Here is a 275,580-nt window from a genome sequence, read left to right on the forward strand (position 1 = left end):
ACACCATATGTGTTGTTTACTACAACAGCATTTCCGAATTGAATGGTCGTACAGTATTTTGCACGAGAATATATATGTGGCAAGTTTTTTGTGCTGTTCAATTTCATATATTATTCTGTACATGGTATAAAAGCATTTTATTAAGATGAATTTCTATGAAATTTCTTTTTACTTGTCTTACAAAATTCCAACTACATATAGATATTTATAGATGCACAAACTTTTAGACTTTCAAACTAGACTAATAATTATCTCATATTTGTGCTAATATTAAGTTTGATCTAATACATTTTTCAAAATATATTAATTATAAATATTGACCAGTCTATTGAAAATGTCGAATTACATATGACAAACATATCATCGTTTAATTACTTTATGCGCCAAGGAGCATAGAAATGGCAAGTTAAATAAAATAGTTGTAAAAATTGCAGACATTTCTAACGCTTCAAAAATTGCAGACATCTCTGTTTCCTCTTACACTGAGACCATGCGGCATAGCTACACCGTATGTGTTGTTTACAACAACAGTGTTTCCCAATTGAATGGATGTATAGTATTTTGCATGACAATATATATGTGGCAAGTTCTATGTGCTGTTCAATTTCATATGTTACTCTGTACATGGGATAAAAGCATATTATTAAGATGAATTTTTATGAAATTTCTTTTTACTTGTCTTAACAAAATTTCAACTATATATAGGTATTTATAGATGAACAAACTTTTAAACTTTCAAACTAGCCTAATAATTATCCAATAAGTTTGAGCTAATACATCTTTGAAAATATATTACTCATAAATATTGACCAGCCTATTGAAAATGTCAAATTACATGTAACAAGCATATCATCGTTTAATTGCTTTATGTGTCAAGGAACATAGAAATGGCAAGTTAAATAAATTAGTCGTAAAAATTGCAGACATCTCTAGCGCTTCAAAATTGCAGACATCTCTGTTTCCTCCTTCACTGAGACTATGCGGCATAGCTACACCATATGTGTTGTTTAATACAACAGCATTTCCGAATTGAATGGTTGTACAGTATTTTGCACGAGAATATATATGTGGCAACTTTTTTGTGCTATTCAATTTCATATATTATTCTGTACATGGGATAAAAGCATTTTATTAAGATGAATTTCTATGAAATTTCTTTTTACTTGTCTTACAAAATTCCAACTACATATAGATATTTATAGATGCACAAACTTTTAGACTTTCAAACTAGACTAATAATTATCTCATAAGTTTGTGCTAATATTAAGTTTGATCTAATACATTTTTTAAAATATATTAATTATAAATATTGACCACCCTATTGAAAATGTCGAATTACATATGACAAACATATCATCGTTTAATTACATTATGCGCCAAGGAGCATAGAAATGGCAAGTTAAATAAAATAGTTGTAAAAATTTCAGACATTTCTAACGCTTCAAAAATTGCAGACATCTCTGTTTCCTCTTTCACTGAGACCATGCGGCATAGCTACACCGTATGTGTTGTTTACTACAACAGTGTTTCCCAATTGAATGGATGTATAGTATTTTGCACGACAATATATATGTGGCAAGTTTTATGTGCTGTTCAATTTCATATGTTACTCTGTAAATGAGATAAAAGCATATTATTAAAATGAATTTATATGAAATTTCTTTTTACTCGTCTTAAAAAAATTTCAACTACATATAGGTATTTACAGATGAACAAACTTTTAAACTTTCAAACTAGCCTAATAATTATCCAATAATTTTGTGCTAATATTCAGTTTGAGCTAATACATCTTTCAAAATATATTACTTATAAATATTGACCAACCTATTGAAAATGTCAAATTACATGTAACAAGCATATCATCATTTAATTGCTTTATGTGTCAAGGAATATAGAAATGACAAGTTAAATAAAATAGTTGTAAAAATTGCAGACAAGTCTAGCGCTTCAAAATTGCAGACATCTCTGTTTCCTCCTTCACTGAGGCTATGCGCATAGCTACACCATGTGTTGTTTACTACAACAACATTTTCGAATTGAATGGTTATACAGTATTTTGCACGAGAATATATATGTGGTAAGTTCTTTGTGTTGTTCAATTTGATATGTTACTCTGTACATGGGATAAAAGCATATTATTAAGATGAATTTCTATAAAATTTCTTTTTACTTGTCTTAACAAAATTTCAACTACATATAGATATTTATAGATGCACAAACTTTTAGACTTTCAAACTAGACTAATAATTATCTCATAAGTTTGTGCTAATCTTAAATTTGATCTAATACATCTTTCAAAATATATTAATTATAAATATTGACCAACCTATTGAAAATGTCGAATTACATGTGACAAGCATATCATCGTTTAATTACTTTATGCGCCAAGGAGCATAGAAATGACAAGTTAAATAAAATAGTTGTAAAAATTGCAAACATTTCTAGCACTTCAAAATTGCAGACGTCTCTATTTCCTCCTTCACTGAGACTTTGCGTCATAGCTACACCATATGAGTATGTTGAGAATAGTAAATGGTGGTAAGAATCATATCATTCAGTTTTGCTTTTTGTATAAACCTAGTAAATAGTTTTCCAATTTAGTTACCCTAATATCAATATGCAGTTTGGTTATTCTTGAGTTGCTTGACATTTTTTTATTCTGTTTCATCAGTTAATCAATACAGCAATGACAGTGTTGTATAATAATGAACTTTTAGACTTTCAAACTAGATGCACAAACTTTTAGACTTTCAAACTAGCTTAATAATTATCTCATAAGTTTGTGCTAATATTAAATTTGATCTAATACATCTTTCAAAATATATTAATTATAAATATTGACCAACCTATTGAAAATGTCGAATTACATGTGACAAGCATATCATCGTTTAATTAGTTTATGCGCCAAGGAACATAGAAATGACAAGTTAAATAAAATAGTTGTAAAAATTGCTGACATCTCTAGCGCTTCAAAAATTGCAGACATCTTTGTTTCCTCTTTCACTGAGACTATGCGGCATAGCTACACCATATGTGCTGTTTACTACAACAGTGTTTCCCAATTGAATGGTTGTATAGTATTTTGCACGACATTATATATGTGGCAAGTTCTATGTGCTGTTCAATTTCATATGTTACTCTGTACATGGAATAAAAGCATACTATTAAGATGAATTTCAAAGAAATTTCTTTTTACTTGTCTTACAAAATTTCAACTACTTATTGGTATTTATAGATGAACAAACTTTTAAACTTTCAAACTAGCCTAATAATTATCTCATAAGTTTGTGCTAATATTAAGTTTGATCTAATACATCTTTCAAAACATATTAATTATAAATATTGACCAGCCTTATGAAAATGTTAAATTACATGTGACAAGCATATCATCGTTTAATTACTTTATGCATCCAATTATAATATGGTAATGAGTATGTTGAGAATAGTAAATGGTGGTAAGAATCATATCATTCAGTTTTGCTTTTTGTATAAACCTAGTAAATAGTTTTCCAATTTAGTTACCCTAATATCAATATGCAGTTTGGTTATTCTTGAGTTGCTTGATATTTCTTTATTCGGTTTCATCAGTTAATCAATATAGCAATGACCGTGTTGTATAATAATGAAACTTCTTTTGACCAAAATTACTGCTATCTGCTCCTCTTATGTAACTTTGTTTACATAGTATATGATATCCTGGGTATACATAGTACAAGGGTGGTAGTTGTTGTAGAATGATGCATGTGTCACTCCAATTTTGTTTCCCTCCAAATAGTTATATTTGACTTCAGCATCAACACAATTTTCAGCCTGTGCACATTTCAAATAAGAAAGTAACCATCATAAGCATTTAAACATAACTTAGTTTCTTCTTTCTCCAACTTGTGTAACTCTGTTCTTTTTCCTCTGAACATATTCACTCTCGACCAACAACGTCAAACCCATACATCCAAGCACAACAACATCAACAACGCACTATTTGGTAAGACTTTTTCTTGGGAAATTTTGGAGGATATGCAGAAATTTTACCTTAAGCTGATGACCTTTCTTGCAGCTATACCCACCCAAATTCGAGTTAATCTATATAGCAATGACCGTGTTGTATAATAATGAAACTTCTTTTAACCAAAATTACTACTATCTGCTCCTCTTATGTTACTTTGTTTACATAGTATATGATATCCTGGGTATACACAATACAAGGGTGGTAGTTGCTGTAGAATGATGCATATGTCACTCCAATTTTGTTACTTTATTCTGTTTCATCAGTTAATCAATATAGCAATAATTGTGTTGTATAATAATGAAACTTTTTTTTACCAAAATTACTGCTATCTATTCCTCTTATGTTACTTTGTTTAAATAGTATATGATATCCTGGGTATACACAGTACAAGGGTGGTAGTTGCTGTAGAATGATGCATGTGTCACTCCAATTTTACAAGTGGTTTTACCTGAAGAATCAAAGTTAGCATCATCAGTGATGGTATGCATGCGTCTCCATGTTATTGCCAGCCTCCACAAAGTCAATAGGAATACCACAAACCTGTGATAATTTGGACAATGTTAATTTTGATTCTTTAAAATATTGAATTTAAATTTAAAAGTTAACAATTCTTACCAGAATATCCACATTGTTCAAGCCGGGCTGAGATCTTAGTCCCTGAAATATGTTAATGAAATTTTAGTGATGGTGGTATGAATCGCATCCAATTATAATATGGTAATGAGTATGTTGAGAATAGTAAATGGTGGTAAGAATCATATCATTCAGTTTTGCTTTTTGTATAAACCTAGTAAATAGTTTTCCAATTTAGTTACCCTAATATCAATATGCAGTGTGGTTATTCTTGAGTTGCTTGACATTTCTTTATTCTGTTTCATCAGTTAATCAATATAGCAATGACCGTGTTGTATAATAATGAAACTTTTTTTGACCAAAATTACTGCTATCTGCTCCTCTTATGTAACTTTGTTTTCATAGTATATGATATCTTGGGTATACACAGTACAAGGGTGGTAGTTGTTGTAGAATGATGCATGTGTCCCTCCAATTTTGTTTCCCTCCAAATAGTTATATTTGACTTCAGCATCAACACAATTTTCAGCCTGTGCTCATTTCAAAATTTATTATTGTGTACCCGTTTAATTACCCATGCAGGAGAACTTTCCATCATATTTTGACATCTATTTATCATTTCTCTAAGTATTAATATACATTTATTTTCCAGAATGCAACAAACCTAAAAGTTATTTATCTATTTTTGTCTTTATCTCGTGCAATACTTACCAAAGCTTCAAGAAAACCTGCTGTACCATAATGGTGATCAAGAGGCACTCAAAAAGCCTAATTCGTCAATATAACTCAGTTACTGAAACACCTGACATAATGCTTCCATGTATCAGGGGGTAAGAATTTCTCTTGGTCCACGATATTTTCAGTTTCAGTTGAAGAAAAATTGGATGAAAAATCTGCAAACGGAAGGGACAAAACTAGCTCCAGGGTATTTTCCTGACGGAACGCATATGCAATAACTTTGTCCAATAGAACGAGGCATCATTAGAAATTCAGCCCCTTTTGGAGTTTAGAACCAGTTCAACTAGTAAAAGCTAAGAATTATGGATTCCTACGTCTAAAATCTTTTGAACTGAAAATACACGACAATTCCAGAAGTTCCAGTTTTAATTGGGTACAAAAGAAAATAGAGAATATAGAATTACACCAGAAAACTTGTTTTTTGGTGCTCGAAAATTTTGTTGCTTGATTGTCTGCATTAGGCTGTTCTCAGTGGAGGTGAAACCAATATGACGCCATCCCCTCGGACGAATAGAAAAGGCACCGTACGCCTTGTAGTCTGGATTGACAATCAATGTCAGAAATAACATACAGATAAAACTTATTACAGTCAGAATTTGAAGTAAATACTAGCTCCAACTTAGTTATTCAACTGAAGATGTTAGTCTGCATATTCAAAACAGTAGCATTAGCACAGCCTTCAGGATAAGATAGGGATCTAAGGGGAGAGGAAACTGGAAGAATCCCAATCCTCTCTTTCCTGCTGTGGACCAAACAGAACCTGGTCTCAAGGAAAACCTTGATTCTTTGTTGTTAACATATAGGGTCATGCGGTCTTTGTCATAATATGATGCTCCTTATATTTGTTTCCAAGTGACCAAAAAAATGTCAATCCTCAAATATGGAATTGTTCACAACTCAACCAAGCTTGATTTAGTGCGACAATTATCATGAGCTTAACTTTCTGTCTGGTATGACCCAACTTCATGCGGCATAAATTAATAACTGGATATTGCCCAGTCATCTTAGCCAAAACACAACTGGTATCTAGTGACCTAGGGACACTACTTCATTATATGCTTGAAGGAGATACAAACAAAAGAACCGGAGAAAAGTAACAGTTATCTTATGGCATTATAGCATACCCTGACAATTTCCTCGTATGTCTCGTCGTCAATCTCCAAAGTTGTAACAATTTCTTCGACATCACCCAGAATCATATTTAAATGCTGATCATAAGCCTGCCAACATGATATCATAATAAGTGGAAGGGCATTGCAAGAAGGAAAGAAAATTATTAAAAGTTGCATACAGAGTACACTTGTTAACAACATTGAAGAACAAAACATATTGGTGAAGACTATAACACAATCCGTTAATTACAGCAACCAAATATATAATTATACTCAGCGTTTGTTCATTCACATATATATATCAATGAGTACCACTGAGGCCATGTAGGATAGCTGGCAGACCTATCATACAAATCAACAGCTCTGATGAATGTTTTACTTCATATCATATATTACAGAAACCAAATTACGGCTTCGTTAAAATATATTAGAGCTTTTATTACCTACTTGAACTTTGTCTTGGGACTATTTGAAGCATAACAGAACATGTTTCACCAGTTCAAGACACTTCTTTGTTCCAAAAAGAATCAATTGAACATAATTACCTGTGAATAAGAATTTAACAAAATGAATGAAGATAAATATCCAGCCATTTACTTAAATAGCACCTTCCTAATGCCAATTATTTCTTCTAATCCTGTTATGCTTTCTTTCCAGTTTTTCAGGTTTGCAATTTGGAGGTTGTAGTTTTTCACTATTTCATCATAAGTATAGATCTTAGTCAAATCCCTTAGTATATTCACATGTCCCCAAATACACTCCACAAAGGAAATGCTACATTCGCAGTGCAATAAATGTAACACGAATATAGTTGGAAGCACAAGCAAACTTTACAGACAATAATCACATTGTAAAGCACCATTAGCCAGTAGCCACACAATTCATTTTAAAAGATTTACTTTCTGTTGGGTGCTGACTGAAAGCCCTGAACAAACACCGAATGAGGTAGTTATTAGAAAATAAGAACAGCTGTGAATTACATAATTCATCGACGCGTATGTTGTGCTGTTGCAGCATTAGAATTAGAACAACAGGCAGGCACTTGAGGGACCGTAACTTTAGGCTACTCCAAAATAAAGCAAGAAGTCAGACGTTCCTTTCAAAGTTAATTGACTAAAACATTATCGACAATGAGCAGTTCCGAGAAAAGTTCTTTATAACTGATGAAAAAACAAAAAAGAAAATTTTACCGAAAAGAAGTAGGGGGAAAAAATCTACCAATCTAACAGGACTTCGACAAATCCCAATCAAGAAAAAGAACGAAACCTTCCCAAACCCTAACCCGCCCCTTATCATCCTTCATTTTCTGCACACCGAATTTCGCCTAATTTCGATGTTCCCCTACCTCAAAACCAAAATTCAGCTAATTACATGCAAGAAAAATAGCGCACACCCAAACACAAAAGAGATACAAACAGTCTCCGAAATATACATATATATGTGTAGAAAGAAAGAGAGAGAGAAGAAATAACAGACATGAAGCTTGCCGCGGAGCTCTCGGTCGTGGCGGAGTTTGACATAGATGCGCTCGTCGAGACTGAGACGAATGAGGTCCAACGGCTCCTTCACCGCGCTCTCCTCTTCGCTCGCCATTTCCTCTGCTTTCTCTCTCTGCCTTTACTTAGAAACTGAATCTTGATATCTTGCGAGTTTCGACCTCACGCCAAATATTCGGACCCCTTTCTTTTTTAAACTCTGCACCTTGACAGCCTTGACTGTCGAGAGCTTTGATCTTTTCTGTTTTTTGTTTTTTTTTAGAGATATTATATATATATATATATATATATATTATCATTATATATTATAATTATTTAAATATTTTTTAATCATAATTAATGTTAACATTGATGTATTTATTTATTTATTGAATTGAAGCAATCAAATTTTTTTATGAATTATTTATATTATATATAATAACTTATTTCGATATACAAAATAATAACTCAATTCGACAAGATATTAATATTGTAACGATAATTAAATTACGATAACTTACATAAATTAAAATAAAAATATAACTATATTATAATATTTGTATTCATTGTAATATTTTTAACAATTAATTATAAAAAATATATTATTTTTAATATTAGTATATTATTATTATTATATGTTATGATTGTTTTATTATAAATTTATATTTTTTAAACTATAATGAATGCTAAAAATTTATTAGTTGTATTCATTATAATATTTGCAACATTTGTAATTTTTTATTAATAAATTTTTAATATTGATTATAATTAAAAAAATATGTACATTTATAATCAAATTATTATAATATATAACATTTAAAAAGAAAAATGAATACATTAATAAGTGGTGTTTGACTTCGACCATGGCGTATAGAGATACGAATGTGTTGGGCCTAATAGTACTCTCTCTCTATATATATATATTAGATTATTGTATATTGATTATTGATAATTTAAATTTATAATATAATTTTAACTGATTTACTAAAAAAATATTCACTATCAATAGATGAAATATTACAAATTAATATATTTCCACTTGTTATATATATATGTATTAAAGAAGGATGAATGTGTTAGTATCCAAACAGTCCTTTCACAAACAAAACAATGCAGAAAGATGTTCATTGAGTATAAGCCCTACGTGGCTCCAGGACAGGACATTCAACATTGTTAGGTGAAAGTGTTGATATTTGTTTGAGTGAAAAAGGTGGAACTAACTGTTGGCATAGCTTTTGGTTCTGCTTAAGAGTTTTATTTTTTCTATGTTTGTCTTTCAATTTTAAGCTAATTTCCCCAATTATTTTTTCTTAGTCAGATAAAGAACCTAACTCTATGCAACATATGTAGATATTTTTTGGTTGGAAAAGTTATTGCTATTGTCTTCTCTAATCCTTATCATTTCCTACTTGCAAATTTTTATTAACAGACAACTTTGTGGTATCCTAACAGGTGGTGTATTTGCATTACCTGAATATCAATTTCGCATATCTCACATTATTTTTGAGAAGCAAGTGAAAAGCAATACAGATGATTTCTGTGTTACAGAAATCAGTGGGTTTTTCTCTGTTCTTCAGCGATTCATGTCATGGTGATCATCGGTACTATACCATCCTTCATTTTAATCCGCTGGGGACGAAGACAAGTGCTTATAGGGGGAGCAATCTTCCTCTTAATTGGACAAGTACTTATTTCATGGTTCCCGCACTTATACGTAGAGATCATTGGCATACTATTATGCGGATGTGGAATGGGATTCTTATATCAGGTCATATAATTTTTTTCTTATATTTCTTTCTTTTTGGCTAATGACACATTTTATGACATGATATTTCAAACCACAACACGAATTGCAATAATGTAACATATAAATTATGACTTTTTGCAGGTGATTCCTACTATACACTCAGAAACTGCTCCAAAAGACTCATATTATACCATATCAATGGTTTTTGGATGGCCACAGACGTTGGGTACCATTTTAGCAGCAGCAATAAATTATATAGCATCTTACTTCCACGTTTGGGGATGGAGGATGTCACTGGGAGCAGGAGGAATTCCTACTATCATTCTCCTTGTTGTATCGTGCACTCTGATTGAGACTCCTCGATTCTTCATTGAGTGAGGCAATCTTGAGAAAGCTAAGAAGATCTTACGATCGCTAAGAGGATCGACCACAAATGTCGAGTTCACAGAATCCGACATAAAGGTCGAGTTCACAGAATTAGTGGCATTCACAAAGAAAAAACAACCAATAGAGGCTCTGCGAGAAATTATAAGACCTCGCAACTGTCCCGTTTTGGTGATCAGCAGCATTGAGTCCGTATTTGAAGAATTTTCTAGTGGAGACTTGTTGACTTTTTATGGTCCTTTTCTCCTTCAGTCTATTGGCTATACGCGACACGAATCATTTTTTGCTGCTTTGGTTGTTGCATTTGTGGACCTAATAGCTAAAGCGATTAGCCCACTTCTTATTGCACGTTTTGGGAGGAGGAAAGTATTTTTGATAGCATATTTAACCGCAATTATCCCACTGGTATGTCTACTAATTAGTCTATCATATAAACAATTATTATAATCGTTTTGAGTTTTTTAATTATTTATGTTTATCATCTATTTATCCTTTATGTGCAACTGCAGGTTTGCGTTGGCATTCTCTTTCATTTGAATCCAAACGCACATCATCATTTCAAACCTCACAGAGCTAACATGACCATTGTTTTTGTGTTATTACACATAGTTGGAAGTGGTGTTATATCTGGACCAGACGGATGGCTTAGTTCAACATTTCCACCAGAGTGTGACGACCTTGCATCGGCGTACAATCTCTGTTTAGAAATGTTAACAACTTTTATTATAAATCAGATATTCTTTCACCTCCTTTCCACATTAAGACAATGGACTTTCTTTCTTTATGCCACACTATGCATTACCATGATGTTCTTCAACCTAGCGTTTGTTCCAGAAACGTCTGACAGAGAACAACATGAATTGGGTTAAAGGGTATGGAGCCATCATTGGTTTTGGAAGCGGTATATGTCCAATTCCAATTCAGATGAACATATCATTTATCTTATATCGTCGAAATTGGACATATACCGCTTTTAAAACCAATGATGGCTCCATATCCTTTGAGCCAATGCATGTTATTCTATGCCAGACGTTTCTATAACGAACGCTAAGTTGAAGAGCATCATAGTAAGGCATAGTGCAAAGTAAAGAAAGAAAGTCCATTCCATTAATGTGCATAGGAGGTGAAAAAACATTTGATTTATAATAAAAGTTGTTAGTTTTTCTAAACAGAAATTGTACGATAATGCAAGATCGTCGCACTCTGGTGGAAATGTTGAATTAAGTCAACCGTTTGGTCCAAATATAACACCACTTCCATTTATGTGTAATAACACAAAAACAATGGTCATGGTAGCTCTGCGAGGTTTGAAATGATGATGCGCGTCTGGATTCAAATGAAACCGAATCCCAACGCAAACCTATAATTGCACATAAAGATAAATATATAGTAAACATAAATAATTAAAAAATTCAAAACGATTCTAATAATTATTTATATGTTAGACTAATTAGTAGACATACTAGTGGAATAATTGCGCTTAAATATGCCATAAAAAATACTTTCCTCTTCCTAAAACGTCCAATAAGAAATGGGCTAACCAATTTAGTTATTAGGTCCACAAACGCAACAATCAAAGTAGCAAGAAACGACTCATGTCACTCATAGCCAATAGACTGGAGAAAAAACCTCACCAGAAAGTTTTCCAAATATCGACTCAATGCTGTTGATCACCAAAACAGGACGGTTGCGAGGTCTTATAATTTCTCGCAGAGCCTCTATTGGTTGTTTTTTCTTTGTGTACGCCACTAACTCTGTGAACACGATCTCTATGTCTGATTTTGTGAACTCGACCTTTGTGTTCGATCCTCTTAACGATTGTAAGATCTTCTTTGCTTTCCCAAGATGGTCTCGCTCAATGAAGAATTGAGTCTCAATCAATGTGCACGATACAACAAGGAGAATGATAGTTATTAGAAACACCGAATGAGGTAGTGGAAGGGCATTGCAAGAAGGGCCTGCCAACATGATATCATAATAAGTGGAAGGTCATTGCAAGAAGGAAACAAAGTTATTAAAAGTTGCATACTGAGTACACTTGTTAACAACATTGAAGAACAAAACATATTGGTGAAGACTATAACACAATCCGTTAATTACAGCAACCAAATAAATAATTATACTCGGCGTTTGTTCATTCACATATATATATCAATGAGTACCACTGAGGCCATGTAAGATAGCGGGCAGACCTATCATACGAATCAACAGTTCTGATGAATGCTTTACTTCACATCATATATTATTTCTAATGCCAATTATTTCTTCTAATCCTGCTATGCTTTCTTTCCAGTTTGAAATTTGGAGGTTGTAGTTTTTCACTATTTCATCATAAGTATAGATCTTAGTCAAATCCCTTAGTATATTCACATGTCCCCAAATACACTCCACAAAGGAAATGCTACATTCGCAGTGCAATAAATGTAACACGAATATAGCTGAAAGCACAAGCAAAATTTACAGACAATAATCAGATTGTAAAGCACCATTAGCCAGTAGCCACACAAATCATTTTAAAAGAATTACTTTCTGTTGGGTGCTGACTGAAAGCCCTGAACAAACACCGAATGAGGTAGTTATTAGAAAATAAGATCAGGTGTGAATTACATAATTCATAGACGCGTATGTTGTGTTGTTGCAGCATTAGAATTAGAACAACAGGCAGGCATTTGAGGGACCATAACTTTAGGCTACTCCAAAATAAAGCAAGAAGTCAGATATTCCTTTCAAAGTTAATTCACTAAAACATTATTGACAATGAGCAGTTCCGCAGGATACTTCTTTATAACTGATGAAAAAACAAAAATTAAAACTTTACCGAAAAGAAGTAGGGAAAAAAATCTACAAATCTAACAGTACTTCAACAAATCCCAATCAACAAAAAGAACGAAACCTTTCCAAACCCTAACCCGCCCCTTATCATCCTTCATTTTCTGCACACCGAATTTCGCCTAATTTCGATGTTCCCCTACCTCAAAACCAAAATTCAGCTAATTACATGCAAGAAAAATAGGGCAAACCCAAACACAAAAGAGATACAAACAGTCTCCGTAAATATACATATATATGTGTAGAAAGAGAGAGAGAGAGAGAGAGAGAGAGAAGAAATAACAGACATGAAGCTTGCCGCGGAGCTCTCGGTCGTGGCGGAGTTTGACATAGATACGCCCGTCGAGACTGAGACGAATGAGGTCCAACGGCTCCTTCACCGCGCTCTCCTCTTCGCTCGCCATTTCCTCTGCTTTCTCTCTCTGCCCTTTACATAGAAACTGAATCTTGATACAGTATCTTGCGAGTTTCGGCCTCACGCCCAATATTCGGACTCCTTTATTTTTTAAACTCTGCAGGACTCTAAAACCTTTCGTAAAACGTAGTTGCCACTGCCAATTGCTTTTAAACAGAAGTGCAACTCGTAAGTGCTTTTGGGGTTTAGTCTACGTACAATCGCACATACATAATAAATACGTAGATGCAATTTTTCAACCTCGAATTATTCTGTGAAAAAGGAATTCTTTTTTCATTTATACATATTTGAAGCAGTAAGAATGAGCAAACATGCAGAATTTTTTTTGGTTTATTAGTGAACAATCTCAAGGCTCAAACGCAAATCGAATCATTGGACTGTCTCGAAAACGAGTATATGTGAAAAGTTATTTATTCATTTCCACTGGCTAAAATTTAATTTCAACTCTTTAATATTAAATTGTGGTATTTTGACTATGATTGCTTGTGAGATTTTTTTTTTCTCTATTTAAATACTTTTTGATCGGATATTGTAATAATACTTTTGAACATACTTTAAATACATTTCACAATTTTAATGAAAAAAATATAGCACATCAACTATAATTATTGTAGTATCTTTTATTTTAATATCTTTTTAGAGATTACATCAATTGTCGTAATTATATTTTTATTTTTTCTCTTGCAAATTATATAATATTGTGTTTGGATCGATAAATTTAAATTTAAAAATTTTAGATTCATAATAACAAATATATCAATTTTTTTCATATAACATAAAATTTTAATTTTTCTTAAACCTTCATTTCTGACTATATTATGTAAAAGTTAATAGAATTCAAATAATTATGAAATTATTTCAAATAATCTTCTCAAATTAAATCATTTCAGTCAATATACAGTATAAATTGACATGTAATTAAGAAATCAGGATCCCCAAAAATATTTTGTAATCATCCCATTACTAGAAAATTTTAATCTAAACGAGATTTAACATCACATAAACCAATTTTATTATAAATACGATACATTTGAAGTATGATCGATATATAATTTAGAAAAAATGATCAATCATATAATAAGTATATCAAATTTATTTGATTAGATTAAATCTAATTTGATTAAGAATCTTTTTAATTCACTGTAAAATCAAATGCTAGTCTTTCAAATGAATCAAAGAATATTCTCAGCATTGACACAGTCAATCTTTCTTATTTCTACAAAACAAAACCAAAACTGTGCAAGTACTTTCTAAGCAAAAGGGCCAAGTTTAAAAATACATTTTTCCTCCAAATACACATAAAAGCCGCAATCGGACAGCTAACATGAATCAGATTACATCTCTCCTCAGAGGAGAAAAAGATTATTATAGACGGAGGTACCAATCATGTCCCTCACAAGTTGCAATAAACCTGTACTATAATACACATAAGTCGTACGACTCTCTGCAATTCTTCAGCTGCTGATGACAAAAGCATTGGCCTTCTTTATAGGAGGTGCTTCAGTGCTTGTGTCTTTAGTGTGTGTGAAGAAAAAGATTTGCTTTCTGGGCCCTTTAGATTTGCTTTCCTGAACAGAGCTTTTTGAGTTCTTGGTAAAAGCCTTCAACTTTTCTCCTATTTCTTGTCCACTATTGAAAATTCTCCATCTATGAGTATGCAGAATTGTTTGTTTGAAAGTTTTGTTCAGGTTTTTGTTTAGATTTGGATATGTGTCTTGATTTTCAGGTATCGCAGGTGAAAGGTCCAATTTTGATTTGTACTTCATCGGTTTCATGTAAGTTATTCACCAGAAAGTAATTTCCCCCCCCTTATATGTTGGTTTTGAGATTGTTGAATTTTCCTGAATATTTGGTAAAGATTGAATCTTTTTTTACTTTTTCTGGCGGTGGGTTGTTTTGCTTTTAATTTAGGGGCGGTTTCTGTTGGTGGGCTCTTTTCCATGAGTTGAAGTTAGCAAAATCAGGAGTAGAATACTGCTTTATGTGATTTCTTGTTGAAAGTTGCATGTCCTTTTGCAGGAGGAGTTGATTCCATTGATGAGTTGGGGTTTTAGGATAGCCCTAGAAAATTTTGGTTTTTGCTTAGGTGACGGGTTAGAGAAACGTGTTTGGTTGTTACTGAGCTGTAGAGAATTGAGTACGGATAATTAATAGTTGTTAGGCCGGCTGGCGATGTTAAGAGTGTAAGTTTGAGGTAGTCTACGCAGAATTTAATTTGTGAAGTGGATTTTGTTGCGTTGTTTGATCTGAAAGTGTGTTGGAGCAAATCATGGAAGGCAATTTATCGTCGGGAAGTACTATGCAGGGGAATGCTTCTTATGGAGGTTTTGATTTGCAAGGGCCGATGAGAGTTTTTCATCATCATCATCATATGCATAACTCTCATCCTAGACAAGGATCATCAGTGGCCCATCATATGATTCAAGAGAATTTCCCGCTTACAATGGGGAATGCTCAAGATTGTGACCAGCTGGTTTCGTTGGCAGAATACAATAAACTTGACAGGGGGAAATCTGCGAGTGATGAGGATGAACCTAGCTTCATGGAAGATGCTGGTGATGGTCGCAATGATTCGAGCAAAGGAAAGAAGGCTTCCCCATGGCAGCGTGTAAAATGGACTGACACGATGGTTAGGCTGTTAATCACGGCTGTTTCTTATATTAGTGAGGAGGCAGCTACCGAATATATGGGGGGTATGAGGAGGAGATTACTGAATTTACAGAAGAAGGGAAAGTGGAAGTCAGTTTCAAAAGTCATGGCTGAAAGGGGTCATTTTGTTTCACCTCAGCAGTGTGAGGATAAATTCAACGACCTCAACAAAAGGTACAAGAGGCTTAATGAGATCCTTGGAAGAGGAACTTCTTGTGAAGTGGTTGAGAATCCAGCACTTCTGGACGTGATGGATCACATCTCTGAGAAAGCCAAAGAGGAAGTTCGAAAAATTCTCAGCTCAAAGCATTTGCACTATGAAGAGATGTGTTCTTACCATAATGGCAACAGGTTGCATCTGCCTCCTGATCCTGAACTGCAGCGTTCTCTACGAATAGCTCTTATGCCTAGAGAAGATCATGATGACAGTGATATGAAGAGGCATCTGCATGATGACAACGATGATGCTGAACAAGAAGCTGAATATGATGATCATGATGGATCTGAGGAGAATCAAGCCATAGATCACAGAGCATACGGGTTGCCAGGGAGCTCCATGAAGAGGGCAAAGCAATGTCAGAGTCGTGAAGATTTTAATTTCGGAAGTCCATCACTAGATTGCAACCGAGCTTTTAATTTTCAGTCAGAAAATGCCAGTGGTGATGGGAATCTAGTCCCACCTGAAGGTACCAAAACAAATATGCTACAGAAGCAGTGGGCAAATCAGAAGAATCTTCAGTTAGAAGAACGGAGGTTACATATACAAGCAGAAAAACTGGAGCTGGACAAAGAGCGATTCAAATGGGAGAGATTTTGCCGGAAAAAGGACAGGGAACTAGAGATGATGAAAATGGAAATTGAGAGAATGAAATTAGAGAACGAACGTATGGCATTGGAGCTAAGACAAAAAGAAATAGGCATGGACAACAATTAATTTGCCTTGGTCAGCAAAGCCTTCTAACCATCGAGAACCCAAAGATGTATCTGCCGGTTTCTTCTGTTTATTGGTTTAGGATTTAGCATATTAGCATGCTTGTTCCGACGGAGATCCCCAAGCTACAGGGTTGTGCATTGTATAAGTTTTCACTGTACTTCAATGCACATACTAGTAATATTTATGCTCTCCTCGGAACATCTTTTTAAGGGATTTCTGTTAACCTATCCTCGCAAAAATTTATGATTTATAGAAGGCTTTAGTTTTGCGTACTTTGTTGGTTTTCTTCTATGTGTTACCCTCGTAGCTTGGTTGCAAATGATCGATACAGGCACTGAGAGATGCACATACAGAAATAACGATAAAATTTTCAGTCAATGAAGAAATAACCTGTAACGTCTAGTCCACAACCGGTGCATATGCAAACACAGATTCACGCAGCAGCAGTTCAAAAATCAAATGTCTATGCATATATGCATGTGTACAAATGCTGTATTCTTAACCCAAATGTACCATATCTCCTGAATTTTGCTTCAGCATTTAAGTTTGTTTTCCCTTCATCCAAACATCAGGAGCATTGTCTGAGTACAATTCCCGATCGTGTTACAAAGTAGACGGAAGCTTTGTTCTAAGGGTGACTTCTGCCTGCAAATTTTCGACTTTTTAAGGTTGAAAATTCGGTAACAATTTGAATATAACTATATAAGCCTGTTACACCAGAATGGAACTCTTGCAACCAAGCGGCCTGAGCGCTCTGGTCATTTTGTTGTGAAGCTCCGGTCAAACGGACGATACCTCAAACAACTGCACACCAATCTTATCATAAGCCGTCATAGGTTAGAAGTGTAGACCTTGTGAATTTTAGTACAACATATGTCTATTTGTGAAAAGTTACAAGTTGAAGGCCAAATGTAAAGCAGCAATGATGAAAATGACCAAAGAGTGTCAGAACTACTGATGCTGCTCAGTCAGGCAGATTTGTTAAGTCTTGTTATAACATAAGAAACCAGAGTAGTCTTAAAAAAGTAAAGGGTATTTGTTTGTCTGAATCTCAGTGTATGACTTTCTATATTTAGTCATGTATTAGGTAATGATTGAACAACCTATGTATATCTTAAAACTGCAAATAAAATGAATATATAAGCATTAGGGAAATAAGCAAGAAGGATTGCGATGAAATAAGACGTGATAGAGATGTTTAAAGTTGATCGAGACGAATTATAGCAATATATTTTGCCTGGAACACGTGTGCTCTTTTCTTATTTCTATTATTACCACTTAGAGATACATAGTTCCTCGATACGCTAAAATCAAGCACATAAGTCAATAATTTTATCGTAATTAACTACACTTTGTCTGGTTTTTTATTGTGTTTGGGTGAAAGTGGTTGGAAGATAATGTTTCTGTGAATAAAATGGTGGCAAAGTAGCTATGAATGGGAAGCTTATCCATTGGTGTGAGAAGGATCATGGAATGTGACACAAGTAACAAAGTTAATATTGTGAAATAGACATGAGAGCAATGTAAGCATACGTCTCTCTCTGGATCTTGATTGGTGGGCTGTCATCTGGTGGCACATGGGATCTCAGACACTGGGTGCTCATTTTGGGCTTTTAAGAGTGCTTCACTTTGGTCCATATGGGGCCCAAAAGAGTGACCTTTTTAAACCACTAACCGTTTCCATGGACCTCCCTCATAATGGATCCACATAGACTTACATGCATTTGTGATCACTTATTTTAACTACTTATCAGTTTTTTTTTTTACCAATTTTTTGAAAGCTTTTTGGTAAAGTTATAGCTATTTTGAAGTTTATCTTTACCATGTCATCCTCAAACACTTCAATTCAACTTTTTTCTCTTTTTATAAATTATAACGAGCTCTTACGATGTTTTGTACAATCATTACGTATCGTTTGAAAAATTATTAATACCCTTGATTTTAATATTTATCCAACAACTAGCCTATTATGTTAGTTTTCCAAGTTTTCATCTATTTTTATGGTGAACTATCTAAAATACCCTTATGGATTATGAAATTATTTTACTTATTTTTTTATCTTCTAAAAAAAATTGTGGACTAGTAGGACAAGAAGGAAATTTCACTGCATCAGCTTTTTTTATAATTTTTGTTTTACCAAAAAAACCAGCAACAACAAAGTAGATATTTCCAAACTTTCGTTCAATAATTATATAATTTTATCAAACATCAAAAGATATTAATAATTTTTCTAACAGTAAAAAAATATTTATAACTATACAAAATTAATAAAAAAAACTCATTATAATTTTTTTTTTCAAAAACTCCTTCCTACAACACAAGTAGAAAAAGTTATTTGCAGACAAGCCCCCTTATTGCATGAATTCTTTTCTTTGGTTTCACTTTGTTTGTTTCTCAGACAGGGTTGAGATTTGAGGAGATTTTTCTTTTATTTATTTATGATAGAAATTAATATTTTGAATAGAGAATAATAGTGTCTACTAAATGTGAAGTTAAATTATTCTTAGCGTGTTTTATTAGGCTGATTAATTGAGATTCCTTATTATTATAATAAGAATGATAAGACTTTTGTGGCTTCATGACAAGACTTTCCCTCTATTTCTCTTCATTTTTATAATCAAGAAGATAATCATTAGATCACTCCTTCCAATTTCCTCAAATCATACCCTAATCTCCATCACTTCAATTATTGCTTTCACTCCAATTTGCTTCTATTTTTAGTGTAGAAGTTGAGAACTATGTATGACAAGATTGATTTCTTTTTTGCCTACTACCACATAATTTATGTTTTGTATAATTATATGTAAATTCTTTGTGGTTTAAAAAATTATATATAGTGCTTCTAATGTTTGCTTTCATCTAACAAATAAGTCTCTTTATTAGTTAAAAATTTATTGAATTGACCTTTTTTTTTAAAGTAAGAGCGATGAATTAATATTAATTGAAATAAATCGATTACAATTATAATAATTCCTATCGACATCAATATCTAACAAATATTATTACAATAATCATATCCCGTTCAACAACACCTACTATTATAGTAGACAACAACACTTACTATTATAGTAGACAACAACTCCTACTATGCAGTAGATAACATCCACATATATGGCGGGGTTCGAACACATGATGACATGACCTCTAAAATCATTCTCAATTGACTTATTATTAATTTAGTACAGACCCAAATAAATTTTTTATGATCAAATTATCCTTATACAATTTCGGACTTTAATGCATATGAAGTATATTCGCATTGTTATAAGAGTAGTTTCGTTAGAATGGTAGGCAATAGTATTTTTTTTTTTTTAATTCAAGTATGTTATTTAGGAATTGAAAAGCCAAATAGTAATTCGTTGCATGTATTATATCAAAATAAATTTTTAAATCATGATGATTGATAGGAGGATTGGAGTACTTAGAATCTTCTTAACATTTTCCTGTTTTCACACTGGAATTCCTCCAATTAATTTGGAATGAGATGAATATATATATGTGTGATGAACATCATTAATTAATATGTCCTAATATTATATTTTCCTTGTTAGGTATTAGCAATTACATATATTATTGGGAAAGAGACAAACCAAATAGGACAAATATTGTAAGAAAATTATGATTATTTCACCTACTAATTAGATGATGATGCGTATAATACAGTTGTCAAAACTTGCATATAAATATACTGTATTGTCTAATGGTTATATCGCCTTCGTCTATAGAAATTATAAAAGTTATTTACTATTTTTCACGTATAAATGTCTATGGAAATTATAAATTATAATATATATATATATACATTATATAAGTAATAAGTTATCCTACTATTGACATTAAAATTCTATTCTATATCTAAATAGAAAGGCTTAAATATATTTTTCGTCCTATAATTTTGATATTTTGAATTTTTTATTTTTTATCTTTCTAGGATTATAAAAAAATTGTAATTTTGGACACCATTTTGGTGTTGAATTTTGCAAAAGTCATCGGAATTAATTATGTTGAGCTCACGTGGTTATTTAAATTGGGACTTTTATTTTAAATGATTCGCTTTTGCTAACATGGACAAAAAAATTAAGAAAAAAAGAACGTGACATATGATTTATTCCGACAATTTTACAAAATTTGACATGGAAGGGTCAAAATTACGAACTGTCAAAAAAATATAGAACTTTTTTGCAACTCTTGAAAGAATAAAGGATAAAAATACTAAAATAGAGAGGAGCACATGATTTATTTCGGCAACTTTTGAAAAATTCAGCATCAAAATTACCAAATTGCAAAGTGTCGAAAAATTACAAGGCTAATTTTACAACTATAGAAAAATAGAAAAATAAAAATACTAAAATTTCAAAATTACAGGACCAAAAATATATCTAACCCTAAATAAAAACTACGTCTGCGTTTGGATTAATATTAGAATTTGATGAAAAAATTTAGATGATGGACGTATATATATATTTTTTAAATTAAACGATTACGGATTTAAACAAATAAGATCGATGAAATTATTTTTATAAACTTGTAAATTTAACTTCCAAACTATTTAATAGTTAGAGATTCAAGCATTATTTTGGCACTATATTATTAATTGTTGATGTGAGAAGAATAGGGGTACGTCATCTTCGTAACTTATTCATTTCCTTACAATTTTCTCGATTTTGAGATTATAAATATATAGGAAAAATACGATTTACCCCATTGTGATATAAGAAATAAGTAAAAAATTCTCTGTAAAAAATAAAATGATAAATTACCCTCTATATTTTGGAACAAGAAGCAAATTACCATCCTATCTAAAGTCTATACCATTGATAGGGGGTAATTTGCTTCGTTTTTTTAAAACACATAGGATAATTCGCTAATTCCTTTCTCACGGAGGGGGTATTTGCTCATTCACATATCATATGGGATAAATTGCATTTAACCCCAAATATATATATAGATCCCATTATAAAAAAAAAAAAAAAAAGAGCATTGATTTCAGTGAAATTTAGTTTAATTGCAAATATCTTCTTGTTATTTGTAAAATTATAAATACTCCCCTCAAATGAGAAATAATTATGTAGTCTTTAGAATGTGAGGTTAAAATTACTACTTTATCCTTGCTAAATTCTTTTTTTTCTTTAGAGAAAAAGTTTGAAAAACTTATATAAAAAATTGATGTTGGTAGAGTAAATAATCAATTGAGAATACTAGTTCACAGTATTATGCAGAACTAAAAGAAATATATAAAATTATAATTTATAACTTAAGAGAATATTTTTGACAGTTCACTATAAAAATTGGATAAAAAAATAACGTAATGGGTTTGTTATTGCACGAATATTAAAATCAAGAAGGCATTTATAATTTTTCAAAAAATAAAAAAATATTTATAATTGTATCAAATTTTAGGACAAATGTTAATAAATAATTCACATGGGTCAGGCCCTCAACGCTTGGTAACATGATGTAATATTAACATTGCTTTTTGTATGATTTTCTTAGAATTTTGCATCATTTTCTTAGAATTTTGCTCGTTGTATTTATCAGTATCTTAATTATTGCAATTGATAGAAACCACGACTTCTATTAGAAAAAACTCAAGTCGCATGATCATCAAACGAACGACAAAACCCTTTTTTTCTCCCCCTTAATAAATATATATTAAATAAATTCTTGATTTTCTAACGAACATGTATTATATTATCTATATCTCCAAGAGGTCTTTGTCGCCGACGTTACATTTTTTGGTAAACTTGTCGGCTTTCGTTGTCCATCAATGAGTTTACGACTATTCAGTACAAACTTTCTCCAAGTACGAAAAACTAATGTTTTTACAAGGAGTTAGTTAGGACAAGGCGTGGAGGGATTTGACGAACGTTCCTGCAATAGAACAACACAAGTCAAAATTCTAATTTATAACTCATTCAACCTTTTGATGCTTGCTAAGGTAGTATAGAAGAAGAAACTAGTTGTGTGTGACATGTTAAAACATTACCAAAAAGTTGTGGAAATCATTAGTCAACAATTGGACATATCTTAAATTGTGAGATTAAGGATGTTAGTGGTTAGAATCGAGATCCCTGAAAAAATTCGATTCAAATCACTAAACGTGTGAGTATTTATTTTATTTTATGTGAGTTATTATAGTTTATTTCGTTGTATTTGTTATATTATTGTATTAATTAAACCGATGCATTGTTCTACTTATTGAAATATTAATGTTATCATGTAATGAAGGAAAAAAAAACACTAGAAAGAGAAAAAAAAAATAATACTTGAAATATACACATACCAAAAAAAAGAATAGAAAATAATAAATCAAGCAAATGAATTCTGTACACATTATTAAAACATATACTAACAGGGAAAATTGTAATTTTGATCTCATATGTTAGGGTATTTTTTTCAATTTAGTCCCATTGGTTAGGATTTTCCACATTACATCCTAGAGGTTGAATTTTTTTTTTAATTTTAGTCCTTACATGTATTTTTCATCCAATCGTTAACGGAGTCGTTAATAGTCTCACGTGCATTTTTTGTTAATTATTGGATAAAATGCACATGAAAATTAAAATTGAGAAAAATTTTAATTTATAAGATACAATATAAAAAAATTATAATAAATAGGAATAAATTAAAAAAATCCTAACATGTGAAAATACGACTTAGATATACTAACAAAATATACGAAGTCCTTGAAACTTCTACTTAAATTAATCTTGAAAATATGAAATTAGGTAAAATGAACGGAGGCTAGGGTAGTCATTATTATTATTTTTTATCCCTTTTACATATTGAGGTCTTTTTCAAATAGGAAAGTGTTTATAGTTTATTTATGGGATAATTATACTTTTTTTTCTGAAATTTAGTGTAATTACGCATAAATTTTTTGTAGTTTAAAAAATTTTATTTAGCATTCCGGGGGTTTGCTTCCATCAAACGAATAAGTCCCTCCGTTAATCAAAATTCACCGAATTTGTTGATATTAAAAAAAAATAAAAAAAAACTATATTTACCCTTGATTGATTTATTACTGACTTATAGCATGTCAAATAAATCTTTTTATGATCAAATTACCCTCATACGTCTTACCACGCTAATGCGAGTGAGGAAGTTTATCTTCACCGTTATAAGGGTAGTTTAGTTAGAAAAAAATTAGTGAACCTGTAATAAGTCAGTTTTAAGTGAATCAAGGATAAATACTAATTTTCATTCATTTTTTTTTTTAATATCATCAAAACTCGATGAATTTTGACTAATAAGGAGACTTATATGTTAAATAAAAGCAAATTTCAGCGATACGAGATATAATTTTTCAAACGACAGGAGGTCTATGTGTAATTACATCAAATCTCAGGAGAGGAAAGTGTAATTATCCATTTATTTATTAATAGGGTATATTACATTTGACATTCCCTAACATTAACTCAAATTACACAAATACCCCTATCTTTTATAAAACTACAACTACACCCCTTGACGGGTTTTAATATAATATTTTTCAAGAGGTGTTTGTGTAAGATTTGCATCTGAATCGGAGGTGCAGTTATAATTACAACTATAATCTCAAAAATTATAACTTAATTTTATAAAAAGTATAAATGTTTGTGTATTTTAAATTAACCCGATGAGGTGTAAACACAACTTACCCTTATTAATATGTTGATAGCCGCTGCATGTGTTTCTATTTAATCACCGTCTAATTCAAAATTTTAAATTGATAGAAATAACATGTCATGTGACATGCATGCACATTGTTTTTTCCATGCATAGACATCTATAACTCTCTTTCATTTGTGTAGGTGACAATGAGATGACATGATTATACACAATCCTCGCTCAAGAATTTTGAAAGCATTATTTATTTTTTAAAAAAATATATATATCTCATCAAAAAGAGAGTATTTGTATAGCCCACATCTGTTTTTACTTACTCTCATAATTAAAGGAAGATATAAATATTAACTAAAAGAAAAATTAAAATTTTAAGAGATTAGTCTTCAGTTTCATAGTATAATATTTGTCATTTCTAAAATGCGGAAATTAAGTTACTAAAAGTTATTTTTTCATTGTGATGTTAGCACGCCGTCCCCCATCGAGATTCCAGATTATGAGTTTGAACGGTTTATAAGCCCCAAGTTCTCCTCTCTTTATTGTGATATTTTTTCAAGATAAAGACCATGAAGCTAGCACCGATCGGTTGCAAGTCGTATCATATTGATTTTTGTATTTTTGTTACTTAACGTTGTGCAAAAATTATAATTTTGGTCCCTTAGTTCAAAATTATATATGCCATTTTGACGTAATAGCCTGACTTAATTTAAAACACTAGCCACTTGTCTACGTCCTTAAATTTTAAAAATAGGGGACGTGATTAGGAATATACTAAACTTGAGAGGCAAAAAATGAATAAATCTAATTTACGGTAGCAAAAAAGGAATTTAGAGAAAACGAAAATTGGAGAAAAGAGGAGGGGGAAGTTGCCGTTGGTTGAAGTAATAAATGTGAAGAAAAGCAATGTACATAGGTAAGTAGGTTGAAGAGGTAATGAATGAATGAGTGAGTGAGGGGGTGTGATGAGGTTGCCTGCCCGCCTGCCTTCCTTTTGTTTCCAACCTAAGCTAAGCTAAGCATCTCCATTATTTCAGCACACCCTGTAACCGTTGTTAACACACCCACAATTGCATGTGGTTTACATGATGATTTTTGGTTGCACGTTCACATGCCCCCCCCCCCCCCCCCCATTTAACTAACTCTCCTTATTACCAACATCTTCATCACGGTTGAAATACACTCGGCTGTGTGTAAGTAATTTAAATTTTTTTTTTGTTACTATTCACAGTTGTGACACGTTGTTTCCACGTGTAAATATTTCATACTTTAAAATATTATAAAATAAAATAAAATTTAAAAATTGATATATTACATTACATTACAATAAAAAATAAAAATTTTAGTTTATCAGTTAATATCAAATTTTAAAACTTGACAAGTCTGTTATATATTAGTTGAAGGGTAGTTTTGACTTTACAAAAGATTGGTGTGGCAGTGTAGAGAGTGTTTTTTATACTAGCTGTTGTGACATGTTGTTCCTGCGTGCATATAATAAATAAATTTTTTATATATTTTCAAATATATTATAAATAAAAATAAAATATATAAATTAATATATTATATTAAAAAAACTAATTTAAAAAAAATTAAATAAGTTAGTTATTTTATCGGTTGAAGGGCATTTTTAACTTCACCAAAAATTGTTGTCACGGTGTTATTTACCGCCGTTTGTGAGTTGGAAAGTTCTTTTCTTTTACTTTGTATAGGATAGATATATATTAGTTGTACGCGGTTTTCACGAGTATATAAAAAAGAAACTTAGATGTCAAATGAAGAGGAGATATAAAATTTACGAAAAGAAACAATCATGCATGGTGTGAAGGGATGAGGGAAAAAAAGTCGGTGAGAAGAAAAAAAAACGTGGTGTAAGGAGAACAAGAAAAAATAAATTATGAATTTATTAAAAATATATAAATTTATGAGAAAAAAAAAAGCATGAAAAAGTAAGGTAAGAGAGAAATTTGGAGTAGTGGATGAGAGAAAAAAATATTATAATTATAATATTATTAAAAAAATTAAATTACTATTTCAAGCAATTTTTTTAAGGGAAAAAATGAATTAAAATGATAAATATGAGCATTCAAAAGTTGGTAGGACCAATTTCTTTTTTTTTCTTATGATATTTGTAGATGTTCCATTAAATAAAATAATATAAAACAAATTAATAATAAAAAATTAAATAATTTTAAATACGATACAACTGCGTATATATGAATTTTTATTTTTTTGTCTAAAATTTTCCTGGGTAACTTTTGGAATTAAAAATGTTACTTTATGCTTATCAAGAATGTAATTTCGTATAAATTAAAAATAAAAAATAAAAAACAAAGTCAAATCCTTTTACAGCGTATATCGTAATTATAGTATGCCCACGAAAAAACAACCGAACTTTAGTTAGGTAAAGATGTTTAATTAATTAACAAAAATATTAAAAAAATCTCCTATTATTATTACCATCACAACTCATAATATTCAATAATACCGTACTCATAATTCACGGCGGCCAGCCGATTATGACAATTAATTATACAAATGGGGTTAATTATATAGTCGATACGATGCATAAAAAAATAATAAAAAAAATCTCCATATATATATATATAATAAATTTCCCTTACTTTCACTTTTATTATGATTATTAGTTATTTAATTATTACATGTTTATTTAAAAAAAATAAAAGTTAGGAAAATAAAATTAAAAATAAGGAAGAAAGGTGGGGGGTTGCTTAGCTAATGACAGATAAAATGAAAAGGGTTAAATCCACATGGATGACACATGATTTATGTCTATATTCACATGCCTACCATGTTCAATTAATCCTTTGTGTACATGTAACTTTTGTACATGGGCCATCCCCCTCTCAAATTTTTAGATCAGACAACTCATATTGGTCCTTGTCACAATCCCTATTACTTAATTATAGTTGTTGGGACTTTAATGAATCACATATACATAAATATATATAATATATATGTATTTCCCAATTATATTTAAAAATATAAAAATAAAAATTAAGAAGTTTTAATAATTCGGCACGTAAATGTGTTGTATGTTTTATTTAAAAGCTACATTTTTATGAAAATAATAATAATAAGATAAGGTTTAAATTAATGGTTTGTGTATATTGTAGTTTGTAATTTGTATGCAGCACGTTAGATACTTTGTGGCCAATTTTAGTGGGAATATAGAATGAAAATTGGAATTTGAAAAAGAGAGGACCCCTCTTTTTGGAAATGGGACTATGCAATTTCAGCATTTCTGTGCTGTAAAAGACAATATCATACTGGTTTTTGAAAAAGTGTCTCTTTTTTCAGCTCGACTCCACTATATATTATTTTTGTAATTATAACAATTACAAACAATAAATAAATAAAATCTTAACTAGTTATAACCTAAACTAAATTTGTACACCCTAAATCCGATCATGTTATAAATATAATTACACTTATTATGTAATTAGTTGCACTGCTTAATTTATACATTAATCACATAGTAAGTATAAGACACTCATACCAAGAGATATTACTTGATTGGTAAGATTTTAGAGCCGAGTCTTTTAAATGTGAGTATATATGTCTAATTTTATATATAATAGCTTCTTGTTTCTTCGTCCCGTATGAACGTATTCCTTGATTTGAATTGCTGATGTATAAATTTGAATATATTGAATAATGTGATAAATCACATAGTATATATATAAAAGTAAAACACACTGATCACTTGTGGTCGGCTTTGATTCTATCGAATTAGATTCGACTTAACACTCTAAAATTTGAATTCTCAGTAATAGTTATATATTTTTTTTAGAAATAGGTCAGTTGGGATTGACAACACACTGTTTATATTTTTATTTTTAGTTTTCAGTGGAAAATACGTATTTTTAATTTTGTATAAATTTTTGTGGAAAATGAGAATGTATTTGGATTATTCAGAAATCGTGTTTTATATCAGATTGTTGTGTCAAATCAATATATTTAATTACGGTTTGAAAAATAAAAAATCGGAAATAAAAACATAGAGAAATTGGGTAGTATTTTGAAAAAGTTAAGGAAATAGTGTTAGTGAAGATATACTAAATGGGAGGGATTGGGTTACTAGTGTTGCACGTTTCCTTTACACTTTTTCTGAAATATATAAATAGGTGAGCGGAATCAAATTGAAGGTATTCTCTGCATGTTGCGTAGAATAATATAACGTTGGATTCGCATAATTCATATCCAGTAAACACAAATAAAGTACAATTTCAAACTATTATAATTTACACTTTAATGCAAAATAGCTTTTTACAACCTACATTATTTATTAGACTTGGTACCTAACTGCCGCATTAAATTAATAAATTACTGAAATTAAATATTTTGTATATGATTGATAAATAAATATTCCAATTTACAGACCATCTCTATTAGTGTAAAAAGAATAATAACTATGTACTATTAAGATTGTCGAAATTAAGATGTCGCTGTTGTGTTATATCCAACTCACACGAGTTCATTTATTTTGATAAAATAGCTCGAAAGTTTGTTATATATAGTTTCTTATTTTTTTGGAATATAATAAATGGAATAATTTGTGTAAAAATAATAATATATTTCAATTAAGAGTTGTCACGGATCCAAACATACATAGATTAAAATTTTATTTTTTTACTGCAAGAATCTATCTGATGCGAAATAAATAAAATATAATTGGCAACTGGAATAGTTCAAATTAAATAATTTATTTTTGGGGATCAGCAATTTTTTACTGTCTTCTCGTACATTGAAATCATCCACGACATAATCTAATACACATGGTTCATTATATTTGAATTTTAAATTTACTTTAATTAATATATCATAAATTACATATAAATAAATTAATATATACAGTAATAAGATTAGATCCAAGACTCTTATAATGTCAGAGTATCTATTACTTATATTCTTGAAACTAAAATCTTTTTTGCAAGGATGAAAAATAATTAAGTATTCTATTTAAATTAATTTTATTTTTTAATTATTATTTTGTCCCCTCATTTTCCTCCACATAACACATACTAATTACCCAAAAATTTATATTTATAATTTCCTTATTGTTTACCATATGAATGAGTTTTTTAATTCGTTCTGGAAATGTTTAAAATAAATATTTATTAATTAAAATAAATTAAAATAATATTTTCATCTTATTAACTCTACTTTTAAATTACTTAAATTAAATTTATCTATTGAAAAGTTGTAAACAACTTATTGAATGATTTAGATTAGTTAATAAGGATATTATTTTATATTTAAATATAGTGTTAAATTAATATATTTCTAATGAGAATACATATAAATAAATTTATTTTCACTTTAATTACTGTTTCAAAAATTAAAAATAAAAACACAAAAAATAGTTTAAAAGAAATTTATTTTGATTTTCAAATACATCCAATTTTTACTAATACTTAACTTATATAATTTTTTCGACAATTATTTTTTATTATTAAAATAAAAATTATTACAAACACCACTTTTTTAACTTTTTATTACAAATTAGGTGTGTGTAGGCGAGATCGAAAACTTGTAGCAGCCGTAAAATTAGAGGCATGTTGGAAAAGCATCTGAAACAGCTAGAGAAGCCCACAGCCAGCGAAGCATAAATATAAAACAACACAAACAAACACTAGTAAAAACTGATTTGTAAGAGAAGCAACCACACATTTAAATGAGTTCCCTCATTTTTGCACTCTATCTTTTTTTTTTTTTTATTATATATTAACAGCTGTTTTATAGTTTTTAAATTACAACAATACCCCTATTTGACAAAGACATTATAATAGCTTCTTATTTCATAACTTAGGCTTAATGCATTTTCAGTCTCGTTATTTTGTGAAATTTTCAAAAATAGTAACATAACTTGCCAAAAATCTCATTTTAAGCCCTCCGCCGAGCTTTTGTTAGGAATTAATGGAAAAAGGCCGTGCAATTCACAGGGTCAATATTTTTTCCGAATGGAGGGAAGCGATCGTATAAGAATGATTAAGAGCGATTTTTTTTTTAAATTATAGAATTTAATTTGAAAAGAAATACAATATCCTGTAAAATTGTTGTACATAATTTGAATAATCTTTTTTGTTTATTATGTGCTCGTAGCGTCAAAAATGATTTTTACAATTATATTTTGAAATTAATTTTAATTGTAAATTAAATAATACTGAAAAATTATTTTTAAATTATGTAATTTTAATTCTTGTTTATTAATTAGCATTATTTCAAAACTATACTAATTATTGATCAAAAAACAAGATGTATAAATCTATACATACATATATTGTGAGGGGGGGGGGGGGGGGGTAGGTGTAGTTGTGTATACTATTCAGGCGCTATAGATAGAGTGAGTGATAGACTATTGAATTTAGAAAGAGAAAAATAATGTGAGTAGTCCTCTTCTCATCATCAATTACGTACCATTCACCTCAAATTCTAGACAAATATTAGCGGTGCCTATTGTGCCTTTGATGTTTACCTGCCTTACTTCTCCATCCCTCAATCTCTCCTAATTCTTTTACTATTATGCCCTTCTACACACACACACACACACACATATATATATATATATATATTTATGATACTTTTCTTTTGACCATTATACCCTTCACCCCCCCCCCCCCCCAATCTTTTATTATCTAAGTTGTATACGTAATGATAACATGGTGAGAATGTGTTTTCATTCATAAAATGTGTAAAAGAATTCTTGATTTGTGCATTTAATGGCATATTCATTAATGGGTCCACCCTTTTTGCATTATTTGTGGAATGGTCCATTTCTATGGTAGTTTTATTTTATTTTATTTTTTTGAAGGAAAAAGAAAAAAAAAAAAAAAGGAAGTTGGCCCTACAAACAATGTAAGTGATGATCAAGTTATTTCATGAATCTCAAACATAGGCGAGGTTATCTGAATCTCAATCATAACCAAGATTCTCTTATTTTTATAATTGTGTTTTTGGTGCAAAATCTTCATCCCATGAACTCAAATAATTCACCTTATTATTATTATTGTTTCCATCGAGATCATATTCCGTCCCATATTGAAAATAAAACTAATCATATTTAGAGCGCGAACGAAAGAGTCAAACCGTCTCAATAAATCTGATTTTATGGCTTCAAACAATTGCTCATTAATAAGAATCCGTATTAATTAAAATCAGCTCGCTTACTGCTGCACCAACAATTATTGATAAATAATTAAATTTAGGGTTAGTTTTTGCATATTAACCAAGATTAATGATGGTATCATGTCAACAATTAAAACATGGTAGCCACTATACATCAATTATCATAAGGTAAACAAGAGGAAAGATTAAATACTTAGTAGTACTATTGTGGCCAAACTGGCACCTGAAATCAAATATTATAATACATTTAAGTATATATGTATACATACATATATATATATATATATATATATATATATGGAACATACCTGACATCCACAAAAAAGATACCAAAGTAGGAACCAACAATTATCAAAAATCAAAGTAAATGAATTTCATGCATATCCCATTAATCATGAAAAACTTCTTGCATATAAATCATGAAAAACCTCGAACAATTTCAAGAATAGGAGTGTTAGTTCTTCATTTGAAAGTCAAGTTGACGTTAGAGGGTTTGGAAGGATGATCCCTTGACTCTAAAGTCAATATGAAGTTTTAAATAATTTCAAACAGGGAAGGATTGGAAGGTGCAAGAATTGTGTATTTCTTTCTGATGGATCAAGTCTTTGTGATTTATTGGTCAAGGTTAATGCCATATGGACGAGTATGTTTGAAATAGGACTGTTTGTCGCATTTAATTTACGTTTTCGTTGTAATTTTATTATTTTAGATTGCTATTGAGAAATATTATATTGATGTACTGATTGGGTTTTTAAGATAATGTTGTAATTATTGCTCCTATATATACTTTTTTATTTTTTTTTATAGGGTTAGATATATGTAAAAGCTGATCTATCTACTTAAAACTACTATATTTTACTCAAAAAATGAAAATTTTATTTTGTGTAAAAATTTGTTTATAATACCATATATTACGAATTATTTTATCTAATTTAAAATATATATATATATATATATATATATAATCATTCATAGCACGGGTCCTACGCTATTACCTTTATATAATTGAAAATCACCCATTTTGGTTTCTTCAATTTTTTTGATCTGTCATTTTCTTTTATTTTATTAATCTTCATTTTTCTTTGACCACATCTCTTTTTATTCTCTCACTCCTTTTCCGATCCTCATAATCACTTTATTCTATTTTTAATATTTTTTATTTATTCAATTAATATATATATTTTTAAAATAATAATAATTTTTTAAAAAATTTAACATTAATTATCCACACACATCTAAATATGGCATATATACAGGTAAAATAAAATTACCAGTTTCACTTACACACACAATATCTTATTAGCTATTGGTTGAATTTTATAATCACCATCATATGATATCGCAAATCAAATTAAATCTTTAACTAAAAATTCTTCAAATAAAAACATTTAAATAAAATAGAAATCTACTTATATTTTCACATAAATAGTACCTAACCCTAATCAAATAAAAATTAAAAAAAAGAAAATCATGACAAATACCAACTAATCCTAATTTATACATACGACGAGAGTTTTCTAATGATCCATAAGGGGGAAAATCCATTCCATTTATTAGGGTAGGTTGCAACCGAACAGAAATTGGTCACTATTTACTCCTGTTCATAAATGAGTTTGCCTAATAACATGCTATACTTGTATCTATTTTATTTCAAACCCCATGGAACCCACCCTCACAAAATCATTATTATTATTTCAAACTATATATGCTTAAGCCAAAAAAATACACTCTTTTTTCGATCAAACTGGCTTTGATAACAAAGTTTGTCAAAATGCAGCCCGTCGCTGTCGCTGTCCAAGTCGGCCCCCTCCCAACCTCGACGTGGCAGCACAAGTACCATAATAACAATTATTTCAAGAGTCGTAAACCCTGTAATAATTAACTCATCATCATATCCGACGAATAATTATCTGATCGGCTAATTAGATGTCGATGAAGAGCATAAGCCCAACTTGGACAAGAATGTGGTGAACGACGGACCAGGAAGAGACTTGGTAAACATGTCGGCAAGTTGCTGCTTGCCTGAGATATGCGAAGGAAGAACAAATCCAGACTTAAATTTGTCACGAACCAAGTGACAATCAATCTCGAGATGTTTTGTACGTTCGTGGAACACTGGATTCGCGACAATGTGCAAAGCGGCCTGGTTATCGCAATATAAAGGAATTGGCGTTGCAACAGAAACATGGAAATCCTTTAGTAGGTAAGACAACCATTGAAGTTCGCACACAGTGGCACCCAAACTTCGGTATTCCGCTTCAGCCGTTGATCTGGAAACAGTGGACTGTTTTTTTGTTTTCCATGAGATAATGGCATCACCCAAGAAAATGCAATAACCACTAAGTGAGCGACGAGTATCCAAACAACTTCCCCAGTCAGCATCACAGTAGGCAGTAAGAGTAGATGACACGGATGCAGGAAAGAAAAGACCCAAATCTGGGCAACCGGCCAAATAGCGCACGAGGTGGAGTGCAGCATCCAAGTGTGCTTGGCAAGGTTCATGAAGGAACTGGCTTAGTTGTTGCGCTCCATAAGATATATCCGGGCGTGTGAAGCCCAAGTAAAGTAAACGGCCTACCAATTTACGATAAGGTGCAGGATCTTCCAGTTTTGGAGAGGACTGAGAGCAGAGTTTCAAGCCTAGTGGAAGTGGAGTAGGTGCTGGTTTGCACTGATCAAGGCCTGTGTCTGCCAAAAGATCACGGACGTACTTATGTTGAGTGATCCAAGTTCCAGCTGGAGAGCGAGCAATCTCCAAGCCAAGAAAATACTTGGCGTATCCCAAATCCTTAATGCTAAAGGCATCATCCAAAAATTTCTTGACTTCAGCAATCAATGATTCCGATGGTCCTGTGATAAGCAAATCATCTACATAGACGAGCACAATAACAAGCGAACTGTTAGAACCTTTAACAAACAGACAATAATCATTCAAGGACTGAATGAAACCAAAATGAACAAGCTTGGCAGTGAGCTCCTGATTCCACTGACGAGACGCCTGTTTCAAGCCATATAAGGAGCGCTTTAACTTGCAAACCTTGCCCGGCGGAACATCATATCCGGCTGGTGCCTCCATAAAAATGTCCTCATCGAGGAAGCCGTGAAGAAATGCATTATTAATGTCACATTGATGTATAGCCCATTTGAAAGCAGTAGATACAGCTAGAAATACTCTTACTGTAACCATTTTAGCAACGGGGGAAAAACGATCAAAATAGTCGACCCCTTCCACTTGGTCATACCCTTTTGCAACTAGCCTCGCCTTGTAGCGCTCTATACTCCCATCAGGATTAAGTTTAATTTTGTAAATCCATTTTGAACCGATTGGTTTCTTACCAGGTGGTAAATCGGTAACCTCCCATGTGTGATTAGTTTCCAAAGCACGAAGCTCATTCTGCATCGCCTCCCTCCATTCCTCATGATCTTTAGCCTGATTATAACAACTTGGCTCTCGTACTGTAGACAAAACAGCTAAAAAATCACAGTGAGTGGGAGTAAAGCTATAAGGAGGAAGATGTGAAGTGTGACAAATGAAATCTCGAAGCCAAGAAGGCGGTTGTATAGTCCTTTGAGAGCGTCTAAGTTGAGTGGAAGGTATAGATGGAGATGAAGATTCCTGTGAGTGGATGTTGGAAGGAGGAGGATCAACGTTGGTGGAGGAAATATCAGCAGAAATAGTGGTGGTTGATGACTGGAAATCAGTTGAGGAGGGAATTTCAGAGTCAAAGGATGGCAAAGGCAGGCACTGTTCTGTTTCTGTACCTGCAATGGACTTAAAAGGAAAGACAGATTCATGGAAATAAACATCCCTTGAAACAAGAACTTTATTGTTATGAATATCAAACACTTTATACCCCTTTTGATTAGGCATGTATCCTAGAAACACACACTCAAATGCACGGTGATCAAATTTGGACTTTCCAGGATATACATTCGAAGCAAAACAAAGGCATCCAAAGGATTTTAGAGCATCATAGCTGGGGTTCTTTTTATGTAAGATTTCAAATGGAGATTTCCAGTTAAGAGTGGGAGTAGGAAGCTTGTTTATGATGTGAGTAGCCGTTAGAATGGAATCCCCCCAAAAACGACTAGGAAGGTGAGACTGAAACATCAATGCCCGAGCTACTTGCAAAAGGTGTCTATGCTTACGTTCAACTACCCCGTTTTGCTGGGGCGTATATGTGCAAGATCGTTGGTGACAAACACCAGCGTTCTGGAAGAAATGAAGGCACCTAGAGCTCAAAAATTCGGATCCATTGTCGGTCCTAATGGTTTTAATCTTGCAGCCAAATTGGGTAAGGATTTGTGCAAAGAAAACAGTCAAAGTATGCAAAGTTTGAGATTTATGATTTAATAGATAAGTCCAGGTAGCTCGAGAGAAATCATCCACAATCGTCAACATATAATGAGCTCCTGACAATGTGGCCTGCTTATAAGGTCCCCAGATATCAACGTGTATGAGATCAAAGCAGGAATGAGTACACGAATTACTGATACTAAATGGAAGACGAGTTTGTTTAGCTAAAGGACATATGCTACAAATATGATCTTTATGTGGTGCAGGAATATGTAAAGAATCTATGTGTTTCATTACATCACGAGAGCAATGTCCTAGCCTTTGGTGCCATAGAGAAAAATCATCAACAGATGAGGACAGTAAAGCATGAGAATCAGAATAGACAGAAGCAGCAACAAATGATTTTCTTCCCAAGTGATAAAGTTGCCTATGTTGCTTGCCTAAAGCCAAAATGCGATTAGTTTTCAGGTCCTGCATCATACAAAAGGAACCAAGAAATGAGAATTTCACTTGATGAGAGTTGCAAAATTGAGATACAGAAAGAAGATTGTGGGCAAAATGAGGAACAAACAACACATTAGTAAGCATGAGGTTAGCACATAGCCGGATATCACCCTTATGTGTTGCTAGAATAATGCTATTGTCAGGTAGGCGTATTTGTTTGGAGTTTGTAAGAGTAGTGAGGGATTGGAATAGCTTTACATTCCCACTCATGTGACTTGTAGCTCCCGTGTCTACAATCCAAGAGTTAGTGTCACAATCTACAGAACTGAAATGATCCAAAGCCATACCTGCCATTTCATCTACTTGGGCAAAATGCACATTGATAGGATCCTGAGGTACTTTGTGTTGGACCATTCGTAATGCCTCTAGCAATTCTGACATCAAGGTGTTATTAGCGTCAGAATTCCCAGGTTTATCCAATCCACTACCTTCTCCACTGGTTGCTGCATATGCTCTTCCTGCACTGCCGTGTTTTCTTCGCGATTCGTGTAGCTCCTTATACCAATCAGGAAAGCCGTGAAGTCTGAAGCAATTTTCCTTGTTGTGTCCAGTTTTATTGCAGTGTTCGCAAAGGAGATTGCGTTTATCTATAGGTCCCTTGCGTCGCATGAATTGTCGAGATCCTATGTTAGGTGCAGAGTACCTTTGCTCATATGCTTTCATGGCCGAACCTTCTCCTATATCAGAATATTCTGAATTCACCATCCTTTGTCTCTCAACCCGTAGCACCATAGAATACGCCTTATTGACAAGGGGAAGAGGTTCTAGAACTAAGATCTGACTACGAATATTGTCGTAGGAATCATTCAAACCCATCAAAAATTGCATCAGCTGACTCGCATCGTTTTGTTCCGCTTTGATTTTGTTGCATCCACATATACAAAGGCCACATGAACACATGGCTGGTGGCATAAGACATAACAATTCATCCCAAAGTTGTTTCAATTTTGTGTAGTAACTAGTTACACTCATATTGCCTTGTGAAATAGAACTAATTTCGCGTTGCAACTTATAGAGCAGAGTACCATCGCACTCACCGTACCGAGCTTCAAGCTCCAGCCAGAGATCTCTGGAAGAGCTTGCATACAAGTATGCGTTTACCAAGTCTTTGGAGATGGTGTTCAGAATCCATGTTCGCACCATACAGTTCGTAGTCCTCCACTGTCTGTGTTGAGGAGTTCCAATCGCAGGCTGCAGGCCTGTGCCGTCGATAAATGCCAACTTGTCTTTGCCTTCTAAAGCCATCCTTACCGATCTACTCCATGATAGCCAATTGTTCCCATTGAATGGGGCAGAAACCATCACCATGTGATCATTTCCAGCTCCAGTTGTTGTAGAAGAAAAGCTAGATGTATCAGTCGATGAGCTCGCCATTCTCATCAAGTGTAAGACTCAACAGAGTGAAATTGATCAGCAAACTTTGTATGCAGAGACCATCAAGATGATGGCTCTGATACCATGATAAAATCAAATATAAACTCCATGAATACAGAGACACAGAGCAAGGAAAAATGGAGGACTGAAAATCTGGTTCATTCATTCAAACAAGAACCGATATAGTCTCAGCTTAAATACAGATACAAAGCTATAACTGTGTAACAAATTGAAAACAGAAAAACAAACCAGCTGCCACCTAAGCTATTAATGCTAACTAATGAAAGTGTAAAATGTAACTAATAAAAACGTGACCAAGAGAAACACGATTTCCTCCTTATTGCAGAAACAGAGCAGTAGAAACAGAGCTAGAAGATGAGGTTGCAGTCAGTGAAGAGGATGGTGGAACTTGAGCTAAATTCAACAATAACGGTCAAATCACGCAAATGAAATCCCGTCTGCACAAGCAAATCCCCGATAATGATCTGATCATGTGAATAATAAAAAATAAAAATAAAAAAAAGGGCAAAGATGATTAAAAAGGTCAATGGTTACATACATGTGATGTGAGTGAGGGGTAATTTGATAATTTCAAGATGGCCACAAGTGTAAAAAGCCAAATTAGCCACTGAAATCCAAAACGCCCAAAAAGCAAAGGTGACCTACATGGCCCGGCTTTTAACTATTTTTAGCTGGACAGACAAAAACCAACTTATTATCACCGTCGTCGCTATCCGCACCTGCTCAGCTCACCCGTCTCAATTTTTTATGTATTATACACAGATAATATTGTATGTATAAAAGATATATGTACATGTATGAAAATACAGAGATATATTACGCGTATATGTAGGAAATTAATGTGGTGCTTGCATGTGGGAGATATTTTTTCTTTTTTATGTTGGTGGTGTGAGAGAATTATTAGTGACCCTAATTTGAAGGCGCCAGCTCTATAGAAAAAGAGAGAGAGAGAGAGAGAAGGGAAGCGAAAAATGCTAAAAGATTCCTCAGCTGAAAAGGAAAAAGAAAAATAACTGAGTCCCTTCATTAAAAATTATAATTTGAGGGAGTGTGAGATTGACAGGCAGATCCCACCGAAATAAATTTAATAAATTCACCACGCCTCCCCATCTTCATAAAAACCCACAGAATTCACCCATCTTTCTTGATATATATTTTTATTTTTTTTGCAGCTGGTAATTGGCAGGGAGTTGTGGGCTTAGCTAGTTGGGAAAAAGAGTGGTGATCTTGTACATGATGCTTGGTGTTTCAGGCCTCATGGGCAGCTCTGGGGACGGAGCTGCTGCTGGTGCGGCGGCGGAGACCCACGAGAGCGGCGGTGGCAGTGGTGGGAGCAGTGAGGTTGGAGGGTCCAGCTCGATAATTCCGGGGAGCGGTGTGGAAGAAAGTGAGAGAAGTGGGGGCGGTGGAAACCGATGGCCGAGGCAGGAAACGTTGGCTTTACTGAAGATTCGTTCTGATATGGATGTTGCGTTTAGGGACTCAAATCTCAAGGGTCCATTATGGGAAGAAGTTTCCAGGTAAGATTGAATGAAGTTTTCATTTATGGTATTTCTGTGTGTACAGAGACAGATGCACACGTACACAATTACACGCACTGCTAGGTGTAGCAGACTTCGACTCACTGCACAACCGATCACATACAGATTCAAGATTTCTTGAATTTTCTGTTCAAAAGTATCTGTGGATCAAAAATTTCATTGAATTATTGCTTTTTGATTAAAAGGGTTTTGTCTTTCACTTCATTTCACAAGAAATCAGCAGCTTTCGTGGAATTTATATTCCGGGTTTTCGCCTTTCAGTTTTGGTTTATTTTTGGCACTTTGTTGCTAATTATGGCCAAAAAAGAGTCCGATGTTTATCAATTCTTTTCTTCAACCTGAATTCATCTCTCTCTTCTTCTTCAACGTTTTTAGCTTTTCGTCTTCAATTTTATATCCCCGAATACGATTTGCTAACGGGAGAAATAATGTTTCCACAAAAAGAGAGAGAAGTTCTGGGACCAACATATGTTTTTGGGACCATCGGAAAATTGTCTGTTTGAACAATATTTCCCCACCCCTTTGAATTGTTTGCTTGTTTTATGGCCTAGTTAGAGCTGTTTGAATCAGTGCAGTTAATTCCATATGTTTATTTTATGTGTTTCATCTCCATCGATCCGGGTTCAATTTGCTTTATTTCAAGATGTAATGAGAAGAACACAAGTGGAGTTGTTTTTATTTCTCCAACTGTTGTTGTCAGGAAAATGGCGGAGCTTGGATTTCAACGAAGCGCCAAGAAGTGCAAAGAGAAATTTGAGAATGTGTACAAGTACCATAAAAGAACAAAAGATGGCCGATCATCAAAACCCGACGGCAAGACTTATCGATTTTTTGATCAATTAGAGGCTCTTGAAAATACCCCTCCGAATGCCTTCACGCCTCCGCCACCGCGCCCTCAGCCTCCCGCCACCATCCCAATGGCGGCGCCAGCAAATGCTGCTAATTTAGCATTGCCATCAAATGTTACTGTTTCATCAACTAGTCCAACCCCTTTGAGAATGTTGCCCCCAAGCACTACACCGCAAACTGGCACCAATCAAGTGAATTCTTCTCCATTCCCACCATTACAGCAGCCTCCGGCAACAGCAGTTCCTCCTCAAAGCCACAACTTTCAACCCTCTTATCATCACATATCGATGAGCCTGCTGTCGAATTCTACTTCTTCTTCCACATCGTCAGATGAGGATATACAAAGGCGAAGAGGTAGAAAGAGAAAATGGAAGGATTACTTCGAAAGGCTGATGAAAGACGTAATTCAGAAGCAGGAGGAGTTGCAAAGGAAGTTCTTGGACACACTGGAGAAACGCGAGCGGGATCGTATGGCTAGAGAGGAGGCCTGGAGAGTGCAAGAAATGGCGAGAATGAACCGAGAGCACGAGCTTTTGGTCCAGGAGAGATCGATGGCTGCGGCCAAAGACGCGGCGGTGATTGCATTCTTGCAGAAGGTAACAGACCAACACAACTTGCAAATCCCAATCAGTAATAATAATGCACCGCCGGGAGCGCCGCCAATGCAGGCACAAGCGCCGCCGCAAAATCCCCAGCCAGCGAGACAATCTCCAACGCCAACACCACCACCTCCTCCACTGCCGCAACAATCCACATTCCCACCGCCACCGGAGCCACCAGCACAACCTGCTTCTGCCCCGTCGGTAGTTACGGTAACCCCAAACAAAATCCTGGACCTTTCAAAAACAGACAACGGTGGCGATAATTTAATGCCGGCGAGCTCTTCACGATGGCCCAAGGCAGAAGTTCAAGCCCTGATCAATCTCCGAACGAGCCTTGATCTCAAGTACCAAGATAATGGACCAAAGGGCCCCCTCTGGGAGGAGATCTCGGCGGCCATGGGCAAGCTCGGCTACAACAGAAGTGCAAAGCGATGCAAAGAGAAATGGGAGAACATCAACAAGTACTTCAAGAAAGTAAAGGAAAGCAACAAGAAGAGACCCGAAGACTCCAAGACATGCCCATATTTCCACCAGCTTGATGCCATTTACAAAGAAAGGGCCAGAAACGATGTCCCCTCATTTAATCCCGGATTCACGATGAAGCCCGAGAACCCAATGGTGCCCATAATGGCCCGGCCCGAGCAGCAATGGCCACTCCCGGAGCAGAATTCTGCAATGCATGATCCAGATCATCACGACAACGAGAGCGGGAACAACGATCACGAGGAGGACGATGATGAGGACGACGAGGACGAAGACGAAGGAGGGGGCTACGAGATAATAACAAACAAGCAGCCATCTTCAGTGACGAACACGGCGGAGTGAATCAAAGAGCTGCAGCTGCAACTGCAACTGCTGTCTAGTGAGAGATGAAGAGAGAGAAATGTGGAGAGGCGGAGATCGATGTTAAAAATGCGGGCAAGTGGGCGAAGAAGACGGAGGTGGGGCAGAATTGCAGAAGGTGTCAGAGGGGAGCGGAGAAGATAAGTGGGTCAGTAAACGGGTGGGCAATCAGATGGGGTTGGGGCGGCGGTGAAAAAGTTTGAAACACAGTTAAATCTTTGAATTATAGGGCAGGTGTTAAGGTAATTACAGGATTTAAATTAATTAGCTTTAATTTACCTAAGTTTTTATTTTTATAATTTATTTATTATTTCGGGAATAAATAAATTGAGGGAAGGGGGCCGGACAGACAGCTTTTCAATCCAAAGAACTAATAAGGGAGATAGTAATTCTACTTTTTTTTTTTCTTTTATTTAAGGTTATTTTTCTTCTTGCATGGAGTTGGAGTGTAACTGTAAAAACTATGGATTTTATGTTTCTTTCTTTTCTTATATTTTCTTTTCTTTTTTGGAATGAGTAAAGAATTGTTTAATGTTTGTCGACAATTAATTAAATTTATGGTTAATTTTCCTACATTAATTAATTGTCCGGTTTTTCAGGTACATGTTAAACTTGTGGGATTAACAAACTATATGTCTAAACCGGATGAAAACCCTAATTTTGAATAACTAGATTTGTGTACTAAATGCGGATTGCAAATCCAATTCTATCCTCTACTTTATTTAATCTACATATGCTGCGTATATAAAAATGATATTTTATTTAAAAAAAATTATATTCGTAACGTGTATATATTGAGTAAAGTAGAAGATGGAATAAAAAAAAAATCCAATTTAATACTAAATGGACTTGACAAGAAAAAAACCAAGATGGATCCTTAATTGGTTCTTGGATTTTGCTCTTACACATATATACAATTATTGTCATCAAGAGAAAACAGTATTCAACTAATCAAATTCCTTCTTAGGTCAAATAAGGTAATTAATTAATGGAGCCTCAAATCTTTTATTCTTTCAGCTTAGAAATTTGCATGTCTAATTACATTAATGTTCTTTTAATTTCGCACAAGAACATTAATTAATGGATTAGGGTTTAACGTTTATCTATTTACACAAAATTTTAACCCTAATCCGTGACTTTGAACAAAAAAAACTTAAGATGGGATATTTTTTATGTCAAATTTTATTGTATTTTTTTTAGTTCATTCAACATATACACCTCATGTATACAAAATAACATGATCTGTACGTAGGTTTCTATATATTAATTGAAATAGACGAAGATTCAACAATATTTGAAGTAAAAGATTCAACTGGAAAAAATAAAATAAAATAGGTTCATTAATTTTAATTGTACATGAAAAAATGAATAATCACAATTAAATTTTAACTTACATAAATTTAATCCCTAATCACTAAAATAAAATTTCTTTAAGTTGAAAATTTCCTTGGTCGTCTTCTTTGTCTTTCTTGCTCTTATTATCATCCTTCACACATATAATGAGACATGGTGCCAATGGTGGGTGTAGGAAAGGTTGACTTTTGATGATAGGATTTGAGTAAGGACTGATCAACAATGAGTGGAAAAGGTCAAATTTATATTTAGATGCGATTTAAGTAATCAGAATATTATTTTTGAATTAATTGCATGTCTAAAAAGTGATTAACATGCCAATATATATATGATCTTGCACATCAAACCCTAATTACATTACAATAAGAAAAATCAAATTAATTAGCATGTAATCATTTGAGTACTACTTCAATTAATTTTAATTCAAGATTAAAGCTTTATTAAGTTTGTAAAGTCCTTTCTAATTACAAGCTTAAATATTGGGATTGAGACGTTATGGCAAGTGCAATAAATATAACAATGTCGTACGTACAATGTTTTCCCACGTGAAGTGTCTGAAAGATGTAGTTGCTTGGATCGATCCATCCCTTCAAGTTAAATAATTATTGCTAATCATGTCCAAAACATACATTATACTGTCGAAATCGAAAATAGTGACTGAAATCAGTGTAAAGTATTCATGATCGATGTCTTAGTTTAAGGTGGAAATACTGATAAAATCATATCATTATCCCTTATAACAAAATCAGTGTAAAGTTGGAATGTTATCTAATTAGGTAAACAGTAGTAATCAAATTCTTAATTTTTGTTGCAGAATAACTTATAACAATGATATTTTTATATTGATAAATTTTAGGTAGAATTATAATATCTATCATGTTATTGATATTATTATTTATTAATATTTCTGGCAAAAATGTTGACTGAATTATATGTATATGTAATTATTACATTGTTGAAGGGGAAAGGGAACATATATAATTATGGTGGTGGGAGAGAAGGGCTTTGTAGGCAAATCACACAAGAGATATTTCATATTTGTTTGACAAGAATTATATATATATATATATATATATATATATATTTGAAAATTAGATGAAAAGATACATCAATATCAAAATTATCCTTTCCCTTTTTGGATAATAATTATAAAGAAAAGGCCATAGTTTTTTCTTCAAGAAAATCATATATAATTTTAGGGTTTTCGGATATATGTCGTGCACTTAGTCGATATCATTTCACTTTATGAATGCCAAAATTATTTTTGTCAATTTGTTCACATGTGGACCCAATAATTGAGTGGTGAAGATCGTAGGTAAAAATAAAATAATTTCAATATATATGTTGGGGTAAACGGAAAATATCATAGAGTACATAAGCATACGACATTAATGAAAGATGTCCTGTTACTATCACATTCCCTCCTAACTTATAAAACAAAAAATTAAATAAAAATCATAAATTACATATACAAAAGTAAAATAAATAAACAAATTAATGTTTCAATTATACTTTTTCTGTTGATTTCTGTTATTTACTGAATATGAAACGCAGAGGGCATTAAAATAGGAGCAATAAGTGAAGTACATAACTGAATGTGTCTGCTTTTCTTAGAGCAGACTATTCAGATATGTATAACGGTTTACAGTCGTAGATATTGCTATTGGTATTGGTATTGGAATGTGTACCTCCCATCTATCCTCAACTTATTGTCTATTACATTTATTGGTATGTTTGATCTTTTGTTTTATTAAAATTTACATAATTATAAATATTTCATCATTTTTTAATAAATTATAAATATCTTCTTAATTTTAATGTTTGTCTAACAATAAGTCCATTCTGTTAGTTTTTATTTAATGCCTGTGGTGAATGAGCCAAAATACTTGTTTGAATTATGAATTGCTATTTTATATATTCTTTTTGAAAATTTTAATAGAATAATATATTTTATGGGTTATTTATTTTATCTACAAAAAAGTCAGTAAGGGTAAAGTAGTAATTTCGCATGATCGTCCAGGGGCTATATATATTTTCATTTGAGTAGGGTTTGAATTTTTCACTAATGAGGGAGTATTCGTAATTATGCCAAATTATAGATAGAGACTTGTATCACTCATTTGTTTTTAGAAAAAAATGTAATATTAAGCTATGATTGGATGGAATGATTTGAATTTGAGAAAAAATATATTTGAAGAAAGTATTACAAATGACTACATATTAAACGGCTTTGAAATCCATCGCCATGTTATGAAATATAGTTCAAAATAAAATTAAAGGACTTGAGAAATTCTTGGTAGTATTAAATCATCCAAATAAATTTGAAATTCATCAGTTCAAATACAATATTATTTGTTGAACCTATTGCATTGCTTTTAGTTTTAGGGCTATTATTGGCGAATCAAAATGAACTTGTATAACGGGACATGGAGGGAGCAAATCAACTCGGCTAGGCCCATTCAATCAAAGTATCCAGGCCCCAATTCGGTACCAATTATCTTGGACGGACCAGAAATTTAGCACCAGCACGCAATTTGGAGGGTAATTAAATATGCAGATAATATTATAAAATCTGCTGGGATGTTATTTTATCATAAATAGCGGTATGTGACACCATGATACCTGTTTTTTTGTTGTGTCTGTAATACTTTTAAGTTGGTTTTTGTTTGTATTTTTCTTGAAATGAGATGTGTTCGGTTTATAACATTATGTTCTTATTATATATATTTTAAAGTATGAAAGATCATTTATTGTATGTACTAGAAACAACGTTGCTACACAACTAACAATAAAAAAAAATATTAAAAATAATAGGACCGGGCCGGGGTACCTAACGAACGCTGTAGATCCATGATCTTGCCGATAGGTCCGACTTTAATAACCGTGCCCAATTGATTGTGGATCGGGCCGCTGAAACCGAAGTTGGGTACTATTTAGACGATTTTAGCCCTAAAAAATGTGTTTATTCCGCCACGCCCTTGAAGGCGTTTATGACTTATGTGGCATAAAACCTTATTTCGATCATTGTTTGAATTAAAGAAATACCCACAAATGTTTCCACTACATACTCAAAATTCCTCGCTCTATATTTGATTAAACCAAAAAAAAAAAAAAAGTAACACCTATTTTTTTAAAATATAAGAATTTATATATTCTTAAAAATGTAAAGATATAAAATAATGGGATAATTACACCCCTCTCCTGAAGTTTATTATAATTCCACGTAGAACCCCTATAGATTAAAAAATTATATCTAGCACCCCTGAAATTTGCTTCAGTCTAACAAATAAGTTCCTCCTTTGGCCAAAATTAACCGAAAAGGTATATTTTCACCGTTATAAAGGTAGTTTAGTCGGAAAAAAATTTTATTGACCTGCAATAAAATAATAATAAGTTAATCGATGAAAAATAACAATTTTCATTCAGTGTTTTTTTTGTTAATATCAACAAATTTAGTGAATTTTATCTAATGGATGATTTATTTGTTAGACGGAAGCAAACCTTAGAGGTGCTAGATATAATTTCAAAAGTCATAAGGGGTGTATGTGTAATTACTCAAAATTTCAGGAGAGGAGAGTGTAATTATCTTTAAAATATTTAATAAAATAAATTGTTATATTTAGATAAAAGAAAACAAAAAATCAGAAATAACACCTAATTTTTTTGAAATATAATTAATATATTTATATAAAAAAATTAATGAAAAATAAATTGTTATATAATCAGACTAATTAACACCAGTACATTAATGCATAGCCAGTCTGTCGAACACAATCTTAATTTCAATCATGAGATGCCAGAATTTAATTAACCCTTTCTTGGCCTCCGTAAATCTTGATATTTGCCTCCTAGTGGAGCTCACTTTTACGATTAATCGCTTTCAAGCATCAAATCATGCCCTAACAAGGTGTTATCTGAATGGTAAGGATGAGCTTATGCAACCATATAGTTCGAGTTCTATGGATGAGTTGGTGACTTTATTGATAGTATTTTATTTTTAATTATTTTAAAAATGTTGATTCATTTAAAAAGATTAATATATTAAGTTAGTATTTGAGTTGAATATTTTGATAATAATGTTAAAAAATGCACTATCAAGAAGAAGCCCCTGAAGGTGCAACACTGAAGGGGAAGACCTCCAAGAAGCTAGCATAGGGGCCCGCGGACATGAAGAAATATTGCCCGTAGTAAAGGCCCGTTGGCCCATCAGGGACTACGCACCTCACAAGTTTGGTTGTCAAGTTGGTAGCAAATGGCAGAAGATCATTCATCCATGAGGAAAGGAAGTTAACTATGTTAACTGTAAAGAAATGAGGAGATGTGTGAGAATTACCCTCGTGTCTCAACAACCCTTTTGAAAATTCGAAATCTTATCCCTAAAGAGGTTTATCCATTCAAGATCCCCAATCAGCAGGACTCCTTGGGGATCTTCATCAACTCTTTTCGCATTTAAGGGGGCGTATATATTACAGATCACCGACACGAGTTCTGAGGGGCACATTTTGTCATCCGATAGGAAACTAAGGCTATAAAAACAAGTCTTCATTGCTGTAATTAGTTTTCCCTTGCGCACTCATGTAATGAAGCTTACATGCATTTTGGGCACCTTAGGAAAGCAACACTAGTGCTAGAGTTCAAAATTCAAGGATTTTGATCGAGTAGTATTAAAATAAAAATGATTTTAGGGTGTATGAAATTCAACAACGTACTAATTAGATTTTTGTCGCTATCGAAAAAATATATATATATATATATATTGGCGATAAAAATATTAGATGATACTAAATTAAATTATCACTAATTATATGTATTGATTAACTACTTTTAATATAATAGCAGTTGGTTAGGTATGTCATCTAATGTTGATAATTAAAATTCATAATATAAGTGTTATTGATTAAATTAAAAAAGATACATAAATTCTAATTGACATAAAAATATTCGGTCATTACAATGATTTTTAGGATTTTAATATTGACAATATTTAAGTAAGTATTGTATACTACAAAAAAAAATGTGTATATAATTATTATCATAAATAATTAGTGATACATATATTACGATAATAAATGTTGGAAATGTAGATATACATACCTTAGAATTATGATTTACGGACTATACTGTATTTTAAAATTGAAGATGCAAAAGAATAGAATTAATTTCCATAAACATTTGACTCACAATAAGAGTACGAGGGTTTTATGGTAGGGTAACCTAAAATTTAGTGCTTTATACAATAATGTTTGATGGTTTTGTTGTCAACCCATGTTTCCCACTCTGGTTTCAGACATATTGGGACGTGCAAATATGAGGAAATAGTACGGCCCTCTTTTGCTCTCCCAATCCATTTGTAGTAACGAAAGTTAAATACTCCTGTCCTAATTTCACTATTGCTCATTTTTATTTTTAATAAATGAATGATTCACATAAATAAAAAGGGTGAATATATCATCACCCAATGGGATTTGATGTCATTATACTAACAACTATAGAATGAAAATTACATCTAATATTTTTTACATTTATTTTTATTTAATAAATATAGATCATTCGATTAGTCAAAACTTACTGAATTTGCTAATATATAAAATAATTGAACGAAAATTCATATTTATCTTAATTAATTTATCAGAGGCCAAATATATACTTTTGTTTATTTTTTGTCTTAAAAAATCCTTGTAATAGATAATCCCCTTCAAATAAAATAGTGGGTGAAGATCGACAAAATTTCATCCGCCTTTCATGATGTTCCCACCACAAGGAATATTTTCCCAAAGGGAAAACGTTTCTATATTCAGACAATGAAGCCCACACGCGACACAAGCATAAGAACAGCACATCAGAGCTTGAACGTGGGAAAATTGATCGACGGCTGGTCTCCCGGAACACCTACTTCAATTCCTCACCCAACAATAGAAATGTGATCCGTCTCGATCACGTTTGATCACGATCAACAATCCCGATCTTTCTACGTCATCGATTCGGATCTGTTATCTGGAAATAAAATAAAAAGCTAATCGGGTTCGTCCCGACAACGATACTCCAATACTTAAGTAAGACACTTGGGTCGAAGGAAAAATGCTGCGATCTAAATAAGTGAGTGATGTGTGTGGAATGTGTACCTTCCCTCTCTGTGGACTGGAGTATTTATAGATAATGGAGGTGGTGGCCCACCTTTGGAACATGTGTCACCTTCATGTTTACTCATGCAATGACTAAGCTGTTTCTCTAATGGATACCTGTCCGAGGAGTATTGTGGGTCGGATCCGGGTCCGCTTGGTCCGATTGAGACGTCATCAAGCTACAATATACCACATATGATTCGACGACCTTGGCATGCGACCTTGTAGATGTTCTTTTACACTTACCTATCGTGCGACCAACTGGTAAAGCCTTCTTAATCTTCTCTTTCTTATGAGATTCTCATCAAAATGTTTTCAGCAATAACAAATAATTCCACATGTCCGACGTCGACGAACATGTCTGCCCATCATTGCATATTGTTCTCAGAATTCAGGATAAGTTCCACAACACTTTGCATAGTACGACTTCGACATTACCACTGTTCCTATCCATTTCTCTGTGGTAATAGCGACCTCCAAATGCTACAACTCCTGTTGAGGAATTCAGCACATGTTGTACAGAACTTCAATGTGTAATGCAGCACATAATATAGTGGATTTCATGACAAACTGTATATAATTATGATATGATGAAGTGCACAGTTATGACAACAACAAGCAACGTCTCAATTTATGCATCATTTGTGCGGAACGATCTTTATCTAGGTAATTACTTAACTGTTTTATAGCGTAAGATTAGTGACGAGCCCATGATGTAATAATTTTTATTTGGTTTTAACTAACTAGTGGCAAGAACGGTTAATTATGTTTTTGGAGGCACCATATATCTAACATAAGTTTGAACCAAAGTGAGATAAAAAAGAATTTGAAGAAAGAGAGAGGATAAATCAAATTATATGTGTCTATTGATCTTGAAAACTTTTTATTCAAATCAGATTTTTATAAAATCAAATCAATCTCAAAGCAAATGTAATATACTAGCGATCACTTTCAAACGCAAATATATTTCACTTATCATACAATTAATTTAGATCCAATCAAACTCGGTACGACTTACCATTGGTGCAGAAGTGCATACCGAGTCATCCATGTCTGTCTGACCTAGATATTTATTGTGGACATCCTTAAAAATAGAAAGATTCGTATCAATAATTGGAGGGAATTATGGCAATGAAGTTGTGTCTCTTCAATCAAGGCTTTGTGCAGTGGGTACGACCATATCACTCCTCCTCCTGCACTCAAGAATTAATCACTACTTAATAACTAGTAAATTTAAATTTTAGAAGCTATTTAGGTGATTAATTTATATATATGTTTTTTTTTTAAATATCTTATTAAATGTTTTAGTCACAAGATATTGGTAAAATTTTCAGAAAATGAACTTATACAAATATAGAATCCAAAAATATGAAGTTGGAATCTTATAATTTTTTTTATAAAGCGTTTCTAAGGTTTTTTTTTAAAAAAAGTTTCAACAAGCTCCTTAAATTTTTGATCAGTTTAATTACAAATTCACCATTAATAACATCTTATAAGTTTATTTTATTCAAATATTTTAAATATTTAGTTATAAAATAAAATTGAACATCTTATAAATTTTAAAAGATAAAAACCAACTTATAAAATTTGAAAAATTTGCAATTTACGTCCCACAACTTACACTTTTTACAATTTTGATCTCATTATTTTAAAACTCATCAGATTTAGTCCCATAAGTCACAAAACTTGCAATTTTAGTCCGAACTACAAATTGCATTAAATATTTAACAATGGGAGCACATAATTAATTTGTACATGCTCTGTTAAATAACTGACCATTGCTTTAATGGAAGGAGAACGTGCTCTGTTAAATATTTAACAAAATTTGTAATTGGGACTAAAATTATATATTTTTGTGGCTTATGGGACTAAATTTAATGAGTGTTGAACCAATGAGATTAAAATCATAAAGAGGATAAGTTGTGGGATGTAAATTACAATATTTTCTATAAAATCTTTTGCATAAATTTCCAAACCCACTCATGTTTTTCCAAATACAGAAAGGAGTACAAAATATGAGCCCACATTGACAATACTAAAGTAAACATGACAAAGACTAGCTGAGGAGTGCGATGTATGCATCTTTAGTTTTTCTTTATAAATAGAGGAATGTTTGTGCTCTGTATCCCACACATTGAAAAATCAAAATGGGAAAGGGCAATTGGTTTCTGAGTATTATAGAGAAAAACAAGGGTGTCCTGGTAATGATATTTGTGCAGCTTGTGTACTCAGGCATGGCTCTCTTCTCTAAAGCAGCAATATCTAAAGGAATGAACCCTTATGTCTTTGTTGCTTACCGCCAGGCCTTTGCCACTCTTGCCTTGGCTCCCTTTGCTTTCTTCCTCGACAGGTTACTTCATTTCTATACTTTGATCGAACCTAAATCAATTATATAGGAAGTGTAATACACTTATTGTGTGACTGATAAATAGTTCAGAAAAAAGCGATTAATCACATATACACTTCCTTTGCAATTGGTTTGATTCGGCTAAGAATTTTACCAAATTAATATACTTGTTGTATGCATGTTTCTTGTTTAAGATTATGAAGAAATTAAGGGTTTTTTTTTGTTTGTGTTATTTTTTTTGAAGGAAGAAGTCTGATCTGTTGTCATACAGCCTAATTGGGAAGATTTTCTTGGCTTCTTTGTTTGGGTATGTTTGGCCTGGAATTGAATCCAATGCATGTTTTGATAATGAATCTTCTTTCTTGACATTTTTCACTTTATGTACATTTTTTTGTACGTTTTCAGGATCACATTGAGTTTGAATCTCTACGCGTATGCAATAAACTATGTCTCTGCGACATTTGCTTCTGCCAGCAATAACACGATTCCTGCGCTTACGTTTCTGATCGCTGTTGCATTCAGGTACGTAAGTGCGCCGTGAAAATTAATCTTGAGAAGTTAATTCTATTTAATGTCTACTATTTTCAAGATTAATATTTGTGTTTTCAAATTTTCCAGGATTGAGAGTTTTTCAATAAGGAATTCTCCAGGAATAGTGAAGTTGGTAGGGTCAGTGGTTAGTCTTTCCGGGGCAATGGTATTCGCGTTTGTGAAAGGCCCACGGGTCAATTTCATGAACTGGCATACTGGGACTGATGAGAACCAGCTGAAGACAAATCCTGTCATCAATTTCAGCAGTAAAGAGAAGTGGATACAAGGTTGTCTGCTTATGCTCTCAGCCAACACTGCATGGGCCTCCTGGCTCGTCATTCAGGTTTCATTAACACTTCTAACCTTTTCGAATTCAGGGATTTTTATCCATTATAAAAGTCGATCCAGTGTTGGTTGAAGAATTCGTCGCAAGTCAAAGTTTTGGCAATATAATTTGCAATGACTGTTTCAATAGACATTTGCCACGTATAGAAAAATCAATGCAATTATAACATTACTAGCTATAGTAACAAAAAAAATTTCATTACAAATTTCCATGACAAAACTGCTTTGCCAAGAATTTTGTACAAAGTCCATTGATATGACACATATTTTTTTTCTAGTGCGTGTTTTATTCATTTATTTAATTAATAGTAGATAGGTAGTGAAAATTTTAAGATGCACCAACCTAATTTATTAACATCATCGAATCCGGACTATCATCTTCCAAGAATTATCCAAATACGTAAGTGATTTATGTTGTCTGTTTGTGTAAATTAGGCGCCTCTAGTGAAGCAGTATCGGGCAAAATTTCGTCTGACAATGCTGCAGTGCTTGTTTAGCTGCATACAATCGTCAGTTTGGGCGATGAGCATGAACAGGGACTTATCGTCATGGAAGCTTAACTGGGATTTGAATCTCTTTTCAGTGGCATATTGTGTATGTCCACATCAACTCCCTAATGCTCTATTTTAACTCTATACTACATAACCCTTTTTTTTAATTATTTTCTTTTTCAAATATTATTGTTGGTAGATTTTATATAGTAAATTTTTATTCTGTAAGTATGTGGTGATGGTACTTTTTATTTTATTTGAAATTTATTTGGTAAAAAAGGGCAATAATTTTGAAAAAAACAGTGTCACATTAAAGACATTTGTCGCCCCAAATTGCTAGTTTAGCTAGAAAAAGTCGCGTGCGTTGTCATTTTCTGGTCAAATTGACAATTTTCTGCAACAGATATCTTTAATGTTCCACTTTACTTTAAATTATTTTCATTTATCGCGAAATTACAGAATAGAATAAAAGTACCACTTTATACTTATAGGACAAAAATTATATTTTCTGGATCATACATGATGATGTCTTTCACTAACATAAACATAAAACATGATGTTATGGCGTTGACACGCATATATCATAAATGTCAAAAAGAAAAAATATTTGAGATGACGTAACAGAAAGAGAGAAAATATATAATTATACTGTGAAAAGAATTATATGTACGAGTATCATAATCGATTTATGTTACTGCTGAATAAAAGAAAATAAATAAAAGTTGAGTGCTAATAATTCTTGACATTTTTTTTATTATGTCACGGCCTTTTCTGAATAAAGAATTCAAGCTCTTTTCTTTCACAATTAACCAAAAGATGGAAGTAATTATTGGTAAAGGGTCTTAGCTAATGAGTTTCACTTTCTGATATTGTAGTTGAAGTTGAGTCCATTATGTACATATGTTAGGCTGCTTGAGGACAATGATGTCCGAAAAGAGGTCCACCATCTGCTCTGATGTCCACTAGCAACCAATTACTAACTATGAGTTGCCCAAAGAACAAAAATCTCGAGAAATTACTGTACTTAGTTTTGTTTTTGGTTCGTTTTTAAGATGGATCAAAACACACTCAATTTTTGCCTGTTTCTTTTACACTTTATTTTTGTGGTATTTTGTCTTGGGCTTTGTATAAATATCTATAAAAAAACATAATTTGACAATGAACAGTGATTTTTGTCTCTCAAAACACAACACTTATTTTAAATTATCTTTAAAAACAAGTCCAACACATACTTATTTATTTTTATTTTTCTCTTTCAATTCCGCAAAATGTGCCAGTGTGTTTATTTCTATTTATTAACATGTTAAAATATTAATATTAAATAATTATCATCTTTAATAACTTAAATTTTTAGATGAGATACCTCGTCTAATACTATATCAGCGTCGGACTAAACAATAAGTCATGAATTTCAATCTAATCAGTGTTAATCATAAACGAAATTAAATTAATTAGTGTTGAACTGAAAATATGGTGTCATGGTTCATATATGGCATGGCAGGGGGTGGTCGTGACTGGAATAACATACTGGTTGCAGCTGTGGGCAGTGGAGAGCAAGGGCCCTCTGTTTGTCGCCATTTTCAGTCCATTGACACTGATTTTTACTGCTATTATCTCAGCATTTCTCTGGAAGGAGACGCTGTATTTGGGAAGGTCTGCAATCTGCATCCTATTCTTCCTAACAATCATCACAGACTTACTGTTTCTTGATTTCAACTTATCTAAAGAATCCGATAAATTGCGTCCTAAATTTTAAAACTCGTATATTTTACAACTTATATCAAATTAGATCATATATTAAAATAAAGTTTTGAAGTATTTAAATAAAATAAGATGGAGAATTAAACTTATAAGATGTAATTGATGATAATTATGTAATTAATATGATTGAAACTAAGAAGAATGGGCAGAAAATTGACGAGGGGGGGGCCTTTTTGTGTTTAATCTGGTGCAGTGTTTGTGGAGGCATATTGCTGGTGGGGGGATTGTACTGCGTCCTCTGGGGGAAAAACAAAGAAGCCCAAAAGCAAGCAAATCAAGAGCAGACACAACCACAAAATTTTGCTAAGGAGGAAACCATTGTCTAGCTAGCTTAGCTACCGCATTACGCATTTTTTGCTGATCGATTTACATATATCTTTTCAAGAATCCAAATGGGGTTTCCAAATCTTGATCGTACCATTAGTTCTAATATAAAATCAACCGATTTCGCCTCTTTTTTTCCTTTTTTTTTTTTGGGTTGTTCGTTTTTTATTAATAGGATTAATGGGAATTAGCGGGTGATTGAAATTGTTCGTATATGTGTATAAACGTGCTTTTGTTTACATGTCTTGTTTTGAAACGATGTTTGTAAGAATTTTTATTCTTGGATTACGGATGGATTGAAATTTATAGCAAAATTTAAAATTTAGTGTATTTGTAAAATAGGTGAAGAATTTTAATTGAAAAAAAAAGAATATTTAACTGTTATATATTTTTTTTAAAACCACATCGACAGTTTTCTAAATCAACCAACATGCTAATATTACAACATTCAGTGTGCAATATATTAATATTTCTAAATCAATCAATATATTCAAGATAAGAAAAGATGTCATTTTGAGGAAGTCAAAAAAAGGAAAAAAGTATTTTGATTTACGGAAAAAAAAATAAAACAGATAGAAATATACACACTATTACATTATGTTTGGTTTTATTTTTGGAGTATTTTGTTTTGTGTTTTGGAGATAGATGGAGAAAAATACAGATAAATAAGTTTGTGTTGAAAGATAGAGTGTATATTTGGATTTGTTTTTAGACATAATTTAAAATATTTTAAAATAAATGGTGTATATTTGTTGTTGGAATTTGGGAGACAAAAGTCACTGTTCATCGTCAAATTATATATCTTTTATATATAAATGTGTATATATATAGATATTGTATGTTTAATGTTGTATTTTTTGAGATAAAAATTACTGTTTATTGTCAAATCATATTTTTTTTATATTATATATAGAAAGTTTAAAAATAATAAAACACACAAACAAGGTGTAAAAACAAAGAGGCAAACATTAGGTGTATTTTGTCTTGTCTCGAAAATTATCCGAAAATGAAACCAAACATAACACGGTTTTTGTAACTTCTGATCCAAAAATGCTTTGTTTTTTTTTAAACAATAAAAGTAAAATAAAACTCGAAATCGGAATAATTTTAAAGTCAAAAGTTGAAAATTGTTGGTTGTAAGCTATCACACACACACCGTCAATGTCCAATGTTGGCATGCTTCAATCCCTTCCACGGTTTAATTATAATAATGGTAAAGTACACTGTACAAGACGTGTTTGGTTAAGTTTATAAGCTTTAAAGTATTTTATAAGATGTTAGAGAGTTTATAAGTTTTAATGAAGTGTATGACAATTTTTTTTTAAAAAGCTTATAAGATCTCAAAATAAAATATTTTGAATCTTATAAGTTTTTCTTAAAAAAAAATTAGTTTTCCTAACTTTTTTTATAAGAACTTATAAATTATATAAAATTAATATGTCATAAGATAAAAATATCCCTATTGGTACGATCACCCTGTCACACAGTCTCCTCTCTCTCTCTCTCTCTCACACACACACACACAACAACAACAACAAAAATACATGCCTTTTTCTCTCTCTAGAATTTAATTTTTCGGACATTCAGAAAGGAGAAAATATGAATTATTTAATAATAAATTATTATAATTAAATAAAATAAGATTGATATTGATATTATATTTACTAAAAATATAAATTCAAGACATTATTAATTATATGATTAGAAATCATCATTGCATTAACAAAGAAAATATAAGTATATATCTATATTAATATTCGACTAGCTCGCATGAATGTACATATATATTATTTTTGTTTAAAAGTTTAGGTAATAAATTCGTCATTTTTTTATTTTAAAAAGATTATGTATTAAATTTTTATTTAAAAAAATAAATTAATACATACTATTTATAAAAGCGTTTTAAATATTTTTGAAGCAAAATATCAAGAAATAACAACTTATTTGATTAATGGTATATATGTCCATTTTAGTCATCTTATCAATAAAAAACCTCAATATGCCAAACTTCATAACATCTTATAAGCGTTAACATCCTATTTTATTCAAACACTTTAGAAACTTATTTTTAAAAAAAAAAATTCAATATTTTATAAGCTCTTAAAACATCTTATAGAGTGTTTAGTTAATTTTTTTTTAAATATCTTATAAACTTGTGAAACATTTTATAAGAAATAAAAGCTTAAAAAAATTAACCAAACACCCTCTAAATTCAATTTGAGCTAATTTTTTTAACAAAGATTCCCCCAAGTGTGCACAATTGGGTATTTGCAAATGAGTGGACAGTGGAGCATCGCAGTACAAAGAAAGAGAAGTGATTGATTGGACGTTATTGGAAAATTATGAGTGTATGGTCTTTGATGGAATATGTACCAAACAGGGAGTTACATGCACATCAACAACTCCCGCATTTTTGTAATAGATGCTACAATGCTTCAATCTACACACTTTTTTTACTATTTATGATTAATTATTCTCTTTGAATTGGTTTAAGTATGATCAAGAATTTCCCTCCGAATTAAACTTTAAATCTTAGTTAAATTGACTATATAATTTGATGCAGAATAAAAATATATTCTTTCTTAGGATTATTCAGAAAATTCAAAACTAAAAGCCCACCTAAGTTGTTTGCCAATAAATAGAAAAAAGGTATATATACTCTTATTAGTCTTGGCTTCTCATTTAAGAATTGTCGGGTTGGATGAAATGAGTATTGATTTCGAAATTTTTTTATAGGTTTAGGCGAATCAAATCAATTATAAAATAAGTGTGTTATATTTATTATGTGATTAATTATTTTTCTTAAATTGTATATTAATAACACGATAAATACAAATTCAATGAAAATCGGGTTTGATGTGTTAGAATTTCCCATGGGCTACTTGTGAGAGAAGACGGGAAGGGAATTCCATTAATTCTATCCCGACACTAACAATCCAGATGCCTTTGCGCATGATTTTGTGGCTCTTACGATTATGCGATAAGTGATGAGCATTTCTGGTAAGATGGGTTCTCTACTCATTGTCATCATGATCTCCCTTAATTACTTCTTCTTTTTCAGTATTCCAACAGAACAATTTTATTTATTTTTGGTGTAATTGCATCGCCATCGGGTTAAAGTTTTGTTTAGTTATATATAAATGATTTGTAATTTGAAAAATTATATTTAGTTCTTTTGAAATTTATTTATATTTAATAAATAGATCCCTCAAATTTCACTGAATTTGTTAGTATACTAAAAGAATATCGAATGCAATTTGTATTAGCCCCAATTAATTTACTACAGGCCAAAGACTATACAGTCATAATGGTCACTTAATTTTAGTCTACGCAAAATGCCTAGTCTGACTAATTTGTTATACATATCACAGACGAGTAAATTGCAATTTAGGTGAAAACAACATTCAGATATACCCTTTCACATCCATGTATTTTTTAGGACAACAGGAGAAACCAAACAGGCGACTTTCGCTGTTGATAAATTGAAAACTTTGGTGCTTATATACGTTCATTCAATTACAATACGAGAGAGAGAGGACAGGAAACAGAAAACGTGAATTGATTGGGAAAATGAAGGGATCAGTGATGAGGTGCAGAATGGGCATGAACAAACATATGCCTTTGATTACAGTTTATTTATGCAGCAATGTTGTTGCTCTCTAAAGCAGCTATTTCTTCTGGAATGAAACCTTCCGTTTTCGTCGTTTACCGACAGGCCATCGCCACTCTTGCCTTGGCTCCCTTTGCTTACTTCTTTGAAAGGTTTTGGAATTTGTATTAACAGTATTTTTATTCCCAAAACTGAGGAAAATTCTTGCAGCAAATTAGGTTTGATCCGAACGAACTAATTACATTGCAAGTATGATTCACTTGTTATATAATTAGGCACTTTTCATCAACTGTACACTAATTACACAACATATGTATTACATTTATTATATAATCGATTTAAATTTGACAAACCTTACCCGAGTTAGAATTTTCAATCAGTTAAAAATATATTGTATCTAGTGCTCTGTCTATTGAGTGTATGGATGAATGACATATACCCTTTAATTTTTAAAAAATAGAGTACGTGTACTGTCAATCAAGTATCTACAAGATAAATCAATATGTATTAATATATTATTTGTTTTATTTATTATTTTCCCTTTTTTGTTTGGGTTTTCAATTCAATGAACAGGAAGAAGTCTCCTCCTCTTACCTGGAATTCGGTCTGCAAGATTTTCATTGTTTCAACTTGTGGGTATGTATGTTACTGTGTTTTCTTTTCCATTTGACAGCAGATATTCTCTTTCAAGTTCTTCAAACGAGATTGTACGAGTACAGGTTGACCATGACACTGAATCTACAGTATATTACACTGAGCTACGTGTCCGCGACTTTTGCAACGGCTATTACCAACACCATTCCTGCTCTGGTCTTCATCATCGCCGTTCTTCTAAGGTATATAATCATTGACCGGCTTATAATGCTTGATTTAACGGAAACTAGAGTCGCAGTAAACAATTACTGTATATATAATAATAATAATAATAATAATAATTTCTTCTTTATATATTTGGGGGAATTTTAGGATTGAAGAGGTTGCTCAAAGTGAGAGGCATGGATGGGCCAAAGTGTTTGGAACGGCAATGGGTCTTTCAGGGGCTATGGTTTATACTTCTCTACATTCAAGTCATTATAATGAAGTCACTCTTGCAGCCTCTTTTTCCAAGACCCACACTAGAGAAGAATGGATCAAGGGCTCTCTCATCATGATTGCTTCCAACTTGACTTGGGCTTTATGGCTCATCATGCAGCTCTCTTTTTACTAATCACTCCTCCATATCCCTCTAAATTTTTATTACACTTTGCATATGTAAGGGGGTTTTAATGCAATTCATTATCCTGTAATATTATTAATGAATAAAATAGGCAGGGATATAGATTGCTTCATTTTAAAATTGAAACATCTGTTGTAGTTCTTGACCAATAATTTTCTGAATGAATATTTTGTTTTCAGAATCCAATTCTGAAAATTTACCCCGCGAGATTGCGGCTGACGACTCTACAGTGCAGCTTCTGCTGCCTCACGACAGCAAATATGGTGCAATCGTGGAGAGGAATATAGCATCTTGGAAGCTTGGTTGGAATGTTGATCTTTTGGCCATCGTCTATTGTGTATGTTTCTTCATCTCTCAGTACAAATCCACTTCAAAGTGTGTGGGGATGAAAGCTTTTGGAAGTAAATCTTTTAAGGAATAACTCTACCCTATTTTTCCAAAATTTGGTGTAATAGTAGGTACATTTTCAGTAATTTGAAAAATTACATATAGTATCCCGACATTTATTTTTTGTCTAATAAACAAATCTTTTTGTTAGTCAAAATTCACATAATTTGCTGATATTGACAAAATAATTTAATGAAGTTTTTATTTTTCTGACCAACTATCCTTAAATATATTCACACGAGATTCTCTATTTGACCTGCAATAAGTTAATAATAAGTCAATCGAAGTAAATATAGATTTTCGTTCATTTTTTTTTTCATTCATATAAGCAAATTCATTGAATATTGACTAACGAGTGAATCTATTGGTTAGACAAAAACAAATATTAAGAACACTAAACATAATTTTTTAAACTAAGAGCATTTATATGTAATTATACTGAACTTAAGAGGAGAGCAGTGAAATAATTTCTTTTTTAAATATATATATTTATATATATAATTCGATTAGTTCTAATTAAATAATATTCTTTCATTTTCATTTGATTTAATTTATTCCTACCCCTAATCAACTTTCATATATAAAAGAATAAAGGCCCTCAAACTTTTGTTATCTTTGTATTGGACTTACATGGACAGGCGGCAACTAAAATAATTTTGGAGGGATAATCAAATTATAAATATTAAATAAAAATATTAGCAAATAATGTCCTTTCTTTTATATTTTTAGTATAATTAAATTATAAATATTAGCAAATATATAGGAAGACCGAAGCATGAACTGAGGGGAAATCGGAAGGCATCGTTATTTATTATAACAAATTCATATTAAATAAAATAAAATTGAATTAGAGTCGAATTAATTATTTTAAATTTATTCAAAATTTGCAGGGGGTTGTGGTGACGGGCATTAGTTACTCGTTGCTAGTTTGGGTTATAGAGAAAAGAGGGCCGGTTTTTCCGGCAATGTTCAGCCCATTACCTCTAATAATGACAGCCATTTTCTCAGCTATTTTCTTGCACGAAACTCTTCATTGGGGAAGGTCGGTCGGTCGGTCGGTCGGTTAGTCAGTCTCTTAATCTTAGCCTAAATTGTAATATTTGAATTTGATTTGTCCTTTTTAGTCTTTTGGTGATGATTGTGATGGGTGCAGTGTATTGCTGGTGGGTGGGCTTTATGCTTTCTTTTGGGGTAAGTACAGAGAGGCCCAACAGAAATTGGATGGGCCCAAAGAGGAAGCCCATTTGGAATCCATCGTTACGTCGAAGTCGAACTCACCCAATCATGTGCAGGAGAAAGAGACTCACGCGGGGTAATTATCATCATAATAATGATAGAGGACATATTTTTATTTTGGGATACTAATTTACGACAGGTTAAGAAATCTTTTTATGGTCAAATTATTCTTATATATTTCAATACATTAATGCAAGAGATGGGACATATCTTTAACCTGCAATTTTTTGTTATCTCCATGAACGTCAAATAATCCTCCAATTTGCCTCCAAACTAACTTATCTAAACTTCAATCGTTAATAATTTTATTTTCTCTTTAAAAAAAATATCTAACTCTAATGCAATTTAAAATTCTTTGAAGAAAAATCACAACGAAAAATTTATAACTTATGATTGTAATTCACTTTGATTTGATCTATTTAATATAGCATGAAAAACCATTGAAGTAAAGCGTAAATTTTTTTATCAGTCGCGAGTTGTAAGTTGTACAATTTTCCTAAGAATTTGAGTTTAATGTAGGAATTATTTTAGTTAGTATTCAGTTTTCAATCCGTATTTTAAAAAGACATAAAAATAGTCTTTCTATAGTTATATATAGGATCATAATTGCAATTAATTAAATTTTGTACGGAGCAATGTTTTTTAACTTTAATTTTCATAGAGAGTTTTTTGAATATTTCTATTATCATACGGGGTGTCTCTGAATTTTTCCAAATATACATAAAATGAAATTCAGATTGCAAATCGTAAATGGAGGTTCGCACAAAGATATCTATTCCCAGAGAGATTATTTAAGAGATATAATTAGTTGTATTTTCTCCTTAATTCATTGAAACATTATAGTTAATTATTCTTAATTAGGTTTATATATATATATATATATATATATATATAAAGATTATGAGTTATGTTAGTGCAGGGGAATCTAATTCGCTGCATTAAAAAAACATCGTATCAATCATATGTACAAAATATACATTAAAAAATCCCAAGAGAATGTATGTGTGTACTGAAGAATATATAAAGTACTTATGTAGTTGATGTTAATAGGTCCAAATCCCATGAAATGTGTAGGTATATGTAATAATGTTAATGGGTTTGTGGGCCAAAAGTAGGACTTCCATTATGTCCATAGTGCGCCAACAATTGATCGGCAGCCAAACCAGGGAACTGATCATCATCAACATCATATACTGTTCAATTTTTAACGGCAATGAGTGTCCTTTTGTAGCAAGAAAAAGTAGCAGAAGAAGAGTGAACAACTACTTATAGGTGATTCAGACACACACACACACATAAGTATTGTTTGGAAGTAGTGGAAGATGAATGTAGGCATGAAGAAGCAGAAGCCATATATTGCAGTGGTAATCATGCAGTGTAGCTATGCAGGCATGATTTTGTTGTCAAAGGCAGCTATGTCTTCAGGTCTGAAGCCTTCTGTGTTTGTCGCGTACCGACAAGCATTCGCCACTCTTGCACTGCTGCCCTTTGTGTTCTTCTTCCGTAGGTACTTGTCAATTGTTGAGTATATATAGTTGTAGGGTTTATCATTTATGTATATATATATATATATGACTGTGGAATTGTTGTGGTTTCTCAATGATTTGATCATGTGCAGCAAGAGAGGTCCTCCTCTTACATGGACCGGACTTTTCAAGATTTTCTTTATTTCTTCCTACGGGTACGTATGTTTTCTTTTAATTGAATTTGACTAATTTGTTAAATGGAAACGAATCAAATCTGTCTCGCAAAAGAATTATATGTGAGGGGCATATAAGATGTTCAAAGGTGTTGGGTAAAATTTTGTGAAGATGGGCTTATGAAATCTTGAAATAAGATTTAGTTTAGGAGTTTATAAGCTTGCATGAAAAAAAAAAAAAAAGATACATATATAAAATTAAAATGTTATCCTATAAAGTTAAAAAACAAAAATTCTGATAGGAATGAGCAATTAGAACAAAAGTCCCAAATTTTAAAATATCACGTGAAAGGCTTGTGCATTTTTCTGACAAAAATAGTGAATTCTGGTGGACTAAAATCTAAAATCAAGAAATTTTAAAAATACAAGATCAAAGTGCTACCCTCGGAAGCTAAAGGACGAAAACACCAAATTGCCTAACTTACGAGACCAAAAATGCATTTAAACCCTTATATATTTTAGATAAACTTAACTAAATAGAACCTTCGTAATCACAAGTAGATTCTCTCAGTATTAAAATATAAATTTTACGACACCGCTAAATCTACGTATTGAGGTACTATATAGATACATATGTAATTGAATAAACTTGAAAAAAGAAAAAGAAAAAGAAAAATCCAAAACAATATGTAGCTAATAAGCTTGGGTATGTATATGAATGTAGGCTTGCTTTGAGCTTGAATCTAAATTTAGCTGGATTGGAGTACATCTCTGCAACATTTGGTACAGCCATATTGAGTATAGTTCCTGCTTTGGTCTTTATCATGGCTGTTTGTATGAGGTAATTAATAAAACTATTTCTCTATTGTTTGGTGGAAAATTGAAATCAAATTTTAATGAACAATCACTGTAATATTTGTCTAGGATTGAAAGCCTTGCCATAACTCAATGGCATGGAATGGCTAAGGTACTGGGCACCATTGTCGGTCTCTCAGGAGCCATGGCCTTCACTTTTTACAAGGGCCCTCCTCTATTTTCAAGTTCAACAACTCATGGAAACAGCCATTCTTTCCATACAAAACAAGAATGGATCAAGGGTTCTCTTCTCGCCATTGTTGCCCAAATCTTCTACTCCTTGTGGCTAACCATGCAGGTTTTGTTTTTTCTTAAATTTCTAATTATCACCCATCAATCACTTGCACGCTAAAGACAGTCTTTAGTGTTCTAATTGAGGGTGGGGACATCCATATTCTATATACGTATATTTTTTCAAAAATTTTTTATTACGCCACTCTTTTTGTTTTTATATATAATTTGTACCCAGATATTTTAAAAGTTTCAATTTATTTCGTTCAAATTTTAATATAAACAAAATTTAAAATCTATAATTTATTTCATAATTGACTAAATTTATAAATATTTACTAATTAAACCTACAATTATATTTTAAAAATTTGTGGATGTTACAATTTTCAACAAATAATGGTTGACTTATTTCGCTGGATAAAAATATGTTTCACAGGCTCCACTTATGAAGCAGTATCCAGACAAATTGCGGCTCATGATTCTACAGTGTGGCTTCAGTAGCCTGACGGCAACAATTTATGGCGCAGCCATGGAGAGTAACCTAACCTCCTGGAAGCTTGCCTGGAACATCCAACTCTTATCCATACTCTATTGTGTACGTTTAGTTTAATTATTAATTTAGTTTTACTTACATTGCTCATATTTGATTTTTTTTTTTTTTTTACCTCATACGAACTCATTCGCACATGCTCTAAATGAATTTTGAATTTAATATCTCGAAAATAAAATATTGAGCCCGATTGAAATGAGAATTATACGGGATGTAGAAAATATTACAGGTCTTCAATTATTGATAAATGACCACTATACCCCTAGAGACATTTATCTTGAAACATTTGTAAAATTATTTTTTAAATGTGGAGCACATGGATTGTTGCAGGGTGTCATTGTGACAGGGATAACTTACTGGTTGCAAGCTTGGGTTATCGAGCAGAAAGGCCCTGTTTTCAGTGCTATTTTTGGGCCATTGGCGCTTATTTTAGCAGCAATATTCTCAGCTCTTTTCCTCAACGAAACTCTCCACTGGGGAAGGTTAGTACATCAATGTTCAGTTACTTATGTCAACCTCTTTGTTTCTCCATTTTCTGTCTTAATCTATTTTCACGTGGTGCAGCGTTTTGGGAGGGGGACTACTTATTGCTGGGCTGTATAGTTTTCTTTGGGGTAGAAATCGAGAGGCCCAAAACAGTGCCCGACAACAATTGAATCATTCATTGGAGGAAGCCCATTTTGAAGGCATCACATCAATATCACCGGATGAAGAGCAGCCCAAAATCATTCCCTAAATTAACCATTCTCTACTTTTTAATCATTTCTACTTTAGGGGTTTTTGCTATAATTTTCGCTTGTACGGAGCCCACCAAAACTGTCGATTTATGTTGGTAAAAATAGAAAGAGACAGAGAGATAGAGAGTTGGGTTGGTGATCTTTATCTTTTCCTGCATTGTAAAGCAGCAACTTTTCCACCATCTCCATAGCGGCTCTGAGCTTGCAATGTCGCTCTCATTAACCAAACTGCCTTACCATATTATGTTAACGTCAATTGTTTTAAATTCGGACAGCGGCAAAAAGTATTCAGAAGCAGTCGACGTACGCACACATAACCCTGATTTATATAGATATATATGCTTGTTAAGAGATGTAGGTGTTTTGATGAATATAGAGCTAAGTATGGAGAAACAGAAACCCTATATGGCAGTGGTAATATTACAGTGCAGCAATGCAGGCTTGCATTTGTTATACATATACATATGTTTGATTTGCAGAAAGGGGGTTCCTCCTTGATCCTGCTTGAAAATGGTGATCGAAAGAAATTATGTCGGTCGTCCAGATGTTCGATCTCACATGCTTCTTCGATAGGATCTGTCAACTGGAACAAGAATGGTTAGGACAGTCGGGGTCGTCCTCGACGAAAACACTCCGACGCCCAAGTTAGAATCTCAAAGTGATTGTTTAAATATCAAGTAATAAATCTCAAACTGGCTCGATTTGCACATTACCTGTTTATTATGTAGAGCTAATATTTATAAGTGGGCATCGATCACCTATGGTAAGTGCGGGTATCACGGATTAACCTTCCTCCTATAAGTCGAGTATCAGGGCAGATTCATGCCTGCTGATAAGATGGCAGATTAACCCCTTAACTCGAACCATTAACGCTCCCACGTGATTTCATTCCTTTCCAAGCTTGATCTAGCGTATTTCTTCCCGAATTACTTTTTTACCCTTAGCAAAGGGTCATCTTGTCTTTTCAATAATCCGACCGTTATCACTCCTCCTACATGGACTGCACTCTGCTAGATTTTCTTTATTTCTTCGTTTGGGTACGTTTTGTTTCTTCTTTTCAGAAATTTTAGTACTAACAAAATTTATTTATGCAAAATCTTTGATTTAAATGTATTTTTATTCAATAATTTATAGTGTTTGATGTTTCAGTCCATTTCTCATGCATTTTTGTTCGAGGACGAAAACGCCACGTAACATAAGTTACGAGGTCAAAAATGCATTTAATCCCAAAATCATTTACAGAGTAAACGTTTCACCTTCTTTAGTACTCAAAATTGAGAAATTTATTTGTAGTTAAATATGAGTGCAGGCTTGACTTGAGCTTCAACCTATTCTTGGGTGGACTGGACTATATTTCTCTAACATTTGGTTCTGTCCTATTCAATATACTTCCTGTTTTGGTCTTTGTCATGGTAGTTTGTTTAAGGTAATAAATAATATTACATACATGCTTCTTTTTATTATTATGATTCAAAATTAGTTCTAGTGAACACAATTTCTATATTGGAAAAACTCCAAGCGCCCTCCCTCTGATGCGAAAATTGTGAACAGAGTGAGGTCGCCCTCCTCAAACGAGCTCGCTTCAGCACCCGAGCGTAGAGGTTTGCTCCGGTCGTTGTATTGTGGATCGCTGGGATCGCTGTCTAGGAGGTCGCCAACGACCTCCATTCACTTGTTCTGTACTTAATATTTTTTGTTGTACAGTTGGTTAGTTAGGTTGTTGCACAGTTTGTTATTTTTTCGATTACTTGTAGATAAAGTTAGTTAGCGGATGCCCTCCTTAGAGTTTGTATATATAGGCCCGGATATTCATTCCTTTTTGAGATTTTCATGAAAGTTTTTATATTCTTCTCCAAAATTATCTACAATGGAGATGACATCTGCTATCTTGACTTTGAGAATTTTACAAACTCTCCTCTGGAAAAAAAAAAAAAAAACTAATAAACATGGAAAGGAGGAACAAGTGGGGAGATGGTGTCGGATGGGGGGTTGAAGAGGACGATGATGGTGATTAATTTTGTATTAAATATTTTTTTTATATAAATAAAACTTCAAATGGTCAAATATGAATCGTTATTGATGACATCTGAACCATCAATCTATATTAATCAAGATCTTAATTAACAATATTTAAATAAGAATATAAATATTATTTTATAATTAAAAAAATAAAAAAATACCAAAAATGGGACGTGTAAAGCACAAATCAAATGATGTGTGTTTTTTGCTTTATATTAAAAAACAGAGGGACGGCTATTGATATTATTTTATAAGGGGGATCTAGCTTGGGTTGAATTACTCTTAACCCTTACTATATATGTATATACAGGATTGAGAGCCTAGCCATAACACAATGGCATGGAGTGGCGAAGGTGTTGGGCGCCATTCATGGTCTCTGGGGAGCTATAGCCTTTACTTTCTACAAGGGCCCTCCTCTGTTTTCAGCTTCCAAAAATAAACCCACCATTCCCTACAAGGGCTCTTTTCTCGCCCTTGCTGCCGTCATATGGCTAACTTTGCAGGTTTTTTTTTCCTTAAATTTCTTAATTATTGATGTGGTCAAGATTTTTACGAAGGGATAAAAATTGAGAATTTTACCTACCGTACAATTATACACTTGGCGAAACATGATTTCCGAATGAGGTCCTTTTGCAAGAAAAAATAGCCACTATCAATGAATGGTGGTTGCCTTAAAAAATTAATATATTTGGTATTTATAGTAATGTTGGAAGTTATATGGTGTGGTGGGTTGCATTTGTTTAATATGTGCCTCATATATGTTAAATTATTTTTTTATCCTTGCAGATTAATAATTTTTACCAATATACATCAATTATAATTATAGTTTTAAGTTGCAGTACTGACAATAACATTACTAGATGTTGTTCCGCATCATACATGATATATAAAAAAATATTATCAGGCGATATCAACAAAATGCATGATAGGATAAGAAGCTCTAAAAAATTTGCAAAATTATGAAATAAATATAAATAACATAAATTGCTACTATATAAAGTGCATACCAAGAATTTCTAGATTAACTTATTGCGGGTCAAATATTTTTTTTTTCGGCTAAACAACTCTTATAATGGTGAAGATATCTCTTCACATGCATTAATGCGTGGGGATGTATGAAGGTGATTTGGTTATTAAAAGATTTATTTAACCAATAATAAATCAGTAATAAATCAATCAGGAGTAAATAGAATTTAGGTATAATTACACCGAATCTCAGAAAAAAGAAGTAATGTAATTATCTCTATTTATTATAATCTAGAAACCACTATGACATGTCACTGATTATTTTTAAGGAAAACTCTATACATAGCTTTCTGTCCTTAAATTTTGATCCCGACAACCTTTACAAAACGAGTGTCATTATTAAATTTTTGAAATATTGTGATAAAGAAAATACCATTACATATAATTCGTTTAGCTGACATCAACGTCTTTACATTTAGTTAGAAAATATTATAAAACCTTTTATTGGATTGTCACGTATTCATCTTTCAATTTCCCCTCAATAATTGTTGAGCCGACGTCTACATGATGTGCACGTAACTAAATAGTAATATTTTAAATATATTCATAATTTGAATTATTTATATATTTGCTCAATCTTTAAATTTAAATATATTAAAAAATAAAGCATACAAGAAAGTGTGTTAGAAGAGGAGGATGTGATTCACTAAATAAAAGGATACCAAAGATGGTAAGAATCCTATATTCCAGAAAGTTGTGTTGTGGGACAATGCTTATGCGACATCCATTATATTCGTTATTGCCAACTCACTCTCAACCCAACAACCTAGCCATAAGATAAGTGTCACTTTAACAACTAGCGTTTTTATATATAGTATGCATATAAAGCGTAAAATATATAATCAATAAATAAAGTTGCTAAGAGCAGGTTGATCGTGGGATGGTGTGTTTACTATACTCGTCCTTTTATCATAAAACGATGATAAGTGGATCTGTTTCTAATTTTGGTCCCACAACTTGGTCTTTTTGGTTTGGCAGTGTAAAGCAACAATGATGAGTAAGCAATGGTCTTTTCCATTGCCTTCATATTGCGCCTTTGAGCCTACATTAATATTGTTACTCCTCGTCATATTTAATTACTTCAATTTTAAATTCAAACAGTAGCAGCTTTAATTAAGTAGAGATCAAAAGTAGCAAGAAATAAAAGATTTAATTAGAAACAGTGTAGGTACAGTCACACAAATCCTGATATATATAGATATGGTTGTTAAGAGATGTAGGTATTTTGATGAATATAGAGCGCTAAGTATGGAAAAACAGAAGCCCTATATAGCAGTGGTAATAATACAGTGTAGCTATGCGGGCATGTATTTGTTATCCAAGGCAGCCATGTCTTCAGGTATGAAGCCTTGTGTGTTTGTCGTCTATCGGCAAGCATTCGCCACTCTTGCACTGCTCCCCTTCGCTCTCTTCTTCCCTAGGTACCTACCTTTCAATTACTCATCTCAATTCTCACTCATTTCTTTCTTCTTACATGTCACATATGTTTGATCTGCATTCTGCAGCAAGGAGGGACTTCCTCCTCTTACATGGACTGCACTCTCCAAGATTTTCCTCATTTCTTCCTTTGGGTACAATTTTAATATATATATACATATATATATATGTATGTATATAGGGTCAAATGCAAATTATCCGTGTGTTATACGAAATGACCAAATTACTCACTTTGAAAAAAAAAAATAGCAAATTATCCCCTTATGAAAAGAAAAATAGAGTAATTACACCCTTCACGCGAGTTTGTGTAATTCACGCATTTTTTCTTCAATTTTTTTAACTTTTTATTATGAAATTACATTGTATAGTAATAAGATTAAAACTATTATCACTCTTTATATATATATATGTGTGTGTGTTGATAACTTTAAAATTATTACTTGATATCTTCTTACTAATATTATATATTATTTTTAGTTAAAATTTATATGTAGAGGTATTTGATATATATAATTTTCTTTTCAAAATTGAGAAAGTTTATTTGGAATTGCATGAAATTTGAAATTGGATGGGACTAATGAGCTTAATTTATAAAATGATTTATGTAGCTATATGAGTGCAGGCTTGGGTTGAGCTTCAATCTCAACTTCGCCGGACTGGAATATGTTTCTGCGACATTTAATTCAGCCATGGTCAGTGGAGTTCCTGCTTTGGTCTTTGTCATGGCTGTTTGTTTAAGGTAAACATGCTAGTTTTATTATTATTGATCGAAACTTAGTTTTTGTGAACATAATTTAATTATATATTGATAAAATAGAAATACTAAAGCCATTTAAGTAAGCATCATGTCTACAAATACTTGGAGGATTAAATTCATCTTTTGTCCCATAATTTAGATCATTTAATATTTTTGTCCTTCAACTTTCTATGGTAATATTTTGGTCATGTATTTTTTTATTTTCGCAACTTCAATCCTTTTGTTTGCTGAAGCTCACCTCAACCTGCGAGAAGGGTAAACTCCAGCTAAAAAAAGGGACCGAAATCGTGAAAATTAAAAAGATGTAGTACGAAAATACTACTCTAAAAAGTTAAAGTAAAAAAATACTGGTAAAATGGACCAATAGGAACAAAAATCTAATTTCAAAATATTACGTGCGACGCACATGCATTTTTCTGGAAAAAAAGGTGAACTCCAATGAGAAAAGGACTAAAATAAAAAAAATTAAAAAGATACAAAATTAAAATAATATCCTAAAAAATTAAAAGACAAAAATGCCAAATAACTTAAGTTATCGGACAAAAATTCTATTTAAGCCAATATTTGAATGACCTCTTTGCATTTTATTTTCCCATATAAGAACTTATATATGCAGTTTTTAAAAAATTTAATCTTAGATATGTTTATTATATAATTCTATCTTTATCCGAAAGATTGATCAGTTAATTGTTTATTTATATCTAAAAAATAAATATATTTATTACATAAGTTAGTAAACTAGTAACATTAGGATTTTTGTTTATATCTAATATTACTTTTTTATTATTAACTATTATGACATTAAATTTTTATGAATTACTCATTTTTATATTTTAAAATTGGGTTAATTATACTTAACCCTCATAAAAAAATACGAAATTAATTTTTTTAAAAAAAAGTTCTAAAAATTACACATACGCCCCTCCGAAAATTCATTGTACGCACCTGATTTGTTTTTGTTAGGATTTAAACAAAAAATACTAATGTTAGTGAAAAAGTTACATAAAATCTTAATTTACCCCTCATTTAACATTCTCATATAATACGTATGTACTTATAAGGGAAAAAAATGTAAAAATGTTATATCACTCCATATATATATATATGAGATTTATCACTTTATAAATACAAAAATTTATTTGGAGATATTAAATAAGGGGCAAAATTAAAAATTTATATAATTCTTTTAGCTAACATCAGTATTTTTTGTCCAAAACTGTCTAATGAAATAGAGCCAAGTGTAACTTGAGAATTTTTGGAGGAAGTGTAAGTGTAATTTCAAAAAGATTTTCGGAAAAAGTTTAATTTTGCATTTCTCAACGATGTCTAAACGTAATTAACCCTTTAAAATTTGAATTATTCACAAAATTACTTTTTATGAATTTCTTACAGAATTGAGAGCCTATCCATAACTGAATGGCATGGAGTAGCTAAGGTGTTGGGTACCATTGTTGGTATCTCAGGAGCCATGGCCTTTACTTTTTACAAGGGCCCTCCTCTCTTTTCAGCTTCCATGAATGAAACCCATGAAAGGACTCATACAAAACAAGAATGGATTAAGGGCTCTTTTCTCTGCATTGCTGCCCAACTCGCTTACTCCGTTTGGCTAACCTTGCAGGTTTTTTCCCTTAAATTTCCTATTTGTAACCATAGTTTAAGTTGCGGCACCAGTTATAATGTCGATACGTGTTTGTTCCACATCACGTAGCACATGCTAAATATTGTGGATGATTATCTGATTTAAGAGTCCAAGCTATTAAAATAAAATGCAATTTTAGTCCTGTAATTTATGGGGTGGCATTTTATGTTTGACAGGATCCACTTCTGAAACAATATCCGGGAAAATTGCGCCTCATGATTTTGCAGTGCAGCTTCAGTTTGCTGACAACAACAATATATGGTGCAGCCATGGAGAGGAACCTAACCTCCTGGAAGCTTGCCTGGAACATCCAACTCTTATCCGTAGCCTATTGTGTACGTACGTTTCAATTTACTTCATCTTATGTTTACACAAATTAATGTAGTTAATATCTGGAGTCATGAGATACATAATTATTAATGAAGTGGTCGAAAATTGGCAGGGTATTATGGTGACAGGAATAAGTTACTGGTTACAAGCTTGGGTTATAGAGAAGAAGGGTCCTGTCTTCACTGTAATCTTTGGGCCATTAGCGCTTATTTTAGCAGCAGTGTTGTCAACTCTTTTTCTCAAAGAAACTCTCCACTGGGGAAGGTTACAATATTCAATGACTTGTGTCAATCTCTATTCATTCTCCATTTCTTTTCTTAATATCAACTTTGTATTTTCATGGGGTGCAGTGTTTTAGGTAGTGGGTTACTTGTTGTTGGGCTGTACAGTTTCCTCTGGGGTAGAAATCGAGAAGCCCAAAGTGGAGCCCAACAACAATTGGATCATTCAGTGCAGGAAGCCCAATTTGAAGGCATCATCACTACATCAATATCAGCAGATGACGAGATACAAAAAGATTCCAAGAGTTAGTTATGTGCACTTCCCAAAACTGTTAATAGTGGTCAAGGAAATTGTCCCTTAGGAATATAACAAACTTAAACATATGTATTTTTGCAATAAAAATACTAGCTCTATGACCTTCAGAACAAAATTTCTACATCTCTTATCTCCTTAAATTAAGGGTAAATTATAATCTTTTTTAATATTGGGTATAATTATGAATACCTCTTCGTTATTTAAAAAATTATAAATATTCCTCTGATATTTAATGAAATTGTGTAATCCTTGGATGGATGAATGTATGAAATTATCAACTATATTGTGTGTGTGTGTGTGTGTGTGCGTGTGCGGGGTGTGTGTGTGTGTGTGTGGGTGTGTGGAGGGGGATCACGGTAGAACATGTTTTACTTCCATTTTGAACATAGAAGAAGTGAGGTGTTGCTTTTATCTTCTGCACCAACGAATGCCATTTTTATCTTGTTACATTTGCCATTCTCCTTCAATTTATAAGTCTTCATTTCTATCTACACAATCTTTTTTTCCGTGCAGGATGTTACCACAGTTTCGCAATATTTTATGCTCATTACCGGTATTGTGTATCTTTGTGGTCTATTTATGTCCTTTGTAACATTTTTGTGTGCTTGCATAGATGTGTATTCTCATTTTTGTTTACCTGATATGAAAGAGTATTTATTGAAATGAAGAGCAATAACAGGATAGGAGAGAGTGCATTGTCCCTCTTCTTTTTTCCTTTGAATATATCTCGTTAGCAAGATAGGTCTTGGATTGATTTACTTTATTAGAGGGGATATAGTGAGAGAAAATGAGTGGATGATTGATAAAATTTGATAAATGCCTCGGGCGGTTATGATCTTCTAACTAATTCTTGAATTTGTTGCCAGCGACTCTAACCATAAATAAAAATTTAATGTTATTGTTGTTAAGAAAACATGATCAAATAAATGAAATGTGCATTTTCAACCTAACCAAAATTTCTAAATCAAGAATTCTGCCTAATTGTAAGTCAAACTTTATTTATTTATTTATCTATAAAACAATAGAGTCGAGGTAGGTTGTGATCTCATAACCTGATTATCATATCATTTTGTTATTCTTTCAATGGATTTTCCATATCTATTTAGCTTACCTAACAAGAAATCTAATGTGTATTGTAAAATTGTTGCCATGTTTGCAGGATAATGACTCAAATATATGATCATTGTTTTGAGTGTTTATGTGAATTTTTTCTTTGTTTAGTTTCTGGGTCATTTGTTAAAATCCATTTTATGTCATTTACGAACTCGTCATAATTCTTTGTTCCAAGTAATTCAAATTTATGTTAATTAGATAATAGTATTGATATTTAGTCGAATCCGTATATATAAAAAATCTCAAATTATATCACCCAATAGTCAATAAATTCTTGCTTGATTGTGGAGGCCTCATAATCAAGATATCGTGGATCAGAGTCCCGTAAATGACTTATATAAAATAAGATGAATACTTACACATCCAATCTATGGAATTCGAACTTGTTGAACAAACCAACTCTAATTGAGAAAAAGTAATTTAAAATGTTGAAAATTCAAAATCATAGAGACCAGACAAACACAAAGCATAAAAGCACAAAATGACATGCAGCACATGCACTCCCAGACCAAAACAAAAAAGATGTCTACATATGAATCTTAATTTGATTGCCTCAATAATCAAACCACTCATCTTTATTATATATATATATATATATATATATTAATAAATCAGTTCAGTACCTAAACTCCATCTTCACCAATCAATAACACAAAGTACGGGACAACAATTCTGCCTTTATTGCATATGTTCCCTTTACCCATATCAATACGACTAAAACTACACACATTGTAATAACATAATTAAATACATCAAAAGAACAAATATATGTCTACGTGTTGATGCAAATACTAATGGAAGTTGCTATCATTAGGTGAGTTAGATATGTACATCCTTTTACTCAAAGGAATTGGTAATAATTTATATAGTTTTCATTTGGATTAAACTAGTTTGCCTAACGCCCCCCCCCCTCCCGGCATTGCTTGCGGAACTAAAAAACATATATGATTTTTCATTATAGTTCATTATTATAATTAAAAGTAAAAAATTATGGTTGATACTAATTAATTATGATTGCCGCAATGACGATTGTCGTTGTTTTTGTAATTGAGGGCAAAACATTTGTTGCAGCAAAAAATTGTGTCAAATAATTTGGCTGTAGTTAAAACCATAGTGAATGTTAATTAGTTGTGGTTAAAATTTATAATTTTGGATCGATTTTATCTGATTATGATAGATAGTATTGATTTGTTATAATTTGAAATTGTAATAATTTATGTTGCAGGGAATAATTGATTTTTTTGTGGTTGCAGGCTGCTTCTGCTTCTTTTTCTTTTTAACGTTTGGTTTGTGTCTTCTTACTTCACAGTATAACATGAGAATTGGCTCTTGATGTGTATGAAGAATTTTAAAAGAAATGAATTATTCGATATGTATTGTAATTTTTCTACTCTGGTGAAATAAAATTCAATTTTGAGAAAAACCCATCCAAGATTTTTTATAGTTTTTTTTTTTTTTTCTGAAAATGTGATTGAGGATCGATTATTGCGTGTGTCCATAGATTTAGGGGGATACATAAAAATAAAATAAAATCATTTCAATAATAATAATTACTATAATAGTTTACATATTTATTTTTACTACTCTTATACGGATTACCAAAAAAGAAATAGGGTTTGATTAGACCTTTTCTAATATGTATAATTGCCTGTATTGATGATTCTTCACGTGATTCCAATCTCCATCGCCCTAATTTAATTATTAAAATTGATGTTTTATAATTATAATTCATCTATTGTTACAATAGTTGGCAATCCACAATAATAGTAGTTTTTTTTTTTAAAAAAAAAAAAGTGGTAATTGCATGATTATATCAACATTTCGACAAATTGAGCAGCATATTAATTCAATCAATACGTCAATATAATTAAAAATAATAAATAAATGACACTAACTCACATAAAATAAAATAAATACCTATATATTTGATGGAGTTCGAACCCATGACCTGAAATTTGGTCATGAACCTCAATTTTCACTACTAGGCCAAAATAACATTGCGTGCGAGGATAAAAGTTTGAACTTTTCTCTAATTTTATCTCATAAGAAAAATCAAAATGGACAGAATTTTGATCCTTGAATAAAAAATATATGTACATATATTATATTGTGAAGGCATGGTAGAAATGGTTCACAAATAAAATGTCAACTCATGTAATATTGAGCAGTGGACAATTTATTTGGATGAGACAGATGGAGGAGTGGAACATGCATGCCTCTTTGCTAAATCATCCATTGACTTATGTGAAAGGCCTGTGCTGAGACATGGCATCCCTAGACCCTGCCTGGAAATGCCCTTTCACAAACTCAAAATTTTAGATTCTTCCGCCGTTGACTTACCAATTCTTTTTTCACCTTAAAAATTAAGACAATTTTTTGTGTAATTAATAGCCCAGACCAGCAAACTCGTTGGACGTGAGAATTGCCATCAGACCCACCAAGTGAATCATGAAATATGACAATAAATAACCCATCGTAGAAAAATATTCAATTGGTGTATTTGAATTTTTTTTTTATCAAGGTTTGTATGAGACTTGTTTCTAGTTCTTAATCGATGTGGGATGGGGTTATCACAATGATCGTTTTTTATTATGTAATTATTCGAGTTATTTGGAGCATAATCTTAAACTGAAGATAAGACTCAGTATTACAGAGATCCACCACTGTTGTGATATATTAAACACGTATTTTGTTTGACATTTACATTGAATATGTAAAAGTTTGCCAGATAACACGAATTGTTCGTTTCTCACTCGTTTGTTGATACTTGTTCATCATTCTATAATTCAAGTTTTGTGTTCTGAGTCTGTTTAAAGTTTAGGATGAGTCAATTAAGACTTGTGTAGCTTTATCCAAATCTCGATATATTTTGATATTTTGAATATCTAGAATATATATATATATATATATATATATATTGGATAATTACTTGTTTTTCCCACGTCAAATTGAAACCTTAATGAAAAATTATTAATCTTTAAGAATACACAAGGAAATAAATAAATAAAATATTGAGCTTCCAACTGTAATGATCTAATTGGATAAATGAGTTTACGAGGGTGCAATTGGGCAAATGAGTTTATGAAATTAGCTATTTGTAGGAAAAAAGTAATCAAATTGAATTTGAATAAGTTATATAATAGATGTAATATATTATTTTGTGTAATTGACGTATAATTTAAAAAAATAATTATTTATATAATAAATTTATTACATTTGTCATGTGATTGCTTCGATTTAATTAAATTTAATTTGAGTAAGAATTTTTTGATCTGTAGCTCCCAAATTTAGTCAAATAGCAAATATTCCTCCAAATTTTATAAAATTACATATATTATTCTTATAAACCTTTAGGTTTCAATAAAAAAAAGGTAAATATGATAATTTAAGTTGCAATTTTTTTTCTTTTCAACATAATTAATATAAATCAATTAAACCATTATTCGAATATTTAATATAAATATAATAAATTAATAAAAAATCCAAACTTAAGGAAGAAAAAAAAAAGGAAAATCCAAAAAAATAAAGAGAAAAAGAAATTTAAAGGAGGAGCAGTACGGTTTGGGTGTGTTATTTAATATTGTTATAGGCAAAATGGAAGAAGAGCCCGTGAACGTGAAGCGGATTTAACAGGGTGTGGAATCCGACACAAACAAGTGCGAGAGATAGACTTTTCCTAAGATTTCTAGAGAGAGAAAGTAGTAGGAGGAGAGAAACGCGCTCAAGGAGACACACACACACACACACACACACACGCGAAGACCCAATACCAATACCAAAACCAAAACCAAAATCCAAAATTGTGTGTTTTAATTCGAAGGAAGGATCCAGTGATTTGTACAGATAATACACATACAAACCATCTTCATCTTCATCTTCATCTTCATCGTTCGTCCTCCATGGACGGAAACTACAAGGTCAGCTCCCGCTCCCCCAAGTCTATGTTTCTGACCTTTTCGCTTCTGCCTCTGAATTCGAGTTGTTTGTCTGTTTCTAGGCTGTTCTAGTAAATTGCACAAGACTCGCGTACGCATTCTCCTGTTTGCATAGAGGAAAATGTGAACTGCTGAAATTTTTAGTTTAACTTGAATTTCTTGTCAAGTCTGAATTTATGTTTGAAGACTGCCTTTTTTTTTCCCCCTTCTTTCTCCTTTTTTGTGATTTCTGGTGTGAGTGAGTAAATTGAAAGATTAAATTGGAGTAGTCGTCTCGTGTGTTTCTTTGTCTTGTCCTTGAAATTAATTTGCACTTTGTTTTTGATAAAGAAATTCTTTATTTTTTTCTGTAATTATTTCTGGATTTGAACTTTTTGTTGGTCTTTTACGTTTTTCTGGTATCTTCCACACAGAAAATCAAAAAGATTTTTTCTTTCTTCCCGAATTCGGAGCTGTTGCTCATTTGGAGGGTTTATATATTTTTCTGGACTTTTTTCTTTTGAAATTACTTTGTTTTTTGCTCATTGATGGATGCAGGTTTCATGGTTTTGGAGTAATTAAATGTTGAATTAGAAGCGGGAAACTAGTCGTTTATTAAAGTATGCTATTTGATCTGCTTTGTGTTCTCCATGTGAGGGTCTTCTTTTGGGGGAATCTTCTTTTCTTGCTTTGTGCTTTTCCTCATTCTTCTTTTTTTCCTTTGCTCTTAAGTTATGAGAAAAAGGTTTCTGTACTAAAGACACTCGTTCAATTGCTCAAGCCTGTGGAACACAGATGAAAATTATTTGAATTTGAACACTGTTTTACTAATTCGTTGAGGCATAATTAATGTGCTTAAAATGCAGAAAACCTTGGACACCCGGAATCCATAAAGACCTACAGGACGTTTCTACTTTTAGTAGATGTCGTTCCGTAGCCTAGCTCGTGACATAAGGGATAGTATTGGAAGCTTGTCGAGGCGGAGCTTTGAGGTGAGGCTGCATGGCCATCACGGTGGGAAGTCTCGTGGTGCCGTTCATGAGTTGCATGACCAGCCTGTAGTTATCCAGAGCAGTTGTTGGGCTAGTCTTCCTCCAGAGTTACTCCGTGATGTGATTAAGAGGTTGGAGGACAGTGAGAGTACATGGCCTGCCCGAAAGCATGTCGTTGCATGTGCAGCTGTTTGCCGATCATGGAGGGAGATGTGCAAAGAAATTGTTCAGAGTCCTGAGTTTTGCGGAAAATTGACATTCCCAGTATCTCTCAAGCAGGTTGGGTTTCTTTATCTTGCATTTGCTTGTTGTTATTGTCTTGTACTGCTGACGCTTATTGAGTTAGCAACTTGATGGTGAAAATGGTTGATTAGGTGATCAATTTTACTGAAACTATGCTTTTTGTTTCTCTTTTGCAGCCGGGATTTCGAGATGGAACTATTCAATGTTTCATTAAGAGAGACAAGTCCAATTTTACCTACCATCTGTTTCTTTGCCTTAGCCCTGGCAAGTTGTTCTTACTGATTCTTATTGTTGCCAACCCAATGAAAATTTCCTTGGAGCCTGCTATTCATTTCTAATAAATAGAGTGTATAGACTGCACACGGTGACCCTATTGCTGTTTTAGATTGACAGTAGTTATTTCTCATTTTTGCTTGTTCCAATTATAGCAGTATATATCAAAATTAAGGTTATCTTTTGGCAAAAACTGGATATGAAATTTTGATAAAGGTAGGCTGTTGATTTTGATATAGGAGGAAATTCTGAAAATCAGTGATAGATTTTGTGTAGAAGCATTATTATTATGTTGATGTGGTGTGGCATTTCTTTTATCATCCATCTGATTATGGCTGTTGGGGATGCCTGCTTTAGTAATCCAGTGATATAATTTTATACTTCTGAAGCCATCTCTGGCAATGTGTATAGTTGTAAACTCTGAGCTTTAGCAGCAAAGAAATGCTTGGTATGGTGTTATTCTTTAGTTTCTGGTTATAATTTATTTGAGAAAGCAGAAAGCCAAGTTTGATAGCCGGGACTAGTAAGTCACTTTTAGCAGTTGGGTCAACAATTCTCTTTATTTTTGGTCTTCTTATAGCATGAGATGTGGATGATGAGTTCCTTGATATTACTTTCTGCTGTGTTAGTGGAGCATCTAAACCCACGGCAATATATTTATCTCCTAATTGCATGCATGTCGACTCTTTCAGCGCTCTCGAACTCAATAATCTTTTGACAAGAGTGGGGCAGTCTTTTCCTTTCCGATAGTCTATAAAGGAGCTGAGAAGAGTTTGAATAGGATCCATTTTTTATTGTGCAAATTCTTGTTTCTTCATATGTGTCTTCATATTGGTGAGCCGAAGCTTGATTATAGAATTGATCAGCGCTGAAATATTTCTCTGGTTACACTGCATTTTTGACTTTTTTATGGTTGGTATTGGATCTTCGGCGATATCTATTCAGCTACACTTTTTGTTAAGAAAAAAATTGTTAAGTTGTTGTGTTTGGTTGAATTAACTATGTGTCTATGCATGAGCTAGGTTCAGTTCTCTATTTGAGTGGATATATGCTGAGCTGGAGCTGAATGTTTAAACTGAAGTACCTGTGTTGTTTTACTTGGTGGTTCTTCTTCTTGGACTGACCTCATCTAATTTGTTAATGCTTTCTTGTATGCTACATTCTTGCAGCCTTACTTGTAGAGAATGGTAAATTTCTTCTTTCTGCAAAACGGAATCGCAGAACCACTTGTACAGAGTATGTGATCTCCATGGATGCTGATAACATATCAAGGTCAAGCAGCTGTTATATTGGAAAAGTGAGGTGAGTGCAATTCCTATCAAACACATTCTCTTGCTTTACTTTCTCGCATCCATTTGAGCCTTTGTAAGAATCCAATCAATCGCAAGTTGTACCTTTTGTTGTTAAAGGATTTGTTCCTTGTTCCATGGAGAATCTAGCATTCAGTTAATATTTTGATTTCATACGCATGATTGTTTAAGAAAGTTCTGGTCCAGAGGACTGACGCTACTAAAATTTGTATCTGCAGTAGTGCTATTTATTCATTTATTGATAAGGGGATCTTATTTAGTTGAACTGACTTTTTCTGTACTTTGTTTATCAGGTCGAATTTCCTTGGAACTAAATTCATAATCTACGACACACAGCCACCACACAACAGCTCCGATGTTTCCCACCCGGGTTGTACCAGCCGTAGATTCTACTCGAAAAAGGTTTCTCCAAAAGTCCCCAGTGGAAGTTATAACATTGCTCAGGTTGCTTACGAGCTTAATGTGCTAGGCACAAGAGGCCCACGTCGGATGCACTGCATCATGCATTCGATCCCCTCTTCTGCACTTGAGCCGGGTGGTACTGTCCCCGGCCAACCTGAGCTCCTTCCCCGCCCTCTTGAAGACTCATTCCGGAGTATATCCTTTTCCAAATCAATCGACAACTCAACAGAATTCAGCAGTGCCCGTTTTTCAGACACAGTCGGCCCACGTGAGGACGACGATGGTGGAAAGGATAAACCTTTGGTTCTGAAAAACAAGCCACCAAGGTGGCATGAACAGCTGCAGTGCTGGTGCCTAAATTTCAGAGGGCGGGTAACGGTTGCATCTGTCAAGAATTTCCAGCTCATTGCCGCTATGCAACCTGCTGCGAGTGCACCAACACCATCCCAACCAAACCAGTCCGATCATGACAAGATCATTCTGCAATTTGGGAAGGTTGGCAAAGATATGTTCACCATGGATTATCGATATCCTTTATCAGCCTTTCAGGCTTTCGCCATCTGTCTAAGCAGCTTCGACACTAAACTGGCATGTGAATAGAAGTAGCAGAAGATTTGAATTAGGCTTCTTGTGTGGACTTCAGTGTGTAAAAATCACTGTTGTGCTCTTGCAAATGAAGCAGTGTTTTCTTCTTGTTCTTCCTGTTCTGCTTTTTTAATTATTAGTTATTTTTAATCTGGTCGAGATACGATGATTCTGTTGTATTCTGCTGTAATACGATCATTTTTCTTCTTCCTCTTGACGGGACTGCATAATTTTAAACCTCGTTCAAACTTTTTCTTATTCTTTAGTCTATTCTTTCTTTCCTTTCCACTATAACCACTGCACTGCTAAGAATACTACGGTTGGTATAATGAATTTTGTTAGTACTATGATTATGACATTTGTACATTTGTTGCAAGATTTCTACGCCCACTGCCCATGTGGTTTGTGCATTGATCCCACAACCTCAATTCTGACAAACATATCAAACCTAATAAAATTGATTTTTATTAATGTTAGTTAATTATTAACTGTGGGTTGCTATTCTCTCAGGACCGCAGATTAAGGCTGTGCTGCGTGCCGTGTACTGATGCGCTAGTGTTGATTGGTCGATTTCAGTAAATAAATACTCAAAGCCTTGTGGTTATCGTATTAATACGACGATAACAACAAAATCTACCTTAGCACAATGAAGACGAATCTCAACATACAGTTGACATTTGATTCTTCATTATTGAGTGTCAACGGAAAAGATATGAAATGAGGAGAAACAGCTGACAGGCATGAAGCAGATGAAATTTTGTACATTTTCTATGAAACAGAAGCATCCTCCCACAGGCTTGATCAGCACTGATTAGATGTTAAGACTTCTGATCACCTGGAAAACAGCAGCTGACCATCATGATTCTTGATTCTTCTGGCACTATGAAGAAAAGGAAAACTCAAAAACAAGTGGAATTGAGGAACTTGAGCAGAGCAGGTATGTGCTTTATAGTCAGCTCCAGTAGTGTGTAGACCTCTGTTTTTTAGTTGCATAAACTTGGCGAAAACGTCTAATACAGAAAAGAAGATTAATCAGACTCACCTAGTCAAATAAGTCCATTCGGCTATAGCTTTGCAAAGACGCGACCAGAGGGGAAACTTACGTCCTTGAACGTGCACCTTGAGGTTCTCCGTTTGAGACTCACCATACAGTCAGAAACCAGAAGAACTGCAGAAGAAGAGTGGCCTGGATGAGCAAATAACTCAGAATTTTTTCCACTATATTACCTATAAAAATCAAAGCTTTTGAAGTTGGGACGGCGCAGAACACCTCTGTTTGGACTTGGCACCCATCGTTCCAATCCTGGGCTAGATTGCTCCATGGAAATGACAGATTCTGAGAAGTGAGCACTGTTAGGAATCTTCACAAACTCAATGTGAGACCTTCATTTTTCTATCATATACCATTACAGAGAGGTATTTTAAGTCTGCTACATGCTAAAGAAGACAAATTGGCATTATAATACAAGTAAAAGAATGAGAATGATGGGAAGAGAGAAGTATATGTGTGCACAATATGTTTTTATATAGTTTTCTAGGTCACCGGGCCACACCATGACCTCGGATTTCAGCTTTCGTGCGTGTCTTGGAGCTGGATGGTCAAATTTTCACTAAATAAACTAAAGATTCGCGATTACGCCTGTTTGAAAACAGCGAGATTATGCACTCTTGAACTAGTGGAGTCCAAACAAATTGCTCATCAATGCTTCCTTAGTACTTATATGTAAGTTGTGCTTTTTCTTGCAAATAACTCATCATATATTAGTAGTTTGTAGCTCCAAGATTGTTGATGGAGATTAGATCTGATAAGGTTGCCAGAAATGAGGTATATTGGTGGAGCACTAAACTGAGTATAATGGAGGCCAAGTATCCAAATTCAATATTTATATATGCAATCTGGGAGTGCAGTTGGATTCATATTGTGACCACTTTGAGCAACTTTTGGGAGGATAATAATAATTACAATATTGCTGGGGATTTCAAGATGATATCAGATGTGGGCTCTCATCAGCTATCTTTTTTTACCCAACCAAAAACACATTTCATCAATCTTGCAAATCATGCTTTTATAATGTTGCAATGAAATGAAGAAGATAATATGTTATAAGAATTCACATCTACTTGTTTACACGCGTGCGCAAAGTGGTAGTTTTCTGTACAAAAAAAGGTTTGTGTAAAAAGAGAAAATATTCCTTTTGGGGGATACGATTACCCCAAAATATTATTTTATTATTTATCAAAACGAACATCTCATATTCACCACTTAAATTGAAAAAATAATTGCGTATCAGATTTTTATCGGTAATGTGCTCCAGGTTCAATCATTACATCGTTATAACTAAGAATTTTAAATTTACATAAAATGATACAAATACACGTCTCACCTTTAACCACTAGACTAAAACATTATCACCGCGACTTCTTGGTCAATTTTGTGGGTACACATTTTGAACTTGTTTCTAAAGTTTATTCACACAATTTAAATATAGTACATCGCGAAATAAATGGTATTATTCTGTCCAGGTTAATTGCTTTACTGATGTAAAGTGTGCGCAAAGCTGATTTCATTGGATTTGGGCACGTTGTTTTGGATTCCGCCGTGCATGCAATATTCAACTTAGAGTTATATATATATATATGAACTCGATTCTACAACCTATGTATTTATCGAATTGAAATTTTATTTCAAACCCTTTTATATATTTTATTTTAGTTAATATATATATGTTATGCGTATAAAGTTGGAATCATTTATTGTATGTGTAAGAAAATATTTTATACAGGTTGGATGTATATATTTTATTAAAATATAAGACATAACGTGATTTGAAATAGAAACGTCATTTTTTGTATTTAATAAAAAGATAAAAAAATATTATTTATATTTTTGAAGTTACGTTCAAATTAGAGAATTAAGAATTTTGTATCTGTAATAATAAATTTTTTATATTTATTCGGATAATTTTCAATTGTTATGAATTTTATAGTGTTTTATATTAATACCATATTGGGGTTGTAATTCAATATACTGCTGTCATGGTATCACTGGTTGGCAGCAATTTTTCCTTTTCCTTTTTTATTTTTCGAAAAATAGGCGAATAAGAGGGGTTTTTCTTAATAGTTCTAAGAAAAGTTGGACTTACCAATAATTTTACAAACTTTGGGGGGGCTTTACAGAATTATCGGACTCTTTTGCTAAAACTCAATTATTACTCTCGACTTCGGAGTGAAAATCAGCAGGAAAAAGATAAAAAATTTAATCTTTCTCGAGTAGAGAACGCATATGAAATTTGAAATCTTCTTCAGGTAAATGTAAACTCATGTTTTCTCCACCCAATTTTCTCATTGCTCCTTTTTTGTGCTTGATCGTTGAATGCTAATTGCCGAAGTTCCTGGAATTGTGATTTTTTCCCCTAAGGGAGAAGAAACTGTACATTTTCTCTTCAATTCTTTGGTTTTCTGCTTATGGTGAGTAAGTGAATGATGGGTCTTTGGCTACTTTGACTGTTTGTTTGTGTGTGCGCGCGATATTTGCCGTAATTCTATGCGGAGTTTTACTCAATCGCAAATGTTTTTGTTTTAATTTGGAATAAGAGAATTTTAAGGCATTATGGGTTTTTACCTATCTTTGGTTGAGTTGAAGAGTTGGTATATTGTGAAGGCAAGTTAGTTTTCATTTTGTAGAAGCCATTTAATCAAGTTCTGGAATTTAGTTATTTTCCATGCATAATTTAATAGTTTTTTTTTTTTCTTGAACTTTGTATATTCTATAATTGAACACTAGTTCCCTGGCTCTATGGATTACTCTGCTACTTCATTTGATGCTATTAAGCATTTACTTATTGTGTGTTTGGTTCACTTGAAGTTTTCCTGTTTGCATAAAAATGAAGCATACAGAGTAATGCCACCCAAATGATAGAAGAGATAAGGGAAAAAGAAAATAATAAATACTTTGTACTATAAAACCTTTTACGAAGTATTATAAATTCGAGTAATTGTGGTTGTTCCATTTGAAGAAAAGAGACTTAAGAGACTTTGTTTTGGAGTTATTAAACAACTTAATTGTTGTACTTGAATGCTAATTTATATGAGCATGAATTGCTCAATATTTGCTCCCACTTTGCAAAATTGGGAAAGAAAAGATCTTGGCTACTTCTGTAATAGCAAATCAAACCATTCCGTTTCATCTTTTCCGCAGTGGATTCACAATAAACATCTCTTGTACTTTGACTGGGATTGGACTTGGTCTTTGTACACCATTTGGCTTTGGGGTGTGATTATTTTTAAATTACTGAGTTTTGTAATGGTCATTTTATGCCAATTTCAGGGTCATAGTGTGTAAGACATCTCCTCCATGCTTTTTCTGTTATTTAGTCTTCGATGGTTATCTTATTACAGGTCTTGACATTAGACTTTTTATACAAAGCTGATATTTAGTTTATCTAGATGACATTTTTACTGCAGAAAATCTGGAAATTTTCTTTATGCTAAGAAATTCTCAAATGTATAACAATCAGAAAAAAGATATTAGCCATTAGATGTGAGCGAAATGTAAGCACGATTCATCCCATGGTTTCCCTGAATGCAGCAATGGAAGATCAGCAAAGTAATGCGGCACAGAATTTTGGTGCAACTGTACAACCAGTTGTTGTTGCAGCATGGAGGTATGATGAACCCTCCCTCTATGTCACTCCATTTATGTTTGCTGAGTAGCTTCCTTTTCCTCGAGTCATAGGAATATAAGAAGACGGTTATGCTTGATATAGGATGACTAACAACTACTGGTTATATTCTGAGCAGGGGAAGGTTTAAAATACCCAGTCATAATTTATATATAAATGTGGCTGCTCATGTCTCAAACAAAGCGTGCATGAAAGTGCTGGAAGTAGCAAGTACGATGCCTGAGTCGTTATGCCTAGAAATGTTCCCACGGCTTGATGTATGGCCTGCATCCTTTAAGAGCTCGCCACCAACTGAACAAAGTATTGCACTGTTCTTCTTTCCGGAGGGAAGGTGGGGGAAGAAATTTAACTCTAGTATTTCTTATTTCCCTTCCTTTTCCCCCCTATTTACATGCAATGTACTTTGACAGAGGTGAAGAGATTCTCGATTGCCTGCTGAATGATGCAATCTGCACCGACTTTGCCCTTAAAGGAATGATTGGCAAAGCAGAACTCTTAATATTTAGTTCTCTCCAACTGCCAGAGAAACTTCACAGTGAGTCCATTAATCATTGTATATATAGAAGCATTGTTATGCTTTTCACTTACATGAAGTGACATTGTCTGTTCCATTTCTCTTTAATTTGCAGGATTCCAGGGGAAACTTTACTTTTGGGGGGTCTTCAGGGGACAACAAGCTGCTTCATATGATCAATCGGATTATTATGTTAGAGTGAGGCAGATTTTATCTTCAAATTCAGGTAATTACAGGAGCTTTGAGGGGCAAAGTTCAGTAACCATTTCGAGCAAGCACAGTCCTTGTAAGTCCTTGAGAAATGTTGTCAGTCATGCTTCTGCTTTATATTATTATTCGTTTAGAGCTTGAAATTCAGGTTCTTCTTTGCAGATATAAAAACTTCTATGAACTTAACTGTTCAGCTAGAATTTTCTATTTGATAATTTTATGTTATTTAAAGTATTGACAATTTTGCCTTTAAATTTCCAAAAAGAAATTACCCAAAGGACTAAAGGGAACATAATCTAAATATTAGGTCCTGAAAAATTTTGAATTAAATATTATGCACTAAGATGGTAGTATGATTCTGAACTTAAACTTTAAGGATTCGTCAATGATATTTGTCTAACAAATATTCAGCAGCAAATACTGTTCATTATAAGAACAATCAAATGTTATTTAATGAAAATTAAACACATCATAAATGTTTACAAGATCTGTGGAGATGCCTCCATTTGTTTAGATGTCAATCTGTTTTCTGGCTGTATGGATGTACAAGCTATATATTCAAGTTTGTTTTTAGGAATTTGGTCTTCATCTTTGGCCTGTTCGTTTGTTGTTATGAATATATCTTGTGTTCTTGTAGCATGGATATTTTCATGGACATTTTATTTCTTATACATTCAATTATTTCTATTATTCAGTTCTTTAGAAGATAATATGATCTGAAAACTGTAACTCTGAAGCGTGTTGATGATGGTCTTGCTCGACTTGCGTATTTACTTATTTATATTCTTGTGTATACCTGCTTCTCATTTACTTCATTTTACTGGTAACCTACTATTATGTTGATGCACTTGATGGGCATTTTGATAGTATATTCCTTCTTTTTGTTGCTTCCTCTTCCTTTTGCCTTTGTGGATTAGCAAATCATGCTGCTAAAGCTGATAAAAGGGGGAGACGTTTAGATGATGCTTGGGAACATGCCAGACCATTGGATGAGTTGAGACAGAAGGCAGAGTGCAGGTATTGTGGTTTTGTTTCTACACATGGTGGAATTTCACGCCTTAAGGCACATCTGGGGGGAGGGAATCCTAGAATCCGCTTACCAGCTTGCCATAAGGTGTCACCAGAAGTTAAAAAAGACATGGCTGACTGGTTCAGTCAATGGGTCAAAAACACGAAAGCTCTTTGGACCAAGGAAATTAGAGGTATGCCTTAACCCAGATACCATATGGTAACATCATGTGCATACTTTAGTCTACAGTCTTAAATTTTGTGGCTGAGCATAGAGCAATTGCCTGTTTGTGGCTGCTGCTATTTAGATGATAAGATTCAGTTACTCCTTTCAAATTTTGGCACTCCTTAGATGTTTACGCAGTGTTAATGTCTCATGAACAATGACCTAGACCCTTATCCGCTTCGGTTTTTTGAGACAGATATTCCAAGTAACTGATAAGACTTGCAACAAAGGACAAGAACTGCTTTTTTAGTGTCTAAATACCTACATCTTTTATCTTCACCAAATACAAGGAAGGTCACTGAGTGAATGAATCAAATTGTTCTTTGGTTTTTTCTTATGCACATTTATTGCTCATCCATTTCAATAATTCATTGAATTGCTAGAAAACCTTTTGTACAACATGATGATAATAATTATCAGATAGGTAATGACCACAGAATTTAGTTTTGTCATGTTAGAAACTAGCTTCTGAATGTTTATTCGTGTTTGAGTAAATCTTTAACAATCTTAGCAGTTATTTTTTCCAGGGGCAATAACTAACATGAAATTTTTGATATACTAGAAAGATGGTGCAAGTGACAACAGACATTGCGCCCTAATATATTTTATATTATTCTTATTTTCTTGCTGTATGTTGTGGTGGGTGCTAGCAGAAGCGGCAGCACCTACTGATCAAAGGGGAAGGCCACATGATGTTGCTTGGGAGCACGCCAAGCCATTGGATAAGACAGAATGCAAGTATTTTAGCTTTGGTTCTTTACGTGAGGAGATTTCACATCATAAGGTACATTTGGGTGGAGGAGATCGGGAATCGCGTATGGAGGCTTGGCCAGAAGTGTCAACTGAAACAAAAGAAGTCATGTCTGAGAGAGTGAAAAATTCGATGGCCACTATGTCACCCGAAATAAAAGGAATCATGTTTGGATGGGAAAAAAGTTTGGCGGCATCTAGGATGAAAAAGTCTCAAGGTATATTCATTCATGTGACTTGAAATTTGAACTTGTGATTAACCATTGATTCCTGATGAGATGACTTCCTTATTTTCTTCTGATCTTCCATTCTTGGGGTGGGAATGCATGTTTACAGCAGCTGGTGCACAGGCCGAAACAAGGGGAAGGCCACTAGATAATGCTTGGGAACACGCAAAGCCACTGGATGAGGCGAGGCAAAAGACCCAATGCAATCATTGTGGTTTTGTTTCTCTATATGGAGGTATTTCACGCTTAAAGGCGCATTTGGGTGGAGGGTGCCCTCAATTGCAGCTGCAGGGTTGCCCTCGGGTATCACTAGAAGTCAAGAGTGTGATGGAACAGTGGTTCAATGAGTGGGTAAAAAATTCATCGGCAGCTTGGACAAGGAAATCTCATGGTAATCCTTCAGAGATACATGATGAAGTAATGTTACATTTAAATTCTATTTACTGTTGCAAATAAAGATTGACCAAAGGGAAAAGATGCTTTATGCTTCTGAGCTTAGCTATCTGAGATATTAGCTATCAGTTTAGAAATAAAGTGTGACGATACTTTTATACCTGATTCTTCCATTGTTTAGCAAGTTTTTGTTGTGCCTAAATAGCAGGTTCAGCCAGACATTCTAAGAGGGGAAGGCCACTAGATGATACATGGGAACATGCTATACCGCTGGATGAAATACGACAGGCCACAAAATGCAAGTATTGTGGTTTCATCTCGAAACGTGGAGGAATTTTACGACTAAAGGCACATTTGGCTGGAGGTGATCCAACAACCCACCTGGAAGGTTGCCCTAATGTGCCGCCAGAAGTCAAAAGTTGGATGGCTGAAGGAATGAATAAACGTAGGAAAGGATCAAAGGCTGTACCCTTGGAGACTGTTGAAAGGGTGTTACAAGGTAAGATTCTATTAGATAATATGCGAACTATTTTGCCCCTCCTATGATATCATTGAACCTGCACTTTTTGTCAATGAAATGAAACTATTATGTCTGCACATTGTAATAATTCATCCCAAAATACACGCACCTGTATGTAAACACGAATTGCGTTATTAATGCTTTGTACACAGAAGCTGAGAGGAAAGCGAGCGAATCACAGTGGTCTGCAAAGCGTCATCACATCCTCCAAGAAACCCTCGACGAGATCATGAATAAGAGCCTGAAAAAGAGTCTCCAGAAAATAATAGACGAGAAGAATGCCAGGCTGCAAAAGATGCAATCTGAAATTCAATCACTGGAGAGTCGGTTGGCTTCAATGCCTTAGCGGAAATGATATTCAGGCAACACCTTAACCAACTTTGCATCTAGCTAATATTCCTACCAAGTTTAGGCAGATAGATGTATTGCACTGGATTCTCCCAGCTTTGTATTTCAACTTGCTCCTTCTCCTGTGTATATGATCAGCAACATGTTGTGTTAAAACTTCAACAAAATCTTGAGATGTTTGTATATAACTCTTGAACTAGTACGGAATGTTCTGCCAGCTAAGTGATCCTTATTTAGAAATATGAACACAAAAGTCTTATTACAACTATAGAATCACCACATATATATTAATACATCAGTTATAGTAAGTTCATTTCATTAAATAACTGACCAAGTCTAGGAGGGAATAAGTTCAGATTTGCAGTGAGAAACTTATTGATCATGTCGCTGTCAGTAACACTCTATCCAGCTCATGCTTGGCTGCGTCGTTCGTTTAATTGGAGAGCGATAGCCTGGATTCATTTCTGGTGATTATTCTGATCCCAATTCTTGGATGGCCATATTTTTCTATTTCAATGTAAACACTCTCATCGAATTTTATTTCAAAATGGTCAAACAAATGCAAATGCAAAAGATAATAAAGAATTTGATGCGAATTTGTAAGCAAAAGTTCCTATATAAGATTAAAATGAATTGATTAAGTATAGTATCAAAATTGCAACAACTCGTTAGACATAAACCATGGTTTGTTCTTCAGAATTTTCTCTTGAAGGTTTTGGATTCAAACCATGGTGTGTGCATGAGTAGACTTGTCGGGGAAGAAGAAAAGAAAACAATTGCAACAACTCTTTGTATTTTAAGATTGAAGAATTTGATGTTATCCAAAAAAATTCTCCAAAGTTTGATAGTTAATTGCTAAGTGTGAATCATGTGGTACTTTCTGTTTAGAAGACTAATAGTGAAGTAAATCTTGAACAAAAAAGAGTGTTTAATGCAATTTACCCACTTAGATTCGTAAATTAAAAAATATAATTTATCTGTATTTTTTAAAATCAATCAATTTATTTTTCAGTATAAAGATTATTTTATTTTTTTTAAAAAAAAACACATGAAGGTAAATTATTATTTTTTTTTATAGAGGGTAATTTGCTCATTTACGATATTCATAATATTTACATTTTTTTAACAAAAGAAAAATCTACGGGGTCAATTTGATAATATTTTGCAATTATAGCCCCAAAATTGCAACAAATCTCAAAGTGGAGGACTTAAAAAACAATTCCCTTTTTCTTTTCTCCCTTCCAAATGGCAGAGGTTGCTCCTTCCCTTCTGTTCATGGGTATATGTAGTTGTTCTTCAATGTTTCTACAACTTTGCTCTAACAAGGCAACGAGTCCGCCTCTGTGGGTTGCCCCTGTACGGCGGGACATGTGCATGTGATTAATCCTTACTAGGGTTTGGCAAAAGAAGCCCAGATACAGAAAGAATATAAAAGGAACCTGGTAGAAATTTTCTTTTTTCTTGTTGCCCATAAAACAAACTCCTCTGAAAAGTTTTCTTTATTTGGGGGCTCTTCACATTACAGAAAAAACAGATTAAAAAAGAAATAGCTTGAAAAGATCGATTCTTCAATATGAAGACCCAAGATCCGTCGTATCACTCAGTTTTTGTCATGATCAGTCCTCTGTTTTGATTTTCTTTAATCTCGTTGCGTCATGGTAAACTTCATACTCCTTTCTCTATGGGCCTTTGTTTCTTGGAATCATCTTGTTTCTTAAGTGTGAATGTGCATTGTGAATCTGTATATATGGGTGCCCCTACAAGTTAAAGATTCCGTCTTTCAGAAGCGGGTTTGTACTTTTTCAAGATTTTTAGCCTTTTACCAAATGTTAACTTGTTATACTCCCTTTATGCCTTCAGCCCCCAAAGTTTAAAGAGCTTGTGATTGGACTTCAGACTAAACAAAGAATTTACTTGTAGTTCAGAAAGATTGGTTCTTTGGATGTTACTCCGGGACCTACCAATTTATGTGTGTCAGTGTGTTGTAGGGGAGGAGGGTGATTGGGGTGTGTGGATGGTTGGTTGAAATTGAAATATCAATGTAGATACAAGCCTTTGTTTTAGCATGATAATGTTCGATTGCCACTTACCAATGGGAAAAACGTAGCACTTGGAGCCTGCACATACGATCAGTTGTGTTGCGCTGTAAAATTTTGCATGTGCTGATTATTATCTCAATTAGAAAGGTGATTCATGCTTTCTTGACTGCAGAATTTCTGTTGTTCCATGACTGCTTGTTTTAATTGCAGAAGGCTTTACCTTTTCTGTTAGGAATATGTTATCTTGATAAATCTTAAAAGCTGATAAGATCTTTCCAATGATAAGGGATTATATAGAGAATTTTAAGTGGCAATATATTATTTTTCCCCATTAAGAGCAAATCAATTAGACTATTCTGAGATATGCTGAACAGGCAACCAAAAGGCTGCACAATTTGTTTGCATTGTTCATGTGTTTTGTCATTTATCTGTAGAATGTAATTTAAAGAGTTTAGTTTTAAATAGGTTGTATCTTCCAGGTATATCGTGTAATTTGCATAGTATCATCCTGCTCAAAACCTTTCCAACATTCCTTCGAGCTGCTTTTGAAGAAAATAGCTACAAAATTCCTAGTATATTTGACCAGCTTTTGTTAGCATTGACTTGTCTATAAATTCATCATGCAGGGGATGATATGTCTGCAGTGTGGCGATAGAGGATTTGATAATGCCTTTGTGTTCTGTGTCAAATGTCTGGATGTTGCCGTGCATCGGTAAGCTCATGATGTTTACTTATAACTTCCTCTTCCCCATTCAGGCCACATTTCCATTCTGTACGATGTTGTCCCCTTCTTCTTCTTCTTTCTAAACTTGTGTGTGTATCTCTCTCTTTCTCACTGGTTACCAGTGTATACTACTGTTTGGTGCATGCTGTCCTATTATTATCCATAAGTATCAATGTCTGTTATCCCAACTTTAGTTATTCCCTTTCCCATTTAGCTTAACTAGTAATCTTGGAAATTGAGAAGGATACAGAAGGAAAAATAAAAAGGTGATTTATGTCAAAATATGATAAGTTTGACTTTGGCATGTGGCATTGAATTCTAGTGAAGTTTTCTTGTTGATTTATATTCCCAGACTACAATGTTCCTTAGTTGTTCCTATATTGTGGGTTGAGACTCAGTGTTCAATTTGTTTAACCATTAAACTCTTCATTTATCGTGTATGTACATGATTGACTGAACCCGTGCTTGTTTTTGGGTTTTAGGATCTGAACTTTTCTCATCCTTGGATTTGGATGGTTTAATTCACTCTATGCTACTGTTGTTTCAGCTACTGTTTGGATGTAATACCAGAGACTTTTGATGAATTTGTTCGTTGGGTTTGTGACGAATGTGAAGCAGCAGCACAAGAACAATCTTCTCTGGACGGATATGATGCTATTCAATCCCAGACAAGTTATCATAAAGTAGCAAAAAACATTAAAGGGTTTTCTGGAGTTGGAACAGAGAAAAATGATGTAGAAGCAGTTCAAACAAAAGAGCGTGTTTATAAGGCTGGCTCAGAACAATCGTATAATGCTTGTACAAAACTTGATTTGGTTGAAAATGGTGAATCAGCTGGTGGTAGTTCTTCACCTACACAATTAGGAGATATGAATGTTGAACATGCTATTCTTTCTGCAGCCGATGAAAGGAAAAGATGTCAGCCAAGCTCTTCCCAGCAGCTTGAGGAGGAAAAGGTCAAGGACACTCAGATGCAGAATGCTAAGTTATGTGAGGATGTTTCCCTGAAGGAAAATGTGAAAAAGAAGAGAAGGATTATGGAATCCGATTTGGAGAAAGACCAGCATAGACTTGATACATCATCCAAGCAATCCGATGGGAAATGTGCAAATATAGATATAGCTGAGTGCTCTAGATTGGCTAGCGATTCTACACTCCCTAATAAACTGAAGGAAAATGAGGGCTCTAAGCAGAAAGATCAAAGGTGTATCTCCATAAAACCTCATGATCTGGATACTGATCCGCGCATGGCAGAGCATCCTACTATATCTTGTAGTGGATCTTCGAAAAGTTCACAGAAGAAGAGAATTTGTAAGTCATCTGGGGTTATACTACAGGGGCAGACGATACATAGACCTCTCAGGGAAAATAAAGGGCTCAACTTGCAAAATCAATGTGCTAACCTGAATACTGAAGAAAGGAACTTCATCCCAAGCAATGAACATGTTCGGAACAGAGAATCAGAAGGTAGAGAAGAGAAGTCATCTGCAACTCACGGTATGATCGATTTCTACAAAGATTATTCAAAAGATTTAGTTAGCTCATCTGCTGAACCAGTTATAGTCCCAATTTGGAGGTGAGAAAAATCATAATTTGACTACAAACTTTGCTGAATTTACGTATTGTTTGAAATTCTTATCAGTAATTTGCTACTAAATAATGACAGCGGAAGTTTCAATATTTGGAACAAAAAGTATGATATTCTTGATGGGCTTATAGCTCATATGTCCAGCAAAGCATGTGGAAAAGTATATGAGGCAGCATGTCAGTTTCAACCAGTGATTCACCTGGAAATGTTACCAAGGTCAGATGTATGGCCAAAAAGTTTTCAGACATCAGAACCCAGTGGTGATAATATTGCACTCTATTTTTTCTCATCTGTGATAAGGTGTAGGTCTACATATTTTTTTCGTGCTATCTATCTGTTACTCGATCTCCTCTTAGATCTCAGTACTTGCTTATAAACTTAGTTTTACTATTTTCCTATTGAAGTAAACGAGTTTATCAGAACCTGGTTAAGGAGATGATGCATAAAGAACTTGCTCTGAAAGGCATAATGCAGAATGCTGAGCTTCTGATTTTCACTTCAACAGAATTGCCACTGTTATACTGGAGTAAGTTTGGTTCCTTCTTGTTGAGACCTATTAATGCTGGAGCCGATTTTCACATAGTAAGTCTTTCAATTCTTGCACAAGCAACCCTGTTACAATAAACAGTCTTGCAGCATTTCAGGGCAAGCATTATTTATGGGGCGTATTTAGGGGCAGACAGAGTCCCCAATCAAAATCTCATGCCCATAAACCGGAGTCAGGGGACAAACCGGCGATGAGTTTGGATTTGACAAATGATACTGGCTTCAGTGGGGGTAAAAACCCTGTGAGAGCGGAGAGATGTTGTTCTCGGAGTCCTTGTAGTCCACTAAGCAACTCTGCTAGTTATGTGTCGGGCACTTATTAGGAGTGTATTCTGCAGCCTCTTCCCTTCAGTCTTTGTTATCTTAAACCATGCAAGCGATCAAAAATGTGGTGTAGCTAACTAGTACGGCTGCTGAACCGGAAATTAGCATTTCCATCTACGTCGAGGGCTTTCTCTCGGCCTAGTGTTTATGATGAAATTATGAATGCTGAATTTGGTCCGAGTGAAAACTACATTTTTCTCTTGGGTCTTGTTTGGTGTGGTTAGAAACTTCTTCTCAACCGCAAAGCATTACATGATTCATATATGCTTATGGTGGGTAGTCTGCCAATTTGACTTATTCAGCTTTTGTTGGTTAGCAGGATTATGTAAAATAAATCCGACTATCCAAGAACATGCCAAACAGTGTTCAATGTAGATAAAGTTGGGCTGACTTTTCGGCTTTTAGGTACTGCAGTTTTCTTTGTCGGAGTGTGCTGTGTGATAACTGGGATTTGGACACCCTCGTTTGCAGGTTCTTTCACTCGCAATTGCCCAACGAAGTCGTTTGTCTTCTTTCTGTTTCTGAAATCGTGTTTGAGGGGACAACACTTATTTTATTCACACTCATTTAAATTATTATTTTGAAAATTGAAAATGGAACCAAGAATTGTTTATTTGAAAAAAGAAAATTGTTACTATTATAATGAAGGTAAATAAAAAATATGTTACTACAATTGAAACTATTATTAATTTATTTAATATTTTATTTTATTGAATTGAAATGCTAAATCCATTTGTATACTATAAAGCCATTGTAACTCTTTGTATTGTAAGATTAAGAATCCGACTTTATCCAGAAAAAAAAAAAAAAAAGAGTTTCGAAAGCTGGATGATTAATTACTATGTGTGTATCATGTGGTAGTTTCTGTTGAGAAGACTAATAGTGAGGTAAATTTTGAACAAACGAAAAACTTATGGGGTGATTTTGATAATATTTTAGAATTACAGCACCAAAGTTGCAACAAACCTTAAAGTAGAGGACTTAAAACACAATTTTCCTTTTCGTTACTACCCTTTACAGGGGCGATGTTTGATTTTTGGAATAATTATATTTTTTTTTTTAAAATTGGTGTAATTACACGTAAATTTCATATAGTTTGAACAATTAAATTTAGCACTCTTGAAGTTCGATTCTGTCTAACAAATAAATTTTCTGTTAGTCCAAATTCACTAAATTTGTTAATATTAATAAAAAAAGTTAAAATTTTTTTTATATTTACTCTCACTTGACTTATTACTGATTTATTGAAAATTAAATAAATTTTTTTATGATCAAATTACCCTCATATGTCTTCACGTGTTAATGCATACGAGGAGGTATATCGTCGCAGTTTAAAAAATAATTTAGTTGCAAAAAAATTGTTTGATTTACAATAAGTCAATCGAGGATAAATATCCATTTTAATTTAGTTTTTTTGTTAATATAAATAAATTTTAACTAACAAAATGACTATTTATTAAATGAAAACAAATTTTAGGAATATTAGTTATAATTTTTAAAATTATAAAAAATTTATATATAATTACACAAAATTTGAGAAGAGTAAATTGTGTTCTCGGCTATATGTGGTTGTTGTGTGTTTCTAGAACTTAGGTCTGACACGGAAACCAGTCTGGCTCTTGGGTTCCTGTGATGTGATTACTCGTCAGTAGGGTTTACTTACGACTTCCCCTTCCCATTCAGCCACATCTTTGCAGTCTGTACGAGATTGGATGGGTTTTGATTCACTCTATTCTACTGTCGTTTCAGCTGCTGTTTGGATGTTATAGCAGAGAGTTTTCGTGAATTTTTTGCTTGGGTTTGTGACGAATGTGAGCAGCAGCAGAAGAAGAATCTGCGGTCGGCGGAGATGATGCCATTCAATCCCAGACTAGTTATAAGAAAGTAGCAGAAAATATTAAAAGGGTTTTCTGGAGTTGGAACAGAGAAAAATGATATAGGGGCAGCGTGTTTGATAAGGCTGGCTCAGAACAATCATATAATGCCTTGTACAAAGCTTGATATTGGTTGAAAATGGTGAATCAGCTGGTGCATGGTAGTTCTTCACCTACACAATTAGGAGATATGAATGTTGAACAAGCTATTCTTTCTATTCCCAGAGCTTGAGGAGGAAAAGGTCAAGGAGACTCGGACGCAGAACGCTAAGTTATGTGACGACGTTTGTCTGACGAAAAAGAAGAGAAGGATTACAGAATCCAATATGTAGAAAGAGCAGCATAGACTTAATACGTCATTCGAGCAATCCCATGCATATGGGAAATGTGCAAATATAGATATAGATTGGCTAGCGATTCTACACTCCCTAATAAACTAAATGAAAATGAGGGCTCTAAGCGGAAAGATGAGATTCCCATGCCTATAAACGTTTGGATTTGATAAATTGATACTGGCTTCAGGTTGTTGTTCTCGTCGTCCACGCACTGAGCAACTCTGCTAGTTATGTTTCGGGTGCATAACAAAGTGCTTGGAGTTTCTGCAACCTCTGCCCTTGAGTCTCTTAACTATCACGAATGTGGTTTAGCTAACTAGCTAGAACGCCTGCTGACCCGGAATTAGCATTTCCAACTGCCTTCAGTTCTTTCAATTTTGTTAGATTAAAAACTACATTTTACTTGTTTAGTTAGAAACTTCTTCTCAACCGCAAAGTCTTACATATGCTTATGGTGGGTCGTCTGCGAATTTGACTTATATTGATTATGTAAAACAAATCCAAGAATATGCCAAACAGGGTTATATTGCATTGTAGATGAAGTTGGGCTGACTTTTCGGGTTTTAGGTACTGCAACTTTCTTTGTCGGACCGGCAAAGTGTGCTGTGTGATAACTGGGATTTAGACACTCTCGTTTGCAGGTTCTTGCAGTCGCTAGTTGCCCGACTGAAGTCGTTTGTCTTCTTTTTGTTTCTGAAATCGTTTTATATATAAGTTGACTTTCCACATTGCTGCATTCGGCCACTCGCACGCGACTGACCACTCCTTTCTTTCATTTGGGGGGACTGACTTTTTTGTTACGTAGCCAAATTTATTATAATTTGGGGTAAAAGTAAAATTGTAAAACTGTTTACTTGTTCAGTTTTGAGAGACGTTGATCACAAGCTACATTCTTGATTTTCATATGCTCAATAATTTACGGTCTAAATTACGATGGATTTTATAAGTTTGTTATAATTATAAATATTCTTTTGAGATTAATGGTTCTTGAATAAATACTTTTAGATAATAAACTGCTATGAGAGGGTACTTGTTAGATAGTCATTAATTTATTTATAATTTTTCAATTCAAACAATAAAAATATATTTATAATCATAATATAGTTTACAAAAGTCCATTGTAATTTACTCTAATTTATGATTTATAAAATATATATATGATGTAAATTTATTTAAATTTTTATCTAATTAAATCGAATCAATTATGAATAAGTGTAATTATATTCTTTCATCATTTTTCGTTTTCTCTTTTGATAATTATATATCAATCAAATGATAATTATAAGATTTATAATACAATTAATTCAAATTCAATCAAATATAATCCAAATCAAATATTTTATTGTACATATGTATATCAATATATGTATAAGTATATGTTGTTGAACTAGATTCACATGGCGGCCGATTTTTTTAATCCGATTTGAAAACTGAAATGATGGTAATGAGACGTCTCCGTGTATTAGGTGGATGAATAGTAGCTTTAATCATTTTCTAATCATCTTACCTGCCATCATCCACCTTTTGCTTTCTATATTTCATCTTAATCTTTACTATTAATATTATTAATTTAACGTACCTTTTTTTATTTATTTAATAAAAAATAATTTTGCCTGCCAAGTTTTGACATTCATGAATGTCTTTTTATGACAAACGTGATTTCTTACGGACACCAAACCATGTCTATTAATAGGTATGGAGAAAATTAATTGAAGTATGTCCATCAACCATGACTTATTCTATATGTTTAGTCATCAATTATAGGGTATATACAGTATATTTATTATGTGATTGATTATTTTTTTAAATTATGTATTAAGTGTATACACTTATTATATATTTAATTTAAATAAAAAATTAAAATTTTCCCAAAAACCATGGAAGTTGCTTGCGATTTCGCCGCCGGGCGGGTTTGAGGAATCAGATTATTTCTTTTTTGTTTCTTTCAGTTAGCAGAAGCAAAAAAATTGAACATGTAACTAATTACAAAACAAAAATAAAAGTTTGGGATGGAGATCTAATAAAAAGCAAAGAACATGGAAGGCTGCTACCTTCAACTACTACTACATGTAATTTTAGGCTTAAATGCAATTTAAACTCTCGTTATATGTGAAAAGAACAAAAAGATTTTATGTAAAAAGAGAATTATTAAATGATTTCATGTGTTTTGAAAAATAAAATAAATTACCCCTATTAACCCATGTATACAGAGTAATTTACTTTATTTTTTAAAACACAGGGCAAATTGCTATTTTTTTTCACATAATTATTTTGCTTATTTCTCGTATCACAGCAAGTAAAATGAATTGTTTCTGTAATTGAAGGGGTAAAGCACAATCTTGATAAAAACTATTAACCATAAAATAGATATAATTAATTCATTTTCATTAATATGTAATTTCCTTTAATATATATATATATATATATATATATATATAGTCATATGAAAACGTAGAGTTGACAAAAAAGGACAATGAATTTATAACTTGTGGAAGTAACTGAACGTGATGATGTCCATCAAGCAGAAAAAAACACCAAAAATATGGAATCACAACGTTGTTTTTTCCAATAATTGCAACTTTGACTAAGTGATGAACACATTTACAAATGAGCAAACAAACAAGAAGAAACCGGCAAAATCTTCATCAGTTAGTATCTCTGGTCTAGAAATTCCAGGCTCTGAGAGGCTATATATATATATATATATGTATATACATCATGACAAAAAATATAGTGTGATCATAATTAAACTACCAATTAAGAGCCGAAAATAATATTTGACCCTGTTTCATAAGGCCCACAAAAATTAAAAATTTTCAACTGTAAAGAGAAGAAAAAAGAAAAAGAATTAAATACCCTGAATGGGAAGGCAGTGCCACTTGCTTCAAATTCCAATTTAGTCCCTTTCTTGCTCACCATTGAAGCTGGATGAGTCCACAGCTACCCATTTCTGTCTACAGGTATACAGGGGGCTAAAGGTCAAATAAACTATGGAAAAGATCTAAGGTATTTGGTGAAGGCATGTTGATTTGAGGTGAAATTATGAACGTGGATGGACTTGGCAAGATGTCTAGATTATAGTTATAGTTTCTGTTGCTATGGAGCACAGGGCTCAGGTCATGGAAAAAGTTTAAGGGATTGTAATTTTCCGATGGTGGGGAGAAAAAATTAGGTGGAATTGGAGGAAGAGTGTTGGGATTTGGAGATAGGATTCCTGGGAATTGGCCTGCCGTCCTCTGGATATCTGGTCTAATTTCTATGCCTTCAACTATTCCTATACTTTGATCAAGAACCTGTACTGTTTTCCTGATTCCGTCCGGCGACTTTGTTTTCTCAATGGAGGCGAACCGGGCGGCCGGAGATATTGCGCCGCCCTTGTCCGGGAAAGCGAAGGCTGACGAAGAAGATGAGGTTGTGAGTGAATTGGTAGATGGGGTGCATGTCGAGTTTGGGCCGGTCAAGCGTTGCACTAGTGACATGAACTCATTAGGGTTTGCATGTATTATCTTAGGGGAGACTGTGTATATTATGACCGGCGGCCGTGGGGGCGCGTGGGTGTGGTGGTAGGGTTGAGCTGCTGGAGGCGGCGCCACCGGGGGTTTTCTGATCTTGTGGGAGTCTTTACGTACTTTAAGCGGGGTGGGGCGGGGCCCTTGGAGCTCCCGCTTCGGAGACCGGCCTGAAGGGTTGTCCAGCATGTCCATGGCGGTGGAGACGGTGAGAGGAAGATGGATGGAGATGCAGGTGGTTTGGTGGTGACAATAAATGGTTGTACTAATTGATTTTAGGTGATGATGCTAAGAAGGAAATAAAAATGTAAGCGATTCTAGTCAATGAAGTATTGGGATAATATATATGTTAGAAATTATTAAAATATTTGAGAATATTGGCTAGTTGTGTATTGTAACGTAATGTGCATATACGGTCCGAGGAGGGTCTAGGCCGGTTTCGTAGTGTAATAAATGTTTGAACTTGTCAAACGTTAATTAGGAACGGAGATTACAGGGTTTTAATTGGCATGTAAGATAATTGGGATCAGAATCGGACGACGGAGCTTCGCATGTATATAAGCTTCAAAGATTCTTGAATCGATGCAACTACCTAGTTTAATTAATATTACTACGTATGTAATTATGATTCTCTCCTACATGTTGAAGCTGGTGAATTATACACGTAATTAATTTGATCGGACACGATACCTACACCCTTAAACTATTATTAGAAGAATTTATAAACATTTAATATTTTATTTCATATTATTTTTTAAAAGATTTTCAAATATAACTGCGTAATATCTTATAAGTTTCAAATATATTATAAGATGTTTTAATTAAACAATAATTATATGGAGGAAGAGAGTATGAATTAGGCAACTTGAGTCAGGAAAAGATCAACTCTATATTAATTTGTATCGTCAAAGAATTAAGGGTAGTAATTACGTAATCAGTTGTGCGGTCAAAGTTAAAATGGTTTTGGATTAATAGATGATCGTAGGATGTTAGAATAGGATTTACTCCTTCAAATTCATTGTATTTACATGAAGTCCATTTCCCATCTACAGACAAAGCATTGAAGGCGTGGGGTGGGTACAGTCGATGCGTGTGTATTTAATTTTATTACAACCCCCTCTACATTAATATATTACAAGATTTAATATTTAATATATCCACATTTCTTATTGAAATTTAATACCACCCGAAAGTTTTGGTAGTTAATTGACTGGAAGACTTGATTGGGTACGTAGATTTTATAGTTTTAACATTGACTTTTGTCAATCAATCTTCCGATGCTGGAGAATTTTTTTTCCTTTAAAAAAAATTATATATATATATATATATATATAATAAGGACAAATAATGGTCCTCTTAAAAAGTCATCTAACTCTAGAAACTCAAATTGCTGCATTGATTAGATATAATCACGTTTCTAGAAGTAATACATATCCACTTTTGTAGCTATAAGGTTTCATTTTTCATGAGAAAATAATGTAAATAGTAATTTTAGTAGTAGAATTAATGGTGATTAAGGGTCTAATCATATTCAGATTATCTCTAATCTGCTCACTGTTTTAGCCAATTATGAAAATAAATTCTTAGACAAAATTAGAGTATGCATTTTAAAGAATGCTTTATTAATATTTCGGACATGTCTCATAAATACGTTTTATTTCATCAATGTGTAAGCCATCTTTAGTCAGAATTCAGTTTTCGCAACTTAATTGGATGTTCTTGACTTAGAGGGTGTTTGTCGGAATCTATTTAAAAGATTTTATAAGCTCGTACATTTTATAAGATATTATTTTATTTTAAAAATATTTTTATGAATAAAATTAAATTAAAAATCAATGCTTTCGTGCCGTGGTCCATCGTCATAAATTGCATTAAATGAGTGAATTGATAAAAAAGATTTACAAGAAATGAATGAACAAAAGTCGTTTTGCTGCTAAGCTTAATTGATTAAGCACTAGTATTCATTTAATTATTCTTGACCCTTCCCTTTCTTTTTTTCATTTTTTTAAAATAAAAAATATCCATATTTCAATAAATTGAGTAATATATTTATTCGACAGAACATCAAATCTCAATTGATATATCAATGTAACCAAAGATAATAAAATAAATATTAATTTTTAAATATATTAATATTATTAACCAAATCTCGATTTATTATATCGACATATCCTATTGAAATATTAATAGCAAAAAAATAGAATGAAATGCTAAAAAATAAATTTCTAAGTATATTAATGTTATTTATTATTTAGATATTTTTAATATTAATAATTATTTATGACATATAGATAATGTTACTGGTCCAACCACTATTAACCCAATAATTGAATCAATAACACGTGACCCACTTAATTTTTCGAGTCAACTAATAGTCGGGATTGCAAATATTGATTCCTACTTTCTCGTAAATTATTCTTCATATTTTACTATTTTCTTAGGAAAAAAAAAAAGAATAATCATGTTTGGCAAACCACCAAAAACATGGATGAAAAAAGATGTATACGTTTGTGGATGTCATTTCTGGTATGATGATTTGCTTAGTATGCACGAGTTGACCCACAACCCGGATGTCGGTCAATCCCCGGATCCGATCAAATTGACCAGATCCAATTGAGTATGGCCCATTTAATCTGTTTGAAATTGTACGAGAAAAGTAAACCCGATTAACTAAAAAGCTTGGGCAAAATCCATGTTGAAAAGTGAAAAGGTCGTACTTTTCCAGTCAAGGTCCGATCCGGGTTTGAAAATTTTGGGTTGTATAGACCAAGTCGAAAGAATTTCTTGGCAGAGAGATACATACATACATTGTTATACTTTTGGGAGTCGGAATATCTGTGGACTTTGTCTGAATTCCAACGTCCTTTTGTTAGTTTGTATGTCACAACATTGTCCTTTTGACAAAACGAGGATCATTGACATTTTTATATAGTCTGATATGATTTTTGGCCTTTCATTTTGGGATCTGGCTCGTAAATTAAGGTACCTAATCTGCTTTAACTTTTGTCAAAAATCATATTACTGATCATCTGCAGTCATTTTCAGTCAAGGCAAACCATTTGCTAAGAGAATCTTTTATTTTTTTCCCTCCCACACTAACTTAAGCATAAAATTGATTTTAGTTGGGGACACTCTAACAATCTGTTAAGAGTTTTTAGACTTCCAAACACTTTTTGAATCGATTATATGTTAGGGACATCTTAACAAGCGTAACAATCTGTTAGTGTTTTCAGACATCCAAACACTTTTTGAATCTATTACATATTTGGGACATCCTAACAATCTGTTAGTGTTTTCAAGCCCCCCAAACACTTTTTAAATGTATTACATATTGGGGACATCCTAACAAACCTAACAATCTGTTAGTATTTTCAGATCTCCAAACACTTTCTAAATCGATTGTATATTGAGGACATCCTAACAAGACCTAACAATCTGTTAGTATTTTCAGACTTCCAAACACTTTCTGAATTGATTACAAATTCCAAAATCATCTTAACTAAACTCATTTGATCTCCTTTTTCTTTGGAAAATTTCTGGACGGATTAAATTTGGCCAAATCAAACTAATCACAAAGCAAGTGTAATTGATCATTTTTCCTTAACTGTATATTAATATCACGGGCTAGAATTTTCCTTTTTCTTTAGTTTTTTTCCCCGCTGAACGGGATTAGATTGGAATTTTCCGTTTTGATGAAAATGACCATAGATTTGTTAACTACGCGGGTGACCACTTGTTTCTCCATTGATCTGTCTATTCTCTCATTTAAAGACAAAACAGGTTCTGGAACATGAAAAAAGTTATTCGAAATTGAGATTGTCAGATGAGTCCATCTCATAGATGTGTACATTTTCATATTTCAGAACGCCAAAAGATGTCCTACGTACGTTAAATTCATAGAGACAGAGGTGTCTAAACCAACCCTTCTTGCACAATATGCAAGGACACTCCCTAACCTCAAGAACAATGTAGATAAATCAACTCAATCCTTAAACTTTTGAAAAACAGCAACTTGATTCCCTGATGCAGGAGACAGTGTATCGCTTTTCTCTCTCCTCGTTTCTTTAACCCCCTAAACTGTACACATTCTACGTCAAGTGTTTAATCACTCAAGGTTGATCTCTTGTAACATGTGAGATTGATATTAAGCAAAGACTTAAACTTTTCTTATAATTGAAGAGGTCACACTCCATGCTCCAATAGTGACACGCGAATTCCATAATGTGAACGAGTTGTCCAAATACGTGATCAGTTTGTGAACATAGTGCATCCGTTTCAGCCTCACATGCACAAACATACGTCGATTGATGTAATAATTTGATTAGTACTTATATGGTCATTACATGGTGGCGGTTCAATTAATGTTGTTTCCATTGAAGGAAAAGAAAATCGATAGATGTACTATATGACACTGTGTGTCTGCCTCTATTCGTGAAAATGTGCCTTGCCCTTGACACAAAGGCACCCTCATGGTCCTGCAGCCGCTCGTTAACCTGTGTACTAGTGAGACGTTGCGAGCGATAACAAATGACGATGATGCTGATTCATTATCAGGATGTGACTCCATTCAATGAGAGATCAGATTGTGATTCTTCTTAAGTTGATGATCGATCAATTATCAGGACCATGTACGTCGTACCAGTTAGGTACATGTACATGTTCCTGGTGAGTATTTAGGTTTACATTAACATCAAACCACTGCTCACTGAAAACTGCATGAGAATTGTGAACGTTGAGTCTATTCACATGTTTCTTCTTGCATTGATGTCACAGACTATCTTTACGTGAACAGAATCTGAAAGTATTGTTAACTGATCAACAAGGTTGAAAGCCGAATGAACAAAGAAATCAGATAATCAAGGTTGATGATCGAAAGTATGCGTTTGTATTATTGCTTTATAGTTTCGCTTGTCCTTGCAGTATACTATGGTCTGTCTCCGTTCCAAATCTTATTGCATCTTCTATTCCATTTATTACATACACACTGCGTGTACAAATTTATACAACATAAGATGTAATAGAATTTGAAATAGAAAATTCATTTCACTCAAAGCTATAATTTAACAGGAGAAAACGAAAACAAAACTTTCACTGTCCTCGCCTAAAAGCATATGAGTGAAGTCGGTGTTGTCTGGTTGCTCCATTTTGGATGTGTTGCAAGAAAATGAGAAGTCAGGATAGAGTGAACTTTCACTTTCGACATATGGTCCTATATTAACATGGATGTCCTCAAGCTTCGTTCAAGGTGTCAACGTATTCTTCCCTTTGTGTGAGCTACACATTGGTGCAACGTACGTAAAATGCTCTGTTTACTCAACTGTCCTATTACATGCCCTTCTTCGCTTATCTTTTTGCATACCCAAAGAAAACAAAATGCCATCTTTTGCCATAATTTTCAAGTTCTTGGTTATTTGTTGCTTTCTAATTAATGATACTTAAGAAAAGAACTGTAGGTTTTTAATTTGACACGGAAAACAATTTATATGGATGGTGTACTTTGATATTGAATATTTCTTATAGACTTTATTTTCATAATGCAGTTAGCAGTTTGGAGGAGTTACAGCACCGATGGAGAACAAAGTTGCGATTGACTTGTCTGAGAACTTTGCCAAGATTGATGAAGCTGGTCTTTTTGAAAATGCTGCGACAGATTCAACAAGTGCATATTATGTAAAGAACATGGAGCTAGCAGAAAAGGAGGATGATGTAATGACTAGAAAAACTCTAGTAAAGATGAGAAGCTTTGATCTAAATAAGGAATCACAGAAGGAAAAACCTATGCGCAAAACTAAGTCATTCAGTTCTCACCTGTTACTAAATATTGATGAATTGATTAACCGTGTCGCTGGCAGCTTTGAGGGGACGAGTACATTTTTAAGTAATTCCGACAGCGATGATGAAATACGCTTCCTCTCATCCATTTATGAATCGTCATTGCCTCCAGAAAGTGTGACTGATGTTATAACACTAAGAAATCCCAGATCAGGTGAGACATTTCTTGACTTTTTCAGGAAGTTCTGAAACACTTATTGCTGATACAGCGTGTTGCCGTTGATATAAGGCTTACAAGACCTATTGATTTGTGATCATCAGGTGTATCCTCCCCAACTGGTGAGGAGGATTCTGATTCATGCAGTTGGAGGAAAATACAGATTGAGCCTCCATTTCGCATTTATCTGAAGGTAAATCATCATTATCGATCGTCTCACAGAGCGAAAATTGTGCTGATGAGAACTTTATTTCTTCTATCACAGTTTGAAGATGTAAATCACAAAGTAAAGTTGAAGGGAAACAGGAACTCAGGTGTAGAGAAAAGCATACTGCAAGGGGTAAGTGGTTCAGTATGCCCTGGAGAAGTTCTTGCTCTCATGGGACCTTCAGGGGGTGGCAAAACCACTCTACTGAATGTTCTCAGTGGGAGAGTGAAGAATAGTGGAGGAACCATTACTTACAATGATCAGTTATACACGACATCGTTGAAGCACAGGTAAATAGGCAAATCACGTTTTCTTTTTAGCCTGACAATTTAGTTCAAGAACCTGTTTTTGCTGATGGAAATGATTTTATGATGATAAAAAGGATTGGATTTGTCCTGCAAGATGATATTGCGTTTCCTCACCTGACGGTGAGGGAGACGTTAACTTACTCTGCGTTGCTTCGTCTTCCCAACACATTGTCGAGAGAACAGAAGAAAGCAAGGGCAATGAGTGTCATCTCAGAGCTAGGCCTCGAAAGGTACTCTCTTGATAATTTGATACATTTGATAAATACTTTCATCATCATTGATTCAAGTAATCTGAGGTTGCCGCTGTTGTAGGTGCCAAAACACAATGATTGGTGGAACGTTCGTGCGAGGAGTGTCGGGAGGAGAAAGAAAACGAGTATGCATTGGCAATGAAATTCTGCTCAATCCTTCACTTCTTTTCTTGGATGAACCAACGTCTGGCTTGGATTCCACCACAGCCCTTCGTATCATTCAGATGCTCCGTAACATTGCTCAGGTAATTATTCCTCATACCATTTCCATGAGAAAGAAATTCTGATCATCAACATCTATTTTTCCTTTTTCTCCATTTGATAGGCTGGGAAGACAGTGGTGACCACAATACATCAGCCCTCGAGTAGACTATTCAGTAAATTCGACAAGTTAATTCTCTTGAGCAATGGATGCTCATTGTACTTTGGAAAAGCCTCAGAAGCAATGTTGTACTTTTCATCCATCGGCTGCTCTCCGCTTACTGCTATGACTCCAGCAGAGTTCCTGATTGATCTTGCCAATGGTAATATTAAGGACAAGTCCATTCCTTCAGAGCTGGAGGATAAGTTTTTACCTGGAGGTGAATGTTTCGAGTGTAAAGATGGAGGGCCTTCACCTGTTGATGTCCATGAGGTAAAACAAGAAAAACTCTACCACTATAAAAAGATAGTATCTTGCAGTATCACTTCTATTCAAATATTATCATCTGAATGACTTGTTTTTGCAGTATCTTTTGGGGGCTTATGAATTACGAGCTTCTAACATGGAGAAAATACGAATAGGTAGACCTGTTATCATCACTCAGAATAGGCGTAGCGCAGAAGAATGGGGAGCAACTTGGAGTGCACAGTTCTCTATTCTCTTTCAAAGAGGCCTCAAGGAGAGGCGCCACGAGTATTTAAGCACCGTTCGAGTTGTTCAAGTCATATCAACAGCAGTTATTGTGGGATTACTTTGGTGGAATTCAGATGCTTCATCGACCATGAGAGTTCAAGATCAGGCAAGTGTGGTACAGTTTGAAACAGTAAAAACAACATTTTAAGATTTGGATTGAGCAGTTAATATCATTCTAAACTTTTTACCATGGAGTAAATGCAGGCAGGACTACTGTTCTTTATTTCAGTATTTTGGGCCTTCTTTCCAGTTTTTACAGCCATTTTCACATTCCCACAAGAGAGGACAATGTTGGCTAAGGAGAGATCAGTCGGCATGTACAAACTCAGCGCGTATCTTATAGCCAGAAACACCAGTGATCTTCCTTTGGATCTCCTGTTGCCCATTGTATTCCTTACAATCATCTATTTCATGGTCGGACTGAAGCTGACGTTACCTGCCTTTTTCCTAACTCTCCTTTCCATTTTTCTCAGCATTATTGCTGCTCAGGTAAGACAAAAGCATACGTCCACATCTATCACAAACGCCATAATCTCGCTATCAACTCTTTCCATCTGAAACCTTTTTCCAGGGATTAGGACTAGCCATAGGTGCAGCGTTCATGGACGTTAAGAAAGCAACGACATTAGCTTCCATTACTGTCATGGCATTCATGTTATCTGGTGGTTTCTTCATTAAGGTACCATGGATGCATACAATCCTTGAATTCTTTCAACTGATTAATCAGCCTACAAGAATTGATGATAGTATACTTATCAAGTTCTTTTCCATGCATACGGTGCAGAAAGTCCCTCGGTTTATGTCCTGGATTCGGTACGTATCTTTGAACTACCACACATACAGGTTACTTTTGAAAGTTCAGTACAGTTGCGTAGGAGGGCCACCAAGATCAGTAATTTGCGACTCTGCCTTCATCAAGGCAGAAAGGCTTGGCTACGGTGGAACTGAAGCTGCAGCGATTTTGGCGATGATTATAGGGTACCGGATGCTGACCTATATACTCCTCAGAAGAATGAAACTACGGAACGAGGCATAATAACCTCTCATTCAGATACCAAAAGTTGGCAGCTCCACTGATGTTATTTCCATTTCCTCATCTTCCTAAATAATCAGAGTTGGTAACTTTTTCTGCTTCAAAATAATCTATTCAACAGTAATCGGATGCATTGTTCATGAACTACAAGCCAGAAGCAGTTGATCAATGAGCAGACCACATGAATTTCGCTGATTTTCTTTCTTTCCATCAAAGCTGAATAACTTATTGCAACATTAATCAACCTAACCACACCATCAAATTTTACTTGATCATCCTTCGTTTAAATGCATCCTCCACAAGTCCTCTGCCACTAAAATGTATTTTCATGTCAAGAAGTATGTGATAATCAATGATAGATTTTCAGAACTAATTCAAACAAGAGATGAAAGCCAATTGACTTGGGCTTCATGTCATTGCGCTTGTTCTGAAAGCAATCTCTGATTTGAGGTTATAAGAGTTGCTTCATTGTCCTATTTAAGCCCATATATATACGTTGGCCTATTAAAGCTGTCACGTGCTCTTGGTTAAATTATACCGAACTTTTTTAAAATTTGACATAATTATAAATATTTTTTATTTTTTTAAAAATTATCAATATTCCCTAATTTGAACGATCACTTAACATTTAGTTCAATCTATTAACCTCCATTATGTTTTCATTCATTTTTTGTGGTAAACTAATCAAAATACTCTTGTGGACTATAAATTATAATTTTACTATTTCTTTAACTTTTAAAAAAAATATAGTAAAGATGAAATTCACAATTCAATCCCCCATGAAAAAATACATAATTGTATCAAATATCATGTTGGTATTAATAATTTTTTAAAAAAAAATAGTATTAATAATTATGCTAAAGCTTAAGGGAGCGTATAGTAATTATATTACGGGCTTAAAGCTGTGGAAAAGCCCAGAAGCGTAAGCTTTATTTTTATTTCTATCCTAAGTTCACACAATAGTTTATCTAATATCTTTAATTCTACTATTAAACTATCTTGAAGAGGGGGGGGGGGGGGGGGGGGGCTCAAACTTCCAAATGCAAATATTAAAACACTCCAAGAATATGACTTTCCATTCTAGTTCATTATCAGGCTCAAAATTAAAAAATTGAGGTGGATATTAATTAATACTATGACTACACAACGACCATTAATTATTGTTTTTGTAAGTGAGGTTAAAACATTTACTACAATTAAAAATAGTTTTGTCATAGGTAAGACCATAGCGGATGTTAATTAACCGTAACCAAAATTTAAATTTTCAAATTGATTTTGTTTGACTGTGAAAGATTATTATTGATTTACTATAATTTTTAAGTTACGGTGATTTAGAGTATAAGGAATCCTAATTTTTCTTTTTAGTAAAACTCTCATGGTAACGATCCATTTAACGCTGAAAAATAACCCAATTTCCTGAAGATTTTAAATTTTAAAAAATTTCAACAAGTGAATTGACACTACAAGGAGGGATTTTAGCATCCAAGAATGTCAAGACTTGAATGAGATGACCTAATTGCAAGCATATAGTAGTACCCTCATAACATCTCATGAATTAGGGGCCTCCCTACAAAGCCACATCTAGACCAACAACTCCCACATGCAAGAACCCTTAAACCTTTTCATAGTAACAAAAGTGAATTTCAACACATTGAACATGGGGGCCTCTATTGCACATCACATCTTTTCACCTTCCCCAACTGGAAAAATGAGGAATCAAGAAATGGGCACTTTGCTATGACATGTTGTGGGAAATATTAGTTATGATTTGAGGCGTGTAAGATATATATCGGGCGCCTGTCGAGCACGCTGCTGCTGCTTCGTCTTCTTCTTCTTTCTCCTCGTGCGCGTGTGTGTATATATATATATATGTATGTATATCATGGGTGAAAACGACCCAAAACACCCACATGAAATCGTGTTGTCCTCGTGAATTACCAGTGCCCATAAAAGACTTCCCACAACTAATAATTGACCATTCCTTGTTGTCTTTGCAAGAATTTAACTCGTGTGTGAAACTGGAAAAGGGGGAGTGAAAGCTATCATGCAATCACATTGAGTATTTGCCTGGTTAAGAGTAGGAATGATAGCAACAAGAGATTGCTGTAAAACCTAATCCAAACCTATCTCCAGAGAGTTACTCATTAATTATAATGGTTAATTACACTTAAATTCCTTCCGAAAATACAAATTATATATATATTTTCTTTTTTTTTAAAGTTTCAAAATTACACATACATCCTCCAAATATTCTCCATTTACAACTAACTGATTCTGTAAGAATTTGGATGGAAAATACTGATGTCAACCAAAAACAGTTATAAAACTTTTTAATTATACCCCTCGTTCAACATTTTTCCAGTGTAATTAATTGTAGTACATATTGTTCTTGATTTATGATCATTGGATAGAAAGTAACCGTTGATAGAAATATTTGTTTCACCCGTAATAAGTTGTTAATAAGTCAATTGAAGGTAAATATCAATTTTCATTCAATTTTTTTTTTAATATAAGTAAATTCTAACTAATTATGGGATTTATTTGTTAAATAAAAATAAATATTATGAGTACTAAATGTAATTTCTCAAACCATACAGAATTTACGTGTAATTATTCCTATAAAAAGTATAAACATTTCAAAACATATATATAATTATAATTTAGAATCCAAAATGACATTTTGAAGCATTCAATATAAAATTTGAATAAAAATTTAACGAAAGCTAAAAAAAATAGATTAATTAATAGATGGATATTATTATTAAGGATATCAATAATTTTTTAAATAATAATAAAAATAGTATAATTAAATGAAATCAGGGATAGGAAAATTCAGATTGACTTTAGAGTATTTAATTTAGGAATGAATAGGTTGACTTTGAAATGAACGAACGCGGGATTAATTAAGCAATTTGATTAGAGGAATGACGTGAAGTTTGGATTAACTCACATACCACACTGAATTCAAGACCCACATCTTTTTAACCTATAAAAACAATAATTTTGGTAGGAGTTTAATTAATTAATTAATAAAAATGAAGGGAAATTGAGGACACGTAGGGCGAAGGGCACGTGGAATGCACCGTTTCTCCTCAACTTAATACAATTCCTAATCAACTCTTTATTACAATAATTCTTTGTTGATCCCTAGACGAGTCATATGCGCCGCATTTTCCCCACCCCCATTTCCTTTTTCATGGGCTCTGAAGCTATAAATGAAAATTGCATTTTTGTCCTCTATTCTTAAACCACAGGTTCACCGCGGGACAGCTCAATAATTCAAATATATATTTCTTTTCGTATTTAAATTTTGAATATATTAAGTGTGTGAGTGTTAAAAAACAATATATAGAATGGGTAATTTTAAGAGCAGAAACGGGAATGACAAGGAAATGGGCATTGACTAATGAACATCAATCACGCTCACACACACCCAATCAAGGAATGACACATTACCCAAACGTAAAACCCTTTCCCATATATAATTGATTTATGACATCTCTTAACATGCGATCTTGCATCACATGTGAACCCCTTTCTTGGTCCTAACGGCTCGCTAACCGCCCACGCTCTCCCCTCCCCTCTCTCTCCCTAATTACCCCATTTCACTCATTGTTACACTGATCATCACATTTACACACACTAACCACCACCAACCCCCCACCCCACCCTCTATATATGATCACTCCACATGCATCTACATTTGTACAACCATACATCTATATATATTCCCTCCAAGCTATCTTCTTACCTCAACCACACTTCACATTAGTCCAAATTCTTCCCTATCATCCCAACCTCAAAATTTTCTTGATTAAGAATTCCATCTTTGTAAGAAGAATGTTCACTAGTACTGCAACCACTAGTGAGTACTCAATCTTGGAGTGCCCACCAACAATTAGGCCATTGGTCATGGATAGAACCACATCCAAGTGGAAGTACAACAACATTGAGATAGCACCAAATTGTCCTAGATGTGCTTCCACCAATACCAAATTTTGCTACTACAACAACTACAGCCTCTCTCAGCCTCGTTATTTCTGCAAGGGATGCCGGAGGTACTGGACCAAGGGTGGCTCCTTGAGGAATGTCCCGATCGGTGGGGGTTGCCGGAAGAGCCGCCGTGCTAGGGCCACCAAGCAAGTGGGGGGCACGAATTGCACGGCCCCAGCTCTTAGCCCGGTGTGCATGGGGTCCAGTTCTAATGAATCGGAAAGCGGGCTGGATATCGATCTGGCCGCAGTGTTTGCAAAGTATGTGAACCAGAATGGGGAGAATGAGGAGTCATCTTGTAGCCCTGGAGCTAGCAGTGGATCATCTGATCATAATGTGCAGGCGAGCCCGTTGGATTTGGATGGCCAGATGGAAGATATGGCAATGTTTGATCAGTATCAGAAAGGGGCGGTGGATTTAATCAGTGGAGGAGATGATCAGATACAGCAAGTGATTCCTCATGAATTCTCCATGCATGAAGATCATGATCAGTTCAATGGTCAGGATTTTGTGTACCAAGATTACAATGCTTTTGATCAGGTGCAGCAGGGTATAGCACTGGGTGATGAACTCTCAGCAGATATGTTGTGGTCAGAGGGCACAGATTTACCAGGTTTCGAGGATCAACAATCAATGATGCAGCTCCAAGATTCATTTGGGTTTATCACAAATGATGAACAGCTCAGATTTTCTGCAAATCTAGTAAGCGATAATTGGGGATCATTTGATCTGTATGCCTAATGAATTTTTCTCTAGACCTTGATATTTTCTTAACTTACTAATTTTTCTTTTTCTTTTCTTTTTTTTTGGGGTTGGGGGGGGGGGGGGTTCAATTCTTGGGAGTTAAATGTCACATTTCTCTGAAAGAGACTTGTGGCAAAATATAATGATGTCTATATATATATATATATATATATATATATATGAGAAAATAATGAAATTTTGTCCCTTTATTTCAATTTTTGGTGACTATGTAGTGATTGAAATAATTATGGCACATGGGGTTACTAATTGCAATTTATAGGAAGCACGTTTTTCAGTTTTCTTTGTGGATATTTTAGCCTTAGTTTCCACCTAAAATCCGGACTCATTAATAAGCGCATTTGCACCCTAACAGTCTTATTAATAATTCATTGATTAATAAGATTGTTAGGGTGCAAATGCGCTTACTAATGAGTTTGGGTTTTAGGTGAGGGACACTAAGACTAAAATATATCGTTATTATGTAATTAATTATTTTTTTAATTATACTCATCATATACTTAATTTAAATATGACCAAATCAACTCCGAATTAAAACAATTATGGTTCCCTGCTCCCTTTCCCTTTCAGATCTAAGCGAAAAGAAACTAAGGCAAAGTCACAAGAAAGGAAATGAGTTGAAATTCCTTTGTGGGACCAAGTATAGTACTTTACATAGAAATAGAAAAAGTGTTTGATATGATGCAAAAATAAATAAATAATTAATTGATATAATGTTTTTGATTACCTATGCTAAGTTCTCCCTCATTCATGAAAAATTCATCTTATATATCTTTTTATATTTTTGTTTTTATTATACATTTAATATTGATGCCGATGTTCAGACCACTTCACTTAATTAAAGCACCGTCGTAATTTGGAATAAGCATCTAGAACTCAATAATCAACACATATTTAGATAAAATTGTAAATTTAATCCTGTTGGCTAAGCCTACTTCAATAACAATCCTGCACTTTTCGTTAAAAATTTGATGGAATGGCGACAAGTTAATTGCACAGTTGGTCATTTTCAACACATGCCGTTTTGCAAACTTAATTCTATAGAATACGTACAGGACTAAGTTTGCAAAATAATAACAACGAAATACGAAAATGTCCAACTATGCAACTAGTTTGTCCTCATTCAATCAAATTAAATGAAAGAAGGGACTTTTGTAAAAAATCAAAAAAAGTAGAGAATTACTTTTAAAATAAGCTTTATTCAATTGGACTAAATTTATAATTTTGGTCATAAGTTGACATGATTGGATTGAACAATGAAGGAAGAATTCATCATTACAAAATACAAGAAAACTACGTGCACGAATTAAAAACAGGTAGCAAACCTCAGAAAATGACCTTCTCAAATATAGGCCTAAGAGTTTAAGAAATATCATACTAATCACATGTTCAAAATCTACTTGTGGTCACATACAACACACATCCATCTCTAGAGCTGTCACATTTGAAGACGTGGCATTGGCTTCTAAGAGAAGTAGGGGGGCCAATGCAGTAGGAGCAGCCGCCCTACGCTAGCGATATATACATATATATATATATATATCGATGTCTGCACTTGAGTTCTTTAGTCATATAGTATTATTTAAGCGAGAAACCCTATAATAAAAAGATGGGCGCCAAATCTATGGGATTGAAAATTCAGAAAAAAATAAGACAAATCAATGAAACTACAGCATAAGTCCTTGTGAATTTCAAAGGTTGAACATCAAACAATGTATAACAAAGTCCATCTAGACAGAAACAGACAGCATCCTCAATTTTCTCCTAGAGATTGATGGTAGTGTGTGATGTGCATGATTGAGAATAGTGGTGTCGTGGGAATTAAGAATCAAGGACCCCCCATTCACAAATTCTGTTTCCTGGGTGGGGTAGAGATACACAGTACTGCAAATTGCAAGAAGCAAGTGGAGAGTGTAATTAAATGGACACCAACTCAGAATTAAGTAGTGATTATCACAAATGTCATAATCAGTGAAGGAAGTGTTTATCCTTTAGCTGTAAAGCATGTTGTACATATGTAATTGATGCCTAATCTGTGACCAACATCCCTCTATGTGCATAGTACATATAAGGATATTTTAGTAATATTAGCATCCTTGGTACAAGAGAGAAAGGACAGAAGAAGAGAAGAAGAGAGATGTATGGAGATACTCTAATATTAGTCATCACAACACATAATACAGTATTTTTTTTTTTTTCTGTTGAGATCTTCTATCACATTGGTTTCATATTATTTTAACTAATAACGGTAAATAAATTATAATAACTCAATTCGATAAATTGAAAAATATCTCTATTCAATCAATACAGATTTGTATGTATAATAACTCACGCAAAGTAAAATATATACACACACTCGACAAAACTAAAATCTATAATCTTAAATTTATATATGAGACCTCAACTTTAACTTTAATCATTAAACTAGGACATCAACGTTGTATGACACCATTATGTGCAGTAAAAAATAGGTCGGAAGATCCTCCAAGGTTTCGCTGGAATTTCATTGAACAATGTTTGCGCAGGCTGAAAGCTGAATTAAATTTTTTCATCTGCATTTAGTATAAAATTTCCTTGACAAATTGATTCAAGCCCATAGTTCCGACTGGATTTGGTAGCCCAATTTCTCGCTTAGCAGGGCCATGCTGGGCCTAAGCCATCGTCCACATATTCACATAAACTTTCTTCTCTGGGATTTTCTGAATAAAAGTTAAATTTAACCTATCAATTACATTATAAATATTATTTTTTATTGATCATTCATTTTAAACTGTATTTCGAAAGTGTGATGTAATTATTGCTATGTAGTTAACTTTGACAAATTTTTTTATATTAAAAAAAAAAAAAAAATTATTAAGCAATTGTTGCGCGTGCGCTTGCACGCACATACACAGACAGTAAATGTTGCCTTCAGAGTCGCTTTTAAACCACCGGAAAGAATGAAGAGTTGATATCAGGAAACAATCCAAATGGGATAATTGCAAATATAGTTTAGCTGTCAGCACACATGGTGGAGGCATCCCTTTGCCCCACACTCAGTCTTCCATTCCCACCTCACATCAAGCTCATACCATCAATCACCTAAATATCAGCACACTAAATTGCATTAATCAATCACAGTTGAAGCAAACAAACAGACTTATTAGCAGAGAAGCTTTTGCAAAGATACTGTGATCTTCTTGGCCAACCCCATTATCAGACAGACATAAAACTAAACAGAAAGTGACAAAGGTGTCTTGGGAAGGTTCATGCATGTGGGAAAGCAAGAATGGGCTTCTTTTGTTGAGGACTAGGAGTGCTGTACTTTGATCTCACCTCTCGTTGTAAGGCCAACCTTTTCCCACAAAAAGCAGATTTTCATGTCTTCTAACACTTTTGCTCTGGGGTCTTCACATCTGTATGGTGCCAAATTATTTTCTTGGACAGATTATCTCACAAGAGAACTGTAATTTGTACAGTAGTAAAATTCAAGGTTGTTGGTTCTGTATGTTGTATTCGACTTTTATATTTCATCTACTATTCTATCGTTGAGATCAAGTCTCAAGTTACATAAGATGACAACTTCAGATAATAAAATAGCAAATACGACAAACAAACATTACGACTAGGAAGACACATGAAACGTAGTCGTTGTAGTTCTTACTCAAAGATTTGCTGAAACAATTTCGACAATATTTCATAGCAGAACAGCTAAAGATAGAAACGAGTCAGTTGCGGGCAAGAAAGATTTATTCGGAACAGGTGGAGAAGAAAAGGTCTTGGCTTAGGATGGAAATAACAGAAAATTGCGGGAACATATATTTAGAGCACTTGGCACATTAGTTCCATTCAGCTTGTCTGGGCTGTCATAAGGTGCCAAAATTGCTGAGATGGGCATTCTTGTTCAACCTCAGTAAGGAAAAAAAAAGTTGAGATTTTCAGTCATTTTATATTGCAAGAAATCTGAGAGACAGGGGCCCAATGACTATGATAGAAACATCATTTCATGCAACTTGTTCTTACAGTAGAAGAGGATGAAAACTAGCAGTAGGAGGGCACAAACCTCATCATGCCAAGCAAGGCTATTACCTTATTCCTTTTGTTCCTTAAGATATGCTTATTCTCCACCACCTCTGCTCTGAACCAAGAAGGCCTTTCTCTCCTGACATGGCTGTCAACCTTCAATTCTTCCTCTTCTGCTGCTTACTTCTCTTCATGGAATCCCTCTGACCGAACTCCATGCAAGTGGGATTACATCAAATGCACCGACGACGAATTTGTTTCCGAGATTACTATTAGCTCTATCTATCTTCCCACCACATTTCCAGCTCAGGTCTTATCCTTCAACTTCCTTAAGGTTCTTGTACTCTCAAATGGCAATCTCACTGGTGAAATCCCATCCTCAGTTGGGAACTCTTCGTCCCTCATTGTTTTGGACCTCAGTTCCAACAATCTGATGGGGATCATACCAGCTGAAATCGGAAAACTATCAGCACTGCAGCAATTATCATTGAACTCAAACAACTTGCAGGGAGAGATTCCAAAAGAAATAGGAAACTGCACCCAACTGCAGCAGCTTGAACTGTTTGATAACCAGCTTGTTGGAAAAATCCCCATTGAAATCGGCCAGTTAACGGATCTTGAAATCTTTCGAGCAGGTGGAAACCTCGGAATTCATGGAGAAATTCCGGCTCAGATATCAAACTGCACAAGGCTAAGCTTTTTGGGACTTGCAGATACTGGAATTACAGGTCAGATTCCGCCTACTTTAGGATCACTGAAGAATCTCAAGACTCTTTTCGTATACACAGCAAACCTCACTGGTTACATCCCTCCAGAATTGGGTAATTGCTCAAGCTTGGAGAATTTGTTTATCTATCAAAACCAAATCTCTGGAGAGATTCCAAGACAAATTGGCTTTCTCAAAAACCTCAAGAGGCTGTTATTATGGCAGAACAATCTAAGAGGAACGATTCCTGGAGCTCTTGGAAACTGTTCAGGTTTGACAACAATTGATCTCTCTCTAAATTCTCTGACAGGAGGAATCCCTCCATCTTTCCAAAATCTAGCCACACTGGAGGGGCTTCTTTTGTCAGACAACCACATTACTGGAGTTATACCACGATTTATTGGCAACTTCTCCAACTTGAGGCAACTTGGATTGGACAACAACAGCATTTCTGGAGAGATTCCATCCGACATTGGGCTACTAAAAGAACTCACTCTCTTCTTTGCCTGGCAGAATCAGCTCCAAGGAGAGATACCAAATGAGCTAGCCAACTGCAAGAAACTTCAAGATTTGGACCTCTCTTATAATGCCCTCACTGGGCCAGTTCCAAGGTCTCTATTCAATCTCAGGAATTTATCCAAGCTACTGCTGATTTCGAATCAACTTTCTGGTAAAATTCCCGCTGACATAGGCAATTGCAGCAGCTTAACCAGACTGCGACTGGTATCAAACATGTTAGATGGTGAAATTCCCTCAGAAATTGGGAAGCTGGGGAATTTGAGGTTTCTTGAGCTGTCTAAAAATCAGTTTACTGGAAAAATCCCACCAGACATAGGAAACTGCAAACAGTTGGAAATGGTTGATTTGCATGGAAACAAGCTTCAAGGAGTTATCCCTCTTTCTTTTGTGTCTCTGCTTCAAGTGAATGTGTTGGATCTTTCCATGAATCAGATATCAGGTAACATCCCCGAAAGCATAGGTAACCTCACATCATTGAACAAACTTGTGCTGAGTGGAAATAAAATCTCTGGTTCAATTCCTCGATCACTAGGCCGCTGTAAGAATTTGCAGTTTCTTGATGTGAGCAGCAACAGTCTCATTGGTTCTATCCCAGAGGAAATTGGTGATCTGCAGGAACTAGACATACTCCTAAATCTGAGTGCAAATTGTTTAACAGGACCAATCCCGGAAAGCTTTTCAAAATTTTCAAAGCTTGACAACATGGACATATCACACAACATGTTGGTAGGAAGCCTTCAAGTCCTCAGCAACCTAGACAATCTTGTCTCTTTGAATGTTTCATACAACAATTTTTCAGGTTCCATTCCCAATACTAGATTCTTTCAGGATCTTCCTAATGCAACATTTGCTGGTAACGAGAAGCTCTGTTTTACCAAGAGCAAATGCCAATCCACTGAAGACATCCATAGAAGGAAATCCGTCAGAAATCTGACTATCCTTGTTGTGATCATTGTCATCATTGCATCAATTATCGTAACTGCAGGAACAATCTTCTACAAGCGAGCTCGAGAAACAATGTTAGAGAAAAGTGATGAAGAAAAAGGACTTCAATGGGATTTCACCCCATTTCAAAAGCTCAACTTCACAGTAGAAGATGTGGTAACAAAACTTTCTGACTCTAACATTGTGGGAAGAGGTTGCTCAGGAGTTGTTTATCGTGTTGAGACCCCAACGAGACAGGTCATTGCTGTAAAGAAACTATGGCCGAAGAAGAAAGGGGAGATTCATCAAAGGGACTTATTTTCTGCAGAAGTCACAACACTAGGATCAATTAGGCATAAAAACATAGTAAAGCTTCTAGGTTGTTGTGAGAGTGGAAAAACCAGACTGCTCTTGTTTGATTATATAAGTAACGGGAGTTTGGCAGGATTGCTCCATGAGAAGAAAATATTGCTAGACTGGAATGCAAGGTACAATATCATAATGGGAGCAGCTCAAGGTTTGGCTTATCTCCACCATGATTGTATCCCTCCAATTGTTCATCGGGATATCAAGACCAACAACATCTTGGTTGGTCCACTGTTTGAGGCTTTTCTCGCAGATTTTGGTCTAGCAAAGCTAGTAAGTTCTCCAGACTCTTCAAGAGCTTCAGACAAAATAGCAGGATCATATGGTTATATAGCTCCTGGTAAGTACGCTTTCTTGAAAAAAACACTTTTTTTCTGTGAGGAGGGGCACCTTATTTAAGCAAATATAAGAATGGATTTCCTGAATTTGACATGGGCTATAGAAGAAGTTGTTAATCATGACTACATCAAATATGTAATCCTACAAAGATATCCTCTCAGTAGAAGATGCTTGACTGTATATGGATAATAAAGGTTCATTCCTTATTGCAGAATATGGATATAGCTTGAAGATTACAGAAAAGAGTGATGTATATAGTTATGGGATTGTGCTTCTAGAGGTCCTAATGGGAATGGAACCGACTGATTCCCAAATCCCAGATGGCAAACACATTGTCACTTGGGTTTATGAAGAACTTCGTGAAAAACACAGAGATTTCACATCAATTGTCGATCAACAGCTACTCCTACATTCAGGCACACAAACAGAAGAGATGCTTCAAGTACTGGGGATAGCTTTACTATGTGTGAACCCTAACCCTGATGAAAGACCTACAATGAGAGATGTAATTGCAATGTTGGAAGGGATCAAACATGAAAACGATGAGTTTGAGAAACCTAACTCTCTTAGCAAAGAAATGGCCTCAAACCCAAGAGCTGCAGTTCATTGTTCTAGCTTTTCCAAGTCATCTAAACCTCTCATCATATCACAATGTCATTCTCTGTAGGCAGTTTTTGTTCTGTATCTGGTTCAATTCAATCTTTTCAAGCAAAAATGAATTTCTAAAGATTCTTTGTACTCCAAGCTTTAGTTGGATTTCATGTTGATCTCATAACTTTATAGACTACAGAAGTCTTATTTCAACATGATGTACCACACCAGATTGGTCTAGTTACTACATAAGTGAGACAAAGTAATAGTAATTAACAATAATTATAGGCTACATTCAACATAAAACTGTCTATATCTTGTTAGCCAACAAGTGGCATTTTCCAACTGGGGCCTAAAAAGGAATGGTAGTTTTCACTTCCATGCAACCTAATGTGAACAAGCCGAGATAACAAAAAGCAATGGTGGTGACAAAGTCTTGGTTGGCAGTACCCTAATGAAACATGCATTATCGGAAGCAAATACACCATTATTCTCCATCAATCAGTCCAAACGTGTCTCCCAGAAAAGGTGAAGTGACATGCATGTTCCTGAAAGCTGCATTTGACCGGGCCCACAGAACTATGTTATGCTATCAAAATGTTGTGGTTCAGGTTCCACTAGTCAATCTACACGCTGGTTGAAGGGTAACTAATTTAATTTAGAATCCTCCAAATCCTAAGGAAATACAACTGCAATTTATCCCACATCTGTCATTGTTTTTATAATATGTTCAAGACAAAAGACAAAATATCCCCTATGCATATATTATTTAGCATTCATTCATTCACCCGCGCTAATAGGCCCGTAGACTTTGTGCAGTCCTCTTATATTTGAGATGAGCTTAGTTTAATTTGAACACTGCCAAACTTGACCAGTATTAGGCTCAAGCAAATTGTGAGTTGAGTGTGGACCTGTAAGAGCTTAGCCCAACTTAATGGACCCAACTCGATAGTAATATAATTAGGCAGTACGGTTAGTTCTGAAATCAATTTATTCACTTAATTCGTTAATTTCAATTCAACCAATGGAATTTAATTATGTATGAATAGCCTGATATAAGCCCAGAACTCTCATTAATATGAGCAAGCGTGGGAAAAGAGAAAAAACAATTAATGTGTCATAGAAGAGAGTTGAGAATTGATTTAGATAATACCAAATCATGTTATATAAAAGCAAATTGGCATATGGACAGCCAAGATACACAACCATCTTGCAATAGGAGTCATCAGAACTGTAGTCATATCGAAGGACAACAAATAGATTTCTCCCGGCTGCAACAAATTGATTGGACCTTCCAGAACATCAAATAAAAACTGCTCTATGAGTTCACTTTCTTATTTTATTGACTAGATTAGATGCAGAAAGTGTTATCAACAACTGGTGAAGCAAAATATTGTTATCGCATAAAATCCAGTACAATGTAATAATATAAAGAAATGAGCATGGCCAAGCAACAATTATCTGGACATCCATCTTGTAATGAAATAACCATGAGGTTAGAGAGGAAAAAAATGAATCTTAAACTAGTGCATCTCGAGCACAAGTCAGATACAGGCTAAATATTATTAAAAAAACATTGAATAATATGAATCAGAGCCACCACCAGCCAGTCTATAGTTAAATTCTGGAAATGAACTCACAAAGATGTGGAAAATGACCACAGAAAACTAACGTTGGAAGAGGAATCACTGTGCTCTGATAGTCTAATGATACTCAGCCCCATTACAAAGTTTAGCTCATGCACCTGAAAGCAAGCCTGAGTCTGGCTTCTTGAAGGTAATTTAGACACCTCCAGTTATGCCTTTACTTCTGGGTTCCACTTTATACTGCATCCAACACTGGTCGTAGAGAAATAATATGATCTTAGACTTACTCCTAATTCCATAATACTCGCTATGATGATAGGATGTCAATTGTAAAACAGGGACAAAGATTAATTAGAAGGCCTACCTGGGCTTTTGAATAGATGGTACTGGTTGGCCACTTAAAACACTGTCTATAGCTAAGCTCAAGTCCCTACATTAAGTATGTTAAGTATATGTTACGAACATATGATTGGTATCCATTATATGATTTTTACTATTGGTATATTTCTAAACTTAAAAGTGCAGAGCTACCTTCCTGTGATGGGCATGTTATTACTCGGCCGTGAATCATCAAATTGGCCATGGTAAACTAACTCAAATGGCCTACGACCATCCTGTCACCAAAGTAAGAAAACACATCACCACTAACAAATCAAATCTTCCAAATTTATAGGTCTAGCTGAAATTAATATCTTTTTATCAGGAACAAGCAGTCATTAAGATCTCCAAGCTGGTCAGGCAAGAATAAGTCACTGCTTATTAGCAAAGGTAAGGATTACCTTTTTAAATAAGAAAAACTCAGGTGTGCAAACAGCTCCAAAGTTTCTTGCAACATCTTGAGACTGCAGATGAATGTACTGCTAATTTAATAGCTCTTCTTGTGAAAGAAATGCGCCTTAAATGTCACCATATGACATGCTGGACGGTAATGATTATAGGCAATAATTCAACATCAAGAATCTAGAAATATACAAGGTAAGAGTACAAATATGTAGTAAGAAATTTGGTTTGTATGATCAATTCTGTGTTAAAGCAGTAATAAGACAACAAGAAAGGCAAGAGATCGGGCAAACACTATGCAATATTACATGCCACTAAGTGCAATAATAAACCACATAATGACAGCCAAAGATGAATAGGATACATGACATAGCAGATTCACTTGAAAGATGCAGAGGCTGGACTTGATGAACCCTTACCTCATCATAGAGATATGGGAAAGGATAGTTAAATATCTTAGCTTCCTCGGCCATGAATTCAGGTCCGTCCTGTGAGGAACAGGTTAATGCTGGATGAATCATTCAATGGCTTCAACACTGGTCAAATTTGAAGACAAAAGGTCATCTGAACCTGTGGATGAGTAGTTATGGAATTGGAAGAAATTGCTACTACTGCAAGCCCTTTCTGCCCAGAGACATTAACATCAATTATATTTGTGCTATTTCTGTTCCAAAACAACAAAAGTGTATGAGGGTCACCATATAAAAGTTTACCTTCATGTAGAAATTTGAAAGCTTTACAATATCTTTCTTCAAATGTTTAACGAATGGACAATGGTTGCAGATGAACATTACCTGCACAGGAAAATGTTTATAACAAAGACAAATCAAATTCCACATACAAAAGATGGAAGCTAAATAAGTATGACAGGTGCATCTAGGCATCCCCTTCTTATTCAGGCAAATTTTTATCTAATATGACCAGGGACCCCATCTTTCCTTCAAAAACCCACCATTCTACATAATATGGAAATGTGTCAATTTGCATCAGAAATATCATTGTGGATATAAGTCCAGAAAGAGCACCGAAATAAACCACAAGATAATCCTATAGGTGCCTAATTTACATGCTCATAGTGATAAGCCGCAAATATTTTATAATTGCACAATGCAAACAAACTGATAACATGCTCTGTAATTATAGAATGCAAATCTATTTCAAGTTAGCACCCCTTGACTGCTAAACTGTTTGGGACATTTTGGTCATCTTAATTCATGGCATTCATGGGTCAACTCAGAAAAATAGGTTAGTACTTTTGACATTTATGATCACTTTGATAAACAAAACATGCTCAAGTTAAAGGGAAGGTCCTTCAATAATGTAATGAGAATGTTACTTCAAACCTATTCAAATACTATTCTCAAAGTTAGAAGTAATTCTAATCTTTTTGTCATACAATTTCATGATCCGTCCTCATACTACTAAAGAACCCATAAGTGACCACATAACTACTTGATACAATTTCTCCGGCCTTTTATTCATTATTTCATAGGGGATGAAACTACTTTTTCGCTATGACACGACCCTTGGCATGATCTTGGTCCACTCATCCAATAGTTTCCGCAGGGCCCTCAACTTACAAACACTATGGAGACGGACAAGGTTGCGGTTTTCCTTCTAGATGGGCAATGGTGTTGGCCCTCTATCACTGACACTCACTCCCTACAGCTCTTGCATTCCCTTCCATCCATCCATGGAGGGGCTGATCGTATCCTTTGGCGGTCAAGAGATACACAACTAACAGTTTCTATGATGATTCGTTCACTACGGTGTGAAGGGGCCAAGGTACGCTGAGCTTCACTATTGTTGGGCCGCTTCAAAACCCCTAGACATGCTTTTGTGTTATGGCTGGCAATCCTTCGTAGACTCTCTACTATGGATAAGTCTTGGTTGGCTCATCTTAATAATTCCTGTGTACTTTGTTCTAATGGTGCTGATGAGACCCATGATCGACTTTTTTTTCACTGCACTTATTCGCGTGGCTACTTGAGGGTGATTCAACGCACATTTCGGTTCAATTGGCCAAATCGAGTTTGGGCTGCTCGCAGATGGAGAGGCAAAAACTATGTTTCAACGGCCTATCGCGCTCTTTTGGCCTCTTGTGTGTACCATATCTGGCGTGAGCGCAACATTATGCGATTTGATGGAGTACATAGAGATACACGCATTGTGGGTGCGCTGATGGTTCAAGATGTGCAGGAGAGGATTCTTAATGTAGAATTACCTACTGCTATTAGCACTTGTGCGCTTTATCGCTTATGGCGGTTTCCTCGACTATGGCGGATTCCTTGGCCTATCGAGGAAACCGCTTAGATTAAGCAAGTTGTAATGTACTATTGTACTTTTTTTTACTTAATGAAAATTACCTTTACCGGAAAAAAAAAAAAAAAAAAAAAAAAACCTACTTGATAGTTCTCTTGGCCACCTAACCTTATTATAGAAGATTGACAAATGTGATTACACTACTCAGTCTCATTTTGATCAAGTAAAAACATACTAAAAAAGATGCAGAATTAAAGCGAAATCAAAGTTATTAGGGATAATTACACTCCTCTCTCCTCAGGTTGGTGTAATTACACGTAAACTTTCTGTGTTTGGAAAATTACATCTAGCACCCCTGAAGTTTGCTTCCATCTAACAAATAAGTCCCTTCGTTAGTCAAAATTCACTGAATATGCTGATATAACAAAAGAATCAGAAAAAAATTTATATTTATTCCTAGGGGTGTAAATGATTCGAGTCGAGCAAAACATATTATTGTTCAAGCTTGTTTGAATTATTATCGAGCTTCAAAAATTGTGTTCGAATATGGTTTGATTAATATTTTAGTCGAACTCAAACGAGCTTTAATTGAATCAAACTCGAGTCGAGCTCGAGTAATTTGATATTTTTAAGTATATTTTACTATTTTTGCACTAATCGAATCAAGCTCGAGCCGAGCTCAAAAGTTTACCGAATTAAATTTTTGTTCAAGTTTGGTTTGTTAAATTTAACAAATCAAGTTCAAATGAGTTTTTATCGATTGATTTCAATCGGGTATCGAATAGTTTGATTATTGTTTCGGTCATATTACCCCCTATTGACTTATTATTGATTTTTATAGTATGGCAAATTCAAGCATTAATACATGTGAAGAGATATATCTTCACCGTTATAAAGGTAGTTTAGTTCGAAAAAAATTATTTGATCTGCAATAAGTCAGTAATAATCAATCGAGGGTATTTATTAATTTTCATTCAATTTTTTTTATTAATATTAGCAAATTTAGTGAATTTTGACTAACAATGGAACTTATTTTTATTAGATGAAAGCAAATTTAGGGATACTAAATATAATTTTTCAAATGCATAGAGATTTACATATAATTACACCAAAATTCAAAAAATGAGAGTGTAATTATCCGAAATTATTATAGACGACGGACAAAAACAAGTACATAAGTCGGTCTCATTTTGATCAAGTTCACATTACAAGAGATGCAAAAACAAAGTAGATTCCAAATAATCAATCCCTTTACACAAACAAGAAGAATATCATTACCAGCAATGCTGGGTAGGATTCAAAGTCGTCCAGTTTCCACACTTTCCCCGTGAGCGGCTCCGGAAGCTAAATTTCAAATTCCCAACAGGAAATAAATAAATATCATCAAATAGAAAATTGAGACCTTAAAATAAATTTCGGTTCTTGCATTGTCCTAACACTCTTTCTATCCATCAATTGCAGTAAGACTGGACGACAAGTCGAGTTACCAATTCAATCACCTTCACACCCACACACGAAAAAAACAAACACACACACCTCGAAATCCGGTGCTCTGAAACCAAGAGTGACCCCTTTGGACTCGGTTCTGCCAGCTCGAATTACAAGCTTTCTCGACGGCAGCACAGTGGTCCTGCACTGCAGAGAATTCCAACCCATGCTCGAGTAGCATTTGGACGATGATAGAGAAGCGCAAAGAGTTCTCCTAGCTGATAACGAGGGAAGGACGGCGAGCAAACGCCCACAGACGCCGACTGATGACGCGGTGACCGTTAAAACACCCGCCATTGCCAATGAATTTGTCCCCTTCTCCAAAATTCTGGCATCCGTTTCTCACCTTATCTGTCTAAGCAAGGGCACTATTGTCATATACTCAACAGAAATGGGCCGACCCATTTCCAAATTTAGCCCACCATGGTCTCAGCACTTTGGGCTGCCGCCAAGAACGGACAATGATTGGATGTAACGTCAGCCCAATTACGATATCATACAGTTATTTAAAAAATAAAAAAGTTGCAAGTAACTCCTGCAATATTATAAATGAACAAATTACTTCATATAAAAAAATAACAATTCATTTAGTAAAATAAATTAATTAACCTCCCTATCTTAAATTGTTCTATTTTAAAAAATATAAAGGGTAAATTGCTATTTTTTTTATAAGGTAGTAATTTACTCATTTACAAGATTACATGGTGTATATTGCTATTCACCCCTTAAAAGAATAATAATTTAACATGGATAATTGTAAAATCTAATTAATCAGTATTAATAAAATTACAATAATTAAGAACAAATTTTTTGCAATTCTTCAGTGCTATATTCATGGTATTAACGAAAATTTGTCAATAATTTAATTTAAAATTGATTATAAAGTGTTGGGTACTCATACTTATTTTTTATTAGTAATTAGTGCGTACAATTCTTCAAACTTACATCAGTTTTTACTATTATTTTCTAAAGAATCTTGAATTAATACGCCCTATTTTGTGAATAATAATCCTGGGAATCTCATCATGTTCACACATTTTAATATCAACATATCGAATAGAATTAATGGACAATTAAATATACATATGATGCAGCCAGTGGGATGACTCACTTTGCATCATGCATCACTCTAGTTTTTTTCCCCTAAGATAGAAACAATAAATATATTATTACATTAATATTTGAATAAATTCAACAATTAAGTAATATATCATTTCAATCAATTTATTAATATAATTAAAAATTATAAAATAACAAATTACAATAAATTCACGTAAAAGTGCAATAAACACCTATATATTCAAGGCGACTCGAACCCATCGACTTTGGTTATCATCATTCATCACTGCGTAATATGCCTGATAACCTGAAAAAGTTTTACCAAACGATTTTTTTTTTTTTTGAGTTAATAAACTGTCGAGCATCTTATTAGAGGTTTTGAAAAGTTTATGAGTCCAATCAAACACCTTCTTAATCATATTTAATCAGTTACACAATAAGTATTATTCTTGCTACGACGTTGCTCATTCTTCATAAATTATAGGGTTAAATATATTTTACACATTTGAAATATGCATTTGATCGTATTTACACTCTTAAAGTATGAAAAATAACAAAAACACCCCTAACAAAATAGTTCGGCATTGAGTTTGAGTAGCTTATATATTCACTTCTCACTCTCAAGGAAAGCAGGACATAATAATGTGAGTGATATCTTTCTTTCGTTGAGGAGACTGTAGCCTAAACTGAAATGAATTCTTATCGATTTTTAACACCAACTCCCTTTATAAACTCTTCTTAAAAAACATTAGGGCGGGGAACTGAGGAAGCTAAGTCGAAAAGGTGGAGCGAGAACTAGAAATCGGACTAGGTTCATCAATGCCCTCAAACCCAGTAGAAAGCTTTTTCTAGTGTTTAGCCTCTTTCTAAAGAAGTAGTTTTGGAAGCATATAAGTCATTCAAGATCCTCGTCTGCACTTAATGTGGGATGCTTTGTCTACATTATCCATCCTCTAAGTGAGGATATGGAGGGGACACATGACCTCGTTCCCACAGACGGCGTCAAATGACACTGCTTGCGACTCGATCGATGCCTCGTCGCTCAAAGTATTGTCCACTCTAGTTTTGTATTAGCCTCACGATTTATCCTTAAAAGGCATCTCGTTAGGGAGAGAAGGTCTTGGGGTTTATAGCCATTCAAACTTGTCATCTGTAGTCAATTAATGTGGAACGCTTACCTATATTATTAATAACTACAATTTATATTTTATGTAAGTAATTAATTAAAAGCCAAGCAGGTGACCTAAATTACGTCATGGATGACCTTCATTACAATAACTTCAAATTTGAGTTAATTGTCATACATATAAACTATATAATAAAGTAGTATTTAATAAAACTGTATATTAATTTCCTGTATATGATGTAATCTCAGTTTAAAAATGTTGAGAATTGGTAAGTGGGACTTCAATTTTGACAAGTTAATGGGGCAGAAACTAATGTGAAGCTTATCCTTAATCCTGCATCGATCACAAAACATAATTATTCTAATGACACGGAATCTTTTTGTCTGAAAAGCCCACAGTGCTGTTCTAAAATGCTGTATTAATTTATACCAACCAAACTGTAACCGGTTAGTTACAAATTGAAAAACACAATGGAAGAATTGTTGGCGGTCCACAAAAATCAATCAGATTATATGATCATAAAGTCAGAACAAAATAAAAAAAAAAAAAAAAAAAAAACTGTGGGGATAATTTTGATGAGATTGATGAATGTTGGATATTTAGCAACATCAAAAATCAGAAAGAAAGAAAGGAAACGATAAAGGTTGATGCATGTATGGTACCGGCCAGCAGGTGGAGTTTGATATTTAAAAAGACAAAATCTTGGTTAAGATCTAATTTAGGTCAGAGACATAATTATTATTTTAATTTGCAATTGGTGAATTGATCCGAATATTGCAACAACTAACAAAGTCGTCGAAATGGGTTTGGGGTTTTGGCAGAATTTAGGTGTGGATGTATGAAGATTCTGAACAGCAAGCATATAAATGTTATGGATAATTAAGCAGCTGGCGGCATGACTTGCGACAAACAATATTAGTGCAACAACATTAACCACGTATTAATATTTAGAGAGAGGTTGATTCACTGTACTCTCTCTCTCTAGAATGTTTTGTCCGTTGACCTCAAACCCCAACTTTGGGTTGATTATTGATTTCAGATCAACTCCATCTGACCACCAAATGTCTACGCATAATGATATATTTTTATTTTTTTCTTCAGATTTTGATGTTGACTCTATTCACAAAGCCAAAAAGAAAAAAAAAAACAAAAAAACCCATAAATAGTAACACAATATACGAAGATATTAGGTTTAACTACACAATATTTTTTAATCTTTTGCCAAAAGGGTAAATTATATTTTGCTTCTTCACATATTCATTTTTGGTCCCTAATATTCACGTTACACGAATTTTGGTTCCTAATTTTTACAAATTTGATCCAAAATTTGTCAGTAAAAGCAAATCTATAAGAATTTATAATCCAAAATCATGGTACATGAATATTAAGAATCAAAAGTAAATAAGTACGGTATATAGGGATCAAAAATGTAATTTATCCATTCTTTTACAATGAAAGAGGAAAATTATGAATTTTTATTTGGCTTCAATAAAAATATATAGGAGGAATAGATTTAAAGTAGTAGTTTTTGTTCTAATTTAATAACCCACAATTATAATTTTTCTTTTTTACTTACTTTACCCCACATTCCTTTCTTATATACTTGTTTCTTTTTCATCACGTTACTACGTTTTGTGCCTTTTTATAATTATAATTTCTTATATGTTTGCGGAAACAACGTGCAACAACAACTAGTATAGATAAAAATAAAAAAGTTCATTGATCGTACCAATTTTTTATTGTCCCATTTGACCCTTTCATTTATTTTATTCTTTAAATTTTTTTTCTATAATAGTAATTTTAATATTCTATAATTATTTTATAACTATAATTTTTTTTCTCTCATGTTCTCTATATTTATTTCTTCTATTACAAGCTTTATATTTTTAATAAACCCATAATTATATTTTTTTCTTTCTTATTTTACCCCACATTTCTTTTTCTCACACACTTCTTTCTATTTCATCATCTCACTATGTTTTTTGATCATTTTTTATAATTTATTTTCTTTTCATCTTGCACTATAATTTTTTATATATTCTCAAGAATCGCATACAACAAGAACTAATATTATTATAATGGTAAATCATATTTTTTAGTTTCACTATAACAACTTATTTACTTTTGATCCCTATTGTTCACATACCATAATTTTAGTATCTAATTTTTATACTAATTCGACAATAGAACCATATCTATAAAAATTATTGGTAAAAAATAAATAAGTAACTATATATAGGAACTAAAAATATAATTTACCCTTTTAAAAATTACAATCACATTCTCTAAAATTATAATTATAATTGTAAGTAATTAATCTATTTAGAGACGATTTGTAAATATATGCTCTGAAGTAAGTTATGTTATGCTCGTAATTTTACAATAAATATAAAGTATTTATATAATCAAATTAAGTTTTATAATAAATATAGAGTATTTATATCATTAAATTTAATTTAAAGAAGTACCAATATAGTTTATTCTATATATAATATATATATATATATATATATTATGGGTAATATGTTGGGATGTATTTTCCAAGCCAGCTTGCCCAGATAAGGAGATAAAAATTAAGGGATAAATGGGAGATAATTTCAAGGTCAAATTTAGAGGTCACCATCAAATTTTGTGATAATTATAAGCAATAAATATTATTATAGTGAATTAATATTTCAAGGGGAGAGAGAGAGAGAGAAGCTGAGAGTCAGACATGAGAAGGTATCAACAGTAAACAATTCTAAGCCTACATTATATAAGTCTTGTTGAATCCATTGCATTTTATGATTTATGTAAGAGCCAGACAGCGGAGAGGAATCTCAGTGGATGTCCAAATTCTCTATAATCAAAACTCCAAACACGTCGTCTAAGATTTCTCTCTCTGTGGAGCGTCAAGAAGTAATATTGGAAATTAATCATCAAGAGGAGCAGCTGGAAGAAATGAAGCGGAGGAGAGAGGCGGAGATGGTGGCGTCAGAGATCAGGTCCGCCATTGAGGAGCTGTCCCTGTTGGCCGTCAACCTCAAAACTGGTGGTGGCGCCGCTGCTGATGATCAGACAAGCGCCCATGTTCCCATCAAGCCCTTTCTCTCTCTTTGCAATTTGCTCATTCAAGTTCTTGGTTACTCTCTCTCTCTCTCTCTCTCTCAGACACTCACACACAACTATCACCTCCATTTTTCTCTTTTTTGGTCTTGGGGGGTGGGGTGAGGGTAAGTAGTAATGATTGAGTGTGGTGAATCTGTGGTGTTACTTCCAAGAATGAATTTGTGTTGCAGATAAGATAGGGCCAACAATGGCTGTGCTGAGACAAGACATTCATCACAACATCCAGGTAATTAAACATGTCGTGAATGACAAAGTGAAAGACTTTATAAGAGTTAAAGCAGTACGTACATAAATTTGTCATTTTCACAGTGTGTGCAAACCACACGCATTCATCCCTACCAAATGTCTGCATCCTATACCTCTCCATTCCCAAGAAAGTAGTGACAGCCAGCCCCGATATTTTGACCAAACTTGAATTATATAAATGTAATATATTTATACTTGGTGTAAAATTTAAAAAAAATAATTAAGTACATTTATTATATAACTAATTTGATTCAACTAAAACTTGATTTGGATAAAAATTTGTCCAATCAACACTGCATTTTGACTTTGTACATGATGATCATGAATCGTCCTAGATCTATGGACATTATTACCCTCCTTGGGCATTCTCTCAAATGTTTTGAACTCAGTGAGCTGCTCCTAGTGTACATTTTTTAAGCATGTCAAAGTTGTTATACTAGTCTAAGTCTGAAATCGCTAGTCCAGGGTATTTCTGTCAAATAACTCCCAGACTAAATAATTATCAGATTATGTTATTTTCTTCAAGTTTGTTGATCTAGCACTTGACAGCCGCTTGCTTCTTCAGTGTAGTTGAGAAATCTATTTTCTAATTCAACAGGGGTATTTCTGCCAATTCACTGCTTAATAGATTATTGATGATGCCATCTCCGTTGAAGTCAATCTGCATAGTCATAGGCACCCTTTTTTTTTTTTTTAGACTTAATTTTTGTTTCAAAATTTTATTGCATTTTATATTTTATTTAATATCACGTATATAATTTATTTAATAAAATAAATAACATAATTTTTATACACGTGACGAGTTGATCAAACATTAAGCTTCGGAAAGCTTCCCAAAATGTCTTAAAATAGGATTTCTTTCATGTCCAGAGATTAGAGAACTTCCATGAATCTGATCCTTCAATATACTGGGATGTGGTTGAGATACTGAAGAAAGAGGTGAATGAAGGGAAGGCAAAGAAAGGTCCTACCTGCAGTAAAGCCTTTGTTTGGCTTACTAGGTAAAAAATGTAATTCTTTTATGTACTAAAACAAGATCATACGTTATCTACAATATTTCTGCATACAAATTTAAGCGGTATACGAATACCGTGCACTGCAGGTCCCTAGATTTCACACTAGCGTTGTTGCAATTGCTTGTGAAGGATTTCGGGAGAAATATGGAGCAAGCAGTGGAAGAGTCATACAGCATCACTCTAAAACCATGGCACGGATGGATTTCGTCAACAGCATATAGAGTAACTTGCCATTGGCAATCCATTCTCTTTTGTTGCGTTCTTACACGAAAACGGGATGTTTGAAATACTTGTGCACTATTACTACTATAACTCTGCCTGGTCTATTTCCTCCGATGAATAACTCATGCAGTAGTAGCATTTATAAGTGTTTAGGATCGCGCTTTTTTAGTGAATTCGTGTTGTTTCCATCTATAGGTAGCGCTCAAGCTGGTGCCTGACACCCAAACCTTGCTTAATATTCTGAAGGTCAAAGATGAGGACGATGATATGCTCAAGGAAGAAATCCAAAACCTCATCTCTTTACTAACGCCCGTGTTAGAGCATAACAAAGATATTCTGGTAAGACCAGTATATTCATTTCCTCGGACAGTAAATCATTTGACAGGAACTGATATGAGAATCATTTGTATTAAGTTGAATCTCTCTACTTTTCTTTCTTTCGGACAGAGAACATATGGATTGGATAAATTGAAGTCCACCTGAAGGAGACATGTAAGATAGCCAAAACTACTGTACAGACTTCAATTTTGCTGGTTGAATCGTATGGTCCTCCTTGTTATTTGAAATATAGAGCCATACCTTGTACAAAGAAGTATGTAAAACAGTCATCACACTGTTCTAGTTTAACCAAGAAACTATGTATGTAAAACAGTCATCACACTGTTCTAGTTTAACCAAGAAACTATGTACATGCTTTTGTTTGTACACATCCAAGCTCTGTCATGAGTGTATTTTAATTTCCCTCATTATTGTTTATACCTATGACATCTGTTAACATCTCATATAGTTTTGAAGTGCATTTCAGTTCAATCTTGTTCAGGTTTCATGTTCCGACTTCTGTTACTTTGTTCTTCCTGTTTCGTGTATGGTAGTCCATATTGAAGTACGGAAGCAAAATTGATGAAAAACCACCACCAAATTACTATCTGTTGATCTGTAAAGAGAAACAACTAAGACTCTGGCTGAAAAGCTAAGGACTTGATGTTAAATGGACATTCTTGAAGATGCCCATTTTGTCTATGCCTAAATGGGTACCATCAGAATCAGCAGAATTGTTGGGAGGATCAAGAAGTGCGATGAGGGCCGCCACCAAACCAGCATTGCTTGAGATACTCGGCTCTGTGAACAACGGTTTGTTTCTATCATCCAAGAAAATGTCGTTATTGTCAGGTCCTCCCACCATGGCCCCCACAAGTTTATTTGGATTTTCGCCTTTTGAATTCAGATATGCACTCCCTTCATAACACGAGTGTTGTTTCCCGTCCCATGGGATCGATGCGCCCCGGTGGTGAACATGAGTCGGGTAGTGGTCACCATTTCCTACCATGTAGCTTATCTTCATAGGATTGTCCCCGAGTATGTAATAGACCTGAAAAGCAGAAATTTCATACAGTTACATTTAGCAGAAATGAGAAGTTGCTTAACTAATTTGTGAAGAAATATTGTAAATTTTGCCATTCTGTGTACCTGTGACATAGCAAAAGCTTGCAATGTTTCAACAGAGAAGACAGCAGAATTGCAACTACCACTGGTTCTGCTTAACATTTGAAGATAGTCACTGTACAATTTGCTGAGAAACGATGCCGTTGCAGCATACTGGAGTGGTGCACCAGCATTTGGTTTTAGGAGAACCAGTCCACCTAATTATTTCAAAAACATAAGTAAATCAACAGATCATTAACATGTAAAACTTGGGAAATTCAAAGGTTCTTACCATTGGTCACAGTCAATTTGTGTTTAGACACATACGAACACATGAGCAAGTCAGTTCTGTTTGTGGACAAAGCATCTTCATATGGATAGCCGAGATCACTGAAGTATCTGATTCTTGTCAGCAAAATCTGCAAAAACAGGTTTCTCAAGATTACCAATTCTTGTCCAACACTATAGAACAACGGAACCGTAAACTCCAAAAAAACATCGACTCACAGCATTGGCTGTCAACTTGTTGTTCCAATAGAAGATCCATTTTTCAGATTGCAGTTCTTCCTCCTCTGCTGCAGCAAAATTATCGGTTGCATACTTGAGATACGTACTATTCCCTGTTGCGAAAAATAACCACGTGCCTCCCCAGACCAATTCATCGATATAACTAGATGACTTGTAGAAGTCTCGTGCTTGACCTCCACAAGCATCATTCTCAGTGTAGATTCCCGGTACGTGATAGGGATCCTGCCTAGTTGCTAAATTGAACAGCTCTTCGGCTGTTTGGACTAATTTTCTTGAATACTCTTTGTTTCCTGAGAAAACTATTGAAGCAGCCGACATTCCTGCAACGATTTCTCCTGCTAAGTCTGCTGCTGTATCATCACAAACTGAAACAGGCCTGGGATAGCTCATGTCCTCCGGTCTTTGCCAACAGCTGAGGTCATTTTCTTGATTCGTTCCATTTCCACTTCCACCTACCTTCAACATCAAGAAACGAACACGAAATGTTTATCCAAATACTGTTGCCGAAAAACTATATAACTATCATCAGACAGCACTAGAAACCTCTACCTGAGAATACAGAAGGGCTGAATCTGAGCCTGAATTTGGAGGAATAAAAAGTTTGAGCAAATAATCACTGCCCCACTTGATTATGTCCTTAACATGATCGAGCTCTCCAATGTCAGCATATTTCTGCTGATATTCAACCACTGTCCAGCTCAGAAGAGTGACTGTATAAGCTGTAGAGAAGCTGAACTTTATATTATTCCCTGAATCATAAAATCCTCCCACAAGATCTGCATTAGTATTCCCATCTTTCCCATCATTTAAACCTGAATTTCCATGAAAGTTTATGGTGCTATTCTGCCGAAGATGTCCTGCTGCCACAGGAAGGAAAGGGATATCAAGAAAATCTTACAGACTAATCTTAAAAAGGTGTATCAGAAAAACTGAACTAAGTTGACAGAAACTTACACTTCTGTGCATCAAAGAAGAGGAGAGCTTGACTCAAAGCAAGTCTTAGATCCTTGGAATCTCCATCACTTTGTTTCTTGTGTGTCAGAAAATGCACCAGCACAACCAACACCAGAACAAAAACAACTACGAGAATTGACACGTAAACGCAACGTTTGAAGCATGCTTTGTCCGATATCGTTAGATTAAAGTCGATGGACTTGGAGAACCGAGAGGGGAGTGAATCGTAACCATTGGAGGCTTGAGGGAGGAGATTGAAGTCGAGCTCGATCGAGTTCCAACGACTAGCTGAAGGGAGGAGCCGCCCTGCTCCAGACACTGTATGAACAAACCTGACTGAATGAATCTGTGATTCAGAAGTCTCAGACATGACTGCAGACATTAAGACAATCTTTGCCCCCGAAAACAAACTGCGTTTCTATCGCAAATCCTGTTGCATTAAACACGTCAAATTAAATCTTTACTTGAAATTGCTTCATATTAGTGCAGACATACTAATATTTATGTGATATCTTGCAGGGAAAATCATTGTGAATATTTGATTTGACTAATGTAAGTTAATTATTGCATTTATCATATTCTGTATTAAAACTTCTCTTGTCATGAGACATGATCATCATATTCTCCGCTGGTGTTGGCAATATTTTCTTGGATTGCGACATGGGAATGCATGTAGGACATTTAGACGTAACTAAAGTGACTATAGATGGACGGACGTCTCCACGCATGTTTAGTGAATCAAATGACAAATCAAACCCTCTACCTTAGTGCATAGAATTATCCGAATCCAAGAAATAATTCAATATTCAGGGGAAAAAAATTATTCAAATTAAATTTAATTGAATCCAATCCATCCCGTAACAAGTATAATATAATTGACATGTATACTAATTTTATGACGAGTATATCACGCTTGTACCGTAATTGATTAAAGCCTGGCTGTACCCTATTTGAGCTGAAATTATTAGTATTCAATTAGGATTTTTTGTAAAATTGACTGAATATTTATTTATTGATGTAAAACTAATAACCAAATTAATCAGCTAATTTATATTGGGAAAAAAAAAGAGCACACGGCAACTTAAGTATTATGGTCTATTTATACTAATTAAAATAATCCTATGGTCATGAGAGGACTTCTAGACTTGGCTAAAAATATGTTTGGAATATTGAACGGGATAGTTTCTGAAGACTCTCCCCTAAGACCTTCCCTTGTGCTTCTACTATCATTCTTGATATTTTTAGAGCAAAAATTAACATTTAGAAACCTCCAAAACAATTAGAAAAGGAAAAGGGAAATTTAATAATGAAAATTATTAGTATTGTAATTTTCTAGTTAAAAATTTCAAGCACCAAACACTCTATTTTTCACTTTTTCAATCAATTCCAAACACTATCAAGTTTTATTATCAATCATTTTCCCACTTTAATTCACTAGTTTTAAATGACTTTATTAATTTTAATAAATACAACGTCAGGGATCCGAAATCAAGCAAGAATCAAACGGCCTTAATTAGCTCCTTCTTCCGCCTCTTGCAATTAGCTAAAAATTCTATTTTCAGGATTCGTGACACGTGCATTAAACTACAAGTTCAAGAAGGAGGATGTAATTAATTAAAAGGGTAAAATCCAAGAATCCTGTGATATTAGAAATATTAAAAAGGTTCTTTGAAAAAAATAAAATATCAATTACATCTCCTTTAATATGAAAAGAAAATAAAAAAAAAAATCCTTAAAGTCAGAGAATATAGTACACGCGCGTTGCTGTGAATGTGGGTTGAAAGTAAATTATTTTTTATAATTTTACCCTTACCTCTCCATGATATAATATTATATAATATATAATTTAATAATTTTTAAAATAATATATATATATACTTTATCAATAGTAAAAATTTACTTTATATGTAAATATATAATTATATTAATATTTTGTAATATAATATTTTTAATTATATAATTAAAATTAATTTCTTAAAAAATGGCAGCGGCCCACCATCGCCCATCGCATCTGGGTGATTGCGTCGCCCTCGCTTCTGAGGGAGCTAGGCAATCAGCGTCGCCTAGACGAGGGCGGCGGCATATCCATTGCCCCCTCTGTGGGGGGATTTAAAATAATATTTTTATTTTTATAAATTATAATAATATATATAATATAATTATATCTACCTTGTCGTCTAACTTATTTTCTAAAGTCACGTGGACTAAAAACTCCCCAAAAACTATTTAATTGACACTTCATATTATTTTTCGATAAAATTCAAAACTTGGGGGCATCAAATAACTAAATTTTATTAATTTTGAAACTTAATTTATAAAAATTAGGAATTATTATTGGATTAAAATTAATATTAGGTATATTTAACGGACCAAAAAATAATTTTTTCATATAAAAAATTTAAATTTTATATATTATAAGTATATTTTAATTAAAATTTATATAATATACTATATAAATATAAAATTTTTCCTCATATATATGGAGGAATCGTCTTTAAGGGACTGTGTGATTGATTGTTTATAACATAGGGATGATTTTTTATATTTAAATTTTCACAGGAAGCTTTTTCATATTTTCGTATCACATGGGTTAAAATAAATTTAACTCTTAATTAAAATACAAACAAATTTGAATTACAATAGTTCAAAGGACACATGATGAACCCATCTATTGAAATTATTCCAAATTTAGTCACAGAAAATACGTCTAAAAATAAAAATAAAGGTAGAGACAATTGATGCTTAAGCCATGAAAGGGCAGCGTGAGCCTGAGCCTGAGGGCGCATTGCTTGAAGCTTCACCAGTTCTTTCCCCCTTGATAAGGTCCGCCAGCAGTTCTCCACGGTCGAAAAAGAAGTCAACTTTCACGACCTTGGAGTTTTCGTCCAACTGTTTCAGATCAAATGCAACAAATAAATAAATAAATAAGAGAGCACGTAGATTTTCCAGCACTTGTAGAAAATAAAAAGCAAGACAAGAACTAACAGATGAAGAGGAGTTTTAGTCCAAGGTTGAATGAAAATGTACCTCAAAAATTGCTGTCCCAAAGAATTCAACCAATTCTCCGGTGGGAGCATGTCCTTGGAACGGTCCCTCCATGTAACCCCAATGCCTAAACTTGTAGGCAATCACCGGAGGCCCCGAATAAACTTGAAGAATTTCAACAGCAAATCCTCGAGGGAATACCGTCTTGAAAGCAGACTGGGACGACTCGTACGACTCCTGATCAGGGTCGTAGGACCTCAATGCCGGTGGCAATGAAGTTTGCAAGAACACGTTGTAGCTTCCACCTACCTTTCCCACCTCCTCCAGTGTAAAATACTTTTTGCCTGCAGTTTTTACCATATTAGCAAATAATAGTCAGGAATCATCAACTGTCAAATCACGTGCAGACTTTCTTAACTAACTCCATCTATAACATTCAACAACTGACTTACCATTGATGCCGAGAACAAACTTGTTAGCATCAAGTGTTTTGTAGTCATCCGGATTGGCCTTATGGACCAGTTCCATTTCCCATGTCTTGACAAGATTCTGCACTTTCTCCTCTAATGATCCAACAGGCCATACCTACCACACAAACAACATCAATTACTAGAAAACTTTAAGAATAGATCATATAAGTAAGGAGGAAATATATGTTTGCATTTGTGTATATATATATATATACTTTGGTTCTCCCTTCTTCAAAGAGCCTATTGACCACGTCGTAATTAGGAGGACCAGCGTTCCATTGTGTGGTCTTGAGCTCCTCCTCAGTCAAGTAGGATCTGTATTTGTCTCCACCAACACCAGAAGTTGCCATATCTTTACTCACAATACTAGGATGTCTAATTTCAAGAATTGATGAGGCTGCAAACTGCAAAGGGATTTCATTGCAGGGGTTGTTATATATAGAATCAACATGTCAGGCAACTTGTAATAGTAGTCCACACAAGGAAATGGTATCAAAATTGGCATAGATGATTGAATTTTTTTAGTTGAATGATTGGGCAGGCAAAGATTGAATTGGTTGGTGTGTGCGACAATTTGCAACTCAAAGAACAATAAAAACCATTTGTAATAAAATACTCTTCATCTATTCTACCACATCAGTCCATTCCTCAATTGTTTGGCAGGTGTTTTTACTTACATGTACAAATTACTCATTTTTTTATTTTTCTTTTTTTACTATGATGGCATAAAAATCGATAATATGATTAATACAACAGCATCATTCTAGTGAGGATTTTCTATTATATTTTTTTTGTGTTATTGATGTATGATTGCATTCCTTTTAAAAATTAAATTGTAATTTAAAAGTAAAGTCACATCCATAAAAAGGACTAGTAATCGTAGGCGGCTAAGACTCAAAGCTAATTAATTGTTATTGGAGTAGGACCACCATTCCATTGTATTAAATTACGGATTTTTTTTTTAGTAAAAGTGATTATATCTACTATTAAAATAAAATGCCACCTACTATTAAAGTGGAATAATATAACACAAATCAATAAGGTTCGGACCCATAACATTAAAATTATGAACCCTCAGCTTCGTCAAGAAGTTAGGCTTCATTGATTAAATTATAATTAATCTGCAAACTAATTAATTATTAAAAAGAAAAACATGTATATCAATGAGGATACAATTATGATTAGTCGCCGCCGACGAACGCGAACAGAAACAAGTAATGTATGTGATCTAGCAACTCAATAACGCTGTAGAAAGAAAGAAACGTAACATAAAAGTCAACGTCAGGAAATTTCAACCAACATTGCATTTGTTATTCGAGTAAGTGTCCATGAAAAATGAATTTCATAAAATAATATTGATCATCTTAATATAGGGTAAATAACAATTTATCCCATATGATATTGAAAATAAGCATATTACCTTCCTATAAAAATAATATAGCAATTTTATTTTTTCAAATAAAACAATTTACCTCCTTATACAACAAAGTAAATTGCTTCATTTTAAAAATTGTAGAAGAATAAATTATTTTATTTTAAAAAATACAAAGATAATAAATCGCTATTTTATTTTTTTATAAAAAATTAATTTACTCATTTTCAATATTATAAGAAAATTACTTGCATTTTTCCCTATTAATATATATGATACTAACAACTCAATTCAAGAAAAGTCCAAATCACCATACAGTGTTGTGTTTTGATTTGCTCTCTAATTGTGGTGTGAAATAAACTATAGATGATAGGTTCAAATTGAGAAGGTACCACGTAAATTTATGGCTGAATATTTTAAGTTGTTAAAGATGAACAAATATTTTTTTCCTACCATAGTTGATTGATCCCACAGTTCAAGTCCTTTTTTAAGTTTTGATGAATTTAAATTTTTAGATTGCAGATTTATATTAAAAAAAGGCAAAACTTAAATTCGGATCTTATATTATATTTACAGAATAAATTTCATATACAATTTAATGTAATATCACTTGAAATCTTTTAAAACTCAATTCCTTTGTTTTTTTTTTTCAATTTTTTCCTCAAAATTCTTTTCTTAGATTCAAATCTTTCCTTGAAAATTTGATCATCTAAATGACAGAGTTCTTCGTACGAACATCACATTTTCTGCTCAATGTCAAAATTCAACACAATATTTTTTCACTTACAATTTTTACTAAATTTTCATATATCCACACATGTTACATGCCCAAATATTTATAGTTGGGATCTGAAAAAATGGGCATAGGTAAAAACATATTCCCAACACATAAATTTTCAATACAAAAGCAAATTCTCAAAATTATTAATTGTAATTTTTCAAATCTCAAAATTTAAATATAATTTTAACCACAATAATTATCCCAAATATAATGATATAGTTGTAATTCTCAATGTGATTTATCCACTAAAACAAATCCACAACAATGAGTTGCAAGAAATATTCTTCACAAACATAGAAAAAGATGACTCCTTTTCAAAAGAGAAAAAGATAACTCAAAGAAGCTCAGACTCAAAGAGCAAGTACCGAATAACCAAATTTTCTAAAGTTACCCTACCTAAATTGTTCTCTTCGTTCCGTATTCATTCTTCCGAGATTTTGTTAGTCCCAACTTGTAGCCAAGAAAAAAAAAGCAATTCCCGAATCTAGTGAAGTAATTTCGATCAAATTCGTTTTGATCGCCCACGATTTTACATCTTCATCCCATCAAATCATTTTTAACAAAATTAAAAAATGAAAAACAAAAGTAAGAGCATTGCACAAATAAGAAAAGGAACCATCAGAGACCAAAGTGTATCCCCATAAGCATTGAGCTATTGTACGGTCCGCATCATGGTTTGAACTTTCTTGTAAAAGAAAGATCACATCACTTGGTTCCTCAATCTACTTGAACCGATGCAAAAATCAACACAAATACCACCAAAAAGATAAAGAAAGAAAAATCAAAGATGAAAATGGGAAGAAAACTTAAATAAAATAACAGAGGAATTGGGGCTCAGAAATTTTATGGGTATGAGAAATTATCATCACACGAACATCGTCAGAGTGGTGCATGACTTCTCTGAATTCTCATCACCGCCCTTTTACATCTGATATCAATCCAAAAACAGATACACAGAAAGAAAAAGGAGAAAAGAGAAACCCTAGCTCAGAGGAAGGGGGAGGGTCTGGGCATTATATAGATCAGGGGAGAAGGCAAAACAAAACCCTAATCCTTGCGCTCTTGAGACTAAATTGCTCTTTAAGCCCTCGGCTATTTGGGGCCGGTAGATTTTTAGTTGGGCCAATCTTTAAAGTCTAAGCCCGAAAGACACCAGGAAGCAGTTGCTTGTGTTCCGTTCTTTCTTCATAAAATTGATACAAAACCAACTTAAGTTGCAACTACTTTTTTTCCCCAATAAATAGGCATCAAATTCGAATTTCCTCTTCCAAATTTAATGGATGGGGTTTAGCCAAATGTGAACTAGCTATACGATAAATATAATATATTTATCGTATAATTAATTTATAACTTAAAAAAAATGGTCAATTACATTATAAGTGTACAAAATTTACTATATAATTGGTTTGATTTTCAGACCAAATCTGAATAAAAATTTACTCCATATTTAATATAAATATATTTATGGGTGAATAGCAATTTACCCCCTGTGATATTGAAAATGAGCACATTCCCTCCTATAAAAAAAATATCGCAATTTATCCCCTTATACTTTTTAAAATGAAGCAATTTACTTCCCTCTATATGGAGGTAAATTGTCATAAAGAGATAAATTGTTGTATTTTAAAAATACAGGAAGGTAAATTGCTATTTGTTTTTTCATAAGAGGGTAATTTGCTCATTTGCAATATCACAAATGGTTTCTTATTTTTTTCCCATATATTTACCCATCGTTTTCTAAATGTGGGTCTTTCCTTGGAAGTTGATTTTCCTAAATCTAGCTAACATATTGATGTGTGAAAAAACCCCTGATTTCAACTTAATTCGAAGTCTTGATTTGATCCGGAATCAGACCCATCTATCAATCCGGACTATGGAATTTTGAGTTAGGAAAATGTTTGAGTTCGAAATAAGGTCTTCCTATGTGTAATTGGCAGAGAATTTTTACAAGAAACTGAAAGGCAGTAACCAACCAGCCGAGGCTTTGCCATTTACAAGGAAAGCAAGCTACAAAAAAAAATAAGACCACTTTGGTAACACTCCACAGACTTTTCAAATGTAAACAAGTCTGCATAAGGGCCATATCAGTGGTACTGGTCATCTGCAAAACACCGCAATAATAGACTAGCAAAATTGTTACACTCAAATTTATGAGTAAGGTGAGGAGGAGCAACCTTCCTCCCCAGTTAGTCCGTGAGATTACTTCCACTTCAAAAATGATATGCCGTCACTGTCAGAAATGTAATTTAAACTTTAGGAAAAACAGTCAACGTCTTTCCTCCAATATGCATACATTAAGGCCATAAATACTATGGATGAAACTGTAAAGCAGAAACCCGATTACTGAACAAATGCATGTTCACTGAGTGATGTCGGACACTCACTTGTGTACATTTCTAGAGTAGGTACAAGGATATGTTATCTGTTTTTGAACCGAGATGCTGATCGCTTAAACGGATAATGCCGTCTCTTAGAATCAAATAAACCACTGTCGCTGGCACTCCCTTCCACAAGTTCATCATGCACATCAGAGAATTCATTTGTCCAGGTGTTCAAGGGGATGAGATAGCTATCATCCTTGGATTTCTTCTTATGCAACCCATACAGTCTCATCTTTTCAGATATCTGATGGAAAGTTCTGTTAATTTTTGCAAGTCCTCTTTCAACTGGTTCGACAACGTGTGAAACTGTGAACATCATGTCATCCACGATCTAAGAACACAACAAAGTGTCAGAAAGTTGGAGAGGGAAAAGGGTCATGGGCACGGAAAGGGATGTGAAAGAACAAATAGGAAGGAAATTATGTAAAAGAACATGCAGGGAGGAGGAGACATTGATCTCACAATTTCACCACTTCCAAAGACCACATCACAGACACTCTGATGGAGTTTCAGACCTGTCTCTGTCTCTTCACGCTGGGAAATGCAGAGTCTACTACATTTTTCACAGTCTTGAACCTCTTCAGGATCCGGCGGGGTTCCTAAAGATGCATAATCTGCCATCACAGAAACATTTCGCACGCATCTCTCTCCACGTTTGTAAGGTACAGATGGGAAAACATAAAGATGTATCACAGCAGCCACACCCATCTGAATCACAAGACTAAGACTGAGAAAAGTTGCCAAATAGATTGAGAAAACATAAAGATGTATAAGGCGCCTGTGATTTAAAAAGATCTGTTGGTTTATCAAAGTTTGTTGTGTATAATTTTCACACATACAAAGAAAGAGAAAAAGAGTGAGAGTGCCTGTGGCATGTGTCTGTGACAGAGACAGAGAGAGAGAGACCCCAATACCATAAATATAATTTTGTTCTACCACAGCCCATATAATAAAACTATGTAGAAAAATACCTATACCATAAAGTTCTACAAGATAAACACCTATAACCGTCACACCGGAAATACGTGGATAAACGAGTCAAGGTTCCAAATCTAGTTAAAATGCAAACAGCACTTTTGTTAAGCTCTTTCTGCAAGTAACTGTTTCCGGTTGTTAACACACTATAGCAAGCAACCCCTCCAGCTTAAGGTCTTATATATTAGGAATCTGATATGATAGAGTTGACAATGGTAGCAATGAGTTCGGTCACTTTCAGAAGAGTAAATATCAAAAGGTTGTATTTAGAAATGGATGATATAGCAGCATAGATGTATCTTAATATCAACTAGACAACAAAAACAACAGATAACCAAAATGAAAATACACTTTACCACACACCTCAATACAGATGATGTAGTCTTGTATACGGGTTTTCAAAACTCGCGCCAATGACCCCTTGAAGGTTACAAAGGAGAAAAGAAAAGCAACAGCAACACCTTGCCACCATGTCAGGAATACAATTGACTTGAATGTCAAAAACTTGGCCAAAGGTTTAATAGGTGCCAATTTATTCTTGGTGACAGAATAAAACTGCACAAGGCAATACAAGGCCCAGGTTTGGCTGAAATTTAGAACTGCCGCCAAATATGGATAACTGCAAGCAGATTATTGAGTTTTGATCATAAAGAATTTGGCAGTTCTACATTTGTCTGAAGTTGCATAGCAAAGTGCTTTAGTAAATTGCATGAAGTTATACTAGTCCAATACAACCAAAAATCAGAAGTCAGGCTGAAATAACCAGTATCACAAAAAAACAGATATAACAAATGTAAGCAGAAAGGTGTGTGTGAAATTGAGTAAGTTGGAAAACTGTGACTTACGCATATCTCCATTCAAACTTTCCTTCCCCATAAACACCTAATGATTCAAAAATCATCGCTAGTAGTGCACATATCATCTTCAATAACATCTGTAAAAGAAGATATAGACACTTTTGGTTAATGACATATAGGAAGAACAAAACAAGGTCGATCTCTAATAATGCTATACATACGTATTGAACAATCCCAATTTTTACGGCTTGATAGAAGTCAGATCCTAGCTCCCAATCCCTCAAAAAGCAATTCAATGGAAAAGGATGTTCAACAACTCCATAAGAATATGCTTGATCCAGAAGAGGTATGCTAGAAGCAACCCAGCTTTGACATTCCATAAACTCAATAGTACTTACCTCTCCACCTGCAAGACATGATTAGTAGACTTAATGGAATAATTCTCTTGTTGAACAATAAAATCTAAGAACTTCATATCTACATGGAACCACAATGCTTTGGCATGAATAGTAATAAATTATTTAATACAAGAGTTATTGAATAAGTTCTATATAACAATACCAATACGTGAAGGATTTTTCAGAAATGTCTCAAACAAAAAGCCTTCCTGGTAAAGCTACACATAAAATATGTGAAATCAAAGAACACGTTATATAGACATACCTAAGCACGCAATGAGATATCTCTCAAAGCAATACATAGCAAATGCTTCATAACAATCCCGTATAATTTCACACTTGAAGGCGGCATGTGAGTCCAACAATGATAGGAACTGTTCACACAACCAATACCCATCAATAAGAAACTGACCAAAATCTTGCTCTGAAGAAAAAAAATCTCAAAAAGTTTAAATATGTCGACCATAGAAAAACTACCGCAAACTTGCATTTGAAGTGAATTGCTGAAAGCTTAAACTTCACATGTCCAGAATTTATTGTCTGATGATTATAATGAAACAATTCCAAGAATTCAATATTCCAGTAGATCTCAAAGTCGATGCCCTTTGCTGACAAGACATTTCAGTTATAAGAGAAGTTTCTTTAGAAAGAGTAAATAGTTCTACAAAAGGCTTGAACCAAATAATCACATCTATGTTACGAAGTTATATCAAACGGGAAACACTTAACAAAGGTAAGTCCAGCGAGAATCCTGATAAAATGAGGAACTTAGACTTGTACTTTCAGTAAGTAGTACTAGAAAGTTGTTTTATCACCCGTAGCGCCCCCCTCCCCAACCCCACCCCACACCGCAAAAAAAACAGAAACAGAAAGAAGTGCCAGAGACATCTTTCCATTTTCCAACTGCAGAAACGATTCTTCAAAGTGATAATTACATCTCCTGAATTATTATAATGCTAATTTTTTTAAACAATCTGCAATATAAGCCCAACCAATCCAATCGGCATAAACAGGTGAGAAGCTATCATTACCGATTCCACAGCATAAACAGGAACCATTAGAATCAGTCCAATCAAGAACTTCTGTTCCTGAAATAAAACAAATGCTTCCTATTTAGACAAAAAAATAAAATAAGAAAAATGTAAGAGAAGTAAGCCAACTTCATTATCAAAGACAGGGGAGAAAGATCAGTAGCAAAGATGCTCATGCATAATGCAAAAAGCATTGACCATTGCTGAAAATACTAATTACCACAAGAATTAACCAAAGACAACATCATCAAGTTAAAATATTAGAAACAATGTGCAAAATCAAAAGCGAAGGCAAACCTCTGGCTGCTTGTAGGCAGCTAGATGCTCAAAGATGAGATACATAGAAAGAACAAGAGCCACCACAACAAATACGGCCGCGCTGCTGACTGCCCAACTATAGAGAGCTGAAGTTTCCACACCCCCATTGATGGACCAAAATCTTCCTGACCTGCTGGTCGATTCAACCAAAGTGGCAAGAAATAATGATGACAATAAAACTTCCTTCCAGCCCATTGCAGATCATACAAGCTTCTCAAACATCAAGGAAGATACTGTCCAATCAATAAAGAACCTAATCTCCTCCTAAACAACCTCATAACACCTAGTAACTGGCTAACGCTGGCAATACAAAACCGGGGCAACCATGGGAAACCAGCTTAATACATCTTCATGGCAATGACTGAATCACCACTCTTTACCAAGTAATGCCTGATCCAATAACAATACAGCTTGCCTATAAGCAGAAATTCACCAAAATAATAATCTATAGACCATAATATGCACTATAAACGAGACACACAAACACTAAAACAAACCAGGGAGAAAAAGAAAGAAAAAAGGAAATAAAACGAAATAAATTCGTGATTTTTCATCTTCAGAAAACCACTCTGACGTTCATCCGACAGTAAGATAGCTTAACAGATACATTGCAGGAAAAGGACAATTAGTTGAATACTGAAATCTTTAATTGAATACAAATCCTGACACAAATAATCGCACACTAATAACTCTACAACACTAAAGGCTTTAGGTCAGAAAGAAACCTTTCATCCAGTCGACTTTTTCCACAAAATCATGATCATGAATCCAGCAAATGTGAATTGAATCGTTATTCCTTGATCACGAAATTGTTCTCCAATTCATGAAACCCGTCATCTACGTAACGTTCCTGTTATGACTATGCTTACGTATCCATCTTCGCATTGGCAGTTCCAAACGAATTCGTAATCGAGTGTTGTTGGCGCTTGGCTGCTCGATACTCGCGTATATGAGCTATGACGATATATACGTATCCATTTAATCTCGTGTTTTAGTTTAATGCCCAAAGTCCAAGTTCAAATTGGAAATTTCCCGAAGTTCGGGAATTTAATTCTACAATGACGATTTAGTAATTAATATGACCAAAATAAAAAAAAATATTAAAATATATACATTTAAATAATTGAAAAGGCATAATTATTGTATTTTTTGTTCATTATTTTTTATTTTTTAATTATTTTATTAATCTCATTTTCTCTCTATTTTCTCAATTTTTTATTTATCTCTTTTTCAATAATTTTCTTTTTTTTTTATATATGATTAATATAGTTTTTAAGAACCAATAATTAATTTAAAATTTATTATATACATACATTTGTGCCATACATAATATCGTTTAAATTGTTTTTTCGAATACTTTTCCACATCATATAAGCTTAGGAGCTCACCTAAATATTTTCTAAATAAGAGAAACGTCTTCAAATATTATTTAATTTTTTTACTTTTAATAATTTATTAAATACGATAAGATATCTTGTTCACTTAGGTAGTTGTATACAGTAAATTATGACGATTTGTTATATTATAAATATTTGTTTTATTTAAAAGATTATAAATATTTTTATAAAATTAGTGATTGTTTAATTTAGAGGGTGTTTGTTAGACGATTATTGATTCTAAAAAATATTTATAATTTTTTAAAAAATTATAAATTATTTATAACTATGACAATCTTTAGAGGAATTGGTGGTAATTTATCTTTTAAATTAAAATTAAAGTTTCACAAAAACATAAATAACTAAAAACTAGTTGGATTTGTTTACTAAGAGATTAATGGGCCGATTAATAAATACTGAGGCCCACAGATCTGGCACAGCCGAGCCCAAATAAATGATCCGAAGCTATCTGAAGTAACATGTGTTGATTCATTGAGGCTTGTTTGGTCTTAAACCCCTTTGCTAAACCCCCATTTCAATAAACTTCAAGCTCGAGACTTTTCCTCGTTTTCCCACCCATCTCTCTCTCTCTCTCTCTGGTTGTCCTTCTTGCGCAAGGTAAATTTCGCATATGTTACTCTGGTTTGTTTGAATTGGGATTTAGGCCTTTTGGGTCTTGATAATTAGTTTGGTTGGTTGGTTTGATATTGCTTTCATTAGCCAAATTTGTGGGTTTTATGATGATTGATGACTTTTTGTGGAAATAGTTGAGTATAATTCTCTGTCATTTTTTCTAATAATATGGAGAGAAAGAGTTGAACTTCTTTAAGTCTTGGATTATGAAGGTTGTATGAAATTGTTTGTGGTGAAATCTCAAGATGATGGTGTGGCAGTTTCCTTGATTGAAGAATCAATATGTTTGTTCTCAAATGAGTTTTAAGTTTGTGTCTTGTAGGCATTGTTTTATTTCTTTCTGTGGTGAGTAAAGAGTAAATTTCACTGTGTATTTCCTATTTTTAGTTATTCTATTACTGTATCAGTGATGCCTTATCCTATGTGTTTCTGCAGGTTTCTAATAATTATTGTGTACAGTGTTTGTGGTGTGTGGCAAATGTAGGTGCAGTCATGCAGGTAGTATCATGCATTTGCTCTGTCAAAATGCACAATAGGTCCATTACAAACCTTGCATGCGTTCACTATTTCATAAGCTGCCAAGAGACATTTGCTTTTATCAAATTGAAAAATGCATTCCTATGGAATGGAGACAAAGCATCAAACAAGCATTGGATACCCAAGCACAAAGCAAGCCACAATCCAATTTTGATCATAAAACTATTATTGGACTTCATGTGAAAACTGATAATTATATGATGGATTGTCTTCTCACAACTTTGAAAGATTTTGCCAGCCAAGGTTATTTGTCCAAAGCCTTCAAGATCTTTTCTCATATTCAAGGTCATTCCTTAGCATCTGGTTCTTGGGATTTTATTGTAGACTCGTTGTCCTCGCTGTTGTTTTCTTGTATAAACTTCAAGTTGGTTTCAGAGGGCAAACAGCTTCATGCCCAAGTTATCACCTGGGGTCTTGAGAAGAACCACGCACTGGTCCCAAAACTAGTATCTTTATATGCGGCATTTGGTCTTCTGGATGATGCTCATCGTGTAGTTACAGGTTCACACATTCTGCATCCTTTGCCCTGGAATATCCTTATCTCATCATATGTAAATAAGGGGCATTTTGAGGAAGCTATCTTTGCCTATGAGCAAATGGGTCTTAGACGAATAAGACCAGATCATTGCACTTACCCATGTGTTCTTAAGGCTTGTGCTGAGCAATCAAATCTTGATTTTGGGAAAGAGGTTCATAGGTCTATCAATGCTAGCTCTCTAAAGTGGAACCTATTTGTGCAGAATGCATTGGTCTCTATGTATGGGAAGTGTGGGGATCTACAAACTGCTCGAAGTGTTTTTGACAAAATGCCTGTTAAGGATGAAGTTTCATGGAACTCAATAATTTCGGGATATGCCTCCAGGGGTAGGTGGGAAGAGGCTTTTGAGCTTTTCGAAAAAATGCAAGCAGCTGGTGTGGAGTTGAACATTATAACTTGGAACACTGTTGCTGGAGGTTGCTTGAGGACTGGCAACTTCAAGGGGGCTCTCCAATTGATCTGTCAGATGAGAATGAGTGGTCATCATCTAGATCCTGTTGCAGTGATTATTGGCCTTGGTGCTTGCTCTCATATTTGTGCATTGAAATTGGGGAAAGAAATTCATGGATTGGCAATTCGCAATTCTTATACTGACTATGATAATGTAAAAAATGCCTTAATTACCTTGTATTGTCGGTGTGGAGATCTTATGCATGCCTATGTTGTATTCACGTTGATAGAAGCTAAAAACATAATTAGCTGGAACTCCATCATATCTGGTTTTGCGCAATGGGATCGGTCTGAAGAAGCCACGTCTCTCTTCAGAGAACTGCTGCTTACTGACATTGAACCAAATTATGTGACACTTGCGGGCATTCTTCCTCTTTGTGCTCGGGTGGCAAACCTGCAACATGGGAAACAGTTCCACTGCTATATTGCCAGACGTGAAGAATTTCACGGTTACCTGCTCATTTGGAATGCTCTTATTGAAATTTATGCAAGATCAGGTAAAGTTTCAGTTGCTAGAAGATTGTTTGATTCGCTGGACAAAAGAGATGCAGTGACTTACACTTCAATAATAGCTGGATATGGCATGCACGGAGATGGTAAAATAGCTATAAAACTATTTGAAGAAATGATAAGATCCCAAATAAAACCAGATCACTTGGTAATGGTTGCTATTTTGTCAGCTTGTAGTCATTCAGGTCTTGTAGCTCAAGGGCAGTTACTCTTTGAGAGGATGCAAAGCATTTATGGGATAACTCCTAATTTGGAGCACTTTGCTTGCATGGTTGATCTCTTTGGGAGGGCTGGCCTGCTGAAAAAAGCTAAAGAAATTATCTTAAGGATGCCTTATAAGCCAACTTCCAAAATGTGGGCAACGCTTCTTGGAGCATGTCGGATCCATGGAAATACAGATATAGGGGAATGGGCAGCTGAGAAGCTGCTGGAAATGAAGCCACAAAATTCTGGGCACTATGTGTTGATTGCAAACATGTATGCTGCTGCTGGTTGTTGGAGCAAACTAGCGAAAGTAAGGACTGTTATGAGGGACTTGGGTGTGAGGAAGGATCCTGGATGTGCTTGGGTTGATATGGGTGCTGGATTTTCTCGCTTCTTGGTTGAGGACACTTCTAAAGGGCAAACAGATGAAATTTATCTTTTGTTGGGGGGGTTGACTAAACAAATGAAAGCTACTGATTCTGTAGCTTCTGAAGCAGAGGAAGAAAATTTTCTTGGATCTCTTGCGTGAAGACAACATTTGGAGCCAAATATGTCAATTTCATTGTGACTCTCGAATTGGCCATAAGAGACTACTTGCTTATGATCCAATTCAACTAATGATAATTATGTTTTCAAACCACCGCAGTGCCCCTTTTCATTTCCATCTGGTGAGCTATCTAACTCTATTTTTGAAAGTGTAAAAATGTCATTATATTGGCTAAGATCACCACTTCAAGAAGTACCTCACCTATATGTCTTGGTTGGTAGGATGCAGATGGAGGAAACCATTGATGAAAATTTCAAAAAGGCAGACTAAGAGGTACGAGTAGCTTCCTACATCTTCCTGGAATTATGCTTCCTAGTTTTTCAGCTGCTCTTCCCACGTTCGATTTGGTTCTTTTCATTTTGATGCTTATACACCTAACTGTTATATTCCTGGATCTGTCTGTCTGCAGCTCTTTTTTATTTTTATCAGATATGGGTTGAATCCACCAGTTTACCTTCAACGAAGAAGACGGCCACAGACATGATCAAATATATCTTCACAAACCTTAAACTCGACAAGCGTAATCGCGTACATTTGAGGTTCACTGCTCGTGTTGCTCGATTTACACAAGATCTTACTGACAGATTTCATTCACTCGTGCAACAGAAATTCTTGTTTCTCATCAACACATTTCTATTAAATCCTTTCATTACCATCACCGGGAAGATGACAAAAGTAGAGCCTGATTATTGTGGTTGATGGACTTCATTGACATTTCCACTCTAATTGCGAGGGAAACTCAGCATTGCGCACAGCACCAAAAATTCTGACTTGGGGTGGACTGGAAAAAAATTACATAAAATTTAATTAATATATTTCTCTTTATTCCAACCAGACTTTTAAGTTTTATATTTGATTATTATACTTTATAATAATTCTTTTTTTGGTTATTTTTCACTTATGTTATTCATAATAACTCATATTTAGTAATTAGTTGTATTAAAATACAATCCAAGTTATATTGCAGCCCCGGAAAAAAATAATAATAATAACTCTGATACCCCGTTAAATATTTTTTTCGAAAAATTTAAATATGACCCGAATCCAATACAAGAAGTCGGATATTCATTCAGCACATTAGGCCCAAAACCCTTGTTAGCCTATATGAAAAGCCCAAACAACAGAGAATTGAATTTATTTCAGTCAGAGACAAAGTCTGTAAATACAGGAAAGGAATAATTATAATCCCATTTCTTTAGAGTCTGGTGTAATTATATGTAAATTTTTTATGATTTGTGAAATTACATCTAAAATATTTGAGGTTTGCTTCTATCTAACAAATAAGTCTTCTCGTTAGTCAACATTCACTTAATTTGCTGATATTAACAAAAAAATAATAATAAATAAAAATTGATGTTTACCTTCGATTGACTTATTATTAACTTATTGCAGGTTAAACAATTTTTTTTTTAGCTAAAGTATCCTTATAATGGTGAGATATTCCTTTATGTATTACACGTGAAGACGTAGAGTGTAATTTGGTCATAAAAAGATTTGTTTGACCTACTATAAATCAATAATAAGTCGATTGAGGGTAAATATAGATTTTTTTTTATTCTTTTGTTAATATCAGTAAATTCGGTGAATTGCGACTAACAAAGGGACTTATTTATTATATGGAAGCAAATCTCAAGGGTGATAGATGCACTTTCCCAAACTATATGAAATTTATATGTACTTACACCAAACCATAAGGAATGACCATGTAATTATCCCTAAAGAAATTCAGTAGTAAGTCTAAACACCCAACAATACAATTGTTATAAGCCGCATTCTATAGATCAAGGTACATGTTACCCTAAAAAACGGCTACCTAAGATTCCAAATCAATTGACGCAACAACTAATAACAAACTTTCTTTTTTTCTTTTTAAATTGATTATGCAACACATTCAAATAGACATAATTCTTATTAGATAACTCCAAATGAGATATAGATACTCCCATTTGAAAGCTAACATCCAAAGAACTCAATGAGTATATACAGCTTGCCTATAACCGACTCCACAAATCTCATTCAAAATTTCCTATAAACAAAGAATCAATGATTTTAAGATTTTCACAAAAATTCTTCAACTATTGTGGTACTACTGGACTTCGATACGCATCAAATTTAATTTTTGAAAATTTATAATATAAAATTTAAGCTATTAAGTTTAAATTTAAGTTTTTGCAATAAGATTTTAATATCTCAATTAAATGCCAACAAATACATTTAATAATGAAAAATACTTATGTCCTATATCTTCATCATATTAATTAGAACAAAATCACTACAAATCTTACATAACTATTATATAAGTCATTTATTAGTGAATCTTTAATAAATATTAAAAATAAAAAACAATAAAAATACAATAATCTTGATAAACCAAAAACGAAAATAAAAATAAAATAGCCATTTAAGTTCTAATTAAATTATTTGTAATTACTCAAATATCAAAATGTTATTGCATTCAGATATAATATAATTAGGAATCAATAAATAATTTTTTTAAAAAAAAACAACTAAAGTATAATGACATCAGCAGCAGCATCATCATCATCATGCAATACATTATATTCCTAATTTATATATATATATATAGATATATATATATATCCCTCTTGAATAGTTAGTAGTACTCGAACACTTTCACACTGACTTGGGTTTATTTAGACTCTATAGTTTCAGACCGCCGACTTCCACCGAGTTAATTAATTCTTTCTGGAAAACCTAGCCCCGCTCGCTTCACGAACTTGGGCCGTGCTCTGCCGCGTTCAAAAGGTTGGCTTTCTATGTCTTATTCTCCTTTTTTTTTCTACTTTCTTGAGTTTCAACTTGTACTTGTTTACTTGTCTTGTTTGTGGCTCTTTGTTCGAATTCGTTTTTTTAGTTCGTGAGAATTTGAGGCAATGGTGTGAGAAGGGTCTGAATTTCCGGGCTAGATTTGGGGGTTGTGGGTTGGTGTTTTAGGCGTTCTTGTTTTGCTTAGCATTCTTGAAGTGGTGCTTGATTTGGTTGAATGGTAATGGGTGCCATCCTCGAGTGACTGGTGGCTAAAAGAAGTGTTCTTGTGGAGTTTGATGCTAAATTTGTGGTTGGAAACTGTGGGAAAACAGAACATTGAGTATGTGGGTTCTTGAAGAAAAGAGTAGATATTGCAGTGAATTTCTCAGTCTTCTGCTATTATTTTAGGTTTAACTTGGTTCCAAGTTAATGATGATATACATGTCAAAATCGAGGCTTGAGGGCTCTCTCTATATACCCACTACATTTAGTGCTTATGTGACTTCATAAGATAGTTATTGTGTAGCTACAGGGTTTCCTATGGCTGGAATGTTACTTATGATTTTCTATTACCAGGACTTAATATAAAGCCTTGGAGTATCATGGTCATGTGGATGCAGTGATGAAGACTTGTTGTGGTTGGATTTTACCATTATGTGATTTTTTGCTCAATAATGAATTGCGATAGCTATTCTAGTTCAGATGTACATGTCATTTGGCGAGTCTATCCACATTAGACCTCATTTAGCGATCTCTTTATACTTTAAGTAGACTAACTTTGTTGATATGATACCAGGAATTGTTGAAAGTAGTATTGGTTGAAGTTATTGGATCTTGTCAAATGCTTTAAGATTTGATGAAATCATGACGTATCATTTGATTTTGAATAGATGATTGAAGAAACAGGTTTGGTCAAGTCTAGATGAAGATTACCGTCATTGTTTATAACATTTTAGTCTTTTGATTAACACCCTCTTTTTCTCTATTATGTCATGCTCATTGATATCACAAACAACTTTTGCCTTGAAATAGTTTTTCCTTCTCCCTTCCTCCTTCCCCTTCCACTCTTTCTCTTTGTGTGCTCTCTTATATCCTTTCTTATCTCCTTTTTGTGATTTCAAGTATAATTTCTTATTGGAGGAACACAATCATTTTGATAAGCTTATTCGTGCAATCTTTTTCTAAGTGTCAAATCTTGTAGAAATTATATGCCAGCATGCTTTGGGGTTCAAGAAGTGGTTTCTTGTATAGACATTTGAAAAATAGTTCTCAGTAATTATCAGGACAAGACTGAAGGTATATAGTTGTTCTGTTAACAACAAACAGCTAGGTCATTCAATCCAATTATTTCTGAATTGGGAAGTGCCATATAGTAAGCTGGTTTTTTGATCCTCAGTTGTACTATTGGTAACTTGCTGATATAATGTTGGTTGCTTCAGAGGTGACTTATTTAGATTGGATACAAAACTCCAAATCTTCTGCTGCTTTGACTATGCTGTAAATCTACCAGAACACTGGATAAATCTAATGATTTAAGTGCAAACATAAACGAATAGTCTTTTGACCCCATTTTTCTTTTTACCCATGTAGATGGTGGTTCATCAGACACATGATGTATGTCAACTGACATGGCATCATCTGCAAACACATTTTGGTCCAATATCCATAAACTACATCATATATGAATGGATTCTCAATCTCAAATGGAAAGCTCGGCGCTAAAACTGGCATGTCTAATCCTGGATGTATATTTAGAAGTCATTTGAGCAAACTATGCTTGCACTCGGGCTTCCAGATCAGATGCTTATCTTCTTTCTCATGGCAAAGTCCTAAACCTATGAGATTTTAGTAACAGCTACTTAGAGGTGGGATATCTTCGGAAGGGTTTCAAAATTTGAAACTGCTTTTGGTGAATTATTCTTTTAGACTACTGTGTCGACCCCAGCCCATCACTGGTGGTTGAAATGATTTGTGGGGACCGAAGGCTTATATTGGGGTGTTTGCAGTGGATTGGGGATCACAAATGGTTGTGCTGGAGCTGCTTAAATTTGGTGCTAATATGATGAGTAACTGTTGCCAATTTTCTGACTTCTTTGCCTATTGACCTGCTTTAGCAAGGCCCTGACCCTTTTTCTTGGGTGATAGAATTAATATCCTTATCAGCATCTTTGGTTTACATGTTTTGAATTCAGCTACTTCATGTTTGAAGTAAATGTTGAACTGATAACAGAGGAAGAGAGGTGGTTAGGTTTCACAACAGGAAAGGAGAAGAAAAAATAAAGAACTTTATCTATTGATTGAGGTCTGAGGGTAGCATCTGTTTGTTGAAGATATCCATCAAAACTCGGTTATTTAGTCTTCTCCAAAATCTGCATTAAATGACAGTTTTTGCCTGTTAATTGAGATTTATATTCAATTTTTGTGAAACTTTTATGTTGTCTTTGTCAGTGGTGTTTAAATTCTAAGCACCTTGTTTAATAGGATAAGTAAATAATTCACCCTTGTAAAATTACATTGCTGCATAAATGCTGTAATAAGACAGCAGATGAAGAAAAACAGAGTATCAGCTCAACTAATACTTTCTTGTTTTTGACAGACTGTTGCATGAGAAAGTAAATATTGCTGTCCTATATCAGCAAGAGTTCTCTATGGCGGAAAGGAGAAAACGGAGATCATTGTGGGATATGGAAGAAGAGACCAAACATTTGTCTGGAGTGAGTGAACATAATTCTTGGACCGCTAAGGATCACCATTCTAGTCATGGCAGTGGACGTTATTATGAGTATTCTGATTCCAGAACCGCTATCACAGAGAATTCTAGGGATGATTCCAGATGGCCACCTTGGGAAGCAATTGAAGAAAACCCGGTTGCACCAATGAATGGCAGCTTCAAGAACACCCCGGAAGGAAAGGAAATGGGTCATCAGAGAGAAAGATATTACAAGAAAATGTCTCCTGGATTTGATAGAATCGAACTGCATAATTATAACCATACTCGTGAATATGATCGGAGCCATTCTCAAAGGTCTGTTGTGATACCTTATTCTTTATTCATACGAAAGGTGCAAATGATACTGTGATGATTTTTGTAAAGGCTTGGCTTTGAATCAGTTTAAGTCTTTAATGCTGAGAGACACCTCCAAAATGCAATGATTTTGCAGGAAATCTTGGAACAATTCTCAGTTGCAGTGTTAAAATATGAAAGTTGTAATGATGATGCACCTTTCTTTGGCATCATATAATAATTTCTCACTGTACAATATTCCACCAGCTTCATTATTTATTGCTCTTGTGTGACAGGTATCCCGGAAGAGGCAGGGGCAGGAGCCAGAGCAGAAGCAGGACTAGAGGCAGGAGTCGTAGTAGGAGCTTGAGTAGAGACCGCGGAAGGGAAAGGGGAAGGGGAAGGGGCTGGAGCAGAAGCAGGAGCAGGAGCAGGAGCAGGAGCAGAAATGACATCAATGCAAAGGATCACACAAGGAGTCGGAGTCCCGTTGGAGACTATAGACGCCAATCTTATGGATGGAATGACAGAAGAAGTGGCCCTGAAAAATCATCTCAAGTTTGTAGAGATTTTGCTGCTGGAAGTTGCAGAAGAGGCAGTCATTGCAGGTTTTTGCATCCCGACAGTAGAAGTCTTAGGGATGGGGACTTCGTAGAAGATGACATGGCAGGAAGTTGGAGAAGCAGAGGAGATTATAGCCGCATACCAAGACATTCCTACAGTAGAGGTTCCGCGCTTGAATTACAAAATGATGTTTCTGATCCTTATCATGGAGAGGATGACCAGTTCCCTAGCAAAAGTAGAACTGCACCTCCTTGCAAGGACTTCATGAGAGGTAAGTGCCGTTGGGAAGACACTTGCAGATTTTCTCATCATGCTGCTTCTGATGATGGTTTTCGCCAAGGCACTAGAAATCCATCCTTTGACAAGGACATTGACCGTCGCCAGCCATACAAAAATGGGAAACCTCTCTGCAAGTACTTTGTGGCGGGAAAGTGTGATAGGGATAATTGTAGGTTTTCTCATGAGGATCAAAATAACAACCTAGAAGGCAGACAAAGTGAAGTCACTGAGAGCTGCAATTCACATGATAAGAGTAACTGGTGGAATGGTCCAAAATGGGATGATGCAACAAGAATCTCTGACAGACCGAAACCCACTGGTTGGGTTGAGACGAATGTTACTAACACAACTGGTACTGTTGATACTGGTAATGGACAAAATGATGAGAGAGGGGGCTATAGTTTGCAGAATGAGAACAAAACTTGGGGAGTTGTAGAATGTAAAAGTGGTTCGTTAAATTGTGAGAAACAACCTTCTCTTCCCAGGGAATGTGGCAGTTATGGGGTAGACACAGGCGCTACTGAATCTGTTGGTAATGACAATATGCATAACAAACGAAAACACCTCGTATTGCATGGTTCACAGTTGCAAAATCAGGATGGAATTGCAGATGTTCGTGGACAGAATGCCTTGCCGGAAAGCCAGATTTTCTCCATCAAAGCCTTGGAGCAGAATGTTCATCCAGCTTCTCATATTCAACAGCCCCATTGCGGAGCAATAGAAAATAATCTGTCTGGTGTTATTGATGAGGTAAAGGACACCAGATATACCACTCATCCAATTCTGTTCTCTGGACAAAGCTTAAATCAAGATGGTGGAAGTATGTTTCCCGGACATTCTTCAATCTTGACTGAAGATCATAGAGTGCAGAATGTACTCTGTCCTAACCCATCAAATGGATTTAGTGTTGATTTGAATCGGCCTGAGATACATATAGTTGATCTTTTGAATGCGCAGACTCAGATGCAGAACAATCAGAAAGCTGTTCATTCACAAGGGTTGTTAGAAGCAAAGGTCCCACAACTTTTAACCAATTTGTTAACCAGTGAGCACCCTGCTCAAGTTACCAACTCTCTAGTCAGTAATCTTGGTCGACAGGTTTCTCCAGTGACAGACCCCGTTTCTCTGACTCAGAGATTGGCAAATGAGGACTCTCAAACATATGAAGACATGGAAGTCTCTGGTTCAAAGGCGATGGTGCCTCCATTTTCAGATTCCACAGGTCGTGCACCATTTGTGAACTCTATTAATGTTCAACATAATCAAAATGCTGCTGCTCTTAGTCTGTTGAATTCCATGGGAAATGGCAGAGATGATACTGAGCACAGCAATCATAATTTAGCACAGGTAACAGAAGAGAGGAATCAAATGCGACTAGAACCATCATCTCCATTACCTGTAGTTACAGAATTTGATAGTTCAAAAGTGAAGCATCCAGGAAGCCCAAGGCTGAAGCAAGAGGAAGTAGTCGCGAATTCAGAAGTAACTGGAGGTAATAAAACCATTGGTGAGGAAAGCAAGGGCGTTCAAGAAAATAAGCACTCTGAAACACTCGGTGGTCATGGGAAAGTTGAAGAGGGGAATGCTAACAAGGATGAAAAGGGGATGCGTATATTTAAAAATGCTCTTGTGGAGCTTGTGAAGGAGATTTTGAAGCCTACATGGAAAGAAGGTCGAATGAGTAGAGAAGTGCACAAAACTGTTGTGAAAAAGGTGGTTGACAAGGTCTCCAGTACAATTCAAGTCGATCACATCCCAAAGACACAGGATAAAGCTGAGCAGTATCTGTCAAACTCCAAACCCAAAATCTCTAAACTTGTCCAGGTACTTGCTGGCCTGTCCACAGCTAACAGCTACATACTTTCTTTACTTTGCCATCTTAAATTTGAGTTTGTGCAATAATTTTACTTATGGCATTGAGAGTATTTAACACATATCTATCAAAGCAACCTTGCATCACATTGTCTTTTGTTTTCACTGCTTATTGGTCATTAGTATTTTTCTTGTTTATATTTGATATTCTTACACGAATGTGATGATGTACTGGGAATCTTCTCCAAGGAATACACTGATTGTCTTGTCTATTCATTTCGGGGTTTGTCATGCTCGCACTGAAATTCAAGTTCTTTCCTGCAGGCATACGTGGAGCGGTGTCGAAAGGCAGATTCTTGAATCATGTTACTGGAACCTTCTTATACTGTACTATGATTAGTATAAAGTGTTTAAACCAGCATTCAACATTTTCCGCATTGCTCGACTTTTTAGATGCTTTCCAGGGAAGTATTCCTGGAATTATCATCACTGGACAGTTCTTCTGACTTTTGAGCACAGCAAATTGCACCTCTTGATTTCCATCTTGAATCACTTCTCCATAGCTGAAGAACATGACTTTTTAATGTTGACATGCCGTTTACCACAATTTTTTCTAGTCTTTTGGCTTCTGGGACCGCCTATTGGAGTGCTTTTACGGGGCGGAAATTACAAGCGAGAATTGAGGGACTTTGGTTTCAGTTTTTAGGCATTAGTGAACATTAGTATGTGTTCACTGTTGTAAAGAAAAGCTTCCAGCTCTTTGACATCCAGATGGGAGTCAATCAATCTATTCAATATATACAGTTTGTTGTTGCCCAAATGTACAGTAAACACAACATTAAATTGAACGACTTGTTAGATTATCATTATCAAAGGTTCATTTTCTATTTTCTTCAAAATGGTTTGTTATTTTCGGCCATATCAAGAACCCGAAACCCAGGTTTGTGTCTGGGCCTACTATCCATCCCAATAACTATCACACATGGATCGCAAAAATTTGGGCTAGAAACACCGCCATTTTGTTCTGTCATCGGGAGAAAGAGAATCAATTCTTCTTTATTCCTCAGCTTCTACGCCTGCCCGCCTCTTCCTAAATTAACTGAACTAACGATATCCTGGACCAAACCACCCACATCGATGAGCTCAGTTACCTCGACTTGCCTTCCGGGTTCACGCATGCTCTGTTTCGGTGCAGGGATTCCAACTCCAAAGCGAGTATTCATTGCTGTGGCTCTTAATTTTCACACGTTCCCGTTTTATCCCCACCCCATTCTTGATATTAGTAGAAGCCCCTTCGTTGCCTTTGCGAAGAAAAAGAATTCGCGGCCGGAGCCAGTTTTAAAGCCTTCCATTATCGATGAAGTGTCGGTGAATGGTGATGAAGACGACAATGGTATCGAGGATGACATTTTTCTCGAGGGCTTTGAAGATGGTATTTCTTGCTTGGAACTGATTCCATTTTTGTAATTTGTTTTTAGTTGAATTAATAAATGTTCTTTTGTTTTGGTTTGGGTCACGGGAGGCTCTGGGGGGCGGTGGGTCAAGAACTAAGATGAATGTTGTACTGGTAGTGCTGGAGAAGTAAGGGCATGTGTAGGGTTTGTGTAGCTTTAAAGAATTGATTTTCACACTGAAAAGTGATTGTGAAATAAGATTGCGGTGCTTAGGTCTTAGAACTGGGAAATTGAGCTTAATCTTGGTGAATAAAGTAGGCGAATTCGAATTAGCCATCAAATTATCAGGTTTCTATAGTATGTTATGCTGTAGCTGACATTCTCGTATTTCAAGTGCTTATTTAGTTGACATAGTCTCTGCTCAGACATAACTACCGTTGATAACTTAGAAATAGAATGAGGGAAGATGGCGAAAGAATATAAAGGATTAGATGGTCAGATGCAACCATAGGATAGTGTTGGGTCAATGCTCCGAAGAAATTAGTATTAAGGATTTATCTTTCTGTCAACTTAGCATGATTGTAGTTCATGTGCTACTTTTCGGGGAAGAGTGTATTCCGAATTAGTTCCTCATTGTTGTGATGCTTCCGCAGTTGGTATGTATATCGGATATGATCTGTTTCCTGCTCCAGTGTGAAGGTCCAAGTATGATTCGATTCTGTAATATGATTTCATTAATGTTCTTGCTCAATCAGTCTCTTCTATATAAGTCTACTGGATCAATCTGTGAGTCAATTTTTTTGTATTTCGCCACAGCTGGGAACAAAATGAATTCCCTTAGTTATATGCACAAGTATACTGATATTGCTGTCATTTCTGACTTTTTGACTCAACAGATGATGATATTTACATAAATTTCTTGTGCAGATGAGCTGGTAGAAGAAGATGGTTATTTTGAGGATGAGTATTTTGCAGAAGAAGCCGAACCCTTTGTAAGCTCCCTACTTTAGCGATATTTTCTCTTGAAGGCTGTGGAATTAGTGGATCTTGACTATGACATTTGTGGAGATTAAAGTGTACTCTTGTTTTCTCACCATGAAGGTAGGGGATGGAGCTGGAGGTGGCGGAATATCCCTCGCTGGGACAGCATGGGATAAAAAAGCTTTAGAAATTGCTGAAGAGGTCATCATATCATTTGATGGAGAACTGGGTATATATGCCTTCAAGACATTGCTAAATGCAGCTATTCAAGTTCGTATAGAGAGACTTACAAATAAGTAAGAAGCAGTTTATTCTGCTCAAGTTATGATTGATATTGTTCGTCATTATCCATTTATGTCAATCCGCACTTTCCTATGTCTTCACGTGATTAGTGATCCGCGAGTTATATATATCCCTCTTTTCATGTGTATATGTGCATACGGGACATGTGTTTATGGTCGAATCATGCTTGCGGTGTGGTCGTGTACATGCACTTTCAAAGTTTTCTTTTGTCTGCAGATTAATGTCTTCATGTAATGCAATATGCTATATATCATTGTAATCAAGGAATTTGAACTCTTCATTCCGACATTATTTCACAGGTCTGGCTCTCCCAGCATGACAGATATAGAAGCCTTTTCCACAACATATAGAGCACGACTCGATGAAGCTGAAGCCACTGGATCCATTCCTGGAAACATATCTCTAGAGGTTTCTTCACCTGGTGTTGAAAGGGTTGTTCGCATTCCACAAGATCTTGAACGGTTCAAGGATCGTAACTTGTACGTAAAATATGCGACTGAAGCAGTGGATGGTGGTTCATCGTCAGAGCATGATGGAGTCTTCAGGCTTATATCTTTCGATTCAGAAGGCAGCTCCTGCACTTGGGGATTAGCAGATGTAAGGGTGAACAGAGAAAAATCAGGGAAAGGAAGGCCACTCAGCAAAAAACAGAAAGAGTGGCGATTGAACACTCCCTTGGATTCCCTACGCTTAGTTCGGCTGTACTCTGAAATATGAAGTGTTGTCTTACCTGCCACAGTCGCTCTATATATTCCATGTTGAAAGTTTTTATATCTTGATTGTTCATTCAATCTCTAAAGTTGATGCGTTAAACTGTAATCGAATTAGTGATGTTATAACTAATAAATATATGAAAAATATAATATGAATATAAGGAAAATACTTGTATAGATTTCCTCTTCTTAATAGGAATCAAGAATATTTCAAAATTCAACACGCTGAATATTCTAAATCAGATTGAAGGGATGGATATGAGGGACTAACCATTATCAGAATCTAAGTTGTTGGCAAGGTATTTTATTCTTAAATTTGACTATTTTTATTACTAAAAGTTTTAAATTTAATAAATCCCTTTTGCTTCAAATGATGTGCAGGCTAAATTTTAACAATTTTTTTTTAGAGTAAATATCCCACCATTATTAGAAAAATTATAAATAAGTTAACAACTGTCCAATACTAAGTCGAATACCAATAACCAAACCACTTCCTATACTAAGTCCAAAAATTGTGTTAGACTTGTGTTGTGTGCTCCTCTTCTCTCCAACGTATACATCAATTACCATTATAATTAAGGTCTGATGTTGTAATAATTGCATGCCAATAAGAATTAAGAAATGCGCTTCTTTTAGGACCACCACTCCTTTCCGCCCATGAATTGTTCATAGGTTAATTAAAACGTGATTAGACTCATAATGGGCATCTTATCTTAACTTGGGTTGGTGGAAACTGGAAAGCTGAAGCAACCATCATTTCTTTAGCTTTCCTCTCTCATTACACTAATTTTATCCATTCAAGATTCACACCTACATTTCTTCTTCCTTCTTATTTTTGTTTTCTCAAACTCTAAGCTAAAATTCAAAACTAATATTTTAAGTGAATTATTATTATTATTGTTGTTGTTATTTTAAGTGACCAACTTTTCAAAAAATAAATGAATAGAGTCGTCCTATTTAAATTTTTATAGTCTACTCTATGCTTTATAAAATTAATTATTAACCCTACTAAAACAAAATAAAAGATAGTTATAATTTAAAAAAAAAAATGTTTGGCAGCCGACAAATTTTCCCCTTTTATTTATTAAGACCATCCCCGTCTTTTCTTTTGGGATAATTACACTCTCCTTTTTTAAGATTTGATATATTATACTTAAATTTTATGTGATTTCAGAAATTATATGTAGCACTTCAGATGTTTTCTTTCGTATAACAAATAAGTCCTTTCGTTGGTCAAAATTTACTAAATTTGTTGATATTAACAAAAATAATTAAACGAAAATTGATATTTATCCTCGATATTGCAGGTCAAATAATTTTTTCTGACTAAATTTTCCTTATACTGGTAAAGATACCTCCTCACATGCATTAATGCATGAAGAATTATGAGGGTAATTTGGTCGTAAAAAATTTATCTGACCTGCAATAAATCAGTAATAAGTCAATTAGAGGTAAATATAATTTTTTTTTGAATTTTTTTTATTAATATCAATAAATTCAGTAAATTTTAACTAATGAATTTTATGGATGATAGATATAATTTATATATAATTACATCAAATACCACGAAAAGAAAGAGGAGTATAATTATCTCTTTTCTTTTAATTGCACGTCCGAGTGAACTTAATTACACATCACCCTTTCAAAATAAGAAGATACCTTTTCTCTTCCTCTTTGACCTTTTTTGACTGGTCCTCCCCTCATCATTATGATACCCCCTCCCCCCACCCCGACTTTTTACCCTATATTTTTACTATTAAGGATGTTGTTGATCTAAAATATATTATCAAAATATTTAAATTTGAATTGTTAATCAAAAGGAATAATTATATCAATATGATAGTAAATTTAATATTTAATATTTTTAAAACTTACATTCATTTAATAAATAAATTCAAGTATTAATTAAAATTTACTGAATTAATGATACAAAATTTAAACATACGGTGTGGAGTTGAATTTTTGGAATGATTCGAATTTAATTTGACATGAGAGGATTAAATTATGTGTTTATTGAATCGAGAAACGGGCGACAAAATCGAAGTTTATCTTCGACGTGAAGAGGGTCGAAGCCAACAGTCTGCGCAGCGTGGCCCCCATTTAAGACCCGTGCTCCGTCCTCCTTCTCACACCCGCACACACTGCTAATTCTGCTACTGCTGCTGCTTTCCTGCAGCGTCTCTATTATCATTCACTCTCTTTCTGTAACAAACGTTTGAAATGAAGAGATAAGAACAAAGGCTTAGCCTTTCTTTACCAAGAACGGGCCCTTCATTCTTGTCATGATTCAGCCGCAGATGATGTGCGCTATATGTCTATACATAGCAAAATGCCATTGATCTGAAGAGTTTCTGCCCCAAGGGACTTGCTTTTTTGTTAAAGCAATCCCGGGATTCACGTGTTCTTTCCCAACGGAACTCGGTATTTATAGCTGCAGATCCTTCGCCACCTACGCTTGCGTATATGTGTGTGTCTGTGTTGGTATACTCAGAGATAAATGTGTGTTCACTAAATTTTCTTGTTGAAACATAAGAATAGGCGTCAAAGTTAGCGGAAAAGGGTGGTTTCTTGATCAGTTTGTTTATTGAGATGAGGCTTTGGTGGAATTTCGCGGCGGTTGTGGTGGTGGTTTTGGTGGTTGGCAGTGGTTATGGCTTCCCGGAGGAGGATCTCGTGACGAAATTGCCCGGTCAGCCGGTGGTGAAATTCAGACAGTATGCAGGGTATGTAGACGTGGATGTGAAGAATGGGAGGAGCTTGTTTTACTACTTTGTGGAGGCTGCTGAGGACCCTGACCGCAAGCCCCTCACTTTATGGCTCAATGGAGGTCGGTTTTGCAATTTTTTACTTCAATGTTTTTGTCTGTAAGTAAACAGAATTTTGAAGATAAAATGATTTTCTATGTTATTCTTGTGGAGTGAAGAGGTTGTTTTTACTGTTGGGATGTGAAGGCTTCCTGCTTCTGTTCATTTCTGTCTTATTCTGAATAAAGATTGTTTTTCAACTTGTCTGCTTCCGCTTACTGTTCAGTGAAACTCTGAGTTCCCTTTTACTTTTCACATGATGTTTTTCAGTGTATGCTTCAAACGTCAGTAATTCTCACACTGCGTGCTCTGTAGTGACAGATAGAATCGAATCTTAAGTTGGTAGACAAACAAGGGCATATTCTTGGTACGAATTAGTTTGTTTATTCTTTCTTCAAGTCGTTTCTCTGAGAGAATGTAATAATGTGATCAAAATTCAAGTCAGTTCTTGAGTTTCGAGCCCAACTTTGAGGTTTTTCTGTTGTAGTTTGCAGCACAACGTGAAGCATATGAACATATTTTAACAAGAATGTGAGGGATAGTGTTTGGAAAATGATGGTATTCATTTTTGACAGAATTGGCTCAAATTCTCTTTGTGAGGTCAAATGGACAATTTTATTTTAATTAATTTCAATGAAAAATGAGGTCCTAAAAGAGTAAAGCATTTGCATTTTTATCAGGCCCCGGTTGTTCGTCAGTTGGAGGAGGCGCTTTCACGGAATTAGGCCCTTTCTATCCCAGAGGCGATGGCAGAGGGCTTCGGATAAATTCAAAATCTTGGAATAAAGGTAAAAAGGTTAAACCTTTTTCAAGTCCTAGTATGTTTAAATGGTGGGAGATATATGCTTATTCTCGAGCGATTTCCGTTGTTACTAGTATTGTTTATTTGTATTCGTAGCATCGAATCTTCTCTTTGTGGAGTCTCCGGCAGGTGTAGGATGGTCATATTCAAATACAAGCTCGGACTATACTTGTGGCGATGCTTCCACAGGTAAAGAATTTGCTCAAGAGACCAAATTTTGTTCATATTTTATTGAATATTTTAATCTACTAGCAAGTCTTTAACGTTTTATGATGAAATTGAGTGAACTGGAATTATTTCTAAGTGAACCTGAGGAAGTTTAGAGTTGGCGGAGGTAATTGAAGTTCAATTTCTTGTTTTATGGCAGCTATGGATATGCATATATTCCTGATGGAATGGTACAAGAAGTTTCCCACATTCAAAACCAGAGATTTGTTTCTGACAGGAGAAAGTTACGCAGGTAAAAAACATCGCAGTTGAATCTGACTGTACAAGACTTCATCATTGTCCATATGTTCACTTTCTTCATTTTAGCGAAATTATATACAGACAGTCATTGGTTTCTTCAACCAATTTGAAATAATTTCTATATAGGGCATTACATCCCGCAATTAGCTGTTGCTCTTCTGGACCACAACGAACACTCTACGGAGTTCAAGTTCAAAATCAAAGGGGTTGCTGTAAGAAACCATTACTAAAGCTGAATGTCTTCTATACAATTATAGACTTTTTTCCAAGTCATATGATTGCTATAGATTTAATATAATTCAAGTGAACCTGTAAGTTGGGCTTATAAATGGTTTTATTTGGCCAGATTGGGAACCCACTTTTGAGACTAGATCGCGATGTTCCAGCAACATATGAGTTTTTCTGGTCACATGGAATGATTTCTGATGAAATCGGACTTACCATTATGAACGACTGCGATTTTGATGATTATACATTTGGCAGCCCACACAATGTGTCTCTACCCTGTAACCATGCCATATCGAAGGCGAACGAGATTGTTGGTGATTATATAAATAACTATGATGTTATTCTTGATGTATGCTATCCATCCATAGTAGAGCAAGAGCTTCGACTCCGAAAGATGGTATGATTACTATATCGTATCCTATTTACAATATTTTATTCAAGGGGTAATGAAAAACGATGAATAATGCTTTGCGACAATTCAGGCTACAAAGATTAGTGTTGGAGTGGACGTATGCATGAGCTCAGAAAGGCACTTCTACTTCAACCTTCCTGAGGTTCAGAAGGCTCTACATGCAAACCGGACCAATCTACCATACAGCTGGTCTATGTGCAGTGAGTAAGAAGTCTATAAACCCTTAATTCTTAGAAATAACAGCAGAAATCTAAGAGTGTGTGACAAGTTCAGAATTTGGTCTAAAGAGCTGGAAGTTAAAGCCTTCAAGTTCTCTAGTAGTGTTAAGCCTCAAAGAACTAGAAGAGATTGTATGAACTATGAACTGACTTTTCCTTTTCCTATAAATTGTGGGCAGGGTTCTGAATTATAATGAGACGGATGGAAACATTAACATTCTTCCCTTGCTCAAGAGGATCGTTCAGAAACGTATTCCCGTTTGGATTTTCAGGTAAAAGTTTTCCATCATCATGTAACATAGAGCTAACAACATCAACTTCTTTCACTGTCAAGAAAATGTACAAATAAACTACACATTTTTCCAATTTCAGTGGCGATCAAGATTCGGTTGTGCCATTACTTGGTTCCAGGACGCTTGTACGTGAGCTTGCTCATGATCTTCAGTTCAAGATCACAGTCCCATATGGAGCTTGGTTCCATAAAGGACAGGTACTTCATTGACATATTCTCTTCACTTTAAACTTATATACGATCGTCCTGGATTAACTCACTGGTCTTTGTCTCATAGGTTGGAGGCTGGGCAACTGAGTATGGCAACATGTTAACGTTTGCAACAGTTAGAGGTGCGGCTCATATGGTGCCATATGCACAGCCATCGAGGGCTCTGCATCTGTTCAGCTCGTTTGTACGTGGCCGTAGATTGCCAAACAACACACGCCCCTCCATTGACGACTGATGATCAGCCAACACAACATCCTCACAAATTATTACACTTGGTGTTTGTTTTTGAATCGATCCACAGTTCCTTGAATTGTTATACAGCCGAAGGCGACAACTCCATTTCTTAGCTGTGTAATAACAATGTGGGATCAAAGGAAAATCTGATAAACACTGTGTACTTATTTTGGAGGAATGAAAATCAATTCAGACATGCATGTTCATTCGCAGACATTTTTACTTTTGCATCCAAGACCTCACTCTAGTTTTACTATGTAAATATATGACAATAATTCAACGTAAAAAGAGGAAAACAAGCAAGTATTTAAAATTATTTAACAACTTAAACTTTTGAATAGAGTGCCCGTTTAAGCCACGCTAAATAAGAGATTTTGAATTTAAATTTTATTACCACTTATTTAAATTTTTAGATGGATTGGTGTTTTAATGATGACTATTTTAAAAAGGAAAAAATACAAATAATTTTTTGGTGATATTGTAAATGGATAAATTTATCTATTATAAAAAAAATTAACAATTTTTAAAGATTTCGTTTATATCCGAGATGTTGGATATTATGCATAATATCTTGCTAATCCAATGTTTTAATTATTCAAATTAACCTCTCATTTAATACCTTGGAGACGAGCGCATGAATCTTTAAAATGAAAAGGGCGCTGAGTTGGCCAATCAAATGGAGCGGAACATCTCTTGTGTGTGAGACGCGGAGCATTTGATTCCGTCGCTTTAAAAGGAAAAATTATTCACCGACAGTAGTTAACATCGACCCCATGTAGTTCAGACTTCATTCTCACACCTACTGCTATTAAAATGCCCTCGTTCCCCTACCTTATTCACCATTCTTGATTCCCATTCGTCAACTGCAAGGCGACCAAGCATTTTCACTAACTTATGGTGTGTGTGTGTGTGTGTTCATTTATGCACAGAGCCCAGTTGCTGAAACTGTAAGATTCTCCGCATGCTTGCTTTCTACAGGCTTAATTTGTACTTGGTAAAAGGAAAGTTCATTTCTTGATGATGGCTGCTGTTTCTTTTGTTCTGTAATTGCTGTGGTTAGTGGGGATGGATGCAACTGTGAGTAGATTATACCTTGACTTGATGGGCCATTTGAGGCCTGCGTTCAAGAAAATTCTCAAAGTTATCAAGTTTTTAGCTGGGAATTATAGCAAAAGCTGGACTTTTCAATCTTTCACAGCATTACTCATGGTTGGTTCACTAGTTTGTTTCATTGTAGTTATGGGATCCAGCTACTTTTTCATGTTTCCCTCTTCCGAGGCAGTAGTTGAGACTAATCAAAATCAGGGGTCCAGTAATAGTAGCAGGTCTCCTGATACTTTGAGCAAGGGTTGCAATGTGTTTGATGGGAGATGGGTGATTGATGAAAGTTACCCTTTATACAATGCGTCAGAATGCCCTTTTGTTGAGCGTGGATTTGATTGTTTGTCCAATGGAAGGAAGGATACAGGATATCTTAAGTGGAGGTGGAAGCCCAAAAGTTGTGAAGTCCCAAGGTTTGATGTTCATGCTGTCTTGGAGTTGCTTCGGGGGAAGAGGGTCGTCTTTGTTGGTGATTCTCTGAGTAGAACTCAGTGGGAGTCCATGATTTGCATGTTGATGAGTGGTATTGAGGATAAGAATAGTGTGTATGAAGTCAATGGTAATGAGATCACAAAGCAGATCAGGCATTTGGCTGTTCGGTTCAGGCCATTTAATTTTACGGTTGAGTTCTATCGCTCGGTTTTCCTAGTGCAGCCTGGTCCAGTGCCCAAACATTCGCCCAAGAGAGTGAAGACTGTGCTGAAATTGGACCAATTGGATGATATTAATCGGGAATGGATTGATTCTGATATTCTCATATTCAATTCAGGACACTGGTGGACACCGACGAAGCTCTTTGAAATGTGAGTTGTTTCATTGTTGTCCAGTACTTAATGTAAATACTTGTTTTGATGAATCATGTTTTATGTGATGCTTCAGAATTAGAATTATCGGATTTTCAGGAGACTAAGTTTAGAATGGATGAAGCTTGATTGAGATGGCGTGCCGGTGGAATTGGGTTGTTGCTGCATTGACTGGGTTTTTACATAGAATATACAGATCTACGAACTCCTTAGTGTTTGTAATTGTCTGCTGTTTCTTTTCTGCTTGTTTTCCTGAAATAAATGATATAAGAAGAGAAGAGAACCAAACTCCTCTGCCAGGCTTCAAATTGTTGCACTGAGAGATTTTTCCTTTATATCAGGAGCAAATTGCTGTATTTGGTCTGAAGAAAGAAATGTTATAAGCAGACCAAGTGTTGGTATCTGCATTAAAATATATAGCTGTTTTTGGTGTCCGTAAAACTGACTTTTGATGTGTTCTAAACCTTACACAACTTCCACCTGTCCATGCAAGATAATAAACCTATCTACTTCTTCTAATGTGCAACTTAATATGTTGAGTTTACATTTTCCCAGCCTTTGGTAGGATTTAAGCTGAAGTTACAAGTTAACAATGGCTAGAAAATTGAAACTCCTGAATGTTCAATTATTTTCTTTTAATTTTATTTCAGTAAGTTATTTCAAACATTGTTATAAAATACTTCTAACATGCATTTTCAGACAGGGGTTGGTATTTTCAGATTGGTGGAAGGATAAAGCTCGGAATGTCAACAAGTAATGCCTTCAAAATTGCATTAGCTACCTGGCAATCTTGGATAGAGAATGCAGTAAATCCTAACAGGACACATATTTTCTTTCGAACCTTTGAATCCACTCATTGGAGGTGCGTTATGGTATCTGTTTCCGTGGCCCTTGCTTCTGGTCTCTTATGTGAATTGTTATTTGAAAGAGTAGTACTCATCTTTGCCGAAGTTATCTTCCACAAACAATCAGCTGTGACCATGAACTTGCTCTGATTCCATCATTTCTTCCGACAATGTGCCTTAATGATTCTCATTCTTACTCACATAAATATGCATTGCAATCTAACAAAACATTCTCTTTGTTGCTGAAATATGATCAGTACTGGATCCCGTCAGAATTGCAAAGTTACAAGGCAGCCCTCCCTCAAAACTAAAGGGAGACAGAGGAGCTCAATATCTGATGCAATAATTAATGTTGTGAAAAATGTAGCGATTCCTGTAAAGCTGCTGCATGTTACTCCAATGGGGGCATTCCGGAGTGATGCACATGTGGGCTCTTGGAGTGACAATCCATCGGTTCCTGATTGTAGCCATTGGTGCTTGCCTGGAGTACCAGATATGTGGAATGAGCTCCTCTTCTCGTTTCTGCTTTCACAGTGATGGAATTTTTCATCATTTTCTAACCTTGTGAGTTCTTTCTTCTTGTTTCTTCTCTTTGATTCTCGTTTGAGAGACAGAGATATTCAGTATACTAACTTTTCTTTTTTTGTGGCCTTGGCAACCTGGAATTAGGTCATTGCGTAACGTTCTTTTATTCTTTGTTGAAGTTGCTGTCAACGTACCAACGGAAGAGACAACTCTGCGACATACTCGACCTCAGTTTTTAGTGATATACGTTGTGTTCATTTCTTGAATGTCAATACTTGTACTCGGTGAATTATTGTACTTCTGTATACTGAAAGTATACTGTATATCATGAACTATACATCGTATTATTGTCTATTGGATGAAACACTCATCCAACGATGATCTATTCAATTTCTCAAGTTGTATTGATCAATAGTTGGCTGTTGAGGAAAAGCTAATTGCAAGCCTATTGCTTGTGGAGGCACCCAAATGAACAAAGGCAATGGAGGAGTGTTTTTCACAACAACATGTACATCAAGACAAATCTTAACATGGGAGTCAAGTCTTGGGATTCTTGCAAGGCATTGTAATAAGCAACATGAATCATGATAGAATATAAGGAGCGAAAGAAACAAGTGTTCATCAACATTCAACACCATTGATCATCAGTCTTACATATCCCAAGATGGCCTCTTTCCCGCATTTTCCCACCCCACCACCTCCACCACATCCCGTTCTACCACCACCACCGTTCCGCCCAGTCACCCCACCTCCTCGTGTTCCTCCACCACCGCCTCCTGACAACGGTCCAACTGTCATTGTAATCGTATTCATTTCATTTGGCTCAGTTTTCTTCATTGCATTCTGCTTGTTTGCTTTGTGGTACCTAATCAAGAAGAGGAAAAAGAAGGCAGTTCAAGAAACTGATATCATACGTACCGACAAACATCTCAGGGTGAAAGAGGCCATTGTAGAAGGTCCTCATGGACCAGAGACTGTAGTCCTTTCCATAGAAGAAGATAAGGACACTGAAGAAGAGATTGTCAAGAATGAGAAGGTGGAAGGAAAGGACATGCATGCAAAATCTGGACAAACCCCTGTAACTCCTTGGGCTGGAGAATCATCTTCAAGACCTCGTATTAACCAAACTCATCATCTTCCTAGAGCACAAGAACTGAAAGAATGCTGCAACAACTGATTTCAATTGACAACAAATTGCTGCAAATAGGGAAATTCTAATTCAAACCGTGTTTGATCAGACCTAAACCATTTATATAGCAAGTGCAGTACACTTGTCGCATGATTTGTATACAGTTCAGGAAAATTGATCAATCACATGGCAAGTATATCAAACTTGCTTTGTGATTTATTTGATCCGACCGACCTGATTTGGGTAAGAATATTTACTGCAAATAAGGAACACTTACAAATATCACAGTACCAATAAAATTTATTGCATTGCCTCTTCTTAGCTTAAGATTATTTCTTAATGCCTTGTTCTAAATGGTATTTTGTTGGTTCAAACTTATGTCAAAATACCTCTAAGAAGGTTAGCTTTCTGTGAATAGACAGTTCTGCCCCCTCTGATCCATTCAATGTCTGGACCATTTTGACAAAATGGTCCTCACACCATTAAATTCATGCAGGGCACAACTAATTTTCAGCTGAAAATGAAATGTCCACTTCAAAGAAAACTGGCAAGTTATATTTACAGGAATACCAACCTCACAAACTTTTTACTGCAAAAATGGAAAAAAGTAGCGATAACAGCCCACAATCCTGTTAGAGAGAATTGTGTTCGAACTTGTACAACAACCTTGATTTCTGTAACAGATCGATAGGAGGCACTATTAAAAACCAAGATCGTAGCAAACCCATACAGGATCAATCCTCTTATTGTGAAATTCACAAGTCTAAATCAAGTTCATTAACGCCAGAATTATGATTCTAACATCAATTTTGTCGTTTGTCTTTTAAGGAAATGTAATTTAGTACACGCGTTCGTCTTATTTGATAAACCTTACTAAATGACATTATTTGCAGACAACATCGACTGCAATGAATGTTATTTGGTCCCTCAAAATTTAGAATCTACCCCAGTATTTTTAGTTGATCCTCAACAATAACTTATAACGATTTCTCTTGAAATTTAATATAATTATGAATATATTTTTATTGTTTGAATAATTATTAATGTCTCCCTGAATTTAATGCAATTTACCTCATTTGATATTGCAAATGAGCAAACTACCCTCCTATAAACAAAATAACAATTTATCTTTTTCTACTTTTTAAAATGAAACAATTTACCTACCTAAGGAGGTAAATTGCTTCAGTTTAAAAAATATAAGGGATAAATTACTGCATTACATTGCTATTTTTTTGACAAGGAGATAATTTGCTCATTAAAAAAGAAAAATATATAAAATACACACAACATTTAAAAAAAAAACTAACTTACAATATTATTGACACAATAAAAAATTAATATTACAGTGTCCCGCATCGTCCTTTATAGTGAAAAATACTATTCTTTTTTATATTAGTATGATTGTGAGGTTATATTTCAATTTTGAAGTAATATAAATTTTAAAATCAATAAGAAAAAAAGAACATAATAGCGAGGGAGAATTCCTTACCCAAATTATATTTGATCAAATTAAATATATATTATACTTATCGTATAATTAATTAATTTTTTAAATTATATATTAATTATATAAAAGATATATTATATTTATTATAAAATTAATTAAATTCGATCAAACTCGATCCAAATTATAATTTAATTAATAATGGGTATTTGAAGAAGTATGCCACATAAATGCCATGAGATTTTCTACCAGATTCAGTCATATAAAAGTAGGACCCAACTTTGCGGGCACGAGACAGCCTGTTCCTGTTTCTGTTCCCTCCCAAATTGACGACTTAACACCTCTCACGCACATGCCATTCGCCATTCTCGCCGGATCGGATTTACGAATTTCAAGAAATCTCACTACTTCACTCTCCTCAACACCCGCAGAGTTGTGGTAATAAATTTGTCAATTTCCGGAAAATAGCTCACCCCTTCTGTTCTGTGGCTGCTTCTTGGATTGGTACGTTGAGCTTTTGATTTGTATGAGTATTTAAATGGATTTTCGCGCACGTTCTTTACCTGTTTGTTGAAATGCCCAGAATACGTGTAAAGAATTATGGATAGTTAAGCTTTTTTGTTCTGTTTACTCCTCTGGTTAGTAGTTTTGGTGGGGAAGATTGTGACGGGTGTGGGAGCTTAATTAATGACAGTTGATGTATAGACGGAGTCCCTAGAACACAATGCTATCGTACGAATTCTCATGAAGACTAAGTTTTCGCACATTAGCTTCTTGAATTCGTCAAGAACTTGTAAGCTGTAGTGTTATTAACCTTTTTTTTCTCCTGACGTGATTGAGTTTGTCCAGAAAGGTTATCCGCATTGCTAGGTTTCAAATTTTGTGTGTGCTTTAAGTGATGTAATTATCCACCTTCACAAGATATGATGGTGCTGACCACATTTACCAATTTATGGAAAGTTTGCATGCATTGCTAGGTTTTATAACATGATATATCTGTTCTGTGGCATTCACTTTGCGGGGGCTGAAATGCAGCGATTGTCCTATGATTTTAACAATTATCAGTGATATGTATCCAGTTTGGAAGTGACTTTATTGGCCGACATACTTGCTCCTAGAATAATAGTGTTCTTAATTTGTTTCTGTTCTGGAAGTAAGTAAAAATCAGGGTACTTACCATCAATGTTCCATTACTGCATGTTTAAGGTGGCCGGACTAAAATGTATCACCAACTCTAGCTAATCAATGGCGGGTTCATTATTACTCATGGATAAGTTACGGTTGTGCAGTCATCGACCGTCTGACTATTGTGCCTTCAGTTCTTATCCAAAAAGTTTACAGTCATTCACCTGTGCTCAACCACACTTGGAAAGCATCTTCACTAATAAACTTCACCCGAAGAGAATTATCTTTTCTGGCCAGTCAATCTGTTGTTATAGGCTGAAACCACTTTATGCTTGTAGCTCAGAAAATGCTCACCCCATCAATCAGGTATGTTTAGCGTCAAAGCTAATGTCAATGATATTAATTGTGGTTTTGTAACTCTTTTGCATCTGATCACAGTAAATTTTTGGAAACCAACCTCTTATTAACGGTTGAAATTGATATGCTTTTCCTCTCAAAGCATTGACCCTCTCTACCTATGACCACTGCTGACTAACCAGTATAATACAAATTAAGGAATCTGTGCAAGTGAGAGGCAAGGGCCTTGAGCAATGGGATTCATTGACAGCAAAATTTGCGGGAGCTGCAAATGTACCATTTCTCTTATTGCAGTTGCCTCAGATCATACTCAATACTCGGAATCTGCTGGGAGGGAATAAATCTGCGCTTCTGGCTGTCCCATGGCTGGTATTGTTTTGCCTTACTATTGTTGTCAGGATTTGGATTAGTTAACACGGGTCCTAAGAGGAGTTAAATGAACCGCTCCTGTATATAGGGTATGTTTACTGGATTGCTTGGGAATCTTTCTTTGCTCTCATACTTCATTAAGCGGAGGGAAAATGAAGCAGTGGTGGTCCAGACACTAGGAGTCATATCCATGTATGTGGTGATTTCGCAGCTGGCTATGGCTGAAGCTATGCCACTCCCTCAGTTCATCGCCACTTCAATAGTGATTGCATCTGGCCTCATTTTAAATTGTATGAAATACTTCCATTTACTCAATCCTGAAATCTGGCATCTTTGGGAAGAATTTATTACCATAGCTGGCTTCTCTGCACTTCCACAAGTAATACTCTGTGTACTAAAAGAAATTGCTTAGATTTGGTGGATTGAAATGAACTAAGTTTAATCCTGTTGATGGTGTTTAATATGGTACATGCAGGTCATGTGGTCAACCTTCGTCCCTTACATTCCAAATACTGTCTTTCCTGGCTTGATCGCCTTTGTCACTGCAGTGCTTGCTGTTCTTATGGTGAGCATGATATTATCGGGAACTGTTTGAATGCCTTAATCTCTCACGTGCCAAATCATTAAGATGGATAAATTTAAATAAATTGCACTACCATGTAAAGGGAGGGAGTCAAGCAACTAGTAGATCAAGAAAAGAGATGAAACAGAAGAACAGTATCAACAGAAATTCTTATAGAAAAATGCAAAGAAAAAGAAGTGAATGTAGTAGATTAGGATCTTCACAGAATAGTTGTGCCAAGAGATTGAAAGTCAAATGCACTTTGATTGAATGCTTTTTCAAATACTTTCCTACATTTGTGAAAGCAAGGGGAGGAGGGGTCATTTCTCGAGTCCTAGTCCTCGGCCTGGAAGCACCTAAAAGCATGAGGGCCAAGGACATAGGTGAGAGGAATGGATTCTTCTCCCTAAAGCGAGAAGAAAGGCAAGTGAGTGACCTCCTATTGGAGGGCACGAGCGATAATGGGGATCTTATTTTGGAATTCTTCTAACTTTGCAGCTTCTTAATTTTTCAGGCTCGCATGAGCAAGCTCTCGGAGAAAGGCATCAAAATTCTTGGAATTTTGTCTGGGTGGACAGCAACTCTTCTTTTCATGTGGATGCCTGTTGCCCAAATGGTTGTCTTTCTTCTTCTTTTAGCATGTATATGTACTTTTCCTGGTGGTTGTCAGAAGTTACTTCTTACCAAAATTAATCCTTCCTTTTTTTCAGTGGACAAATCTTCTGAATCCGGAATACATAAAAGGGTTGTCAGCTATTACAATGTTGCTGGCCATGGTTGGCAATGGACTTTTGATCCCACGGGCACTATTTATTCGAGATTTAATGTGGTATGCTAGTTTCCCAAAGTAATTCTCCTCTGTAAATAAATCTAATCTAGCCTGCATCCTGGATTCTGGAAATTTTCATGCCAAAATAGACATATGTTCTAATTGCACTTTGTATTTGTAATTGTATAGAAAATCACATATTGAATTTAACTGGATGAGGAGTCTCTTTTGCCTCAAACATATATACTCCCATCAGTGCCTGAACCCTTTCAAAAGAATTGGAGAACTAACTATGATCTATCTGCAGGTTCACTGGCTCAACTTGGGCATGTGTTTTCTATGGATGGGGTAACCTTGTATGCCTGTACTGGTAATATGTTTGTTTAGAGATATATTCAACCTCATATTTTGTCAGGTTCACTCTGGTTTAATTTATAATCTTCTATTACTTCAGCTTCAACAGTATCAGCCGGGAGTTCTTCTTGGCTTCAACCCTCGCTTTTATCGCTTGGATAGGTGCGCGCATTCATATTTAGTTTTGCGTCAATGCTAAGTTATTTCTTTATCATGGAGGAAAAACAATGGACGCTATTTGACTAAATGGAAATTGAACTTATGGCCTAGGATGTGATCGCTATTTTTTTTCTTGGGTCCGAAAGGAAAGATAAATGGAAGGAACAACGAGCAGTTTTTGAAATCTGCCTCTCTAAAAATGGAGTCTAAAAGTATTTCATAAATATTGTGACAAAAAGAGTACACACTTGTTGCTAGTCATTTCTTTGACATGGGAATTCACATTTCCTCCAATTATCATCCATGTTGTGACTAACCCAGAATTCTCCACAATGCATTCATGTTTTCCTTAGGAATGACCTTCTGGAGAGATGCCCAAGTTCATGACCATGGTTCACCATTAACTTCTTTGAAGGAGCTGCTTTTTGGACGATGATCATCCTTTCCACGCGGCACACACGCATCTCCCTCTGAGATGTTCGACCACAACATTTTAACATGGCCGCAAGAAAGATTTGAAGTACCTCTTATCTTCATGAAGATGTCTGGTTAACAATGCAAAGTAAGAAGTATCAGTCATCAAGATGTTTCTATGATGGGGCAAATTAGTGGTGTATGACATACTGGATAGAAAGAACCGGCTAACTGCAGAAAAGTGATTATATAGTTGTCCACATTGATCTGATTAACTGTACACTCTAATCATATATACCAAGAGCCTGAAGGAGATGAAAAAACTAATTTGACTTATCATACAACTTAGTTTTATTTGCTTTCAGAAACCTATAGTTGTGTATTATAATTTGAATTAGCATGATATTCAAGACTTACCATAATTGGCAACCAATTTTGAGTTATTGAAGTTAAGCATATTAAGAAATTAATATTATGTTGTTTTTCACACACACACACACACACATATATATATATATCTCAATTATGGGTATAAAAATTTGCTATCAAATTTATAAACTTTAATTTTATCAAATTCCAACTTCACGTTTAATAATCTTTGCAAATTCCAACTTCACGTATAATTGAAATAAAAGAGGTAATAAGATCTAAAATAAAATATCCCATCTACCAAAATTAAATGAACGATATTCAACCAATCACAATCAGACCCGATAATGATTAATAACAAAATACTTTAGCATAATTAGGAAATATCATTTAGGCTATGAAATACTCGTTGCTTGAAGTTTCTGCAACGGGCGAATATACCCGAATGCCCCTTGCGCCAATAGAAATCCCCAGCGATCATTTAGGCTACGAAGATACTTCTTTAGTCCTTGTCGGCTCATGCAACGGCTTCCTATGCATCTCTTATCCTAAATATGATTTTTGTGGTACTTCTGTTGTTAAAGAGGGACTTTATATCGACAATCCGATCACAAGAGAGTGTATTGAACTCCCACAATACGTACGATGAAATGCTGAATATCCGACACAACTTTATAAGAGTCGAAAGCCATCATTTTGGTTTTAGTCCGTCAACCAGTGAGTTTAAGGTGGTGAGAATTGTATATAGTGCCGCATCAGTACAGCCCTTGATCGTCGAGGGAAAGCCTGAAATTCAGATTTGCACTGTCGGAGTTGACAAAGAATGGAGAAATTTGGCCTGGTATCCATCATTCCCATTAATAATGTCTAACTGGTCAAATGTTGTTACTCTTAACGGTGCTCATCACTGGATTGTCGTTGATAAGATACATACATTCAACATCCGTGAAGAAAACCATGGCCCCATTTTACATCTCCCTGTCCCTGTCCCTGTCCCTGTCGCCGGCAGCTCGTTGGAAAGTAGTTTAAGCAGCATGGAATTACTTGTACTAAACAATCAGCTCACCCTCGTTGACAATTCTGTTCTATCTCAGATCACTACATGGACAATAAAAGAGTACGGGGTTGTGGAATCTTGGACAAAGCATGTCATATTTCAGGATTCGTTTCCAAATGTATTATGTTGTCAGAAGGTCTTTCCAGTTGCAATGTTACGAAGCGGGCCGATACTATTTTCAGATCCTTGTCACAATGGTCATTTCATTTTGTATAATCCCAAGAGAAAGGAATGTGCTTACACTCAGATACCTGATGTGGGTGGATGAGTACTGCAATTCGATTCAACTCTTACAACAGATACGTGCCAATCGTTCCGAGCATAGGATGGGAGGAAGCATGAGGAGCTACCTCGTCTAACCAAACCCAATTTTAGTTAAATTTTTTTATGAAACTACTTCCCTATCAATTAGTCCTATATATATGTTGGTAATGTTTCACCTTCTTTTCCTTTCTTATATAGAAAAGGGTAAATTATACCGACAATTATAGGGTTATGTTTAATTATACGAATATCTATATTCTTTGACAAATTATGAATACACCCCTTGAGATTGGAGTTATATATACTTATATCTCCTATTCAGTGACGAGATTTTACATAAAACCTATAGTTCTTGGTAATTTTACACAACCACGTGTAACTATAATTTTACAAAAGTTAGGCAAATTTAGATCTAAACCATCAAGATTGTAAGTTCACTACAAACACTAGAGGAGGTAGAAATAAAAAAGTTGGTAGTGTTATATATATATGTGGATCTGCCAATGGTTCATTATGTTCATATTTTTTAATATATTAATGATTTAAAAAAATTATTATGTCCAACATTTACAGTGGTAATTGATGTAGCTAAAACTAAATTAAATGGATAGATAAAAGAATACTATAAAGGACATCACGATCCATAACATGAGCTCAACATTCAAAATCTTGAGGACAAGCCCTCAACTATATTTAACAGCCTCTTAAAAAGTAATCTAATACTCTCTATTATTGCTAATAAATTCATCAATACCAAAAATGTCATCAGTTCTCCATGCTGATGATGCAACGGAGACCCTCACCGCGCAGCATGTAATCAAAAGCCTTGTTGATCTCAGAGAAAGGAACTCTGTGGGTGATGAATTTCTCCAGCTCCAGTTCCTGCAAACAACAAAATTCATTGATATTGTGGTATGGAAATATTTGTCAGACGATCCAACTAGCTGAAGAATTTTAAGAACTTCACCTTGTTCATGTACTTCTCGACAACTGAAGGAATATCGCTACGGGGCTTATAGTTGCCGAAAAAGGTGCCCTTGAGAGTCCTCTCATTCAGCACGTTCACTGGGTGAGTTTTGAATGCGTCATCTTTGTTCGGCACTCCTACCAGCACAGCAACACCCCAACCCTGCGATTAGGCATAAGAAGACATTGAATAACCGAGATATTAGTAGCTGATCTGCTGATGAAACCAGAGCGAAAATTGAGCGGATGAGAGTTACGTCATGAACGCATTCAAATGCAGATATCATTGCATTGACGTTTCCCGTGCACTCGACACTACGGTCGACACCGCCGTCAGTCATCCCAGCTAGGACCTGATAATCACAACAACATACTTGATTGTAATACCCGAAAGGTAGATTAATTAGTCCACTTGAGTAAGATAAGAATATGGAATCCAGTGTTGATAGCAAATTCAAATCATGCTGTAGGAGACACCTCTTGAACTGGCTTGTCATGATCCTTTGGGTTCACAAATTCAGTCACTCCAAATTTCTTCGCTGTTCAAAGCAAAATGTTGGAATTAGTCACTAACCAGATGCTTCCGACCTGTCAAATAAAGCTTGAACCAATTAACAATTCAATCACCTTCTTCGAATCGACTTGGGTTTAGATCAACACCGATGATCCTTGAAGCACCGGCCAGTCGAGCCCCTTCAGCAGCCTGGAGAACAGGGAATCAAGTGATTACACAATGCTGCTATCTTAACTGAATAGAAATGCATAATAAGCAACAATGATGATCGACTCACAGCAAGGCCGACAGCTCCCAATCCAAAAACGGCGACTGTTGAACCCTTTGTTGGTTTGGCAACATTCAGCGTCGCACCAAGTCCTTCAAAATAAGTTAAATAGCACTCAACAGTTGCTCAAACTCAGTCGTAAAGCTATTGATACAGTAGAACAATATGCAGTCTGAATTTGAGGCATGGAACCTGTGGAAATCCCACAGCTAACAATACAAACAGTTTCAAGTGGAGCTGCGGGATTGATCTTGGCGAGGCAGCCAACATGAGTGACGGTGTACTCGCTAAACGTGGATGTTCCCAAGAAGTGATGGATCGGCTGGCCGTCCTTGGAGAATCTCGATTTTCCATCCCCGATCATCACCCCTCTGTCGGTGTTTATCCTGAGAAGATCGCACATGTTGCTTTCTTCTGATTTACAGTGACGGCACTCCTTGCACTCACCAGTGAACACTGGAAGAACATGGTCGCCTGGTTGGAGATCTGTCACGCCTTCACCCACGCTCTCCACAATACTACGTACATTCAACAAATAACATGAAAATGGATATATACTAACATTAACAAAAAATGAGGAATTTGAAAGCTTTCAAATTCAGAGAGAGTACCCTCCAGCTTCGTGGCCAAAGATTCGAGGAAAAAGAGGCGTTTGCCCCTGCAATGGGATTATAACATTTCATTACTACAAAATTAACGTCCGAATATTCTTATCAAATCAAATTTTATCGAACCAAACCCATCAGTAAGCAAATTTGATATATTTATCATGTATATATCAGTTACACTACTACAAGTGTATTTCAAGTTTGATCAAAGTCGATTTGGATTAAAATTTCCCCTGAATTTCATTGCAAATGGGGCAGATGAGATTTGTACCTTAGCTTCCCAGAAGTAAACATCAGTGTGGCAGAGGGAGGTGAAGAGGATCTTCAACCGGACCTCCATCTTCTGGGGCGGCGCCACCTCCACCTCCTCGATCACCAGTGGCTTCCCTGCCTCCCATGCCACCGCGGCTACAAAACATACATGTTCACAGAATTAATTAAAATTTAAATGCAAGAAAATCCGCACACACCGCAGATCATGTATAAAGCAGCTGAAATTAATAAGCAAAACCCAGATCACCCCAGTAAAACACAAAATGAGTAGCAATTATGATGAAGAAATCATCACCTTTGCAGCGAATGACTTGGCCTGCTGTGCTAGACATTATGGCTTTATTAATATAATACTCTGATAAATTTTTAGTGATAACTTTGTGTTTGTGTAATTAATTGTTGTAAGATTAGAATCTTTTCAGGGGTATATATAATAGTTGTAGAGGTGGTTTAGTGGAACGTGTCCTACGCCATGAAGGTCTGAAATTTAAGATGGAGAAGACGATGAAATTCCTTACGTTTTTCTTTTAGAATACCCTTTTTTTGTGATTTTCTTGCCAGAAATTAGGACAAGTACCAGAATTTCATTTATTTTCAAGAATTGGGTCTCCTTCACGTGGATTAGGATTGGCCACCAGATCATTCATCATTGTGGTAATCTCTCTTTTTTGTTTAAATATATATTTTATATTATATATATAGATATCTAGTTATATATATGTAATACATTTATATAGGAAAAAAATCCAAAAATCCCCTGTGATAATAAAAATGTTCAAAAAGCCCCCTGATCCGGGTCGAAAATACGCGACCTCCTTGGTTCTATCTCCCAAGCGGTTCGAGGTCGCTCCTCTCCCAGACTAGTGATTGGGCCCTGAGAAAAGAAGCAGATCGTTAGGCTTGCTGGGGTGGCCCCCAGCTAAGGCCCTCCGATGCTTAAGTCAGTGTTCGGTTGAGGTCGAAATATGGGGTCGCAGGAAAAAATAGCGAGCTGAAGGTAAAATGCGGTCGAAACGACGTACCTTTAATACACTGACTGGGAGGTATATATAGAGAGCCAGGGGGTCTACCGCCCCGCTACGCGCGTGCCACGTGTTCTAGGTCGTCGGGTCGGGTCGCGACCCGACCCGGTAAAGTGGCGCGGGTCATGCTGGTAAACTTGCGATTTTGGGCCCCATCAAGGGCAAAGTTGTCTTTTACGGGAAAATAGGGTTTTACCCCCATCATTACTCCCCTACTTTTCTTAGTGTGAGTAGCACGCTAAGGAAAGTCGAATGGTCCCTCGATCTCGTCCCTTAGATCATCATCGCCATCTCGATATCCGACCGTTGCCTTTCGACATCCGACCGTTGTCTTCGACACGGATCTCCATAAATTTACCCCTATAAATACAGGGAGGTTCGACTGCAGTTCTGCTCCATTCTCAATCTCAATCGTTCCTCGCGCGATCTGCCTCCTCCAGCTGCGACCTGCCTTCTAGCCAGGTACTTCCGAGCGACCTCCTTTTAATATTATGTCTTCCAAGCCTAGTAGTTCTAGTAGCTCATCTGGTAGTTCGAGTAGCTCATCTGGTAGTTCGAGTAGCTCTGGTAGTTCATCTGCTAGTTCTTCGGGTAGTCCCGGCAACTCCTCTGCGACCTCACAAATACCCATGGCTGGTAGAGAACAGATAGGATCCCCTACCGTAGGTAGAAGCGACCCGGAGCTAGCGATCTCGATGATGACCCCAGAACATAGCGAGAGCGAACCAACTGATAAACCTTGGCTAACCATTGTGAGCACTTTATACTTCACAGCTGATGCGATTAGAGAGAGGTACTATATTCCTCCAGATTACGAAATCATTCTTCCTTCTCCCTCGGATCGTATGAATCGACCTCCACCCGGTAGTTGTCCGATTTCTATTGTGCATTTAGCTGCGGGTTTGCGTTTTCCCCTTCCTCGTACCGTTGCTAGAATTTTATCTAGGTTAGAGATAGGTCCCATGCAACTAGCTCCCAATTCCATCTGCCATATTTTATCCTTTATTATCATAATGGAATACTTCGAGCTTGAACCCGACTTCGATAGCTTCTGGTCGCTTTACAAGTTTACGACCTCGAAGAGGTCAGGCGACCAGGGTTTCTTCTATCTCACTGCCAAACCGAACTGCTCCTTTGTTACCAAGCTAAAGTCCAATGTGGGCTCTTGGAAAGACAAATTTTTCTTCCTTCGACCTCCTCCTAACCAAGTCTGGCCATTCCCTTGTGACTGGCGAACTACTAAACCCGAACCCAAAGTTCACGGCGTAGGGTTAGATGATGACCTCATTGTTACTATCACCCAGTATCATTATCAAGCCCAATTGCTTTTGACGGAGCATACCCTGAAGCTCGCAGGTCTCAGCCCGGCACCTATTCAAACTCGGGGCTCTTTAGGTGATCAATCTCTTACCTTCCTCTGTTCGTAATTTTTGGTACTTAGTGGTGACTGGTTTGTGTCTTTGCAGATTCTGCCGTGATGGATGCTCGCATTGCAAGAATGGTCCGTGCGAAAAGGGCTAAGCGAGCCGTTCCTCCTTCGGGACCAGACTCCCAGCATACTCTATCTGCTCCTTCAGAAGATGCGTCGAGGTCGCACGGAGTTCGACCTCTGAGTCCATCGGGCACGACTCCCATCGAGGTCGCCAGTGGGGACAACGATCCCACTCCTGAGCCTTTACTGAGGGACTCCGAAGAGCCAAGTGATCCCGAACCGCTCGTCAGGAAGAAGTCCAAGGGGAAACTGGTCGTTCCAGAGTCGTCTAAGAGGAAGCGGAGTTCCCCGCGACCTAATCCTTCCTCCCAAAAGAAATCCAAGGCAGATTCTTCAGCGGAGAACGAGAATCTGAAGGTAGTTGATGAGTTGACTGCCTGGTGGAGAGAGACCCAGATGGACCTCCAATCGCCTTCATACAGTCCGGCTGCCATGGAGGGTGAGAGGCTGATACCGAGCTGGGCAATTTCAGGCCAAAGTTCTGTGTTGAAGACCCATGTTGGCCAAGACTCCTGGGAGTTGTATAAGTCCACCATCCTGCCCCGCGATCAAGCTCTCCTTGCTCCCATGTCGCACATTCGGGTCGAGCAGAACTTTGCTCACTCCCTCGCGCAGGTAGTGTTCTACCAACTTCATCAGCTTCTTTCGTTTTTGCCTTTAGCTAATTCTCTGCTGCTATATGTAGGTCTCAGCTTTCGGGCATCATTTGTCTTTGAAGTGCAATTACTGGCGACATGAGAAGATGATCGCTGACAAGCTGCTCGAGGAAAAGAGCTCGAAGTTAGCGACCTGTGAGAAAGAGAAGGTCGAGCTCGAGGCTCAGAAGTCCGAACTAGAGGCTCAATTAAGAGAGCTCAGGCAGAAGGTCGCGTCTTCGGTGGAATCGGCCAAGGCTGAAGGCTTCTCTGCGGGTCGGGTAGCTGGTCGAGAGGAATATCTATCCTCCGAAGAGCATCAACACCAGCTCGAAGTTGCCCGGAGTCAAGGTCGCGACCAGTATCTGGGTTCTGATGACTATAAGAAGACCTTGGCGGACACTCGGTTACAGGGAGCTCGAGACTTCATGAAGTCTACCGCCTTCACAACTGCTGTAGAAGCTAAGTCTGCTGACTACCTCATAGAAGGTTTTAACCGCTGCATTTCTCAAATAAAGAAGCTGAAGGGGTTCGCTGATGGGTTCGACACGAACTGGACCGACCCGTCCTTGGATGGTAATCTCGCGGCGTTCCCTGAAGAACCCCCTTTGCAACATAATGATGAATTTGCGGTCTTGGTGGAGGACCTCGAGGGTAGTGGTGAAGATGCAGTAGATAAATAGGCTCTTGTACTTCAATTTGTAATCGTTTACGCCGATCATTGTACTTACCTCAGAGTTGAGGTAGAATCTGTAAATTTTCCTCTTCAATGAACTTCCTTCTTTATGAGAGATTCCCCTTTCATCTTCGAATTCCCATAATTCCCTTAAGATAATCATCAATTCGACCTCAAATATAGGGAGAATTGGAGGGATTTTCCAACACTTCTCCTGATCGCATTGATCGGTTTCGGCTGACAGGGAGATCGCGTGGTTGGTGGTCTTTCACAGACACAATGAGATCGCGCCTTGTGCCGGTTGCGCAGTTGGTCTTTCACAGACACAATGTGATCGCGCCTTTTGCAGGTCACGCAGTTGATGGTCTTTCACAGACACTGTGATCGCGCCTTTTGCAGGTCGCGGAGTTGATGGTCTTTCACAGGCACAATGTGATCGTGCCTTTTGCAGGTCACGCAGTTGGTCTTTCACAGACACAATGTGATCACGCCTTTTGCAGGTCGCGGAGTTGATGGTCTTTCACAGACACAATGTGATCGCGCCTTTTGCAGGTCACGCAGTTGGTCTTTCACAGACACAATGTGATCGCGCCTTTTGCAGGTCGCGGAGTTGATGGTCTTTCACAGACACAATGCGATCGCGCCTTTTGCAGGTCGCGGAGTTGATGGTCTTTCACAGACACCATGTGATCGCGCCTTGTGCAGGTCGCGTGGTTGATGGTTGCGTGATATTGCGTCGTGGAGGAGGATACTACTGGAGCTATTCATTTCATGTGAACATTCATACGTGCTAATTTAACCAAATATTGTAATTGCGTACATGATTTGTGATGTAAATACGAATATTTCAAAAAAGGTAATAATCATTCGTCAAGGAAATAAAGATACAGACATACCCACTGTAGTGGATTGCTACCTTCACCTATTTCGACTTCGCTCTCGATCTCCTTCCCATTCCCTATCCTTGACTGTATTCATTTCCTCCTCGTTGATATATTTGTGAGCCAAAAGGGTCAATTGTTCTATATTTTCGGGGGAATCTCTAGCTAATGCCGATGCAAGCGGTCCCTTCTTTAAACCGTGTATTAATATGCTCGTCATCATATCAATGCGCAGATCCTGCACCTCCAATGTCTCGTTATTGAATCTCCCCATAAAATCTTTAAGAGATTCCTCTCTTCCCTGCCGGATTGCGAATAGGTGGATCGCTGATCTCTTCGACTTTTGCTTGCTAGCGAAGTGGTATGCGAACCTGTGTAACAATTGCTCATATGATCCAACGGTCCCGTTAGGCAAGCCGGTGAACCATTCTTGTGCCTTCCCTGTCAAAGTAGTCACAAACAGCCTTGCGTTAATAGAATCTGTTTGCCTATATAAATTCATTACCATTCCGAATGTTGCGATGTGCTCGCGCGGATCCTTCGTCCCATCGTATCTGGGTAGATCTGGTAGTCGAAAATTTGGACCAACAACTTCAGATAGCATTTCGTTGGTGAAGGGCGAGTTCGTATTTTGCCTAGCCAGGTCGCCTTGCTTTTTCAGGTCGCTTCGTTTCTTCAGGTCGTCTAACTGTTGCTTCAGTTTCTCTATCTGCCTTCTCACGCCTCCCACTTCAACTCTGGAGGTCGCTGGTTGTCCTGCCTTACTGTTGCTAGATGTGGTAGCTGATCTCTCTCTCACCCGACTGGTTCTTGGCATTATTCCCTTACTCTTCCTCATGTGAACCGTTCCTTCTACTTGACCCGCCAAGATCATTTTTCTCCGTTTTTCCGTCCATCCTTTCCCCGATGGTTCCCTGACAGATGGGCAGTGCTCCTCCATGGCCTTCTTACTCGCTATCTCAATCATCTGCTGCTTCTCTTCCTCGGTTAGATGCCACCTTCTCTCTTGTTCACGCATTGATGATTCTGACATGGCGAATTCTTCCTCAAACCAAATCTAAAGGAGCTTTCCTCAGATTCCCACAGACGGCGCCAACTGATCCGGGTCGAAAATACGCGACCTCCTTGGTTCTATCTCCCAAGCGGTTCGAGGTCGCTCCTCTCCCAGACTAGTGATTGGGCCCTGAGAAAAGAAGCAGATCGTTAGGCTTGCTGGGGTGGCCCCCAGCTAAGGCCCTCCGATGCTTAAGTCAGTGTTCGGTTGAGGTCGAAATATGGGGTCGCAGGAAAAAATAGCGAGCTGAAGGTAAAATGCGGTCGAAACGACGTACCTTTAATACACTGACTGGGAGGTATATATAGAGAGCCAGGGGGTCTACCGCCCCGCTACGCGCGTGCCACGTGTTCTAGGTCGTCGGGTCGGGTCGCGACCCGACCCGGTAAAGTGGCGCGGGTCATGCTGGTAAACTTGCGATTTTGGGCCCCATCAAGGGCAAAGTTGTCTTTTACGGGAAAATAGGGTTTTACCCCCATCACCCCCTATAAAAATTAAAGTATCAAATACCTCCGTAATATAAAATAAAGTTTAAAAAAACTCCTCCGTACAAAATTTGGGTTACACGCGCTTTGACTGTGATTTTTCTATAAAAGTACCTTTTTTTTTTTTTTTATATTTTTGCTCTTCTCTCACAGTTAACATATAATATTATATATATTTAATAGTAATAAAATATTATCTTTATAATGATTATTTTAGAAAATTATTTTTATAATAATTATTTAATTAAATATTTTATATATTTTTTATTAATAATAAAATATTATTTTATAAAATAATCATTTAATAATTTATATAATAAAATTTTATTTAAATTAAATTATAAAAAAAATTGCAAAGTCGTCGTCGCTGCTGAAAAGGAGGGCGACAGCCGTCGCCCATATCTTCGAAGGCGACGCGGTCACCCACCACGTCACCTAGATGTGGGTCACCTGCGCCGCCTAGAAGGCTATGGGGGAGGGAAGGGGAGTGGGTTGCAGGCGAGAGGGGTGGGGGTGTGGGGGAAGAAGATGGGGTGGGGTGGGGTGGGGTTTATAATTATTATTTTATTTTTTTATAAATTATAATTATATATATTATAAATATATTTTAATAGTATTAAATTATACTTATTATAAATTAAAATAATTATATATTAATAAGCCTAGTTTGACTAGTTGATTAAAAGGAGTATTTTAGTCATTGTTTCTAAAAAAATAGGTTCAAATTGACTAGGGGGCGGTGTGATTATTTATTCGTAATATGAAGGTAATTTTTTATATTAAAGATTTTATAATAGGATTATTGATATTTTTATATATCAGAGGCGGTCAAAATAGATTTAACCCCATTTATATATATGTGCACTTTTATATCTATACATATAATTAAATATAATATATACACTGCCGCTCCTCATGTGGGCGACGGCGCCAACTTGTGAGTGACCTCGCCATCTCACCCACAAACAAAACACCTGATGGAGGTCGTCTGAGCAAACGCCATCGTCTAGATCCATGGCGAGGCGATGGTGGGAGGGCAATGGCGGTGGTCGAAAGCGAAAACTCTTTGGGGTAGACGATCGATTTCAGTTTTTTTAATTTTCTATTTTTTTGAAAAACATGATAATTTTAATTAATATTATTTATAAATAATATAACTGAAAATAATTTATTCTTTTTTAGTATTTTTATATTTAATCAAAATATTCTATAAATAAATATAGTTTATCAAAACATAAATTAAATTATTATTTTAAATTTAAATTTTAAATTATTAATTAATTTAAATCATAATAAATTTTTATTTATATTCATATAAATATATAAACTTGAAAAATTAATTTTAGTATATTAAATTTGTATTGTGATTTATTAATTAAAATTAATGTAACAACAATATATATTCTAGATATTTTAATATTCAGTTAATATATTTTATAAATAAATATAATGTATTTAAATGTGAAAACTAAATAAATAAGCAAAAATTATCATTAATATGTCATTTATTAAAATGATACTCTTCGCAAAATGAGAGTGAGAAAACATTTACACACTTAAGTATCTAACAAACGGGGTAAAACAGACATTTGTTAATTAAAAATAATAGTAAAAACTCCAAAAATGATGTCAATTTGCACAAACAACGAGTGTTCATCACTCCCAGTTAAAATATAACGGAGAGATGATGTTTTTCTGCATTTTAAATAATACAATTTTTTTGCCAATAAATATAATACGAGGAGATTTTGTATTATTTTTTAAAAATATATGAGGTGTTATGCAATTTACCTTATATTTTTAATAAAATGTTAACTTTAATATTTAAAAAATTAATAATTAAATCACTGAGTGAGTGATGTGGTGGGAATGGAATTTGTTCCTGACCTGTTATATTCAATGAACCAAATTCTGGATCCCTCTAAACCCTTCATCTGTAAATGCACACCAAAGGGAATCATTATGAGTTCCTAAGCCGTCTGCTGGACCCACACAAACTACAAATACAAAAAGGTCAAAATTTCTGCCTCAACAAAACCATCAAAACCACAATGGATTTTCGCAAAGTGGTATTACACAAACGAATAATTATATCTCCACTGTTTGCTTTATAATTTATTTGCTCAAATTACTCGTTTTTGTTACTTTTTATATTTTATAGATGTGATTCTGACAAAAATATATAGTTCTATATTTAACCTTATTTTTATATAATTATAGACTACTTATAATAATTAATAATCAAGAATACTTTATACAATAATGATGGGGGTAAAACCCTATTTTCCCGTAAAAAGACAACTTTGCCCTTGATGGGGCCCAAAATCGCAAGTTTGCCAGCATGACCCGCGCCACTTTACCGGGTCGGGTCGCGACCCGACCCGACGACCTAGAACACGTGGCACGCGCGTAGCGGGTCGGTAGACCCCCTGGCTCTCTATATATACCTCCCAGTCAGTGTATTAAAGGTACGTCGTTTCGACCGCATTTTACCTTCAGCTCGCTATTTTTTCCTGCGACCCCATATTTCGACCTCAACCGAACACTGACTTAAGCATCGGAGGGCCTTAGCTGGGGGCCACCCCAGCAAGCCTAACGATCTGCTTCTTTTCTCAGGACCCAATCACTAGTCTGGGAGAGGAGCGACCTCGAACCGCTTGGGAGATAGAACCAAGGAGGTCGCGTATTTTCGACCCGGATCAGTTGGCGCCGTCTGTGGGAATCTGAGGAAAGCTCCTTTAGATTTGGTTTGAGGAAGAATTCGCCATGTCAGAATCATCAATGCGTGAACAAGAGAGAAGGTGGCATCTAACCGAGGAAGAGAAGCAGCAGATGATTGAGATAGCGAGTAAGAAGGCCATGGAGGAGCACTGCCCATCTGTCAGGGAACCATCGGGGAAAGGATGGACGGAAAAACGGAGAAAAATGATCTTGGCGGGTCAAGTAGAAGGAACGGTTCACATGAGGAAGAGTAAGGAAATAATGCCAAGAACCAGTCGGGTGAGAGAGAGATCAGCAACCACATCTAGCAACAGTAAGGCAGGACAACCAGCGACCTCCAGAGTTGAAGTGGGAGGCGTGAGAAGGCAGATAGAGAGACTGAAGCAACAGTTAGACGACCTGAAGAAACGAAGCGGCCTGAAGAAGCAAGGCGACCTGGCTAGGCAAAATACGAACTCGCCCTTCACCAACGAAATGCTATCTGAAGTTGTTGGTCCAAATTTTCGATTACCCGATCTACCTAGATACGATGGGACGAAGGACCCGCGCGAGCACATCACAACATTCGGAATGGTAATGAATTTATATAGGCAAACAGATTCTATTAACGCAAGGCTGTTTGTGACTACTTTGACAGGGAAGGCACAAGAATGGTTCACCGGCTTGCCTAACGGGACCGTTGGATCATATGAGCAATTGTTACACAGGTTCGCATACCACTTCGCTAGCAAGCAAAAGTCGAAGAGATCAGCGATCCACCTATTCGCGATCCGGCAGGGAAGAGAGGAATCTCTTAAAGATTTTATGGGGAGATTCAATAATGAGACATTGGAAGTGCAGGAGCTGCGGATTGATATGATGACGAGTATATTAATACACGGTTTAAAGAAGGGACCGTTCGCATCGGCATTAGCTAGAGATCCCCCCGGAGATGTAGAACAATTGATGCTTTTGGCCCACAAATACATCAACGAGGAGGAGATGAATACAATCAAGGATAGAGAATGGGAAGGAGATCGAGAACGAAATCGAAATAGATGAAGGTAGCAATCCACTACAGTGGGTATGTTTGTATCTTTATTTGCATGACGGATGATTATTATCTTTTTGAAATGTTCGTATTTACATCACAAATCATGTACGCAATTACAATATTTGGTTGAATTAGCACGTATGAATGTTCCCATGAATTGAATAGCTCCAGTAGTATCCTACTCTACGACGCAATATCACGCAACCATCAACTACGCGACCTGCACAATATGATGACTTTGGATGCATTACCTTTGAACAAACAACAACGGTTTGCAAAGGAAACTTCAGAAATATTTGTGCCACTGGCAAATAGATTAGGGATCTACACTTGGAAAGAACAGCTAGAAAATCTCTGTTTCAAACATCTCAATCCAGTCCAGCACCAAGAATTATCATCCAAGCTCCTGCAGTCGTTTGATGAGACTGTAATTACTTCTTCTCTAGAGAAGCTAGAGCAAGCTCTCAAGGCTGGTTCAGTTTCCTACCACTGTCTGTCAGGGAGGCATAAAAGCTTGTTTAGCATCTATTCCAAAATGTTGAAGTACGTAGATTTTTCCCTTCTGCCTCTCTCTCATAAACAAGCATATGTAGGTACACACAAAGAAGTGGATGTTTACCCCCCCCCCCCCCCCCCGATTTATCATCAGCATAAGTCATGTCGAGCAAGAGACTTTTGAGCAGTGAGTAGTATGTGAGTGAGAATTCTGAAATTACACATCCATTTACTTGATTTGGATAATTGTTGTGTATTTATCGATTTACATGTGTTTGCAAGTTGCAAAGAGATCTCAGAGTTACAGTCGTCTTCTCGTCTACGCTGTGGTTGTTCAATATTTGCTTCTTCGTGTAATTATATCTCATGAGTTGTAATTTTTGACTTTCCAGGAAGAAGCTAAATATGGATGAAATTCATGATATTCACGGGTTAAGATTGATAGTTGAAACTGAAGAAGATTGCTATAAAGCTTTAAGAGTCGTGCAGCAGCTATGGCATGAAATACCTGGGAGGTTCAAGGACTACATAGTTTATCCGAAGTGTAATGGGTAAGCCTGACTTCAAAGTGGAGATGCAACTTTTAATGGGTTTTGCTACATGATATGCCTAATGTTAATCTTACAATTTGCAGGTACCAGTCCCTACATACAGTAGTCATATCTGAGAGTATGGTTCCTGTAGAAGTTCAGATCCGAACAAAAAAGATGCATCTGCAAGCTGAGTATGGATTTGCTGCCCACTGGAGATACAAAGAAGGTGACTGTAAATACTCTTCCTTTGTCCTTCAGATGGTTGAATGGGCGCGATGGGTCATTACCTGGCAGTGCGAGGCCATGAGCAAAGACAGGTCATCTGTTGATCTTTTTGACTCCACAAAGCTACCTTGCATGTTCCCTACCCATTCGAAAGATTGCACATTTTCATGCAAACCTCAATGTGGCTCTGATGGACCTGTCTTCGTCATCATGATTGAGAATGATAAGGTTTGTGATATCTTTTATATGCACAAGACTTGGAAGTAGATAACAGCTTATTCAGAATTTAATATAGGGTTGCTTATGCATCTCTCGTTGCGGAATTTCTAAATTAATCAATAGTATTCAAATGTTAAACATGGATACATTGTCAAACGGTGCACTTGTGTTATTCTGGTGTATTGTATGTTCTTGCATGAATCAGCTTTTGACCCAGTAATTGGCTTGCAGATGTCAGTTCAGGAGTTACCTGCAAACTCATCTGTGATGGATCTGTTGGAAACTACGGGTCGAGGCAGTTCTCGGTGGACTTCTTATGGGCTTCCGGTGAAGGCAGACCTTAGGCCACGGCTAAACCATGAGCCTGTCAGTGATCCAACATGTAAACTGAAAATGGGGGATGTGGTGGAACTGACTCCAACAATACCAGATAAGTCATTGACTGTGTATCGGGAAGAAATCCAGCGGATGTATGACCAGGGTCGCAGCATATCAAGTGCTGTGCCTAGCTATAGAAGTTGACCTTAGTTGAACTCATTCTTTCGTAGTGTACCATTCAATTGAAAAGAAGAAAAAGGAACCAGTCATTCTTGTACATAAACTGATTTTCATGGTTCTGCAATGAAATGAAATGCCAATCTAATTGCAATTAAGATGATGTTATCATACATGAATCTCAATGTTACTGAGACATGATTTCATTCATCATCATCGCAATATATTATTCTGATCTAATTGACATGATTACAAAATAGTCATCGTGGATGTTTAGCTCCAAGGGGAAAAGAAACTCGCTGGGGTGTTCCTTGGGGCAAATCTCTACGGTCTTGAGAATTTGGATTAGAACTGGTAACGGGATCAGCAGCTTCTTCATCCTCTTCTGTTTCTTCAGCAGGTTGGTTATTCTGCCTCTTGGGAATAGCTAATTGATAATTTGGGCTAATCAGGGTATCCGGCTCCGGTGGCAGAGGGATTCCAGGCCCTGCTATTGATTTCGGCAATGGAACCTTATTTCTGCTCCTAGCCAACTCCAGCAGCACCTGTCAAACGCTCTGGTGTGAATATCTTGGCATCCATAACAAAGTCACGTATTAACAGAAAGGGAAAGTATAGAGCATTTTTCCACATAAGAACCTACTCCTTGGCCATTTAAAGTATTAGTCCTAAGAAATGATCAGGTGCATTTTGGGGTACGAGTACTGACGAGCGGAGTTTAAAAACATATTTCAATTTAAGAAAAAGGCAAGATTTGAATGACCAAATCTCATGACCATCCAAGTTGCATCAATGTATCAAAGAAACTCATTTTGATACCGCATATTTGAACTAAACTGACTTATCAATTACATGCAAGTGTTGGTTCTGCATGCTTAAACTACACTTCTCATCCACTTCGTATTACAGTATAAGAAGCATCGACACCCCCAAACAACGATCAGAACTATTCTAAAGATACTTCAAGAATTAACATAAACAAACACATAGCTACTTACCTCTCGGGGTGGAGGCTGTGAGAAACTAAAATTGACTTTAGACTGTATTGCAAGCTTCACATCGTCAGAATCAATTGAAGATTTTGCAGCATGTTCTGAGTAGACCTGTGCATCAGTCAGCACATCGACAACGTACCGGTACCAAAGTTCTAAAAACTGGTGAATGACTCGTGGTTCATAATCATCGACATTCATTGATTTTAATAATTCCTTTACGATCTTTGCATCCCTTGGCATATCATCTTCTCCCCCTTCTGCCATCTCTCACTGATCACGTTCCAGATTGCAAGAAATCTGAACATGAATTCATATGTTAGTTTCCCCTGAACATTTTCACCAAAATCAGTAAGGAAACTAAGCCAACTTTTAACAGAGAATTCTTATCAATGTATTATGTCCAAGAATGCGATATAAAACCAGAAAAAGGGGAAGAACGAATGAAAAATCCAAGGTCGAGAAAAACTGAATGTTACTTTCAGTTCAGCTCAGCAAATTCAACTCCACCTTTTCTCCTTCGGCCTTTTAAGAAATTTAGGTTTTGAATGCAAATTTTACATAGAATTCAAGCATCTTCGAATTGCGCACTTAAACCCATAATTCAATTGCAACCCAAATCTCGTCCAATGAATCCCCAATGCTGACTATTAAAAGAAAATCAATACCCTAGTTAGATTTCACAGAAATTAAACAACGCCTGCCAGAGAAATTAACAATAATTAACGCGACCAAATGAATCCAACCCAGTCAGCCATGGGTGGGGTATTCACATCTTCTTGGGACTCAACAATGAGAGCAGAGAAACCAAAGAAGAGAGCAATGAACAAAGTCAATAATGGCGAATCCATACAAATCACGCCACAAAGTAAAAATTGTTTCTTTTCAAACAAAGACAGCTTCTTCACGCCCACCCTGCATCTGGATTCATTTCAAAACTCCTCTTCTAACAAAACCAAACAAGATGAAAATTCAAACCTTCAACAGGGGGAGAAAAAGGGGGGGATATTCAAAGAAACCAGGGTTTGGAATTTCTGAACAGACCGGCCTCCAGGATTCCTTTTGGTTTTGAAGAAATCAACGTAAAGGGTCCAAAGATTTGGTCCCAAAGTTGAATTCTTCTTCGAATTCGAGGCAGAAGGATCCTTCAATCGGAGAATTAAGGTTAGGGCATCACATTGGATTCTCGAACCTAAGTCAACAATGTAGGCGAACAACATTCAAGCAAAAGTAATCAAGGGTTTCCGGATATGGAAATTCTACCTTGATGGGGGTAAAACCCTATTTTCCCGTAAAAAGACAACTTTGCCCTTGATGGGGCCCAAAATCGCAAGTTTGCCAGCATGACCCGCGCCACTTTACCGGGTCGGGTCGCGACCCGACCCGACGACCTAGAACACGTGGCACGCGCGTAGCGGGTCGGTAGACCCCCTGGCTCTCTATATATACCTCCCAGTCAGTGTATTAAAGGTACGTCGTTTCGACCGCATTTTACCTTCAGCTCGCTATTTTTTCCTGCGACCCCATATTTCGACCTCAACCGAACACTGACTTAAGCATCGGAGGGCCTTAGCTGGGGGCCACCCCAGCAAGCCTAACGATCTGCTTCTTTTCTCAGGGCCCAATCACTAGTCTGGGAGAGGAGCGACCTCGAACCGCTTGGGAGATAGAACCAAGGAGGTCGCGTATTTTCGACCCGGATCAGTTGGCGCCGTCTGTGGGAATCTGAGGAAAGCTCCTTTAGATTTGGTTTGAGGAAGAATTCGCCATGTCAGAATCATCAATGCGTGAACAAGAGAGAAGGTGGCATCTAACCGAGGAAGAGAAGCAGCAGATGATTGAGATAGCGAGTAAGAAGGCCATGGAGGAGCACTGCCCATCTGTCAGGGAACCATCGGGGAAAGGATGGACGGAAAAACGGAGAAAAATGATCTTGGCGGGTCAAGTAGAAGGAACGGTTCACATGAGGAAGAGTAAGGAAATAATGCCAAGAACCAGTCGGGTGAGAGAGAGATCAGCAACCACATCTAGCAACAGTAAGGCAGGACAACCAGCGACCTCCAGAGTTGAAGTGGGAGGCGTGAGAAGGCAGATAGAGAGACTGAAGCAACAGTTAGACGACCTGAAGAAACGAAGCGGCCTGAAGAAGCAAGGCGACCTGGCTAGGCAAAATACGAACTCGCCCTTCACCAACGAAATGCTATCTGAAGTTGTTGGTCCAAATTTTCGACTACCCGATCTACCTAGATACGATGGGACGAAGGACCCGCGCGAGCACATCACAACATTCGGAATGGTAATGAATTTATATAGGCAAACAGATTCTATTAACGCAAGGCTGTTTGTGACTACTTTGACAGGGAAGGCACAAGAATGGTTCACCGGCTTGCCTAACGGGACCGTTGGATCATATGAGCAATTGTTACACAGGTTCGCATACCACTTCGCTAGCAAGCAAAAGTCGAAGAGATCAGCGATCCACCTATTCGCGATCCGGCAGGGAAGAGAGGAATCTCTTAAAGATTTTATGGGGAGATTCAATAATGAGACATTGGAAGTGCAGGAGCTGCGGATTGATATGATGACGAGTATATTAATACACGGTTTAAAGAAGGGACCGTTCGCATCGGCATTAGCTAGAGATCCCCCCGGAGATGTAGAACAATTGATGCTTTTGGCCCACAAATACATCAACGAGGAGGAGATGAATACAATCAAGGATAGAGAATGGGAAGGAGATCGAGAACGAAATCGAAATAGATGAAGGTAGCAATCCACTACAGTGGGTATGTTTGTATCTTTATTTGCATGACGGATGATTATTATCTTTTTGAAATGTTCGTATTTACATCACAAATCATGTACGCAATTACAATATTTGGTTGAATTAGCACGTATGAATGTTCCCATGAATTGAATAGCTCCAGTAGTATCCTACTCTACGACGCAATATCACGCAACCATCAACTACGCGACCTGCACAATATGATGACTTTGGATGCATTACCTTTGAACAAACAACAACGGTTTGCAAAGGAAACTTCAGAAATATTTGTGCCACTGGCAAATAGATTAGGGATCTACACTTGGAAAGAACAGCTAGAAAATCTCTGTTTCAAACATCTCAATCCAGTCCAGCACCAAGAATTATCATCCAAGCTCCTGCAGTCGTTTGATGAGACTGTAATTACTTCTTCTCTAGAGAAGCTAGAGCAAGCTCTCAAGGCTGGTTCAGTTTCCTACCACTGTCTGTCAGGGAGGCATAAAAGCTTGTTTAGCATCTATTCCAAAATGTTGAAGTACGTAGATTTTTCCCTTCTGCCTCTCTCTCATAAACAAGCATATGTAGGTACACACAAAGAAGTGGATGTTTACCCCCCCCCCCCCCGATTTATCATCAGCATAAGTCATGTCGAGCAAGAGACTTTTGAGCAGTGAGTAGTATGTGAGTGAGAATTCTGAAATTACACATCCATTTACTTGATTTGGATAATTGTTGTGTATTTATCGATTTACATGTGTTTGCAAGTTGCAAAGAGATCTCAGAGTTACAGTCGTCTTCTCGTCTACGCTGTGGTTGTTCAATATTTGCTTCTTCGTGTAATTATATCTCATGAGTTGTAATTTTTGACTTTCCAGGAAGAAGCTAAATATGGATGAAATTCATGATATTCACGGGTTAAGATTGATAGTTGAAACTGAAGAAGATTGCTATAAAGCTTTAAGAGTCGTGCAGCAGCTATGGCATGAAATACCTGGGAGGTTCAAGGACTACATAGTTTATCCGAAGTGTAATGGGTAAGCCTGACTTCAAAGTGGAGATGCAACTTTTAATGGGTTTTGCTACATGATATGCCTAATGTTAATCTTACAATTTGCAGGTACCAGTCCCTACATACAGTAGTCATATCTGAGAGTATGGTTCCTGTAGAAGTTCAGATCCGAACAAAAAAGATGCATCTGCAAGCTGAGTATGGATTTGCTGCCCACTGGAGATACAAAGAAGGTGACTGTAAATACTCTTCCTTTGTCCTTCAGATGGTTGAATGGGCGCGATGGGTCATTACCTGGCAGTGCGAGGCCATGAGCAAAGACAGGTCATCTGTTGATCTTTTTGACTCCACAAAGCTACCTTGCATGTTCCCTACCCATTCGAAAGATTGCACATTTTCATGCAAACCTCAATGTGGCTCTGATGGACCTGTCTTCGTCATCATGATTGAGAATGATAAGGTTTGTGATATCTTTTATATGCACAAGACTTGGAAGTAGATAACAGCTTATTCAGAATTTAATATAGGGTTGCTTATGCATCTCTCGTTGCGGAATTTCTAAATTAATCAATAGTATTCAAATGTTAAACATGGATACATTGTCAAACGGTGCACTTGTGTTATTCTGGTGTATTGTATGTTCTTGCATGAATCAGCTTTTGACCCAGTAATTGGCTTGCAGATGTCAGTTCAGGAGTTACCTGCAAACTCATCTGTGATGGATCTGTTGGAAACTACGGGTCGAGGCAGTTCTCGGTGGACTTCTTATGGGCTTCCGGTGAAGGCAGACCTTAGGCCACGGCTAAACCATGAGCCTGTCAGTGATCCAACATGTAAACTGAAAATGGGGGATGTGGTGGAACTGACTCCAACAATACCAGATAAGTCATTGACTGTGTATCGGGAAGAAATCCAGCGGATGTATGACCAGGGTCGCAGCATATCAAGTGCTGTGCCTAGCTATAGAAGTTGACCTTAGTTGAACTCATTCTTTCGTAGTGTACCATTCAATTGAAAAGAAGAAAAAGGAACCAGTCATTCTTGTACATAAACTGATTTTCATGGTTCTGCAATGAAATGAAATGCCAATCTAATTGCAATTAAGATGATGTTATCATACATGAATCTCAATGTTACTGAGACATGATTTCATTCATCATCATCGCAATATATTATTCTGATCTAATTGACATGATTACAAAATAGTCATCGTGGATGTTTAGCTCCAAGGGGAAAAGAAACTCGCTGGGGTGTTCCTTGGGGCAAATCTCTACGGTCTTGAGAATTTGGATTAGAACTGGTAACGGGATCAGCAGCTTCTTCATCCTCTTCTGTTTCTTCAGCAGGTTGGTTATTCTGCCTCTTGGGAATAGCTAATTGATAATTTGGGCTAATCAGGGTATCCGGCTCCGGTGGCAGAGGGATTCCAGGCCCTGCTATTGATTTCGGCAATGGAACCTTATTTCTGCTCCTAGCCAACTCCAGCAGCACCTGTCAAACGCTCTGGTGTGAATATCTTGGCATCCATAACAAAGTCACGTATTAACAGAAAGGGAAAGTATAGAGCATTTTTCCACATAAGAACCTACTCCTTGGCCATTTAAAGTATTAGTCCTAAGAAATGATCAGGTGCATTTTGGGGTACGAGTACTGACGAGCGGAGTTTAAAAACATATTTCAATTTAAGAAAAAGGCAAGATTTGAATGACCAAATCTCATGACCATCCAAGTTGCATCAATGTATCAAAGAAACTCATTTTGATACCGCATATTTGAACTAAACTGACTTATCAATTACATGCAAGTGTTGGTTCTGCATGCTTAAACTACACTTCTCATCCACTTCGTATTACAGTATAAGAAGCATCGACACCCCCAAACAACGATCAGAACTATTCTAAAGATACTTCAAGAATTAACATAAACAAACACATAGCTACTTACCTCTCGGGGTGGAGGCTGTGAGAAACTAAAATTGACTTTAGACTGTATTGCAAGCTTCACATCGTCAGAATCAATTGAAGATTTTGCAGCATGTTCTGAGTAGACCTGTGCATCAGTCAGCACATCGACAACGTACCGGTACCAAAGTTCTAAAAACTGGTGAATGACTCGTGGTTCATAATCATCGACATTCATTGATTTTAATAATTCCTTTACGATCTTTGCATCCCTTGGCATATCATCTTCTCCCCCTTCTGCCATCTCTCACTGATCACGTTCCAGATTGCAAGAAATCTGAACATGAATTCATATGTTAGTTTCCCCTGAACATTTTCACCAAAATCAGTAAGGAAACTAAGCCAACTTTTAACAGAGAATTCTTATCAATGTATTATGTCCAAGAATGCGATATAAAACCAGAAAAAGGGGAAGAACGAATGAAAAATCCAAGGTCGAGAAAAACTGAATGTTACTTTCAGTTCAGCTCAGCAAATTCAACTCCACCTTTTCTCCTTCGGCCTGAATGCTATTTGACAAGAAATAATAATAAACTAAATGCTTCTCAAAATATTCAAAAATTGTTTCAAAGTCTGATACTTTTATGATAATAAAATTCAACAACAAATTTCACTTAAAGTCCAAACATATGACTTTTCATGCTTTCATCCAAAAATAATTAAATGATTGCTAATCAAAATATTTTGTTAATTAGTCTTCAATATTTGTAAGTGCACTTCAAGCTGATTTTGAAAATATGAGTTTATTGTAAAACACTTGACAAGAAAAACAAATTTTTATGTAAAAGATGAAAACCCATTTTGAGAACATGAATTGACATCAAAAGAACACTTGACAAGGAAAACAAATCTTTGAGTAGAAAAAAACCAATTTCCAATAATATTATTTAAAAATAAAAATTAAAAAGTTCTTCAAACACTATTTAAGTTACAAAAACTATGTATTCCTCAAAAACCATTTATCAACTCATGAAATTTCAATACTCACAAAAGATTTATCAAGTCCTCTTGACAAGAAATTTTAAATTGACATCTGGACAACCGTTTGGCATTTTAGCATAGAATTAAATCCTCAAAGTTCACAAATAAAATAATTCATGCTTGTATGATATAGATTTTTCAACAAATTATACTATGATACACCTGCAAAAATAAGAGGCTAATAACATGAACCAATATAGATTTTGCATATCCATACAAGAATGTCAAATGTACAAAAAATTTAAAGGTAAGCGCATGAAAAGAAAACCAAACACAACAATGAACCAAGAATAAATTTACAAAAAGAGAGGAGGCTTTATTCTCCAATTTAGGTCTCAACCCTATCCTTGCATCCATCACATTTGGAGCAGCGTCAAAAATCCATAATTCTTTTCTTTCCAAATGAGAATGGTGATTGCGTGGCTTTTCAAAGAAATCAAAGCAGTAAAATATTGGGTTCGAATTATGCAAAGTGTAAAACCAATGGTTCAACCTTCTTGATTCCAAAATATGGAAGAAAATTTGACAAAAAAGAATTAATAGGGGCACCGGTTACTTTAGAGTTAGAAACTTGAAGAGAGGAATATCAAGATAAGTAGGCTACCATTAGGTTCTAAAATGTCGTCAAAAAACACACTTTAGCAGCCAACATATGTTAAGCATTTAAATCCTACTAAACCTTTTGATTCCCACATAATCCTTATCGAGACGAGGTTATCTCCTTTGCACGAAATTAGCAAATCAAATTCAAACTCTAGTCCTCTCTCTTGTAAAAGACAAGTATGAATCACATATACCAACTGACGTGCTTCACTTGTAGAATCAAATGAATGCATTTACACGTATAACTGAAAAATGATATATCAAGTATATGGTGTCTTAAAGTTGTATGCTACATGTGTTGAGGCTAAAGGAAATCACATGGCGCCTCCACAATCAGTTCAAATGGTCCAGTTTATTTTAATTGCACTAGCAATAGATATTCGATATACGATGAGTGACCAACTGAAATAAATATAGGTAAGGGACCAATTAGTTGACCGCGTTGGTATGCATCAAACGTATTGTATAGTGCTTTCAACAAATCCTGCTAAATTACCAGTAACAACACTTCTCTAAGAGATTATAAATAATATGACATATATTCTTTGCAATAAGACAGAATTATGAAGGCATGAAAGAAAACAACACAGATACATCATTGTGGCATGCTCTATTTTAAAGGCATAAAATCAGATACTGCATAAACCAAGACACCTTACTAGATGGTACTTAAGAGAAAATATCATATTGGTCCATGAAATGGTTTAGGAAGTTTCCTCACAGTCCCAAGAGAATACTAAGATACTTAAAATCAAGCTCAAATGTATGGATGGCACTTAGATTTCAGTGAATCACACATGCACATTAAGAGAGGAGATAGGTAAATTGATGGAAAACATAATTTTACTGCTCCTAAAGTAGATGCACAGTCACAAATCAAAGTGAAGATATACATGGCTTCTCATTACTTTCAAGCAGTTGTCTTACTTTAAAATTGTGTAATTGACAACATAAGTATCTTGCTCGTATAGCTCCATACCTTAACAAGTGGAACCAAAACGTTTCAGCACCAAAGTCCTACGTGAACCAAGGATCTTTGGCAGCAATTTTCAGAAAACTTGAAAAGGTATCACTAACCTTTTACACAGATAGATAATCATTTCCAGAAAACCTTTTCTAAAGAGCTTGTAAATGTACACATGATTCTTTAATATTAATGCAGATAACCTTTTCCAAAGAAAGAAAATCAATTCCAGTACAGTTTGCATGCATTTATGTTATATAACTTCCAGCAAAGAACTTTTCTGAAACAGAACATGCAACATTTATATTATTGCTAACACAGCAAAATGACAATCCAAACCAAAGCCTATAAGGCTCTCATTGCAGATTTGGGGAAACAAAGTGACTGTGTCATTAAACTCATCACAATCTGAAAAAAAAAAAAAAATTGCAATTAACACAAGCATTACTCAAGGAACATGCAAAAGACCAACATATTCACCAAAGGAATGCCAATAATCTCATGGATTCCAGTCTAAAAGCCAGTAGGAATCTCTCGTGAAAGCATTCAAAAGCGATTAAATTACATTATAAGATGGAAAAAAGACCAAATATAAAGACAATATAAAGACCCAAGAAGAAAACAATATAAAGACCAGATATATGTATTGCTAAAGCAAAATGATAGAAGAATATCTAGAAATGTATAACGAATTTGGAAGACACACGGGATGCAAGTGGAATAAGCAGAGTTACGTCTGTTTTAAGAAAGAAGCCTCGAAGATGTGAATACTAACAGATAAACATGACCAGTTTATTAGTTCAGAAAAAATATAATAATATCCGTTGAGAAGAAACACAAAGAATCAGTGATGTGAGAGCAGAAAAGATGAGTGTGAATTTTCTCCTCCTTTTTTACCTTCATGCCATAACTGATAATAGGTAAACAAGCAAAATTCATACCGAGTGCTTTACAGCAACCAAAATCACAACAACATCACCACAGAATATAATCAAATGAAAAAAACAACCATACCCAAAGGAAAGAGCCCTGAGAATCTCCAATGATAGGAGTCGTCTTGGCTATTCCCCTCACAAGTTTCGAACCAACATCAATGTCTCCACTGCCATTCTTGCATTTAATCCCGCACCCTTATCCTCCGTAGTAGAAATCGGCAGCATACAAGAGCTAATAGTTGAATTTCAAGAACCTTGAAATAATTAACCCAGAACCTCAAAAAGGATAGGGAAAAAAAAAAAAGAATAAGACCGTGTGTGTAATTCAAGAATTCGATGATCATCAAGAAGAACTCATATCAAATCTACCGTCGGACAGAGAAATTCCTTTAACCAAGATACATTTAATTTCAGAATTGCTTTAAAAAATCAAGAACCCTAAATTAAGAAACTTCAAGAAAAAAAAAAAAAACGAAAGAAAACACTTGGTTTGAGTTGATGACTTTCAAGAGGTCCTTACCTAAACAAAGAAGAAACCGAGGCTGGAGGCGGGCGCTGTCGGCGGAGGAATGCAGCAGCCTGAGATGATGAGAACGTTAGAAATGACCGAATGAATTTTGTTTTTCCTTGCTATTTTTCTATTGCATTTTCAGCGAATTTTCAATATTTATACAGTGATAGTGTGTGTTTGCATTTTACAACGGTAACAAAATGTGGACTTTTACAACTCTATTTTACTTTCAATTGGGCCGGGCCGATTACCCTCTTTTAAACTAAGGTTCAATAACAAATAAATATTGGGCCTTAATGGATAAAATGAGCTTGCCATTATTTGGGCCTCTGATTATTATTTGGCAGTTGTAGAATTATATTTATATTTTTTTAAATCATAATTATAATTATAAGTAGGGGTGGTTTTTTGTTGAGCTCGAGCTCGAGCTCGACTCTGCAACTTCAAGCTCGAGCTCGAGCTCGAGCTCGCCGAGCTCGCCCAGGTTGAGCTCGAGCTCGAGCTCGACACTGCATTCCCAAGCTCGAACTCGAGCTCGAGCTCGAGAAATTGAGCCCAAGCTCGAGCTCGAGCTCGTCAGCTCGACAGCGCCTGGACCACGCGAACCACTCCAGGGTGCCTCAGGCGGACGAGTCGAGCCGCATTTGGCCGAATCACATCCAAAAATACACAAATGGAGATGTTACCTCCGACGTCACCGGCGACTCAATAGATGATTCTGCAGTTTCAGATTGACATAATTGAGCCCATGACTGCAAAAATTCCTCAATCTCTTCAACGATGTGAAGAGTTTTTAGAGCGCGGCCACGGCGACATTTGTGATATTGACAGGGATCTTTTTCTTCTTGTAGAGAGTTTGCAATTCTCTCCTTGTGGTGGGGGGGGGAGAGGGGGAGGAGAAGTGGTGGGTGGTGGGTGGCGGTGGCGGTGGCGGTGGCGGTGGCGGAGGGAGAGATGGATTTGGGGCTAGGGTTCTAAGGATTTGGGGAAGAAAAAAGATTAGAGAAAGAATGGAGATTAGAAAGAGAAAGAGAGAAAGAAAAAGAAAGAAGAAACGAGAAAAAGAGAGAGAAAGAGATGGGTGTTGACTTTTGTTGTATTATTATTATTATTATTATTATTATTATTATTATTATTATTATTATTATTATTATTATTATTATTATTATTTTATTATTATTATTATTAGTATTAGTATTAGTATTAGTATTAGTATTAGTATTAATGTATTATTATTATTATTATTATTTTAAATTATGAGATTGAATCATCAAATTATTACATAGATATAGTTGAAATTAATATATATTCACAATTTGCAAAACTTATATATTGATAAATGTTAGTATAACATTGATCTAACTATCATCTCACATTGTTGAACAACATGGGTTAATCGAACCATCAAAATTCAGATCAGACCGTTAGATATGATCAAACTTACATAAAAATACGTTTGGTAAAGTTCTAAACTTATTGGATATACGGATATCGAGATATCCTACTCAAAACATAAGAGTAATCATTCAAGACGGTGTATCGTTAAATCAGGCCATGTGATTTTAAATCATACCATCAGATATAATCTAATGGACACAGTCTTGTATATATTTAAATTTCATATGAATCGGATGCCCGAATTTTAAGATATGGTAATTATTGATTAAATTTTTTAATCTCATTATATATATAATAAAATAATAATTAGAATTGTTCAACCATCATCATCATCATCATTATTATTATTATTATTATTATTATTATTATTATTATTATTAGATTAATTCATATATAGAATTACTAAATTTTGACATAAATTTATAAATAATAAAAAATCATAAGTGAATTACTTGCCAATTTAAAAAATGTATAACGTAATACAAATATATATTAAAATATAACATAAAGATATTATAATAATTTTAATTATAAAAAATATTATAATTTACTAAGTTGTTGATTGAATTTATTTTTATATAAAGATCAAATGTATAAATAAAAGTACCATAATTTATTATTATCCAAAATAAAATATATGATGTTGATTAATAATTATAATATATGATCAATTTATATTATAAAACTGATTAAATATTAAATATAAAATTAAATATATAAAGAATTCAAAAATAAATATATATATATAAAAAAAATTAAAAAATATTCACCAGCTCGCGAGCCAGCTCGCGAGCTGGTGAACACTTCAAACCCAGCTCGAGCTCGAGCTCGATAGGAGCTCGAGCTCGAGCTGGCTCGACTCGAGCTCGAATTTTTCGAGCTCGAGTCGAGCTCAAAGTCGAGCCGGCTCGTCGAGCTCGCGAGCCGGCTCGACTCATCTGCCACCCCTAATTATAAGGCACTTTCTATTCAGTTGTAAAAATTTATGTAAATTCATCTAAAGTATATATATTAATACTTTTTTAAAAAGATGTATCAATAATTTTATAAATAACAGAACGTATTAATATATTTGAACTTAATTTCAATAGATGTTAATATAATTCACCCACATATATAAATATAAAAAAGATTTATTTTGGTAATCGAACAAAAAAAAAATCCCCATATATAGAATTCATAATTATGTTATTCTCCACTACTTTGAACTTATGAAATATTATTATCACCAAATATTATTGATTGATTCCATACTTATCATATCAAGTTTTTTTTTTTCTCCATTACTTTATGTAAATATAATCAGAATTATCATTATTTTTTTATTTAGAATATACACTACTCAAAATTTATGATTTTTTTATGAGTATAGAATTTGTATAAAGTCCATAGATTATTATTTTTTTCATAGAGGTTGCTTGATTTTTTCATTTTATTTAATATATATGATATATGTACAATATAATGTAATTTGTTTTATTTAAAAGAATTGTATCCATGTGTATATATTAATTTAAAAGAATAATTAAACTTAAATCCTATTTGAAGATACAAAATCACATATCTTTCAAAAACGTTTTGAAATTACATTTACGCCTCGTCTGAAAATTCTCAATATACACCCGATCTGTTTTTGTTAGGGTTTGAACAAAAAATATTAATATTAGAATAATATATATATAAATTTTTAATTTTGCCCTTTATTTGATATTCTTATGTATATTTTTGTACTTATAAAGGAATATATATATATATATGCAGGAAAGTTAACAACATTTTTTTTTTTTTCATAAGTACAAAATTATCATATCGGAATATTAAATCAGGATTAAAGTTACAAATTTATGAAATTTGTTTTAGCTAACATTGACATTTTTTGTATGAAAGGATGTTAGGTGTAAACAATAAAATTTTCTGAGTGAGTATAAGTGCAATTTTAGAATTCTTTTGAGAAAGCTTATAATTTCACATTTCAAGATGGATTATAATTTAACATTTCAAGATGGAATCTAAATTTAACTAATTGTATGCTTATATATTGAGATGGGAAGGACCCCAACAATCTCTTTACTAGTTTTTGGGGGGAAAAAACAATAATATAAGAAAGGAAAACGGTTGGCTTTTTTAACAAAAACCATCAAAGAAGAGAGAAATGATGTAAAACGGTATTGGGTGATGTCTCTATCAGTTGAAACCTCACTATAAACTAATCTTGACCTGTGATCCAGTTTAGTGTTTGGCTGTATTGAAATTGAAAATTCAACCAAGTTGTGTTTTTTAGCAAGAATATGAGTTGAAACAAACAGCCAAAACCAGAGGCAAGTTACCACTGCAGGAACCACCACGGTATTGGGGTTAGGTGTCGCCTGCATCTCTTATTGATTCATGATGTCAAATTGAAACAGTGCAATACAACCTGTGCGATGACTACAAGCACCAATCAAATTAATAGCAGGATTACGTTCTTCCCACTTGATTTCATCTATAAGTAGTCTCATTGGTGTAGTGGGATCGCATCAAACAACTCTACATATATATATCGAGCTTTACTGTCTACTTCCAGACCAAATACTTCTGCAACTTAGATCAAGAATTCTAGTACGAGATGTCGAGCACTGCTGGTCAAGTCATCAAGTGCAAAGGTTTGATTTTTAATGCCATTTAGCTTTGTTGTTTCAATTTCTACGCAAGCTAAGTGTACAGTGAATGAGTTGCATTCTTGTGTAAATTCATTGGCTAATTGGTTCTTTTTCGTTTTGATTGGATGAAAGCTGCTGTTGCATGGGAACCCGGGAAGCCACTGGTGATTGAGGAGGTGGAGGTGGCGCCGCCGCAGAAAATGGAGGTCCGGTTGAAGATTCTTTTCACATCCCTTTGCCACACTGACGTCTACTTCTGGGAAGCCAAGGTATGTAATAAATCAAGAAACTACTCCTATATTTTCTTCATAAGCTCAAAAGAACCTCGACTGGTTTTATTTACTCATGAGGACTCCCATGTTATGTTCTTGATCTTTCCAGGCTCAAGACTCTGTCTTTCCACGAATTCTCGGACACGAAGCAGCAGGGTATGTTAACTTACTCTACTTTCCATAACTTAATCAATCTACAATCATATAAATTTTCATCTCTGAAGCAATGGAAGAATTCAGGCATTGACTGTGGGGTAATGGGTATGTAGGATCGTGGAGAGCGTAGGAGAAGGTGTGACGGAACTCGCTCCAGGTGATCACGTTCTCCCAGTATTCACAGGGGAATGTGGAGAATGTGCTCACTGCAAATCCGAAGATAGCAATATGTGTAGCCTGCTTAGGATCAACACCGAGAGGGGAGTGATGCTCAACGACGGGAAAACAAGATTTTCAATTAATGGGAAACCCATTTACCATTTCGTTGGCACATCGACATTCAGTGAATACACTGTAGTTCATGTTGGTTGTGTTGCCAAAATCAATCCCCTTGCTCCTCTCGACAAAGTTTGTGTATTAAGCTGCGGGATATCCACAGGTATTTGATCGGATCAATCTGTAAGACGATTAGCTTGGTGTTTTCCTTTCTAGATGCATTGTTTGGAGTGAACTGATCTTGGTTGCTTGTGTCATAGGTCTTGGTGCTACACTGAATGTTGCCAAACCAACGAAGGGTTCATCCGTGGCTGTCTTCGGACTTGGGGCTGTTGGTCTTGCTGTATGTTTCCAAGTTCAAACCACTTTCGTTCTTTTTTTAGTAGTTTTTATCATCATCAGAAAGACAAAAGGTAAAGTGGATAATCATTTGTTTTTCGGTCTCATTTTCAGGCTGCAGAAGGAGCCAGATTGGCCGGTGCATCACGAATAATCGGTGTGGACCTGAACTCTGGCAGATTTGAAGAAGGTATGCAGTATGGAGCCTGCATGGTTCTTGATATGTATATACCAGTAGAGGCAAAATGCAGTACCATACATTTGCTAAGTGTTGTTATTTGGTTTATGCAGCAAAGAAGTTTGGCGTGACTGAATTTGTAAACCCAAAAGACTACGACAAACCAGTTCAAGAGGTTGGTGGATCCATCAATAACGATATATCCCTCTATCCTTGTGTACCATGTATGTCAACACTTTTTACATGTTGAAAATTCGTGTGTATAGGTGATAGCTGAGATGACTGATGGAGGAGTGGATCGGAGCGTTGAATGCACCGGAAACATCAATGCCATGATCTCAGCCTTTGAATGCGTTCACGATGTATGCTACTTGAACTCCTACATCTTTGGCCAAAATTTATATCGATTATAATCCGGCTATATGTGATGCAATCTAGTTAGCTGATTCTCTGGAACAACATTTATGATAGGGGTGGGGTGTTGCTGTTCTCGTCGGTGTGCCTCACAAAGACGCCGTCTTCAAGACTCATCCGATGAATTTCTTGAACGAGAGGACTCTAAAGGGAACTTTCTACGGTAACTATAAACCGCGCTCTGATATTCCATCCGTCGTAGAAATGTACATGAAGAAGGTTAGTGTTGAAGCTCCCCTGTGAAAGTTGGAATATATGTATATATAGGTGAATATATACGACTTAGTTTTTGGTTGTGAATGTTTAGGAACTTGAAGTGGAGAAGTTTATAACCCATGAAGTGGGATTCGCGGAGATAAACAAAGCTTTTGAACTGATGCTGAAAGGTGAAGGCCTTCGTTGCATCATCAGAATGGAATGAATGAGAGAATGACCTGAAGCTCAAACAGCCTCTCGTTAATAATGAACTACACTATTACAGTGTTTCTCATGTCCAGAGATGTCTGATACCTTGACTTGAGTGTTGCTTTTCCTCTTCACGTTGTATTAATGTAAAAATAAAGTTAAATGTCATAATTATTATGTATTGTAATATCATAATGTTGGTATAAAGGTTATTTTTCCATTTTCCATCCACGGTGGGTTCGCTTATGAGTTAAAGAGTCTTAACATTAGCTAGCGTTTCCGTTCCATGACTATTTCTGAGTACCGTTAGAAGGAACTACAAGGAAAACAAGAATGTAGCTAAAATTTGTTTTAGGACGCAGACGTATATGCTTAGAACTAATAAACCACGAGGCAAACCCACAAATTCTATTAATATAAGAGTAAGTAGCCCCACCTTCCAGGAATCAATCTTGAGTGCAATATTCGACCACCATACAGTTTTTATTGAACCACAACCAACAGGATATATGCATCTTCCTGTAGTCCCTACAGCTAACAGGAGCGGGAAGAACAAAGGACAAACAAAAACATTACCCGCCTACTTTATTTTATTAATTATGCTGTAAATTAATTCTTTCTCGTCTGGTTCGGTTACTGAAAAAAGCGCAAGGAAGACTTTCCTTGTATATTACTTCTAAATTTTTCTTTCCTTGTGCATCCATTTCTCACCAGAGCCAAACAAACACTTGAGATGAGTGCCCAGTGCGAAGACAAGAAAAACTTGGTGCAGCCCCTCCTAAGTCATTCGGCTCGGAAATTCCAGAATGTCATGGGCAAGTTATATGTAACTATCCGCTCTTCCCCGTAATGCACAGCTACATATGCAAAGCAGACACCAATTTGATGTACATATTAAAAAATTCTATAATTGAACATTCATACCTGCTGCAAACTGTGACCAGCTATTGTTTTTCTGCTAGCTTGGCATAACATAAATATACAACTCTATTTGGCAAATGAAGCAGGAGAAAGTAACAGTTAATATGCTTGTCAGCTGAGGCGTTTCTCCTATGCTCCACTCTTTCCTCAGTCTCGTCATTGCCTCAAATCATACAGAACAGTGGAAATCATTGCTCCTTACACTTGTATTACCAGTCTTGACTGAGTCTGTTGCGTGCGTAAGGGGGGTCTTTGATTTACCCAATACTTCACAACCACTCCAAAAACTTGTGAGAGAAACAATATTACATTGCTCTCTACAAAAGCTTGCTCCGAGGTAATTACAGGTCGTTGTCACGTTTGAACTAGTTTTGCCAATATAACCATGTCTAAGATTTTAACATCCAGTGTATCATCGACTTTCACAATGCCATCAGTTCCATCAATACCAATAAGTTTCCCAGTGGCCCCACGGTGCGCACCACCCATGATCTTAATCTTCTCTGCTTTCCTAGGAGCCACTATCTCAATTTCACTGGGAAGGGCAGTGACCATTTCTCCGTTTCCACTTGATCCAAGAGCTACCTTACATGAGCCGTCCTAAAAGACAATAAGATGGATACCATCAGTCCTGAATTGGTTATTGTACACTTGGTCTGCAAGTCTAGCAGTAGATATCACATTGAAAACATTATAAAACCAACTGTATCCGTTATACAAGGATATTAAATCAATTCCCAAAGGCAGCCAGTTCAAATATAACCCAGCTGCCAAAGATTGCTTTGCTTGTAAATAATGGATCTAGATTACCATATTGATATATTTACTGAATGCAAATTTAGTCCCAGCCCATTTACCTGATGTAAAATTAATATACCAAGCCACGGAATTACTCGATGATAAACACACCAGAATGACCTTTCTTGATCATTCCAGAAAACTACTATTTATGCTATCTAATGGTATGATGTAATAAGAGCTGCTCATAAAGATTAAAGGAAAAGATACCGGAAGCACTTCTCTTATAACTCCCAAAGAACTGTCTTCACCAGACCTACGAACATTGACCAAAATATCAGGCAAGAACCAAGGGCCTTCATTGTCTGAACCTGCAACAAAGCAATATTTCAGTGAGTGCTGTGTTACATCATCGCATGTTGGTTTGTCTGTAAGCATAATTAAAACTAAGACCAAGTAAAATGTCCAAACTGACAGACCTACTACAGGAGACATCATATCCAAACCACCACTTCCAGGTGTCATTGGTTGCCCACCAGGTGTACCAGGCAAATATGCGGAACTTGGGGTCATAGGCGGCTGCCCACCAGGCGTAGAAGGCAAGTACGGACTCGGAGCATTTGCTGAAAAAGTCGATATAGGTTACGTTAAAAACCAACATTCAGAATATTCCATGACTGTAACACAATGAGAGCAATAGGCAATCACCATAGGCAGAACCGCTATCTCTTGGTGTGCCGGCATCATTGTAATTGCCACTAGGAGTACTTGTCCAACCAGAACCAGGTGTCGGCGCTTCATACGCTCGTGAACGAGGACTTGATGGCTGAAAAATAATGAGACTTATCAACACTGTAAAATCAAAAGGTAGCAGCTTGACCTAACTTGAGAAACACACCTGATACTGCGGACTAGTTCCCCAAGAACCAGGGTTCCCATCTTCCCAATTGTCCCTGTCAATTCATTAAGTTCTATTAACATCAAACCAATGGCACATGCAATTCTATCATCACAAAAAGGTCACAATGGAGCAAGAATGACATCAAACATATGTCAACGGAAGCTGGCATATCCTCTTCCAGTTCAAAGAACCCACAAATTAGAACAAAAGCTTTTATCAGGAGTTGGACATACTCCCAGGCGACTCATACATGTATAGACTAGTTTATTCGGATGCAGCAACTTAGAAGAATAACGAGCCTGACTCCTAGTCTTTATTATTTCTATACAATCAACTTCACAAATAATCTTCAGTGTGTTTGCAACTTAGCTGAAGAAATACCTTGGTGGACTCATTGGCGTGTAAGGATTCCATGCTCGGTCACGCATAGGCGTCCTCATACCATCAAGAGCAGGGGTTACTGCAAACAATTAACACTCAGACCATATACCACAATTGTGCTGTGGGACAAATCATCAAGTATCCACAATAGCATACCTCCAGAATCTCTCATAGGAGTCATATATGGATGAAGTGGAGTTCGAGAAGGATGCATAGGCGTCTCACTTCCCATACCATATCTGGATGTTTCCCTGGTGACGTACAGCAAGCCAGAAAGCTTAAAATTCAATTAACTCAAAAGGGGAAAAATCAAAAAATAAAAATAAAAATAAAATAAACAGACAAACAAACAAAATATATGACGACCTGAATGGCGTAGATACATTGACGTTGTCTGAGATATAACTGCGATCAACTGCACAAAAAGGTTGTAACCCAAGTACTGAGAAGACAACGAACAAAATCAGAGAATTACTTAGCCAGAGAGCAGAAACCTTGCCTGCGACAACCTTCATTTGCGACTCTAATTCAACCCGGACCATCGAACCTTTGACATCAACAACACGGCCTTTGCATCCCTTATAATGGCCCAGACGAATTTTGACGGAAGCCCCAATTAAAGAATCATGACCCCTTCCACCTCCCGACCTTCCTCCATGTCTTCCTCCAACTGTCCAATTGAAGTTAACAAAATCATCTAAACTTGCAGAGCTACACACGATTGGGATATAACAATCAAGTAACCAAGTAAGTGCACATCTGCAGTGCAAACTATGACAACAAAAGACATCAAGACAACCACATCACCATTGAAGTGACTGGTCCACCTTGCACTGCCACCACCCCAGGGCCTGGGTACAGACACCTAGACAAAGCCAGGAGTAAAAACTCTTTAACAAAAGTGACTTACAATTCATTGAACCACCTCTAGCTGATCTCATGGGAGACTGGGGAACACGCGGTGGAGTTCTGAGATGGGCGAATCTTGACGTCAATGCATTACCCTACAGCAAAAGCAATTTAAAGCATACAACCAAGCAAATACTGCAAAAGACTAGATCAAGGAGAATAGAGGATACAAAAGTTCGATCCATACATTCCTATCACCATTTGCACGTGATCCACCAACCATCATGCAAGACTCAGATTTGACGCAAATGAAACCAGCATGCTCAAGGTGATGCCGATCATAAATAAACAGAATTCCTTTATAGATATGTTCAACAGGACCTTGCTTTCCCTGACATGGAAAAATGGTAGCAGCGTTAACAAATCAAGGTGATCATTTTTTCCCCTCAGAAATTACAATGGATTCAAATTCCAGAAGATAAACAATAAGTTAGAGAACCGCACCCTACACGGACCCTCAAGGATTTTTACAACATCTTTCGCGGATAATGTGTTCTTGTATCGATCTTTGGCAAAAATCTTCTTATCAATTTTGTATTTGATCTCTCTTAACCTCACAAGCGCAACATCAGGTCTCTCTGGAACACCCTTCAGGACCTATATTCACCATCACACAATTTCAGAATGATTAGCCAATAATTGCGATCGGCGACTTTAAATTTATGCTGCTTACCTGAAAAGCTTCACTCTCCACACGTATAATCACACCAAAACTATTATCACTGCACATGAAAGAGTTATGTAAGACTCAGAAAGGGAAAATTGGAAAAACAAGTCCGAGCAAAGAAAAACTCACTCGAGTAGCACAAGGTCATGAAGCTCATAGTCACCAATCCGTGTGACACCGGATGTTACTTCAGAGCTTTCCACAACATTGTCTGCAAAGACACGAAGCTATACAACCAAATAGTAGCAAATCAACATCTGCTCAGGCAAAAGTGTACTTTATAAGCTACAAGGGGGCTTAACATACAAGTTCCTTCGTTGTGTCTGAAACTATATTCACCACATGACCTTCAACTGAAACAACCATACCAGTTGCACCTTCTGTAGCACCAGATACAACCTTCACATGATTTCCTGGTTCAAAGTACTTGCAAAGCTCTTTGTCACTGATAGCAAGTGTTTTCTGAAAAATAGCAGGTGAAATGTTTAGTGTTTCATGATCAACAGCATCTCTATCCAACATAAAATTTGAGATATCCCTTCAAAGAACTACTCCATTTTACTCACAGGAAGGCCTTTTTCATTTGGTTTTATATGCACTGTATCTTCCTCAACCTTTTCCACCCATCCTTTCAAGTTTCGAAGATCTCCCTTAACAACTATCACCCTATCACCCTTCATGAAATGACCTTTCTTTCTGTTTGCAAAGAGCGTAGACAAACTTGACATGTCACCATCCCCGGTTTCACCAGGTTGCCTAAATTTCTCGAGTTCATCAAAGGTTGGTTGCACATTCTGGGTGCTGAGTGACTTCAGTGATACATTTTTGTACAAGAAACCATCCTTGAACATCATCCCTTCAATCTTTTCATAATAATCACCTGTAGCTGGATCTCTTCTGCGCTCTACACGAATATGCAGCTCTCTGGATTAATCAAAAGGAAACAAAATTAGAACAGCTGTTACATATAAATTTGACAAGACAAGAAAAAGAACATAGCACTTACCTAGCTTCATCAATATTCATAAATCTGGCAGGAGGGGTGAATGCCTTTTTCTTCTGAACTTCCCTCCCTTCCTGAAACAATGCCACATAGCTCATTACCAAAAATCTATATGAAACTTATGCATGATTACTGGAGAGATAATTGGTATCATATGCAATTGTCTATTGAAGATTAAATAAATGACAATCAAGGTAATGAATATAGAGTAGGTGAAGATAAATCTTCTCTTAGACAATTTGCCAACAATCAGGGAATTACATCAAAGAATAGAATAAAGGGAAACAATTGAAGAAGTTCTTAACAAGAAGTTACAGATACAAACCAACTTATTAGCCAGTGCTTGCAAGTCAATCCTTGGAATTAATTTCACTGTTGCTCTCTGCCGTACATTGTCAACATCCACAACCTTGAAATTAAAGAATAGAAAAGATTTACATGTTAAATGCTAAAAACACAAAAGAAGAGGGGAAAAGGAAAGAAGAAATCCAGTAGTAATGCACACCTTAGCAAGATCCCCTTTATATGTACCTATTTTCATTCTAACCCAGGTATCCCTAGAAATATCAATTGCTTTGCTTTCAACTGACAGAACGTCTGTCATCTCCTTGATAGGGACAAGCATTATTTTAGTTGGATATATATTGCGCATGCCCTTAACAGCCTGTAGGAAAACCAAATGTTAGAATTTCACATGTATCTCCCAGTCAACCAATTATTTGAATACTGTAAAGTCACATCCTCATGAAAACCAAAAAGGAAAACGAATCAACTTATGCATACCTCCCTCACATGGGCTTCTTTGTCAGCCTCTATATAGATATAGTTTTTGAGGTGATCAAGTGCAATTGCAGATCTAATTTGCAATTCAGGTCCTCTGTCAATGAACTTCTGCATAAGGCAGACAGCCACCTCCCTTTCACGACCAATCTGTATTGCACAACAAGAGGCTCAAATACATCGGAGGATGAAGAGTAAAAGAAACCAGTACTGCTGACAACTCTTCTCCACTTGATTCAAATAGTTTAAGTGTCTTAACATCATACCGCACATTTGACCATCCATAATTTTGGATCCCTAACAGACGGCAGTAGAGCCTGCTGTTCAACATCTGTTGCCTCCTCATCATACTCCACATTAAGGCTCTTTGCATATCTCTCCTGAATCCTCCTCTCCATTTCTTCTACATCCTCTTGCTCATCCTCACGCGGAAGCAATGGACGATGATGAATTCGCCGATCGTCCTCATCAGGTATATCAGCCCCAGTGTCAATGAAATCTGTATATCCAGATCCCAGGCCATCAGAACAACAGGTGATAATAGCAGATGTGAACCAGTAAGATCAACCAATCAGCCAATGCAGAATGTTAGGAACTCAAATGAAGCATTTACAGTTACCTCATTTTTCTAGCAGGAAATATGACAAGTCCTAAAACCCATGAAGTCCATTTGAATAGGATATATGTGGATAATACTTCCGAACCGATTTTTTGGGATGAAAGCGGGCCTTAGTTATCCGACGGTGCCGAGTGGAAGGGCCGTCGCTCAACAGGATATTTAATGCTCCAAACTCTTATTTTTGTTGATTCTGGACCACGAGAGTTATTTCTTTCGATCTCTAATCTTTTACCCATATTAGGTATTGGTATGTACACTGATTTTGTTATTTCACTATCAATTCACTCAACTTAGCATAAAAAGTTCGGAAGCACTGGTTCAGGCGTATCAAAACAATGAGAACCTTAAGCTACCGATCCTTGCAATTTGAAGATGATACTCAATGTAAAAAGAATATAATCCATCCAGCATAGAAGAAATAATGTATTCTACAGATAGTCCCTCTGTAATTGAAGTCTTGATTCATAGAAAACCAATAAATGAAAACATCTACTCTGACTATCAACAACTTACTAAACCCGAAAATATAGAAGTGCTTCATTTGAATTTATTCTAATGCTTCATTGCAAAGAAAAACTCTATATGCCAAGATTTACATCAACATTCAAATATCACTATCATAGTCGAGGATGCTACCAACTTACTAATTTCCTTCCTCCGTGTTGCAGTACTTAAAACAGTTATACCACAAACTCATTCATGAATCACTGAACTTGTGTCCATATCCCACCAAACAATATCCAAAACCAAAGTTCTGACAAAAATTTCAAACCCTCATACCAAGATATAAAGAAGACACTGAACCAAATGAAACTTCAAGTATGAAAACTCAACATAAATCTCCTTAAAATTTCTATAATGTTGTGAAGAAAAATATCCATCTAGCAGTTTACTGCGAAATCAACATAAGCAGAAGCCACAAAAACCCATACTACGACAAGTTCACTCGTCTTCTTGAGGCAATGTCATACCTTTTCTTCTCCAGTTTCCAGTTCGTATGAATTGTTAGACGAATTCATTCAAAATTCTACCCTCAATAAATCACATAAACTTCATCATTTTCCAAAGTAAACAGGAATTCTAAATAAGAGCATGAATAAAACAATAAATTCCAGACACAAGAAATGAAGGAAAGAAACCTAACCATCTTCCCCTTCCTCTTCCTCCTCTTCCTCGTCGCTATCCACCGCCGCCTCCTCATCAAAAAACTCCGAAGCGGCCTTCCTATGCCGTTTCCCCCCGCGGCCACCTCCTCCATACTCCTCATCATCGTCCTCCTCTTCCTCGTCGTCCTCCTCCGCATAATCATCTATAAAATCCGATCTAGTCCTCTTGCGTTTGGTCTTCCCGCCGTCGTCATAATCATCCGCTTCCTCATCCTCCTCATCAACGGCGTCGTACTCCTCCTCTTCGTCCTGCTCAACGTCGTCGTCCTCGTAGTCGTCTCTCCGCCGCGGCATCGCCGATTGACAAATTAAACTTCTCCGCGACCTATGTGTGACAAGCTGAAGTTCGGACTGAATTCGCCTGCGAGAGCAGTTCTGGCGAGAGAGGTGGAAACGTTTTCTGTGCCAGTGTGTGTGTGCGAGAAAGCCCTAGCTTGCGAGGGTGCTGAGCGACAAGGGGTAAAAGAGAGGGGAAAAGAGATCGAGATTTTCTTTAGATAGCTGAAGAAGACGTGGCGGTGCAGTATCAAAATGTGGGCTTGGGCCCAATATTTTTGTGGGATTTCTAAACTATATTTGGGCCATTCCATACGGCTTTTTCATATATGTTTCCGGCTCAGTATTCTGTGGGTTTTCTCAAACAACAATTGGCCCTATATTCAACAAATTTATTACAAAGAAATTTGTCAATAATTAAAATAAATAAATCAAATTTATATTTACCTACAATTACTAAATTAGCCATTGTGACATAGTTTTTACGTACCTATAATAAATAATATTTCACTTTTTAAAATATATTATATAAAAAGAAAATATATAAACCAATTATTACATTGAAAAAATAAATAAATATCAATTAATGTAAAATTTAAAAAAAATTAATTGTCTTATTAATTGAATGGCTTTTTTAGCATCACAAAAAAATAGTATGATGGTGTTATTAACTGTCGTTTATGAGTATGAAGGACCTTTTTTTATATATATAATATATTATTATAAGTTGAATAATTTTTTTTATTAGTTTATCATTATAAAAGTGAGAATATATAAATATAATTTAGTTAAAAAAATAATTTATTCTACTTGTAATAAGTTAACAATAAATTAAATAAAAAAATTTATTAATGCAAATAAATTTAATAGATTTTCACTAATAAAAATTTATTTATAAAACAAAAATAAATATAAAAAATTATTAAATATGATTTGTCAAATTATATGGGGTCGATGTGTAATTATGTTTAACCTCACTTGTAATTGTCCGTATTTACAATGTAACTTTGCCAACTTTCCCTTAGATCAGGCTGCTGGAGAATACGACGTCGTTGTGTGCTTCCCCGCCACAGAATCTTTACTTCACTTGACAGAGCTCCACTCTCCACTGTCTCATCAATGGCGAGCCTAAACTCCAACAACAAAAGCACCAGATTCTTCTCTCCGCACGCCCACCACCACAGCGTCTGCACCCGAACTCACCAGATCGCCGCCTTCGCGTTGGTTGTCGCGACTTTCTTTCTCACCAGGCTCTTCGACCACTCCCTGGGTCCCTGCTCCTCACCCTACCTCAATTCTTTTTCCGATGGAAATCAGTACACCGCACCGGACGGCGTCGTGCGGTTCGGGGGCTCCCCAGGGTATGGGACCCACCTGACCTTGAAGATCTACGTGTACGACGAGAACGAGATTGAGGGTTTGAAGCTGCTAATGTACGGACGCGACGGGAAGATTTCCGCGGAGGCTTGCGTTAAAGGCCAGTGGGGCACTCAGGTAATTTTCATCTACTTGAGTTGGGGCTTTTTTGTGGGAAAGTGATGTAGTATCTTTTATTTTTACATGCTTGTTTGTTGCGAATTTACTAAGAGGATGCGTGTAATGCAATGACATTGTTGTTACCATTGTATATGTTGTAAATCAAGGGGACTCATGCTATTGTTTGACTGTCACCATAAATTGCTTAGAAAGATTGGAAATTTTTTATTCTTTTTTCAAATCCCTATATAGAATGCTGAATTGAGCAAAATTGCTGGTACTAAAAGACAACAATAATGAACTGCTGTATGTACCCTTGTCATCTGTGAAGCAGAGCTATTAAAGATGCTCCCTTGTTTTAATTTGTGATTATGGTAACGAGCATGGAAAGAAACAAGAAATGAAGGTGATTGGTGATTGGTGATGATTAATTTAGAACAATGACATAGCCAGCATGGGATGTTAGTCAGTCGGGGCTTTTGCATAGATGAAAACAGCTTCTTATAAGTATGGAATAGAAATAGAAAGAGTTCGAAGAAATTAATGGCTAAACAGCTTCTTACAAGTATGGTAATATAAATAGAAAGAGTTCGAAAAAATTAATGGCTTTCTCAGAATCAAGTTGTTGGAAAGGATGAGTGAGTCTATCCAAATGTCCCTGCTTCCTCACATGATAAAATATAGGGAAAGAGGGTGCAGCACAAATGTGGATGAACTGTATCAGAAGTTAGTGCTCAATCACAAGATGATAGTGTTATTGAGTTACTATGTTGATACCTAAGCTAATGTGGACGAAAATGAATAACTTGACTTTGATCTATATCCTCATCATATAGAGATGGTAACTTAAGGAATGATATTTTGGGATCTCTTTATAGTTCTCCAGATGCAATAATTTTTTATTAATCTAATGATGTCATTCCATTTAGGTTAAAATACATAGGTTGCTTTTACAATCAACATATCGGACTAGAAAGAAAGAGGAAGCAGATCTCTTCTTTGTGCCATCTTACGTGAAATGTGTTCGAATGATGGGTGGCCTTAATGATAAAGAGATCAACCAAACTTACGTCAAGGTAATACTGTTTTTATGAAACATTGGTAATTTCAAAGAAATTATTGCCGTTGCATTTGTTATTTAAATTAGCACTATTTGTTTTCAGGTTTTAAGTCAAATGCCATATTTCAGGTTATCTGGTGGCCGCAACCATATATTTGTTTTTCCAAGGTATAATGTCCTGGTGTTCAATTATGATTCTTACATGATGATCAATGCTGAAAATGTGTTCAGTCCATGAATTTATAGGAAGAAATGGATTAGGTTCTTGTATATCCATTTAATCTTGAAAGTATGCTGGAAATGGAGACGAAGTTTTTATCTAAACTAAGGCTTAACCAATCCCTGGTGTTATTTCTTCTCCTTTTCAGTTGCAGATACACTTTGCTGAATTGGTAATTCTTTTCACTGATTTTCCGAGCAACCTATCCAACACTTTCTTGAGATCAAGATTGATTTTCTTATCTTAGAAGATAATAGGAACAAAAGCTGTACACTCTTAACAGGGAGAAGAAAATGAGCAGAGTTTGTGTGCTGTCTGCTTGGTTTTCATCAGTGTATAAGTTCAACTGATATTCTATTGTTTGTGCTGTGTTACTTCATTGCAGTGGTGCTGGAGCTCATTTGTTCAAGTCCTGGACCGTGTATTTAAATCGTTCTATAATTCTGACGCCTGAGGTATGCTTTACCTACAAGGTCGTGTTCTTTAGATTGCATGGTGAAATGCGTCACCTACTGGATTTACACTGTTAACCTTTATTCCACAAAATATCACTGTAAAAATGCTGGGGACCGAAATGATGACTGTTATTTTGCTGCATGACCCTGTGTAGCCATGCTGACCGGGCCTTTTGAATCTTTTTAAGTCTACAAACTAGATGTATTGTAGCATTTGATGCATGGTTAAAAGATTTCATATTAAGTAGTTGAGTTGAAATGGAGTAGAAACCTAGCAAAATTATTTAAATATAGTAAATAATAAAAATTTATCCAACTACCATATTCTAAAAAGTATTAAAAGTTTAGGCGAAACCGCATTGGCTGAAAGTGGTTTCCCCAAGTCTTTTTAAATATTTAAAAAAAAAAAAAAAGAGGAAGAATAAAACTGTTGGAGAACCGATGTTGTTGATAGTGGTTTTTCAAAAAGTTAAAAAATTAAAAAAAAAAATTGAGAACTTGCAGCGGTTCTCCACAAATTATTTAAAAAAAATTGTGTTTGAGAACTATAAAACTTAATATATATATATATATGTTTGAGAACCTCGACATTTTAGCTCTGACTCTCTATAAATATTTTTAAAAAATGAGCTTTGCTTGCTTGTTTTCACTCACGGCTGCATTGTTGCACCCGTGAGTGAAATAATGGTATTGAGTGAAGCACGTGTACTTTTATAAGTTTTATCACTTTTATGAGTGATAGTCTGTGGATGAGATTCACGAGTATTCTTGTTGCTTGTCAAGTGTGTTATTCAAGGCAGAATTCTAGTTGCTCGTCGAGTGCTATGTTTTGTAAAATAATTCTAGCCTCCTGAATCTCATCCACAGGCAGCACTTGACTAGCAACTTTGGCGGTTGCTTGTTCAGCTTCCTTCCTTATGGGTAAAAATTCAAGTGTTCTATATGATTTTCCTTCTGAAAAAACTATTGACCTGAAGCGGCGAGCATGAGGAGTGCACAGGTTGCAACAAAATTGCACGTGCTTTACTCAATACCATTATTTCACTCATGGGTGGACGGGGTGCAACAGTGCCTCCATGGGTGAAAATAAGCAAGCAAAGTTGTTGTATGCTGCTTTGCTTGCTTGTTTGCATGCGTCTTCTCAACAATATTTTTCTTTTTGAAGTTAGATAGCCGCAATTCTCAATTACATATTATTTTAACTACAGCCACTGGCTGCGGTTCTGAGGCTTTTTTTCTTTTTAATAAATTCTTTAATTTTTTAAGAACCTTGACAGCAGCAGTTCTCTGACAGTTTCTTTTTTTCTTTAATATTTTAAAAAAATGGCAGGTTTTGCCTAAACTTTTAACACTTCCAGAACCCAGTATTTTGGTCCCCTTTTTTTTTTTTTTTTGGTTACTAGTTTTAAATAATTTTGCCTAAAAATCTCTAGCATTTGGTTTCCAATTATATTAGGTTTATGAGTCGCATATGTTATGTAATGTCATCTACAGCAATAAATAACTTTTGAATTAACTATAGTTGCAAGATCATTACCCTTCATCAGTTTTTGATGTTATGAATGTCTATTTCCTCTCATGAAAGGGAGACCGCACAGATAAACGAGATACCAGTGCCTTCAACACATGGAAAGATATCATCATACCTGGTAATATTGATGATGGTATGACAGTTCGGAAGCCTAGGCTAGTTGACCCTTTGCCTTTATCTAGGAGGAAATATTTGGCAAACTATTTAGGTCGAGCACAAGGAAAGGCTGGCCGTCTACAATTGATAGATCTTGCCAGACAATATCCTGATAAGGTACATCTTTCATTTCTGGATTGTGATACAGACCTTTTTCATTTTCTGTTTCAACTGAAAAGTCCTTAGTTTAAAAATTTTCCAAGAGGAAAATCATATAAATGGTAGATTGTTTCTTCAAACTATCAGCAGTAGATTATTCTTTATATCATACTACTCATGGAAATATCAAGAAGGCAGTTAAGTTTCTCAGCTGGTGAAGGAGGCGACGTTGCGTCATGTCAGATTGTGCTCGAAATGTATCGACTTTTTACTATATTATAATACATGTGAATGACCTTAGCGGATAGCAATCGGTTTGTGTTGCCATAATATATGTAATACCCCTCCAAGGGACATCCATGTTGATTCTGTGAACAGTTGGAATCTCCAGAGTTGAAATTCAGTGGCCCAGACAAACTTGGGAGAACAGAATACTTTCAACATCTTCGCAATGCAAAATTCTGTCTGGCTCCACGTGGGGAATCATCATGGACTCTTCGCTTTTACGAATCATTCTTTGTGGTCTGTATCTCGCCTTTTGCTTTGTTGTCCAATACTTTAAATACAGAAATACAGTCTGTTGAACTAGTTGGTGCATTGGTTTGATTTGAGCAGGAGTGTGTTCCAGTTATATTATCAGATCAAGTGGAATTGCCTTTCCAAAATGTAGTTGACTACATGCAAATTTCAATTAAATGGCCATCCACTCGGATAGGAACAGAACTTCTGGATTACTTGGAATCAATTCCAGGTCACGCTAGTGGACTCTTTCCTCCCTTTTCTATCCTATTGGCATCACTATAGTAATGGCTAATACCTTTTGCTTTCTCACAGATAAAGACTTGGAGGAGATGATCGCCAAGGGTAGACGAGTGAGGTGCTTATGGGTTTATGCTCCTGAATCTGAATCCTGCTCTGCTTTCAGTGGAATTCTATGGGAACTTCAGAAGAAAGTGAGGCAATTCCATCAGTCAGCTGAGACGTTTTGGCTGCATAATGGATCTATAGTCAACAGAGATTTAGTAGAATTCAGCAAATGGAAACCACCCATGCCTTTGCCTTAAAATGATCTGGGAATAAAGATATTGATTATGGCTTTTCTCCACTATTCTTTACGCATTCTTAAAAGACGCATTAACCTTTTTGTGTTATCGAATTTCGTAACATGTTAGTCGTACATGTTCTCCCAGCGAACAAAGAAAAACACAAGTCAAAGAGTGTTCACATAGCGTAAATGTCTCTTAGCTGTATAGGAAAGCAAAATGTTCATACCCCTGGGTGGACAACTTCAACTTCTTGATGTGTGAACAAGAAAGATATTGTTGATGCATTTGCTGTAAACTTATATTTGTATTCTAGTTATTTCTCAGTTCTTGTCTTTTTAACTCTTCCGAACTGCAGCTGAACAACATGAAGGTTGTGTTTAGAACTTGTATCTTAACTAGAGGAACAAAAACTTATTGAAGATGACAGTATGCTGCAAGCCGCATGCGCTACAGATGATTTTTTGGCAAGATAACGATAGGAGCGGTCAGCACTAGCATCTCATTATAGCAACTTCAAGAGTCCACGACTAATAAACTAGTCGGGATCACTGCCTAAAACCCCCCTCAGACATTAGATGACTTCAATCAGAAAGCACATGCAGAAAGACAGGACACAGGTGAAACATCAGAATGTAGGTTAGGAAGTCATTTTCAATGGATGAGATACAAAGTTCGAGTGACAAATTTGGTCAAGATTCTCTCAGCATGGCCATTCGAGGTTGCTTGGCTGCTTAGTAGCTTTAACTTAGCTCCAAATCTTGGGTCCACTCATCATATTTGGTATACTTTGCCACTGATCTTGAGGGATCTTGACAGGGAATGTGAACATTGGGGTTTCCAATAATGCAATCTCAAGGCCATTATTATAGTATCGTGTTTTTTATTTAATTATCTCTCTTTCTTTTCTTTCCATTGTTTTGCACCGTCCAAGCCTAAGGTTTCTTGAAGTGATTGGATCAACAAAGGGATCAGCTTAAAGTGAGTGTTTGGTGACATATGTTTGTGGTGACGGGTACAATTCTAAGGTAGTGTTTGTTACACTTTCTGCTCTTAAAAAAAGTTGTAATTTGTAGACAAATATGTTAAAATTAAAATAGAATTGAAAAATGAGATCATTTACCAAAAAAAATATCAAGAAGTAAAAAACATTAAATTTGAATGTTTGGGAAAACATTTACTTTTAATTAAAATAAGAACTTTAAACCCGTATGTTAGATATGACTGCTATAAGGAGAACACAATAGTTCAAAATGAGGGATATAATTACATTTACATTACTGATCTAAATGCTCCGTTTACGCAAACTATCTTTGTTTTGTGGATAATTTCACATACATTTTCGATAACATCAATATGATTACACAAAGTACTCTTATTTTGAAGCTGTCATAAATGATATTTAACAAAAGAAAAAGGTGATGTGTGTAAACAAAATATAAGAAAGAGAGTATAAATGTAATTATCCTTAAAAATTATGTCGAATACATTAACCAAATAGTAATCGCAATTATTGTTCCAACACTATTTTTTCTTCTAGGGTTCCAAATTTGAATTAATTCTCAAAACACTCATAAATAATTTTTTTATACCCAAAAGATTAAATACTCTTTTGAAAAATTTGCAAGCACTCACCAAGTCTGGAGCATTAATCCTCTAATTTATATTGCCAAACCTGTACTCTACCCATAGGGTTTTTTTTTTTTTTTTTTTGATTTAATATATATTAGGTTATAACAACTGATCAAGAACTACATATAATCTTGATTCACTTTTCCCAGTCAACTTTTTGTGGGAGTCTGTAATAATCATATCTTTCTTGATTACCCTTCCACTCAAATGATCAAACAAGGTTTTAGGGTTTTTTCCCTTTTCTCTTTTTGATTTGGAAGGTTTTAGGTTTTCGCTTTAACAAGGTAGGTAACCTCAAATGCAATGAAAATTTTCTGCCAGCACAACAAGAATTAGCACAATAATTAATGATTAGTCTTAATCAAAACGCATGCAAAGAAGGAAATTATTCCTTTTCATTTTCAAGATTTGTAGGCTTTATAATCCTTTTGTAGCAAAAAGATGAGCTATGGTTGGGGGAAAAGTTAATTAATTATGTTCCCCCTGCATGATTAGGAGATTGACTAAAATGTTAAAGAAAAATTCCATTCCACATTGGTCGGTTCGTCGAGACGTGAACTAATATATAATAAATGCAGTATACTTGAGGTATAATGAGTGTATAGTTAAGAGAAAATACCAATCACACAATAAGTTTAATTTGAACAAGAATTTTATAAATTGTTAGGTGCTTTAGTTCTTCCTTTCCTATATTGAGAGGGTTATGTGGTCTGGCTCTGCAATTGGGGACTCACTGTCAACATGTTTGTTTAAGACAAGAATTCCAAATGAAATTACCAGATTTTGTCCTCTCTCCGACAATAATTTTTAGGTATCACATTATTTAATTGCATGTGCACATTGCAATGGTTTGGCACACAGGTTTCGGAAACAATTGACCTGCCGTTCCAAAGTTAGGACCGTTTCGCAATTAATGAGATTTTTTGTCCTATTTAATTATCATGATCAAAAATATCGAATTACTGTGATCGACTATTAATTAATTTTACTTTTACGACAGTTGTTTTTGCAAACGAAGCAAAAACATTATTCATAATTGACAGCTATGACAATTGTTTTTAATATAGATTATTAGTGGTGTCAAATTAGTACAGTTTTATATGAATAAAATTGATTATTATTATTATATCTTTTTTTATTTAAAATTACGTGTGATGTCATATCAATGCATTATGAAAAAATATATTATTAGTTTGTATGGTATTGGTTGAAAAAATCATATCTGTGCAAGCCTAAAAGCAGGTACCCCAACTATCTCTGCAATTTACACTCTTAATATTTATTTTTATCTGATAAATAAGTTCTTTCGTTAGTCAAAATTTACTAAATTTGATGATATTAACAAAAAAAAAAATTAGATAAAAATTCATATTTACCCACAACTGACTTATTATTGAGTTATTGCATGTCCAACATAAATTTTTTTATAATCAAATTACCCTTATATATTTTTACATATTAATGCATGTGAGGAGGTATATATATCTTCACCTGCAATAAGACAGAATATCGACTTTCATTCAATTTTTTTGCTCATGTCAATAAATTCAGTGACTTTCGACTAATGGATAAACCAATCTATTATATGAGAGCAAATTCAAGGATACGGAATGTAACTTTTCAAATCACAAAAGGTTTACGTGTAATTATACCAAATTTATGGAGACGTGAGTGTAATTATCTAAAAAAAACTATCTCTCCAATTTGCAACTTCATTTTTTTGGCCACATTATTAATTAATTAATTAATGACGCAAGACAATATTTTATTTCAAGTCAGATATCGCGACACTCCATCATTACTAACATTATTTGCTTAATTAACTCGACGCTAGCTGATCCCTCCTTTTAAACTATTAATTAATATGTGCACATAAATTTATAAAATTATACAAAATTAAAAAATAAAATACACAATATTATAGAAAAACTTATAATTTTAGTCCTGTAACTATACGGGGCGGCAATTTTAGTCTTAAGATTAAATTCAGCATTAAACCTTATAATTTAAAAAATTGACACATTAAAAATAAAATTCACTAAAAATTACAATTTGGTTGGAATTTGGGTCTCACGTCGGGTAAATATGTCAAATTTCATAACTATAAGGTCATGAGTTCAAATCCTATCAAGTGTGGGTTGTTATTCCTTTAGGAGTAGTTGGTTTTCTACGATATTAATAGTTCGATTTATTTAAAAAAAATATATATCTATAATTGTTTTGTGGAGCTCAAATATTAGGAAATAGATTAGAATTAGTTGTGAGTTTGAAAATAATGATTATGGTTTGCATCAACACTGAATAAACACATAATTGAGGTAAGGAGTGCACGACACATGCACTCACCAAATAAATAAATATATGTATGTATATATATTCTCTCTTATCAATAATAATAACACGAATAATAATAATAATTACTTGATGCCAAATATCAGACATGTCCCGTTGATTAGGAATACATCATCTCATCCTCTGTCCCATAAGTAATTTATTTTTATATCCCAATTCACTTTTTTTTTAATCATAAATAAATCAAGAAAGATATAATAAATAATTTTCATAGATAAAGAAATGTCATCACTTGTAACAAAATTGCATCAGCAAATCAAAGTGGACATAAAGTTGGTATCACCAAATGTACACACACACACACATATATATATACGCTCATGGCCTCCTCTTTTGTAAACTTTGGGTTAATTAATTCAGATTTTGTGCCATATCCCACATATAATTAAGTCATTAGCATTAATATTTAATTTCATAAATTTCGTTAATGATAGTAGAAATGAATGCTAAACATCTCACTTTTATCTGAAATTAGTTTAGTTTTAGTCGAAAAATTCAGAATTATACATTTTTTTATTGTAAAACATAGTTAATATCATGTAAATATATAATTCAATCGTACTTTCAAATAAGTACGTGTATACGAATTTAACCCAATAGTAACATAGACCAAAAATTTAAAATTAATACACCCATATTTACTTTTTTTTTTTTTCTTACTGAAAATTGAATACAAAAATTTTCCATTTAAGTTAATCAGCATTTTGTTCAATTCTAAAATAATGCCCGGACATGTGGGAGTTAAGTACGTAATTCTAATATATGTATATTTGATAAGTTGCTAAAAGATGCAATAGAAGCCCACAAGGAAATCGGGCTTACAAATAGCAATTTTACTGATTTTACCGGGAGAAGAAAACCAGGGTTTGAAGTAACCCAAACCGCACCCCATGCATTTATGGCTGGCCAGAAATTAAACAAGAGTCAGTAACAGACACTGTCGTCATGCACATTCAATTTCAATTTTGTTTCTCAGAAACACACACGGATATACATACACATATGTGTTAGAGAGAGAAAATAAAGGGCGGGTTTGATGAGGTGAAGTGAGAGAAAGTGACAGTGAGAAGAAGAAGAAGAAGACAGAGTTTGCATTACCCAAGAGGTGGTGTTGTGGATAAGGACGTAATCTGGCCATTTACTGCAAAAGCAATGTTAGTTTTGCTTCTCTTCTATTCTTCTATCCTATATATACCACCCCCCACCCCCCCACCTCTTCCTCCTCTTTCATCATCACCACCTTTCAATTATTTCTTTTTTTCTTCAACATATATAAATATTTATTCAAATTAAATATGAGCACAGGAAAAGCCCTGCATTTGGCGTTTGGAGTTTTTGGTATGTTTTATTTATTTTTTATTAATGTGTTGATGATCATATGTATATAATCATGTTCAAGAAAATTCTGATGATTTTCAACAGGAAATGCAACTGGTTTGTTTCTGTTCTTGTCCCCAGCGTAAGTACTTTTAATTTAATTTCTGCAGATATATATATGTATATAATTAATTAATAAACGTCGTTTTGAGATTAAAGGGTTACATTCAAGAGGATTGTCGCGAAAAAATCGACTCAACAGTTCTCCGGCATACCCTATGTCATGACCTTGCTCAACTGCTTGCTTGCAGCCTGGTAAGTAATTACTTACTTTTTCTTGAAAATGCAAATAAATTTTGATCTAATTTACTACTAACTGTTAATAATATATGAATGCATGCAGGTACGGTCTGCCGTTTATATCAAAGAACAACTTTCTAGTGTCTGCCATCAACGGCACCGGGGCAGTGATCGAGTCGGTTTACGTGCTGATTTTTCTCATATATGCAGCTAAGAAGGAGAAGGGCAAGATCGCGGGGCTTCTCCTTTGCATTCTTGCTATTTTTGCGACTATCGCTTTGGTGTCGGTTCTCGCCTTTACGAGCATGGCGAGGAGGCAGTTGCTTTGTGGGTTTGCAGCCACTGTGTTCTCCATTATCATGTATGCCTCGCCGTTGTCCGTCATGGTATATATGATCATCTTAATTTGCGTGATTGAATTCTTGATTGATTGGGTATGTGCGTGTGATTATGTGTTTATTTGGTGTGTGTAGAGGATGGTGATCAAGACGAAGAGTGTGGAGTATATGCCGTTCCTGTTGTCGCTCTTTGTATTCCTGTGTGGTACTTCCTGGTTTATCTATGGCCTCATCGGCAACGACAAGTTTCTTTATGTAAGTTGTTCAATTCCATCAACCTTTGTTTCTTCTTTGTCCATAAGTCCGCTCGTGTGCCTCCCATTTTCTATTCTAAATCTTATTATATTTTTAACGGGTTAAATGCAATTTTTTTTAAAAAAAATTACGTCCTGTATTTTAAAAATAAAGCAAATTATTCCTTTATCAATAAGGGTTTTTTTGCCCTCATTTTTTAAATCATAAGGAAATACTTTTTTTTTTTTTCACATAATGTTTCTTGCTCTTTTTTCATATACCGTAGGAGTAAATTGTATTTTACTCTATTTTCTATTTTATTTAATATATACAGACCATGTATATAAAAATATAAAAGTACATCGTAGAACACATATGATATATAAATATTAAATGAAATTCATAGAATATATAGTAAAATCTAAATGACATACTATGATATTTGCAGATTCCAAATGGATTTGGGTGTGTATTAGGAGCAATGCAGCTGATTTTATATGCTATTTACCGCAACAACAAAGGTGATGATGCTAAGAAACCTGCGTCCCCCACAGAGGGAAGCCTGGAAATGGGTGTTGCCATTGCCATTGCCAATGGCAAGCCTCACCACCAGAACCAACCCACTTATTTTCCTAATGACAACCCTAATTATTAATTAATTAATTTCCATTAAGAAAATTAATTTATCCTTTTTCTTTTTATTTTGGACTTTTTGTGTGTAATGGCAAGTGTAGATCATCTTGTTAAGATGAGGGTTCTAACGAATTGGGACGAGTCGATGGTCCGTTCAGGTATCTGTATCAACTTATATTATTAATTTATGTTGTTGGGCATAAAGACGAAAATAAATGTTTTATAATTTCGAAAGGTATTCCATTTTCTTAATTTCTTAGTGTGATATTTTAATTAGTTCAGAAGGTATTGCTAGAAAAATTGGATTGCTAACTTACAGTACTTGTCAATGAAATCTGATTTAGTTGGTGGATTAAGACCTTATGATCAAGAGGTCAATGTGTAGGTACCAATCTATTTTAATAGTATTGTTGGTTCTATTATAATAATAATTGATAACCGATACATATTAGTTCTTGATGATTGTTTCATAATTTAATAGGTAAATTACAACGACCTCCCATGATGTTGGCCATAATTACGAGTATACCTTCGTTGTCTGAAAAACTACAAATACCTCATACTGTTTGATGAAATTATGTAATCCTTGGATATATGTATATATCATCAACTTTGCCCTTACTATATTTTTTGCTTTTTAAAAAAAATTAAAAGTTTATAAAAAGTTCGAATGGGGTGAATCAACAAATTTTAAAAATTATAAAAAAAATTATCCACTTGGTTCATAAAAAAGTCACAAAATATTAAGAAATAAATAAAATTAAAATTCTTAATCCACATGGACATTTTAGTCAGTTCACCAAAAAAATAGATGGAAACCTAACGGATTGGGGTAATTGTTAGACGACCGTTTAAAATTAGGAAAATATTGATAATTTTTTTAAATAATAAGGGGGTGTTTATAATTATATCAAATCTCAGAAGTGGTAGTTGTAATTTATCCTAATTTAATTGTAATCAATTTACTTGAATAAAAAATAATAGACTTAACAGTCTGAGGAGTCGCGTTTAAGTATTGTGATTATGGGCCTAACCAAAGTGATGATTCTTGATGTTGGGCCTACTGTCCCTCCAGTCCAAAACCTATATCCTGAATAGACCTCAGAAAATCAAAGGCCTAAATTCATGCCCAAGCCCGAGGACCATTGCGTGGACATCTCATCATGTGAATAGTGAATATTTGTCATCGGGAAAAGTTAATTTGATCGAATTCGAATCAATTAGATGACAAGTATAATATATTTGTAGTGTAATTAATCTATAAAAAGAAGTAACAAATTACAAGGTAAATATATCACACTTGTTCAATAATTGGTTTGATTCGACCGAACTTAACATGAGTAAGAATTTTTTATTTGTCATCCATATTTTTATGAAATAACAATCATGAAATTTATTTATATAAACAAAAATATAAAGTATAGAAATTACAAAATGAAAGGTTGAGTTGTCAATATTGTTATAGAAAATATTGATAAGATAAAGTAGGATACTGTCAAAAAAAATTTATATGTGGTTGCTTGAATTATGGAAAATTCTAGCTCGAATTTGATTAAATTAAATTTAAATTAATAAAATGATAAGTGTAATACACATGTCGATGTGTAATTGGTGTACAATTTAGCAAAAAGTAACCAAATATATCATACTTATTTTGTGATTGATTTGGTCCAAAATTGCTTTAAATAAGAATTTTTTTTGATCTGTTGATATGGAAGTGGGCTAATAATTAATTCTAATTATAGTCTATACTCCAGAATAAATCGAGAAAACAATTTAAAAAAATCCGTTTAGGAAAACGGAAAGAGCAGGCAGTCCACCAACCTGGAGAAGTGTCCCCGTCTCTCTATCTCACACACCGCTGCAATAATAACAGTTATTACCTTATGCTCAAGGCACCCATGTGTCATTTCAACATTAATTAACAACTTCCACACTCCTACTCATAACACTTATCTCAATTATAAAATAATCGAGCTTCAAATTATACGGGATTGAATCTTCTATCATATTTTGATTACTCTCAGTATTATTTCATATGATTTGGATAGCAGGTCGTCAACTATTTCACGTTCTCAGAATGGTTTTGGGATCTGAGAAAAGAAAGTAGATCGTTAGGCTCGTTGGAAGATTCTCAACTAAAACCCTTCACTAAATTAGTGGAGTTCGAGATAGAAGGAAGAGGACAAATGCAAGTTGAGTATGATCTAAAGTGGGTTATGGGGTGCAATGAAATGTCTTACCATAAATGAATTATACATAAAGTATTTATAGTGTCTGAGTGGGTCCACTTGCATACTTGAGAGGTTCACTCGTATTTTACCACGTGTTGTCATCCTAGTCCAGTGACGTCATATAAATCAACAGTCTACAAGTGCGAGTCTTTAGGGTCTGGTCGGGTCGTGATCCAGACCTGATCGACAACCACAATAAGTGAGTTCTCTTGGTCGGCCCTGACCCGATATTCTAAGCCGTGGATATTGAATTTTCCTAGTATTCTTGTAATATTGTTTTATCTCGAGGGCATTTTTACTTTTTTCCATGGTTGTTCTCTTAATTTTTCATCAACATAAATTTGTGATTTTAAAATACCATTAAAAATCCTTCACTTAAAATCTGTCGTAAAGAGCAGTATTTATGATCGACTAACTAATTGTATTGAGACACACTAACCATCCATATATACTATAATGTGATAGTTGGTCATAGTTATCAATGCCAATTTGCTCACTTAATATACACATTTAGCTAACTTGAGCTTTGCATGCGTGTACGCACCTGGTGCCAAGGTCAAGGACTTTCTCATCTCATGCTTAACTCTTCAAAACTTTCACCAACTTTTTGCCAGCAATTAGCAAGAAATATTTGTTACGACATCATAAACCTGAATTTTTGACCGGACTCTAGTTATTGTCACGTTCCTACAAAATGTACATACACCGATTGCCTAACAAGTGTAGTTTGCGGGCTCTGCGGTGGCTTGAATTTCTACAAAAATTGTGTACCGAAACTGAAACGTCGTGGGGAAAATGGAAGCCATTGAACCTGGCTGCATTATTACCAGAAGAATTTTGATGTTCCGGGAGTTGAGAGGTTGAGGCCCGGCGGCTGCAAGATGAAGAAACTGGAATTGTGTATTGTAGTAGTTGATAAGCTTGATAGATCATAATTGAATGATCAGTGTCATAAATGCAGCTGATGACTATTTGTGGCTGAGTCGGACGCACGCTCACAACACACTCACGCGCAGACATGAGTACTTATATATTTCCCGCGACCGGTGGATTAGTTTCGGACCAAGTAAAGAGCCCTTGTCTCGAGGGCAGTGTCAATGCTGTATCTTCCCCAATTTCTTTGTTACAATCTTTTGATTGCGATTGTGCAATGTGTTTTCGTGTTGATCCATTGCATGCTGGAATAGCCGTACGTACCATGATATATCCATACTAAATTCTATCAACAAAATGAGATAGCAGTTCAAATACAAGGGTTCGTGTCTTTTTACGAGGCGGTCATGAGATTAAATTGATCTAAATACAAATTTGCTTATACTAGCAGATCTATAAATTTAAGTTGATGGGAAGAATTGTAATTCTTGTCGTCTGAATGTAAAAGGGGTGACATTTTTTTTACATTTTAATTTTGTTTGGCGTTGAAGAACAATACTTTGTTTTTTTAATAAACAATGGTATATGAAAGACATTCATCGCCAATTTAACCAAAAATGTCTCCAATTTGCAGGCGTAACATGCTATTTTCTGCCCAACTTACTAATTTATGACGATAAATGTTCTCAATATGACTGCCATTACAAAAATGAATTTCAAGTACACCAAACCTACTATTTCTTCGTATTTACACAACGAAAATTATAATTTTTCGGATATATGATTTCCAACTATGATCAAGAATTAGATGGTTAATTAATTTTTACTGCCACCAGATCTTATTTTTAATAATTTTACCTACCCTAGCTAGCTGCTTAATGGATCCTCTGCAGTGATGCATGAATGTATCCAAGAATAAAATAAAGAATGTGAAAAAAATAAATCTAATTCATTTGCTTATAGTTCCATGTGAACACAAATTGTCGCCCGATCGATTCAAATCTTGTTACGTCTCAGAATTCCCTTCCTGAAATCATCACCGACCATTTACGGAACTAATATAACCACAAAATATCATAAATTCAGTGGATTTAAATGTAGCAACAAGATCTTACTCGATTGATAAATTTATATAACAATTTTTCGGAGAACAACAAAACAATAATATTAATAAAATATATAGTAGACGTATTTGTGTAGATGTACGTATTAAAGTGGTCCTGTACGAGTAGAACCAAGAAAAAATTAGAAAAACAAGAGAGAAGGAAAATTTATTTTCCTGATGCATATTTGTTTGGACCACGTGTCGTATACTATGCTGCTACTTTTTTGGTGAATGGTGGGGATTTGGTGAATTAAGAATTAAATGATGCTAAATGTATATATACAGAGAGGGTGAATAGCAACTTACCCTATGTAATATTAAAAATGAGCACATTATCCTCTTATAAAAAAATGTAGCAATTCACCTCTCTTTCATTTTAAAAATCATAGGGGGGTAAATTGTTGTATTTTAAAAAATATAGGGAAGTATATCGCTATTTGTTTTTTCATAAGGGGGTAATTTGCTCATTTTCGATATCACAAAGAAATTGCTTGCATTTTCCCATATATATATATATATTATTTTTACCGTCATATGTTTTTGGTTTGGCCTTGTGCAATATTTGACCTTTGACATTATAGAAACAAGCAACTAAGAGAGAAATAATTATACAAACATCAATATGTAAAATTATAAATCCACACCTTCTTACGTGCAAAAACTTGTAAGTACATGCACCCATGAGATTAAATTGTAATGAAGTTGTTTTTCGGGGAGTGTATTTATAATATCTTAAAAAAATATAATGTAATACCTAATTTCATGTCTTAGTAAAAATGTGTCAAATTGAACATAAAAATACAAAAAAATAAAAAAAACATCCTTTTATTTAACAAAAAAATAAGCTGAAATGATTGACGTGAAGGAAGAAAAGGGAGAAGGGAGTAACTTCTAGTGGGTTCCAATCCATCACACATTTCATATTGCAATTCGACAATATAAAGTAGATTGTAGAGCATCACTTTAATTGAAAAAGTTACAACATTTGTACCTACGTAGGCCCTATTTGAGTTAATTGATGATAGATTGTTGATTAAACCAAACTTTTTGGTAATAGTACGCTAATTATTAGTTGTATTCATCATAAGGGCACGTTGGTTTCTTTAGCAGTTAAATTCATTTTGATTAAAAAAATATAAAAAAAAAATTCCTATAAAAAACAAAACATTTGCGGTGGCTAGTACCAGGATGATACAAGTGTTACTCATTTCAACATACACCTCCAGCTTTGAGTTTAACCGGGAAGGAATCTCATAAATTGTAAATAGTTGAAATTTGAATTTTTATATTAATTTTAATCAAGAGTAAATAATATTAATTTATTATTATTTTAAAATTATAATTATCTATAATGTAAATAATAGAGATGATTACATTATTTTCCTCTGAAATTTGGTGTAATTATACATAAACTCTTTATAATTTGAAAAATAACATTTAGTATTCTTGATATTTGTTTTCGTCTGGCCTTTAGCTCTATCTGTAGTCAATTATTTTTTATTTCTTGATATTAATAAAAAAAATTAAATAAAACATAATATTTATTCTCAATTGACTTATTAATGATGTATTACAGGTCAAACACATTTTCCTGACTAAATTAATCTTATAACAACAAAGATATGACTTTGTTTGGTTTCATTTTTGGGAGATTTTCGAGATGGGTTAAAACACATTCAATATCTACTTGCTTTTTTTCTTTTTTTATACTTTATTTGTGTGAATTTTTTGTTTTGAACTTTCTATATATAATATATATAAACACACAGATATATAAATATAATATAAAAAAGATATAATTTGACAATAAATAGTGATTTTCGTATTAAAAAATACAACATCAAACATACAACACATACACACACATATATATATATTAATATATATAAAAAAACATGATTTGACATGAACAGTAATTTCTGCTTCCCAAAATACAACATCAAGCATACAATACTTATTTTAAATTATTTTGAATCATCTCTAGAAATAAATCCATATATACACACTATCTCTAACACATACTTATTTATCTTTGTTTCTTTCTTTCTCTATCTCCACAAAACAAAACACCTAGAAAATAAATACAAACATTATGATACTTTATCACATTAATTAACGTACGAAGATATGTAAGAATGATTTAGTTGTCAAAAGATCTATTCGTCGTATAATAAATAAGTAATAAGTCAAGCGAAGGTAAATATAAATTTTTATCCGATTTTCTTTAATATCGACAAATTGAATGAATTTTGACTAATAAAAATACTTACTTGTAGATAAAAATAAATATTAAGATACTACGTATAATTTTTTTTTAAAAATCATAAGAGATTTGTATTTAATTACACCAGATTTAATGAGAATAAAGTGTAATTATCCCTAGATAATAATATATATTTCCCTTTTTTCTTAAGAAAAAAAATGAGGAAATTCAAGAATGGACTGGACTAGCTTTTTGGAACAGACTTTTCACCTACCTGCAAACTAACCGCTTTAGTAATTGCTAGAAAAAGGATACAAGAACTGCTGCTTCAGCCTGTTTGAAGGCACCTACTTCCTTCTAATGCAAATTTAACACCCAAGAATTCATTTTCATTTCACTGAAACCAAAACATGCAGAAAAACACACTATCCAAAGAGAGAAGAGAACTCATTGATATATTTTCAGATGACTAAATTTAAGTTTACCATCAAGTAATTATATTTACTGTACAATTTACATGCAAATATTAAAAGTAAGTGTTGTGTTTTATTATTCATTGGATGTGATAATGAAACCAGCAGAAATTTCCGTGTGTTCAACAGTGATGGAGAGTTTTGGTTGCAGAAGGTGACAAAGCAAAGTAGCAAATAGTTTTGATCAAAAGATAAAAAGAGTACAAAAATTTCAAATAATTACAGCCAAGCTGTAATTTTTCGCATTTTGTTGCTATGCCTGCTACTGTAACCCGACTTGTATCACGCTTCTTGCCTGCCCATTTTCTTGTATATATATGGGCTCTCCTCATCTTTCTGCTACACACACAAGGCCTTCTTGAAAAGTGGAAAAAACAGCTAGAAAATCTTCTTGTTTTCTTGTTCTTGGGGTGTTTCTTGATCAGGGTTTATCTTTCATTTGACACTCTCATTGCTGAGTTTGTGGGCTAACAAGACTGTGAAGATATGGAGAATACTCTACACTTTGTGTTTGGAATTTTTGGTGGGTGTTTTCTCTACTTTGTTAGTTCATATATGCTTTTGATTCTGTTGTTCTTCTTGGGTTTCCGATTTTCTGGTGTTATCTTTGAGTTCTTGCTGTGGTTTCTGAGGCTGGTTGATTTTCTGGTGTGTTTTTTCTCAAACAGGGAATGCCTTTGCTCTGTTTCTGTTCTTGGCACCATTGTGAGTTCTCTTCTCCCAATCTCCACAAGAATTCATCTGTCTGTTTGCTTTTGTTTCTTCCTCAAACATAACACACTGAACACAAAAATGATTAGCATTTCACTGTTTAGGATATCAAAATTGATGGGTTTTTCTCCTTAGTTCTTGTTATTAAAGGAAGAATTCTAAATAGGAAAACAAATCACAATGAGTTGTTGTTTTGAGTTAGCATACTCCTACTCTTTTTGTATATACGGTTCAACTTATCTTGAAAAGGATGAATGTTCACTTTTGTGGAAATCAAGAGGACATTGTTTGGCCCATTGTTGGAAGCAATCTTCTTTTGTTACTACTATTGTTAGTTCAAGAATCTTGTTTATCATCTCTACAAGGTTATTTGATATGTAATATAACATAATTTACCTAATAGGATTACTTTCAAGAGGATTGTGAAGAAGAGGTCCACAGAGCAGTTTTCTGGAATTCCCTATGTCATGACCTTACTCAACTGCTTGCTTTCTTGTTGGTGAGTTTCTTTAAATTTCTTCAATTATTTTAAGAATTCACGATGCCCTTTTCAATTCCAGACAGGCCAAACCTACACGTTCTTCCTCGGGGTCTTATTTTAATAGATTTATCCTGAGTTTTTGAACTGTATGATTTTAATTTGTCTTCTGGGTGTATGAGCATCCCTCTGTCGAACACTCAACTTGAAGCATAATGAACAATGGCTTCTAATTCTTACATACTGAGGATAGTATTACAAATAAGCTAAGGATTGTCAGAATGCAAAGCAATTTCACACTGTTTTCAGCTGTAGTTCTTCTCTTTCTGTATGTCCAAAAGTCACACATTTCATGAAAAACGTGGTACTTTGTCGTTGTACTAACTATGGTTTTTGCAAAAGGAACTCATATTAGGGCTTAATTATCTGTCATTTCCAGAAACAGTTAGTGTTAATCCTCCTGATTGTCGAGTCTATAATCTTGATACAGTAATTTGTTAGCTTCATATACATAATATGCTGAATTTTGCCTTGATGACTTTATAATAGGTATGGTCTGCCTTTTGTGTCTCCAAACAACCTGCTTGTGTCAACGATAAACGGAACAGGCGCTGCCATTGAATCCGTTTACGTGTTGATCTTTCTCATATTTGCACCAAAGAAAGAGAAGGGCAAGATTCTGGGACTGCTGTCTATTGTACTCGCCGTTTTTGCAACTGTTGTGTTTGTCTCTCTCTTTGCCCTCCATGGCAATGCCAGGAAGCTTTTCTGTGGAATTGCGGCCACCGTCTTTTCCATCATTATGTATGGTTCACCCTTGACAATCATAGTACGTCTCCAGCCCCTTCTTTAATGCATGTTTGCTATATCTATTAGTCTAAGATTTTCTGGTCTTGAACAATTTTAAATTTAACCCCCTTCAGAATTAAACTATAAGCATGAAGGAAATATTGCACATATTGCGCGTAAGGAAAAAGAGTGTGGGTCCTTAGTTCAAAACTTTAAAATTGTGTCTGCAATTATTTTGGTCTTGTGACATTTCTTACTCGTGATTTTGACATTAAAAACCGCAGAGGCTGGTGATCAAGACAAAAAGTGTGGAATTCATGCCGTTCTTCTTGTCCTTGTTTGTATTCTTGTGCGGTACATCATGGTTTGTCTTTGGCCTCCTTGGGAAGGACCCCTTTGTTGCTGTAAGTATATATTGGAAACAATGTAATCTCACATGACTTTCATCAGTTTCAGAGATATAAGTCACTTTATCATCATCTGTAAGTAAAAGAATGGCCAATTGATTTCGAATTCTGTCTTTTTTGTCACTGATCCAAAACGTTCCAGATTCCGAATGGATTTGGCTGTGGATTAGGAGCAGTGCAACTGATACTGTATGCCATATACCGTGATAACAAAGGCCAAAACAAGGGATCCCTGGAGATGGAGAAGACCAACAGCAAATCCCACCAAGAGAAGCCATCGAACAGTCTTCATTCTCAAGATGAACAAGTGTAGATGAGAGTCTCCAAGAACATCATCTCGACTGACTGTTGCCCGATTCCAGTTCATCTTGAACTTATCTGTTATGTGGAGATACTGCTTTTTAAGCCTTTTGTGCTCTCCTTTGACTGTAGGCCATGTTAATGATTCACTTGGGCCAACGATTTTCTATGCTAAGTTTGATAACACCATCATACTTGCTTTGGTTGAATGTCATTTTCAATTTCCTGTGGCTGAAGGTACCTGAAGCTGACATTTTGCTATCGATCTTCTTACGTCGTGGCTGTGACTTTAACGGGACGATTCACAACTTTTGTTTTGTAGTTATCCTGCTTTCTTATGTTATTGAATTAAGTGAAAAAAGTATGCATTCAAGAACAAGAGATGGATTTAGCCCTGAGGCCCACTATTAGAAGGTTATGGATATTAGCCTGACAGAGAATGGGTTCTTAGGAATGTGTCTTTTTCACTCTCTTTTATATAGCCAAACAGATTAGGATGCTGAAATCTGGCCTTAAAAATATTGGTGAAAGGGCTGTAGCTGTACTGTTGAGAAAGGCAATTCTGTTAAGAATTTGCTTCCTGTGTTCACGGTTGTATAATTAATGTCCTAATCTGAAGGACAAGTGCACAAGAAACATGCGAGTCGGTAGATAATGCTTTTTTCATTCCGCATTTTGTATAATTAATGTCCTCCCTGGAGTTTGTGTCTTGGATCGAATTTGGTTAAACGCAGACTAATTATATGACAATTATATTGTATTCATTGTGTGATTGGTGTGAACTTAACAAAACTATATACGGTGTCAGTGTACAATGAAACCAAGTACAGTGACAGGCTAATTATAGGAACACCCCTGAGATTTGGCCAAAACAAAGAGTGAAAATATTCTTGATTGCTTCATCTAGTAGTTTATAAGTTTAGCTGTGCTAGAAAACCTTGTGCACAATGTTAGAACCTTTGAAACTAAAACAGAGAGATTTGAAGTCATAGCTAAATCTATGAAACTATGCAGAAGGACAAGAACAAAGATTTGTCACACAACAAATGTGACAATCATACTAAAGTAACCAGGTTATCGATGAGGAAAGGAATATATATGTGGAATTCATAATCTTTTGAATTAATATTCGCTATCCGACAAAAGAATTGATTTGCATTTATATTGAGGTTAGTTTCAGATGAGGCAGAAATGGAAAGATGAATGCAGAACCTGAATCAAATAAAACAATGAAGCTCTTAGGTTTGGTAGTTCAGACATCACATCCTTGTCCTAAGATAGTTAGGATAAACCTATAGCAGCGCTAGCAGACACCTGCAGATCAGGCTGGAATATCGGAGACAAAGGAGGAGAGAGGTGGCCGGACGCCGACAAAAAAAAAAAGGGAAGACAAGACAGAAGAAACAAGGTAAGTTTTGCTAAGGGCTGGAATCCAATATTCTCTCTGCTGTCAGCTTCAACTTTGTACAAAAACATTGTTTTGTGTTCAAGTTTGCCAAGGATGCTGATGCTGTTGCCTATATTCTGACACAATTCATGAATGTCAACCTTCACAGTCTCAAGATGCTATGAAGTTGATACATTGCCACAATTCAGACATATGGATATTGCTCAACTCATCAGCACCGTCTAGAAATGAAGAACGTGTCACAAATGTTTCACTTTATGAATTGATTGTGGTTGTGGAGAACGATTCATTGAAGTATACGTGTAATGTGTGAAGCATTTAACTTCCGACATCTGTGATACCGGACACAATTCAAATTTATCGCTCAATAAATTCGCGCCTTCAGCCATTATATACTAATGGCTATGCGACAAACTAGCAGCTTTACTGATATAACGCGGAGAGTTATTGAATACAGCACAACTAACGAATGACTGGCAATTCCCTAATGTAGACAACAAATACCCAAAAACAGTTGGTTAGATTGTCCACAGGAATTACGCCAATTCCTAATTTAGATAAAAAGGTTAGCTTTACGGACAGAATACCGAAAGTGCAAGACTAATGTAGCACAGAAAATGGAAAAACTGTGTGAATTTTACTTTTAACTTCTGATCATTACTGAGAAATTTAGTCTAACTTAAACATATCAATGGGAACTTTTCTTTATGTTACAATCCACATAGTCTCCTCTGCAGTAGGTAATGTAGTCCACATAATGAGAAATTTTACACCTGGTAACAGTAGTTACTGCAGTAATGAGAAGCCCCATAAAACAAAGAAAACTAGCAGCCAAAAATGAGAAAAAGAAAAGGGAAAAAAGAAGTCAATGGAGGCTGAATTTGGAACAGATAAAACAAGGAAGATGTTGAAGTTGGTACTTCATACATCACATTCTTGTCCTGTGACAGTTGGGGATAAACCTTCAGTAACCACAGCAGACACCTGCAGATAAGGTGGAAGCTTAGAGATAAATGTGGCAGCAGGAGGAAAAGAGGAGAAAGAACAATGTGGGAAGGGCAAATCACTATAAATGTGTCAAAATCTCCTCCCCTCTCTCCCCTATATAATACACCCCTTCTGCCAACCTCAGAATAGTGAAGGAAAAGGACTATGAAACCAGACTTGGAAATAGAGGATATGTCGAGTCTGGGGAAAGACTTAGAGGCTGTTGAAGGTCTGAAGAACCTGAAAGGGAAAGAGACAACAGTGGCTTGGGTCTGTGACAATTGTTCTAAGTACAATTTCCATGCTTCTTTAACTTCATATTGCTTCTAAAACTTTTAACTACTTTGGTTTCAGGAAGTTGCCAATGCTGCTGGGGTACTGGCTCGGTTGCACTTGGGGAGTGCCTTTGATTCGGGTCTGGTTGATGGTTCCAGCAAGAAAACTGAAGATATATGCAACAAGAAAGAAGACCCCTCAGTGTCAAAAACTGGACAAGCATCAGGAAAGGGCAAAAGTCCGGCTTAAGTTGCAGCAAGCTCGGGCAGTTTGCCCCTCTATGATAAAGCAAGGATGGTGTAAGAAACTGTGTAGCTGGACCAGAAGACATGCATTTTCTGGCCATTATGAATAATGAATGATGCGGTGTTGAATGATAGCATTTGCAAGTTGCCTGGATTTGATCTTTCATTCCTCAAAAATGTGATATTGTTCAATAACATACAATCTAGAGATGTGACAAAGTGCATTAAGATAAGATAAAATGGGGAAGTATGAATGGCCTAATTAAAGTGTTACTTAATCTAACTTCCCCTGAAATCCCAAAGCAGCAGGCTAATGGACTCCATACAATGTTTTGTGAATCAACGTTGCACGTAGCAGTTAGAATGGCTGAATTACTGAACTAACCCCCATGTAAAGCTGTAAAAGGAAGAATCTCTGTCATAATTAGGGATCAAAGTCAATGCAGAAACTGAACCAAATAAAGACAGAATTTGAATCAGGTAAAACAAGGCTGGAGGGTCTCATGCATCACCTTCTTGTCCTGAGATAGTTAGGGATAGACCTTCAGACACTTGCATGTGAGGTGGAAGCTGTTAGTGGATGGAGAAGAAATGTGGCGAAACAATGACAACATCAAAAGAGAAGAGTAAGAAGCAAGAAATGTGGGAGTGGCACATCACAGTGCATGTGTCAATTCCTCTCCTAACTCCTCTCCCTATTTAATTCCACACACACAGACACACACACACACACCTCATTCATCATATTCAGTAAGAAAAAGTCTCTTCTCAACCGATCTAAAAATGCAGAAGCTGAGGCTTCAGAGGGAGAACTCCATGCCTGTTCATCTTCTTGACAAGATGATGAAGGAGGTACAAGCAGCTAAGGTCTCTAATCCTTGTCACCAAACTTATTCTGAATTCTCCAACTCCCATCTTATTTTAAATTGAAGTACTTGTTCATGTGATCAGGAAGGGAAATGCAGTTCCTTCCAAGTTTCCTCTGGGCCTAATTCTACTGAGGATGCCTGCTCCACCAAGAAGACAGGTGAGATAATTACTGAGAAAGAAGATCCTCCAAAAGCACCAGTCACGGCAGAAAAGAATCAGGCTTAAGTTTCAAAGCAGTGAATGGAGCTTTCCTGTGTATGCTACAATAAATAAAGAGTCAATGGGAGTAAATTGCATACACAGCTACCATGGCCTAAATTATGAATAAATGAACGGCTCGATGTTGCCTTGGCATTATATTCTCATCTTGCAATTTTTACTTAATCTCTTTGCTGATTTTCCCATTTTACTCCAACTTAGACTGCTCCAAGATCCTGCCCTGTCCTCAAATATGTAGTATATTGATATTATTCAGTAACTGATATACCATCTAATTTATTGATAACTGCACCTCACAAATTGATTGCAGAAGCAGAGACTCACGCATCCAAGTTTACATGCATTGTGCCGAGTATATTACTCCATGCCTCATTATACCGACACATGGAGCAAGGCAGAAATTTCAGATTCTATGATCTTGCTTCATCATTACTACAAACTCATCGCTATCCGACAAAGTATTGCCGCTATGTATATAATGACAAAGTTTTCAAATTAATCCCAGCATACAAGTATCTAACAAAAAGTGGGAAAGTTGTTAGAATCAACAAATTAACCTTTTATGTTGATGAAAATCCTATCAACTACAGTGTGTGCCGGATTCTATATCCATGGGAGAGAGGGAGAGAGAGAAAGGAAGTATCAAAGTATAAAGAAACTTAACACTTTGGCATTGACAAAGGTATGTGAAAAGTGAAGTATCATGAAAGAACATTTGCCATATTTATAAGACCGTGCAAGATTTGTGCATGTCATATGATATTTAGGGATAAACTTGAATAAATATTTGCCATGCTTGTCCATTTTTTCATCTTCTTACTTGGTCACATAATATATTATCATTCTTAAATTTAAGTACCTAGCTTCACATATCTATGGAACTTGAATTCGCAACCTTTTATTTCTTCAAATACCAAAACATAAATGAAAAAGTATTCTTGTTGTATTATATAATTCGAATATTAGTTGAATCAACAAAACAATACAATCTAACGAAAATCTAACTTAAGAAGACTAGAAAAACATAATTTGAATCAGATAAAACAAGGAAGCTACAACTTCTACTCAAGAAATTAGAGTTGCAATAATCTCATAATGCATGTGAGAATTAACTTGGAAGAATAGATATGGTGGCCTTAATGCACACTTGCATGTAAGGTGGAAGCTTGAAGAAATAGGAGAGCAAAGAGTAATTGGGATATATTGATTATATTTAGAGGAACTTGATCATAAATTCTACTTTATTGCACTTGAAATATAGAATTATCAACTGAAAAATATGTATTGTGCAGCCTCCCAATTCATAAAACATATATATTTAACTATGTGCAAGTTCTATGCATATGTGCATTCTTTTATGTTTTGTGCACAAGTGGTGCATAAATAATCAAAGTATATATACGCACAGAAATTATGTGCACATATTTTATAGATAAATTGAATATTATTGATGTATATAACATGCAACATTTTACTTATAATGTAAGTATTTGCTATATTAAAAATATAATACAAATATTTATTACTAGAATACAATACCTACTTAATCTAATATGTAATTGATCTATTATTATTTATACTAATATATAAAAAAGAAAATCAATTGAAATACAATATTTAATTTTTTTTGAAATACTATGATTCTTATATTTACGTTTATTTATATAATATTTTAAAATATAAAATTTGTTTATTATATACATGCAAAAATTACGTGCCACGAGAGCAAATATTTAGAAGAAAAAGACCGTTTTTGCAAGTCACAAACCAAACCCTAAAAGAGGGTGCTGTATGGAGCATGTAAGCTGGGGACTCATGTCATGTGTGTTGAATCTTGATAAACACATTCCATCATGAGACACATACATGGACATTGTTGCTCATGACCCATGTACATGTACATATACAATGACGCACATACATACATCCATCCATCCATCCATCCATCCATCCATAAATAAATATCCACTTCCACATCCATCATCATTAATAGAAGAGAAGAAGAAGATTTGACTTAGACTAGAGAGAGAGAGAGTTAAAAGTTGATGAAAGAATGAAATGGGTGAGAGAGAGAGAGAAATTCAATCCGATCCAATGCAAGTTTGACGTCCGCCATAAAAACCCACACCCAGTACACACACTTTCCCTTTCTCTCTCTTCTCTGTTCATCTTTCTCCCTCTAAAAAGCTTTGCTCAATACAACTGCGTCTTTGATTTTGACAAGACTTTTATTGCAGCTACTATCCATATGTACACTTGAGTATCTGTCTATACTTTTGTTTTCTTGATTCGGGGTATCTCTGAGGGGAATTAATTTGATTTGTTTGATTAATTGATGCTTGAAAAAGAGACGAGTACAAAGAGTGCCGTGTTTTAACTTCAATTTCGTGGATTTAACACCGGTGCTGCTAATCTTGCTTTGGTACGTTTGTGCTCTTCATTTCAGTGTTCGTTTTCTAAATTTGAATTTTGTTGTTTTCCTCAACTTCAAATGTTTTAAGGAAGTTATGTGGGCATGTGATGATTTAGAGTTTTGCTTTGTATTTTTATCTGAAGTGTAGATAGTTTCGCTTTATTTCAGCTTTAGATCGAATGCCTTTGTTTTTCTTGCAAGATTTAGGGTTCGATCGAGTTAGCTTTTCTTGTCCTATATTTACTCTAATATTACTAAATTCTTGGATTTCTTGGAAAGGAAAGCAATAATTCTTGTAGCTTACCGTTAGCCATTACCTTTCTTATAAATAAATTTGCTATTTTGAACCTAAAAGAATATCAACTTTTCTACTCTCAATCTGGTTCCTAAAGATCTATGTTTTACTTGTAGTTTCCTTGTTTCTTGTTTTGCTCGCCATTATAACCAGACTCATGCTTTTTACTTGCTGTTTTGGGATGAAGACGAGAAATCTGACTTAAATTGACTGTTTAATGCAGGTATTGATAGCGCAGGGTGTGAACGATTGTCACTTGAATTTGAATAGAAGAGCGGCAAAAGTTAGGATGTTCAGGGATAAAGTTAGCTTCTTTGATTTCATAGAATCTTTTTCTCAACTTGAATTATGCGAAATACACAAGCATGTCCTCATGCTTGAGGCTTATCCCTTTGCCTTAAGTTCATTGCAGACCTTCCAAAGATTCTAACATTGGTTGACTGTGTGTGTATTTTGATAGTGAGTTCTATAATTTTTTCTGAGTGTGTAGTCCATTCGCAGTTTAATGAGGTGAAGGTTTTAGATTAATGTTTCTTGGAAGTGTAATCTGTAGTGTGTATTAAGAGTCTTGTAATTTGGACTGTGTTGATTTCAGCAAATTATGATGCCTCAAGGGCCTCCCACACCGCTTGGTGGAGGCCAGCCCATTCCACCTTCTTTGTTAAGATCAAATTCTGGGCTGTTGGGTGGTCAAGGGGCTGGAATGCCTTCACAGAATGCATTTTCATCTTTGGTTTCGCCGCGCAATCAGTTTAATAACATGAACATGCTCGGAAATGTTCCCAATGTCTCATCTTTGCTCCATCAGTCATTTGGAAATGGGGGTCCAGGTTCAGGGCTCCCTGGTCCTGGGAGCTCCCAGAGGGGGCTTATTGATGGTGGGGCAGAGTGTGACCCACTCTCTAATGTTGGAACTGGGATGGGATTTAATCATCCTTCTTCATCTTTAATGTCTTCATCTATTGCAGCCAACCCAAATTCATCTGGTCAAGTTCAAGGGCAACAGCAACTTGCAAACACGTCTGGCAGCCAGATGTTGATGGACCAACAACAATCTCAGCAACTTGATCCTCAGAATGTTCAACACAATCAGCAGCAGTTTTCTGTACCCAGCAATCCCCAACAACAGCCACAACCCCAGCAACCGCAGCAACAGTTTCAAGCAATGCGAGCTGGATTAGGAGGTGTTCGACCTGTTAAGCTGGAGCCACAAGTGACTAATGAGCAAGCACCTCAGCAACTGCAAGCTATGCGAAATCTTGGTTCTGTGAAATTGGAACCACAGCAATTACAGAGTGTTAGAAGCTTGGGCCCCGTCAAAATGGAACTTCAGCATTCTGACCCTTCTCTGTTCTTACAACAGCAGCAGCAACAGCAGCAGCAGCTCCTCCTGTCCAGGCAGTCCTCTCAGGCTGCTGCAGCTGCACAAATTTTGCATCAACAGAGGCTTATGCAAATCCAACATCAGCAACAACAGCAACTCTTGAAATCTATGCCTCAACAAAGATCCCAACTGCAACCACAGTTTCAACCACAGAACTTGCCTATTAGATCTCCTGTAAAACCAGTTTATGAGCCTGGAATGGGTGCCCGTAGGCTGACACATTACATGTACCAGCAACAACATAGACCTGAAGTAAGACACTGTTATTGAATCAGTTGTTACTTTGGTAAACAGAGGACTTTCATTGGTTGCTAATGGAAGCACACTCATCACTTGTTTTGTAGGATAACAATATTGAGTTCTGGAGGAAATTTGTTGCGGAATATTTTGCACCTAATGCCAAGAAAAAATGGTGCGTCTCAATGTATGGAAGTGGCCGGCAGACTACTGGAGTTTTCCCTCAGGTCAGTTGGATTACAGACTCAATAATTGATGGGCAACCCTGACTATTATCCTATGTTTCAACTTTAACAAAATATTTCAATGATTTAAAAGGTGCAGCTCATCTCTGTAACGAAATACTCCCTCTCTCTTCATTGTGTATTTGGCTACATCACAAAGTCGAGATCTCTTATCTTTTGAGTAATTAATTGATCTCGTGATAATTTTGAAATTGTAAAACATTCAAATATAATTAGTTATGTTGTTTATGGTTATCTGAATACTTTAAAGATAATCAACTTATATGTTTTTAGTATTGTTTTCACAAATATACTCTCCATGTTAATTGAATTTTGTCAGAGGTAGTGTGAAGAATGATGTTATATCCCATGCAGTTTTGAGATTCATTGTTCACCTATTAATGTTGTCACTAAGGGAAGCAATGTGACCATCTGCTTTTCAGGATGTTTGGCACTGTGAAATCTGCAACCGCAAGCCTGGTCGTGGATTTGGTGCGTTCCTTCTATGTTTTGCTATCCTTGTCTTTTCTTGCTGTCTATATGTTGATTTGTTTGCCTGGTGTGTTGTTCACTTCTTTGTTTCTTTTTATGGTTATCATGGTTTTGCATCCCCTTGCTCTGATGCTCTGATCTGGTGTTCTTTTCAGAACACCTGCTTCAGAATGTCAAATCCACCCCCACCTCCGATACTCCTGCAAAACTAACCGCTATATGTGGAAAAGGGAAAAGATTACTAAATTGGTAGATAAACAAGACTATGCATGCATGTAACAGTATTCTGTATGATCTGTCAGAGGCCACTGTTGAGGTTCTGCCCAGGCTCTTCAAAATAAAATATGAAAGTGGTACTTTAGAAGAACTACTCTATGTTGACATGCCTCGGGAGTACCAGAATTCGTCTGGGCAAATTGTTCTGGACTATGCAAAAGCCATACAGGAGAGTGTATTTGAGCAACTTCGTGTTGTTCGTGATGGTCAGCTACGCATTGTGTTCTCTCCTGACCTTAAGGTTACACTTAGACTTACTTTTACTCTTATTGTTGTCTTAAAACTGCTATTTGCTTTCGCTGTCTCCCTCACTGAACTAACTTTTCAGATATGCTCTTGGGAGTTTTGTGCGCGACGTCATGAAGAACTTATTCCCAGGAGGTTGCTGATACCCCAGGTTAGCTATTTTGGTAATCAACTTGAACAAGCATTCCTGTTATATGTGCAAAGTTTTTTTGGAAATAGCTTGGTTGAGGCAGGTGGTCCACATCTACAAGTCTTTTCATGGTCTAAGCAGAGACAGTGTCTCCTAATATTAATGTGCACCGGTAACATATCTCACTTATTTGCTTGCAAATTGCAGGTTAGCCAACTTGGCGCTGCTGCCCAAAAGTGCCAGTCTGCTACACAGAACTCGTCAACCAATGTCTCTGCTTCTGAGCTACAAAATAACTGCAATTTGTAAGTTAGAGTTATTTGCCTTCAATATGAATCTTGATATGCCTTTATGCAGTCCCTGTGGTTTGCCCGTTTGGTCAATGCATTCTTCTTTTTGTCAGGTGGAAAATGATGTTTATTTTTTTTCTAGTCTGTCATTTGGTGGTTTTTGTTGCATGAATGTGATAATTTTATGGTCAAAGCACTAGGTTTCAACTCTTAAAATTGTTAAAAGGAGGGGAAGGCTCCCGTAGCTTCGGGGGGAGGACAATCCATTTCCACCAGAGGCACTGTGGCTTGATTGTTAAGATCTGGTTTGTAGTTTGACTGTCATCCTGATCTGCTTGTGGGAATTGATTCAAAAGAAAAAAGTGATTTTCTGTCTCTATCACTGAAATTCCTAAGTTCATTTACATGGCTTCTATAACATCGTCTCCTTTTTATTACAATGATGATGAAATGGCGGAGAATAACTGAATTTTGTGAACATGTATGGAGTTGTTGCACTCTATTGATGGTCGCAATTTTTGGTCTGCAATTCACCAGGATGGAAATAGAACATGGTTACACAGTCGATGCATGTAGTAAGCTGTGGAAACGAGTCCCCTTTTGTGCACTGTGTGTTTGAGCTACATAAATGCCTTTATGTGTCTCTTGGGGATCCTGAGAAAAGAAGTATCTAGTTTGCGATGGAAATGTATGACTAGTGAAATAAACTCTCTGTCTGAGTGAAAGTTGCGGTAAAGTCTTTCTTATTCTGAACTAGATTTTGTAGTAGGGAATAGAGATTTACTTGTTTTATTCCCTTTCCTTTTCCAGGTTTGTGGCTTCAGCTCGTCAACTGGCCAAGGCATTGGAAGTTCCTTTGGTAAATGATTTGGGATATACAAAGAGATATGTCAGATGCCTGCAGGTAATATGCATTTTACATCCTCCTAGTACATTCCTGCTTCAGGAATTGAAAACCATGGTTTAGTTCTCCTACCAGCAGTCTTGACCCACTATGATTGAATTGAAAGGGCATGGTTCATGAGCTTTTCTTCCACTCATTCACTTTAATTCTTTGTACGTTGCCCCTTTTACTGTGTTTCAAGAGGTTGTTAGCTCTTGCTAGGACCCTCTTTAGTTAGTGAGTGCCAATTTAAATTTGGTGTTATCTAGGCTTCACTTGATTGGTGAGGGCAACACTTGTTATCATAGTTTGCTCATGTTTTCATTAGTCATTGTGATTGCCAGTTGTAGTATCTTTTGTCATCAACTTGTAGTTGTGCATCAATTTGCATCAGGAAGGATAATAGCTTGTTCATGCTTGAATTTTTCATTTATACTTACGAGTCATTATTTTTTAACTCAGTAATCCCAAAGAAAAAGTGTGCTGCCCATGATAGAAGATGAAATATTGAATAAAAAAAAAATAATTTAAGGGTTGCAATATGATACCCACCAAAAGTGTATGTAAACTGTTCACAGAAGTTGTTCTTGCAGTATATATTTGTACCTATTTGTTGAAGTGTGGAACCTGAACCCTATACGAACTTAGACAGCAGCACGCTGCAGTTGGCAATTTCCTCTCAAATTCGTCCGGATACCTAGATAAGTTTAGATGCTGGCTAACTGGATTCAATTAAAAAGGAAACTGCCAATTGAATGAGAGTTCCTACATAAGCAAACTTATTAGGGCTGTCGAATAAATGAGAGTTAGAGTAGCATTTTCTGGTGTATTTGCATGAATTAGTTGCTGAAGGTAAAATCAACTTGCATGCCTTTTCAGTTGAAGAACTGGAATTTGTTAACCTGGAGAGTGACTGGACATGAAACGGTGGTTTATTTTTCCTTTCCAATATTTTGTACTTAATGCATATTTTCTTGAAACTTCTACGCTAGGTTCACATGTATAAGAAGTGTTCAACGAATCAACAGTATGAAAGATGTCTTTTTACTATTTGTCCCTGCTAGTGGATGATCATTTGCTTATACTTCTTTTCCTGATAAAATTGCAGATATCAGAAGTTGTGAATAGCATGAAAGATCTTATTGATTATAGCCGTGAAACTGGAGTAGGTCCTATGGGTAAGCTTGATCATTTGCTCTCAGTGTCTTTGTTTATTCAACATGGCCAGCTAGGAAGTAAGCCATAGGGCTTAAACTGGACAAGTGGCACGGGAGATTTAATGATTTCGCCGTGGTTCAGTAAATTGCATAAATTAAGATTTATGGACAGTAATAAGTTTGTGGTGTATTTATTTTGTCTCCGTATTAAGAAACTATCAATTAGTAAACCATGCGTAGTAAGCTGAGTGTGTTTTCATTCATTTGTAGCTACGGTGAAGCAGCTTAAAAAAGATGTGTGAGGTGTTCTTCGGAACTGCCATTTTTTATTTAATTTAAATACCATTTCGGTAACATCACTACTGCAGTTAATTACATAGCCTGACCATGGGTATTTCATGTCTTTAATCTATGTATATCCTTTGTCATACTGGCGATCACTATCTGTGAAGATAATGAGGTTTTGAAGTAATTGCAAGTGCTAAGGACTTTGGTAGTACTATGATCAAGTTTGTTGACTGCTGGAGGTAGTTAGTAAGAGCGTGGCATTTTTCTTATGCTTAGGAAGATAACCTCCCAAGTTTTAGTTAATTCTTATATCAAGGCTTTGCAGGTCTCTGCAATAAGCCTATGCTCCCCTTTGGTTCACTAGAATGATCTTCCATGACAAGCCTTACTGAAAGGCAAGTTGAAACATAATTTGGAAGCAAATATATAAAACATGCAACAAGCCTGATGCGAATATTTGCAAGTTAACTTAACTCTGTGATTGCTGTTTTGACTAGCTGGTGCATATATTAAGAATTCAAGATTGGTTATTTTATCCATCTTCCCACAATTACGGACTTGCATTTGTTTCTATCATATTATTAGTATTTCTTCAGTTCATCTTTCCACAAGTAATGAATTTCTACTGTCCAGCCAGAGGTCAACTCTCCAAGCTTTTCCATATACGCTACTGCATGTATAAGTTTGTTTTATGTATGACCATGTCTTGTTAATTTTTATTTTTCAGAGAGCTTAACGAAGTTTCCTCGAAAAACAAATACTTCACCTGGGTTTCAAGATCAAGCTCAACAACCTGAAGGTCAGCAGCAGCAGCAAAAACAACAAACAATGGGTCAAAACTCGAACATTGATAATTCTGTCCAGGCCACAGCTACGCAACGTACCTCTATTAATGGCATCCCAAGTCTTAATAACACTATGAACTCAGTGCCTGCTACTTCATCAACTGGTACCATTGCTGGGCTGCTTCATCAAAATTCAATTAACTCTCGACAGCAGAATCCAATTTCTGGTTCGAACAGCAGCTATGGAGGTAATGGTGTTCAGATGCCATCTCCAGGTTCTTCAAGCACCATGCCACAAACTCAACCAGCTCCTTCCCCCTTCCAGTCCCCAACACCAGCCTCGTCAAATAATCCACAACCAACTTCACATAGTAGTTTATCTGGTGCTCAGGTGAACTCAGTGAATTCACCTAATATTTCCATGCAGCAACCTTCTCTATCTGGTGATGCTGATGCAAACGATTCACAAAGTTCAGTCCAAAAAATTATACAGGATATGATGATGTCTTCACAGCTTGGTGGGGGTGGTATGATGGGAATGGGGACAATGGGCAGTGACATGAAGAATGTTAACGGAATGTTGTCAGCAAGCAGTAATGCTGGCACAAATGGCAGCAATACTCTCGTAGGAAATGGACTTACTAATGGCAACCCTGGTATTGGTGGTTCAGGATTTGGGAGCATAGGGAATGGGCTTGGGCAAACTGCCACAGTAAATGGGATTCGATCAGCGCTTGGAAATAACTCGCTGTCTATGAATGGGAGAGCAGGCATAACAATGGCCCGAGAACAGAGCATGAATCAGCAGCAGCAGCAGGATTTGGGTAATCAACTGCTTAGTGGTCTTGGGGCAGTCAATGGTTTTAATAACCTTCAATTCGATTGGAAGGCATCACCTTGATCCGTGCTATCATATTCTGTTGTTGGGTTTTAAGTAATAGCTGTTTGTGCAGCATAGGAAATCACGACTTTCCATTGGTCGGGGTGATGGAAGTGCACTAAGAGAAAAGGGAAATGGTGTGTGCGCCTCACCTCCTGGTTTTGCTAATTTCTGATAAAGGAAAATATGAAGCATAATACAGATGTTTTATTATTATGTTCCTAAAAAATTCTTCTAACCAAATTTTGCGGTGGTTTGTAACAGCTGGCTATCTATACCGACTGTCTTAGGGGAACAGCAGCAACGACCTGGCTGACTGGATTCTCCTTGTATCAGTCTTCTGCTTGTGCCCTGCTTTGAAGGTGTCTGTAAACTACTTTTTCTGCTGAGGCCTTCTGGTTCCCTCCAAGGCTCCTACTTTTTCGTAATATGTGAGTGTACATAGTCTGGATTGCGTTAAGCCAATCTTATTGTAGAAGTTTGAAGAGTTGCTAGAATTGGTTTTCACTCTGTGATTACTGTATTCATCTTTGATAGTCATATGTAAGTGCTTCCTATAGGTCGCTTGAGTGGTAGGGTCTTCATAGCTGGCCACCCCACCCTCAACGTGACAGACGAAAAGAAACAGGCCAACTAACCCCATGAAGTCTGCATGGGTGTGGGGGCCGAGACAAGCGGCAAAAGATGATTCTCTCAATTGAAAAAGAAAATACACCTGCTGGGAAGCCTGACATCCACATAATACAATGGGTTGTGTCATCAAGGGAGAGGGGAGGAAACTCAAGTCCCCCCCTTTTGTGTTACAACGCAGCGACTCAAAACATAGCCAATATTATTTGTGGGAGTTGGTCCAAGGAAACAAAACGCAAGCTGGGGTGCCTGTCGTGGAACTTAGCATACTGATGGTGTCCTTCAACGCACAAGGGAGATGGAGAACTCCTATTCCAAAAGGCATCATGAACTTCCCATCTTACCGTGTTGGATCGATTTGGTGTTTAGAAACCCATGTCAAGCCAATTATGTTTCTGAACATTGATAAAACATTTAAAATTGCAAACGGGATATGCTGCGGCGGCTGCTTCCGTTTTTTTATTTCGTTTACATTTCAAATTCAAGAGCGTCTTATTCATGCAGGGAATTCCGAAAGTTACTTTGCTCAAAGAAGTAATGACAAATATTTGATATGAAAAAACCTTGTACGGATACTGCAGCAGGTGAAGCATAAATCTATATCTATAAATCATCATACATATAATACAAAATGCGATTTGAAACCTTACTGCACCAGTTTTGTGCCGATAGTTCTCTTAACATTGTCCATGTGTACAAGAAATGCGCAAGGACATTAACTAGAATCATGCACCAAAACTATCGCCCATTTCTTTTGGCAATGACCTCCATACTCTTAAGTCTGCAAGAAATGGAAATTTTGCAATAACTTTTCATCTTGAATAATTTATTCTTATTTACTGTATATTTTAAAATGTAATTATTTATACGTACACAGTATAACTAACCACAACTGGTAGTATGCACCAAATGCGAACTGCTCAATTTCAGATGTATTTTCCTTAGCTAATTTATCATCAAGGAACCAAGATTTACTCAAAAATGCACACCTTTATACTAGCTATCCGTGAGACAAGCGCAGATCTATGAACCATTCTCGTGTACTACATCAGAACCTTCATAGAAACACCAAGAGATGTAACCTGACTTCTCAAGTTGTAACATAACAGTACATAAGAATAAAATGTTAGCATCCATCATCATATCCTCTGGTGCCAACTGCTGCGAACATGCTGAAAACAGAAATAGGAAGGCGCCCCAAGAATGAAATCAAAAGGAATAATCCTTCAAATCAGCTCTCGAGTCACCAAGTTCCAAGTCAGCCATGCATTCTTCAGCAGTAAGAGGAGGAAGTTGCCTGGTCTTTCGTCTTAGGTTGTGCTTATGCCATTCACTCTTAAAATGCTCCCTATACGCTTTCGCATCACCAATAAATGCATTGCAAGTACTGCACTTTTGCTGTTTTCCTTCATCCTGAGAACTCCCATCTTTGGCAGAAATGGCCTGCTTCTGCAATTTCTCACTCAGTTCAGAAACAGGGCCGACGGAATCTTTCTGCGTGCTCAATGGCTCATCTTCCAGATCATCATAATTATCCACATGGGTATCACTATCTAGGTGCACATTTACTGCAAGAATGTCCAATCTTCCTTGCAGATTCCTGACCAGACCATCACAGTCACGAAAAAAATTTGGCTCCAATTCACAGATCTGCCAACAGTAAGGATTTGATTTCGTTAAAGAGGACTGTGGCAGAATAGAGTAAAGAGACAATGTCAACCTACTGTATGACCAGAAAAGAGAAAATATTGTAGAACGGAATGGTGCCAGTGAAGATGGAAGGAAATCGACGAGCATAGAATTAAGAGGTGGATCCCTTCCTTTGCTAAAATGAATAATAATTCACATTTGTATCTTTCCTATGTAGATCTGTTACATACCTCACAAGTTAGACATAGGTTAGAGATAAATGGTAGCAATAACAGCATGATTATATCGATAGCAGTCAGCTATAGTTTCAGCAGGTGAGGGTGCTGCTGCTTGGGGTGGTGAATGAACAAAATATACAAGTTGAGGAAATTATTATCGAGTAGGTGATGGAAGTGGCATAAGGTATACCCACAACATGATTATATAGCAAGTTTTTCATGAGGCCATCACAACAAAAAGTGTTATTTTTTTTAAGACACGAGGTCTTACTATGGATCGCTGACTTCCCGATTCATCTCTTGAAATAATGGTAGAATTCCAACCATTGATCTTTTCCAAGAGAGGTGAAATGTTCTCTTCAGGTATAGTTAATCGCAGTCTCATGGGGGACCTTTTGATGGGAAAGTGCTTTTGAAGCTCGCGAATTACTTCTAGTGCCTGTAATTTATTTGAAAATTGTATTAGCAATATAATCTGCAACAACAGTACCAGAGACATTCTTAAAACAAATGAGATAAAGATATAACTGAGCTGAACATGGACAACTAGCGAGTTACCCTGTTTGAATATGTAAGTAAAACAAAGCTTTGATTGGCAAGAGTAATCTAGATTAAAAGTAAACAATGATAAATAATAAATTGATAACAAGGGCAAGAAGTTAAGTAAAATTTGGACTATGAGCAGAAAGGTGATATGTTAAAGATAAGACAAAATAAAACTGCAGTCTGCAAGGCACCTGTTTCTTTGAGCTGCTATGTGGATCAACAGCAAAATGTATGTCATGCATTAGTCGTTCAATCATACTTATGGTATAAGGTCGTTGAGTTTCAGGATTAATAGTCTTCTGCATAACTATTGTGGCAATATCCCTAAATTGACTGGATAGTTGAGACTCTCTCTCCTTCCCTGCAACTTGTAGCTCTCCTTTCTCCAAAATCTGAAACGGGAAAGCATACCACTCATTCAACAGATGCATGCACTAGTCTTTTCATGTTTTGATAAGCCAACATTTCATGCGAATGTTAAGTGATGCTATATGAAATCAATAAGACAGCAGTAATAATCTAAACCTGAAGTCCCTTCACAACCACACCCCACCATCTCCAGAGCCTTATACCAAAACCACAGCAGAAATACATACCAAGAGGCTAATAAATGCAACAAATTCTGTTGAACCACATCAAATATGTACCATCTTCGTCATATTTGAAAGACTGCACCCAGTCTAAGACTCACAACCACAATGGCCAGACCATTACCCCAGTATTCATGATTCAGACTTGGTTGCAATTTTTTCCTCTGTAATAAAGGACTTTAGATCATCTATGAAGATCAACCTTCACAATTTATTTTCCCATAGGATTAGTGACTTTAGATCATCTATGAAGATCAACCTTCACAATTTATTTTCCCATGGATTAGTGACTTTAGATCATCTATGAAGATCAACCTTCACAATTCATTTTCCCATAGGATTAGTGTCTTCTGATTTCCACATTTTTCTATCACAGATTCTACCTTTTCTAAGATATCTATTAGTGTGCCTGAGTTTACTCCAATACACACTTCATGCTAAATCTATATCATGTGTCACAACTTGCAGTAAAGAAATTGACAGGTTACCTCATCAAGATGATCCGTCTAGTGTCAGTACTCCATGAATCTAGTTACATTATTCAGACTGAGTTTTACATTGAATATAATTATATATTTTTCCATATTCTTTCCTAATTTTTTGTTATTATGATTCATATGACAAAATGTGCACAACAACCAACAGCATATGATACACCAAATGAAAAAGTGTGCTCCAGGATGCCAAACAACATTTTGCCAATTTTTAAAGACAATTGACAACCAGCCATATGCTGCAGCACTATTGCCATCTCTAAATCAATTTAATATGGCAAATATTCCTACAGTAGAGCACAAAATGTGACACATAAAAACATTGTAGGGTTGTCGAAACCATCAATCAAAATGTAATCCAAACGTGAAACCACAAACCTCCAAACATATTTTAGTTTGATCATCTGTCCCAAATGCCGCCAGTAAATCTTTTGACTTAGCAAGAACACCTTTTGAAACATTGGAATAAACTGTATGAGACTGCAAGACTTCATCCAAATCTTTCTCTCTGCGTTAAGAGATCACCAATGTCATTTCTTCTCTCAAAACCTTAAGAAACTTATAAGAACAAAAATAATTCAAAAACTTCATCTCATAATTGCAACTTTAATAACTCCCCCCAATATCAGTCATCATCTTCGAGTTTTCGTCCTCCTATCAATTTTTCTTTTTTTAGTTATGACAAAGCAGATGCCAGCCGTAAAATCAAAACTTTTCCAGTACAAACAATTAACTTACCTTTTAACAGTACAATATATTACATCTCTAGTCTTATTTACATTAAATAAACAATTAGAGCAGGATTTTACTTCAAATTCGAAGGCCTAAAATTCATGATCACCACCCAGCCCGATAAAAATACAAAGAAATGAACAAATACGTACACGCGAGAGCGCCAAGAGAGGACTTTGTTCTTGTAGCAAGCAATTTCGAAGCGGTTGCCGTGTTTCTTGAGGCGGACCACTGCGACGTTCGTAAGCCTCTTCTGCCCTATCGGCTGCACCAGTGTCTTCGACATTTCTCTGCCTCTATGCGGTGGCTGTTGGAGGTGCCGGCGATGCGTGCGGTGGTTCTATTCTAGAATCAACCAAAGGGTTGATCAAGGAAATGATAAATACCGGAAGTGCCTATGCTAAAATCGGGCTGAAAGTCTGATATCATTTGGGCTTCAACTAGCTTAAATGGGCTAAGTGGAGGCCCAATAGGGATTCAAAATTAGACAACTAAAAATACCGAGTAACTTTGACAAGAATGGGCTGAAATTTTTTGTTAAACATTTGGGCTTTAACTATATAGGCCCAATATGATGATGGGCTGATAAGTGTTGGGCTGAAATTAGAAATAATTCTGGTAATTATAAAAAATATCTATTTATTATAACCATATTTTACAATTTTGTTCAACTCCACATGCGCATTATTGTTCTAAACTGTGTTGCTTTTTTGCACTATTGGAATAAAAGAATCAAGGACATAACTTAGCAGGCGTCTATCAAATTAGGGCTATTCCTGTCTATTACTGAACTTCAAACCCTGGGTTCACATCTACACACAATCTAGTTACACATGTTCAAATTAATCTAAAATTTGAGCAACTAAATATAGGGATTTGGCGGAAATCAATCAATCCGTAAAAATTCGTAATTTCTCTTTATTTTCTGTGCGACATGAGTTCTTCAGACGATGAAACGGAAGCATGCAGTGAAGGGAAGTCCGATGTCAAGATCAATGCAAAAGCCTTCTTTGATGTTTATGGTCCAGAGGTTAAACGCTTTTTAATTACATAGTCATTTGAAGTTATGGATACTTCTCAAGGATTCTTTAATTTTTCTTGTTCATATGTATCCTCATGTGGTATTTTTGGTACCATTGGAATCTGCAAATTCGGAAAAGATTACTGAAAATGGTTTTGATATTTGTGTTCAAGGAGGAAACAGAAGGGTGTTCTAGAAAATTGGTGACATGTTTATTCAGCGTGTCCTGTGTTTGTTCAGAAGCTGGTTACTTAACGAAGATTGTGTGGCTTCTGTGTGGGTGTATGTGTGCGCTTGATCTCTTAAAAAGCTCCTTTCTTTTGCAGTACTGAGCTGCTTTTATGTCTGTAGATTAGAAATTTGTAGTTATGCCTGTGTGGTCCTGTGAGTCATTGCACTTATATATGTATTCCTAGCTTGACTTGAGATGTTTGTAGTCGCTGAGTAATAGAGCGGGATGAAGTTTGAGATTTGAGTGTGTTGCAGGCTAGAGCAGAAGTTGTTTTTAAGCAGCCAGAAGCTAACTCAACCCTGAATCTCCATGTATGTTATGAATTTAGAACCTGGATTTCTGTAGTCCTATCAGGTCATGTCAAAATTGGCAGCTCATTGGTTCAAGTGTTGTTACAGGATGTCCAAGGACTTGCCACCTGGGTGCTTGCCGAAGGGTTCATGCCTTCGTGGGTTTTTATTAAAGTAAAGAACCTATCTAGTGCTTTCGAGTTCTGTTTAATATTTTCAACCTCCTTGAAGATCTTATTTCTTTGTTACTTGAGTAAAGAGCCTATAGTTCAAGACCACCAAAAAATAAAAATGAGAAAAAGAAAGTAAAGCAAAGAGCTTGTTATTATCTTATTTTACTAAATTTTTGTGTCATGTGCAGAACAAGCCCTTAATTCCCAAAGTGGTCATGCTTTATGTCCCTGGCCTTGATGCAGCACTCTATTTGTCTCAGTCTAAAGTGCTAAAAACTTTCAAAGAATGCTGTGGAATTCCTAGAGCAGTTTTAGCGCTCAGGTGATTAGTTACCTACTTAATCTCAATTTCATTACTCTTTTTACTATTATAGTTACTGTGGTTCCCATTTTTGTTATCTGCTAGCTGCGTATCAGATGGAATGCAGACTGTGGATGCACTTCTAACATGCAAATTAAAAAGAAAAAGGAATGAAGCAGAACTCATTCAAAAGAAAGCTGCCCGGACATCTTATCAGGGTATGTTAGGAGAACTTTTCAGCTTGTCTTATTAGTAGTCTCCAGACACTTCATTGGAATGTTTTGCCAGTAATGATCTTACTGTAACAGCCAACACAACTATTTGGTTGCTTATAAAGTGTGTAATGACTGTAATCACATGCTAGTCGGAGCATTAGTCATTTTTGCGGATATGAAGCTTGCATATCCTTAGCAAAGTCCAGGGGTCAAGGAATATATGTCAAATAAAATTAATGAAGGAAATGAAGGAAGATAAGATTTTATGATTCTGGTTTCAGCATTGTATAACCTGGTCTTGAATGCAAGTTGTTTTAGCTGAAACTTAACTGAGGCTTTTGCCATATCATACTTTGAGCAGATAATCATGACTCTATATCAGATAAGGAATCTGCTGCTGATTTAACAAAAAACTCGCCATTCCCAATTTCTTACTACACGCTTACTGCCAAAGAATTGGAAGATAATGGCTACTGTTGTAAAAATCCAGGTATTGCTATAACCTGTCAGCAAGGTTTTTCAGTTGTTCTCATTCTACATTTTCTTGTATTTGGAAATAGTTTGTTTTTATATAGCTCCTCAAAATCTTTGGCTCTTGCAGAATTTATCTCAACAATTCCTGCTCCTTCAGGAACTCCATTACATGAGATTTTGGCTCTGGACTGTGAGATGGTATGCCTGCAGATTATGGTTTTCATATAAATTTGGCTGCAGATACCAATATTTCTTTTCTGGTTTGTTTAAACAAGGTAGAAACTCTGGGTATAAAAAAAACGTATTGCATTAATTGAGTAGCATTTCATGTTGGATTGTCAGCTTGACAATAAAGGAAAACCAACTGTAACGAAGTCGTATACTTGCTTATTGGCTTCATTTGGTTCTTGCTCTTATGGAGCTTGTGTGCTTTGACTGTGTAATAAATTAGCTTCATGATGTGTTTATTGATTGTTTCAATTAATAAATTTAATCAATTGTTTTTTAGCTATGATAAAGAGTTCGACTAAAGATTGACATTTATTCATTTTTAGTTAACAACTTTTTTGTTTTGCCTTTCTCTAGTTTTAGGAACATCCTCTGAAATATGGTTGATTTGGTGTCAACAGTTAATTGTTTGCCTTTTGGTTTGTTGAATCTGTTTTCCAGTGCATTACAAGTAAGGGATTTGAGCTTACAAGAGTTACGCTGGTGGATATTACTGGACAGGTAGACCTAATCTCTTAGCTCCTCTTCCCCTTTGTTTACTGTCAATGGATGATAAATGTCATCAGAAAACAAAGACAAGTAGATACCATTGGATGTCATTTACTTTGGTAATGAATGCTATTCATCTAAGAATTTTTTGAGGATGCATCATAGTTACTGATATGAAAAGGGTCAAATAGTTGAAATATTACTGCTTCAGTATAGTCTGAACTTGGGGGGTAATTTTTGTAAATCAAATTTGGGAATCTGGGAATAAGGTTTAGGATCTACTTGTTACAATTTATCATACAATATTTGCCATTCCCAAATCTCGGAACCATTATATCTAACAAACGCTTGCACTATTGATCATGTGAACCATGGGATAGAAAGTATAGTTCTTTTAGAAATTCTGTTTGTTGTAGTATCACAGTGATGATGTATTATTGTCACTAGCATGATATCAGCTGTTTAATCCTATTGAGAATCTGCTTCTTTCTTGACATTTACGCTATGTGATATGCACCATTGATATGTAGGAGCGAAGCCTTTTATGTAGGATCAAAATGCTTCTGTGTTTTCTGTATCATTGTATCCTCTAGCTTATGCTGTTGGGAAACATATTTAGCTAATTCCATTGTACATGCAGGTATTGTTAGATAAACTTGTTAAACCAGCAAATGCCATCACTGATTACAACACAAGGTACTTCCTCTCTTGATTTTTTGGGCTAAAAGTACTATAGTAGTGTGCTGCTTTCTAATTGACTCTGAATGATGATTTCTAAATATTTTGAGATGTAGGCTGAATTATTAAAAATTGTGAGAGCCTAATTAGAGCTTAAAAGTTTTTCTTTTTTATCCTTTTTAGTCTTTTCATTAGTTTCCAAATTTCCACACAGAAGTTCTGCTGCTTGAGACTTATGTAGCTTCTGATGTCGCAGATATAGTGGGATTACACATGAGATGCTGGAAGGTGTGATCACAACCCTTAAAGATGTGCAGGTGTGTAGTTTGGGTCTTTTGCTTTTTATCATTGTCAATTCTAATAATCTTGGGTTTCCAAATTGACATTTTACTGTTTGCCTCAATATTGAATTGATTTTGTTGAGTATACTCTATTTATTGTAACTGTTACTGCTTTGTTCAGGAAGATTTTCTTCAACTGGTTCACAAGGAGACCATCCTCGTTGGACATTCCTTAGAAAATGATCTGTTGGCTTTGAAGATCCGCCATGAGTTGGTGATTGATACCGCTATCTTATATAGGCATCCACGAGGTCGATCTTACAAACCAGCTTTGCGTGTTTTAACCAGGAGATTTCTTTCCAGAGAGATACAGGATTCAGGAAATGGACATGATAGTGTCGAAGATGCAAGAGCTACGATGGAGCTTGCATTGCTAAAAATTAGACATGGTATATAATTTGTCTCCATATATCCAACTTTTGGAAATATTGGAAATGGTATATGATTGATCTCCATGCTATAAATGGATAAAGAAATGATGCTAATGGATCTTCAATGTGTTTTTGTTGAAGTCGTGATTAGTATGATTATAGATGATGCTAAATGATCTAGACAACATGCTATGTATGTAGTCTAGCCCTCGAGTGCAAAAATAGCTGCTATTAATACATTTGGTAGAGTATTTGGGAAGCCATAGAGTCTGTGTCGTGAATCTAAATGTGGTACGACTTTCTGACTGTTGTTTTTTGGACAGAATAATGGATAAGGCCAAATTTTCAATGATTTTAACGACATCCAGGAGTACACTTATGCATCTTTTTGTGGTTGATGTGATGTGAAATGATCCCATTGAGTGTTGTAGAACACTTGTTACAACATTATCTGTTCTTCTAGTATTAATGTCTTTTATTCTGATAAAGTTTTGCAATTTGATGCCATTTTTTCTTAGGGTGAATCTCATATATGTTTGTGTCTATTAATTTTACTTCGGATAATGATGGCTGCATATGCTTGCCTGTTTTTCTGGAATCAGGGCCTTCTTTTGGCTTCCCTTCGGAATTTGTGCGCAAGAAACTCCTCACATTATTTAGTGACTCTGGTAAAAGCTCATCTTTGATCGATAGTGTGTCCATAGTGAAGCGATATGCCTCTGAGACATCTCATGCTATTCCAGTATCCTCTGATGATGAAGCTCTTACGAAAGCCAGAAAAGAGGTAATTGTAATTTTATTTCTAGTGAGTTGAATTCTGGGGGAGTGGGAAGACTGCTTATTGATCCTTTGCCCTTTTACCTAATGCCTCTGGCAATTCTCAGGTAAAAAATGAAAGGGTGCATTTTATTTGGACCCAGTTCACAGAATTGTTCTCTTATTTCAAGAAACAAGCAGATGATGATGAGAACCTAAACATGAAGTTAGCAGAGATGATTTCATTGCTTACTTGTAGCAAGCCTACTGGTAGAAAAAGCATTACATACAATGTAACCTCAGAACTAAAGAACATTCTCAGTCGGATTGATAACAGAGTCAAAAACCTTTACTCCTGTCTACCGTCCAACGCTATGCTCGTTATTTGTACAGGCCATGGAGACACTGCAATTGTACAAAAGTAAGTGTGCATTATTGAATAGTTATCATGAATGATTTTGCTTCAACTCTGTTATAACCTCTCTTTTGGTTTTCTTCTACCTGTACTCTTTTGTTTTTAAAGAATCAACAAATGCAGCAGAAAATGAACTTCATATATCATAATTTACTACATTGACTGCTATGATCAAATAGCATTGACTACCATGTAATAGTTTTAAATCGAAAGGGGCTTCATCTTAAAAGTAAATTTGTTGTTTATGGAAAAGTACAGTTTACATCTTCCCCACTAGTTAATCAAGGCAGGTTTTAGTCTTTCAACTGCACAGAATACTTATTTACAATTTGTTTTTCCCTAAACAGTCTTTTTCAGAGTTCTTACCTAATTAAGTTACTTGACTTGGTTTCTTTGTTTGAAGATTACGGAAAATGCTTTCGGAGCAGAGAGAAACTGCACTCTGCCGAGAGAAGATAGTGAAAGTGCTGGAAGAGCTGCAGGCGCAAGCTGAAGTAGGCTTGTGTTTTGTTGGCATTAAACACTAAACATATGGTCCTGTGTCTTGCCTGCCTCCCTTCTCTCTATGCTGTAATATAATCAAAAAAATTTAAGCGTATACAAATACCTCATTCAGTTGGCAAGCTTATGTAATGGAGATCTGAGATTTGCAAAAGTTTGTTAGGCAAATTTTGATGTGGTATTTGCCAATGCTGGGCATTTTCAGTTGCTGATCGATGTGGAAACATTAAGTCCGTGATTTCATATCAGTCTCTGTTAGACAGATGGTTTATGAACTTAATGTCTACCAGACCTCTGGCCGCCAATAGGATTTCTGCCCCAAAAGTTGATCTTGTTGAGAAATCACATAAGAGAATACATGCAGTTCATCAATGTCATTAGAACACACTACTCGCAATACTAGATAACACTCTCAAGGATAGTTATCCACAAAAAGTTGAATACTCTAAAACAAACTAAAGTTCGCTGCTCCTAAATCTTACAACATAGCCTACATCAGGGAGACCGCAGTTAAAGCTTACAACATAGCCTACATCAGATAAACCAAACTGAGAAAGTATACTGCCGTCCGACCATGCATTACACAACTGTTATGCGGCGATCGGATGGAAAAAAAGAGAGAAGGAAAATATTGTTACAGTTATATATAAGTTGGATCGGCCTACTGCATTAGTGTTCATCCTAGTCTCTGGGCACCATTTTACTTACCTCCATGCTGAACTGACTATCAAGATTTTGTCTTCCCACCCGAAGTGGAGCGCACCCGTCTCTTCTTTGACCTTGTATCGATCAGAGTACTGCGTTATGAGTTTCCGGATCTCAATGTTCAAATTTTGGCTAATTGGACATGGGCTAAAACCAGCCATACTCATCCTTGCTCTCCATTTCCCAGCAACTTCATACCGCTCTATTCTTTCCTCTCCCTCACATGCAACAACATTAATGATATCACGAGCCAGACACTGCTTTTCTACGTTCATTCGATCCTGGCTATCCCTTGGGAGAGTTGCATCTAAAGATTCAAACACAGCAGAGTAGTAATTGTAGGCTTCCGCAAATCTTGACAAGAATGGGGCAGTGTTTGTGTTCACATCTTGTTCGACAACAGTAACAAGTTTTGGTTTCAAGCTTTTGACCATCCGAAGAAGCTGGTCTCGTAGGTTTACAGTTGATACACTCTCGTCGGGCATGTGGTGGAGCTGGAACGCAAAGTTCACCACCACAGCTTCTCCTGGCTGGCAGTCAAGCATTGATGGAGAAACCAAAGCAGTTTCAGCAGCTACAGCATCGAACTCGAATGAGAGCTGCAGATCTTCAGCAAGTTGTTCGAGCCTCCGCCCTATGATTTTCAGGCCCCCCACAGCACGTTGAACTGATTCCGGGTCATCAACTCCAGTTAGTCTCACATGGGGTCGCTTTCCAGGAGATTTGGCCAGCGTTTGCAGCAAAGTGTAATACTGACTTCCTTGGTTGACGTCAAAATCTATGATATGAACTCTCTTTTCATCTTCACATGCCTCTAAAATCGCCCCATTTGCTGTCATGAAACCAAATCTAAAACATGGACATACCTCAAAGAGGACCTGCATTGCAGAAAGTCTTTCAGAAGAAGGTTGCTCTTTGCATTTTAGTGCTCTGTAAAGACCTTTTCCAGATGTAGCTATCCGAGCTGCCAGAGCTTCTACCATGTACGCTGCAATCCTTTCAGAAGGTTCTCCCTGGATGGAGACCCTCTGACGGAGCACATTTATCATGTGTGACGCTTCCTCGAAGTTGCCGTTGTGGATGGCAGCAGCACATTCAAGAAGCAAACTCTTGGGAGTTAGAGTGGTAAATGATATTTCCTTGGTACTGCTTGTGCTACTGAGGATGGAATCCGAGGATGAAGATTCCTTTGGTGAGTTGTAAAGCAAAGGATAACGAGTGGTATCGGACCATTCTCCATCAATTTCCATACTGTGTTCGTGATTATCACTATCATCATCATTGGTGGCATTATCATCAAGAAGCGCCTTCTCAAGTTCTTGAAGCTTTAGTCTCATCTTAGATTCATCATAGTCGATAGCATCAGGACTTTGGCTGTCAAAGTATTCTGATTCATAATTGAATTCATAGGCATTATGTCTTTTGGTTGCCAAAGAGGAGGTCAAGGAACCATTTCCAGCCATAAGCTGGTAAGAAGAGGCGCGTGGCTGGTGAAATGGATTTTCAGAGGCATCGGAGCCGGATGTGTGGACGAGATCATCTGACGGCGAGTCGAGGAAATACTTTGGATCATAACTGTCACTGCTGTATGATTCACTGGAGTAAATAATCCCACGGTTGTCCGTGTTAAAGATGGATGTGGATACTCCAGAGCTGTCATTTCCATCCTTCCGAGAGTAAACCTCACGGTTCCGGAACAACGCAGCAGATCTGACTAAAGACATGGTTCACTTCAAATTTCAAGTAGTGAAAGAAACGGGTCACTCCACAAGAAAAATACAGAGCCTGTCTCTGATGAGATAATGAAGCTGGATACAGCACCGGTAGCAAGAACGTGGCAGATCTTCCTCCAGAGAAAAAACTTAAATTCTCTAATTAGTAAAACACAGGAGCTAGATGGTTTCCTGTATGAGTAAAAGAAAAAGACCAAAAAAATAACAAAATTAAAAGAGAGGTAAAAGAAATTCAGAATTTGTAAATATAATGACAGAACCTTACATCACAGGCTTTCTTTCAGTTCTCCAAACCTCCAGATTTTACTTTGTTCTATTTGACAACTCATGTAGCTGGTTTCTTACTCATATGCAAGTACGCAACTTATGTCCATTGAAAGAATTTCCTTTGCAAGAGTAAGAACACTCATCACTACAGGAGTAGACAATTTCATAGACCTTAAAATAAGGAAATGAATGATGAATTTGTAATTCCCAAAAGAACTCTAGTTCTTAACTCTTAACATGGTTTTGAGCTAGTTTTTGACAGATGACGGGATAAATCTTATGTTTTCAGCCTATTTGTATTCTCATACAACACGCAGAACCCGCACCTGAGTGTGGCTTTTCTCTTCTCCATCGACATATGAATAAAGAAACATAGAAGTCATCCTAAAAGCACTGCACCCAACTACTTATATGTGCAAGTGAAAAAAGATCTTAAAACTAATCACTGAATTGGCCAGCTTCTTCAAACATAGATGAATCTCAAAGTTTCATAACAAGATAGTAGCATACAAGTTCGGACGTTGCAACAAATACCTCTTCCAATAGACATAGAAAACAGGGATAAAAAGAAACAACTTATATCCTAAAAGCTAATATCTAATTTTACCTGTTAAACCAAACAGAGGACAAAAAATCAAGATTGAGCCCACAAAAGTTAAATCACCAGCAAGAATCTGCAAGTTCCACAAGTGAAGAAAAAAGTTAAGATATTTGAGCTTCAGATTTGGGCATGAGAGGCGAGGGGAAGGCAGTGGGAGGGGTTTTGACTACTAAGAAACAGTAAACAAAGGCAACCCTCTAACCAGATATACCTTTTTATGGCATCTCTTTACAATAAAAAAATCCCAGATTGTCAGGTTGGTTCGGTGAATAAGCAACAATCATCACAAAATCAAAAGTCCAAAGGAAGAGCAATAAAGCTTCAATCTTTACAAACAAGAACTAAGACAACTATTCAAAGAACAAAGCAAAAGAAAAGGGCACTAAGAACTGAGAATCAGATTGATTTTTCCACTCCTACTCAATAATCATTCATTCAACATAATATGAACTGATCAGAATTTCAAGAATAGCAGAAAAAGAGGGGACATTCAAGGAAAATAAACACAAAAGTCTTCTGGAAATCCAAGAAAGTGAATGAGAACTTACCACCACTCCACTATTCTCTGTTCCTTGGACAGAACCTTCTTTAACTTTTATTTTCTTACATATATATATTAATTTAACCAGTTCTTGTTTGTTTTACATCGAATAGTCCGACCCTCTGACCCATATATTTGTGTGTAAAAAGGAAAAGGGTTCCACTTTCAGACAAAAGTTATACATACAAATGACTGATCAATCGAATCCTGGCCATTGAGTCGCAATCCAAATGCATGCTGCGAAATACGCGTAAGCGCACACCTCAGACCATATTTTTATGCAACCCAAAATATAAAGAATACAGTTTCCATACTCTTTATTTTAAGCCATATTGCTATCT

At 35.3% G+C, this 275,580-nt stretch overlaps 40 protein-coding genes, 4 long non-coding RNA genes, 1 other non-coding gene and 1 pseudogene across 79 annotated transcripts; 31 read left to right on the forward strand and 15 right to left on the reverse strand.

Annotated features, from left to right (window-relative positions):
* Positions 1-5,507: 5,507 nt before the first annotated feature.
* Positions 5,508-8,107, reverse strand: LOC105179579 (sm-like protein LSM3A). Its single transcript, XM_011103218.3, has 3 exons — positions 7,906-8,107; positions 6,442-6,537; positions 5,508-5,855 (listed from the first exon to the last, which is right to left on the reverse strand). Exons 1-3 carry the CDS (start codon positions 8,020-8,022, stop codon positions 5,775-5,777), a joined length of 294 nt encoding a protein of 97 aa, XP_011101520.1. The 5' UTR covers positions 8,023-8,107; the 3' UTR covers positions 5,508-5,774.
* Positions 8,108-9,754: 1,647 nt separating this feature from the next.
* LOC110011619 (uncharacterized) lies at positions 9,755-13,768 on the reverse strand. The gene is made up of 2 exons (XR_002286669.2): positions 13,152-13,768; positions 9,755-11,993 (listed from the first exon to the last, which is right to left on the reverse strand). It is a non-coding gene; the product is annotated as an uncharacterized LOC110011619 (long non-coding RNA).
* An 826-nt stretch (positions 13,769-14,594) lies between these two features.
* Positions 14,595-17,134, forward strand: LOC105179584 (uncharacterized). 3 transcript variants are annotated; one of them, XM_088875305.1, is made up of 3 exons: positions 14,595-14,872; positions 15,006-15,054; positions 15,191-17,134. In XM_088875305.1, exon 3 carries the CDS (start codon positions 15,549-15,551, stop codon positions 16,860-16,862), a length of 1,314 nt encoding a protein of 437 aa, XP_088731431.1. In that variant the 5' UTR covers positions 14,595-14,872; positions 15,006-15,054; positions 15,191-15,548; the 3' UTR covers positions 16,863-17,134. The 3 variants fall into 3 exon arrangements, with proteins under 3 accessions (XP_088731431.1, XP_011101525.1, XP_088731429.1); XM_011103223.2 differs by having other exon boundaries at positions 15,299-17,134; XM_088875303.1 differs by having other exon boundaries at positions 14,595-15,054; positions 15,299-17,134.
* Positions 17,135-38,667: 21,533 nt separating this feature from the next.
* Positions 38,668-42,177, forward strand: LOC105179594 (trihelix transcription factor DF1). The gene is made up of 2 exons (XM_011103236.3): positions 38,668-39,326; positions 40,048-42,177. Exons 1-2 carry the CDS (start codon positions 39,040-39,042, stop codon positions 41,621-41,623), a joined length of 1,863 nt encoding a protein of 620 aa, XP_011101538.1. The 5' UTR covers positions 38,668-39,039; the 3' UTR covers positions 41,624-42,177.
* Positions 42,178-51,227: 9,050 nt separating this feature from the next.
* On the forward strand, positions 51,228-55,236 carry LOC105179601 (WAT1-related protein At1g43650). The gene is made up of 7 exons (XM_011103248.3): positions 51,228-51,466; positions 51,708-51,770; positions 51,869-51,985; positions 52,082-52,337; positions 52,775-52,933; positions 54,332-54,483; positions 54,785-55,236. Exons 1-7 carry the CDS (start codon positions 51,264-51,266, stop codon positions 54,915-54,917), a joined length of 1,083 nt encoding a protein of 360 aa, XP_011101550.2. The 5' UTR covers positions 51,228-51,263; the 3' UTR covers positions 54,918-55,236.
* Positions 55,237-58,382: 3,146 nt separating this feature from the next.
* On the forward strand, positions 58,383-62,279 carry LOC105179619 (WAT1-related protein At1g43650-like; annotated as a pseudogene). The gene is made up of 6 exons (XR_016062884.1): positions 58,383-58,677; positions 59,099-59,161; positions 59,245-59,361; positions 59,492-60,078; positions 61,019-61,190; positions 61,282-62,279. The product of XR_016062884.1 is annotated as a WAT1-related protein At1g43650-like (transcript).
* Positions 62,280-62,548: 269 nt separating this feature from the next.
* On the forward strand, positions 62,549-65,642 carry LOC105179611 (WAT1-related protein At1g43650). The gene is made up of 7 exons (XM_011103258.3): positions 62,549-62,871; positions 62,983-63,045; positions 63,728-63,844; positions 63,928-64,156; positions 64,526-64,684; positions 64,970-65,121; positions 65,204-65,642. The coding sequence occupies exons 1-7, from the start codon at positions 62,687-62,689 to the stop codon at positions 65,373-65,375; spliced, it is 1,077 nt and encodes a 358-aa protein (XP_011101560.1). The 5' UTR covers positions 62,549-62,686; the 3' UTR covers positions 65,376-65,642.
* Positions 65,643-69,604: 3,962 nt separating this feature from the next.
* On the forward strand, positions 69,605-73,244 carry LOC105155433 (WAT1-related protein At1g43650). 4 transcript variants are annotated; one of them, XM_020698789.2, is made up of 7 exons: positions 69,605-69,842; positions 69,927-69,992; positions 70,481-70,597; positions 72,008-72,233; positions 72,431-72,593; positions 72,697-72,848; positions 72,935-73,085. In XM_020698789.2, exons 1-7 carry the CDS (start codon positions 69,622-69,624, stop codon positions 72,944-72,946), a joined length of 957 nt encoding a protein of 318 aa, XP_020554448.1. In that variant the 5' UTR covers positions 69,605-69,621; the 3' UTR covers positions 72,947-73,085. The 4 variants fall into 4 exon arrangements, with proteins under 4 accessions (XP_020554448.1, XP_011069610.2, XP_020554443.1 ...); XM_011071308.3 differs by having other exon boundaries at positions 69,620-69,842; positions 72,431-72,589; positions 72,935-73,244; XM_088877323.1 differs by having other exon boundaries at positions 69,623-69,842; positions 70,467-70,597; positions 72,431-72,589; positions 72,935-73,244.
* A 4,596-nt stretch (positions 73,245-77,840) lies between these two features.
* LOC105179629 (tubby-like F-box protein 8) lies at positions 77,841-82,211 on the forward strand. 2 transcript variants are annotated; one of them, XM_020691738.2, is made up of 6 exons: positions 77,841-78,151; positions 78,232-78,260; positions 79,015-79,419; positions 79,560-79,647; positions 80,826-80,958; positions 81,260-82,211. In XM_020691738.2, exons 3-6 carry the CDS (start codon positions 79,072-79,074, stop codon positions 81,966-81,968), a joined length of 1,278 nt encoding a protein of 425 aa, XP_020547397.1. In that variant the 5' UTR covers positions 77,841-78,151; positions 78,232-78,260; positions 79,015-79,071; the 3' UTR covers positions 81,969-82,211. The 2 variants fall into 2 exon arrangements, with proteins under 2 accessions (XP_020547397.1, XP_011101573.1); XM_011103271.3 differs by lacking the exon at positions 78,232-78,260.
* A 407-nt stretch (positions 82,212-82,618) lies between these two features.
* LOC110011561 (uncharacterized) lies at positions 82,619-83,679 on the reverse strand. Its single transcript, XR_002286560.2, has 3 exons — positions 83,224-83,679; positions 82,996-83,121; positions 82,619-82,833 (listed from the first exon to the last, which is right to left on the reverse strand). It is a non-coding gene; the product is annotated as an uncharacterized LOC110011561 (long non-coding RNA).
* A 1,434-nt stretch (positions 83,680-85,113) lies between these two features.
* LOC105179636 (uncharacterized) lies at positions 85,114-91,096 on the forward strand. Of its 7 annotated transcripts, none has more exons than XM_020692069.2 (10): positions 85,114-85,259; positions 86,542-86,617; positions 86,754-86,966; positions 87,046-87,170; positions 87,265-87,435; positions 88,277-88,561; positions 89,244-89,561; positions 89,680-89,961; positions 90,172-90,462; positions 90,636-91,096. In XM_020692069.2, the coding sequence occupies exons 2-10, from the start codon at positions 86,544-86,546 to the stop codon at positions 90,827-90,829; spliced, it is 1,953 nt and encodes a 650-aa protein (XP_020547728.1). In that variant the 5' UTR covers positions 85,114-85,259; positions 86,542-86,543; the 3' UTR covers positions 90,830-91,096. The 7 variants fall into 7 exon arrangements, with proteins under 7 accessions (XP_020547728.1, XP_020547729.1, XP_088733039.1 ...); XM_020692070.2 differs by having other exon boundaries at positions 89,683-89,961; positions 90,169-90,462; XM_088876913.1 differs by having other exon boundaries at positions 89,683-89,961.
* A 973-nt stretch (positions 91,097-92,069) lies between these two features.
* LOC105179671 (PHD finger-containing protein 1) lies at positions 92,070-96,460 on the forward strand. Of its 4 annotated transcripts, none has more exons than XM_020698280.2 (6): positions 92,070-93,017; positions 93,497-93,582; positions 94,142-95,170; positions 95,261-95,482; positions 95,587-95,708; positions 95,819-96,460. In XM_020698280.2, exons 2-6 carry the CDS (start codon positions 93,500-93,502, stop codon positions 96,049-96,051), a joined length of 1,689 nt encoding a protein of 562 aa, XP_020553939.2. In that variant the 5' UTR covers positions 92,070-93,017; positions 93,497-93,499; the 3' UTR covers positions 96,052-96,460. The 4 variants fall into 4 exon arrangements, with proteins under 4 accessions (XP_020553939.2, XP_011101626.2, XP_011101633.2 ...); XM_011103324.3 differs by having other exon boundaries at positions 92,070-92,621; XM_011103331.3 differs by having other exon boundaries at positions 92,070-92,489.
* Positions 96,461-100,718: 4,258 nt separating this feature from the next.
* On the reverse strand, positions 100,719-102,100 carry LOC105179693 (protein MKS1). Its single transcript, XM_011103346.3, has one exon. It carries the CDS (start codon positions 101,963-101,965, stop codon positions 101,234-101,236), a length of 732 nt encoding a protein of 243 aa, XP_011101648.1. The 5' UTR covers positions 101,966-102,100; the 3' UTR covers positions 100,719-101,233.
* Positions 102,101-106,959: 4,859 nt separating this feature from the next.
* On the forward strand, positions 106,960-110,723 carry LOC105179700 (ABC transporter G family member 22). Its single transcript, XM_088876977.1, has 11 exons — positions 106,960-107,061; positions 107,311-107,756; positions 107,864-107,952; positions 108,025-108,257; positions 108,350-108,505; positions 108,588-108,771; positions 108,852-109,160; positions 109,255-109,531; positions 109,630-109,910; positions 109,993-110,100; positions 110,206-110,723. The coding sequence occupies exons 2-11, from the start codon at positions 107,339-107,341 to the stop codon at positions 110,455-110,457; spliced, it is 2,307 nt and encodes a 768-aa protein (XP_088733103.1). The 5' UTR covers positions 106,960-107,061; positions 107,311-107,338; the 3' UTR covers positions 110,458-110,723.
* Positions 110,724-114,044: 3,321 nt separating this feature from the next.
* On the forward strand, positions 114,045-115,225 carry LOC105155434 (uncharacterized). The gene is given in 2 exon segments (XM_011071310.2): positions 114,045-115,185; positions 115,187-115,225. Coding segments are annotated over 2 exon segments (1,077 nt in total). The 5' UTR covers positions 114,045-114,132; the 3' UTR covers positions 115,211-115,225.
* Positions 115,226-119,254: 4,029 nt separating this feature from the next.
* LOC105179713 (uncharacterized) lies at positions 119,255-122,803 on the forward strand. The gene is made up of 2 exons (XM_011103370.3): positions 119,255-122,066; positions 122,278-122,803. Exons 1-2 carry the CDS (start codon positions 119,258-119,260, stop codon positions 122,730-122,732), a joined length of 3,264 nt encoding a protein of 1,087 aa, XP_011101672.1. The 5' UTR covers positions 119,255-119,257; the 3' UTR covers positions 122,733-122,803.
* Positions 122,804-124,113: 1,310 nt separating this feature from the next.
* LOC105179724 (Thioredoxin superfamily protein) lies at positions 124,114-129,115 on the reverse strand. Its single transcript, XM_011103375.3, has 9 exons — positions 128,821-129,115; positions 128,563-128,628; positions 125,736-125,816; positions 125,593-125,646; positions 125,442-125,510; positions 125,022-125,084; positions 124,774-124,856; positions 124,607-124,672; positions 124,114-124,494 (listed from the first exon to the last, which is right to left on the reverse strand). Exons 1-9 carry the CDS (start codon positions 129,067-129,069, stop codon positions 124,452-124,454), a joined length of 774 nt encoding a protein of 257 aa, XP_011101677.1. The 5' UTR covers positions 129,070-129,115; the 3' UTR covers positions 124,114-124,451.
* Positions 129,116-133,624: 4,509 nt separating this feature from the next.
* On the forward strand, positions 133,625-136,360 carry LOC105179732 (glycolipid transfer protein 3). Of its 2 annotated transcripts, none has more exons than XM_020699325.2 (6): positions 133,625-134,079; positions 134,237-134,292; positions 135,183-135,313; positions 135,415-135,550; positions 135,797-135,889; positions 135,998-136,360. In XM_020699325.2, exons 1-6 carry the CDS (start codon positions 133,785-133,787, stop codon positions 136,031-136,033), a joined length of 747 nt encoding a protein of 248 aa, XP_020554984.1. In that variant the 5' UTR covers positions 133,625-133,784; the 3' UTR covers positions 136,034-136,360. The 2 variants fall into 2 exon arrangements, with proteins under 2 accessions (XP_020554984.1, XP_011101681.1); XM_011103379.3 differs by having other exon boundaries at positions 133,626-134,079; positions 135,746-135,889.
* Positions 136,361-136,514: 154 nt separating this feature from the next.
* Positions 136,515-138,881, reverse strand: LOC105155435 (endoglucanase 10-like). The gene is made up of 6 exons (XM_011071311.3): positions 138,455-138,881; positions 138,050-138,360; positions 137,480-137,956; positions 137,265-137,391; positions 137,018-137,190; positions 136,515-136,919 (listed from the first exon to the last, which is right to left on the reverse strand). Exons 1-6 carry the CDS (start codon positions 138,834-138,836, stop codon positions 136,521-136,523), a joined length of 1,869 nt encoding a protein of 622 aa, XP_011069613.1. The 5' UTR covers positions 138,837-138,881; the 3' UTR covers positions 136,515-136,520.
* Positions 138,882-141,044: 2,163 nt separating this feature from the next.
* Positions 141,045-142,458, reverse strand: LOC105155436 (pathogen-related protein). Its single transcript, XM_020698843.2, has 4 exons — positions 142,125-142,458; positions 141,892-142,024; positions 141,482-141,783; positions 141,045-141,343 (listed from the first exon to the last, which is right to left on the reverse strand). The coding sequence occupies exons 1-4, from the start codon at positions 142,257-142,259 to the stop codon at positions 141,197-141,199; spliced, it is 717 nt and encodes a 238-aa protein (XP_020554502.1). The 5' UTR covers positions 142,260-142,458; the 3' UTR covers positions 141,045-141,196.
* A 2,434-nt stretch (positions 142,459-144,892) lies between these two features.
* Positions 144,893-144,982, reverse strand: LOC148789129 (small nucleolar RNA Z221/R21b). Its single transcript, XR_016064312.1, has one exon. It is a non-coding gene; the product is annotated as a small nucleolar RNA Z221/R21b (small nucleolar RNA).
* Positions 144,983-146,336: 1,354 nt separating this feature from the next.
* LOC105179741 (protein LAZ1 homolog 1) lies at positions 146,337-150,934 on the reverse strand. Its single transcript, XM_011103385.3, has 9 exons — positions 150,688-150,934; positions 149,942-150,352; positions 149,645-149,701; positions 148,879-148,987; positions 148,437-148,621; positions 148,264-148,352; positions 147,782-148,037; positions 146,906-147,151; positions 146,337-146,774 (listed from the first exon to the last, which is right to left on the reverse strand). Exons 2-9 carry the CDS (start codon positions 150,155-150,157, stop codon positions 146,481-146,483), a joined length of 1,452 nt encoding a protein of 483 aa, XP_011101687.1. The 5' UTR covers positions 150,158-150,352; positions 150,688-150,934; the 3' UTR covers positions 146,337-146,480.
* An 895-nt stretch (positions 150,935-151,829) lies between these two features.
* On the forward strand, positions 151,830-155,647 carry LOC105179756 (pentatricopeptide repeat-containing protein At1g71490). Its single transcript, XM_011103398.3, has 4 exons — positions 151,830-151,956; positions 152,407-154,878; positions 154,979-155,030; positions 155,167-155,647. Exon 2 carries the CDS (start codon positions 152,526-152,528, stop codon positions 154,737-154,739), a length of 2,214 nt encoding a protein of 737 aa, XP_011101700.1. The 5' UTR covers positions 151,830-151,956; positions 152,407-152,525; the 3' UTR covers positions 154,740-154,878; positions 154,979-155,030; positions 155,167-155,647.
* A 1,729-nt stretch (positions 155,648-157,376) lies between these two features.
* On the forward strand, positions 157,377-163,734 carry LOC105179761 (zinc finger CCCH domain-containing protein 55). Of its 3 annotated transcripts, none has more exons than XM_020691731.2 (5): positions 157,377-157,523; positions 159,117-159,391; positions 160,123-160,551; positions 160,827-163,197; positions 163,510-163,734. In XM_020691731.2, the coding sequence occupies exons 3-5, from the start codon at positions 160,175-160,177 to the stop codon at positions 163,543-163,545; spliced, it is 2,784 nt and encodes a 927-aa protein (XP_020547390.1). In that variant the 5' UTR covers positions 157,377-157,523; positions 159,117-159,391; positions 160,123-160,174; the 3' UTR covers positions 163,546-163,734. The 3 variants fall into 3 exon arrangements, with proteins under 3 accessions (XP_020547390.1, XP_020547389.1, XP_020547391.1); XM_020691732.2 differs by lacking the exon at positions 157,377-157,523 and adding an exon at positions 157,570-157,866; XM_020691730.2 differs by lacking the exon at positions 159,117-159,391.
* Positions 163,735-163,878: 144 nt separating this feature from the next.
* Positions 163,879-166,636, forward strand: LOC105155438 (uncharacterized). Its single transcript, XM_011071313.3, has 4 exons — positions 163,879-164,617; positions 165,507-165,571; positions 165,681-165,856; positions 166,163-166,636. The coding sequence occupies exons 1-4, from the start codon at positions 163,957-163,959 to the stop codon at positions 166,578-166,580; spliced, it is 1,320 nt and encodes a 439-aa protein (XP_011069615.2). The 5' UTR covers positions 163,879-163,956; the 3' UTR covers positions 166,581-166,636.
* A 2,023-nt stretch (positions 166,637-168,659) lies between these two features.
* On the forward strand, positions 168,660-172,444 carry LOC105179776 (serine carboxypeptidase-like 42). Its single transcript, XM_011103415.3, has 10 exons — positions 168,660-169,403; positions 170,061-170,168; positions 170,279-170,371; positions 170,550-170,642; positions 170,777-170,862; positions 170,997-171,275; positions 171,361-171,494; positions 171,688-171,780; positions 171,881-171,998; positions 172,078-172,444. Exons 1-10 carry the CDS (start codon positions 169,166-169,168, stop codon positions 172,243-172,245), a joined length of 1,410 nt encoding a protein of 469 aa, XP_011101717.2. The 5' UTR covers positions 168,660-169,165; the 3' UTR covers positions 172,246-172,444.
* A 583-nt stretch (positions 172,445-173,027) lies between these two features.
* Positions 173,028-175,950, forward strand: LOC105179781 (protein trichome berefringence-like 7). The gene is made up of 4 exons (XM_011103417.3): positions 173,028-174,148; positions 174,852-175,010; positions 175,251-175,557; positions 175,663-175,950. Exons 1-3 carry the CDS (start codon positions 173,310-173,312, stop codon positions 175,528-175,530), a joined length of 1,278 nt encoding a protein of 425 aa, XP_011101719.1. The 5' UTR covers positions 173,028-173,309; the 3' UTR covers positions 175,531-175,557; positions 175,663-175,950.
* A 149-nt stretch (positions 175,951-176,099) lies between these two features.
* On the forward strand, positions 176,100-176,927 carry LOC105179787 (uncharacterized). Its single transcript, XM_011103422.3, has one exon. It carries the CDS (start codon positions 176,183-176,185, stop codon positions 176,693-176,695), a length of 513 nt encoding a protein of 170 aa, XP_011101724.1. The 5' UTR covers positions 176,100-176,182; the 3' UTR covers positions 176,696-176,927.
* A 1,409-nt stretch (positions 176,928-178,336) lies between these two features.
* Positions 178,337-182,652, forward strand: LOC105179792 (maltose excess protein 1-like, chloroplastic). 2 transcript variants are annotated; one of them, XM_011103427.3, is made up of 10 exons: positions 178,337-178,595; positions 179,298-179,582; positions 179,772-179,942; positions 180,031-180,321; positions 180,418-180,507; positions 181,019-181,120; positions 181,215-181,333; positions 181,581-181,643; positions 181,728-181,789; positions 182,140-182,652. In XM_011103427.3, exons 2-10 carry the CDS (start codon positions 179,337-179,339, stop codon positions 182,220-182,222), a joined length of 1,227 nt encoding a protein of 408 aa, XP_011101729.2. In that variant the 5' UTR covers positions 178,337-178,595; positions 179,298-179,336; the 3' UTR covers positions 182,223-182,652. The 2 variants fall into 2 exon arrangements, with proteins under 2 accessions (XP_011101729.2, XP_088733777.1); XM_088877651.1 differs by lacking the exon at positions 178,337-178,595 and having other exon boundaries at positions 179,443-179,582; positions 179,756-179,942.
* Positions 182,653-183,219: 567 nt separating this feature from the next.
* LOC105155439 (uncharacterized) lies at positions 183,220-183,894 on the forward strand. Its single transcript, XM_011071314.1, has one exon. The coding sequence runs from the start codon at positions 183,220-183,222 to the stop codon at positions 183,892-183,894; it is 675 nt and encodes a 224-aa protein (XP_011069616.1).
* Positions 183,895-184,479: 585 nt separating this feature from the next.
* LOC105179807 (alcohol dehydrogenase 1) lies at positions 184,480-187,071 on the reverse strand. The gene is made up of 10 exons (XM_011103445.3): positions 186,815-187,071; positions 186,518-186,654; positions 186,250-186,296; positions 185,831-186,156; positions 185,648-185,730; positions 185,484-185,559; positions 185,334-185,395; positions 185,114-185,209; positions 184,858-185,019; positions 184,480-184,772 (listed from the first exon to the last, which is right to left on the reverse strand). Exons 1-10 carry the CDS (start codon positions 186,849-186,851, stop codon positions 184,656-184,658), a joined length of 1,143 nt encoding a protein of 380 aa, XP_011101747.1. The 5' UTR covers positions 186,852-187,071; the 3' UTR covers positions 184,480-184,655.
* A 9,674-nt stretch (positions 187,072-196,745) lies between these two features.
* LOC148789130 (putative GTP diphosphokinase RSH2, chloroplastic) lies at positions 196,746-198,643 on the forward strand. The gene is made up of 4 exons (XM_088877847.1): positions 196,746-197,061; positions 197,406-197,564; positions 197,648-197,999; positions 198,222-198,643. Exons 1-4 carry the CDS (start codon positions 196,748-196,750, stop codon positions 198,510-198,512), a joined length of 1,116 nt encoding a protein of 371 aa, XP_088733973.1. The 5' UTR covers positions 196,746-196,747; the 3' UTR covers positions 198,513-198,643.
* Positions 198,551-200,731, reverse strand: LOC105155282 (transcription initiation factor TFIID subunit 9-like). 2 transcript variants are annotated; one of them, XM_088877848.1, is made up of 3 exons: positions 200,456-200,731; positions 199,484-199,777; positions 198,551-199,030 (listed from the first exon to the last, which is right to left on the reverse strand). In XM_088877848.1, exons 2-3 carry the CDS (start codon positions 199,742-199,744, stop codon positions 198,746-198,748), a joined length of 546 nt encoding a protein of 181 aa, XP_088733974.1. In that variant the 5' UTR covers positions 199,745-199,777; positions 200,456-200,731; the 3' UTR covers positions 198,551-198,745. The 2 variants fall into 2 exon arrangements, with proteins under 2 accessions (XP_088733974.1, XP_011069458.1); XM_011071156.3 differs by lacking the exon at positions 200,456-200,731 and having other exon boundaries at positions 199,484-199,855.
* A 1,729-nt stretch (positions 200,732-202,460) lies between these two features.
* LOC105179832 (putative GTP diphosphokinase RSH2, chloroplastic) lies at positions 202,461-204,354 on the forward strand. Its single transcript, XM_088877637.1, has 4 exons — positions 202,461-202,776; positions 203,117-203,275; positions 203,359-203,710; positions 203,933-204,354. Exons 1-4 carry the CDS (start codon positions 202,463-202,465, stop codon positions 204,221-204,223), a joined length of 1,116 nt encoding a protein of 371 aa, XP_088733763.1. The 5' UTR covers positions 202,461-202,462; the 3' UTR covers positions 204,224-204,354.
* Positions 204,262-210,120, reverse strand: LOC105179815 (transcription initiation factor TFIID subunit 9-like). Of its 6 annotated transcripts, none has more exons than XM_011103467.3 (5): positions 209,892-210,120; positions 209,215-209,273; positions 208,774-208,926; positions 205,195-205,488; positions 204,262-204,741 (listed from the first exon to the last, which is right to left on the reverse strand). In XM_011103467.3, the coding sequence occupies exons 4-5, from the start codon at positions 205,453-205,455 to the stop codon at positions 204,457-204,459; spliced, it is 546 nt and encodes a 181-aa protein (XP_011101769.1). In that variant the 5' UTR covers positions 205,456-205,488; positions 208,774-208,926; positions 209,215-209,273; positions 209,892-210,120; the 3' UTR covers positions 204,262-204,456. The 6 variants fall into 6 exon arrangements, with proteins under 6 accessions (XP_011101769.1, XP_011101766.1, XP_011101759.1 ...); XM_011103464.3 differs by having other exon boundaries at positions 208,774-208,948; XM_011103457.3 differs by having other exon boundaries at positions 208,774-208,970.
* A 2,878-nt stretch (positions 210,121-212,998) lies between these two features.
* Positions 212,999-215,509, forward strand: LOC105179844 (alcohol dehydrogenase 3). The gene is made up of 10 exons (XM_011103482.3): positions 212,999-213,245; positions 213,375-213,511; positions 213,624-213,670; positions 213,784-214,109; positions 214,207-214,289; positions 214,400-214,475; positions 214,577-214,638; positions 214,730-214,825; positions 214,935-215,096; positions 215,185-215,509. The coding sequence occupies exons 1-10, from the start codon at positions 213,209-213,211 to the stop codon at positions 215,296-215,298; spliced, it is 1,140 nt and encodes a 379-aa protein (XP_011101784.1). The 5' UTR covers positions 212,999-213,208; the 3' UTR covers positions 215,299-215,509.
* Positions 215,510-216,163: 654 nt separating this feature from the next.
* On the reverse strand, positions 216,164-223,853 carry GTA2 (global transcription factor group A2). The gene is made up of 22 exons (XM_011103488.3): positions 223,346-223,853; positions 221,849-222,081; positions 221,586-221,732; positions 221,308-221,466; positions 221,128-221,211; positions 220,806-220,876; positions 220,366-220,723; positions 220,106-220,261; positions 219,929-220,026; positions 219,806-219,854; positions 219,577-219,729; positions 219,320-219,463; positions 219,134-219,227; positions 218,723-218,893; positions 218,590-218,638; positions 218,380-218,474; positions 218,224-218,302; positions 217,840-217,894; positions 217,650-217,767; positions 217,421-217,564; positions 217,212-217,312; positions 216,164-216,803 (listed from the first exon to the last, which is right to left on the reverse strand). The coding sequence occupies exons 1-22, from the start codon at positions 223,659-223,661 to the stop codon at positions 216,558-216,560; spliced, it is 3,120 nt and encodes a 1,039-aa protein (XP_011101790.1). The 5' UTR covers positions 223,662-223,853; the 3' UTR covers positions 216,164-216,557.
* Positions 223,854-224,647: 794 nt separating this feature from the next.
* LOC105179853 (Exostosin family protein) lies at positions 224,648-230,018 on the forward strand. The gene is made up of 8 exons (XM_011103491.3): positions 224,648-225,137; positions 226,049-226,195; positions 226,283-226,347; positions 226,785-226,854; positions 228,440-228,658; positions 229,019-229,162; positions 229,256-229,391; positions 229,475-230,018. Exons 1-8 carry the CDS (start codon positions 224,763-224,765, stop codon positions 229,702-229,704), a joined length of 1,386 nt encoding a protein of 461 aa, XP_011101793.1. The 5' UTR covers positions 224,648-224,762; the 3' UTR covers positions 229,705-230,018.
* Positions 230,019-234,851: 4,833 nt separating this feature from the next.
* LOC105179860 (bidirectional sugar transporter SWEET1) lies at positions 234,852-236,741 on the forward strand. Its single transcript, XM_011103504.3, has 6 exons — positions 234,852-235,005; positions 235,090-235,126; positions 235,204-235,299; positions 235,388-235,670; positions 235,758-235,877; positions 236,305-236,741. The coding sequence occupies exons 1-6, from the start codon at positions 234,963-234,965 to the stop codon at positions 236,509-236,511; spliced, it is 786 nt and encodes a 261-aa protein (XP_011101806.1). The 5' UTR covers positions 234,852-234,962; the 3' UTR covers positions 236,512-236,741.
* A 6,959-nt stretch (positions 236,742-243,700) lies between these two features.
* On the forward strand, positions 243,701-246,298 carry LOC105179868 (bidirectional sugar transporter SWEET1). The gene is made up of 6 exons (XM_011103518.3): positions 243,701-243,900; positions 244,046-244,082; positions 244,492-244,587; positions 245,116-245,395; positions 245,640-245,759; positions 245,905-246,298. Exons 1-6 carry the CDS (start codon positions 243,864-243,866, stop codon positions 246,073-246,075), a joined length of 741 nt encoding a protein of 246 aa, XP_011101820.1. The 5' UTR covers positions 243,701-243,863; the 3' UTR covers positions 246,076-246,298.
* A 2,238-nt stretch (positions 246,299-248,536) lies between these two features.
* Positions 248,537-249,132, forward strand: LOC148789131 (uncharacterized). Its single transcript, XR_016064043.1, has 2 exons — positions 248,537-248,727; positions 248,812-249,132. It is a non-coding gene; the product is annotated as an uncharacterized LOC148789131 (long non-coding RNA).
* A 394-nt stretch (positions 249,133-249,526) lies between these two features.
* Positions 249,527-250,205, forward strand: LOC148789132 (uncharacterized). Its single transcript, XR_016064082.1, has 2 exons — positions 249,527-249,845; positions 249,930-250,205. It is a non-coding gene; the product is annotated as an uncharacterized LOC148789132 (long non-coding RNA).
* Positions 250,206-252,064: 1,859 nt separating this feature from the next.
* Positions 252,065-261,176, forward strand: LOC105179882 (transcriptional corepressor SEUSS). 3 transcript variants are annotated; one of them, XM_088876302.1, is made up of 11 exons: positions 252,065-252,489; positions 252,999-254,411; positions 254,504-254,623; positions 255,064-255,112; positions 255,415-255,785; positions 255,972-256,069; positions 256,865-256,958; positions 258,046-258,115; positions 259,110-260,184; positions 260,312-260,478; positions 260,608-261,176. In XM_088876302.1, the coding sequence occupies exons 2-9, from the start codon at positions 253,377-253,379 to the stop codon at positions 260,066-260,068; spliced, it is 2,796 nt and encodes a 931-aa protein (XP_088732428.1). In that variant the 5' UTR covers positions 252,065-252,489; positions 252,999-253,376; the 3' UTR covers positions 260,069-260,184; positions 260,312-260,478; positions 260,608-261,176. The 3 variants fall into 3 exon arrangements, with proteins under 3 accessions (XP_088732428.1, XP_020547481.1, XP_088732429.1); XM_020691822.2 differs by having other exon boundaries at positions 252,066-252,489; positions 255,415-255,629; positions 255,717-255,785; positions 260,312-261,176; XM_088876303.1 differs by having other exon boundaries at positions 252,069-252,198; positions 252,416-252,489; positions 260,312-261,176.
* Positions 261,177-261,591: 415 nt separating this feature from the next.
* LOC105179904 (sequence-specific DNA binding transcription factor) lies at positions 261,592-265,275 on the reverse strand. The gene is made up of 5 exons (XM_011103567.3): positions 265,060-265,275; positions 264,554-264,683; positions 263,283-263,483; positions 262,817-262,984; positions 261,592-262,327 (listed from the first exon to the last, which is right to left on the reverse strand). Exons 1-5 carry the CDS (start codon positions 265,191-265,193, stop codon positions 261,887-261,889), a joined length of 1,074 nt encoding a protein of 357 aa, XP_011101869.1. The 5' UTR covers positions 265,194-265,275; the 3' UTR covers positions 261,592-261,886.
* A 330-nt stretch (positions 265,276-265,605) lies between these two features.
* On the forward strand, positions 265,606-271,602 carry LOC105179911 (Polynucleotidyl transferase, ribonuclease H-like superfamily protein). Of its 2 annotated transcripts, none has more exons than XM_011103577.3 (14): positions 265,606-265,937; positions 266,415-266,471; positions 266,559-266,624; positions 266,812-266,945; positions 267,030-267,142; positions 267,522-267,629; positions 267,741-267,811; positions 268,283-268,342; positions 268,971-269,026; positions 269,265-269,325; positions 269,471-269,738; positions 270,323-270,504; positions 270,605-270,897; positions 271,295-271,602. In XM_011103577.3, exons 1-14 carry the CDS (start codon positions 265,842-265,844, stop codon positions 271,416-271,418), a joined length of 1,689 nt encoding a protein of 562 aa, XP_011101879.1. In that variant the 5' UTR covers positions 265,606-265,841; the 3' UTR covers positions 271,419-271,602. The 2 variants fall into 2 exon arrangements, with proteins under 2 accessions (XP_011101879.1, XP_011101874.1); XM_011103572.3 differs by having other exon boundaries at positions 265,607-265,937; positions 267,501-267,629.
* Positions 271,603-271,702: 100 nt separating this feature from the next.
* Positions 271,703-275,418, reverse strand: SCL1 (SCARECROW-like 1). Of its 6 annotated transcripts, none has more exons than XM_011103589.3 (4): positions 275,247-275,418; positions 274,705-274,771; positions 274,096-274,216; positions 271,703-274,001 (listed from the first exon to the last, which is right to left on the reverse strand). In XM_011103589.3, the coding sequence occupies exon 4, from the start codon at positions 273,819-273,821 to the stop codon at positions 272,097-272,099; it is 1,725 nt and encodes a 574-aa protein (XP_011101891.1). In that variant the 5' UTR covers positions 273,822-274,001; positions 274,096-274,216; positions 274,705-274,771; positions 275,247-275,418; the 3' UTR covers positions 271,703-272,096. The 6 variants fall into 6 exon arrangements, with proteins under 6 accessions (XP_011101891.1, XP_020547813.1, XP_011101883.1 ...); XM_020692154.2 differs by lacking the exon at positions 275,247-275,418 and adding an exon at positions 274,910-275,240; XM_011103581.3 differs by lacking the exon at positions 274,096-274,216.
* Between the last annotated feature and the right edge of the window lie 162 nt (positions 275,419-275,580).

This window comes from Sesamum indicum, linkage group LG2 (assembly GCF_026168435.1).
Source record: "Sesamum indicum cultivar Baizhima isolate 11 linkage group LG2, ASM2616843v1, whole genome shotgun sequence".
Taxonomy (NCBI): domain Eukaryota; kingdom Viridiplantae; phylum Streptophyta; class Magnoliopsida; order Lamiales; family Pedaliaceae; genus Sesamum; species Sesamum indicum.

Excerpts from the sequence above, each read along its gene's own strand:
- LOC105155438 (XM_011071313.3), top strand. The coding sequence starts at position 163,957 with ATGGGAGTCAATCAATCTATTCAATATATACAGTTTGTTGTTGCCCAA. Across the intron at positions 165,572-165,680 it reads CAGAAGAAGCCGAACCCTTT|GTAGGGGATGGAGCTGGAGG; the intron begins GTAAGCTCCCTA and ends CTCACCATGAAG. Across the intron at positions 165,857-166,162 it reads ATAGAGAGACTTACAAATAA|GTCTGGCTCTCCCAGCATGA; the intron begins GTAAGAAGCAGT and ends ATTATTTCACAG.
- LOC105179636 (XM_020692067.2), top strand. The coding sequence starts at position 86,544 with ATGGAAGATCAGCAAAGTAATGCGGCACAGAATTTTGGTGCAACTGTA. Across the intron at positions 88,562-89,243 it reads TTGGACCAAGGAAATTAGAG|CAGAAGCGGCAGCACCTACT; the intron begins GTATGCCTTAAC and ends GGTGGGTGCTAG. Across the intron at positions 90,463-90,635 it reads TGTTGAAAGGGTGTTACAAG|AAGCTGAGAGGAAAGCGAGC; the intron begins GTAAGATTCTAT and ends CTTTGTACACAG.
- LOC105179911 (XM_011103572.3), top strand. The coding sequence starts at position 265,842 with ATGAGTTCTTCAGACGATGAAACGGAAGCATGCAGTGAAGGGAAGTCC. Across the intron at positions 266,472-266,558 it reads ACTCAACCCTGAATCTCCAT|GATGTCCAAGGACTTGCCAC; the intron begins GTATGTTATGAA and ends GTGTTGTTACAG. Across the intron at positions 267,630-267,740 it reads CTACTGTTGTAAAAATCCAG|AATTTATCTCAACAATTCCT; the intron begins GTATTGCTATAA and ends TGGCTCTTGCAG.
- LOC105179594 (XM_011103236.3), top strand. The coding sequence starts at position 39,040 with ATGATGCTTGGTGTTTCAGGCCTCATGGGCAGCTCTGGGGACGGAGCT. Across the intron at positions 39,327-40,047 it reads TTATGGGAAGAAGTTTCCAG|GAAAATGGCGGAGCTTGGAT; the intron begins GTAAGATTGAAT and ends TGTTGTTGTCAG.
- LOC105179741 (XM_011103385.3), bottom strand. The coding sequence starts at position 150,157 with ATGGGCTGGAAGGAAGTTTTATTGTCATCATTATTTCTTGCCACTTTG. Across the intron at positions 148,988-149,644 it reads CTGTTTATGCTGTGGAATCG|TTCCTATCATTGTTGGACTC; the intron begins GTAATGATAGCT and ends TTGTGTGAACAG. Across the intron at positions 148,353-148,436 it reads AAATTGGGATTGTTCAATAC|ATGTTATTGAAGATGATATG; the intron begins GTATGTATAGCA and ends CTTCTTTTACAG.
- LOC105179882 (XM_088876302.1), top strand. The coding sequence starts at position 253,377 with ATGATGCCTCAAGGGCCTCCCACACCGCTTGGTGGAGGCCAGCCCATT. Across the intron at positions 255,113-255,414 it reads CAAGCCTGGTCGTGGATTTG|AGGCCACTGTTGAGGTTCTG; the intron begins GTGCGTTCCTTC and ends ATGATCTGTCAG. Across the intron at positions 256,070-256,864 it reads CTACAAAATAACTGCAATTT|GTTTGTGGCTTCAGCTCGTC; the intron begins GTAAGTTAGAGT and ends TTCCTTTTCCAG.
- LOC105179832 (XM_088877637.1), top strand. The coding sequence starts at position 202,463 with ATGATGACTTTGGATGCATTACCTTTGAACAAACAACAACGGTTTGCA. Across the intron at positions 203,276-203,358 it reads GTTTATCCGAAGTGTAATGG|GTACCAGTCCCTACATACAG; the intron begins GTAAGCCTGACT and ends TACAATTTGCAG. Across the intron at positions 203,711-203,932 it reads TCATGATTGAGAATGATAAG|ATGTCAGTTCAGGAGTTACC; the intron begins GTTTGTGATATC and ends ATTGGCTTGCAG.
- LOC105179700 (XM_088876977.1), top strand. The coding sequence starts at position 107,339 with ATGGAGAACAAAGTTGCGATTGACTTGTCTGAGAACTTTGCCAAGATT. Across the intron at positions 108,772-108,851 it reads TGCTCCGTAACATTGCTCAG|GCTGGGAAGACAGTGGTGAC; the intron begins GTAATTATTCCT and ends TCCATTTGATAG. Across the intron at positions 110,101-110,205 it reads CTGGTGGTTTCTTCATTAAG|AAAGTCCCTCGGTTTATGTC; the intron begins GTACCATGGATG and ends CATACGGTGCAG.
- LOC105179601 (XM_011103248.3), top strand. The coding sequence starts at position 51,264 with ATGGGAAAGGGCAATTGGTTTCTGAGTATTATAGAGAAAAACAAGGGT. Across the intron at positions 51,467-51,707 it reads TTTGCTTTCTTCCTCGACAG|GAAGAAGTCTGATCTGTTGT; the intron begins GTTACTTCATTT and ends TTTTTTTTGAAG. Across the intron at positions 51,771-51,868 it reads TTCTTGGCTTCTTTGTTTGG|GATCACATTGAGTTTGAATC; the intron begins GTATGTTTGGCC and ends GTACGTTTTCAG.
- LOC105179792 (XM_011103427.3), top strand. The coding sequence starts at position 179,337 with ATGGCGGGTTCATTATTACTCATGGATAAGTTACGGTTGTGCAGTCAT. Across the intron at positions 179,943-180,030 it reads TTCTGGCTGTCCCATGGCTG|GGTATGTTTACTGGATTGCT; the intron begins GTATTGTTTTGC and ends TCCTGTATATAG. Across the intron at positions 180,322-180,417 it reads GCTTCTCTGCACTTCCACAA|GTCATGTGGTCAACCTTCGT; the intron begins GTAATACTCTGT and ends TGGTACATGCAG.
- LOC105179629 (XM_020691738.2), top strand. The coding sequence starts at position 79,072 with ATGTCGTTCCGTAGCCTAGCTCGTGACATAAGGGATAGTATTGGAAGC. Across the intron at positions 79,420-79,559 it reads TCCCAGTATCTCTCAAGCAG|CCGGGATTTCGAGATGGAAC; the intron begins GTTGGGTTTCTT and ends TCTCTTTTGCAG. Across the intron at positions 79,648-80,825 it reads GTTTCTTTGCCTTAGCCCTG|CCTTACTTGTAGAGAATGGT; the intron begins GCAAGTTGTTCT and ends ACATTCTTGCAG.
- LOC105179844 (XM_011103482.3), top strand. The coding sequence starts at position 213,209 with ATGTCGAGCACTGCTGGTCAAGTCATCAAGTGCAAAG. Across the intron at positions 213,246-213,374 it reads TCAAGTCATCAAGTGCAAAG|CTGCTGTTGCATGGGAACCC; the intron begins GTTTGATTTTTA and ends ATTGGATGAAAG. Across the intron at positions 214,476-214,576 it reads CTCTGGCAGATTTGAAGAAG|CAAAGAAGTTTGGCGTGACT; the intron begins GTATGCAGTATG and ends TGGTTTATGCAG.
- LOC105179756 (XM_011103398.3), top strand. The coding sequence starts at position 152,526 with ATGCGTTCACTATTTCATAAGCTGCCAAGAGACATTTGCTTTTATCAA.
- LOC105179611 (XM_011103258.3), top strand. The coding sequence starts at position 62,687 with ATGAATGTAGGCATGAAGAAGCAGAAGCCATATATTGCAGTGGTAATC. Across the intron at positions 62,872-62,982 it reads TTTGTGTTCTTCTTCCGTAG|CAAGAGAGGTCCTCCTCTTA; the intron begins GTACTTGTCAAT and ends GATCATGTGCAG. Across the intron at positions 63,046-63,727 it reads TTCTTTATTTCTTCCTACGG|GCTTGCTTTGAGCTTGAATC; the intron begins GTACGTATGTTT and ends ATATGAATGTAG.
- LOC105179584 (XM_088875303.1), top strand. The coding sequence starts at position 15,549 with ATGGAAGGCAATTTATCGTCGGGAAGTACTATGCAGGGGAATGCTTCT.
- LOC105179693 (XM_011103346.3), bottom strand. The coding sequence starts at position 101,965 with ATGGACATGCTGGACAACCCTTCAGGCCGGTCTCCGAAGCGGGAGCTC.
- LOC148789130 (XM_088877847.1), top strand. The coding sequence starts at position 196,748 with ATGATGACTTTGGATGCATTACCTTTGAACAAACAACAACGGTTTGCA. Across the intron at positions 197,062-197,405 it reads ATCTATTCCAAAATGTTGAA|GAAGAAGCTAAATATGGATG; the intron begins GTACGTAGATTT and ends TTGACTTTCCAG. Across the intron at positions 198,000-198,221 it reads TCATGATTGAGAATGATAAG|ATGTCAGTTCAGGAGTTACC; the intron begins GTTTGTGATATC and ends ATTGGCTTGCAG.
- LOC105155436 (XM_020698843.2), bottom strand. The coding sequence starts at position 142,259 with ATGGCAACTTCTGGTGTTGGTGGAGACAAATACAGATCCTACTTGACT. Across the intron at positions 142,025-142,124 it reads TTGAAGAAGGGAGAACCAAA|GTATGGCCTGTTGGATCATT; the intron begins GTATATATATAT and ends TTTGTGTGGTAG. Across the intron at positions 141,784-141,891 it reads GTTTGTTCTCGGCATCAATG|GCAAAAAGTATTTTACACTG; the intron begins GTAAGTCAGTTG and ends TAAAAACTGCAG.
- LOC105179713 (XM_011103370.3), top strand. The coding sequence starts at position 119,258 with ATGCCAAGCAAGGCTATTACCTTATTCCTTTTGTTCCTTAAGATATGC. Across the intron at positions 122,067-122,277 it reads ATATGGTTATATAGCTCCTG|AATATGGATATAGCTTGAAG; the intron begins GTAAGTACGCTT and ends TCCTTATTGCAG.
- GTA2 (XM_011103488.3), bottom strand. The coding sequence starts at position 223,661 with ATGCCGCGGCGGAGAGACGACTACGAGGACGACGACGTTGAGCAGGAC. Across the intron at positions 220,027-220,105 it reads CAGACACAACGAAGGAACTT|CTTCGTGTCTTTGCAGACAA; the intron begins GTATGTTAAGCC and ends TTGGTTGTATAG. Across the intron at positions 217,768-217,839 it reads GAACTAGTCCGCAGTATCAG|CCATCAAGTCCTCGTTCACG; the intron begins GTGTGTTTCTCA and ends ATTATTTTTCAG.
- LOC105179853 (XM_011103491.3), top strand. The coding sequence starts at position 224,763 with ATGGCGAGCCTAAACTCCAACAACAAAAGCACCAGATTCTTCTCTCCG. Across the intron at positions 226,855-228,439 it reads CTATAATTCTGACGCCTGAG|GGAGACCGCACAGATAAACG; the intron begins GTATGCTTTACC and ends CTCTCATGAAAG. Across the intron at positions 229,163-229,255 it reads TTTACGAATCATTCTTTGTG|GAGTGTGTTCCAGTTATATT; the intron begins GTCTGTATCTCG and ends TGATTTGAGCAG.
- LOC105155439 (XM_011071314.1), top strand. The coding sequence starts at position 183,220 with ATGCTGAATATCCGACACAACTTTATAAGAGTCGAAAGCCATCATTTT.
- LOC105179671 (XM_011103324.3), top strand. The coding sequence starts at position 92,556 with ATGTGCATTGTGAATCTGTATATATGGGTGCCCCTACAAGTTAAAGAT. Across the intron at positions 95,483-95,586 it reads TTTTTCTCATCTGTGATAAG|TAAACGAGTTTATCAGAACC; the intron begins GTGTAGGTCTAC and ends TTCCTATTGAAG. Across the intron at positions 95,709-95,818 it reads ATTGCCACTGTTATACTGGA|CATTTCAGGGCAAGCATTAT; the intron begins GTAAGTTTGGTT and ends ACAGTCTTGCAG.
- LOC105179815 (XM_011103467.3), bottom strand. The coding sequence starts at position 205,455 with ATGGCAGAAGGGGGAGAAGATGATATGCCAAGGGATGCAAAGATCGTA. Across the intron at positions 204,742-205,194 it reads CACAGCCTCCACCCCGAGAG|GTGCTGCTGGAGTTGGCTAG; the intron begins GTAAGTAGCTAT and ends AGCGTTTGACAG.
- LOC105179761 (XM_020691731.2), top strand. The coding sequence starts at position 160,175 with ATGGCGGAAAGGAGAAAACGGAGATCATTGTGGGATATGGAAGAAGAG. Across the intron at positions 160,552-160,826 it reads GATCGGAGCCATTCTCAAAG|GTATCCCGGAAGAGGCAGGG; the intron begins GTCTGTTGTGAT and ends CTTGTGTGACAG. Across the intron at positions 163,198-163,509 it reads AAATCTCTAAACTTGTCCAG|GCATACGTGGAGCGGTGTCG; the intron begins GTACTTGCTGGC and ends TCTTTCCTGCAG.
- LOC105155433 (XM_011071308.3), top strand. The coding sequence starts at position 69,622 with ATGGTTGTTAAGAGATGTAGGTATTTTGATGAATATAGAGCGCTAAGT. Across the intron at positions 69,843-69,926 it reads TTCGCTCTCTTCTTCCCTAG|CAAGGAGGGACTTCCTCCTC; the intron begins GTACCTACCTTT and ends TGCATTCTGCAG. Across the intron at positions 72,234-72,430 it reads CCGTTTGGCTAACCTTGCAG|GATCCACTTCTGAAACAATA; the intron begins GTTTTTTCCCTT and ends TATGTTTGACAG.
- LOC105179732 (XM_011103379.3), top strand. The coding sequence starts at position 133,785 with ATGTCCAAATTCTCTATAATCAAAACTCCAAACACGTCGTCTAAGATT. Across the intron at positions 135,314-135,414 it reads GCCTTTGTTTGGCTTACTAG|GTCCCTAGATTTCACACTAG; the intron begins GTAAAAAATGTA and ends CGTGCACTGCAG. Across the intron at positions 135,890-135,997 it reads AGCATAACAAAGATATTCTG|AGAACATATGGATTGGATAA; the intron begins GTAAGACCAGTA and ends TCTTTCGGACAG.
- LOC105179868 (XM_011103518.3), top strand. The coding sequence starts at position 243,864 with ATGGAGAATACTCTACACTTTGTGTTTGGAATTTTTG. Across the intron at positions 244,588-245,115 it reads AACTGCTTGCTTTCTTGTTG|GTATGGTCTGCCTTTTGTGT; the intron begins GTGAGTTTCTTT and ends ACTTTATAATAG. Across the intron at positions 245,396-245,639 it reads GTTCACCCTTGACAATCATA|AGGCTGGTGATCAAGACAAA; the intron begins GTACGTCTCCAG and ends TAAAAACCGCAG.
- LOC105179724 (XM_011103375.3), bottom strand. The coding sequence starts at position 129,069 with ATGGCGGGTGTTTTAACGGTCACCGCGTCATCAGTCGGCGTCTGTGGG. Across the intron at positions 128,629-128,820 it reads TCAGAGCACCGGATTTCGAG|CTTCCGGAGCCGCTCACGGG; the intron begins GTGTGTGTGTTT and ends TTTGAAATTTAG. Across the intron at positions 125,511-125,592 it reads CCATAACTACTCATCCACAG|GACGGACCTGAATTCATGGC; the intron begins GTTCAGATGACC and ends TGTTCCTCACAG.
- SCL1 (XM_011103596.3), bottom strand. The coding sequence starts at position 273,821 with ATGTCTTTAGTCAGATCTGCTGCGTTGTTCCGGAACCGTGAGGTTTAC.
- LOC105179579 (XM_011103218.3), bottom strand. The coding sequence starts at position 8,022 with ATGGCGAGCGAAGAGGAGAGCGCGGTGAAGGAGCCGTTGGACCTCATT. Across the intron at positions 6,538-7,905 it reads AGCTCCGCGGCAAGCTTCAT|GCTTATGATCAGCATTTAAA; the intron begins GTCTGTTATTTC and ends TCATGTTGGCAG. Across the intron at positions 5,856-6,441 it reads CATACGAGGAAATTGTCAGG|ACTACAAGGCGTACGGTGCC; the intron begins GTATGCTATAAT and ends TTGTCAATCCAG.
- LOC105179787 (XM_011103422.3), top strand. The coding sequence starts at position 176,183 with ATGGCCTCTTTCCCGCATTTTCCCACCCCACCACCTCCACCACATCCC.
- LOC105179807 (XM_011103445.3), bottom strand. The coding sequence starts at position 186,851 with ATGTCTAGCACAGCAGGCCAAGTCATTCGCTGCAAAG. Across the intron at positions 186,297-186,517 it reads TTTACTTCTGGGAAGCTAAG|GGGCAAACGCCTCTTTTTCC; the intron begins GTACAAATCTCA and ends ATCCCATTGCAG. Across the intron at positions 186,157-186,249 it reads TTTGGCCACGAAGCTGGAGG|TATTGTGGAGAGCGTGGGTG; the intron begins GTACTCTCTCTG and ends GAATGTACGTAG.
- LOC105155282 (XM_088877848.1), bottom strand. The coding sequence starts at position 199,744 with ATGGCAGAAGGGGGAGAAGATGATATGCCAAGGGATGCAAAGATCGTA. Across the intron at positions 199,031-199,483 it reads CACAGCCTCCACCCCGAGAG|GTGCTGCTGGAGTTGGCTAG; the intron begins GTAAGTAGCTAT and ends AGCGTTTGACAG.
- LOC105155435 (XM_011071311.3), bottom strand. The coding sequence starts at position 138,836 with ATGTCTGCAGTCATGTCTGAGACTTCTGAATCACAGATTCATTCAGTC. Across the intron at positions 138,361-138,454 it reads CTTCTTTGATGCACAGAAGT|CAGGACATCTTCGGCAGAAT; the intron begins GTAAGTTTCTGT and ends TTCCTGTGGCAG. Across the intron at positions 137,957-138,049 it reads CAGCCCTTCTGTATTCTCAG|GTAGGTGGAAGTGGAAATGG; the intron begins GTAGAGGTTTCT and ends TTGATGTTGAAG.
- LOC105179860 (XM_011103504.3), top strand. The coding sequence starts at position 234,963 with ATGAGCACAGGAAAAGCCCTGCATTTGGCGTTTGGAGTTTTTG. Across the intron at positions 235,127-235,203 it reads TTTCTGTTCTTGTCCCCAGC|GGTTACATTCAAGAGGATTG; the intron begins GTAAGTACTTTT and ends TTGAGATTAAAG. Across the intron at positions 235,878-236,304 it reads GCAACGACAAGTTTCTTTAT|ATTCCAAATGGATTTGGGTG; the intron begins GTAAGTTGTTCA and ends TGATATTTGCAG.
- LOC105179776 (XM_011103415.3), top strand. The coding sequence starts at position 169,166 with ATGAGGCTTTGGTGGAATTTCGCGGCGGTTGTGGTGGTGGTTTTGGTG. Across the intron at positions 169,404-170,060 it reads CACTTTATGGCTCAATGGAG|GCCCCGGTTGTTCGTCAGTT; the intron begins GTCGGTTTTGCA and ends CATTTTTATCAG. Across the intron at positions 171,276-171,360 it reads AGCTTCGACTCCGAAAGATG|GCTACAAAGATTAGTGTTGG; the intron begins GTATGATTACTA and ends GCGACAATTCAG.
- LOC105179781 (XM_011103417.3), top strand. The coding sequence starts at position 173,310 with ATGGATGCAACTGTGAGTAGATTATACCTTGACTTGATGGGCCATTTG. Across the intron at positions 174,149-174,851 it reads CCGACGAAGCTCTTTGAAAT|GGGTTGGTATTTTCAGATTG; the intron begins GTGAGTTGTTTC and ends ATTTTCAGACAG. Across the intron at positions 175,011-175,250 it reads TTTGAATCCACTCATTGGAG|TACTGGATCCCGTCAGAATT; the intron begins GTGCGTTATGGT and ends AAATATGATCAG.
- LOC105179904 (XM_011103567.3), bottom strand. The coding sequence starts at position 265,193 with ATGTCGAAGACACTGGTGCAGCCGATAGGGCAGAAGAGGCTTACGAAC. Across the intron at positions 263,484-264,553 it reads AAACTAAAATATGTTTGGAG|ATTTTGGAGAAAGGAGAGCT; the intron begins GTTTGTGGTTTC and ends TTCCCGTTTCAG. Across the intron at positions 262,328-262,816 it reads CGGGAAGTCAGCGATCCATA|ATCTGTGAATTGGAGCCAAA; the intron begins GTAAGACCTCGT and ends TACTGTTGGCAG.